Below are 249,026 nucleotides of genomic sequence, written 5' to 3' on the forward strand. Positions count from 1 at the left end.
CACATTCAACTTTAAATGAAGATTGATGTTATAATGTTTAAAGTGTTGGCGGCGTGAGAGGGGGCGGTAAAATGTACATTTGCCCCCCTTTATCCCATAGAAAAAAATTATCCACCACCGAAAATCCACCGTTTTCTAATCCCTTAGAAAATCTCAACTGCTCTTTACATACAGTTCATTACCATGAAGTGCTTGATGAATACACTGCAAACGGAGTTTCATAAAACTTAAGCATTTTTTGAAACTTTCACCTTGATACCATTAGCCAGAGTAGTAGGAGAAGTCCCCATCGTAGCAGAAGTATTCATTTACGACAAACAAAAAAGTAACAAACAAAAAAACAGGCATATATGCCTGTTTTCTTTTTTTTTTTTAAATAACCCAGATCCCTGTTCTGGTGTATTAAGGACAGCCAGCGTCACTCCCTACATCGCTGAATTTCCCTCTCTCATAAAATTCCCCCTTGATTGTTTACCCAATTTGCCTAGTTCTATCTATTTTTGCATTTTCCATTTACAAATATCTGTCTTGTATACCCTTAACTTGAAATTTTAATCTATAAAGATCATAGAATCAAACACATTTTAAAATAATTAAAAAGTGATCAAAGGTTTCGAATTAATCTTATTGTTACAGCTGTGAGAAAATATTCAGGGCTGTTTTGGCTTGGAAGCTATCATATCAATTTACAATCATGAAATCTTACACTTTTATGAAACAGTAGCAAATTTTCATTCAAATAAAAATCTATCGTTTCTTGGGCACGGTATCAAACCACAATTTCTGAAAAGGGTTTTCCAGATCAGGTAAGCTGTTCGACATCCCTAAATACGAATCTAGGCCTCGCCCCTCTTAATATTCCCTGTGAAAAATTTCCCCACACACAATATTGACATGTAAAAGAGACAGCACAAAATAGGTTGGAGCCGGCGTTTACACCCCCACCCCTCGACAAATACTGCCTACAGCTGGTTGGTCTCCAGTAGCTTTTAAGTTAAAAAAGGACATACCCCTTTTTTCGCATATTCATTAAACAAACAAAACAACAAAATCTAATAAAACACCCTTTTATTTTTGGTATTTTGATGCCCCTATAGAGGGAACCTACATAATTTTACTTGCGGACGATTGCTGTATCCTCCATGAGTTCTAAGCCTCCTAGACGTTCAAGAAAATTGAAAATCTCCTTCCCTTACCGTTTGCACCTGCTTAGAAAACTGTGGCAGAATTCAATTTTTGGACCATGGACTTAAAAAAATCACGTGACTTCTTCTGAAGAATCATCTGAAGTCGTTTGATATCATACCAGATTAGGTTACACAATAGATCATTACAACCGCATAATGGTAGTACAGTTAGCTTGGCGCTATTTAAGATTATAAAACCATAAAAGCTGTGTAAGTAGAGTGACGTCATTTTCTGTTGAAATGCCCACGGAAGTGGGACTATGACAACACACTGTAGGGCCAATACTAAAGTGTTATGACGTCACTTTCAATTACAGCCTTATAGCAGTAGGGAAAGTGACGTCATTTTCGCTATATAAGATGCTGAACCATACTCTAACGGTCATTTAAAGTTTTGATTCGGAAAGTTATTAAACTCGATCATAAAAATATGTCTTATCAAGTTAGGAATAAGAAGCAAGTATTTGGTACAGAAAGTTCTCAGTCGAACTTACAAATAGATGATTATCAGCAGTTCACTACTCCTCCTAGAACAATTATTATCCCTACGAAGAATTCCAGTAAGTTTACCACGAAACAAGAAAATGCATGGATACCACCTTCAAAGCGAAAGGATGTAAACCAATCAAGTCCACCAGAAACAGTTTGTCCCACGAGCAAAGAAGCAACACCAACTAGTGACTGGAAAACCTTATTACTTCGCTATATGAATAATATCGCCGAACGGCTTTTCGATAAATATTCAGGCAAAGTCATAGAAATCTGTGAGAAGTTGTGTAAAGATGACTTTGAGGACGCAATAGAAGTTATATGCACCAAAGGCATTGAATCATCGAACAAAATTCAAATGACCTGCATTCGCCTTCTCAAATCCATAAAAAATGATGCTAAGACAGCAAAGCAGTTTGTTGGATGCTTAGAAGCTGTATACCGCAAATATTTCAGTCAAAACAGTAAAAGACAAGTAACGCTCCTTTCTATCAAACAGAAAATGAGTGAGGAGAAAACTACTGGAGATCTATATGAGTCCCATGCAGTAAAAATTAATATATTTGAGGAAAATATTTTCATATTTTACGGCAGTATTCTAAAGGAGGACCTCATTTGCAATAAATTCGGCAGGAAAATTGTCAATCAACTTATTGATATGAAGCAAGATATCGCAATTCGAAAGGCGTGTTTATTCATTGAGCATGCTGGAAAACAGTTCTCTAAGAGCAATAGACAACTCATTTTTGCCATTCAAAGATACGGAAAAGACTCTCAACTACCAATTCGAGATAAGTTTAAAATAATGGATCTGACTGATCTTGTTGAAAAAAAGTGGAATATCGATCTAAGCGAAGGTGATATTATTCTTACATCAAAAGTCCCAAAGCATTCATCTCTAGAAGAAACCGAAACTGGTGCAAGTAAGAATGAAAATCCGTTTGTTTTGGAAAAGATTAGTGGCAGGACTCCATTATCTGCAACATCAGCCCTTGAGACAGAGTCCTCCGAAAATACAGCCCTCTCTCCAAGTGATAAGCTATCAGCCCTTGAGGCAGAGCCCACCGAAAACAAAATTGTAACCGTAGGTGGTAGTATAAAGACTGTTGAGAAGCATTTGTCTAAAAAGAAAAGAGCCACTCAGAGCTACAAGTCAAAAAAGATGTCCAGCAATTCAAAGCTCCCAAGACCAAATATAGTTGCTCCAAAAGTTGATGAAATATCCTGTGAAGGTGAGCCATCTTCAATAATCACAAAAGACAATTCTGTTGAAAATTGTAAGGAAAATGTAGTTATTTTGGCAAAGACAAGCAGTACGGCATCATCATCGAAAACATATGAAAAAGATTGGAAAATTGAACTAAAGAGCTTTTTGAGCGATATTACTAGTGCATCTTATGATCGTTTTTCAGCCAAGATTTTTGAACTTGTATCGCAGTTTGGGAAAGAAGATCTTGAGGAAGTAGTAAATATAATTTGCAGTGTCGGGGCTAAAAGTGGCGAAGATGTCAATATATTTTCTAATCTACTTAAATCTCTACGGATACAAACCAGCAAAGTTAAAAATTTTGACTTGGAAGCCTATCTAGGATTATTAAACAAGAAATATCACGCTATAAAAATCGGAGAGGATCCAAAACCATTGTTCAACATGAATGATTCGGAATTTTTTGGTACTCTTTTGAAAGAAGGTCTTGTTTCTGCTTCGAACGGCAAGGAGGTAATTGAAATCATGATTAAATCTGGACAAGATTCTTCCATAGCTAGGGCTTGCAAGTTATTGACATGTGCTGGAAAGAATTTTGCTGAGCAAAATAAACACATCATTACCGACCTGGAAATTCTCCTGGAAAATCGTAACCTTCTTTCCAGCACAAGAAATCAGATATTGCGCCTTATAGATCTGGCTTTAGATGTTTGGATGATTTCTTTTGATCTGGACAAAGAAGAAAATATTAGTCATGATAAAGAAATTTCGAAAGAGTCAAACTGCAATATTATCGCTATTAATTCTCATGACCAAGTTAAATCCTCTTCAAGTGATAAGCTATCAGCCCTTGAGACAGAGCCTACCAAAAACAAAATTGTAACTGTAGGCGGTAGTATAAAGACTGTTGAGAAGCATTTGTCTAAAAAGAAAAGAGCCACTCAGAGCTACAAGTCAAAAAAGATGTCCAGCAATTCAAAGCTCCCCAGATCAAATATAGTTGCTCCAAAAGTTGATGAAACATCCTGTGAAGGTGAGCCATCTTCAATAATCACAAAAGACAATTCTGTTGAAAATTGTAAGGAAAATGTAGTTATTTTGGCAAAGACAAGCAGTACGGCATCATCATCGAAAACATATGAAAAAGATTGGAAAATTGAATTAAAGATCTTTTTGAGTGATATTACTAGTGCATCTTATGATCGTTTTTCAACCAAGATTTTTGAACTTGTATCGCAATTTGGGAAAGAAGATCTTGAGGAAGCAGTAAATATAATTTGCAGTGTCGGGGCTAAAAGTGGCGAAGATGTCAATATATTTTCTAATCTACTTAAATCTCTACGGATACAAACCAGTAAAGTTAAAAATTTTGACTTGGAAGCCTATCTAGGATCATTAAACAAGAAATGTCACTCTATAAAAATCGGAGAGGATCCAAAACCATTGTTAAACATGAATGATTCGGAATTTTTCGGTACTCTTTTGAAAGAAGGTCTTGTTTCTGCTTCGAACGGCAAAGAGGTAATTGAAATCATGATTAAATCTGAACAAGATTCTTCTATAGCTAGGTCTTGCAAGTTATTGACATGTGCTGGGAAGAATTTTGCTGAGCAAAATAAACACATCATTACCGACCTGGAAATTCTCCTGGAAAATCCTAACCTTCTTTCCAGTACAAGAAATCATATATTGCGCCTTATAGATCTGGCTTTAGATGTTTGGATGATTTCTTTTGATCTGGACGAAGAAGAAATTATTAGTCCTGATAAAGGAATTTCGAAAGAGTCAAACTGCAACATCATCGCTATTACTTCTCATGACCAAGTTAAATCATCTTCAAGTGATAAGCTATCGGCTCTTGAAGCAGAACCTACTGAAAGTGAAATAATTACAATAGGTTGTAGTGAAAACCCTGTTCAGAAGGAAGTGGAAAGGACGAAAAGACCCAGTGAGAGCCAGATTCCTTCTGAAGACCCCTTCAAAGATCATCAAGACCAGACGAAAACCTTTGTTGACGCTCCAATTCCGATTTCCAAAGATTTTGTGGTTCTGCAAGAGCCAAAAGAGCCAAACCCTGTTTCAAACAAATCTTATGTGAAAAAACTGATCTATGGTGGCTCTGTTCTGTTAGCAGTTGGCACAATAGGCTTGATGTGGTTTATTCGCAAAAAGTAAATAAGTAGTAATTAAGCCTATTGGCTTAGTTGTACCTGCATCTGTTTGCTGACATGTTTCTGCTGCTGTTAGCTCAATTGTATCTTCAACTGTAGGCTTTATTGTACACGAAGCTGTAATATTAATCTTAATAGTATTGTTGTTTAATTTTATTATCAATATTGTTTTTTATAAAAATCGTTTTATTTACATTCCTTTATGTATATTAGCTAGAATAGTGTTGATAAACAGCCTTCAAGATTATAGAAAAGTAAAGAAGCTGCAGAATTCATGAACGAAGGAGAATATAGTTATACCCAAACTACTTTTTCTGTTTTTGGAAGTGGGTAGTAAAATTTTAACAGGGCTAGCTGAATAAGGGAGAAGTTGTTGCTGTGATTTAGCATTAAGTAGCTTAACGAGACAAAAAAATCGAGTGAGGAAAAAAAAAGACTGGAAAAACTATACGAGATTTATAAAACTCGTTTTCTCTTCTCTTATACCTTTCTTTTACAGCACATATTTTACATATTACGGATCTCAAAAATCACATATCGAAGCCAAAAGCTTGAAGAAAAATGTTTACATTTCAGTACATAAAATGTTCAAATCTGTAAAACTAGTTACTGCATACTACTAGTTACTACTGCTGATTCTACTGCTGCTACTGCTTCCATTATTAGTACTTCTACTTCTACTGTTGCTACTAATACTACTATTGCAACTACTCCTACTACTACTATTATGGATTTCAAGAACTCAGAAATTCCTGGGAGGGAGCAAAAAGTGAATGCGTAATTAAGCATATTCGTTTAAAAGAGGAGCGTACAACAGTATTAAGAACCACTCATTTTTTGATTTGAGGGTCTGTACGTGGAAGCTATCTGGGAGAAATCCAATAATAAGTATAGATTTTAAAAATGAATTTCTAGCCATTTTTTAATAGAAATCCCTTATTGTAGTATAACTTTTAGGAGCTTTAAGTTATAGTGATCCAAATTTATTTATAATTTTTTTTTCAAAAAATAAATAAATAAATTTATTTATAATTTTTTATTTTTTTCTATTTTTTATTTTTATAATTTTTCTTTCTTTTTCATCTTTAATCTCATGATGTTCTGTCAATCTAATGGTTAACTTTAAATATCAAAAAGCATTAATTTTTTTCGTTTTTTATTCTTCTTTGATATATTTAATTTAGTTTCATGTGTAGTTTAGGATACTACTTGCTGCAGGCCACCAGGGTTCGTGTAGGTTTTCACTAACTCGGATATTTATATTTTAAAAAACGGTTACTATATAGCAATTTTATAGATATGATCTGAAGTAGAAACTAAACCTTAATTAATCCCAAAAACAATAAACATTTTTATACTGAATTTTCTAATAGCGTATAAAAGCTCAGTTAAGGTAAATAAACAGATTGTTCATCTTTGCACATATTTCTCACTTCATTATTTTGCAAAACTTAAAAGCCATTCAATAATGTGACCCGTTGTTCCTAAAGTTGATAATTAAATTATGATCCAGGTATCACAGGGGTTGACTGAGGAAGCTGAGGAATTTTATTTTATGGGAAGCAATTGCAAATAGGCCATGGTTTGATTGGTAAGTAGATCTGCTCTTGTAAATGTAGTTATTGTGTCTGCAGCTACAATCTAGTAAAGAACACACCATGGCCCATTGTAACAAAAAGAAAAAGGATAACAAAAAGAAAAGGTAACATGTAATGACATAGATTTTCAATGTTACATTTCTTGGAATATAATTTTCATTCTGACTAAACAGCAATAAGTTGTAGATACGATATTTTTCTCAGAATTTTATAAGCTCTTAAAAAAATGATCAGATTGAAGTTAAAAAGGGCACTAATGTAATTTGCCTTGAAAAATTTGCTATTGAAATTGCTGAAAACTTTTACTTGGGGGTCTGTAGCCCCTATCTCGAGCAACAAGTCAAATCACATTTTGCATGGGTAGCGCTGATGTGTTCCCTGTTTTTGTGGTGTTTATTGAAAGTTAACTTGGTGATTTAATGACAATTAAAGAAATTTGGAATTGAAAATTTCGTATGAGAAAACCTTTTTCTTCGTCCATATTCCCATCTGCTTTTGTCAGGGCCGGATCTAGCGGGGGGGGGGATGTCAGAGATGGCAAGTGCCACAGGTGGCACCGGCAAAACTATCTTAGGCATAATGTTTTCGGCAAAATTTGTAACATTTACAGTATCCAGGGTGTGGCAGGGGGCAACAAAGTCTACGTTTACCAACCTCCCAGCCCCCAAGAAACAAACCTAACTCTGGCTTCTGTAGGTTTCCTTCCTCTAAATACCAGAACATGATTTGTACTTTAATGAAAACAAAATATATTCAAAATGTTTTCACTTTGTTTTTACTTGTTTAAAATGTTTTTACTAGATATATTAATGGGGAGGTTTTCTCCTTTGCAGTCAGAGGTGCAGATTGGGGGGTCAGGGAGAGGGGCTATCCCCCATCTAAACTTTGAAAATTACCTTTCATTTATATTTCACAGCTATTTTCTATTTTAGTTATGTGCTACATGAAACAAGCGAGACTGGCAAACTGGTTGTTTTATTTGTTGCCTCTATGCTTAATTTTTTCACAGCTATTAAATAGCACAGTTACTTTTTGATGACCTTGTTTTGAAATGTCCCGTCTTTACCACTTTGTCCAGTTGCTACTTTGCCTGTGACCACTGGCAGGAATGAATGATTCTTCTCAGCATTAGGGGGGTGTGAAGGACTGTCTGCGATTGACGATGGGAAACTACAGACTCAGTGATCTCATGATAATGGCCGTTGAAAAGAGGAGGTAAAGAAACTGGATTTGAATAGATTAGTCGACAATTTTGTCAAGCAGCGAAGTCGCCAGTATCCCCTGTTTTAGGTATGTTTGCTCAATATTGTTTTTTTTCGCGTCTACATTAAAAAAAAATTAAAAAAAATGCTTGCCCCCTATATTTTCGTGAATTGGCACCACTGCTTGAACGTCAATTACAACGCGAGTGTCTGGTGCCCTTTTTAAGAGTGACAAGAGACTGGAGGGTAAGCAGCGCTTCTCTCAAGCCCATTTATTTTCCAAACGTATCCAGTCAAAATTTTTAGACGGCCATTTTGTTCAGCATAGTAGAACGGTCCTGCAACTATGTCCTTATGGATATTAGGCATGTCAAACCACCCAATTATGCAATTGGCCCATTATACTTTATAACGAAATGCTGCTCTAAAAATCAATCATTTTATATGGTTGCCAATAAGACACCTCAGCAATATATCGAGAACGACCGGGGTCAAACAGTTCGTGGTAACGAACTGTAGTAAGGAGCGACCCGGCTCAATAGTAAACGAAACTCTAAAAAATTTCGATGCTAAAAGATATATCAAAAGAATCGAATTTTTATGCTGATTTCAAATATATAAGTTTTATCAAATTTAGTCTTTGTCAACAAAAGTTACGAGTCTGAGAATATTTGCCTTATTTTGGAAAATAGGGGGAAACACCCCCTAAAAGTCATAGGATCGTAACGAAAATCACACCATCGCATTCACCGTATCAGAGAACCCTAATGAAAAAATTTCAAGGTCCAATCTACAAAAATGTGGGATTTCGTATTTTTTGCCAGAAGACAAATCACGGGTGCGTGTTTATTTGTTTTTTGTTTTTTTTCTTTTCCCCAGGGGTCATTGTATCGACCAAGTGGTCCTAGAGTGTTGCAAGAGGGCTCATTCTAACGGGAATGAAAAGTTCTAGTGCCCTTTTTAAGTGACCGAAAAAATTGGAGGGCACCTAGGCCCCCTCCCAGGCTCATTTTTTCCCAAAGTCAATGGATCAAAATTTTGAGATAGCCATTTTGTTCCGCATAGCCGAAAACCATAATATCTATGTCTTTGGGGATGACTTACCCCCTCACAGTCCCTGGAGGAGGGGCTGCAAGTTACCAACTCTCACCAATGTTTACATACAGTAATGATTATTGGGAAGTGTACCGACGTTTTCAGGGGGATTTTTTTTTCTTTGGGTGTGGGGTTGTGGGGAGGGGGCTATAAGGGAGGATCTTTCCTTGGAGGAATATTTCATGAGGGAAGAGAAGTTCAATGAAAAGGGTGCAGGATTTTCTAGCATTACTATTTAAAAAAAAAACAATGAAAATATAAACATGAAAAAGTTTTTTTCAATTCAAAGTAAGGAGAAGCATTAAAACTTAAAACGAACAGAGATTATTACGCATATAAGGGGTTCTAAAAATACTTTAGCATAAAGAGCGAGGTACTTAGAAGGAGATAAATACTTCGCTCTTTATGCTAAATTATTTTTAGTAATTTCAACTATTTATTCTACGGCCTTTCTGATTCAGGGGTCATTCTTAAAGAATTGGGACAAAACTTAAGATTTAGTGTGAAGAGCGAGGCATTAACGAGGGGACAAACTCCCTCATATATATAATCAAAAATATAAGAATATAAAAGTTTGTTACGTAAGTTAATTCTTAAGTTACGTATATTTTTTACTAATAAAAACGTTTGTTAAAAATTAAAAGTTCTAGTTGCCTTTATAAGTAACCGAAAAAACTGGAGGGCAACTAGGCCTCCTTCCCCACCCCTTGTTTCTCAAAATCGTCTGATCAAAACTAAGAGAAAGCCATTTAGCCAAAAAAAAGAATTAATAGCAAATTTCATTTTAATAATTTATACCCCGCTCCTTGCGCTAAAGTTCGACTCTTTCTCGCAACTCTACTTTTTAAAACAATAAAAAACTTTAGCGTAAACAGCGGGGTGTCGAGGAGGAAAAGCCCCTTTCATATAAGGAGTAATTTCTGTTCGTTTTAAGTTTTAATGTCGCTCCTTACTTTCATTTCAAAAAACTTGTTTTTTTTTATTTAATATTAAGTTGAAACGTTTGGGAATACTACTATTATTTCTTACAATTTATAATTTCTGTCCTTACAATTTAAATAAATAAAAAGTGTGTAAGATAAGATAAGATAATATTTATTTCAACAAAGCGACTATCACAAGCCCAAAAGGGCCGAATTCGCACTTCAGCGTCAGTACTACATCATAAATTGCAATCAATAAAAAGTCAAACGATAAAAACTCGTAAAGTTAAAACAGGGAAAACAAATTTAAACAAAAATGTAGCTAGCAAGAATTACAAAGTTTGCAATTGCAAAATAAACACTCAAACTACAAGATAAGAGTGGAGTGGGAAAAAAAAAGGGGGGGGGGTATTAATTTAAAATTTCAACTATGTGAGGGATTAATGTTCTTAGATAAGATATTTAATTTCAAAAAATAACTATCACAAGCCCCGAGGGACGCATTCCGGAATTCGCATTCCAGAGTCATAAAACCATAAAAATAAACACACATCATAAAAATAGCACAACAGCTAAAAAACTGGTTAAACAATGTCAAAAACAACTAAATCAGAAAGGCAAAGCCATTCATTTGTCAAAAAAAAAGAAAAAATTAAACGGCAATATGTCAGAAAGTTGAAAAGGTAAGTCATAAAACAAAACTAAAAGGGTGAGATAAAATTAGCGTTGAAAAGGTTTAAAAGAGAACATATAAACAATCGGTGTGAACAAACGAATCAAACGAACAACGACCTAAAGCACCTCACATGAAAGAGAGAAAAAAAAAACGGGGGGAGGCGAAACTAGTTGGCTATTTTATTTATTTTTTCTGTGATGAAGGGGACAAAGGTTTTTTTATATCTGGAGGTAACGCAACGAATGGGGGACAAAACTGGGATGGGCTCAGAAACAGCTCGAGGCTGTCGTAATCTGGATGGTGAGTGACGTTTGGGGAAAATACTTGCCGTCCGAGGGTTCGTTATTGCATTTTTTGAAAAACGGAGGCACAACGACGACCTCCTTCGCTCAAGGGTTTCCAAACTAGCTTTTTTAGGAGCAGAGAGTAAGGCACCTTGCCTTCTTTGAAAATTATTCGCAAGGCTCTTTTTTGTATTGACTCGATTTTGTCTGATTCTTCACGGGAGATGCCAGGGTGCCAAACTGGACAAGCATATTCAAGATGCGGACGGACAAACGACGTGTACAACCTTAAGGAGTGAGAAGGGGGGACGCTATATTTATTTAGGAGCTTAAGGAGGGCGATAGACGCATTAGCTTTATGGATGATATCTTTAACGTGGATATCCCACTTTAAATTCGACGAAATTGTGACTCCAAGTAATTTAACCGAGAATGCATAAATTTCAGGAGGGATAGGATTAAGAAAACAGGGCGAGGATTTGAGGAAACAAATCGGCATTATCATGGACTTAGAGGGGTTTACGGTCATATCTAGGTCCAAAGCCTCACTTCCAATTTCATTGAGAATACTCATAGGGTCGCTTATTAAATTTCTGAAGCAACTTTCAACAATCGTTAGGTCATCAACAAATTTCCAACGGTCAGGAACTTCCTTCGCAAGGCTGTTAACCATGACTGAAAAAAGGAGGGGGCCTAGGAGAGTTCCTTGGGGTATGCCATTGTAGATAGGGAGAGGATTTGAGTAATGGTTCTGGTATTTAACCACCTGTGATCTATTTGTTAAAAATGAGGCAACCAGTTTTACCAGTAAGGGATCGATATTGAACTCGCTTTCTAGTTTCTCAATTAAAATATTGTGGTTAACAAGGTCAAAGGCTTTCTGAAGGTCAATAGAAATTAAGTTTAGCCAGGAATTAGGTTTTTCGAGGATTTTCCCGATGTGGTCAATAAGAGAAACGAGGTAGTGGGAAGTAGAAGTTGATTTTAGGTTTCCAAATTGTTTCAGGTCAGTAAGAGGTAGGATTTTTTCCTTTAGCAAATCTGCAAGGAATCCTTCATACAATTTTGAAAAAATAGGAGTAAGCGTAATAGGCCGAACACCATCAAAGCCAGGCTTCCCATTTTTCTTTTTCAAAGGGGTAATAAAACCCTGTTTCCAAATTGTTGGAATTTGCCCAGACTTAGTAAATTCGTTAAACAGGACAGACAAGGGCTTAGACAGGAAGTCACCGAAGGCTCTAATAAGGGGAAATGGGGTATCCAAAGGACAAACACTTGTCTTTCTTAGTTTATCAATTCTTCTTTCAATCTCAGACGGGGAAACAGTCGGGAAAAAGGGGGATGGGGCTCCTGTTGATAATTGGATTGGCAATGCTGGAAGGCTCTGGACAATGGAAGCGAGAAATTTATTTAGATTATTTGCAGTAACTTCAGGGGGCTCTGGTAAGTTGAAATTAAGCTGGTCAAGACTCCTGCCACATAGCTTTTTAACCTCGGAATACCAGTTTTTTGGCTTATTAGTGAACAATTCTTCGATCTTATTTTTGTAGTATGATCGTGCCAATTTACGAATTTCTCTTTTAATTGATTTTCTTAATATATTGGCTTGATCGAGTTTACCATTCTTAAACAGCTTCAATTTGGTTCTAATTAGTGTTTTTACTGTTTGATTAATAAAGGGTTTGTCACTTGAGCACCTTTTAAACCTTTTTTCTGGGAAACAAATTTGATATTTATCAATTAGCTTTTTATGAAACGTGGCTGTTTTCTCATCAAGGTTTTGTAAACTATAAATGTCGGACCAATCTTCAGTACTCAGCCATATACCAAAAGAAAGAAGACCAGAATTTTGAAGGGGGCGGTAAGTGCTATAAGTCTTTGAGAAAGTATGCTTAAAAGTTGAGGAGGGGGACAAAAGAATGGAAAAATGGTAACTCCCACCTAATGGGGGCAAAGTTGAGGGAGGGCTGTAAAAATTATACATATTAGTTAAAATAACATCAAGAGAGGTATTTCCCCGAGTCGTCGGTGTTTTAACAATTTGCTTCACTTTAAGTGAAGCACAAAAGGAATCCATTTTAAGGTCGTTGGCATCGCCAACTAAAAAAAGGCCAGCATTGGGGTACTTAGAAATAACAAAATCAGCACTTGCCTGTAATTGCTGGACAAAATTACGTTTTGACTCGATATTTTGATTTGGGGAATAATAGAAAACAGCTATTGCAATAATACTAAATGGACGAGGGAGTACTTTTGGTCTAACACTTAGCCAGAGGATTTCATCATACTCGGATAAATTAGGGACTTGAATAACCTTTGGGTAAAGGTGACTCTTAGTAAAAAACAGAACTCCGCCACCTTTTTTCCCGAGTGGGTGGTCTGAAGGACGGAGTTTAATAAACTCTGAATAATTTGTCAGGTGTAGGGACCCTGGGTCATGGGATTGAACTTCAGTAACAGCTATAGTATCTATCAAATGTGATTCTGAAACCACCTCGAGTTCAGTAAGCTTTTCAAAATTAAGACTTTCAGCATTAGTAACTAAAAGTTTATGAAAAACAAACCGATTGGGGAATTCGCGACAGGGAAACTTGATGGGTTTGAGAATTTCCTGGGGGGTAGGGTTTTAATTTAATTTTATTATGCTTTGGAGAAGAGGGGTAAGAGAAGGATTTGCATTGGGGATTTGGACGTGGGGGGACGGGCAAGGATATGGACGAAGCACGAGGACTTATTATATGACAATTATTGGACGCAAAAAATCTCAGACCTGAGTCACGTTTATAGGGTAGGCACGAGGGATAAAACGAATGGGCTGGGGTTTCGTAAGGTGCTGGGAAAGGGGGGCTGGGTGGGAATAGTGATTCATGTCCGTCAAGAAATTGCTGGTTTGCGGCGGAGTAGGGAGGGTATGGGGCAGCATACTGTAAGGGGGAAGGAAATAGGACTTCTGTATACGGAGAGGAGGAGGATATAACAAGGGGTAAGGCGGGGGAGTATGTAATCGGGAAGGGTTTATTAATTGTTGGGCTGAAAATGCCCAACAATCCAGGATTGTCAAATCCTGGATTGTCAAAGAGCGTAGATTGAATCTTTTGGGAATCATAGAAGTTTTTTTTATCAGGTCAACTTCAGAAGCTATAAAACTAAATTAAAAAATACTATCAGTGTCAGGAACAAGAATTGCTGAAAAAGTTTTTTCAACATATAAATAGCAGCCCATACTATGGAGTCTTATAAAGAAAACTGAAAAGATGTACGATATTTGTTTTTTTTTTATAACAAAGACTATGTCAGTAAAGACGAACAGAAATTAATTTAAAAAAAAAACTTTTTCCACAAGACAAGTTTTTTAAAGAAAAGTAAAGAGCTCCATTAAGCCAAGAGTGAGCAAAAATAGATTAGAACAATCTTCTAATCGTAAAAATACCTCAAATCAGTATCAACAAATAAATGAAACTCAGAATGAAATGAAATTACAATAAATTGCAGAATCAAAATCAAAACGAGCAAATATTAACATGAAAAGGGTTGACAACCCCTATTCCTCCTCAAGACCGTAACTCAATTTGTGCTTAACTGGAAACAAAATACGCTTGAAATGTTTTAACCTTTCTTAGTTTTACATATGAAAAAGTTTCGAGACTTTAAGAAAGAAATGTCAGTATATGTCAATTTAACTGAAAACTCACGGTCATTTATTTATTTTTTTTCATTAATGTAAATTGTGCTCTAGTCTTGAGACGGCATAGGGGTTATCAGCCTTAATCATGTTAATTTTTGCTCTTAGTTTTTGCTCATTCTTAGCTTAATGGACCTCTCTACTTTTCTTTGAAAAATATGTGTTGTAGAAAATGTTTTTAAATCAATTAATATAAATATTGATCCAAAATGGAACATAGAACAAGGAGACCAGCGAACAATTTTCCATGGAATCCATTCTCCAGGCACTTTTCTATGGCTACTATGGCTTTTCCCAAGGTCATTTATTTATTTATTTTTTTTTCAGTAATGCAAATTGTGCTCTAGTCTTGAGAAGGTATAGGGGTTATCCGCCTTACTCATGTTAATTTTTGCTTGTTATGAGTTTGACTCAGCTATTTATTGTAATTTTTGTTTGTTTTGAGTTTCATTTATTTAATGATAACGTTTGTGTTATTTTTACGCTTGGAAGATTATTATTTTTGTTCATTCTTGGCTTAATGGACCTCTTTACTTTTCTTTGAAAAATATATGTTGTAGAAAAAGTTTTTAAATTAACTAACATAAATATTGATCCAAAATAGAACATAGAAGAAGGGGATCAGACAACGATTTTCGATGGAATCCATTCTCCAGGCACTTTTCTATGGCTACCCAGTAAAGTGGCTTTGCCATTAGTGGTCTAAGATTGTCGCCTCGACAAGATAAATTATGAGTGACGAGCGTTGAAATCAAAACTAGAATCTTATTTCAAAGAAAAATTTTCAAAAGTACAATCAGTTCCATTACAACACACAGTTTAAATTACGACATTGAACGTTAATAAGAGCCTTTGTCAGTTTGTACTGTCGGGTAAATGTCAATTTTCACTTCTCTATTTTTTCTCTTCAGGCTAGGTTGAGCCTTTGATGTCAAAACGAGCAATAAATCAGGGTCTATTTAGAAAACGAAATCTAACCCCATCTTGCTGAGGTGTTTATTTACTTGTTGTCGGTGCTGACAGCATTTGGCCAACTTTGCCATTTTAAGTCCAATAAATATTCGGCTTTAGTCAATTTTGTTAAGGAGTTTCTCCATTTGAATTTACAAGCGAGGAAAGCAAAATTACTCTGAAATGGGGACCTACTCAGGGTACACTCAAATAAAGTGCCGTTGGGTGTGTTCCATCAAGGTGAATAAAATGAAGAAGTTTTCTCAATAGCATTCAATTTAATTATAGTAGAATATCAGTTGGAATTTTCTAAGTGCTTCCTAAGTTATTTTCGTAAAGATTCAGGTTTGTTCTAAAAAGGAACGGTCCAATCAAGGATTTCGAGGAGAGGTCGTTTCGGTGGCCTACAAAAAAAAATGATGGGATAAAAGCTAAAGTTCTTTACTTTTGAGTGTTTCTCTGGCCAAAATAAAGAAAGTCTAGAATCCCTGGATAAACACTACCTCGTCGACTTGTCACTTGGAAGGTGATTGAGCTTCCAATGTTTTACCAGTGGTCATTACCTCTTTTCTGACATCACCCTTCATCAGGTCAACTCCGCCTGAAAAAAAAGACAAATGAAGAGCCTATTTTAAAGGCTGGACACACTTAACTTTTTTCGGTACTGATTTTCCAAAATGACACCGACTCGCTCAAAATGACACCGACGGCAGCGATTCGATTTTAAATTTTTTTTTAGTTTTCAATGGCAATTTACATAAACAAAACTGAATTTCACCTTGTTCTTTAAAACTAGAAAAAAAGAAGAAAAAAAGTGTTCTTTCTTTCACAGCTGTTTCAATCCTCAATCTATTCTTCTCTTTATTGGGAAAATCAAAAGATCCACGTTATTATCAATAATCGAACTATTTATAAACTGCAGTTGACTATTGAAGTCTATGATTTTTAGTTTTGAAAATCTTGCACAAAGGGCATAGTTTTTTATTGCTATCATTTGCTCACTAAGCTGCTGAAATTGATGTTGAAAAAAGTTTTGTGTGTCCAGCCCTTTAGTCTTAGTGCTGTTGTGGCAGTGTTGACACCGTCACAAGTTTCCTGTTGAATTTCATAGGTTATTTGCTTGGTCGCAGGCTCACAAGTTTTTGCTGTGAAATGGTAGACAGTTACAAATTTTGAAGCTAAAGCTCCTGGGCTTCCAGCAAAGAGACACTTAGAGCTTTTATGACAATTTTCTCCCCTTGGGTGACAATTTGGGGTCTGAAAAGGAGATTTTTGGCATTTTTGGCATCATGCATTATAAAAAAACAACTATTGGTGCCACAGTTCTAAAAAAAACATTTTAAGAGATCCACAAATTGCTCGATGACAACATGTTACCCTTTGAAAAACAAACTGTTTCCGGCTTAGTTGACATGGGCATTCGTCTACCCGGCAACAGGTTCTTTTAAATATTCAATGCATCTTCAATTATAGGAAAACACACATTTTGCATCATTTTGTTCAGACAAAAAAAAAATCTTGCTAAATTTTGATTTTTCTTTTCCAGCCATACATTAATTAAGGAGAGGGAATTTACTAAACTTAAGAAGATATATAATTTTAATGGGTGATAGTAAGTTTGTTATATCCTCTTGGATGAAAACACTATACTAATAATAATAATAATAATAATAATTTATTTGTGACCCACTTGAAACAGCGGAGTATAAAACAAGCACACAGAAAAAAAAGAGAAAAAATAACTTCTGATAACACATTAAATTACTGTAGAAAACATTTTAGAAGACCATGAAAAGGGCTAATAGTAAAATGTATCGAGTCAGATAGTTTCTGGTGTAGCACTTTAAGTTTATTTAATAAATCTGGAGCCCCGAAATTTGTTACCATATCGCTGTTCTTGTACCAGGGAGGAAGATACAACAATTATCGGAGGAAACGAAAATTAGATGACTTGAGAGCCTTTAAATCATTTCTTTTTTAAACAGGATACAATCCAGAAAGATGTAAAACCAAGTGGTCACAAAAGCAAGAATAAATTTGTGAAAGGGCTTTGTGGTTGTATTTCCCCCTGTCCGCAATTGTTTTATAATAACCCACTTGAAGTTTAACCTTAGCATCAGAAACAATTTTATTACGAAAAGAGACTAAATGGTTAATAAGGGCAATGCCCAACCACCTTTAAAAAGTCACGCACGGAGTTTTAAATTCAGAACAGTTAAGTCTAGAAGATTGGTTAGGAGAAGGACTAAAATGAAGGAATTCACACTTATCAGGGTTAAGGGTTAGACCTACATTCGAGAAAGCAGTAGAGATAGAACGAACAGAAGCCGAAAGTCCAGATTTAGTTCTACTAATGAGAAGAATATTGTCTGCATAAGCAAGATATGAGACATTTGAACTACCTAAAAGGTAAGTTGTTGGAAGACTATTTAAAATATCACCAATACAACTTTTGAAAATTGATTGAGATAAAATCCCACCTTGTCTCACACCTTGTCTTACGGAGATCTTTAACATAGAAGGATCAGAAGGAGAAGATTTAATATGAAGGAAAGAATGACCATACTAAAATTCTAATAAAGAAACAATAGAAGCATTCACTCCACATTTAAGCAAAGAAAACAGGGCTTGGGAGTGAACTACAGAATCAAAAGCCCTAGATAGATCTAAAGATCATAGCCCTTCCCGGAAGCATCAGAAACCAGAGTAGAAAGAACTTTATGGGCATGCTGACATCCCAGACCACGCTGAAAACCAAACTTGTTAACTCCAAAATTTATATTATCTGTTATAGAAGGGAGAAGTAAATACTCAAGAGCTTTGCTTAAGGTACAAGAAACAGTGATAGGACGATAAGATGAACATGAAAATGGAGCTTTCCCCCTTTTTAAAGTAGAAGTAACTGTGCCACACAAGAAACTGTCCGGCACGACAGAACAACACAAACACATTTGAAAAAGTAGTTGTAAATGCGATATTGAAGGGGTCAATCAAGTTTTAAATGATTCACCGATATTACATCGGTGTCAACTGACTTAGACTTAGGCCTTTTAATAGCCAGGTAAATTGAATCAGCGGATATCGGTAATATATCCTGCTGAGATAGAGCAGACGGTAGAATATGTTTCAAAACAGCTGAAAAACGTGAATGAACTGCATAATTAATCCGGGAAAAATAGCAGTATAATGCGATTCCCAAGCTGACTTAGAAATATAATTGCCAGGACCATCACTAATAATTTTATTAGAATTTAAAACATTCTTCCAATCACTTGGATTTGATGGAAAATCAAGACCCTGAAATCGGACTGCACGAAGGCATTTCTTATAAGCAGATTTAGCGCGAATTTTTTATACTGAAAACAATACCAGGAGCAGGCCTTCCGCATTCTGACCATATACGCAACCATAACTTTGTACGGTTCTTAATCGAATTCAACTCTGAATCATTATTCCACACAGGTTGACGAGTCCCTAACCTAACTCGTTCACAAGTGACAGCACAAGACTCAGCATTTTTCTAACACGAAATAATTTGAGAATAGTACCGGTTAATAGCGGCAACCACAATTTTCACAGGCACCCTCTTCTGGAGCAAATAAAACAAAATACGAATAGAACTAAGTAGTGTAGCAAGCGTCACACTGTAAAGGACAATATTTCCACGATTCCAATTATACTTGTCGAAACACCGTGAGGGCTTAGGAATAGAGGAATATGCAGGAACATCAGATAGGGAAAACGTAAATGACATCGGCATATGATCAATGTCTTGTTCATCCGTAAGGAAATGCACTTCAGAAATACTGAGACTTGGTGAACAGATTACATGGTAAATATTTGATACACTTCCTGAATGATGAATGTAAGTATAGGACTGATCCTTTGGCAAAATTTTATAATCAGGAATTAAATCTAACAAGCAGTCAGTTCTGGTCAAGTTATCTAAAATATTGCAGTTCAAGTCACCAACAATCATATATGTCAGTTCGGAATCAGCGAATTGCTTCACAGCTGAGCATAACGAGGAGCAAGCTTTAGCGAACCGAGTCATAGAATCAATTCCACGTGCATTATGTGGCAAATGAGTGTTAATTATAACAGTATTGCCTAACTGGATGGCAAGAAAATGATTGTTCGAGCATAAGCAAGTGGGATTTAGACCACTTAAACTCCGCTTCACAAAACATGCAAGCCCTCCAGAGGGCCTGCCAAAAGTTGTGCGGGCATTTATAAGAAATAACTGATGTGATGTACTTCGTTGTAGGAAACTCAAACTGGTGGAAGAGAGCAGATATTCTTCTAAGCAGACTATATCATAGTCATTTATGAACTTGTCGATCACAGAGGCTTTATTCTTAGTGTTATTAATATTAAAAGAGAGTAGGGACATCGAGCGAGTCATCACTTGGCAGCAGAAATCACTTTTTTAAGGACTTGACATTTAGGCTAAACGACACATGCGGACCACCACATTTCGCAGGGAGTTTACAGGGAGAGTCTTTCGTAGAGACATGAGGCCCTGAGCATATTGCGCACTTTGGATTTGAACTGGGACAGGCGGACTGGAAATGGCTGGGAGATCTACACTTGTGACAGCATCTAGGTGGGGTCAGAAACTCGAATGAGTTCATAGCTGATTTTTAGTCCTATTTTTAGCAGCCGAGCCTTTCACAATAGATCTGTAAACTCAATCTTGACAACTGTACAGGCACCAAGACGACTAGCTGATGCTATACCTGGCCCACAGCAGAATTGGTCAACATCAAAGTCAAGAGGAATTCCTTTAGCACTTCCAAGTATTTTTTTGTGACAATCTTAGTCGCACAAGATGTTACCGTATTTTTAATCGAAGAGCAAAAGTCATTCACTGCAGATTTGTCTATATGAACAATCAGTTGGTGTTTTTTTGCTTTTACACTACTAACACATTCATGACCAGTAACTTCATCCAGCACTTCTTTTCTTTTGATTGGATTGTCAAGTGAAGCAGGGATCTTGGAAACCACAATAGTCGCTAGGGCGTTTGGTTCAATAGGTTGAGGAAGGGACGGAAAATAGTTATCATAAACTGCCGCATCGAGACACAACAGCATTAAGGACTTTTCCCATTCGCGTCAGCTTCAAGGATAGATGTGAAAACATCAGGTCAGGAACCGAAGGAACTTCATTAGCTGACAGGATAACATACGTAGGTACGGTTAAATCTTCAGAATCACATTTCGCCACCAACTCAAGAATATCACGTTAATGACTCTGTGTAGCCTTATTTCCAGTACGTCTTGGGCAAATTTCTCCAGGCAAAACTTTGTTCCAAAAAGCAGACTTTACCGCCGCAATAGCAGCTGCATCGAAGACTTCCAAGGCATGCCGAATAATAAGAGCATCATCAACACCATTATTTCGGCTAAACTGCAAAAAGTTCACAGCTGGCAAATAAACCAGTTCTCCGCACGTCATTATTCCAGAGCGATTACACAATGTCCGTTTGAATAATCCTTTCTCGAATGCATAACGTCACACACAATTATCACAGACAAAAATAGAAGTAAATTGCTTTTACATCAAAAAATAAATATTTTTCTCTAAGTTTTGCTTTTATTGGATTTACAAAAATACAGCCAGTTCAATTCTTTATTACTCCCTCGCCCTCTCTCCGTAACCCTGAGATAAAATCTGAGGTCACATGAGTCAGCTTCGCTTCTAATAAAGTCTATTAGATCATGCAGGCATCAATGCGATTATACGGCGATGGGAATATCCCCACTAGATTCTTTACCATGTTAGATTTCGAAAAAGGCTTTTTTGAAGTAGTGGTCTATCGAAAATAGTATTTCTTTATTTTATAGAAACCAATAAAAACCAAATAGAAACCAAATAAAATTAATCACAGGTGAGGTTGTGTCCAGAAGGGGGTTCAGGAGTTTGATCCCTCTCCCCAGATTTTGTCCAACTCACGAAATCATAAACAAAGCATATGAAATTGTTTTCATATGTTTTAAGTTTTTTGGAAACCTCCAAAAGTTTGGCTAGGGTCCTGGTCACAGATTTTTCGTAAATTTTAGAGGTTTTTCGGCACTTTTTCACAGGCTCTAAAAATTTGTGGCGGCAACTTTTATTCTGAATTTCGGCGTTTAGGCTATCCTGCTTTATAAAGCAAAACATTTCAAAAGTTAAAGATGACAACAGAGAATGAAGTCTCAAATCTTGTCTCTGATCTGACAGTAATGCCTATTTCAAAAATTAAAAACATTTAGATTAAGCCCTCCTCAGTAGAAAAACTCAAGATTACAAGGATGGAGATCCTTTATGGGATAGGCTAGGACAGAAATTTACCTAGGCTAGATAGAAGAAGGAATAGTATACTGCTTAACCAAATTCTTCATTCAGTGCACCTTTCAAACAACTCTTGTGTGCATAATTTCTTCTGAACTAAACATACAAAGGTAAATGTTTAGTTTCATCACACTGGACACTGTATAAACTAGACACTATGCTAAAAGCAGAATGGCGTCTTGAAGCTGAGGGAAGCTTCAGGGCTTTGAAGCTGAGGGAAATTTTAGGGTTGTATGATATGAAAATTAAAAATGTATAAATTGGGTAGGGTTTGAAACTGAGGGAAATGTTGGGGTTGTATATTATAAATGAAATTATATTTTAGATACTATTTCCAGTCTCCAATGGTAATTTCTGTATTGTAGTAAGTTGAAATATAGGCCTAATTTAAAACCTTGTGAATCCATTAATGCTAATTATCAACTTTCACTTTCAAGTTTAAACTAACCAATGTACTGTTGAATCAGAGTGATTATTTAAATTTTATGTTTATGTTCTGTTGATTTGAAAAAATGCCTTCTGACAGAATAGAGATTAGGCCTATACAGTTTTTCAGTTTGAGATTAAATTTGTTTGAAAAGATGCTTCAGCTATGGGAAGGCCTTGGTGAAATAAATTTGGTTGAATACTAAGGGAACATTAACTATAGAGCAAAGCAAATTAGTCCAGGAGCCCTGAAGGCAGCAGGACAAGGTCTGTATTATATATTTATTGAATAATTATTCAGTTTGAAGGCTGAAAGAGTAAACAAAAAGTAGATCATAAACATCAACTAACAAGTCAACCAATGAGAATACGGACCTTGCCCCACTGCCTGCCAGGCTCATGGACTAATTTGTTTTTATCTATAGGTAGGCTACTGTTATGCATATGCAAAATTGGACATTTGGTTTCTTCAAACAGCTGGCTAATTTAAACATGAAAGTGGATATTGACATCAGTAGACACATAGGTCATTTAATTATCCTTTGACTTCCTACTATACAAAAATTACCAGTGATGACTAGAATTAGTGTTTTGAATATAACTTCATTTGTATTGTACAACCCCAACTTTTCCCTCAGCTTCAAAACCAGCCCACTTTATGCATATTTAGTTGGCCCCATGGAGGAGGAGGGTCAATCACAAATGAATACACTTCTAGAATTAGCATTTCCATTGCTGCTTTGCAGCAAAGTTTCCAGTCTAGACAGCTTGTGATAAAACTAAACAATTACCCATACAAATTCTAGAATAGGGGCTTTTTGTAATCTTAGGAAATAGGAGAAAGGAATTTTCAAAAACAAATCTAGGGTCTAAATTATGCCCTGGGAAGGTGTTTTAGCAGCACTAGAGAGTTAGGGCTCCTCTGAAGGAAACAAAATAATCTGAAGGAGACAAAATTGGTCACTTTTCTGACAATAACCCCCCCCCCTCCTTATGGTCTCAGATATAGTCCTAGGATATAAAAAACACTATAACAATAAAATTCTTGCTTTATAATATGTAGCATAATCATGGAAAATGCTTAGATTGGAGGGATCAGGATGAAACTTGGTGGGAAAAATAATCAGAAGTCTTAGATACATGATTTACATAATTGGAATGGATCTGCTCTATTGGGGGGGGGGGGGGCTTGATTCTGAAAAAAATGACGAATTTTTAACTTACAAAGGAGTGATTGGATCTTCATGAAACTTAATATTTAGAAGGACCTCCTAACTCAGATCTCTTATTTTAAATCTCAAACAGATCAAGCATAATTGAAGGGGACAGTTGGGAGGACTGGAAATCGTAGAAAATACTTAAAGTGGTGAGATCTGGATGAAACTGGATGGGAAGAATAAAAACCTGTCTAAAATACGTGACTGACATGACTAGACCAGATCTGCTCTCTTTGGTCGAGTTTGGGGGGGGAGGTTAATTTTGAAAATTGAGGGTATTTGTAACTTAAAAAAAGGTGACCAGATCTTAATGAAATTTGATATTTAGAAGGATATTGTGTTTTAAAGCTCTAATTTTAAATTCTGACCAGATCCTGTGACATTGGGGGGAGTTGGAGGGGGAAATCGGAATTCTTGGAAAATGTGAAAATTGGGGTATTTTTGTCTTATGAATAGGTGATCAGATCTTAATGAAATTTGGTATTTAGAAGGAATTCATGTCTCAGAGCTCTTATTTCAAATCCCAACCAGATCTTTTGACATTGGGGGGAGTTGGAGGGGGAAATCTTGGAAACAACTTTGAGTGGAGGAATTGAGATGAAGCTTGGTGGATAGAATAAGCAAATGTCCTTGATACATGATTGACAGAATTGTATAGGATTTGCTCTCTTTGGGGAGTTTGGGGGAGGTGTTCAGTGATTTGGCAAGTTTGGTGCTTCTGGACATGCTAGGACAATGAAAATTGGTAGGAGTGTCAGGGAGCTGCACAATTTGACTTGATAAAGCCGCTTTCCCAGATTCGACCATCTGGAGGGCTAAAAGGAGAGGAAAAATTAGGTATTTATAACTTACAAGTGGGTGATTGGATCTTAATGAATTTTGATATTTAGAAGGACATCATGACTCAGAGCTCTTATTTTAGATCCTGACCGGCATTAAGCCTCTTATTTTCCTTCTTAAATCAATCTATTGATTCATAGAATTTTGTTAGAGCTCATACCATATGATCTCTTGGCTCTTAGCTCTTCTTGCCTTGTCACAAGTGCCATATGGGCTCTTAGCTCTTGTTAAATTTTAAGACACAATTTTCAAAATTCTTTAAAAGCTATTACAAACAAATTACAATTGATTAAATTACTAGACACAAAGTTTTTGAGTCATCTGAAAGCAATTGGAGGCCCAAAATGAAGGCTCTCAAAGGTTTTTGTGCTATATGAATGATCTATAGGGGGTATAATCTGCTGCTAAAAGTACCAAGAACTCAAACCCCATATAGCATCAAATAACCTTAGAAATGCTTTTGATTTTTCAGAAAATAAATACTGTTGAAGAAGGGTTTAGTCCATTTTTAATTTTAAACCAAGAAGAAGATACAGCCAGATGGGAGTCTCTCCAGAGTGATCTTGGTGCTGCAATACAAAGAAACCCACCAGAATTTGTTGACTTAGGGCTAAAGCAGCTAGCTCATGGCATTTCAACACAAGTTGTGCACACAAGAGCAAGGAAGCTTTTTCTATTACTCGAAGAGCTGATCAAGTTGGGAATTGTTCCTGCAAGGTAATGCTTTTAATTTGTTCCTGTTGCAGGTGCCTAGTTCCCTTACCTCTCATAGAAGAAATAAAACATCAAATATTTTTTTATTTGCAGTGTTTTTTATTTCTTTGCTTATTGTATAATGTGTCTGTTTTTTTTTCATTCGATGAATTCAGCCTTCCCTGTCTCACCTATTTCATTACAGATGCAAAATAAACCAGGAATTGAAAGTTTCAGAGAGGTCACAATTTGTTTTACAAAATACTGTGGTTGTTAACCAGAACCAAAACAGAGAGAGAGCAGAGAAGTGAAATTCTCTGGATTCAAGCCTCTAAAGAACCCACATTGCAAATATTCTAGTAAAATTTGTTTGTTTACATTGCAGGTTTTTTCATAAAAAATAGATTAAAAATTTTATATTTCTGAATTTCGTATGATCTTTTTCTCTGCTGAATAGAGAATTTATAATAAATAGAAATCCAGTGTCAATGCTAAAAAAAAAAAAAATCTTCAGTTTACAACCTAAAAATAAATAGCAAGAGGAGGTGTAGATAAATTTTCATGAATATTTCTTAAAATAGCAGTGTTGGAAGTTGAGTGTTCTTAGGTATTTGCTCACATGGAGTACCAGAAAGGCTTCATTTTGGGGATCCAATACAAATTTGATTTAGTTTTTATGCGGCCGCCTTTACTTTAAGGGAAATCTAGCAGTTTCCAAGGGTAAAAAACACATTGCCAAATCTGGTGACTGCATGCTCCTAGTCAAATAAAAATTATATCTTATTTAATGCAACCTTGTAGAGGAGGTACAAAAATTAAGTAAGTGTTACACACAATTATATATCAATTAAGGCTGGCATGTACTTGCCAATTGCCTGAAAATTATTGCTGGTGACTAAATGCTACTTATAGAACGTGTCTACCTTGTATCTCTTTTAGGATCAGAGGGAGAATCCATCCAATAAGTAGAAATTCTTGTTCAAATAGCTTCTGTCCCCCTTGCTCAGGTCACTAAACTTCTATGGAACTGTCAAAGCATAAGCCTCACTACAAAAATCTGAGTCTAGGAGCGATCGTTAAAATTACTCTCCTATATGGATGTGAAAAATTGGGTATCAAAGCCCAAAATAGCAGAAAACTGGATGTTTTTCATCATGATTGTTTACGTTATGTTCTATGCATCCAGCACCATGGACGAATATTCAACAAAGGGATCCGTGAGTGCTGCAAACAACTGTACCCATTCTTGGAAATTGTAAAGAGACATTAGCTCCTGTGGCTGGGCCATTGTCTAGGGTGTGAATACCGCTGATGCGTCCTGAATTTCGCTACTGAAGCATAGCTGCTTGAAAGTTTGAAGTACCAACCTGGAGGCTAGAAGAAAGATTAGTGTTCAATGGCTAATAACGTTGGAGAGCCGCATGGATGTTTGTGCCTCTTTGGTTGACTCTGCAACAGTGACTGTCTCAACTGAACCTTGTCAAAGCTGTTGCACATGACTGTGCCACACGGGAAACGAACTGTGCCACATGGGTCTAACTGAACCTTGTCGAACTGAACCCTTCTCAACTGAACCTTGTCGAAGCTGTTGCTTCACGGAAAACTTCGTCAGTGAAATTATGGATGCCGGGCGAGTCGAATTAGTGTCTAGTCCCTGTCAAAAGTAAATAAGTAAAAAGTAAAGTAATAAGTATAAGTCAAAAGTAAAGTAAAAGGTCAAATAGAATGGTATAATTTTTAATTAAACCTTATTAAGAAGTTTTAGGCATCAATTAAGTGTTAGATCTTGCTTTTTTAGTATTTCATTTCTAAGGCTGCCTGATTATACTAATTCCCTTAGCTTAAGAGAGTGGTGGTAGCAAAAAGTGTTATAAATTAAGTTGTATCAAACAATTTGTGGTAACACTGTTCACTCCCAACTGCTCAAAACCCCCAGCAGCGAATTTATCGTTACCCAGCCCAAACATGTATGTATGCATCCCAATAACAAATGCTATGCGTAAACAATGAACCAATTTTATAACTTAAAGACTTTTCCCTTGGGGCTGTGTGGGGGTTATGTTATACCCAAAGGCAAAGTTATTGGGCCTTTCAACTGTGATGAACGAAATGGCTATCACAAAATTTTGATAGGACAATTTGGGAAAAAAGTAGCAGGGGAGGTTGCCTAGTTGCCCTCCAATTTTTTGGTCGCTTAGAAAGGGCACTATAGCTTTTAATTTTTGTTTGAATGATACAATCACCCCTGGGGAAAACAAACAAAAACCAACAAATTTACATTCATGATCTTTTTCTGGAAAAAAATACAAAATTTTCCATTTTGCAGATAGGAGCTTGAAACCTACACAGTAAGGTTCTCTGATACGCTGCATCTGATGGTGCGATTTTCATTAGGATCACCTGCTTTTTCGAAAATCTGTAAAATTTTCTCAGGCTTGTAACCTTTGATGGGTAAGACTAAACTTAATGAAATTTATATATTTCAAATCAGCATAAAAAGCCGATTTTTCAATATATCTATTCGCATCAAAATCCTTTTCTTAAAGACCGTTATTTAAAGTTTTGGTTACTATTGAGCCTGATTACTCCTTACTTACAGAAATTATTCCGTATATGAAATGGGCTCTCCCGTCCTCAACGCTTCGTTCTTTACGTGAAAGTTCGACTCTTTCTCACAGCTCTATTTTTTAAAACAATAAAAACTTTAGCGTAAAGAGCGAGGCGTTGAGAAGGGGACAGCCCCTTTCATATACAGAATAATTTCTGTTCGTTTTAAGTTTGAAGTCGCTCCTTACTTTCAGTAGAAAAAACCTTTTTTTTTTTTTAAATTAATTACTTAAGAGGGTCATGATTACCGTGATATAATTATTATTGTTGCCATGAATGAATGGTTTATTTTAGAACAACTAATCGCGTGCTCAAATAGCTGGATTTGTGTTTAAGTTGAAGAATATAAAGACTAAGAATAACACCGATAAAACACCACTATAAAACATAGTCTTTTGGTACATTCTTGAGCCTATTAATCGGGCAAAATCAATAAACAACAATAAAAATTGCTTTATAACCAAGGAGAACCAATTAAAGAAAACAGGCTGTTTGCCATTACCTGCTTGTATTGTACCACTTTATAAACAGGGTATAAGAAGTTTCCTATCCTTTCCACGGGAAGTCACTACAGGACTCAATGTATTTATGGGGATTTTGAGGGTAGATGGGAATGTGAGATAGAAGAAGAATATCGAAAACCCAAGGATAAGAAAGGGCCTTAATCGCAAACCCTTGACACAAAGCATTTTCCCTCTCAGCCAGGATGGTTATTAAATTTTTGCAGAGAAAGTGGCAAGGAAACTTCCCTTTTCTGTATATTATTCTGAATCTTCTTTGTGTATTGATTCTATTTTTCCTATTTGTGCTTCGGCGAGTGCGTAGTAGGGTGAGCAAGTATACTCTATGTAAGGTTGATGCATAAAATGTATGTCGCTTTTTACTTTTAGAAAAGTGTTTGACATCCTTCTCGCAAATGAGAAATTATCGCCTCACAACGAGTTCTATTGGAATGGAACCTTCCGACTAATCTATAAAATCATTTCTGATGTAGATTATAAAGGAGTTCGAGAAATAATGAAGGTAAGATTCTTCGTCGAATTCATTTTTTAAGATGCTTTGTAATGGGACTTGGCATGAATAACATTTGTCAAATGATATCAAAAATTGTTTAAAAATATTCGATAAAATAGGAGCATTGTTAATATTAGGTGGTAAATTTTGCACGATTTGCTGAAGATGCCTCTTCCAATCTGTTGAATATGCTACCATATTCAAAAATGCTTTTTCATGTAGTAAGATTTAAGAGGGCAATCAAGTTTTATTGATCTAAACTTTTTTGGATGTTAACAATACTAATTATTTCACGTTCGAATTAACAATTTTGCTAATTGTGCTTCTGTCCCATGGAATTCCTTAGAGGGGGGGGGGATAAGTTTAATTACGTGCTGTAACTCTGGTGGCGAGGGAAGTGGGCTGGAGTATTCACAGGCCCACTTTTTACCTCTGAGCATTGAGATTTAGATTCTATGCATGATGCCGGTTTTACCAAGTTGCATCATGCCTACTCTTTTAAAATTTATTTGGGAAGAATGACCATTGTCCAATTTGGGGCCCTTGTATCTAAAGCCACATCGATCAAATCCGCCCTAGAACTATCTTCTTTAAGCTTATCTACCGTTTTGAGTGAAATTGAAATCGGAAAATTTTGATATGTCGTCACGTAATGCAACAGAGATGCCTGGGGGGTAGAAATGGCACTAATGGGGGTTGGGGTGCATTCCAGTTACTTCTGAACCTTGAAAATGTGATGGAAAATTCCTTTCCAATTTTTTCGGACCATTTTAAGACTTGGAGACACACTTTACTAACATAACAATAGCGCTTAGACTCTGAAAATATCCACTTATTGAGTTATGAGGAGTCAAACAATGTATACATTCTATTATTTATTTAGACACTAACATCAAATTTGAATAAGCTCTTGACCTTGGAAATCATCAAAAGCAGATGTACCCGCTTGTTTGGTCACATGTTGCAGTGCATCTGAATAAAAAAAAAGAGACTGGACATTTTACATTTTGCTTTGTCTTTTTCCTTATCCCTAAAGCTCTTTTTTCTCTTTTGTTTACTTCCTTTTTGTGAATTTCGCCTGTTTCTTGTTTGTTTTATGTCTTTATGCTATTTGGAATTTTTCTTTTATGGTCTTGTGATGTATTTCATAGATTAGATTGTGAAATGTTCTCTACAGGTTTAATCTCTTTATTAATATGGCTATTTAAAAAAAAAACAACATATATCAACAACAATGCCGAGAAGACCGTAGCCTGTTTGGGACTAAGCACAAAATTAACAAATACAATTGAATTAAACTAAAGATAAAAGAAGGAAAATAAAAGACGGATGGGGTTAAAATTGATTGGCTTCATGCCCCCCCCCCAAAAAAAAAAATCTCCGTAAAGATAAAGAGCCAGCCATCATAAAAAAAATCTGAGTAAAATCTTTGTCGATGTCTAAACGAAATCCAATTTAAGAAATTTGGGAAATACCGGCCCTTTCCGCATCCAAAGTAAAGAATAGTTTATCTAAGGTGATCTGATTTGGATAATATTGAGATTAAGACAGTCTTGAATAGACATAGATTTGCCGTCTTCTGGCGGACCCACAAAGAGTTCCAGAGTTTGGTCTTGCTTTCAAGGAATGACTGATCTCAATTATTATCTTCTTATTTCAGGTGAGCCTAGAGAAGCCCATCTGCCTTTTAACACTTATGCCTAACTTCGTAACGCCTAGAGTTAAAAAAAGTGCTTTTTGGGGACAGTTTTTAATTATGCTATTCTCCTCTTCTTTCTATGTCTATTTGTCATGTTGAACACATTTTTATTTTATGATATTTTGATGTTTCTGAAGTTCCATCAGCTTACATGCCTGCTAAACGGTTATTGACTGGATAATAAAAACAAAATCTTGAAAGATTTTGTTTTCCAATTCAGTGTTTTGAGATTTTGTGGATGTGCCTTCTGCGTGGGTGTGCCACAAAAAGCCTTTCTATGGAAAGTGTTGGTATTTCCTAAATTTCTTATCTTGGACATCGTCAAGACATCATAGGTTGAAGCTTGTTTCAGCTTGTTTTGGATTGGCTGAGAATGTGTTTGTGTGGTGATTTCAATTTTTCTATTAGTTTTTTTTTAATTATAATCTTTTTTCAGGTGTGCCTAGAAAAAGCCCGCCTGCTTCCTAACGCATACGACCTTGGTCTGCATTTACAAGTCGCAGCTTTGCAAAAAGTGATGGAGAAAATCTGCGATAGGAAAGAGTGTCTTTTGCCTGCATATTTTGTAGTAAATGAAATTGAAAAGATGTATCCTGAAAACAAGAATTGGCCAAATTGGGTAATTTTCATTTTCTTCTCTTGTGGTAACATTCATGCCACCACCAACTGATAATACTTAGCCGGTTAATTATAATCATCAAACAGTTCGTGGTAACAAACTGTAGTAAGGAGCGACCCGGCTCAATAGTAACCGAAACTCTAAAAAGCAAAATTTTGATGCCAATAGTTAGATCAAAAGAAACGCATTTCAATGCTGATTTTAAATATATAAGTTTCTTCAAGTTTAGTCTTATCCATCAAAAGTTACGAGCCTGAGAAAATTTGCCTTATTTTAGAAAATAGGGGGAACACCCCCTAAAAGTCATAGAATCTAAGTGAAAATCACACCATCAGATTCAATATATCAGAGAACCCTACTGTAGAAGTTTCAAGCTCTTATCTACAAAAGTGTGGAATTTTGTAATTTCTGCCAAAAGACAGATCACGGATGCGTGTTTATTTTTTTTATTTTTTTTTTTCCTCGAGGTGATTGTATCGACCCAGTGGTCCTAGAATGTCGCGAGAGGCCTCCTTCTAGCGGAAATTAAAAGTTCTAGTGCCCTTTCTAAGTAACCAAAAAAAGTGGAGGGCACCTAGGCCCCCTCCTACACATATTACCCCCCCCCCCAATATAACCGGGTCAAAATTTTGAGATAGCCATTCTATTCAAATTAGTCGAAAACTTAACAACTATGTCTTTGGGAACGACTTCATCCCCCACACTCCCCAGCGGAGGGGCTGCAAGTTACAAACTTTACCATTGTTTACATACAGTGTAATGATTATTATTAATTGTACAGACGTTTTCAGGGGGATTTTTTACTGTTGGGATGGGGGTGGGTCAGGGGAGGGGGTTACGTGGGAGGATCTTTCCATGGGGGAATTTATCATGAGGGAAGAGAATTTCCATGAAGGTGGCGCAGGATTTTCTAGCATTATTTAAAAAAAAATAATGAGAAAATTAATAAAATTTTTGTTTAACTGGAAGTAATGAGTAGCACTAAAAATTAAAACGAACAGAAAATATTACATATATAAGGGAGATCGTCTCCTCCACAATACCTTGCTCTTTACGCTAAAATATTTTTAGTAGTTTCAACTGTTTATTCCGCGACCTTTGTGATTCAGGGGTCATTCTTACAGAATTTGGACAAAATTCAAGCTCTAATGTAAAGAGCGAGGTATTGACGAGGGGGCGAACCCCCTCGTATACCTCATAAAAATACACAAATATAGAAGTTCATTAAGTAAGTTAATTCGTAAGTTACGTATATTTATTACTAACAAAAACATTCGTAAAAAAATAAAATTCTGGTTGCATTTTTAAGTAGCCAGTAATTAGAGGGCAACTAGGCTTCCTCCCCCGCCCCTTTGTTTTATCAAAATCGTCCGATCAAACTATGAAAAAGCTATTTAGCAAAAAAAAAAAAATAATGTGCAAATTTCGTTTTAATTATTCATGCGTGGTGAGCCAAAATCAAAACATGCATTAATTTAAAAACGTTCAGAAATTAAATAAAAAAAATAGGTTTTTTTAAACTGCACGTAAAGAACGACATCAAAACTTAAAACGAACAGGAATTATTCCGTATAAGAAATGGCTGTCTCCTCCTTAACGCCCCGCTCTTTATGCTACAGTTTGACTTTTTTCTCTCAGCTGTACTTTTTAAAACAGTAAAAAAAAAAAAACATGAGCGTAAAGAGCGGGGCGTTGAGGAGGGAAAAGCTCCTTTCATATACGGGGTAATTTCAGTTCGTTTTAAGTTTTAATGTCGCTCCTTGCTTGCAGTTCAAAAACCCTTGTTTTTTTATTTAATTAGCTAATAAGAACAATTATAATAATGTGCCACGAGCTAATTTCGGCACAATTTTGGAATATTTCTACATAAACAGATAAAAGTACAATAATAGACTCAGAAAAAGCTTTGTCAATACTTTCTACGAAACTCAATTGTGAAATTATTTTTCAACCATTGCACCCCCTGCTTAGACAACGATGTTTGAAGTGGATGTATATGGCCGTTGATTTGTGTTTAAGCACGCAATTCTTATTATTTGCTTGAATCTTTATTATTTGTTGGATCAAATAAATAACGTAAAAAATAGTAACAACGTATGAAGATTGTTAGCTGTTGCAATAGGGATTTTTCGGCTGTAGCAACGATTCTATGAGACATCACTAAAATGAGAAAATCAAAACTCAAACCAGTGATAATTGTCGTTTTCCTGGTATCAGTTGCATTATGAGCCCTCATTCGGTTCCTCAATGTCAAATGGCTGATGATTTCTGATATCTTGACGTTCTTCGTCAATTTCGTTGATTTCGTGATATCTTGAGTCTGAAAGTCAAGGGAATGGGACCTTCATCAGGTCCCATTAAGAAGTCAGGTCTTCCTGACTTCTAAGTCAGGAACCACTCTAAGTCATGACCACTAAGTCAGGTCTTCATTAAGAAGGGCACATTTGAGACGGTTGAAGCGTTATTTTACGTATAACAACTTCTAGCCCTTTCATTTTGAAGAACGGGAAATGTATTTGAAGGCATTAGAGGTAGAGTACTTCGAATGGGGTTGTAACTAAAGATATATGCTTTATGTAACAATTTTACAGCACTAGTCTCGTTAATTTGTACTTGCTTCCTACAAAACAACTTTTTCGTCTGGGTTGGTCGACTCGGGGCTTCTCCTTGGATGTCTTGATGACAACATTTTCGGTATTCCTCCTTATTTCTTGCAGTCCTAAGCGGTACTGGGAAGAGGTTGTTGGAAAAGTTTTCTTGCCAGCTTTTGGAAGGTCGTCCTCTTGTGTGAGAGGCATGATTTCTTCCACCAACCACTATTTTAGACTGTTGGACTGGTGACATGCGCTGGACGTGTCCTTACCATAGAAGCTGCTGGATAATACGGGTGATGATTTGTGGTTAATTTAGGATGGACAGTAGCCCTTCATTTGATACGTGGTACGCTTGTAGCTACATTTCTTATGCAAATACATGAAAAATTGATTGTAATATCCTCCCCCCTTGAATTTTGAAGAATATTTTTTTTTAATTTTTCTAAAAAAGGATGTAAGATATGCTTACTCCAGTACATTTTCGTCGCCCCTGACTGTTTAGAAAGATTTATAGTCTTAATCGAACACCATAAAATTCACTATAGTAAATAGTGAAATACTCTCTTCAGATTTAATCTCTTTATTCATTTGGTTTATTAAAAAAAAAAAACATATATCAACAACAATGCCCAAAGGCTGTAGCCTGTATGGGACTAAGCACAAAATTAAAAAAAAAAAATTGAATTAAAATAAGGATAAAAGAAGGAAAACAAAAAGACAGAAGGAGTTAAACTTACTTGGCTTCATCCCCCCCCCCAAAAAAAAAAAAATCAGTGCACAAATACAAAGCTATTCATCCTAAAAAAGCTGAGTAAAATCTTTCTTTGATGTCTAAACGAAGTCCAATTTAAAAAATTTCGGAAATACTGATCCTTTCCATATCCAAGCAAAGAATAGGTTGTCTAAGGTGACCTGGTGTCCTTGTCTCCAGGTGGACACCAAAAAGAGTTCCAGAGTTTGGTCTAGTTTTCAAGGAATGACTGCTCTAAATTATTATCTTTTTATTTCAGGTGTGCCTACAGAAGGCCCACCTGCCTTTTAACAATAATGGCCAACTTCGTAATGCCTAGAGTAAAAAAATGTATTTTTTGGTGACAATTTTTAATTATACTATTTTCCTCTTCTTTCTGTGTCAATTTGTCCTGTTGACTACATTTTTATTTTATGATATTATGGTGTTTTTGAAGTTCCATGAGCCTACATGATGGTTATCGACTGGATAATAAAAACAAAATCTTGAAAGATTTTGTTTTCTAATTCAGTGTTTTGAGATTTAGTGGATGTGCCTTCTGTGTGGGTGTGCCACAAAAAGCCTTTCTATTGAAAGTGTTGGTATTTCCTAATTTTCTTAACTTGGACATCGTCAAGACATCATAGGTTGAAGCTTGTTTTGGATTGTCTGAGAATGTGTTTGCGTGGTGATTTAAATTTTTTTATTATTTTTTTTTTAATTATAATCTTTTTTCAGGTGTGCCTAGAAAAAGCCCACCTGCTTCCTAACGCATACGACCCTGCTCTGCATTTACAAGTTGCAGCTTTGAAAAAAGTGATGGAGAAAGTCTGCAATAGGAAAGAGCGTTTTTTGCCTGCATATTTTGTAGTAAACGAAATTGAAAAGATGTATCCTGAAAACAAGAATTGGCCACATTGGGTAATTTTCATTTTCTTCTTTTGTGGTAACATTCATGCCACCACCAACTAATAATATTAGCTGGTTAATTATAATAATCAAACAGTTTGTGGTAACAAACTGTAGCAAGGAGCGACCTGGCTCAATAGTAACTTAACTCTAAAAAACGGAATTTTGATACCAATAGTTACATGAAAAGAATCGCATTTTAATGTTGATTTTAAATATATAAGTTACTACAAGTTTAGTCTCACCCATCAAAAGTTACGAGCCTGAGAAAATTTGCCTAATTTTAGAAAATATGGGGAAATACCCTTTAAAAGTCATGGAATCTTAACGAAAATCACACCATCAGATTCAGCTTATCAGAGAACCCTACTGTAGAAGTTTCAAGCTTCTATTTGCAAAATTGTGGAATTTTGTATTTTTTGCCAGAAGACAGATCACGGATGCGTGTTTATTTTTTGTTCGTTTGTTTTTTTAGTTTTTTTCCCAGGGGTGATCGTATTGACCCATTGGTCCTAGAATGTCGCGAGAGGGCGCATTCTAACGGAAGTTACAAGTTTTATTGCCTTTTTTAAGTGACAAAAAAATTGAAGGGCACCTAGGCCCCCTCCCACGCACATTTTCCCCCCAAAGTCACCAGATCAAATTTTTGAGATAGCCATTCCATTCAGCTTAGTTGAAAACTTAATAAATATGTCCTTCAGAACGACTTTATCCCCCATAGTCCCTGGGGGAGGGGCTGCAATTTACAAATTTTGACCATTGTTTACATACAGTAATGGTTATTATGAAGTGTACAGACGTTTTCAGGGGATTTTTAGCGTTGGGGCGGGGGTGGGTCGGGGGAGGGGGTTACGTGGGAGGATCTTTCCATGGAGAAAATTATCGTGAGGGAAGAGAATTTCCATGAAGGGAGCACATGATTTTCTAGCATTATTAAAAAGAAAAAAACAATGAGAAAATGAATAATTTTTTTTAACTGGAAGTAATGAGCAGCATTAAAAATTAAAAAGAACAAAAAATATTACGTATAAAAGGGAGTTCGTCTCCTCCACAATACCTTGCTCTTTACGCTAAAGTATTTTTAGTAATTTCAACTATTTATTCTACGGCCTTTGTGATTCAGGGGTCATTCTTAAAGAATTGGGACAAAATTCAAGCTCTAGTGTAAAGAGCGAGGTATTGACGAGGGGCGAACCCCCTCATATACGTCATAAAAATACACAAATATAGAAGTTCATTACGTAAGTTAATTCGTAAGTTACGTATATTTATTGCTAACAAAAACTTTCATGAAAACAATAAAAAATTCTAGTTGCATTTTTAAGTAACCAATAATTGGAGGGCAACTAGGCCTCCTCCCCCGCCCCTTTATTTTATCACAATCGTCTGATCAAAACTATGAGAAAGCTATTTAGCAAAAAAAAATAATTTGTAAATTTCGTTTTAATTATTCATGTGAGTTGAGCCAAAATCTAAACATGCATTAAATCATAAACGTTCAGAAATTAAATAAAAAAACAAGTTTTTTTTTTTTTTAACTGAAAGGAAGGAGCAACATTAAAACTTAAAATGAACAGAAGTTACTCCATATATGAAAGGGACCTTTCCCTCCTCAACGCCTCGCTCTTTACGCTAAAGTTTGACTCTGTCTCTCAACTCTACTTTTTAAAATAATTAAAAAACCTTAGAGTAAATAGCGGGGCGTTGAGGAGGGAAAAGCCCTTTCATGTACGGAGTAATTTCTGTTCGCTTTAATTTTTAATGTCGCTCCTTACTTGCAGTTAAAAAAAACTTGTTATTTTTTATTTAATTAGCTAATAAGAACAATTATAATAATGTGCCGCGAGCTAATTTTGGCACAATTTTGGAATATTAAGATTAAAGTAAACTCCGTTCAGTACATTGCAGGCTCGCAAAATATTTACTTCACTTGCGCCAAGGGACCCGAAAATCAGCATTAATCTGCAAATACAAAATAATAGACTCAGGAAAAGCTTTCAGAAAAGCTTATATGAAAGGGACTTTTCCCTCCTCAACGCCTCGCTCTTTACGCTAAAGTTTGAATCTCTTTCTCAACTCTACTTTTTAAAATAGTAAACTACTTTTTTAAATAGTCCTCCACCCAAAAAACTCCCTTAAACTAACGCAATGTTTTCTCATTTTTTTCTTATGGAACAAAGCCTTTCCATTCAAAGACTATATAATGAGGCCCTTTCCTGGTAGAAACCTCACTGAACTCCAAAAGATGGATAATTATAGAGTTTCCTTGAATTGCAGGTTAATTGAGAACACTTTCAGTATTTTATGCGAAGGTCCAGACTGTTTAGATCAGAAATAATCATGCAACCTGATTATGGAATGTACACTTTGCCTTCACAATTATATTATTGCTCTATATGGTACCCAAAACGCTACAGCAGAGCCTACAGATTCTATTTCAAATGCCTCATTCCAGGATGTAGGTTGCACATCAAGTAATAATGCTTCAAGACAATCCAGAAATCTCAGAGAAATACTTGCCAACTACTTCATGTCTCCAGAAGGAAGTGGGAGCGAATTTTCCCAAGTCAAGTGAAAATGACAGTAAAAACTGAAAAATAAGCCATTTGCTACTATAAAGGTACTATTTACTAGTTTAAAGTACTATAAAGTTACTTTATAGAAGGTTACTATATAAAGGCCACTTCTACTACTAAAAAAGTAAATATTTACTAAAAAACTGACCTGTTTCTGTTGATACTTGAATTATGCAGTTTTATCTTGGTTTTGTCAAGATTTTGGAAGAAACTAAATTTCAGAGGGGGGGGGGGAATCAAGGTCTAGAAGGGGATCGTGGCCCCCTGCCTGATAGAAAATTATGCCCCTATCATTAAGTTCAATTTTTTTTTCGTATTTAGGGTAGCATTATCTAAGACCGTTAGAAGAGGGGGAGACTGAGAATAAATAGTCAAAAAGGCAAAGAAAACCATAAAAATGAACACGAAATTACCAACCTATAAAAGGTCCTTTTTTGGTAATGCTCCTGTGCCTCTTCTGAAATGAATACTGTAGTTTAATAAAAATAGTGGTATCATTAAGATATCCATTTCTTCATTATTGGTTAGCTGCTCATGAAGAAGATCCTTTAAATTTCTGAAAACTGTTTAACACATACAAATGAATATAAATACTTACTTTTATCATTCCTAAAAGGACACCTCTTTACTCCCCCCTCCTAATATGAAAAAAAAACAGCCCAAACTATATTTACTCATTGAATTTTGCATGAGCTATTCTTTTCTTCATGCTTCTTGTTGCTGTCGGTGCTCCTTGTTCTTATTAGAGATTTATGAAGAAAAGAGTTGGACTACATAATTGAAAATGCATGTATGACATATAATCTGGGCTAAATATTTGCAAATTGATGGATGGGAGGGGGGGGGCTAATGTTTATAAAGTATGAACATCTCTTTTATTCATGTAAACACTTTGGCAAATTTGTTGGAATTCTGAAATTTGTAAAAAAAATTGAAAAAATATTTCTGCATTCAAAGAAAAAAAATAGATAAGAAGAGTAAAAATTAACGAAGGAGGTAGCAATGATTATTTTTCCTCTTTAGGCCAATGAAATTAATTAATCTTTCAATTTAAAATGACTTTTTAAGATCACTTACCAAAGTTTATTAAATGGTTTGAAAATACATTCTGGCAGAAAGGTGAATTTACATCCTTAGAAGAAGAGTTTCTTAATAAATAGTCTTGTAATAATACAGTGAAGGGTTGTCCTGCTAATAAAAAGTATGAACCGCTTAAAAATTAATGTTGAACAAGATATGAGGACTGGAATTTTATTCCGAGATCTGAACGTTTTTTAGTAAATGACAAGCCTATTAAATACATTTAAGTATTTTAACAATTTCAATCATTGTTTATTGAATTTTTCTGAATTTAAAATTTATATTCAAACTAAACTAATCAAACTGCCCTTGAACAGTTAACATGAGATATTTTATATTATTCCAGGGGAAAAAATATTTTAGAGGTTTTTGCTGTTAAATGACTTACTCTATGTAAAAAAGGTAAGTTTTGCAATTTTAGAAGAAGTTCAATTATTTAAGAAAAATAAATATTGATGGAGCCACAGGAAGAACTGGTGTTTTTCTTTTAGCCATAACCTGAAAAGGATTAAGAACCTTTGGTTTTGACAAAGGAAAAATCTTGGTTCAGTATTTGGCATTGAGAGGCATAATATGCTGTGAAATGTGCATAATATAATAAAAAATACAAATTTTAATTGCAACATAGAATCCCTGTTTACATACCTTGTTACTTTATTGATCATGTAGTAAATAATTGCCAAAAAAATCTCTGAACTTGCCCAGCAACAAACCACCCATAGGTGCTGGTAGTGGCGAGACTGTGCCCTCCTCACATGGAAAACAAGACAAGAACAAAAATATATAAAATAGGAAATACAAGAAATATTCCCATTGAAATACTCTAAAAGCAAGGCTCCTGGTAGGGAACTGACCCTGAGTAACATCAGGGCAGTTGTCATGGTCCAATATCATGGCCTTTGATGGTTTTCTACCTTTTTTGACAATCAAAAGTTATAGAAAAACCATACGTAATGTAAGTTATTTAGAGCAGTCTTGCACTAGAGAGTGCTCAGGAGTTTTTTGGCTCAGCTGCTCTTCATGTCTGGATGTAAGAGTTATCCAAACTTTTGAATTTATATTCTAATTTTCATGCTTTAACCTAAATGATTCCTATTTGTTCAACCTGTATTTTTTTTTTGGCTTGCGTTTTTTTTTACTGCATCCTTGTTACTGGACATTTTGCTTTTTACATGCATTGGCTTTTTAGTTATTATGCCTTTTTTTTATTTTTCTTTTCTTTTTACTTTAACATAAAGCATTATCAAGGTTGTCTACTGCAAATAATAATGAAGTCTTCCTTTCCTAACAGAACCCACTGGCCCAAGAAATGTTTAAATCCTTGATGTAACAAATACAACTGTGAAACTGAAATGGGAAGAACCAGAATTTTCCAATGATCTCATTGCTGGCTATCATGTCTACTACAATCAAGTTGACAAAAGTGATACACAGGTCAAAATCTTCAAATCCTCTAAGAAAGTCCAAATTCAAGAAGTAGATAGTCTAGGTAACTTTTTGGTTTTCTTTTATGAACTGTAATTGAGGTTTCATATTGAGAGATGAAATTTTTTTTCTGAGGAATTCCAGTGGAATTCATTTTACAAACTCAGTAGTAATGTTGGATTGAGAAGTGTTTTGCCAAAATAGGGCACTTGCTTATGAGAAATATACTGAGACAAGGCACAGTACAAACATACTTGAAATATATAAAACATGTTACAACAGACCAGTAAGGAATAAAAAAAAACTCCTGTAAACAATACCACAAATTACATACAATTGACATGCGACAATATTCAATATTTGTTGCAGAAATACAATATAAATGAATAAAATGAAAACAGACTTAATAAAACAAATCTCATTGTTGAAATACATTTTAAAACTAGAATCATGAAATAAATCTTAAAGGGTCTGAGATTCCTCACCTCATCTTGGGGGGGGGGGGTTACAAAGTTAAGCAGTCTATGTTTTGGAATGATATAAGAAAGTATTTTAGAATGTCTAAAAAAATTCTCCAGAATTTCTTATGTTTCCTTATGGAGAATATGATTACTAAAGACAAAACAAGAAACAATGAAGAAATATGTCAATATGGCTATATATATTCCCATCAAAGAGGAGAAGGGGGAATTGCTAGAAAAGGCTTATTGAAGTTACATAAACATTCAACAACTGGGCCATTTCCATGATTTTTTGCATATCTTTCAAAATTTCCATTATCCATTCTTTACCTCTTATCCTAATCCTGTAATAGAGAATGTTTTGATAATATTGAAAAGTGTTCTTCTGAAATGGAGCACATGTTTATGAGAAATAGACTTAGTTGAGATGAGACACAATAGAAACATACTATGCTACGATGCACCAATAAACAAAAAAAATGAAACAAGGACTAATTTCGCCTGAACATAAAGACCATTTGCAACTCGCTCCGAAAATTCAAATAAAAGACAAAATTTTTCGTTAATGCTTTTTGTACAAGCAGTGACAGAATGTGTTTCTAGAAAAAAAAAAACTTGGAAAAGGCATCGCTGGAAAATAACCAAAATATTAAATTTCTGAGCGAATTTCTGAGCAAAAACCGTACATTTGATCCACACTATGGTTTTTTAAGAGAAATCCGTAAGATGTTTTTAGAAGATATATAAATGAAAGATTGCAAAGACAAGTCACAAGATAAATGGTAAAGCCTGTGTTACATTTTTTCTGATGAATTCCAGTGGAATTCATTTTTCAAACTCAGTAGTAATGTTGAATTGAGAAGTGTTTTGCCAAAATAGGGCACTTGCTTATAAGAAATATAGTGAGACACGGCACAGTACAAACATACTTGAACTATACTTGAAATATAGTATAAATATAGTTTCAACATACTTGAAATATAGTGAACATACTCAAAAATATTGAAATAGTGAAACATACTTAAGATAAAGTGAAATAATCTTTCAATCGTAAAACTACCCCAAATCACCATCACTAAATAAATGAAATTCAAACAAACAGAAATTACAAAAAACGACCAAGTCAGACTCAAAAGGAGCAAAAATTAAAATGAGCAAAAACGAAGATTTGATCCACACTATTGTTTCTTAAGAGAAAACCCTAAGATATTTTTTTTTTAGAAGAAGTGTAAATGAAAAATTACAAAGACAAGTCCTAAGGTAAATTGTAAAGCCTGTGTTACATTATGTTTCTTAAGTTACTGATGCTTTCTGCCCTATTTGAGTTTGTTAATGAAACCGCTTTCTTTATTTATATGTACAATTGACTCTTGTTAACTTGAAATTTGCGAAACCAAAAACTTTTTCTTTGAGTTACGTATAGCTTAAGTTACAAAGGTACAAAATCGCAAAATTTACTCTCTGCAGCCACTACATAGTTAAGAATAACTTTATTACTGTATTATACACTTGACTTATCAATGCTTGATTTTCAAATGTCAATAATAAATTTATCTCGCTGTGAAATAGACATTTGAATATTAAAAAAATCTGAGACAAAATATAATAAACAAAATTAATACGTATCAAAGTTTATATGTTGCAACCTGCATACCAGGATATCAGGGTCCGTAGAAAAAACAGATACAGGGGTAAATTTGGACTTGTGGGGGTGAAGTGAAAATTAAATGATGATTTATCTACTGATTTTTGAGATAATGTTTGGGTCACTTTGACTTACAGGGTTAAAATATAACCGTAAAATTATTTTAAGTTATGTATGGTTTTTTCTTCGACTGAAACATGTTTTTCCAAGGGATTTAAAATAATTCGAGATATCAAGGTTCGTGTTATCGAGAGTTGACTGTATGACTGACCTTTTCATCATATACTTCTGCTGGCACCATGTTATATTTTCAGCGGTCTACTTTAGCAATATTTCCTGATTAAGATTTAAAATTTATTTAATATTTTTCCTGAGTTTGATCCCTGGTCAGACCAGGTTTTAGACTAGATAAAACGATTAATTGAGTTGTTAATCTTTCTTTTTAAAATATATTTGTATTTATTTTGTTTTTGTAAACTTGCTGTTACAAAACAATATATGTATATATATATATATATATATATATATATATATATATATATATATAATATATATATATATATATATATAATATATATATATATATATATATATATATATATATATATATATATATATATATCATGAAAAGAGAAATCACCAATGCAACAGCACAAAAAAAAAAGAGAGACAGAAGGAGAAAAGGAAGACTGTTTTCCTAAATTAGTGATTAATATAGACCAGCACTTGAATGAGGCCTTAACCCTACTCATCCATACAATCACATAGGTCAAACAGCATAGCCATACACAATCAACCATAAAGAATAATCCATGGACAGGCAGTCATGTCGTCAATAAGTATAAGTCGTCATTTACCAAACAATAGAAAAAATAATATAGACAAATAATTCAGAGGCAACACCCAACATAAGGGCTCATCAGGAGAATACACTGGCCTATACAGGGTTTCGCCACTTTAAATTCTCAACCCAGCACAGTGTTGTGGCTACCACAACATATATATATATATATATATATATATATATATATATATATATATATATATATATATATATATATATATATCTATATATATAAAAATAAGTTGTCTGTCTGTCTGTGGATCAGGTGACGTCATGTTTCTGTGTCGGCTGACGTCATGAAATTAGTTGTCGTCATTTTTGCTTTGACGGTGACGTCATCAATGGTATTTAAGACATTTGTTCACGGAAAAATGTTTAATTGTAAAATGACTGAAGAACCTACAATGGCAACAACCGAGGAAGCTGCTCAAAGAGCTTATGCCAAAAAACTTGCTGCTGATAGAGAAAGTAAGAAAAGAAAGCGTTCCAAGGAATCACAAGAACAGCAAGAAAACAGGCTTGCAGCTGATAGAGAAAGTAAGAAAAGAAAGCGTGCCGGGGAATCACAAGAACAGCAAGAAAACAGGCTTGCGGCTAAAGAACGCAAAATCGCGCAGTTAGATGAAAATCCACCTGGACAGCGAGAGTCAAAACATATTAAAACTGAAAATGATAGCGATGATGATTGGGTTTGGGATTTTGACTTGGATAAGGTCATCAATGCCTACCAGATTTAAGTTAAAAAAACAAAGGTTCGTCATAGTGACGCTGAAAAATAAAGAAGAAAAAGAAAACTGAAAAAAGGTAAAAAACTAAAAAAAAACTAAAAAGAAAAAACACTCAAAGAGAAATTACAGACCGGGACACAAATGACGACCGAGACAGAGGGAATATAAGTGACGACCGGGAACCTCAAAGAGAAATTACAGACTGGGACACCCGGACACAAATCAAGACCGGGACGCAGGGAATATAAATGACGACCGGGACACAGGGACACAACTACAACGGGGACGCCGGGGGCACAGGCGGGATATATAAATGACGACCGTGACACAGGGATTGTTCGAATAGAAATTACAGACCGGGACACCGGGACACAAATGAAGACCAGGACACCGGGACACAGGGAATATAAATGACGACTGGGACACTCAAAGAGAAATTACAAACTGGGACACCGGGACACAAATGACGACCGGGACACAGGGAATATAAATGACGACCGGGACACAGGGACTCAAAACTGAAAATGATAGCGATGATGATTGGGTTTGGGATTTTGACTTGGATAAGGTCATTAATGCCTACCAGATTTAAGTTAAAAAAACAAAGGTTCGTCATAGTGACGCTGAAAAATAAAGAAGAAAAAGAAAACTGAAAAAAGAAAAAAGGTAAAAAACTAAAAAAAAAAACTACAAAGAAAAAACACTCAAAGAGAAATTACAGACCGGGACACAAATGACGACCGAGACAGAGGGAATATAAGTGACGACCGGGAACCTCAAAGAGAAATTACAGACTGGGACACCCGGACACAAATCACGACCGGGACGCAGGGAATATAAATGACGACCGGGACACAACTACAACGGGGACGCCGTGGGCACAGGCGGGATATATAAATGACGACCGGGACAGAGGGATTGTTCGAATAGAAATTACAGACCGGGACCCAAATAACGACCAGGACACCGGGACACAGGGAATATAAATGACGACTGGGACACTCAAAGAGAAATTACAAACTGGGACACCGGGACACAAATGACGACCGGGACACAGGGAATATAAATGACGACCGGGACACAGGGACACATCATTAGAATAATGAGGTATAGATCTGAATACGGATTGTTTTTCCCATGGACAATTATATGTTGCATGTTCAAGAGTCAGTAAACCTGACAATCTATTTATATGCACAGACAATGGGACAGCGAAGAATGTTGTATATTCGCATGTTTTACGTAGTTAAAAACATATATTTATATCTATCTCTATTCACAGGTCGGACACAGGGACACAACTACAATGGCGCGTAACTAATATGGCGCGTAACGACTTACGCGCGCGGGGGGGCTTGGGGGGGCGCGAAGCGCCCACCAAACTAGGTGTTGCGCCCACCAACAGCTAGTATATATATATATATATATATATATATATATATATATATATATATATATATATATATATATATATATATATATATATATATATATATATATATATATATATATATATGAGCAATAATTATACTTACATAAATGGAAAAAGTTAAAGATAATATGTTATGCTTCCTCAGGTACAATAGGTTTCTTGAAATAGCAAGGACATAAGATCGCCCCTTGGACCTTTGACCTCAAGGTGACTTCGAACTCCTTGGACCTCAAAATCTTTACTAGGGTAAATACATTGGTACTAAAAAGGTTTAAAACTTGTTCTTTTTAAGAAGTCATTTGGAGATATTTTCCCCTCTTGCAACCTTTTTTATGATTATTATTGCTATGGAATTGGTTATAGTCATCTTTGTTTTGGTATTTTGAAGAGGGTTTGACTCTTGGGCCTGCTGAATACATCATTCAACTAATGATAATTTTAGCCAACGTGAAACAGGCTTAAAAAATGAACCGTTCGGGTTTCTAGTTGCATAACAATACAAGTCCCCAGACCTAAAACAATATCACTAACCATTATCAGTAAAAGTTAATGTATGTAATGGTTTCACGCACTGGAACTATAATCCCATAGGCAAGGCCGTATCCAGGGGGGTGGGTTTGAACATCTCATCAAAATTTTGTCCGACCCGTAAAACGTAGCAAAAAATCCATAGAGACAGATTTTGATGCCTTTGTTGTTTTGCTTTAACTCGTTTTGTAGATATTTGGTCAAATTCAGTTCATTGATTAATTTTCATCTATTTGTGTAAAACTTCCAATTAGGGATAAGGGATAAAGTCTGCTCATGTGGTATTGTATTAGTAATTTCAAAGAAGCTAATCTGTTTTACATTTTTGTTTCTTTTGCAGAAACCAACACAGAATATAAGCTGTGGGTCAAGGCTTTTACATCCGAGAATGATGGTGAGCCATCAGAACACAATTTTGTCAAAATTGATGTAGGCATTCCTTCAGCACCCAAAATAGCCAACTTGACTTGTTACTCGGATACAGCTCTTTTTATACAATGGCTGCGACCAGTTTATTTTTCAAACTCAATTGACTACTACTATATTGAGTATAGAAATGAAAAAGATTGGGACTTTGAAGTGCAGGAAGTTGCTTCAACAAATAACAGAAATGATTATATGGTATGGAATTTGATCTGATTTTTATAGGAAAAAAAAATTTCACTGTTGAACTAATTCGCGAATATGTAGGGTGGGGGCTAGGATTTTTTAAGAACTGTAAAAAGTGCTGCATTTCAATATCCAGTGGGGGGTGATTTTTTTGAAACAAAGATGCTAAAAAGTTATTTTGCTTAACCTGTCGTTGATTATCCATAGTCCAAGTTTATTGACAAACGAACGACTAATTTACATAATATAACGAAAATGTCTCACTAGGAAACCTTGTCTATAATTGCTGGCTAATATTTTCCAGAGCTAGAAGTGGAAAATAAGTGAAGCATTAGTTTGGCTTAGCTTCTCATTAGTTTGGCTTATTTTATTCAGGCTTAGCTAATTTTTTAGTTCAATACATATTCAGGTTTTTATTCAAGTAAAATTTAAACTTCAAGAAAACTTTTAGATGAAAATTAAAATTGTTTCCTCAAAATATTATCGAAAGGTATACTACGGGCAGACCAAGCTGAAGAAAATTACTTAAACTTACTTGCAGAATTCCCTGTAGTTGAACGTTCATCCAAATCATCTTGTGTTAGCGTCCCTGTTACACTGTAAAATAAATTGTTTGAAATTCAACAGAAATTGTTCGTAATGTTTACCAACAAAAAAACACAGAATTTCAAAAGCTGAAATTCGTTGAAACTGAATATTTAGGGCCTTTAGGAACTCCCTAACCATTGTAGAATTCCCAACTTGTTGAGAATTAAACGATTGGATTTACAACTATATTTCAATTTTCAATCTATTTTACCTGTTTGCAATAAAGTTTGGATTTAATAAACCCGAATGAACTGAACTGAACTGATTAAAGATAAGAAATGCAAACTTATAGATTGGAATCTTATAGATTGGAAAACTACCTTTAAAATTTTGAAAAATGTCTTTTTGCATCTTTATGCAGAGAATATAACAAAATCCTAGCTCCCTCCCTGTATTTTCTGGAGTTGGTAACATTGGCTTATACCCTGATCACTGAAAATCTGCTGGCTTGCAAGCTGTTCTTCTATTTTTTTACAAAAGTCAATTTTTCAAATTAGTTCATAAATCAATTAAATTATTTGGGATGTGGCACTGGATGTTTGGTACCGGATGAGCAGGAGGCTACCTCAACGGTTAACAGAGGTGATATACAATGGGGAGTAACTGGTTACCTAATAGGCATAGTGGAAATAAAGGAAACACTGTAGAATTATGCTCTAGTGGCATAATTCTGTCTAAATTCAAGGGGAAGGGAGCGAATTTTCGTAAATCAAGTGAAAATGACTAAGAAAAATCAGCCATATAGCACCATAAGGGCAATTGTATACAAAAGAAAACTGACCTGTTCCTCTGAATGCTTATCTTGTGCAGGCTAATCTTAGTTTTGTCATGATTTTTTTGCAGAAACATAGTTTCAGCTGGGGAGTAAATGAGGTTTAGGGAGGCAAACTGAGGCGTGGAGGGGGCAGAAGCCTTCCGCCTCTAAAACTCTTAACCCGTCCATAAAAACTCTTTTGCCCTTCAACCTATCGCGTGATCTTCAGTGATTAGTGCTTCGAATCTTCAAGTGATCCAAAATGACAAGTTTTATATTCTATGGGGGTTAAGCGCTTTGTTCCTTCTCTTTGTATAAGGCTTTTTTGGCCTGTTAGGATTTTTTGGCCTGTTCATGGTTTATATGAATAAAAAAGCAATCAAGGTCTTTAATTTAGACTTGGGCCTACTTTTATTTCACTCTGGATTTTGGGAATGGACTTGGGAAAGCATGGTTTTAGGCTGTATCTGGATTTTTTTTCGAATTTAGGTCACATTTTTCTAAACTCTTTAAAACCGTATAAATCATGATTGAGTAGAGTTAAAAGCTTCAAAGCACCTTCTTTTTGCCTTTTATGTTCTTTAGATATATTTCTAAGCATATTATGTTCACAAATGTATGTTCTGAGTTATGCACATGTTTATGTTCTCAACATATTTATAACATGAAATTTGCAAAAGTCCATGAAAGGTCAGTGCCTTAGAAAGGGAATTAAAACGAAGACCTTCATTCATTATAGGTAATGCTCTAGAAGTTTTGCTGGATGTTTCATTTTTCTAACTCAACTACTTGGCAATATTGCTTAAAGCCCTTCATCTAGAATATTACCGAAAGAAATAGAGTGCTGTAGAAGAATAATAATAGTTTTTTTAATGGATTTTTATAAAATCGTAATAACCTGACAAGGTACATACTGTTTAAAACATACAAATGAATATAGATACTTACTTGTATCATTCCTAAAAGGACACCCCTTTACTCCCCCCTCCTAATATGAAAAAAAACAGCCCAAATTATATTTACTCATTGAATTTTCCATGAGCTATTCTTTTCTTCATGCTTCTTGTTGCTGTTGGTGCTCCTTGCTCTTATTAGGGATTTATGAAGAAAAGAGTTGGACTACATCATTGAAAATGCATGTATGACATATAATCTGGGCTAAATATTTGCAAATTGATGGATGGGAGGGGGGGCTAATGTTTATAAAGTATAAACATCTCTTTTATTCATGTAAACACTTTGGCAAATTTGTTGGAATTCTGAAATTTGTAAAAAAATTAAAAAAAATATTTCTGCATTCAAAGAAAAAAATAGATAAGAAGAGTAAAAATTAACGAAGGAGGTAGCAATGATTATTTTTCCTCTTTAGGCCAATGAAATTAATTAATCTTTCAATTTAAAATCACTTTTTAAGATCACTTACCAAAGTTTATTAAATGGTTTGAAAATACATTCTGGCAGAAAGGTGAATTTACATCCTTAGAAGAAGAGTTTCTTAATAAATAGTCTTGTAATAATACAGTGAAGGGTTGTCCTGCTAATAAAAAGTATGAACCGCTTAAAAATTAATGTTGAACAAGATATGAGGACTGGAATTTTATTCCGAGATCTGAACGTTTTTAAGTAAATGACAAGCCTATTAAATACATTTAAGTATTTTAACATTTTCAATCGTTGTTTATTGAATTTTTCTGAATTTAAAATTTATATTCAAACTAAACTAATCAAACTGCCCTTGAACAGTTAAAATGAGATATTTTATATTATTCCAGGGGAAAAAATATTTTAGAGGTTTTTGCTGTTAAATGACTTACTCTATGTAAAAAAGGTAAGTTTTGCAATTTTAGAAGAAGGTCAATTATTAAAAAAAAATAAATATTGATGGAGCCACAGGAAGAACTGGTGTTTTTCTTTTAGCCATAACCTGAAAAGGATTAAGAACCTTTGGTTTTGACAAAGGAAAAATCTTGGTTGAGTATTTGGCATTGAGAGGCATAATATGCTGTGGAATGTGCATAATATAATAAAAAATACAAATTTTAATTGCAACATAGAATCCCTGTTTACAAACCTTGTTACTTTATTAATCATGTAGTAAATAATTGCCAAAAAAAATCTCTGAACTTGCCCAGCAACAAACCACCCATAGGTGCTGGTAGTGGCGAGACTGTGCCCTCCTCACATGGAAAACAAGACAAGAACAAAAATATATAAAATAGGAAATACAAGAAATATTCCCATTGAAATACTCTAAAAGCAAGGCTCCTGGTAGGGGACTGACCCTGAGTAACATCAGGGCAGTTGTCATGGTCTAATATCATGGCCTTTGATGGTTTTCTACCGTTTTTGACAATCAAAAGTTATAGTAAAACCATACGTAATGTAAGTTATTTAGAGCAGTCTTGCACCAGAGAGTGCTCAGGAATTTTTTGGCCCAGCTGCTGTTCATGTCTGGATGTAAGAGTTATCCAAACTTTTGAATTTATATTCTAATTTTCATGCTTTAACCTAAATGATTCCAATTTGTTCAACCTGTATTTTTTTTTTGGCTTGTGTTTTTTTTTACTGCATCCTTGTTACTGGACATTTTGCTTTTTACATGCACTGGCTTTTTAGTTATTATACCTTTTTATAATTTATCTTTTCTTTTTACTTTGACATAAAGCACTATCAAGGTTGTCTACTGCAAATAATAATGAAGTCTTTTTTTCCTAACAGAACCCACTGGCCCAAGAAATGTTTAAATCCTTGATGTAACAAATACAACTGTGAAACTGAAATGGGAAGAACCAGAATTTTCCAATGATCTCATTGCTGGCTATCATGTCTACTACTATCAAGTTGACAAAAGTGATACACAGGTCAAAATCTTCAAACCCTCTAAGAAAGTCCAAATTCAAGAAGTAGATAGTCTAGGTAACTTTTTGGTTTTCTTTTATGAACTGTAATTGAGGTTCCATATTGAGAGATGAAATTTTTCTTCTGAGGAATTCCAGTGGAATTCATTTTACAAACTCAGTAGTAATGTTGAATTGAGAAGTGTTTTGCCAAAATAGGGCACTTGCTTATGAGAAATATACTGAGACAAGGCACAGTACAAACATACTTGAAATATATAAAACATGTTACAACAGACCAGTAAGGAATAAAAAAAAACTCCTGTAAACAATACCACAAATTACGTACAATTTACATGCGACAATATTCAATATTTGTTGCAGAAATACAATATAAATGAATAAAATGAAAACAGACTTACTAAAACAAATCTCATTGTTGAAATACATTTTAAAACTAGAATCATAAAATAAATCTTAAAAGGGTCTGAGATTCCTCACCTCATCTTGGGGGGGGGGGGGGTACAAAGTTAAGCAGTCTATGTTTTGGAATGATATAAGAAAGTATTTTAGAATGTCTAAAAAAATTCTCCAGAATTTCTTATTTATCCTTATGGAGAATATGATTACTAAAGATAAAAAAAGAAACAATGAAGAAATATGTCAATATGGCTATATATATTCCCATCAAAGAGGAGAAGGGGGAATTGCTAGAAAAGGCTTATTGAAGTTACATAAACATTCAACAACTGGGCCATTTCCATGATTTTTTGCATATCTTTCAAAATTTCCATTATCCATTCTTTACCTCTTATCCTAATCCTGTAATAGAGAATGTTTTGATAATATTGAAAAGTGTTCTTCTGAAATGGAGCACATGTTTATGAGAAATAGACTTAGTTGAGATGAGACACAATAGAAACATACTATGCTACGATGCACCAATAAACAACAAAAAATGAAACAAGGATTAATTTCGCTTGAACATAAAGACCATTTGCAACTCGCTCCGAAAATTCAAATAAAAGACAAAATTTTCAGTTAATGCTTTTTGTACAAACAGTGACAGAATGTGTTTTTAGAAAAAAAACTTGGAAAAGGCATCGCTGGAAAATAACCAAAATATTAAATTTCTGAGCGAATTTCTGAGCAAAAACCGTACATTTGATCCACACTATGGTTTTTTAAGAGAAATCCGTAAGATCTTTTTAGAAGAAGTATAAATGAAAGATTGCAAAGACAAGTCATAAGATAAATGGTAAAGCCTGTGTTACATTTTTTCTGATGAATTCCAGTGGAATTCATTTTTCAAACTCAGTAGTAATGTTGAATTGAGAAGTGTTTTGCCAAAATAGGGTACTTGCTTATAAGAAATGTAGTGAGACACGGCACAGTACAAACATACTTGAACTATACTTGAAATATAGTATAAATATAGTTTCAATATACTTGAAATATAGTGAACATACTCAAAAATATTGAAATAGTGAAACATACTTAAGATAAAGTGAAATAATCTTTCAATCGTATAACTACTCCAAATCACCATCACTAAATAAATGAAATTCAAACGAACAGGAATTACAAAAAACGACCAAGTCAGACTCAAAAGGAGCAAAAATTAAAATGAGCAAAAACGAATTTTTGATCCACACTATTGTTTCTTAAGAGAAAACCCTAAGATATTTTTTTTTTAGAAGAAGTGTAAATGAAAAATTACAAAGACAAGTCCTAAGGTAAATTGTAAAGCCTGTGTTACATTATGTTTCTTAAGTTACTGATGCTTTCTGCCCTATTTGAGTTTGTTAATTAAACCGCTTTCTTTATTTATATGTACAATTGACTCTTGTTAACTTGAAATTTGCGAAACCAAAAACTTTTTCTTTGAGTTACGTATAGCTTAAGTTACAGAGGTACAAAATCGCAAAATTTACTCTCTGCAGCCACTACATAGTTAAGAATAACTTTATTACTGTATTATACACTTGACTTATCAATACTTGATTTTCAAATGTCAATAATAAATTTATCTCGCTGTGAATTAGACATTTGAACATTAAAAAAATCTGAGACAAAATATAATAAACAAAATTAATACGTATCAAAGTTTATATGTTGCAACCTGCATACCAGGATATCAGGGTCCGTAGAAAAAAACAGATACAGGGGCAAATTTGGACTTGTGGGGGTGAAGTGAAAATTAAATGATGATTTATCTACTGATTTTTGAGATAATGTTTGGGTCACTTTGACTTACAGGGTTAAAATATAACCGTAAAATTATTTTAAGTTATGTATGGTTTTTTCTTCGACTGAAACATGTTTTTCCAAGGGATTTAAAATAATTCGAGATAGCAAGGTTCGTGTTATCGAGAGTTGACTGTATGACTGACCTTTTCATCATATACTTCTGCTGGCACCATGTTATATTTTCAGCGGTCTACTTTAGCAATATTTCCTGATTAAGATTTAAAATTTATTTAATATTTTTTCCGAGTTTGATCCCTGGTCAGACCAGGTTTTAGACTAGATAAAGCGATTAATTGAGTTGTTAATCTTTTTTTTTAAAATATATTTGTATTTATTTTGCTTTTGTAAACTTGCTGTTACAAAACAATATATGTATATATATATATATATATATATATATATATATATATATATATATATATATAATATATATATATATATATATATATATATATATATATATATATATATATATATATATATATATATATATATATATACATATATATATATATATATATATATATGAGCAATAATTATACTTACATAAATGGAAAAAGTTAAAGATAATATGTTATGCTTCCTCAGGTACAATAGGTTTCTTGAAATAGCAAGGACATAAGATCGCCCCTTGGACCTTGGACCTCAAGGTGACTTCGAACTCCTTGGACCTCAAAATCTTTACTAGGGTAAATACATTGGTACTAAAAAGGTTTAAAACTTGTTCTTTTTAAGAAGTCATTTGGAGATATTTTCCCCTCTTGCAACCTTTTTTATGATTATTATTGCTATGGAATTGGTTATAGTCATCTTTGTTTTGGTATTTTGAAGAGGGGCTGACTCTTGGGACTGGTGAATACATCATTCAACTAATGATCATTTTAGCCAACGTGAAACAGGCTTAAAAAATGAACCGTTCGGGTTTCTAGTTGCATAACAATACAAGTCCCCCGACCTAAAACAATATCACTAACCATTATCAGTAAAAGTTAATGTATGTAATGGTTTCACGCACTGGAACTGTAATCCCATAGGCAAGGCCGTATCCAGGGGGGTGGGTTTGAACATTTCATCAAAATTTTGTCCGACCCGTAAAACGTAGCAAAAAATCCTTAGAGACAGATTTTGGTGCGTTTGTTGTTTTGCTTTAACTCGTTTTGTAGATATTTGGTCAAATTCAGTTCATTGATTAATTTTCATCTATTTGTGTAAAACTTCCAATTGGGATAAGTGATAAAGTCTGCTCATGTGGTATTGTATTAGTAATTTCAAACAAGCTAATCTGTTTTACATTTTTGTTTCTTTTGCAGAATCCAACACAGAATATAAGCTGTGGGTCAAGGCTTTTACATCTGAGAATGATGGTGAGCCATCAGAACACAATTTTGTCAAAATTGATGTAGGCATTCCTTCAGCACCCAAAATAGCCAACCTGACTTGTTACTCGGATACAGTTCTTTTTATACAATGGCTGTGACCAGTTTATTTTTCAAACTCAATTGACTACTACTATATTGAGTATAGAAATGAAAAAGATTGGGACTTTGAAGTGCAGGAAGTTGCTTCAACAAATAACAGAAATGATTATATGGTATGGAATTTTATCTGATTTTTATAGGAAAAAAAAATTTTCACTGTTGAACTAATTCACGAATATGTAGGGTGGGGGCTAGGATTTTTTAAAGAACTGTAAAAAGTGCTGTATTTCAATATCCAGTGGGGGGTGATTTTTTTTCTGACTTTTTTAAAACAAAGATGCTAAAAAGTTATTTTGCTTGACTTATCGTTGATTATCCATAGTCCAAGTTTATTGACAAACGAACGACTAATTTACATAGTATAACGAAAATGTCTCATTAGGAAACCTTGTCTATAATTGCTGGCTAATATTTTCCAGAGCTAGAAGTGGAAAATAAGTGAAGCATTAGTTTGGCTTAGCTTCTCATTAGTTTGGCTTATTTTATTCAGGCTTAGCTAATTTTTTAGTTCAATACATATTCAGGTTTTTATTCAAGTAAAACTTAAACTTCAAGAAAAATTTTAGATGAACATTAAAATGCTTTCCTTAAAATATTATCGAAAGATATACTACGGACAGACCAAGCTGAAGAAAATTACTTAAACTTACTTGCAGAATTCCCTGTAGTTGAACGTTCATCCAAATCATCTTGTGTTAGCGTCCCTGTTACACTGTAAAATAAATTGTTTGAAATTCAACAGAAATTGTTCGTAATGTTTACCAACAAAAAAACACAGAATTTCAAAAGCTGAAATTCGTTGAAATTGAATATTTAGGGCCTTTAGGAACTCCCTAACCATTGTAGAATTCCCAACTTGTTGAGAATTAAACGATTGGATTTACAACTATATTTCAATTTTCAATCTATTTTACCTGTTTGCAATAAAGTTTGGATTTAATAAACCCGAATGAACTGAACTGAACTGATTAAAGATAAGAAATGCAAACTTATAGATTGGAATCTTATAGATTGGAAAACTACCTTTAAAATTTTGAAAAATGTCTTTTTGCATCTTTATGCAGAGAATATAACAAAATCCTATCTCCCTCCCTGTATTTTCTGGAGTTGGTAACATTGGCTTATACCCTGATCACTGAAAATCTGCTGGCTTGCAAGCTGTTCTTCTATTTTTTTACAAAAGTCAATTTTTCAAATTAGTTCATAAATCAATTAAATTATTTGGGATGTGGCACTGGATGTTTGGCACCGGATGTGCAGGAGGCTACCTCAACGGTTAACAGAGGTGATATACAATGGGGAGTAACTGGTTACCTAATAGGCATAGTGGAAATAAAGGAAACACTGTAGAATTCTGCTCTAGTGGCATAATTCTGTCTAAATTCAAGGGGAAGGGAGCGAATTTTCGTAAATCAAGTGAAAATGACTGAGAAAAATCAGCCATATAGCACCATAAGGGCAATTGTATACAAAAGAAAACTGACCCGTTCCTCTGAATGCTTATCTTATGCAGGCTAATCTTAGTTTTGTCATGATTTTTTTGCAGAAACATAGTTTCAGCTGGGGAGTAAATGAGGTTTAGGGAGGCAAACTGAGGCGTGGAGGGGGCAGAAGCCCCCCGCCTCTAAAACTCTTAACCCGTCCATAAAAACTCTTTTGCCCTTCAACCTATCGCGTGATCTTCAGTGATTAGTGCTTCGAATCTTCAAGTGATCCAAAATGACAAGTTTTATATTCTATGGGGGTTAAGAGCTTTGTTCCTTCTCTTTGTATAAGGCTTTTTTGGCCTGTTAGGATTTTTTGGCCTGTTCATGGTTTATATGAATAAAAAAGCAATCAAGGTCTTTAATTTAGACTTGGGCCTACTTTTATTTCACTCTGGATTTTGGGAATGGACTTGGGAAAGCATGGTTTTAGGCTGTATCTGGATTTTTTTTCGAATTTAGGTCACATTTTTCTAAACTCTTTAAAACCGTATAAATCATGATTGAGTAGAGTTAAAAGCTTCAAAGCACCTTCTTTTTGCCTTTTATGTTCTTTAGATATATTTCTAAGCATATTATGTTCACAAATGTATGTTCTGAGTTATGCACATGTTTATGTTCTCAACATATTTATAACATGAAATTTGCAAAAGTCCATGAAAGGTCAGTGCCTTAGAAAGGGAATCAAAACGATGACCTTCATTCATTATAGGTAATGCTCTAGAAGTTTTGCTGAATGTTTCATTTTTCTAACTCAACTACTTGGCAATATTGCTTAAAGCCCTTCATCTAGAATATTACCGAAAGAAATAGAGTGCTGTAGAAGAATAATAATAGTTTTTTTAATGGATTTTTATAAAATCGTAATAACCTGACAAGGTACATACTTCTTGGTGCCTTGTTTTTTTTTTTTAATGCGAGGCAAATACGTCAGAAGGGTAGGGTAAGTTGAACTATATAAAGAAAAATGTGAAGCAAACCATAGAAATGACAAGGTCTTTTTCAAGTTTGTTTGAAATTTTCTTTTGTTTTAATCTTGGAAAATCGGCGAAGTCACTAAAATAGTTTAAAATAGATTTTACTGGGGTTCGTTTCATATGTAAATTAATTTAGACAAGGTTAATGATTCAAAAATATATTAAAAAAAAAATTCACTACAAAAAATAAACTGCAAAATTTTTCGTCTTGAGCTGTATATCATTCTTGAAACTGTTCATTACTGTTTGCCAAGACAGTGATTCAGTGGGTTAAAAAAATAAATAATAAATTGGATAATTTTTAGCTATTCCCATTCCAGAGGACCTGGAATTGAGATATTTATAAAATCTGACTGATTAAGGATTGTCTTCCATAAGTTCAGATTCTAATCTTTTTCTGAGGAAATATTTGGCTTAATGCCATCTTTAGTTTAGGCATCAAGTCCAACATGTAAGTAGCCACTTACAAAACTTGTATTTGTTCCCTTGCCCAACCTCCACTTGCCCAATTGTCCTCTTCCCCTTGCCCAACCTCCACTCTCCTAAACAGCAAAGTATGAGAATGATCAGGAAGTATTGGAAAATACAGGAATGACTACACAAATCTGGGAGTTACGATGTGATATGGCAAGGGCTTGAAAACCTCCCTGCACACCTATATCAAGGATGTTTGTTTCGGTTTGGAGGAGGGGGGCTAAAAGTCTTTTAACCTGCACTTTAAAAGCGTGTTTATGGAGTAAGAGACGTATTTGTAGTTTTCTAGGAGAAATAACAAAACACGTTTTAAATATTTTCCGTTTTACAAATTTAAATATATTAAACTGTGAAGCGAGATTCCATTTTTTATATTCAATAGCCTATCTTAGTTATTATGGTGTTTTTCTTCTTGTTTTAATGATTAATTTCTATGACAAATAAAGAGACAAAGCTAAAAAAAAGTTGTTTTCAGTAAAGCGCAATTGACTTTCTTATTTTTAGAAGGTGTAGAAGGGGTTAGCTTTACTCCTTTTTGTGGTAGTTTCTGTTCCTTTTAAGTCTGAACGGAATATTTATTTTAATTCATGTAAGTTTTAGTTTTCTAATCTACAGAATTTAACAAAATCTAAGAAGAATAAAACAAAATATCGGAAAAAAAATTCAAAAAGAAAAAAAAAACGCCAAATATGTTAGCAAAGAAATGCGCTAAAAGAAGAAAATAATTTCCTGAGAAGGTCTTAACATATTTTTAACTATTCAGATATGAATATGTCGTGACTGCCCCAATCTTTCATTTTTAGTCCTAAGAAACTTTACGTGCTGCAGGAAATTATTTGCTTACTTTTCCGTGTTTTAGGGATAAAATCATTTCCTTTTTTTCTAGTATAGTCTATGTCTTGTCGTAATTCCATTAGTGCAGGCAATAAAGGGAATGATACTACTGAATATTTTGATAATGTATCTAATAACTGTCTTAAGCAATGCTAACTAATAGACTAAAGGTAAAATTTAACTTATGATAAAAACGAGAAAACTAAAACCAACATCCGCTACTAGTGTGTCCTTTCGCGTGAGAAAAAAAAAAAAAAAAACGGCTGGGCGAAATGAGGATAAAATCTAGTTTTTTCTATCTTTTTTATTAAGTATTCTATCTTTACAGATGTTAATACCGAATTTGACGAGTGATGCCATGTACGAAATTCGAATTCGAGCAGGGACAAGAAGCATAAACAACCCCCAATTTGTTCATCTCGGCAATTACTCCGAAGTAAGGAAGGTTCTTGTTCAACATGATTGTGGTCGGTCTATGTCTTCAAGGAGAGTATCGCCAATCTCCTCGAAAAGGGTGAAATCACGTCTGGTATGGTGGCTGGAATGGCCTGTGCCGCGTTTGCTCTTATGCTTATTATCTTAGCGTTCGTTCTTTGGAGGTATGATCAATTGTATTTGTGTGATTATCAGTGCAAGAGTGTCAATTGGGGGGGGGGGGGACAGTTTCCCCCGATATTTTTTGTCCCTCCTCTAGATTAAAAAAATAGCATTTAAAAAAAAAGAAATCTCTCCTAGATGTCGAAAATTACTTGTTGTATCTTCTTTTATAAATTGCAACAAATCCTTGCTCTCCTTACATTTGTGTAAATTCAGCCCTTATAATGTCAGTAATAAAGTTCATTCATGTATCATTATAGCAAATTATGTTTGTTGTTGCATCAAGGGAAGAAACTGGTTCCGACTAGCTCTTTTATTAAGTATGTGGGTATAATTTGGTTAATTAAATCATGACTCGGGTATCAAAGGGGTTGACTGAGGGCGCTGGGTAATTTTTATTTTTTATGGGAAGCAATTGCAAATATGTTGTGGTTTAATTGGTAAGTAGATGTGCTCTTGTAATTATAATTATTGTGGCAGTAGCTACAATCTAGTAAAGAACACACCATGGCCCATAGTAACAAAAAGAAAAAGGATAAAAGAACTTGTAAATCACATAAATTTTCAATGTTATATTTCTTGGAATTTCATTCTGACTAAATAGTAATAACTTGTAGTTACGTCTTTTTTCTTAGAATTTTATAAGCTCTTGAAAAATGATCAGATTGAAGTTAAAAAGGGCACTATTGTAATTTGCCCTGAAAAATTTGCTGTCGAAATTGGTGAAAACTTTTACTTGGGGGTCTGTAACCCCCATCTGGAACAACAAGTAAAATCACATTTTTGCATGGGTAGCGTTGATGTGTTCCCTGTTTTTGTGGTGTTTATTGAAAGTCAACTAGGTGATTTAATGAAAATTAAAGGAATTTGGAATTGAAAACTTCGTATGAAAAGACCTTTCTCTTCTTCCAATTTTAAATCTTGTCCATATTCCCATCAGCTTCTGTCAGGGCCGGATCAGGGGGAGGGCGGGAAGCCAGATATGGCAAGTGCCCTAGGTGGCACGCTCTGGGGCGGCAAAACCAGCTTAAGTATAATGTTTTCGAGCCAAAATTGTAATATTTACAATACCGAGGATGTAGCAAGGGGCAACAAAGTCTACGTTAACCAACCCCCCCCCACTGAGATAAAACCTAACTCTGGCTTCTGTAAGTTTCCTTCATGAAACATCATCTTCTGTTTTCTTCTCTATTTCCTCATTCTTTATCTGTATCTTCTCTTACCCGCAACTCCCCTTCATTTTGCCATCAAGCTGGTGAGTCATAGGTTTTCTTTACAAAGTTTTCGACAAGAGTGATTCTATTGTTTTACTTTTCGTTTTGATCCAACGCTATTTCAAGGGGTTCGGGTTCTTTTTCAGAAAGATTAATTGAAATAATTACTATTATAATTTAATGTTTTTATTTTATATTTGGCATGGAATTGAATTTCTGCAATGTTTAATTGTGAAGGTAATTTCTAGAATAAAATTTTATTGTGATAGAATTAAGAAAGAGCTTGAACGAAGAAGGCACGCACCACCACAAATAATAGTGTCTTCTAAAAATAATATTTATGCCCAAATTCCTCTGCAAACGCCGTCAACTTGTATCTTTTGTACAAATGAGCGAATTTGATGCATCGAACATTGATGCATATAACATACACCAAATGAAGCCAATTTGGGGATAAGTTTTTAGGTTCATTACTTTTTTGGTGATCGATACCGGAGTAAAAGCAAGAAAAATAAATTTACAAACTGGATTTAAAAAGTTGTATATGAAGAAGCAAATCAGTTGAAAAATGAACTTTAGGGAATATAAATATGAAAATAAATAAATAAATTTCTGGCATAGACGAGTAAAATTAGAATTGCTAAACTGTAATGAGACAAGTCTTGATGTTATATATATATTTTTTTTGCAATAAAGTTTGAATTAAAAATAAGAAATGCAAACTTATAGATTGGAATCTTTAAAACTGTTCTTGAAGAAACATATCACGTGCAATAATCTGTTAAAGGGGGTAAAATTACCCCAATGATGTGAAAAAATACCTTTAAATTGACGTTTAGTTTTTTTTTCAAACGAAAACTGCCGTTAAAATTTTGAAAAATGCCTTTTTGCATCTTTATGCAGAGAATATAACAACATTCTTGCTCCCTCCCTGTATTTTCTGGACTTGGTAACATTGGCTTATACCCCGATCACTGAAAATTGGTTATCGGTGATCTAATCAAAATATTTGCTTCTTCTTTTTATTTTAGATTCAAAACCTCAGTCTTTTACCCTAGAACTATAGACTCTATTCTATTTTTACTATAGTTGAGCTGGTATAATTACTGATAAACCTGACAATTTTGTAAATTGGCCTTTTATTTTTTCATTGAAAAAAAATATCCCACCCTTCACAAACTTCGATAAGCATCGGTTTTATTGCTGCTTTAATAAAAATAAGGGTAGTTGTTAATTATACGGAACACACCCAAGAAGTAAAGTTATGTTAATCCTAATGAAATATGCTAAAATATGACGAAAATGTAATTAGTTTATGTTAATAATATAATTACGATATATTTTATCCTAATAATATGATTTAGGCTGTATATTTTCTCATTAGGGGGGGGGTTTCGGAGTAAAGTAACCTAACCTAGCTTAACCTTACCCCAGCCTCCTAATGTGCAAATATATAGCCCAAGAACAATTTTTTGGGGAAAAAGAGGTGGGAGGGAGGCTAGTAGCCGTCCGATCTTTTTGTTCAAATAAAAGGGATACCAGAAATTTTAATTTCAGTTCAAATGAGCCCTCTGACGATGTTCTAGGACTGTTGGTTCGATACGACCGCTCCTGAAAAAAAAAAAAGCAACAACAAATTGACACGGATCCGTGATGTTTCCTCTGGCAAATAATACAAAATTCAACACCTCTGCAGATAGGGGCTTGAAACCTCTACAGTAGGGTTCTCTGATACGCTGAACCTAGTTGCAACAATTTTGAAAATGGTCTTTCTATATTTTTATGGAAAAAATTTATCCCACCCTTTACAGATCTAAGTAAAAAAGGATGTTGGCACAATTCATTTATTTTTTTTTGCCTTAGACCCGGGCACTTAGTATCAAAGGAGTTGTCGTAGAAACTTCAAAAAGGATTCATTCGATTGGAAATTGAAATAGCTTATGCCCTTTTCAATAGACGAAAGTGATTGGAGTGCAGCTAACCCCCTCCCACGCCCACCCTGTCCCCAAGCACATCCAATCAAAATTTTTAGATGACCATTTTGTTCGGTGTGGTTCAAAGGTCCGGAAATTATGTCTTTGAGGACGACAAATCTTCCCACCCCTGTCCTCAGGACAAGGTATGTAAGTTATTCGCTGGGGGCTGGCGTTGTCGTAGAAACTCAAAAAGGGCTCATTCGAAAGGAAATTGAATCGGCTAGTGCTCTTTTTAATGGTCGAAAGTGACTGGAGGATAATTAACCCCCCTCCCACGCCCACCTTTTCCCCAAACATATTCAATCAAAATTTTTAAGTAGCCATTTTTTAACGCACTTGAAAGGTCCGGAAATTATGTCTGAGGATGAAGCCCCCCACAACCCTCAGGGCGAAGATTGTAAGTTATGCCTTGGGGCATATGAGGTTTTTATAGAAAGTGTTGTTATAAAAACTTCAAAAAGGGCTCTTTTGATTGGAATATTACTAGGCTAGTGTTTCTTTTGATAGTTGAAAGTAATTGGAAGGTGAATTTCCCCCCCCCCCCCCCGCCACCCACCGTTTCTCCAAACACTTCCGATCAAAATTTTGATATAGCAATTTTATTCAACGTAGTTGAAAAGTCTAAAAACTATTTCTTTGAAGATGAAAACCCTTCCTCCCCATAGCCCTTAGGGTAAGGGTTGTAATTTATGCCCTTGGGAAATATAAGGTTTTTATGCCACTTGGTATTAACCTAGTGACATATAGCGATCGCAAATTCTGTCGGTCTGTCTGTCCCGGTTTTGCTACTTTAGGCACTTCCAGGTAAGCTAGGACGATGAAATTTGGCAGGCGTATTAGGGACCGGACCAGATTAAATTAGAAACAGTCGTATCCACGGTTTAACCATCTGTGGGGGGTTGTCGGATAATTCGGAAAAATAGAAAAAATGAAGTATTTTTAACTTACGAACGGGTGATGGGATCTTTACGAAATTTGATTTTTGGAAGGATATATCCACCACCGAAAATCCACCGTTTTCTAATCCCTCAGAAAATCTCAACTACTCTTTACATACAGTTCATTGCCATGAAGTGCTTGATGAATACACTGCAAACGGAGTTTCATAAAACTTCAGCATTTTTTGAAACTTTCACCTTGATACCATTAGACAGAGTAGTAGGAGAAGTCCCCATCGTAGCAGAAGTATTCATTTACTACAAACAAAAAACAGGCATATACGCCTGTTTTTTTTTTTTTTTTTTTTTTTTTTTTTTTTTTTTTTTTTTTTGATAACCCAGATCCCTGTTCTGGTGTATTAAGGACAGCCAGTGTCACTCCCTACCTCGCTGAATTTCCCTCTCTCATAAAATTCCCCCTGGATTGTTTACCCAATTTGCCTAGTTCTATCTATTTTTGCATTTTCTATTTACAAATATCTGTCTTGTATACCTTTAACTTGAAATTTTAATCTATAGAGATCATAGAATCAAACACATTTTAAAATAATTAAAAAGTGATCAAAGGTTTTGAACTAATCTTATTTTTACAGCTGTGAGAAAATATTCAGGGCTGTTTGGCTTGGAAGCTATCATATCAATTTACAATCATGAAATTTTACACTTTTATGAAACAGTAGCAAATTTTCATTCAAATAAAAATCTATCGTTTCTTGGGCACGATATCAAACCACAATTTCTGAAAAGGGTTTTCCAGATTAGGTAAGCTGTTAGACATCCCTAAATACGAGTCTAGGCCTCGCCCCTCTTAATATTCCCTCTGAAAAATTTCCCCACACACAATATTGACATGTAAAAGAGACAGCACAAAATAGGTTGGAGCCGGCGTTTACACCCCCACCCCTCGACAAATACTGCCTACAGCCGGTTGGTCTTCAGTAGCTTTCAAGTTAAAAAAGGACATACCCCTTTTTTCGCATATTCATTAAACAAACAAAACAACAAAATCTAATAAAACACCCTTTTATTTTTGGTATTTTGATGCCCCTATAGAGGGAACCTACATAATTTTACTTGCGGACGATTGCTGTATCCTCCATGAGTTCTAAGCCTCCTAGACGTTCAAGAAAATTGAAAATCTCCTTCCCTTACCGTATGCACCTGCTTAGAAAACTGTGGCAGAATTCAATTTTTGGGCCATGGACTTAAAAAAATCACGTGACTTCTTCTGAAGAATCATCTGAAGTCGTTTGATATCATACCAGATTAGGTTACACAATAGATCATTACAACCGCATACTGGTGGTGCAGTTAGCTTGGCGCTATTTAAGATTATAAAACCATAAAAGCAGCGTAAGTAGAGTGACGTCCTTTTCTGTTGAAATCCCCACGGAAGTGGGACTATGGCAACACACTGTAGGGCTAATACTAAAGTGTTATGACGTCACTTTCAATTACAGCCTTATAGCAGTAGGGAAAGTGACGTCATTTTCGCTATATAAGATGCTGAACCATACTCTAACGGTCATTTAAAGTTTTGATTCGGAAAGTTATTAAACTCGATCATAAAAATATGTCTTATCAAGTTAGGAATAAGAAGCAAGTATTTGGTACAGAAAGTTCTCAGTCGAACTTACAAATAGATGATTATCAGCAGTTCACTACTCCTCCTAGAACAATTATTATCCCTACGAAGAATTCCAGTAAGTTTACCACGAAACAAGAAAATGCATGGATACCACCTTCAAAGCGAAAGGATGTAAACCAATCAAGTCCAATAGTTTGTCCCGCGAGCAAAGAAGCAACACCAACTAGTGACTGGAAAACCTTACTACTTCGCTATATGAATAATATTGCCGAACGGCTTTTCGATGAATATTCAGGCAAAGTCATAGAAATCTGTGAGAAGTTGTGTAAAGATGACTTTGAGGACGCAATAGAAGTTATATGCACCAAAGGCATTGAATCATCGAACAGAATTCAAATGACCTGCATTCGCCTTCTCAAATCCATAAAAAATGATGCTAAGACAGCAAAGCAGTTTGTTGGATGCTTAGAAGCTGTATACCGCAAATATTTCAGTCAAAACAGTAAAAGACAAGTAACGCTCCTTTCTATCAAACAGAAAATGAGTGAGGAGAAAACTACTGGAGATCTATATGAGTCCCATGCAGTAAAAATTAATATATTTGAGGAAAATATTTTCATATTTTACGGCAGTATTCTAAAGGAGGACCTCATTTGCAATAAATTCGGCAGGAAAATTGTCAATCAACTTATTGATATGAAGCAAGATATCGCAATTCGAAAGGCGTGTTTATTCATTGAGCATGCTGGAAAACAGTTCTCTAAGAGCAATAAACAACTCATTTTTGCCATTCAAAGATACGGAAAAGACTCTCAACTACCAATTCGAGATAAGTTTAAAATAATGGATCTGACTGATCTTGTTGAAAAAAAGTGGAATATCGATCTAAGCGAAGGTGATATTATTGTTACATCAAAAGTCCCAAAGCATTCATCTCTAGAAGAAGCCGAAACTGGTGCAAGTAAGAATGAAAATCCGTTTGTTTTGGAAAAGATTAGTGGCAGGACTCCATTATCTGCAACATCAGCCCTTGAGACAGAGCCCACCGAAAATACAGCCCTCTCTCCAAGTGATAAGCTATCAGCCCTTGAGGCAGAGCCCACCGAAAACAAAATTGTAACCGTAGGTGGTAGTATAAAGCCTGTTGAGAAGCATTTGTCTAAAAAGAAAAGAGCCACTCAGAGCTACAAGTCAAAAAAGATGTCCAGCAATTCAAAGCTCCCAAGATCGAATATAGTTGCTCCAAAAGTTGATGAAATATCCTGTGAAGGTGAGCCATCTTCAATAATCACAAAAGACAATTCTGTTGAAAATTGTAAGGAAAATGTAGTTATTTTGGCAAAGACAAGCAGTACGGCATCATCATCGAAAACATATGAAAAAGATTGGAAAATTGAATTAAAGACCTTTTTGAGTGATATTACTAGTGCATCTTATGATCGTTTTTCAGCCAAGATTTTTGAACTTGTATCGCAGTTTGGGAAAGAAGATCTTGAGGAAGTAGTAAATATAATTTGCAGTGTCGGGGCTAAAAGTGGCGAAGATGTCAATATATTTTCTAATCTACTTAAATCTCTACGGATACAAACCAGCAAAGTTAAAAATTTTGACTTGGAAGCCTATCTAGGATTATTAAACAAGAAATGTCACGCTATAAAAATCGGAGAGGATCCAAAACCACTGTTAAACATGAATGATTCGGAATTTTTTGGTACTCTTTTGAAAGAAGGTCTTGTTTCTGCTTCGAACGGCAAGGAGGTAATTGAAATCATGATTAAATCTGGACAAGATTCTTCTATAGCTAGGTCTTGCAAGTTATTGACATGTGCTGGAAAGAATTTTGCTGAGCAAAATAAACACATCATTACCGACCTGGAAATTCTCCTGGAAAATCGTAACCTTCTTTCCAGCTCAAGAAATCAGACATTGCGCCTTATAGATCTGGCTTTAGATGTTTGGATGATTTCTTTTGATCTGGACAAAGAAGAAAATATTAGTCATGATAAAGAAATTTCGAAAGAGTCAAACTGCAATATTATCGCTATTAATTCTCATGACCAAGTTAAATCCTCTTCAAGTGATAAGCTATCAGCCCTTGAGACAGAGCCTACCAAAAACAAAATTGTAACTGTAGGCGGTAGTATAAAGACTGTTGAGAAGCATTTGTCTAAAAAGAAAAGAGCCACTCAGAGCTACAAGTCAAAAAAGATGTCCAGCAATTCAAAGCTCCCCAGATCAAATATAGTTGCTCCAAAAGTTGATGAAACATCCTGTGAAGGTGAGCCATCTTCAATAATCACAAAAGACAATTCTGTTGAAAATTGTAAGGAAAATGTAGTTATTTTGGCAAAGACAAGCAGTACGGCATCATCATCGAAAACATATGAAAAAGATTGGAAAATTGAATTAAAGACCTTTTTGAGTGATATTACTAGTGCATCTTATGATCGTTTTTCAACCAAGATTTTTGAACTTGTATCGCAATTTGGGAAAGAAGATCTTGAGGAAGCAGTAAATATAATTTGCAGTGTCGGGGCTAAAAGTGGCGAAGATGTCAATATATTTTCTAATCTACTTAAATCTCTACGGATACAAACCAGTAAAGTTAAAAATTTTGACTTGGAAGCCTATCTAGGATCATTAAACAAGAAATGTCACTCTATAAAAATCGGAGAGGATCCAAAACCATTGTTAAACATGAATGATTCGGAATTTTTTGGTACTCTTTTGAAAGAAGGTCTTGTTTCTGCTTCGAACGGCAAAGAGGTAATTGAAATCATGATTAAATCTGAACAAGATTCTTCTATAGCTAGGTCTTGCAAGTTATTGACATGTGCTGGGAAGAATTTTGCTGAGCAAAATAAACACATCATTACCGACCTGGAAATTCTCCTGGAAAATCCTAACCTTCTTTCCAGTACAAGAAATCATATATTGCGCCTTATAGATCTGGCTTTAGATGTTTGGATGATTTCTTTTGATCTGGACGAAGAAGAAATTATTAGTCCTGATAAAGGAATTTTGAAAGAGTCAAACTGCAACATCATCGCTATTACTTCTCATGACCAAGTTAAATCCTCTTCAAGTGATAAGCTATCGGCTCTTGAAGCAGAACCTACTGAAAGTGAAATAATTACAATAGGTTGTAGTGAAAACCCTGTTCAGAAGGAAGTGGAAAGGAAGAAAAGACCCAGTGAGAGCCAGATTCCTTCTGAAGACCCCTTCAAAGATCATCAAAGCCAGACGAAAACCTTTGTTGACGCTCCAATTCCGATTTCCAAAGATTTTGTGGTTCTGCAAGAGCCAAAAGAGCCAAACCCTGTTTCAAACAAATCTTATGTGAAAAAACTGATCTATGGTGGCTCTGTTCTGTTAGCAGTTGGCACAATAGGCTTGATGTGGTTTATTCGCAAAAAGTAAATAAGTAGTAATTAAGCCTATTGGCTTAGTTGTACCTGCATCTGTTTGCTGACATGTTTCTGCTGCTGTTAGCTCAATTGTATCTTCAACTGTAGGCTTTATTGTACACGAAGCTGTAATATTAATCTTAATAGTATTGTTGTTTAATTTTATTATAAATATTGTTTTTTATAAAAATCGTTTTATTTACATTCCTTTATGTATATTAGCTAGAATAGTGTTGATAAACAGCCTTCAAGATTATAGAAAAGTAAAGAAGCTGCAGAATTCATGAACGAAGGAGAATATAGTTATACCCAAACTACTTTTTCTGTTTTTGGAAGTGGGTAGTAATATTTTAACAGGGCTAGCTGAATAAGGGAGAAGTTATTGCTGTGATTTAGCATTAAGTAGCTTAACGAGACAAAAAAATCGAGTGAGGAAAAAAAAGACTGGAAAAACTATACGAGATTTATAAAACTCGTTTTCTCTTCTCTTATACCTTTCTTTTACAGCACATATTTTACATATTACGGATCTCAAAAATCACATATCGAAGCCAAAAGCTTGAAGAAAAATGTTTACATTTCAGTACATAAAATGTTCAAATCTGTAAAACTAGTTACTGCATACTACTAGTTACTACTGCTGATTCTACTGCTGCTACTGCTTCCATTATTAGTACTTCTACTTCTACTGTTGCTACTAATACTACTATTGCAACTACTCCTACCACTACTATTATGGATTTTAAGAACTCAGAAATTCCTGGGAGGGAGCAAAAAGTGAATGCGTAATTAAGTATATTCGTTTAAAAGAGGAGCGTACAACAGTATTAAGAACCACTCATTTTTTGATTTGAGGGTCTGTACGTGGAAGCTATCTGGGAGAAATCCAATAATAAGTATAGATTTTAAAAATGAATTTCTAGCCATTTTTTAATAGAAATCCCTTATTGTAGTATAACTTTTAGGAGCTTTAAGTTATAGAGGAGCTTAAAGTTATGGAGGAGCTTTAAGTTATAGAGGAGCTTTAAGTTATAGAGGAGCTTAAAGTTATAGAGGAGCTTTAAGTTATAGAGGAGCTTAAAGTTATAGAGGAGGTTAAAGTTATAGAGGAGCTTTAAGTTATAGACGAGCTTAAAGTTATAGACGAGCTTAAAGTTATAGAGGAGCTTTAAGTTAAAGAGGAGCTTTAAGTTATATAGTTTCACGCAGAGTGATCCAAATTTATTTATAATTTTTTTTTCAAAAAATAAATAAATTAATTTATTTATAATTTGTTTATTTTTTTCAATTTTATATTTTTATAATTTTTCTTTCTTTTTCATCTTTAATCTCATGATGTTCTGTCAATCTAATGGTTAACTTTTAATATCAAAAAGCATTAATTTTTTTCGTTTTTTATTCTTCTTTGATATATTTAATTTAGTTTCATGTGTAGTTTAGGATACTACTTGCTGCAGGCCCCCAGGGTTCGTGTAGGTTTTCACTAACTCGGATATTTATATTTTAAAAAACGGTTACTATATAGCAATTTTATAGATATGATCTGAAGTAGAAACTAAACCTTAATTAATCCCAAAAACAATAAATATTTTTATACTGAATTTTCTAATAGCGTATAAAAGCTCAGTAAAGGTAAATAAACAGATTGTTCATCTTTGCACATATTTCTCACTTCATTATTTTGCAAAACTTAAAAGCCATTCAATAATGTGACCCGTTTTTCCTAAAGTTGATATATAGCCAATGACATTGACCGAGCAGAGAGTAATGTAATCTAAGCGCGGCCTTCGTTCTTTGGAGGTATGATCTATTATCTAAGTGTGATTATCAGTGCAGGATTGTCAATTGGGGGAAGGGGAGCAATTTCTCCCGAGATTTTTGTCCCTCCTCTAGATTAAAATAAAAGTATTAAAAAACGAAAAAAACAAAATCCTCTCCTAGATATCGAAAAATTCCTTTTTATATCTTTTTTTTTTCATAAATTGCAACGAATCCTTGCTCTCCTTACATTTGTGTAAATTCAGCCGTTATAATATCAGTAATAGATTTTAGTCATGTATCAGCATAGTATCAGTCAAAAAAGTAGTCATTTACCAGCAACTTAGATTTTAAGGGAAGAAACCGGTTTCGACTAGGTCTTTAATTAAGTATGTTGGTATAATTTGGATAATTAAATTATGCTCCAGGTATCACAGGGGTTGACTGAGGACGCTGAGGAATTTTATTTTATGGGAAGCAATTGCAAATAGGCCATGGTTTGATTGGTAAGTAGATCTGCTCTTGTAATTGTAGTTATTGTGTCTGCAGCTACAATCTAGTAAAGAACACACCATGGCCCATTGTAACAAAAAGAAAAAGGATAACAAAAAGAAAAGGTAACATGTAATGACATAGATTTTCAATGTTACATTTCTTGGAATATAATTTTCATTCTGACTAAACAGCAATAACTTGTAGATACGATATTTTTCTCAGAATTTTATAAGCTCTTAAAAAATGATCAGATTGAAGTTAAAAAGGGCACTAATGTAATTTGCCTTGAAAAATTTGCTATTGAAATTGCTGAAAACTTTTACTTGGGGGTCTGTAGCCCCTATCTCGAGCAACAAGTCAAATCACATTTGCATGGGTAGCGCTGATGTGTTCCCTGTTTTTGTGGTGTTTATTGAAAGTTAACTTGGTGATTTAATGACAATTAAAGAAATTTGGAATTGAAAATTTCTTATGAGAAAACCTTTTTCTTCGTCCATATTCCCATCTGCTTTTGTCAGGGCCGGATCTAGCGGGGGGGGGATGTCAGAGATGGCAAGTGCCACAGGTGGCACCGGCAAAACCATCTTAGGCATAATGTTTTCGGCCAAATTTGTAACATTTACAGTATCCAGGGTGTGGCAGGGGGCAACAAAGTCTACGTTTACCAACCTCCCAGCCCCCGAGAAACAAACCTAACTCTGGCTTCTGTAGGTTTCCTTCCTCTAAATACCAGAACATGATTTGTACTTTAATGAAAACAAAATATATTCAAAATGTTTTTACTAGATATATTAATGGGGAGGTTTTCTCCTTTGCAGTCAGAGGTGCAGATTGGGGGGTCAGGGAGAGGGGCTATCCCCCCTCTAAACTTTGAAAATTACCTTTCATTTATATTTCACAGCTATTTTCTATTTTAGTTATGTGCTACATGAAACAAGCGAGACTGGCAAACTGGTTGTTTTATTTGTTGCCTCTATGCTTAATTTTTTCACAGCTATTAAATAGCACAGTTACTTTTTGATGACCTTGTTTTGAAATGTCCCGTCTTTACCACTTTGTCCAGTTGCTACTTTGCCTGTGACCACTGGCAGGAATGAATGATTCTTCTCAGCATTAGGGGGGTGTGAAGGACTATCTGCGATTGACGATGGGAAACTACAGACTCAGTGATCTCATGATAATGGCCGTTGAAAAGAGGAGGTAAAGAAACTGGATTTGAATAGATTAGTCGACGATTTTGTCAAGCAGCGAAGTTGCCAGTATCCCCTGTTTTAGGTATGTTTGCTCAATATTGTTTTTTTTTCGCGTCTACATTTAAAAAAAATTAAAAAAATGCTTGCCCCCTATATTTTCGTGAATTGGCACCACTGCTTGAACTTCAATTACAACGCGAGTGTCTGGTGCCCTTTTTAAGAGTGACAAGAGACTGGAGGGTAAGCAGCGCTTCTCTCAAGCCCATTTATTTTCCAAACGTGTCCAGTCAAAATTTTTAGACGGCCATTTTGTTCAGCATAGTAGAACGGTCCTGCAACTATGTCCTTATGGATATTAGGCATGTCAAACCACCCAATTATGCAATTGGCCCATTATACTTTATAACGAAATGCTGCTCTAAAAATCAATCATTTTATATGGTTGCCAATAAGACACCTCAGCAATATATCGAGAACGACCGGGGTCAAACAGTTCGTGGTAACGAACTGTAGTAAGGAGCGACCCGGCTCAATAGTAAACGAAACTCTAAAAAACGGAATTTCGATGCTAAAAGATATATCAAAAGAATCGAATTTTTATGCTGATTTCAAATATATAAGTTTTATCAAATTTAGTCTTTTTCAACAAAAGTTACGAGCCTGAGAATATTTGCCTTATTTTGGAAAATAGGGGGAAAAACCCCCTAAAAGTCATAGGATCGTAACGAAAATCACACCATCGCATTCACCGTATCAGAGAACCCTAATGAAAAAATTTCAAGGTCCAATCTACAAAAATGTGGGATTTTGCATTTTTTGCCAGAAGACAAATCACGGGTGCGTGTTTATTTGTTTTTTGTTTTTTTTTCTTTTCCCCGGGGGTCATTGTATCGACCAAGTGGTCCTAGAGTGTTGCAAGAGGGCTCATTCTAACGGGAATGAAAAGTTCTAGTGCCCTTTTTAAGTGACCGAAAAAATTGGAGGGCACCTAGGCCCCCTCCCACGCTCATTTTTTTCCCAAAGTCAATGGATCAAAATTTTGAGATAGCCATTTTGTTCCGCATAGCCGAAAACCATAATATCTATGTCTTTGGGGATGACTTACCCCCCACAGTCCCTGGAGGAGGGGCTGCAAGTTACCAACTTTCACCAATGTTTACATACAGTAATGATTATTGGGAAGTGTACCGACGTTTTCAGGGGGATTTTTTTTTTCTTTGGGTGTGGGGTTGTGGGGAGGGGGCTTTAAGGGAGGATCTTTCCTTGGAGGAATATTTCATGAGGGAAGAGAAGTTCAATGAAAAGGGCGCAGGATTTTCTAGCATTACTATTTAAAAAAAAAACAATGAAAATATAAACATGAAAAAGTTTTTTTCAATTCAAAGTAAGGAGAAGCATTAAAACTTAAAACGAACAGAGATTATTACGCATATAAGGGGTTCTAAAAATACTTTAGCATAAAGAGCGAGGTATTTAGAAGGAGATAAATACTTCGCTCTTTATGCTAAATTATTTTTAGTAATTTCAACTATTTATTCTACGGCCTTTCTGATTCAGGGGTCATTCTTAAAGAATTGGGACAAAACTTAAGATTTAGTGTGAAGAGCGAGGCATTAACGAGGGGACAAACTCCCTCATATATATAATCAAAAATATAAGAATATAAAAGTTTGTTACGTAAGTTAATTCTTAAGTTACGTATATTTTTTACTAATAAAAACGTTTGTTAAAAATTAAAAGTTCTAGTTGCCTTTATAAGTAACCGAAAAAATTGGAGGGCAACTAGGCCTCCTTCCCCACCCCTTGTTTCTCAAAATCGTCTGATCAAAACTAAGAGAAAGTCATTTAGCCAAAAAAAAAGAATTAATAGCAAATTTCATTTTAATAATTTATACCCCGCTCCTTGCGCTAAAGTTCGACTCTTTCTCGCAACTCTACTTTTTAAAACAATAAAAAACTTTAGCGTAAACAGCGGGGTGTCGAGGAGGAAAAGCCCCTTTCATATAAGGAGTAATTTCTGTTCGTTTTAAGTTTTAATGTCGCTCCTTACTTTCATTTCAAAAAACTTGTTTTTTTTTATTTAATATTAAGTTGAAACGTTTGGGAATACTACTATTATTTCTTACAATTTATAATTTCTGTCCTTACAATTTAAATAAATAAAAAGTGTGTAAGTGTATCCAGGTTGTCAAAGAGCGTAGATTGAATCTTTTGGGAATCATAGAAGTTTTGTTTATCAGGTCAACTTCAGAAGCTATAAAACTAAATTAAAAAATACTATCAGTGTCAGGAACAAGAATTGCTGAAAAAGTTTTTTCAACATATAAATAGCAGCCCATACTATGGAGTCTTATAAAGAAAACTGAAAAGATGTACGATATTTGTTTTTTTTTTATAACAAAGACTATGTCAGTAAAGACGAACAGAAATTAATTTAAAAAAAAAACTTTTTCCACAAGACAAGTTTTTTAAAGAAAAGTAAAGAGCTCCATTAAGCCAAGAGTGAGCAAAAATAGATTAGAACAATCTTCTAATCGTAAAAATACCTCAAATCAGTATCAACAAATAAATGAAACTCAGAATGAAATGATATTACAATAAATTGCAGAATCAAAATCAAAACGAGCAAATATTAACATGAAAAGGGTTGATAACCCCTATTCCTCCTCAAGACCGTAACTCAATTTGTGCTTAACTGGAAAAAAAATACGCTTGAAATGTTTTAACCTTTCTTAGTTTTACATATGAAAAAGTTTCGAAACTTTAAGAAGAAATGTCAGTGTATGTCAATTTAACTGAAAACTCACGGTCATTTATTTATTTTTTTTCATTAATGTAAATTGTGCTCTAGTCTTGAGACGGATAGGGGTTATCAGCCTTAATCATGTTAATTTTTGCTCGTAGTTTTTGCTCATTCTTAGCTTAATGGACCTCTCTACTTTTCTTTGAAAATTATGTGTTGTAGAAAATGTTTTTAAATCAATTAATATAAATATTGATCCAAAATTGAACATAGAAGAAGGAGACCAGCGAACAATTTTCCACGGAATCCATTCTCCAGGCACTTTTCTATGGCTACTATGGCTTTTCCCAAGGTCATTTATTTATTTTTTTTTTCCAGTAATGCAAATTGTGCTCTAGTCTTGAGAAGGTATAGGGGTTATCCGCCTTACTCATGTTAATTTTTGCTTGTTATGAGTTTGACTCAGCTATTTATTGTAATTTTTGTTCGTTTTGAGTTTCATTTATTTAATGATAACGTTTGTGTTATTTTTACGCTTGGAAGATTATTATTTTTGTTCATTCTTGGCTTAATGGACCTCTTTACTTTTCTTTGAAAAATATATGTTGTAGAAAAAGTTTTTAAATTAACTAATATAAATATTGATCCAAAATAGAACATAGAAGAAGGGGATCAGACAACGATTTTCGATGGAATCCATTCTCCAGGCACTTTTCTATGGCTACCCAGTAAAGTGGCTTTGCCATTAGTGGTCTAAGATTGTCGCCTCGACAAGATAAATTATGAGTGACGAGCGTTGAAATCAAAACTAGAATCTTATTTCAAAGAAAAATTTTCAAAAGTACAATCAGTTCCATTACAACACACAGTTTAAATTACGATATTGAACGTTAATAAGAGCCTTTGTCAGTTTGTACTGTCGGGTAAATGTCAATTTTCACTTCTCTATTTTTTCTCTTCAGGCTAGGTTGAGCCTTTGATGTCAAAACGAGCAATAAATCAAGGTCTATTTAGAAAACGAAATCTAACCCCATCTTGCTGAGGTGTTTATTGACTTGTTGTCGGTGCTGACAGCATTTGGCCAACTTTGCCATTTTAAGTCCAATAAATATTCGGCTTTAGTCAATTTTGTTAAGGAGTTTCTCCATTTGAATTTACAAGCGAGGAAAGCAAAATTACTCTGAAATGGGGACCTACTCAGGGTACACTCAAATAAAGTGCCGTTGGGTGTGTTCCATCAAGGTGAATAAAATGAAGAAGTTCTCTCAATAGCATTCAATTTAATTATAGTAGAATATCAGTTGGAATTTTCTAAGTGCTTCCTAAGTTATTTTCGTAAAGATTCAGGTTTGTTCTAAAAAGGAACGGTCCAATCAAGGATTTCGAGGAGAGGTCGTTTCGGTGGCCTACAAAAAAAATGATGGGATAAAAGCTAAAGTTCTTTACTTTTGAGTGTTTCTCTGGCCAAAATAAAGAAAGTCTAGAATCCCTGGATAAACACTACCTCGTCGACTTGTCACTTGGAAGGTGATTGAGCTTCCAATGTTTTACCAATGGTCATTACCTCTTTTCTGACATCACCCTTCATCAGGTCAACTCCGCCTGAAAAAAAAGACAAATGAAGAGCCTATTTTAAAGGCTGGACACACTTAACTTTTTTCGGTACTGATTTTCCAAAATGACACCGACTCGCTCAAAATGACACCGACGGCAGCGATTCGATTTTAAATTTTTTTTTAGTTTTCAATGGCAATTTACATAAACAAAACTGAATTTCACCTTGTTCTTTAAAACTAGAAAAAAAGAAGAAAAAAAGCGTTCTTTCTTTCACAGCTGTTTCAATCCTCAATCTATTCTTCTCTTTATTAGGAAAATCAAAAGATCCACGTTATTATCAATAATCGAACTATTTATAAACTGCAGTTGACTATTGAAGTCTATGATTTTTAGTTTTGAAAATCTTGCACAAAGGGCATAGTTTTTTATTGCTATCATTTGCTCACTAAGCTGCTGAAATTGATGTTGAAAAAAGTTTTGTGTGTCCAGCCCTTTAGTCTTAGTGCTGTTGTGGCAGTGTTGACACCGTCACAAGTTTCCTGTTGAATTTCATAGGTTATTTGCTTGGTCGCAGGCTCACACGTTTTTGCTGTGAAATGGTAGACAGTTACAAATTTTGAAGCTAAAGCTCCTGGGCTTCCAGCAAAGAGACACTTAGAGCTTTTATGACAATTTTCTCCCCTTGGGTGACAATTTGGGGTCTGAAAAGGAGATTTTTGGCATTTTTGGCATCATGCATTATAAAAAAACAACTATTGATGCCACAGTTCTAAAAAAACATTTTAAGAGATCCACAAATTGCTCGATGACAACATGTTACCCTTTGAAAAACAAACTGTTTCCGGCTTAGTTGACATGGGCATTCGTCTACCCGGCAACAGGTTCTTTTAAATATTCAATACATCTTCAATTATAGGAAAACACACATTTTGCATCATTTTGTTCAGACAAAAAAAAAATCTTGCTAAATTTTGATTTTTCTTTTCCAGCCATACATTAATTAAGGAGAGGGAATTTACTAAACTTAAGAAGATATATAATTTTAATGGGTGATAGTAAGTTTGTTATATCCTCTTGGATGAAAACACTATACTAATAATAATAATAATAATAATAATTTATTTGTGACCCACTTGAAACAGCGGAGTATAAAACAAGCACATAGAAAAAAAAAGAAAAAATAACTTCTGATAACACATTAAATTACTGTAGAAAACATTTTAGAAGACCATGAAAAGGGCTAATAGTAAAATGTATCGAGTCAGATAGTTTCTGGTGTAGCACTTTAAGTTTATTTAATAAATCCGGAGCCCCGAAATATGTTACCATATCACTGTTCTTGTACCAGGGAGGAATATACAACAATTATCGGAGGAAACGAAAATTAGATGACTTGAGAGCCTTTAAATCATTTCTTTTTTAAACAGGATACAATCCAGAAAGATGTAAAACCAAGTGGTCACAAAAGCAAGAATAAATTTGTGAAAGGGCTTTGCGGTTGTATTTCCCCCTGTCCGCAATTATTTTATAATAACCCACTTGAAGTTTAACCTTAGCATCAGAAACAATTTTATTACGAAAAGAGACTAAATGGTTAATAAGGGTAATGCCCAACCACCTTTAGGAAGTCACGCACGGAGTTTTAAATTCAGAACAGTTAAGTCTAGAAGATTGGTTAGGAGAAGGACTAAAATGAAGGAATTCACACTTATCAGGGTTAAGGGTTAGACCTACATTCGAGAAAGCAGTAGAGATAGAACGAACAGAAGCCGAAAGCCCAGATTTAGTTCTATTAATGAAAAGAATATTGTCTGCATAAGCAAGATATGAGACATTTGAACTACCTAAAAGGTAAGTTGTTGGAAGACTATTTAAAATATCACCAATACAACTTTTGAAAATTGATTGAGATAAAACTCCACCTTGTCTCACACCTTGTCTTACGGAGATCTTTAACATAGAAGGATCAGAAGGAGAAGATTTAATATGAAGGAAAGAATGACCATACTAAAATTCTAATAAAGAAACAATAGAAGCATTCACTCCACATTTAAGCAAAGAAAACAGGGCTTGGGAGTGAACTACAGAATCAAAAGCCCTAGATAGATCTAAAGATGATAGCCCTTCCCGGAAGCATCAGAAACCAGAGTAGAAAGAACTTTATGGGCATGCTGACATCCCAGACCACGCTGAAAACCAAACTTGTTAACTCCAAAATTTATATTATCTGTTATAGAAGGGAGAAGTAAATACTCAAGAGCTTTGCTTAAGGTACAAGAAACAGTGATAGGACGATAAGATGAACATGAAAATGGAGCTTTCCCCCTTTTTAAAGTAGAAGTAACTGTGCCACACAAGAAACTGTCCGGCACGACAGAACAACACAAACACATTTGAAAAAGTAGTTGTAAATGCGATATTAAAGGGGGGCAATCAAGTTTTAAATGATTCACCGATATTACATCGGTGTCAACTGACTTAGACTTAGGCCTTTTAATAGCCAGGTAAATTGAATCAGCGGATATCGGTAATATATCCTGCTGAGATAGAGCAGACGGTAGAATATGTTTCAAAACAGCTGAAAAACGTGAATGAACTGCATAATTAATCCGGGAAAAATAGCAGTATAATGCGATTCCCAAGCTGACTTAGAAATATAATTGCCAGGACCATCACTAATAATTTTACTAGAATTTAAAACATTCTTCCAATCACTTGGATTTGATGGAAAATCAAGACCCTGAAATCGGACTGCACGAAGGTATTTCTTATAAGCAGATTTAGCGCGAATTTTTTATACTGAAAACAATACCAGGAGCAGGCCTTCCGCATTCTGACCATATACGCAACCATAACTTTGCACGGTTCTTAATCGAATTCAACTCTGAATCATTATTCCACACAGGTTGACGAGTCCCTAACCTAACTCGTTCACAAGTGACAGCACAAGACTCAGCATTTTTCTAATACGAAATAATTTGAGAATAGTACCGGTTAATAGCGGCAACCACATTTTTCACAGGCACCCTCTTCTGGAGCAAATAAAACGAAATACGAATAGAACTAAGTAGTGTAGCAAGCGTCACACTGTAAAGGACAATATTTCCACGATTCCAATTATACTTGTCGAAACACCGTGAGGGCTTAGGAATAGAGGAATATGCAGGAACATCAGATAGGGAAAACGTAAATGACATCGGCATATGATCAATGTCTTGTTCATCCGTAAGGAAATGCACTTCAGAAATACTGAGACTTGGTGAACAGATTACATGGTAAATATTTGATACACTTCCTGAGTGATGAATGTAAGTATAGGACTGATCCTTTGGCAAAATTTTATAATCAGGAATTAAATCTAACAAGCAGTCAGTTCTGGTCAAGTTATCTAAAATATTGCAGTTCAAGTCACCAACAATCATATATGTCAGTTCGGAATCAGCGAATTGCTTCACAGCTGAGCATAACGAGGAGCAAGCTTTAGCGAACCGAGTCATAGAATCAATTCCACGTGCATTATGTGGCAAATGAGTGTTAATTATAACAGTATTGCCTAACTGGATGGCAAGAAAATGATTGTTCGAGCATAAGCAAGTGGGATTTAGACCACTTAAACTCCGCTTCACAAAACATGCAAGCCCTCCAGAGGGCCTGCCAAAAGTTGTGCGGGCATTTATAAGAAATAACTGATGTGATGTACTTCGTTGTAGGAAACTCAAACTGGTGGAAGAGAGCAGATATTCTTCTAAGCAGACTATATCATAGTCATTTATGAACTTGTCGATCACGGAGGCTTTATTCTTAGTGTTATTAATATTAAAAGAGAGTAGGGACATCGAGCGAGTCATCACTTGGCAGCAGAAATCACTTTTTTAAGGACTTGACATTTAGGCTAAACGACACATGCGGACCACCACATTTCGCAGGGAGTTTACAGGGAGAGTCTTTCGTAGAGACATGAGGCCCTGAGCATATTGCGCACTTTGGATTTGAACTGAGACAGGCGGACTGGAAATGGCTGGGAGATCTACACTTGTGACAGCATCTAGGTGGGCTCAGAAACTCGAATGAGTTCATAGCTGATTTTTAGTCCTATTTTTAGCAGCCGAGCCTTTCACAATAGATCTGTAAACTCAATCTTGACAACTGTACAGGCACCAAGACGACTAGCTGATGCTATACCTGGCCCACAGCAGAATTGGTCAACATCAAAGTCAAGAGGAATTCCTTTAGCACTTCCAAGTATTTTTTTGTGACAATCTTAGTCGCACAAGATGTTACCGTATTTTTGATCGAAGAGCAAAAGTCATTCACTGCAGATTTGTCTATATGAACAATCAGTTGGTGTTTTTTTGCTTTTACACTACTAACACATTCATGACCAGTAACTTCATCCAGCACTTCTTTTCTTTTGATTGGATTGTCAAGTGAAGCAGGGATCTTGGAAACCACAATAGTCGCTAGGGCGTTTGGTTCAATAGGTTGAGGAAGGGGCGGAAAATAGTTATCATAAACTGCCGCACGAGACACAACAGCATTAAGGACTTTTCCCATTCGCGTCAGCTTCAAGGATAGATGTGAAAACATCAGGTCAGGAACCGAAGGAACTTCATTAGCTGACAGGATAACATACGTAGGTACGGTTAAATCTTCAGAATCACATTTCGTCACCAACTCAAGAATATCACGTTAATGACTCTTTGTAGCCTTATTTCCAGTACGTCTTGGGCAAATTTCTCCAGGCAAAACTTTGTTCCAAAAAGCAGACTTTACCGCCGCAATAGCAGCTGCATCGAAGACTTCCAAGGCATGCCGAATAATAAGAGCATCATCAACACCATTATTTCGGCTAAACTGCAAAAAGTTCACAGCTGGCAAATAAACCAGTTCTCCGCACGTCATTATTCCAGAGCGATTACACAATGTCCGTTTGAATAATCCTTTCTCGAATGCATAACGTCACACACAATTATCACAGACAAAAATAGAAGTAAATTGCTTTTACATCAAAAAATAAATATTTTTCTCTAAGTTTTGCTTTTATTGGATTTACAAAAATACAGCCAGTTCAATTCTTTATTACTCCCTCGCCCTCTCTCCGTAACCCTGAGATAAAATCTGAGGTCACATGAGTCAGCTTCGCTTCTAATAAAGTCTATTAGATCATGCAGGCATCAATGCGATTATACGGCGATGGGAATATCCCCACTAGATTCTTTACCATGTTAGATTTCGAAAAAGGCTTTTTTGAAGTAGTGGTCTATCGAAAATAGTATTTCTTTATTTTATAGAAACCAATAAAAACCAAATAGAAACCAAATAAAATTAATCACAGGTGAGGTTGTGTCCAGAAGGGGGTTAAGGAGTTTGATCCCTCTCCCCAGATTTTGTCCAACTCACGAAATCATAAACAAAGCATATGAAATTGTTTTCATATGTTTTAAGTTTTTTGGAAACCTCCAAAACTTTGGCTAGGGTCCTGGTCACAGATTTTTCGTAAATTTTAGAGGTTTTTCGGCACTTTTTCACAGGCTCTAAAAATTTGTGGCGGCAACTTTTATTCTGAATTTCGGCGTTTAGGCTATCCTGCTTTATAAAGCAAAACATTTCAAAAGTTAAAGATGACAACAGAGAATGAAGTCTCAAATCTTGTCTCTGATCTGACAGTAATGCCCATTTCAAAAATTAAAAACATTTAGATTGAGCCCTCCTCAGTAGAAAAACTCAAAATCACAAGGATGGAGATCATTTATGGGATAGGCTAGGACAGAAATTTACCTCGGCTAGATAGAAGAAGGAATAGTATACTGCTTAACCAAATTCTTCATTCAGTGCACCTTTCAAACAACTCTTGTGTGCATGATTTCTTCTGAACTAAACATACAAAGGTAAATGTTTAGTTTCATCACACTGGACACTGTATAAACTAGACACTATGCTGCAAAGCAGAATGGCGTCTTGGAGCTGAGGGAAGCTTCAGGGCTTTGAAGCTGAGGGAAATTTTAGGGTTGTATGATATGAAAATTAAAAATGTATAAATCGGGTAGGGTTTGAAACTGAGGGAAATGTTGGGGTTGTATATTATAAATGAAATTATATTTTAGATACTATTTCCAGTCTCCAATGGTAATTTCTGTATTGTAGTAAGTTGAAATATAGGCCTAATTTAAAACCTTGTGAATCCATTAATGCTAATTATCAACTTTCACTTTCAAGTTTAAACTAACCAATGTACTGTTGAATCAGAGTGATTATTTAAATTTTATGTTTATGTTCTGTTGATTTGAAAAAAATACCTTCTGACAGAATAGAGATTAGGCCTATACAGTTTTTCAGTTTGAGATTCAATTTGTTTGAAAAGATGCTTCAGCTATGGGAAGGCCTTGGTGAAATAAATTTGGTTGAATACTAAGGGAACATTAACTATAGAGCAAAGCAAATTAGTCCAGGAGCCCTGAAGGCAGCAGGACAAGGTCTGTATTCTATATTTATTGAATAATTATTCAGTTTGAAGGCTGAAAGAGTAAACAAAAAGTAGATCATAAACATCAACTAACAAGTCAACCAATGAGAATACGGACCTTGCCCCACTGCCTGCCAGGCTCATGGACTAATTTGTTTTTATCTATAGGTAGGCTACTGTTATGCATATGCAAAATTGGACATTTGGTTTCTTCAAACAGCTGGCTAATCTAAACATGAAAGTGGATATTGACATCAGTAGACACATAGGTCATTTAATTATCCTTTGACTTCCTACTATACAAAAATTACCAGTGATGACTAGAATTAGTGTTTTGAATATAACTTCATTTGTATTGTACAACCCCAACTTTTCCCTCAGCTTCAAAACCAGCCCACTTTATGCATTTTTAGTTGGCCCCATGGAGGAGGAGGGTCAATCAGAAATGGATGCACTTCTAGAATTAGCATTTCCATTGCTGCTTTGCAGCAAAGTTTCCAGTCTATACAGCTTTTGATAAAACTAAACAATTACCCATACAAATTCTAGAATAGGGGCTTTTTGTAATCTTAGGAAATAGGAGAAAGGAATTTTCAAAAACAAATCTAGGGTCTAAATTATGCCCTGGGAAGGTGTTTTAGCAGCACTAGAGAGTTAGGGCTCCTCTGAAGGAAACAAAATAATCTGAAGGAGACAAAATTGGTCACTTTTCTGACAATAACCCCCCCCCCCCCCCTTATGGTCTCAGATATAGTCCTAGGATATAAAAAGCACTATAACAATAAAATTCTTGCTTTATAATATGTAGCATAATCATGGAAAATGCTTAGATTAGAGGGATCAGGATGAAACTTGGTGGGAAAAATAATCAGAAGTCTTAGATACATGATTTACATAATTGGAATGGATCTGCTCTATTGGGGGGGGGGGGCTTGATTCTGAAAAAAAATGACAAATTTTTAACTTAAAAAAAGGTGACCAGATCTTAATGAAATTTGATATTTAGAAGGATATTGTGCTTTAAAGCTCTAATTTTAAATTCTGACCAGATCCTGTGACATTGGGGGGAGTTGGAGGGGGAAATCGGAATTCTTGGAAAATGTGAAAATTAGGGTATTTTTGTCTTATGAATAGGTGATTGGATCTTAATGAAATTTGATATTTAGAAGGAATTCATGTCTCAGAGCTCTTATTTCAAATCCCAACCAGATCTTTTGACATTGGGGGGAGTTGGAGGGGGAAATCTTGGAAAACACTTTGAGTGGAGGAATTGAGATGAAGCTTGGTGGATAGAATAAGCAAATGTCCTTGATACATGATTGACAGAATTGTATAGGATTTGCTCTCTTTGGGGAGTTTGGGGGAGGTGTTCAGTGATTTGGCAAGTTTGGTGCTTCTGGACATGCTAGGACAATGAAAATTGGTAGGAGTGTCAGGGAGCTGCACAATTTGACTTGATAAAGCCGCTTTCCCAGATTCGACCATCTGGAGGGCTAAAAGGAGAGGAAAAATTAGGTATTTATAACTTACAAGTGGGTGATTGGATCTTAATGAATTTTGATATTTAGAAGGACATCATGACTCAGAGCTCTTATTTTAGATCCTGACCGGCATTAAGCCTCTTATTTTCCTTCTTAAATCAATCTATTGATTCATAGAATTTTGTTAGAGCTCATACCATATGATCTCTTGGCTCTTAGCTCTTCTTGCCTCGTCACAAGTGCCATATGAGCTCTTAGCTCTTGTTAAATTTTAAGACACAATTTTCAAAATTCTTTAAAAGCTATTACAAACAAATTACAATTGATAAAACAATAAAACAAATTACAATTGATTAAATTACTAGACACAAAGCAATTCTTTAGGGAGGGACCACTTTCACATCCATTTTGTATGCTCTTTAAAGAGGGATGGGGTTGAGGTAGATACTGTAAAAGACCTTCCTAGGGTATGCTTATTCCTTAGAAACATTCCTGAAAGGTTCATTCACCAAACTCAATTGTTTTCCAAGACAACAAAAAGCCCAAATCTTGAATTTTACCCTAAACACTATGATAACAAAAGAGTTTAGCCATATGACTCATAATGCAGCACTTTTAAAACAATATTCTTGCTGCCAAGATAAATTATACCCCCACCCCCCAATGAGGCCAGATATAGCTCTTGGCATTTATCAAATTTAGCTGATTTTGCTGTTTTTTTGTACTTGTGAACAGTTGAACAGTAATACAAAATAATGCTTATTTGAATAGAAATCCACCTGAGTCCATTAAATTTCATATATAGTCTAGGGCTATATATGACCATATTAGGAGACTAAGAGTGCAATTAACATCATTATTATGAGATGTGTCACCAAACTATGCCAAGAGTCAGGTATGTAATTCTTTGGTAGCTTAATGACAATTATATTTAGAAGCAATATTGAAAGGGAAATCAAATGGTGCTATTCTTTTCCTATTATAGTGCTTAATTGTTAAAAGTATAGCATGGGGAAGAAACATGGTAGGAAAAAAGAAATGTACTATTAAGTTCTCCATTCAGTTTTCTTTCTATATATAATGATCATTGATGTTACAATTGCACCCCAACCATTAATGGGGCCAGAAATAGACCTAGTCTATATACAAGAGTGTTATTTTTTTGTGCTTTTTTGTTTATGAATGAGCTTTATTTGCTGTTATTAACCAATTATTGAAAAGAAATAAGTACAAAAAGATAATGGAAAACCCAAAAACTAGCAAAAATTTTTATATAGCCTAGAGCTATACATGGCTGCACAAGGAGGAGGGCTGGGATCAAATTTTATTGGCAACAATTACTATATCTAGAAAAGCATTCAATAGAGAATCTAATGGTGTATTTCTTTCTTCATATCAGATTTCTACCCTACACTATATCTTCATCAGTTAGTTCTGAAGGGGGCTTTTTACAAGCGTGTCTCTAATGATTGTCTCAATCAGTACAATTGCATCCCTGCATCTCAACATGTTCTTATGGGGCCAAGCATAGACTAGCCCTAGGATGCTTGCTAATGTCTGTTTTTTTTTGTCAAATTGGATTATGCTGCTGTCCCAATTGAGGGTATATATTGAAGTTTTTAACATCAACACTCCCTTCCTGTCTAATTTATAAGGTCTATAAGACCAACGAAATCATTCCTAGGGTAGTTCTAATTAGAATAACAGACTAGATTTGACTAAGAGCCCAGTTCAACTGAATAGAACTGCTTTGGAAATGTTGGTTTATATTATTTTTTTTTCACTAACAGTTGGCTCATAATGCCAATTTAAAAAAAAACAGGCATTAGGAGGAGGGGGAGGTGCAATTGGGATGGAGAATCAACTTTGAATGTCTAATAAATAGAAACTTTTTAAATATAATTAAATAAGAATTTTGTATAGCATTTAGTTCAGAACATGATGTATACATCACTGTTGTCACTATATTCTTATAAAACAGACTCTCAAGTCAACTTAAGAAAAGAAATTTTTTTGAAAGAAAGAAAAAGAAAGAGGCTAAAGCTTGGAAAGACATTTTCATTTGCTATTTTGGGCTCTATTTCCATTTTTGAAAGTTTTTTTCACCTAGCTCAATGAATTACCAAGTTTGTAGGAAATCAAAATCTTTGTTTCAACCAAATCAACCATGTACAAAAGAATGAGATCTTAAAAAAAAAAAAAGTCTGAAAGCATGGATTATAGGAAATTCAATATTAGTGAAGCCTCAACTGATGTGCAACAATGGTGAAATATAATATCAATAGAAAAGTGCTGAAATGAGGCCTCTTGCTGCCCCTAAATTGTTATACTATGTGAATGATAATTTTTTGGGAAATGGGCCTATAGCCCAAACTAAAGTGTGGGACTTTGTTTCTAATTTGCATCTTCAACCTTCTCCCCCTCCTGAAAAACTGAAACTGACTTCTCAAAGGGTTGTCAAAAGTGAAATCAACTTGATGGGCTGTGATGGAAAAGTTCAAAGCCATGGCTAATTGGAGAAAAAGCTAAGACAAATAGTCTGAGTGAGAGGTAAAGTTGGCATAAACCTGTTTCAGAATTGTAGAAAAATGAAGTAATTTCACTTGTCATTAGATAGTCTATCACCCATCCATCCTAGGGCAGAACTAAGATAGATAGCCATGGAATAAGGGTAATTCAAATAGTTTTTGAGTCATCTGAAAGCAATTGGAGGCCCAAAATGAAGGCTTTCAAAGGTTTTTGTGCTATATGAATGATCTATAGGGGGTATAATCTGCTGCTAAAAGTACCAAGAACTCAAACCCCATATAGCATCAAATAACCTTAGAAATGCTTTTGATTTTTCAGAAAATAAATACTGTTGAAGAAGGGTTTAGTCCATTTTTAATTTTAAACCAAGAAGAAGATACAGCCAGATGGGAGTCTCTCCAGAGTGATCTTGGTGCTGCAATACAAAGAAACCCACCAGAATTTGTTGACTTAGGGCTAAAGCAGCTAGCTCATGCCATTTCAACACAAGTTGTGCACACAAGAGCAAGGAAGCTTTTTCTATTACTCGAAGAGCTGATCAAGTTGGGAATTGTTCCTGCAAGGTAATGCTTTTAATTTGTTCCTGTTTCAGGTGCCTAGTTCCCTTACCTCTCATAGAAGAAATAAAACATCAAATATTTTTTTATTTGCAGTGTTTTTTATTTCTTTGCTTATTGTATAATGTGTCTGTTTTTTTTTCATTTGATGAATTCAGCCTTCCCTGTCTCACCTATTTCATTACAGATGCAAAATAAACCAGGAATTGAAAGTTTCAGAGAGGTCACAATTTGTTTTACAAAATACTGTGGTTGTTAACCAGAACCAAAACAGAGAGAGAGCAGAGAAGTGAAATTCTCTGGATTCAAGCCTCTAAAGAACCCACATTGCAAATATTCTAGTAAAATTTGTTAGTTTACATTGCAGGTTTTTTCATACAAAATAGATTAAAAATATTATATTTCTGAATTTCGTATGATCTTTTTCTCTGCTGAATAGAGAATTTATAATAAATAGAAATCCAGTGTCAATGCTAAAAAAAAAAAAAAAAAAAAAAAAAATCTTCAGTTTACAACCTAAAAATAAATAGCAAGAGGAGGTGTAGATAAATTTTCATGAATATTTCTTAAAATAGCAGTGTTGGAAGTTGAGTGTTCTTAGGTCTTTGCTCACATGGAGTACCAGAAAGGCTTCATTTTGGGGATCCAATACAAATTTGATTTAGTTTTTATGCGGCCGCCTTTACTTTAAGGGAAATCTAGCAGTTTCCAAGGGTAAAAAACACATTGCCAAATCTGGTGACTGCATGCTCCTAGTCAAATAAAAATTATATCTTATTTAATGCAACCTTGTAGAGGAGGTACAAAAATTAAGTAAGTGTTACACACAATTATATGTCAATTAAGGCTGGCATGTACTTGCCAATTGCCTGAAAATTATTGCTGGTAACTAAATGCTACTTATAGAACGTGTCTACCTTGTATCTCTTTTAGGATCAGAGGGAGAATCCATCCAATAAGTAGAAATTCTTGTTCAAATAGCTTCTGTCCCCCTTGCTCAGGTCACTAAACTTCTATGGAACTGTCAAAGCATAAGACTCACTACAAAAATCTGAGTCTAGGAGCGATCGTTAAAATTACTCTCCTATATGGATGTGAAAAATTGGGTATCAAAGCCCAAAATAGCAGAAAACTGGATGTTTTTCATCATGATTGTTTACGTTATGTTCTATGCGTCCAGCACCATGGAAGAATATTCAACAAAGGGATCCGTGAGTGCTGCAAACAACTGTACCCATTCTTGGAAATTGTAAAGAGACATTAGCTCCTGTGGCTGGGCCATTGTCTAGGGTGTGAATACCGCTGATGCGTCCTGAATTTCGCTACTGAAGCATAGCTGCTTGAAAGTTTGAAGTACCAACCTGGAGGCTAGAAGAAAGATTAGTGTTCAATGGCTAATAACGTTGGAGAGCCGCATGGATGTTTGTGCCTCTTTGGTTGACTCTGCAACAGTGACTGTCTCAACTGAACCTTGTCAAAGCTGTTGCACATGACTGTGCCACACGGGAAACGAACTGTGCCACATGGGTCTAACTGAACCTTGTCGAACTGAACCCTTCTCAACTGAACCTTGTCGAAGCTGTTGCTTCACGGAAAACTTCGTCAGTGAAATTATGGATGCCGGGCGAGTCGAATTAGTGTCTGGTCCCTGTCAAAAGTAAATAAGTAAAAAGTAAAGTAAAGTAATAAGTATAAGTCAAAAGTAAAGTAAAAGGTCAAATAGAATGGTATAATTTTTAATTAAACCTTATTAAGAAGTTTTAGGCATCAATTAAGTGTTAGATCTTGCTTTTTTAGTATTTCATTTCTAAGGCTGCCTGATTATACTAATTCCCTTAGCTTAAGAGAGTGGTGGTAGCAAAAAGTGTTATAAATTAAGTTGTATCAAACAATTTGTGGTAACACTGTTCACTCCCAACTGCTCAAAACCCCCAGCAGCGAATTTATCGTTACCCAGCCCAAACATGTATGTATGCATCCCAATAACAAATGCTATGCGTAAACAATGAACAAATTTTATAACTTAAAGACTTTTCCCTTGGGGCTGTGTGGGGGTTATGTTATACCCAAAGGCAAAGTTATTGGGCCTTTCAACTGTGATGAACGAAATGGCTATCACAAAATTTTGATAGGACAATTTGGGAAAAAAGTAGCGGGGGAGGTTGCCTAGTTGCCCTCCAATTTTTTTGGTCGCTTAGAAAGGGCACTATAGCTTTTAATTTTTGTTTGAATGATACAATCACCCCTGGTTAAAACAAACAAAAACCAACAAATTTGCATTCATGATCTTTTTCTGGAAAAAAAATACAAAATTTTCCATTTTGCAGATAGGAGCTTGATACCTACACAGTAAGGTTCTCTGATACGCTGCATCTGATGGTGCGATTTTCATTAGGATCACCTGCTTTTTCGAAAATCTGTAAAATTTTCTCAGGCTTGTAACCTTTGATGGGTAAGACTAAACTTAATGAAATTTATATATTTCAAATCAGCATAAAAAGCCGATTTTTCAATATATCTATTCGCATCAAAATCCTTTTTTTAAAGACCGTTTTTTAGAGTTTTGGTTACTATTGAGCCTGATTACTCCTTACTTACAGAAATTATTCCGTATATGAAATGGGCTCTCCCGTCCTCAACGCTTCGTTCTTTACGTGAAAGTTCGACTCTTTCTCACAGCTCTATTTTTTAAAACAATAAAAACTTTAGCGTAAAGAGCGAGGCGCTGAGAAGGGGACAGCCCCTTTCATATACAGAATAATTTCTGTTCGTTTTAAGTTTGAAGTCGCTCCTTACTTTCAGTAGAAAAAACCTTTTTTTTTAAATTAATTACTTAAGAGGGTCATGATTACCGTGATATAATTATTATTGTTGCCATGAATGAATGGTTTATTTTAGAACAACTAATCGCGTGCTCAAATAGCTGAATTTGTGTTTAAGTTGAAGAATATAAAGACTAAGAATAACACCGATAAAACACCATTATAAAACATAGTCTTTTGGTACATTCTTGAGCCTATTAATCGGGCAAAATCAATAAACAACAATAAAAATTGCTTTATAACCAAGGAGAACCAATTAAAGAAAACAGGCGGTTTGACATTACCTGCTTGTATTGTACCACTTTATAAACAGGGTATAAGAAGTTTCCTATCCTTGCCACGGGAAGTCACTACAGGACTCAATGTATTTATGGGGGTTTTGAGGGTAGATGGGAATTTGAGATAGAAGAAGAATATCGAAAACCCAAGGATAAGAAAGGGCCTTAATCGCAAACCCTTGACACAAAGCATTTTCCCTCTCAGCCAGGATGGTTATTAAATTTTTGCAGAGAAAGTGGCAAAGAAACTTCCCTTTTCTGTATATTATTCTGAATCTTCTTTGTGTATTGGTTCTATTTTTCCTATTTGTGCTTCGGCGAGTGCGTAGTAGGGTGAGCAAGTATACTCTATGTAAGGTTGATGCATAAAATGTATGTCGCTTTTACTTTTAGAAAAGTGTTTGACATCCTTCTCGCAAATGAGAAATTATCGCCTCACAACGAGTTCTATTGGAATGGAACCTTCCGACTAATCTATAAAATCATTTCTGATGTAGATTATAAAGGAGTTCGAGAAATAATGAAGGTAAGATTCTTCGTCGAATTCATTTTTTAAGATGCTTTGTAATGGGACTTGGCATGAATAACATTTGTCAAATGATATCAAAAACTGTTTGAAAATATTCGATAAAATAGGATCATTGTTAATATTAGGTGGTAAATTTTGCACGATTTGCGGAAGATGCCTCTTCCAATCTGTTGAATATGCTACCATATTCAAAAATGCTTTTTCATGTAGTAAGATTTAAGAGGGCAATCAAGTTTTATTGATCTAAACTTTTTTGGATGTTAACAATACTAATTATTTCCCGTTCGAATTAACAATTTTGCTAATTGTGCTTCTGTCCCATGGAATTCCTTAGAGGGGGGGGGATAAGTTTAATTACGTGCTGTAACTCTGGTGGCGAGGGAAGAGGGCTGGAGTATTCACAGGCCCACTTTTTACCACTGAGCATTGAGATTTAGATTCTATGCATGATGCCGGTTTTACCAAGTTGCATCATGCCTACTCTTTTAAAATTTATTTGGGAAGAATGACCATTGTCCAATTTGGGGCCCTTGTATCTAAAGCCACATCGATCAAATCCGCCCTAGAACTATCTTCTTTAAGCTTATCTACCGTTTTGAGTGAAATTGAAATCGGAAAATTTTGATATGTCGTCACGTAATGCAACAGAGATGCCTGGGGGGTAGAAATGGCACTAATGGGGGTTGGGTTGCATTCCAGTTACTTCTGAACCTTGAAAATGTGATAGAAAATTCCTTTCCAATTTTTTCGGACCATTTTAAGACTTGGAGACACACTTTACTAACAGAACAATTGCGCTTAGACTCTGAAAATATCCACTTATTGAGTTATGAGGAGTCAAATAATGTATACATTCTATTATTTATTTAGATACTAACATCAAATTTGAATAAGCTCTTGACCTTGGAAATCATCAAAAGCAGATGTACCCGCTTGTTTGGTCATTAGATTAGATTGTGAAATGTTCTCTACAGGTTTAATCTCTTTATTAATATGGCTACTTAAAAACAACAACATATATCAACAACAATGCCGAGAAGACCGTAGCCTGTTTGGGACTAAGCACAAAATTAACAAATACAATTGAATTAAACTAAAGATAAAAGAAGGAAAATAAAAGACGGATGGGGTTAAAATTGATTGGCTTCATGCCCCCCCCCCCCCAAAAAAAAAAATCTCCGTAAAGATAAAGAGCCAGCCATCATAAAAAAATCTTAGTAAAATCTTTGTCGATGTCTAAACGAAATCCAATTTAAGAAATTTGGGAAATACCGGTCCTTTCCGCATCCAAAGTAAAGAATAGGTTGTCTAAGGTGATCTGATTTGGATAATATTGAGATTAAGACAGTCTTGAATAGACATAGATTTGCCGTCTTCTGGCGGACCCACAAAGAGTTCCAGAGTTTGGTCTTGCTTTCAAGGAATGACTGCTCTCAATTATTATCTTCTTATTTCAGGTGAGCCTAGAGAAGCCCATCTGCCTTTTAACACTTATGCCTAACTTCGTAACGCCTAGAGTTAAAAAAAGTGCTTTTTGGGGACAGTTTTTAATTATGCTATTCTCCTCTTCTTTCTATGTCTATTTGTCATGTTGAACACATTTTTATTTTATGATATTTTGATGTTTCTAAAGTTCCATCAGCTTACATGCCTGCTAAACGGTTATTGACTGGATAATAAAAACAAAATGTTGAAAGATTTTGTTTTCCAATTCAGTGTTTTGAGATTTTGTGGATGTGCCTTCTGCGTGGTTGTGCCACAAAAAGCCTTTCTATGGAAAGTGTTGGTATTTCCTAAATTTCTTATCTTGGACATCGTCAAGACATCATAGGTTGAAGCTTGTTTCAGCTTGTTTTGGATTGGCTGAGAATGTGTTTGTGTGGAGATTTGAATTTTTTTATATTGATTTTTTTAATTATAATCTTTTTTCAGGTGTGCCTAGAGAAAGCCCACCTGCTTCCTAACGCATACGACCCTGGTCTGCATTTACAAGTCGCAGCTTTGCAAAAAGTGATGGAGAAAATCTGCGATAGGAAAGAGTGTCTTTTGCCTGCGTATTTTGTAGTAAATGAAATTGAAAAGATGTATCCTGAAAACAAGAATTGGCCACATTGGGTAATTTTCATTTTCTTCTCTTGTGGTAACATTCATGCCACCACCAACTGATAATACTTAGCCGGTTAATTATAATCATCAAACAGTTCGTGGTAACAAACTGTAGTAAGGAGCGACCCGGCTCAATAGTAACCGAAACTCTAAAAAGCAAAATTTTGATGCCAATAGTTAGATCAAAAGAAACGCATTTCAATGCTGATTTTAAATATATAAGTTTCTTCAAGTTTAGTCTTATCCATCAAAAGTTACGAGCCTGAGAAAATTTGCCTTATTTTAGAAAAAAGGGGGAACACCCCCTAAAAGTCATAGAATCTAAGTGAAAATCACACCATCAGATTCAATATATCAGAGAACCCTACTGTAGAAGTTTCAAGCTCTTATCTACAAAAGTGTGGAATTTTGTAATTTCTGCCAAAAGACAGATCACGGATGCGTGTTTATTTTTTTTTATTTATTTTTTTTCCTCGAGGTGATTGTATCGACCCAGTGGTCCTAGAATGTCGCGAGAGGCCTCATTCTAGCGGAAATTAAAAGTTCTAGTGCCCTTTCTAAGTAACCAAAAAAAGTGGAGGGCACCTAGGCCCCCTCCTACACATATTCCCCTTCCCCCCAATATCACCGGGTCAAAATTTTGAGATAGCCATTCTATTCAAATTAGTCGAAAACTTAGCAACTATGTCTTTGGGAACGACTTCATCCCCCACACTCCCCAGCGGAGGGGCTGCAAGTTACAAACTTTACCATTGTTTACATACAGTGTAATGATTATTATTAATTGTACAGACGTTTTCAGGGGGATTTTTTACTGTTGGGATGGGGGTGGGTCAGGGGAGGGGGTTACGTGGGAGGATCTTTCCATGGGGGAATTTATCATGAGGGAAGAGAATTTCCATGAAGGTGGCGCAGGATTTTCTAGCATTATTTAAAAAAAAAACAATGAGAAAATTAATAAAATTTTGTTTAACTGGAAGTAATGAGTAGCACTAAAAATTAAAACGATCAGAAAATATTACATATATAAGGGAGATCGTCTCCTCCACAATACCTTGCTCTTTACGCTAAAATATTTTTAGTAGTTTCAACTGTTTATTCTGCGACCTTTGTGATTCAGGGGTCATTCTTAAAGAATTTGGACAAAATTCAAGCTCTAATGTAAAGAGCGAGGTATTGACGAGGGGGCGAACCCCCTCGTATACCTCATAAAAATACACAAATATAGAAGTTCATTAAGTAAGTTAATTCGTAAGTTACGTATATTTATTACTAACAAAAACATTCGTAAAAAAATAAAATTCTGGTTGCATTTTTAAGTAGCCAGTAATTAGAGGGCAACTAGGCCTCCTCCCCCGCCCCTTTGTTTTATCAAAATCGTCCGATCAAACTATGAAAAAGCTATTTAGCAAAAAAAAATAATGTGCAAATTTCGTTTTAATTATTCATGTGTGGTGAGCCAAAATCAAAACATGTATTAATTTAAAAACGTTCAGAAATTAAATAAAAAAATAGGTTTTTTTAAACTGCACGTAAAGAACGACATCAAAACTTAAAACGAACAGGAATTATTCCGTATAAGAAATGGCTGTCTCCTCCTTAACGCCCCGCTCTTTAAGCTACAGTTTGACTTTTTTCTCTCAGCTGTACTTTTTAAAACAGTAAATAAAAAACATGAGCGTAAAGAGCGGGGCGTTGAGGAGGGAAAAGCTCCTTTCATATACGGGGTAATTTCTGTTCGTTTTAAGTTTTAATGTCGCTCCTTGCTTGCAGTTCAAAAACCCTTGTTTTTTTATTTAATTAGCTAATAAGAACAATTATAATAATGTGCCACGAGCTAATTTCGGCACAATTTTGGAATATTTCTACATAAGCAGATAAAAGTACAATAATAGACTCAGAAAAAGCTTTGTCAATACTTTCTACGAAACTCAATTGTGAAATTATTTTTCAACCATTGCACCCCCTGCTTAGACAACGATGTTTGAAGTGGATGTATATGGCCGTTGATTTGTGTTTAAGCACGCAATTCTTATTATTTGCTTGAATCTTTATTATTTGTTGGATCAAATAAATAACGTAGAAAATAGTAACAACGTATGAAGATTGTTAGCTGTTGCAATAGGGATTTTTCGGCTGTAGCAACGATTCTATGAGACATCACTAAAATGAGAAAATCAAAACTCAAACCAGTGATAATTGTCGTTTTCCTGGTATCAGTTGGATTATGAGCCCTCATTCGGTTCCTCAATGTCAAATGGCTGATGATTTCTGATATCTTGACGTTCTTCGTCAATTTCGTTGATTTCGTGATATCTTGAGTCTGAAAGTCAAGGGAATGGGACCTTCATCAGGTCCCATTAAGGAGTCAAGTCTTCCTGACTTCTAAGTCAGGAACCACTCTAAGTCATGACCACTAAGTCAGGTCTTCATTAAGAAGGGCACATTTGAGACGGTTGAAGCGTTATTTTACGTATAACAACTTCTAGCCCTTTCATTTTGAAGAACGGGAAATGTATTTGAAGGCATTAGAGGTAGAGTACTTCGAATGGGGTTGTAACTAAAGATATATGCTTTATGTAACAATTTTACAGCACTAGTCTCGTTAATTTGTACTTGCTTCCTACAAAACAACTTTTTCGTCTGGGTTGGTCGACTCGGGGCTTCTCCTTGGATGTCGTGATGACAACATTTTCGGTATTCCTCCTTATTTCTTGCAGTCCTAAGCGGTACTGGGAAGAGGTTGTTGGAAAAGTTTTCTTGCCAGCTTTTGGAAGGTCGTCCTCTTGTGTGAGAGGCATTATTTCTTCCACCAACCACTATTTTAGACTGTTTGACTGGTGACATGCGCTGGACGTGTCCTTACCATATAAGCTGCTGGATAATCCGGGTGATGATTTGTGGTTAATTTAAGATGGACTGTAGCCCTTCATTTGATATGTGGTACGCTTGTAGCTACATTTCTTATGCAAATACATGAAAAATTGATTGTAATATCCTCCCCCCTTGAATTTTGAAGAATATTTTTTTTTTTTCCTAAAAAAGGATGTAAGATATGCTTACTCCAGTACATTTTCGTCGCCCCTGACTGTTTAGAAAGATTTGTAGTCTTAATCGAAATGGTTCAAGCCCATTCTGTGTAAGAGCAGATGAGATGGCCTGGGTATGTCATCTTGATGCCTAAGACCAGTACCTGTCTGGTGACAGTAGAAAAATGTTGGGCGTTGCAGAGACAGATTAGGATGATGTCGTAACAGATAAAGTCTATTCAGATTTCGTTGCAGCTAGCAAAAATCAAAGCTTTAAGCCGAATCTAATGTAGGAATGTTGCCAGGGTTTCAGCTTAGGTGACTTACTGCTAAGTTGGGTGTGTAATGGTAGGAGATGTCCCCTAGGGAAAAGTTGTGAAAAGCCCTAGTTTGCTTCTCTAGTTTTGTTCCTCGTTGTGTCTAGCCACTGAGGTCTGGCTGAACTTAATTAAATTGTATTGATTCCTATTTTCAAGTTCAGATTTATTTAGGAATAAATGGACTATGCGAATATTGGATTTCCTTTTTTTGGCAATATCACTGTAGAAGAATTTGTTTGATTACAGGTGGTTTTTGTTCCTTTTTTGTTGACTTTATGATGGTTGATATTTGTTAGCAATATTCCATGTTCATTGACCCTTCGTATTGGTTGAATTTCTTTGACTTTGCTCTTTAACCTATGTTTTGGGATGGATATGGTCATGAATAAAGTATGGGATGGATATGTCTTGTCAAAACCTTATTCAAGTGCCAATCTATTCAAATTACCAATATAGGGAAACAGTTTTTTTCTTTTCTCTCCAAATTATTGCTTTTACTGCATTATTTGTTTTCTTTTAGTCTTTAGCTCCTGTTCTGATGAATAGTATTGATAGCTTCCGTCCACTGGCCCAAATGCTATCTGTAATTGGTCGACCAAGCCTTTTACCAATAATAGATCATTCTTTACAAGTTGGTCAGTACGCTTGGAAAATGGAGCATGGAACAATGAAATTCTGCCTAAAAGGGAATTTGCCTTACGATAAAGAGTACACTGTAAGTTTGGTGTCTTTTTGTTTTCTTTTTTTACAATGTTCAATATTTAATTAGGCCAATTACACTTTTGTCTCTAGTCAATGCATCTTGTGCCAAAATTTCTTAAAAATAATTGCTGAATGATTGAAGTTAAGGCCATAGTTACTAGGACCTCTTAGATCTCATATGGATTAAGTCTACCTATAATTTTTTTTTTGAAAATAAAGATTAATACAAACAAATAAAAAAATTGACATCAGTTACTAAATGATTTTCTTAGAAGCCGTTTTAGTTCATCCCAAATTATAAAATATTTACATTAATTCTTTATTTTAAATCACATATGCGAATTTAAAAAGTCCTGCTCATTTTTTCATTTGATAAATACATTTAATGTTTAACATTTAATTAGAGCGACAAAATTATTCATTTGTGACGTTTCCTTCCAGTTTGTTAAAAATTCTTTCAAAGGTCATAATTGAGCTTTCCAACAGACAAAAAAAAGTGAAAAATGCCATCCCATACTTCCGCATCAAAAAATGGACTTTTATTTCATTGGTGTATTTTTGCGACGCCAATCGATCTTTTTTTTTAGCCAATCACATCATTTGTTAACCGCATGACAGAAATACTTTTTTTTTGTATTTGCCTTTTTTACTGTGTCAAATTTTTAGCCAGTTAAAAGAACACAGAACCTGATTGGTTCTTTTGTATAGAATTTTTAGTAATTAAAACGAACGCAAAACCTAATTTAGTTATGGTCATAACCCCAGGAAAATTTTGTACCTTATTTGCATAATTTAGGTCACATTCTCCCCCTGCATGGCTGATTAACAGTACGTTGACAAAGGCGATGCAGAGGCAATCCAACTGCCCATACGCAATTAGCTCATGCATCCAAAGCGAACTATGTTTTGCTTCAAGTCCCTTATTAGATAAGTCTTACATGAGATGTTTCGCTTTAAATTGGATCTGTTGGGCGATAATTTGATTATACGATGTATCAATGTTTTCACTTTCTATATCTATTTTAATGATTTCGATATATCTGATCGTTTTTTTTTTGCTCAAATTAATTAACTTTTCGCTTTGCCAAAGGTCAATAACAAAAATTGTAATTAAAGAGTATTTTGCACACATTTTAAACATTGAATGATAAAAAAACAAGCTTCAATGACGTAGAGGCTTAGCATAAAAATCTAGATTTGAATTACACGGGCTCAGTCCTCCGGATAAAGAAAAATAAACTACTGGCTATTTTTAGCTATTCAAAATCAACGGCATTTCAGTTTTTTCCCCTGAGAATTGTTTTGCCTTTTTGTGATTAAACAGCAAAAACATTTTTTTCAACTGAAAGTAAGGATCAAAATTAAAAACAAAATGAATAGAAAATATTACTATATGAGTGGTTGTGGGTCTCTGCGTCCTGATTATATACCCTTATTTGGGCTCTAAAGATTACCTATACCTGTATTTATGCCCCGGGCAAGGATGCCTTAGTTTCTATTATGGCCCCCCAGGGACAACGCCCCCTTCTGTCCGTGCCTCCTTTGGTCCGGCCTAGGGGAGGTCCCTTTTTTCTTAAAACTGAAAGCTAAGTACTTCAAAATCATCTAACATTGCTGAGGATAACAGATGCAATTCGACCATATGCATTCTTTTTTCTCAAAACTAAAAGCTAAAAGTACCTCAAAATCATCTAACATTGCTAAAGATAAGAGATGCAATTTCACCTTATGTATCTTTTTTTCTCAAAACTAAAATCTTTGTTTATGACATCCTCCCACCTCAACCGCGGACGACCTGCTTTCTTATTAGCCCTAGACGGTTGGCCGAAAAGGACCATCTTTGGCAATCTGTCATCCTTCATCTGCAGAACGTGCCCTAGCCATCTCAACCTTTCTCTCATTATAGCCCTAGAAAGCGGGATTGAACCACACTTTTCGTACAGCCTACTGTTTTCAATATGATCAGACAGCCGGGTAACCAGAACAATCAGTAGGCAATCTCTCTGGAAAACATCTAGCAAATCTTCATCCGCTTTTCGGAGCGCCCACGCTTCCGAGCCATATTTGACCACCGTCATCACTTTTGCTTCTAATATTCTAATTTTGGTTTGCAGACTTATCTTGGTATTCTTAAAAAAATTTTTTTGCTGTTAAAAAAAACCCCTGAGCCTTGTCTAGTCTACTTTTAGCATCTTCACTGCTTCCACCGTCTTAACCAATAATACTACCAAGGTAAGTGAAGCTATCCATCTGATCAATCTTTTCGTTACCCAACGTCACCTTTTCATCTTCACTTATTCCTAGACTTGGTGACTTAGTCGTCTTAACATTTATTTTCAAACATATTCTAGCACCCTGCACTCGTAAAACCTCTAAAATTTCATTCATTTTACTCATATTTTGATCAATGATGTTTAAATCATCAGTATAATCGAAGTCCATAAGTTTTTTCCTCCTCATTTAATTCCATCGTCTCCCATTGCCTTTCCTGTGCTTCTTAAGACAAATCCATCAAAATAATCCATATAAAGGGGGATACCATACAAGGATAAAACGTTCTTCTATCAACAGAGTCGAACGCTTGTTTATAATCTATAAAACTGAGGACTAAAGGTGTTTGGTGACTCAGGCAATTCTCAATTATTAACCAAAGAGTGAAAATTTGGTCGACGCATCCTCTACCTTTTCTTAAACCGCACTGTTCTTCATCAAAATTTTCTCATAGAAACTTTTCACCATTAATAGAATTTTTTCTTTATAGATTTTTTCAAACATTTTTTTTTCTTTAATTCATCGTCTCTGATTGCTCATGATGTCATTCGCCGTGCACGTTTATTTGATTGTTTTGTCATTGTGATAATTATTTTGTCGTTCTGCTTTGTGTGGTGGGCCGTGGACTTGGGTATTGGATCTTCAAATATTTTTATTTATGTTGTAAATATTGATAGGATCACCACAATCACGAGCTCTGCCTCTCTGAGGCTACCCAGTGCATTATATTTGTTATACGTATTATATTAATAAATTGAACTTGAAATTTAAAACTTTGTCTGCAGCATCTCTCAGTCTAAAAAGTATCTAATTACTAAGTAATTTGCTACCTAAAGAGACCAGACTAATGCCTCCATAATTACCACACACACTCTTATCACCTTTTTTATATAGTGTTTTAATTAAGGGTTTTCTAAAATCGTTAGGTACTTCCCCTTTTTCAAAATCATATTCATAATCTTCAGTAACTTATTTCTAACCTCAGAGCCGCCATATTTAAGAAAAACATTTACCATGCTACCAGCACCTGGAGCCTTATTATATTCTAATCGTTTTAGTACTGTCGCTAATTCTTCTTCACAAAACAGATCTTCCTTCACATCTAAGGTATCACAAACTTTTTCATTTTCTTCTATATGTTTTCCTGCAACTGTATCTCAGTTTAGCACATTCACAAAATGTTCTGCCTTTCTCTCTTTAACTCTTTCCTTATCACTAAATTAAACTCTCCTCTAATTGTTTTTATAAAATAATTTGACCCATCTTCCACATTGTCAAATTTTAAGGTCTCCAGTTTAGTATTCAATTGTTCCTGAAAAGTTTATCTCAAATTCTTATCCTGGTGTCTTCTAACATCATAACTTCCCGGGCGGTAGTTACTCTTTCGAATTTCAACTTTAAATTAACCCTAGACACTACTAGATGGTGACCTTTACTTTTAACATCAATAACAGTACTCCTATATGCCCTATTATCTTGTATTGATCCTGCCAGTCTTCGGTTTACTATAACATAATCAATAAGGTGTGCTGTCTTGCCATCACGTGAATACCATGGTAACTGATAGCCATTTTATAACCAAACACCGTATTGGTTATAACTAGATTGTTATACATACAAAATTGCTACTGTATGTAGCCATTGCTGTTTTCTTTTCCTATACCAAATTTACCTAGGTTAGGATACCATCTATCCTATGTATACCGACATGGGCGTTAAAATCTAATAAAAACACCATATTTTTAACTGGGACACTGTCTATTTGCTTCTGTAACTGTAAGTAAAATTCATCGAAATCACTATCATTTCCGTCAATCGGCTCTACAGGGGCATATGCTACTATAACTGATATCCTGATCTTTTTAGTCATGAAATGAGTGATTAGCATTCACATTACTAATATCTTCCCAGCCTAAACAAGACTTAGCAGTTTCCTTATTCATGATGAGGCTTACTCCCTGTCTATGTACCCCATCCTTCCAGCCTGAGTAAATAAATTCTATATCACCTAATGTCATGCTTCTTATCTCTGGGAAATTAGTTTCTGAAAGTATTAAGTCAATTTTGAATCATCTCAATTCGTCAGTCAAAATGTTGGTACGATAGTTATATTTTAACGTCAAAACATTCCCAGTTCCAATTTCCATGTTCTTTAAATAATTCAAATTATTTTGGCTTCGGGAAAAGCAATGGTCCCATATACCAGTGCAAGACGGGGACCAGCAAATCTTCTCAATTCTACACCGAAGCGCTTAAGCCGGCTTAGAACCGGACAGCAAAAAGTCCCTGGGACCTCCAGTTTGAAGGGAGGCTTTGCGCAATGCTGGGCCTATTCTTTGTCACAACATGGTTTTCAGCACTTGGCGTCCTCTATCAACAAGATTCGAAATCCTACGCAGACAGTCTCAAGCCTATTGCCTCCTACTCATTATATACCCATGGTTACAAATATTATGCTACTACGGGGAGGCAACCCATACTTGATAAATTAGCTAGAAAGAGATTTTTCAGCCTGAAAACACCCAACAAAACAGACCAAACCCAGAAGAACTATCTATTAATCATAATCCTGTATTAATGATGTGTCGTTTACCTGAATAAAATAAACCTTTTATAAAATTAAATAGAAAAAAATAAATAGAAATTTTTCAATATATGTGGGGGCTTCCTCCTCTTAAACCCGTCTCTTTTTACGCTAAAGTTTGACTTTTTTCCCAATTCCTTAAGAAAGACTTCATAAACACTAGGGCCGTTTAATTAGAGTAAAAAGGATTGTCAAGAGGTTAGTTTAATTAGAAAGGGATTTAGGAGGATGCAGCCCCACGAATACATGGACTAAATTTTGTCTTTTTCAATGTTTTTCTTTACTTTAAGTTGAAAAAACCTATTTTTTTAAATTTAATTTCTGTTTGTTAATCAGATCATGCCACAAAATCACTCAAGGTGGTCTGAGGCACCATCCCCTATTCTCACTGTGCACCTACCACTATGTTATGTTACGACACTTTTTCATAACGGGTTATTGCAAATTAAAAAAAAGCTTGTTATTCTTATTAAATGGCCATTGTTTTTCAGGAGTTGTTCTTTAGGAATTGAGACAAAAAGTCAAAACTTTAGCGTAAAGAGCAAGTTCTTGAGGAGGAGGAAACTTCTTTCACGTGCGGAATAATTTCTGTCCGTTTAAGTTTGATGTTGCTACTTATTGTCAGTTGAAGAAACTTTCTTATAAGTTAATTTCTGATCGGTTTTACCAACACCTTGGAATCAGGCTCTCCTCACCATGAAAAATTCCTTCACCCTCGGAAAAATCCACCGTGGAAAGTTGTCTTTACGAAAAAATGCGTTCCCCCCTTTCCAGCGAAATTCCCCCAATACAATTCCATTCTAGCTGAAAATTCAACCCAGAATATTTCTTGGAGATGATCTGGGGTGAAAAATTTTTCTTAGCGCCCTTTCGTTTGAAAAAGATTTTTATTTCTGAATGTTCTTAAAATCATGCCGGTAGTCCCCCTCTCGGGAGAAAAGTTTCCCATCAAAAAGGCAGTTTAAAGGCAAAAGGCAGCAAAATGGCAAAAAGGGTGTTTCCAGCAAAGGTTTTTTTTTTTGGGGGGGGGGGGTACAGTAGCGACTTTAAAAAGGCATCAAAAAAGGGAAATCGATATCTACTCCCTTAAGATTTCTAGTCTATGCTGTTATTATGAAAGTAAAGAAAAGCATTAGACCCCAAAATGAGCAGAATTTATTCCATAGAAGAGGAGGACTGTCCCTTCCTTATCCACACCTCCACCTCAAGGTCGCAGAAACCTCGGATTGCGCTCATTGGATCAGAAATTGAGAGTTCTAGTCCTTTGCGTGGGGATGAAATTTTCTGGGGGGATCCGTGGAGGGATATTTTCAGAAGGGGAGTGGGTGTTTTCCAGGGGGTTAACGCCTGGACAAGCAAAGATAAAAAAAAGAATTTTTTTTTAAATAATAGACTGGAATCTTATTACCTGGATTTGGTTGGAGTAGCTTAACTACATTTGGTTTGCTTTTTGTGTGCGGGAGGGGGGGGGGGGCTCGATTGTTTTCGGTTTTCCTTCCAAAATGTTTTTTTAGTTTTCTTATCTCTTCTTGTATTATTCTTGTTTTTGCATTCTTCTGGTTTCGTATTGCTTTTGTTTTTATTCTTTTGTTGTATTAATATAAATGAATAAATAAATCGCAAAACGAGTACAGCTTAAATTGAATATGCAAATCCCGCTTAAAACGAACACAAATATTTTACTATTGTAGCGTAAATGAAACCGAAAAAGAACAGAAACTAAATTAACAATTATAGCAAACAAACATACAACATTTACTAATATAAATGAATAAATAAAACGAATAAAGCTTTAATTAATATGTGAATCAAGATTGAAACAAACGAAAATCAATTCAAAGAAGAGTACGGGTTCTGCCTCCTTCCCTAACTAAAAATCTAAAACCTACGGCGTCATTGGCGCTTTACTGAAAATGGCTTTTCATTACAAATATTTTCTTATGCACTTAGTACAACATTGAAAATAAAAAATGAAATTGTAGTAACATCAGATTTTGAACTGACGAGCTTTTCAGCAGTTGATATCATTATATATTAAACTTTTATTTTTAACCTTATTTCTTCCCAAAACCGTTCACGACAAATTTAGCTTCACCACAAACAAGAATTTAGCTACTGACTCCTTTCCTAACTTCAAAAATCTAAAGCCTACTGCGTCATTGGCGATTCACTGAAAGCAAATTATATTACAAATATTCTCTTTTCCAGTTGTTACAGCATTGAAATGAAAATGCATTTTAACTATTCAAATTTGACTTATTCACTTTTTTTATAAAAAGAATTTTAAATTTTCAGTTTTATTTACTCAATTGAAATTAAACCCTTAACCTCCTTATAGTATATTAAACGCTAAATGCATGTTAAATGCGTTCAATACCTTGTGGCAATTCAATGTTTCTCCTTGTGCTATAAAAACATTAGATTCAGATGCCTACTGGTAAAGAAATTTTAGCCCACTAGGCCACTGCGCGTGTGGGTGGCTCTGCCAGACAACAAGCTGAACGTAATCGATGAAATCAGGTTTCAATCAGGGTTTTTAGCCTTTTGGTAAAATAGGTTCTAACCATAACTGAATTAGCTCTTTTGTTCGAAGTTTTTAGCCAGTATAAAGAGCATAAAAGGTGATTGGTTCTTTTGTATCAAATTTTTAGCCATTAAAAAGAATGCTGAGCCTGATTGATTTTTTTTTTGTATGAAATTCTTAGACAGTAAAAAGAACGCAAAATCTGATCTGTTCTTTTGTGCGAAAGTTTTAGCCAGTAAAAAGAACGCAAAACATGATTGTTTTTTTTTGTATGAAATTTTTAGTGAGCATAAAGAGTGGAAAACCCATTCGGTTCTTTTTTATGTAATTTTTTGCAACTAAAAAGAACAAAAACTTCTAAGTCGTAGTATTTTTATATTTCTCTTAGAACTTACGGTCTAACTTTCCAACTTCCTGTTTAAATTTTCTGTTTTTTTTTTTTGGCTTTGCATTACTCTGTGGAAGAGGTTTTTCATTAGTTAAGCATAAAGACATCCTTGTAGATGTCTGTGAATAAAAATCTTGTTTGAAGAAGGTCTGAAAATTTCAAGAAATATAATATTTAATGCTACTTAATTTGTTATGCAATTGAGTTTAGAGCCATAATTTTCAAAGTACATGGTTCGATTGTTGAAAATAATCAATTCATGTAAAAAAAACAACCTACAAACATAAAACAATGATAGAACAGAAAACAGAAATACTAGTCAGTATGGAAATTTGCCAATGCATATATCAGACAGACGTATCTTATGTCTTTGATACAACAAAGATGGCTGTATCTAGGACAAGTAACTCGCATGCCAACATGCAGATGGCCCAAGATGCTTCTCCAGTGGACACCAGAAAGTTGTCCGGGAAGGGCGGAAGATGTGCTTCGAAGGACATGCGAGGGAGACAGGCATGCCATCCAATGAAGCATGATCTTTAGAGAGGAAAAACATCTCCACGAGGAGGCACTTTTATACATTTTATAGTGTTTGCATTTTGTTTTTCTCCGTTTTAAAGAGTACTAATAACGCACTGTATTTTGAGACTTATTGTGATATTTCAGGCTGCGCAAACCAACTTGATAAAGTATGTGTTGAAACAGCCATATTCAAGAGGAACTGTTTTGATAATGTTGGACTTACAAAAACAGGCAAGTGATTAGAATTTTCTTTAAAACAAAGTTTATGTCACGATATTTTTTAGCTTGGATTGCTTAAATATTGGAGTATTTTTCTGATCCGCCTAAATGCCATTTGTGGAGCCTTTGGTTAGCTTGTACAGAAACTTCAATTGTACCACAATTGACTGGCTGGGCAAAACTTATGAAATAATAGCACGACATTTCGATTAGAAATGAATAAATCCCGAGTCTATACCCTCTAACAGTGTCTGTTCAGACTCCGATACAGAATTGTGCATGCTATATTTTGAAACAGAACTTCTTAATTGACTTAAATCATTTTTAAGCCTGTTGACAGCTTAAAAAGTCATTTGTGGGCTTTTGACGCTTACATAGAAGCTTTATTTTTTAAACAAAATTGACTAACTGGGCTAAATTTATAAAACGAAAGTAGTATCCCTAGCCTACGCCCTCCGACCGTTTTTTGTCTGGCTCTGAAACAGAACTTCCGCTTTTGAACATAAACGTAGTTTAGGAATGAAAAGCTAGTGAGCACACTGTCAGAACCCCCATCTATGACTGATAGTATCCCAGAACGTTTTTCAGAGTGATTCGTAGTAAAATCGGGCATTGTCGTAGCAATATATTGTTGTTGAACGTTTTTAATATATTGTTGAACGTTTTTCAGAGTGATTCGTAGTAAAATCGGGCATTGTCGTAGCAATATATTGTTGTTGAACGTTTTTAATATATTGTTGAACGTTTTTCAGAGTGATTCGTAGTAAAATCGGGCATTGTCGTAGCAATATATTGTTGTTTTTGGTTGCGGCGGGCAAGATCTACAAAGAAATTGCGATTTGTATGATGAATAACGTAAAAACCAGAGTTTTATTATTATTATTTTTTGTCTTTTATTAACAAATGGGTTACAAAAAAAAACCACTAAATAGGAATCTTCATATAATACTAACATCAAGGTATGCATTGACACACTAGTTAATGTGCCACTATTTACCAGTCTTGCGCAGTGCTGTGTGGTTATGCATTCAAAGTATTTTGAGAAACATAAACTTTGACACTTTGAGATGCCCAAAATCAAAATCTTAACTAATACGTGATTAGAACTCATATGGAGTTCGAAATCAGGGATACAAAGTGGTGCCTTCCGCCCAGTAATGCGCTCAAAGTTTAGTCTTGTCTGTTGCTGCGTCTTATGATTGCAACTCTATTCCTCTCAGGGTTCGGCAGTCCCTTAAAATTGGCTGCTGGAAAAAAAAGACCTTAAAATACTTAGTTGGACACAAATATTTGACTTGCATGTTCATGGTTAATATTTTTGCGGTTTTGTCACTTTTTCGATAAGGAGTCTGACATTTTTCATTTAATTATTTTAATTAGCTGTTGATTATTTTCGTTGTTGGCTTACTAAATAATGATAACGAATAATGCTTTACCAGTGATTGAAGAGTGATAAGGAGAAGGGGTTTTGGTTTTAGTCGTTTGAGAGGCTGTGAATAGGTTTCTAACTTGTTGTTTGGTTAAACAGTAGTTTATAAGTAATTTAATTGAATTGATTATTTTTTTCTATTCCCGGTTAATGGACTTATGACTTCTCTGGGATTTTCTGAAATTTGTTTTTTGATGGATATTTTTATAATAATTTGATTCGAACTAACATATCATAGGTCGCGCAATAGCGCTGTCTAAGTAGAGAGATGTGGGCACAATATGTTATTTTTTTTCTTCGCCAAGGAACTTCTTGTAGAAGGAGTTGTCGTAGAAACTTCGAAGGGAGCTCAATTGATTGGAAATTGATGGTTCTAGTGCTATTTTTAAGAGTCAGAAGTGATTGGAGAGCAACCAGCCCCTTTCCCCCAACGCCTATCATTCTCCTAAATACATTCAGTCAAAATTTTGAGGAAGCAATTTTGTTCAGCATAGTTGAATGGTCCAGTAATTATGTCTTTGGGGATGTCAACCCCCTGACAGCCCTCAAGGCAAGGACTATTAGTTGTGCTAATTGCCCATTATTAATGTATAAGGTTTTTATGAAGGGATGGTCGTATAAACTTCGGAGAGGGCCCACTCGATTGAAAATCAGAAGTTGTGGTGCCCTTTTAAAAGTAAAAAGTGATCGGAAAGCCACTAGCCCCTCCTCCCCATGCCTTCTTTTCCTCAATTGCATTCGATCGAATTTTTTAGATAGCCCTTTTGTTCAAAATAGTCCATATATCGTATAACAATGCCTCTAGGGTTGGCACAAACCCCCAGAGCCTGGGAGCAATGTTTTAAGGTATGCCCCATGGGCGTATAAGAGATTTTGGAAGGGATAATCGTATAAACTTTGAAGGAGTCTCATTTGATTTTAAATTGAAAGTTTTAGTTCCCGTTTTTAAGAGTCGAAAATGATCGGAGGGCAACTACTGCCCCCCCACGCCCCTCTTTCCCAAAATGTATATGATGAAAATTTTGAGAAATTTCCGCTTTGTCCAATGTTTCAAAGATCATATAACAGTGTCTTTGTTATATGACAATGGTATTAAGTTGAAACTTTCAGCGTTTGTTGAGGAGGATGCTGAAGAAAATCAACGATGCTATGTTCATCGTCATAGAAACTTTTAAAAAAGTGTCATAGAAACTTTTAAAGAGCCAATTCGATTGCAGCCCTCCTTCCAAGTCCATTAATTTCCAAACTCATCCAGTCGAAATTTTGAGATAGCCATTTTTTCAGCATAGTTGAACTGTCCAGTAACTATGTCTCTAGGGATTTCGGGTTTGTCAACCATTCTCAGTTATGCAATTTGCCCATTATGCTTTGAAACTAAATGTTGCTTTATAAGTAAATCAAAAGGTACTGTGTGTATGCTGGTTGCCAATAAAACCTCTCAGCAATATCCCAAGAATGGAATTTTTGCTAAATGGCTTTCTCTTAGTTTTGATTGGACGATTTTAACGATTTTAAAAATTATACGTAACTTGCGAATTAACTTATGTAATGAACTTCTATAATCGTATATTTTTATTACGTATATGAGGAGGTTTGCCCCCTCGTTAATGCCTCGGCCTTTACACTAAAGCTTAAATTTTCTCCCAATTCTTTAAGAATGACCCCTGAATCACAAAGGCCGTTGAATAAACAGTTGAAATTGCTAAAAATACTTTAGCGTAAAGAGCGAGGTATTTAGGAGGAGATGAACCCCTCATATGCGTAATATTTTCTGTTCGTTTTAATTTTTTGTTGCTGCTCCTTACTTTCAGCTGAAAAAATTTCTCGTATTTTTTTTCACTGTTTTTTGTTTTAAATAATGCTAGAAAATCCTGCGCCCCCTACATGGAAATTCTCTTCCTCCATGACAAATTTCTCCATGGAAAGATCCTCCCGCGTAACCCCACAACCAAAAAAATCCCCTTGAAAAAGTCTGTACACTTCCCAATAACCATTAGTATATGTAAACACTGGTCAAAGTTCGTAACTTGCAGCCCCTCCCCCGGGGACTGTGAGGGAGTAAATCGTCCCAAAAGAATATAGTTGTTAGGTTTTTTGACTATGCTGAACTAAATGGCTATCTCAAAATTTCGATCCGGTGACTTTGGGGGAAAATGAGCGTGGTAGGGGCCTAGGTGTCCTCCAATTTTTTTGGTCACTTAAAAAGGACACTAGAACTTTTAATTTCCGTTAGAATGAGCCCTCTCCAAACATTCTAGGACCACTGGGTCGATACGATCATCCCTGAGAAAAAAAACAAACAAATAAACACGCATCCGTGATCTTTTAGGACTTTTAGGGGGTGTTTCCCCTATTTTCTAAAATAAGGCAAATTTTCTCAGGCTCGTAACTTTTGATTGGTAAGACTAACCTTGATGAAACCTGTATATTTAAAATCAGCATTAAAGTGCGATTCTTTTGATGTAACTATTGATATCAAAATTCCGTTACTATTGAACATGGTCGCTCCTTACTACAGTCCGGTACCACGAACTGTTTGATTGCTGTGTTGGTTATTTAGTCTGAGGTAATCAAACAGTTCGTGGTAACGAACTGTAGAAAGGAGTGACCCGGCTCAAAAGTAACCGAAACTCTAAAAAAACGGAATTCTGACACCAATAGTTACATCAAAAGAATCGTACTTTTATGCTGATTTTAAATATAAGTTTCATCAACTTTAGTCTTACCCATCAAAAATTGTAAGCCTGAGAAAATGTGCCTCATTTTAAGGGGGAAACACCCCCTATAGAATGTTAACGAAAATCACACCCATTAGATTCAGCGTATTAGGGAGCCCTACTGTACAAGTTTTTCAAGCTCGTATCTACAAAAATGTTGTATTTTTTGCCAGAAGACAGATCACAGATACGTGTTTTTTTCCCCGTAATAATGAGCCCTCTCGCGACATTCTAGGATCACTGGGTTGATACGATCATCCGTGGAAAAAAACACACAAATAAACACGCACCCGTCGTCGGTCTTCTGGCAAAAAATACGAAATTCCACATTTTTGTAGATAAGAGCTTGAAACTTCTACAGTAGGGTTCTCTGATACGCTGAATTAGATGATGTGATTTTCGTTAAGATTTTATGACTTTTAGGGGCTGTTTTCCCCGACTTTCCAAAATAAGGCAAATTTTCTTAGGCTAGTAACTTGTGATGGGTAAGACTAAATATGATGAAACTTATGTGTTTAAAAACAGCATTAAAATTCGTTTCCCCTGATGTAACTATTGGCATCAAAATCTGTTTTTAAGAGTTTCGTTTACTATTGAGCCGGGTCGCTCCTTTCTACACTTCGTTACCACGAATTGTTTGATTTCAGTTACTATGTAATAGAGTTCGTTCTTTATTATAAAACTTTTCAGAAGAGGCTTGTGTTATCTTAACTTTTAGTTACTATGTTCCGAGGTTTGTTCTTTACTAGGTGTCAGCTATATGTGATGAAACTTACATAGTCCCCATCTATAATGAACCACATCGATCCTCTTTGCAAATAACTATATTTGCAAATAATTTATTATGAACTATATCGATCCTTTATGTAAATAACTGTACAAGTCTATACTATAGCTGAGTTACTGAAAGATGTTAGTATAGACAAGAGTTCATTCTTCATTATAAAAAAACCTTTTATTAATGACTACTACATGAGATCCTCTTGACTAACACAATTTATAATGAACTATATCGATCCTTTATGTAGTTAAATAAAAAAGACAAGTTTTTTTAAATGAAAGTAAGGAGCGACATTAAAACTTAAAACGAACAGAAATTACTCCGTATATGGAAGGGGTTTTCCTCCTCAACGCCTTGCTCTTTACGCTAAAGTTTGACTCTTTCTCTTAACTCCACTTCTTAAAACAGTAAAAAACTTTAGCGTAAAGAGCGGGGCGTTGAGGAGGAAAAGCCCCTTTCACATACGGACTAATTTCTGTTCGTTTTAAGTTTTAATGTCGCTCCTTACTTTCATTTAAAAAAAAACTTGTTTTTTTATTTAATTTCTGGATGTTTTTTAATTAATTTATGTTTTGATCTTGGCTCTCCGCACATAAATAATGAAAACGAAATTTGCATATTAATTTTTTTTGGCTAAATGGCTTTCTCATAGTTTTAATCGGAAGATTTTGAGAAAAAAGGAGAGAGGAAGGAAGCCTAGTTGCCCTCCAATTTTTTGATAACTTAAAAAAGCGACTAGAACTTTTAATTTTTTTACGAGCATGTTCATTAGTAAAAATATACGTAATTTACGAATTAATTTACATAACGAACTACTACATAGTAGTACAACGTATGTTTTTATTGCGTACATGAGGGAGTTCACCCCTCGTCGATACCTCGCTCTTCAAACTAAAGCTTAAATTCTGTCCCAATTCTTTAAGAATGACCCTTGAATCACAAAGGCCGTAGAATAAATAGTTGAAATTACTAAAAATACTTTAGCGTAAAGAGCGAGATATTAAGAGGAGGTAAACCCCTCATATGCGCAATAATTTCTGCTCGTTTTAAGTTTTAATGCTAAAACTTTTCATATTTATTTTTTCATTGTTTTTTTAAATAATGCTAAAAAATCCTGCGCCCCCTTCATTGAAAGTCTCTTCCCCCATAAGAAGTTTTTCATGGAAAGATACTCCCACGTAACCCCCCCCCCCCCACTTCAACTCTCAAACTAAAAAAATCCCCCTGAAAACGCTCGTACACTTCCCAGTAACCATTACTATATGTAAACACAGGTCAAAGTTTGTAACTTGCAACCCCTCCCACGGGGACTGCGGGGAAGTAAGTCGTCCCTAAAGACATAGTTATTAGGTTTTTCGACAATGACGAATAAAATGGCTATCTCAGAATTTTGATCCGATGACTTTGGGGAAAAAATAAGCGTGGGAGGGGGCCTAGGTGATCTCCAATTTTTTGGTCACTTAAGAAGGGCAGTAGAACTTTTAATTTCCGTTAGAATGAGCCCTCTTGCGACATTCTAGGACCACTGGGTCGATACGATGACCCCTGGAAAAAAAAACAACAACAAAAAAAAATAAATAAACACGCATCTGTGATTTGTCTTCTGGCAAAAAATGCGAAATTCCACTTTTTTGTAGATAGGAGCTTGAAAGTTCTACAATAAGGTTCTCTGATACGCTGAATCTGATGGTGTGATTTTCATTAAGATTGTATGACTTTTAGGGGGTGTTTTCCCCTATTTTCTAAAATGAGGCAAATTTTTTCAGGCTCGTAACTTTTGATAGGTAAGACTAATCTTGATGAAAGTTATATATTTAAAATCAGCATTAAAATGAGATTTTTTTTTATGTAGCTACTGGTATCAATATTCCATTTTTAGAGTTTCGGTTACTACGAACTGTTTGATCGAAGTCACTTTAAGCTACGAAATTTTTTTATCCAAGTTTCGTCATGTTAAATTAGCTGTAACTAACGGGATTGCTATATAATGGAAGGGTATTTTTCTGGGCATCAATTTACAAGATTCACCAATCTGGGTAGTTCGAACTATGTCTGTGCACTGTCAGTAAGTACTCCTCTTTTCAGCATAAGCAGCGTACACAAGAAAGGTCCCAGATTTTGGAACAGCAAATGGTCGAAATACTTATTGAGACAATGGAAGAATATGAAAAAAATGGAGCGTCTCACCATGGGGTCTCAAATGTTGATGAAAATGGAACTCCCAGCCAAGAAGAGCTTGGTGTTACCCATTGGATGTGGCACCATCTGTCAAGTCAAACAATATATTTTGTTCTTTTCCAATTTGCGTCGTTTCCTCACCTTGTTCATTCTTTGCATGAAAAGGTATGGTTTTATTCAGCCACGTCTACATGATTTTTTTTTTATAGGGGAGGTGGATATAACTTCAGAAAAGAGGCAAAAATAACAAAATTTAATGATAAAACTAGGAAGTAGAAGGAAAAATGTTAAATTTGGCAGGAGGATCTCAGGTCCAAAGGCTCTCCCCACCTCCTCTGCGCATATTTCGACCTTACTATTATGAAGCTATGAAGCTGTCTATCATGAGCTATCATGATAGCTGTCATGAATATATCATGAAGCTGTCTCTTGTGAATAATTTTCGTTACACATGTCTTCTTTTCTTAATAGTTCCAGTCGTTTCGATGCCTTTTCATATTTGAAAAAAAAAAAACTAATGCTCATAATATACGGCGAATGGATAAAATTCGCCAGAAGAACTCTTAAGAGCACATTCAACATTTTTGAAAAAGTTGACAAGATTTAATTTGGATATACTACGTGACTTAGTAAGTTTGAATCTATTCAGTAATACGATTGAGTAATGAGGAGTTGAGAGAATAAAAACGGAGCCAGGTCAGTTGAAAAGTGAATAAGTAAAAGTTTGAAATATTCGTGTCATTTTTTAGAAAGCGTAAAATCCACCCTTTGGTTTTGGGAAAAACAAGATTGTGTTTGAAGTAACGCTACTTAAAAAGGAGCCACAGTGGTTACTTAGATGATTTCTAAGATAAATGTTGTATATGATCCAAAACCAAATTTACGTTCGACTCAGATTCAGAGAGCTGACTGTTTGTAAAATTTAGGAGAAAGTTGGGGTGTTTGACAAATTTAGTTTTGATTGTTTTTTCCCTACGAAACGGTGAAAATTGTCTCCCGGATTTTCAAAAGGACTAGGGCATCTATAAAGAGATATATAGAGGATCCCTAGTAGTTTTTCTACCAGCAATCTAAACTCCTAAACTGATAATTATTTCTTTCTTAAACGTTCTCAGTGGGTCACACACTGTATTTCTATGTTGAAATCTCAAAAGACCTCAAATCTATCCCGATAAAGAAACAACTTAGCTCTGAAGAGGAAAGGAGACAACCGAAGATTAAGATAAGCCCCCTTGTTTAATGGCTGAATTGTACTCCTACGTGACAGTGAAGTATCGAACTGCCGGGTTTTATAGTGAGTTGAGTTGAGATACCTGGAACTATCCGTAGATAATTAGAAAACGTCTAGCAATTCCTCCTGTGTCGTTCGAAGCGCCCACGCTTCAGAACCATACTTAACCAATGTCATCTCTTTAGCTTCCAATATTGCTGACTTATCTTCCTATTCTTTTACACTTTCTTCAACATAAAAATAGCGACAAAGATTACACATCCTTTCCATATCAAACAAACACAAAGTAGAAACAATAGGGAACTTTTTTTCCAAGACAGTGGAATTCAATTCAGTAGATATTTCGCCCTTATGTCCAAGGGCCGTCTTCAGCACACCACCAGATATATATATATATATATATATATATATATATATATATATATATATATATATATATATATATATATATATATATATATATATATATATATATATATATATATATAAACTTAAATTAAAATCTGAGAATTAAAACTAATAATGTTTTTAAAAACTTTTTAAAACAGCCCTAGCATCCTTTCTTCAACTAAGTTATACCAGGACGTTGAAGTAAGGATGCTAGGGCTGTTTTAAAATGTTTTTAAAACATTATTAGTTTTAATTCTCAGATTTTAATGTAAGTTGGTGTGGAGATTAATGATCAGATTAATGTAAATGGTGGATCCTTCGCAGGATCCACCATTTTACTAATAATGTTAACATTGTTATTGTTAAAGTATTATTAACAATAATACTATTTGTATTAATATTCTTCTCAGCAGTGATAAACATAGAAACATATTACCACCAATCATGATGATAAAAATAAAACCTAAGTACAAGATCAAAAACCACAGATAGATTAAAACCACCTATGGTAGGTAGAAATATGTTTTGAGCATAAATAAACAAAACCAAAAAACTTTCAATAAACAACAAAACAAAACAAATTCAATTATTATACGTGATTATTATGCCTTATTATACGTCAGTGTTTAATAAGTGCTAGTCCATTTTGTGTTTTATATACTTGATGTTTTTACATTTTTTCTTTATTGTATACATTCTAATTCTGTGTTTTAATTATAAATCTGTATTTTATTTATGCATATATATATATATATATATATATATATATATATATATATATATATATATATATATATATATATATATATATATATATATATATATATATATATATATATATATATATTGATGTGTTGCAGAGCGCCATCTATTTGGAATTTCGGCTTGACTGCAACAGCTTGAATCAGTAAAATGACTCTGATTCTAACAAATTCAAGAGGATAATAAAAACGCATTGGGTTATAGTTTGTAATTATAGGCACTTTAAGACATCTCTGTCCATTGTTTAAAAGGTATGACTTTTATGATGTTTTGATGTTATTTTCTTTTCGTATTTATATTTTCATTGCTGGAGGATGTTCTTTTGGAGCCTAAATTATATTTTGGACTCATCTCTTTCCCTCTATTTTTCCAATTGGTTTTTCTTTTTGATTATTTCACCGTGTCAATCTGTTACAGAATTCTTATCTACTGAACCTACTTCGTTGGACGAGACGCGCCTCTGGGTAAGCAAGTGGATTTTCTTTCAAAATAAATACTCCACATATCAATGAATTAGTCATATTTTCAAGTTTTTTTTTCTTACTATTTCAGCTAATGGAGAAGAACTTAAGAAAAGGAAGGGACCATTTAATGTGGGTTCTACTCCAGTTTGTGTCAGGTTCAATCCAAAAGAATCCTGTAAGTTTTTCCTTTTTCTTAGTTAGACTTGCGTATTTAGATATTGAAGATAAATTCTTAAACCGCATTGACCTGCCATAACATAAAGAATGAAATCGATTAAAAATAGGGGTTTTAAAGGCCAAACGAAAATACTGAAGAAAACACAGAAAGCGAATATTTCGAGAGAACAGCAGCCTCTCTTCAGCGCGAACAAAATAATATGATCAAGGAAAAAACAAAAACCAAAAAACAAGCGCGGAAAGTACAAAAAACAATGAAAAAAAAAGCCAAAAAATAAATAAAATTCAGTAAAAGACTAAAAATTAAAAGAACTAAAATCAAATACCTAACGAACAATAAAGTGAGTTATTCGCCAAAATCCGCGATTTGCACAAAATCCAAACAAATTCGAACTGCCAACGACGGATACTAACGAACAACTCTCGAAATATTCGCTTTCTGTGTTTTCTTCAGTATTTTCATTTGGCCTTTAAAAACCCCATTTTTGATCTTTTTCTTTCTGTATGTTAGATATTGACTTTTTTTTACTTATGGTGGCTTTGCTTATTTAGATTTTGTTTTATGATAAATGAATATCTTATAACCTTATTATATTAAAACACTTATTTCGTCAGGGGACTGAATTCTCTCCGATAAATACTGTAAAAGAACAATTATACTTAGGTACAAATCACGTACTATGTTTAGGGATGTGGCTCTACGCTGCTTTAATGAGCCTACTATAATAACTTGAGTGAGACAGACTGGTGCAATGAGGAGCAAAACTATTGGTTAATAGTCTAACTAAATTTTAAATTTTCATTAATAACTTTCATTAATTAACTAAATCTTCATTAATAGCCTTCGCCCTGAAACCGGAATAGCATGACTCGATTTTATTATAGCTAGTGTCAAGAGTGTTTCTGTCTCTGTTCTTACTTGCTTACTGTGTTTTTTGTTGAATTACTTTTAATTATTATGTTTTTGCTGGTGTTTCACGCGAAATTGTGATTTTCTGAAAAACCGCAATTAGCGAAAGCAAACACGTTGGTTCTTTTCTTTCTTGACCTCCGATAGGCTATAAATAAAAGACAAGCTCGTATAAACAATAGTTTTATTACCAAAAAACTGATACACTCAGGGCTACTTTTCGATATAATCACTGAAAAGAGTGAGATATTTATCATATCTCATATCAGTGACTCACTATCATATCAGTGAGATATGATATTTATCATATCTATGGATAAACTTTTCATTTTCAATAGCCTCTTCAAAGAGTGTTGCCGCCAATGAATTCAAATGATTCTTGACGTTGATTTGAAAGTCCTGACTGGTTTGAAAGCGCTTACCTCCAAGCCACATCTTCAGTTCAGGAAAAAGATAAAAGTTGCTGGCTGAAAGTTGCGCTGAGTTGCACCAGCAGTGTGTGGAAGAGCATTGTCTTGGATCAGAACAACCGCAGCAGTCAACTTTATCCTTCGTTTGTTTTAATAGCTCTGCACAAACGATGTGACATTTTACAATAGACAGTTGCACTGATTTTACAGCTGTGCAGCAACTGATTGTGCATCTGTGTTTTTTTTATCCGTGCTTTGAAAAAGGATGTATTTTCGTTCTGTATCTATATTTTAAAAAAGGACTGTGAATCAATTGGACAATTGTTTGCTTTGAAAAAAGAATATTATCTGAGTTAATTGGAAGTGGGCCAAGACATCTAGGCTGATTTGGATATACTAAATGAGGCCGGGAGATAAGTTGGGTTTGTATTGTTTCGCATCGTCATTGCTTAAGATGTTTTAAAATTTAAGCAGTTTCAGCTTTAGAAACCATGCCTGGAGAGAATGAAGACAATCTGCATATTCTCCAGTGTTGGATTTTATACAGCGAAATATTGTGCAGGGAATTGATGAGTTTTTAATGGTGATCCTATTGTCAAAAAATTTAAGAGAGAAAACAACGGGGGTTAATTTAAATAAAGCAGTGGAGCAAAAGAAGAAAAAACAACAAAACTTTATAAAATATCCATATTCGGATTTTTTTATTATTCAATTATTTTTTTGTGCTTTGTTCCACTGCTTTATTTAAATTAAACCCTTTTTTCTTTTAAGTTTTTTCGAAAATGGAAAAGCAGTGTGGTCTGAGGTATTATTTGTCGTATCGTCAAAGCTAAGATATGGCCGATATCCAATTTTTATCCTGACGTTTTGTTTCGGAAATGAATAGGATTGAAATCTTTGTTAACCCATCTAAACCCTATAATAGAGTGGTTCAAGATAAGTGATACAGATGAATTTTTTATTCCAGTTTTGTTATTTTGAGCCCCAGTGAAGTTCCTTCCCTTCTGGCTATGGCTTATTCAGCTCTATTTTCGAGGGTTGGTGAGCAACATCTTAAACTAAACATTTTCCAACTAGTCTGCGCCTTCTTGTATTCATTTCCTACCTCTATCGTGTGGCGTAGGTAAGGCCTCGAAACCAACCAAAACGCCCTCTACCGTCTTCCTTTCCAAATTACCACAAAATATTTAAGATGCTTAAAGTCCCAAGGAACTTATCGACCAGCTAAATTGAATTTTTAGTTTTCGGCTAATGGTTGAAAAACTTTGTCAACATTGAAAAATATATAGCGTCCGATTTCTGTGAATCTTTCAAGTTGCTTGCTCCTGGTGCTGGCACAAAAATTGTGAAACAATATTATCCTAAAATTTTGAAAGATACCCCGGTGCTGGCACAAAAATTTGTGTGGCATGTTCTTAGTAAATGTAGCTGTCAGGTTGAAAATTGCGCTCCCTGTGCAGGCAACCACTCTTCTTGGAAAGGTACGCCCTGCACTAACAGCCCAAAGTGTCCAAATTTTGGAGGTTCTCACACTTCGTATGATTTAACCTGGCCAGAACTCAAGTCTCGCATTTCTGCCAGTATGGAAAAATGATGTTAAATCGTTGTTGTTATTACAAGATAACGGGATGTGTCGAAAAGAGTTTGTCATTGATGAACTTTCAAGCAGCAATGACGTTGTTTTCAACAAGTGCTATACGGTTTACATTCGGTTATTCTCAAATGAAGTATTTTCTTATATATAACACCATTGCCATATCGTAGTGACGAGAATACTCTGGCCATAACACCGAGCGATTTAGTTCTTATTAATGTTTGCTTTCTTTGCGACCGTAAATCGGTTCAGCCACTACATGAATTTTTTTTAAACTTGTAGTCCCTTGAAAAAAGTTGTAGTAACAGCATTCTCCTTCAGTTATCTTTTTATCGTCGTTGAAGATTTTGATGTAGATTTGTTTAGTTCAAAGCTTAGATTGGATGTGATTTTTCAGCTAGTTGAATTAATTCATCAATTTACTTACATCCGATCAAAGCCAAAGCAACATAGACCAGTTTATTTGTTCTCCAAATTTATTTATTTTGAGTGTTATTGTGCATGATTTTGATTGTGATATTGACCACCAACCTATTTATTTTACTTTTGACACTCATATATACTCAGATAGGCCTACTTTAAGGGGGGGAGGATTGGAGATGGTTTGATATTTTTAATTCGAACGAAAATTTTTGGGCTGTCTATGTTGTTACTCTTACGTCTCTTCTCTATTCAATAAATGCTCTGTTTTAGCCACTTCAGGTTGGAAGAAAACTCTTACAAAATAAGAATTTTCTAAATATTTATTATCTTGATATTTTGTCTTGTCTTAAGGAAGTTGAAATGGTGGGTGTTCCCAAGGAATGGAGTTACAAATTTAATGCGGGAAAGCCAGAATGGTCATGGGACCCGGATTTTAAGTCGGTGAAGAATAAAGCCAACAAATTTTGGCTTTGAATTTGCGTTTGTTGCGGGTGGCCACTTACGGCCGTAGTATTCCAGCTAAAAAAAAAATAATAAAAAATCAGAGCATAAACTTAGCAACGATATGCGAAGTCTAAAGTTTGGAAGTCCCCATCAAGTAACTTGGACTGGAGAGATGCCGTTAATTGCGATAAAATTGGTGATACATTTTCGACCATTAGCTCAATTAGCCCTGCTGCTTGGTATAAATACTATAACGCGTCCTTTAACTCAGGTAACCGTTATGTCTATGCTATTTTTATTGAAGCTTCTTAATTTTGTGCTTCTTTTGTCTCTGCATGAGAACCATGCCCTACCTTTTCATTCGTCTTCCGTAGAAGAAGCTGTAAAGACGCCTCTGTTTACCGACTATAAAGGGCATAAGGGCTATACATTTGAAGGTTGATTGCCCTGCTTTCATCTAATATTTATAACTGTTATTTCAGATGTGCTTGCGTGTCTCTATAGGGCTAGAAAGTTGGTTTTTGCGGAGCCATTACGTCAATCCTGAAAAAAAGAAAATATTCCTGATTGATTGCACCCCTTGCAAATGTTTCCTTCCCATGTATTAACTATTCTGTGTATTTCGTTGAAAACGATATTAATTTTTCTGCTGGGGTAGGTTATCGTCAGGCTCATGTTATTCTGACTGATTTACTTACTGCAATTACTACGAAGGGATTTGACCTACAGTTGTCTGCACTGGATCTTACCAAGGCGTTTGACGCATTTCCCCCCTTTTGCTTATGGCATTAATGTTTCAATAGTTTGTCTTCTTAGATATTGATATTAATTTTTTTTACGGATTAAAATAGATAGGAAGGTTTAAGAAAGTAAAGTTCAAGTGCGGCAAGGGTGCGGCAAGGAGCTGTTCTTCCTCCTCTGTTTTTTAAATGTAGTATTTCGCCTGTCCTTTCTTTTACCCCTCCTACTTGTGTTTTTGATTTAATAAATTTTTGATCTTTCTTATGCAGAAGATATACTTTTGATTAGCTGAACTAAAAGGGGCTGTTACAATTGTTGCCTCCAGATGTCGAGAGATATGACTGTTTCTTAACCTATCAAATTGCCATTATCTTTTGTTTAGTATTAGTAATGCGACCCCCCCCCCCCTGATTTACGAATCGTTCTCTGCACTGTCCGTTTCTCCTTTTTGGTAGTTTGGAATAACCAAAAATAGAACATAAAAGTCTTTCCGAACTCACGCTGCCGCTGATTTCTAAAATATAATAAAAATTGTTTGGCAAAATTATATTCAGTTTTTATAAACCACTTGGTTTTGTTCCTTTGTTGAGTTCACCGTATTTTTCATAAAGAATAGAACCGACTATAGTATTTCCGTTTTTCCCATTTTTTATTGTATCTAACTCTGTGGGTGATAAATTGGAACATCATAACTCCCTGATATTGGTTTGAAACGTACAGAGCTTGCTAGTAAACTAACATACGGTACTGTACCTACAAGTATCTGCCCGTCTACAGTACCTATACTTTTTTTATTTGCTTTGTTTGAAGTGTTTGTTTCTTTTCTTTTTGTTACTCCGTTTTCTTTTTTCTGTAGTGAGCTATAAATAAATTATTAATAGGATGGCACGTTACCCCTTTATTATTGTCTATATTATGTAATTAATATTGCTTAATATGTAATCAGTAAGGAATTGTACTGCTACTGCCCCCCCCCCCCACCCAGTGCTGGTTTATCTAGATCAAACCAACCTTGTTTAGGGTATATAATCATAAAACCATAATTGCATTCTTTTTCATTAAGTAATTTGCACATATAATCTAAATTAATTTATATTTTCAGTAATAATTAAAATCAAATTGAAATTTTCGAATAGAATTTTTAGACAGTTAACTTCAAATAGAAGACAGTTAACTTCAAAAGAAAAAATAGTAAAAAGTTAGTGCACAAGTAATAATAAAAGTCCGGAAGTCCAAAATTCACAAAATTAGAATGGTAATCGTGGGAGTAAAGGCGAATACAAGCAAAAGAAAGATCACTTTCAAATAAATCTTATAAGAAGTATGTTTTAGTTTAATTTTTTTATGTCTTTGACGCATTCTCGCTATTGCTTATTTCTGGAGAGACACAAAACCCATGCATTTTTAAAAGCCGATTGGTTTAAAGACAAACTGTAAGGAATTTTAAGTAAGCCAGCAAAAAAAAAATTGGTTGCAGGAGATTTTGAAAGGAAACTCTGTTTCTATGTGTTTCAAATAGATCAAGAAAAGGAAACTCTGTTTCTATGTGTTTCAAATAGATCAAGAAATGACTAGGGGAATTGTAAAAGAATTTTCCCCGGGAAAGCTTGATACTTCAAAATAATACTTTTTTAGTTGGGAATTTCGTGTTTTTGAATATTACATTTATATATTGAATAAATAAAAAATTATCTTGCTTATTTAATCGCACATCTGCTCTGGCCCATACTGTTTTTTTTTTGTTTAAGTTTTACCTTTGCTGTACTCCAAAAAAAAAAATCTTTTATACTGCTAAAAATCAGATTATCATTAATCATAACCAGTATAATTACTAATTATCAAAAATATTTGGAGTTTGTTGCTCGTAACCGTAGTAACTTATCCATTTTATGGGTAAATGGTAAAACACTGATTTTTGTCTAATGATACTTAATGGGAGAAGACAGTTACTTTTAGACAATGGTCGGATGTTTAGTTCTGAGAAATCCAAACTGGGGTGCTACAGGGTTCTGCACTTGGACCATAATTTCTCCTGTTCATGTCAAAAATTGACATAATGCTGTTCATGGTTTTAATTCTATTTTATCTACTGATTCACTGCGACCTGATTTAGAAGCATGCCAATTTTCATCCTAGTTTACAGATGATACGTTGTTCTCAAGAAAAACAACACTTAAAAGGGGTGAAAGTTAAATTTGTGAATGGCATACTGCATGTGAGGCTCTTGTTAACTTTTACAAGTTATCGCTGGTCACTTACGATCGCTCTAGAAATAATTATTATGCTTGGATAACAGGAAATCGACTCCGGTGAATTTAATTTTCCCTTGGGCTAGCTCCTTAGTTTTTTTTTTTGTAGGGGAAGGGGCAGAGACCGTATCAACGAAAATATAGGCTTTAATTAATTAAGTAAGTAGGTAAACTTTTATTAATACAACTAGCTATAACAAAGTTTTAAATCTTGCCAATGGAGAGCCGAACTCAATGCGTCAGCTAATAGGTAGGTTACTGAAGAGAAACACAAAGCAACACAAATATCCAAAGACAAAAATAAGACAAATCAAGAAAACAAGCGCCATAAGGTAAAAAAAGAATGCGCAAAGAAAAAATAGTTGAGAACCAGCGTGAGTATAAATAATAATCAAAATTGAAAATGAATCTATCATTTAAATGTCCCCACATCCCAACAAGGATTAATCTTCAAAACGCATTATTTACTGATGAACGACTCTTTGGAATTATTTCCGTTAGATTAAATTTATTTGCAAAAGGGATATGGTACCAGAGGGAAAATCTAGCCATTTCAGATTTAAATAGAGAAAGATGAAGCCTCTTAGAGCGAATAAGGACAGAGTTAAAGGGGGCTCCAGAAAAAGCCTTATCATGGAAATACTTTGTTGGAGATTGAATGTAATATTTATGTGCCGCTCATTCACTCGTCGGATTCATTCATTTTTTGTTAATGGGGGAGGGGGCAGAGTCCGTATCAAATAAATTATAGGCTTTAAGAGGAGAATAAAGGTAACTGCTGGCTGGGAATGTTGGTATTTTAGGCCAATCAAAAACATTTTTAACACGATTTACTCTACGCACCATGCACCTTTCATTAGTTAAATGATTGTATTTTATTTCCTACCAAAAATACAGCATATCACTAATGGAGTAATAAATAAGAACAAGAAAAAAATAGAGACGTGTAAATACAAACGAAGAAATAAAGACTTGCTTGCGATATTCATGGTGATTTAACAAGACCGCCCCAAACCTATGGACTTTGTCAACATGTTTGATTTTCTTCTCCTACCCGGGGCTTTAAATGCTAGCCCAATATCTTTGACGGTATTAAAAACCATTTTAATGGTATTTTAAATTTAAAAAAAAGTGAAAATAACAAAAATACGTTTCTCTCTATTTTACTAGTAGTTATTCTCTATGTTCTTTGTTAGGATGGTTTTTACTTAAATTATTTATCTACTGCATGTTTGTTTCCATAATTTTGTAGGATCTTCTTTAATGCTGGCTAAATGTAAAATGAATTTCCAATGAAGGTGGTAAAGTTTTCACGTCTCATCTCCGTATATGTACGACTTCCCCCATTTGAACATTTATTTGTTCGTCATAGAAAAGCAGTGTGGTCTGGGAAAAGGATACCTAATTTAATTTATTACGTCGAAAGTGCGTTATTTGACACATGGTGAGAGGCAGGTTAGTTTGTATGGATCAGGTCAACCTGTTCTAGAGGTGTATCGGGCCTTCGTCAAAATAAGAAAAAAAAAATGCCCATCGGAGCTCAGAACACGTAAGAAACATTACAAAAGCATGTTTATAACTTTTAGTTAAGTTCTTTCATTTTATCTTTACTGGCCTTGATAGATACCCTACAGAAGAAAGTTTACCACTTAGGCCGAAATTTTTACTCAGACTAGATCGGTTTCGAAGATGAATTGTCCGGACTAGGGGGCTCATATGACACTTTTGTAGCATTGGAGCTTTTAAGCGATTGACAGAAGAAAAAAAAAAATTGATTCACGCCAATTATGAAATTTTGTCTTTTAGCTTTCTGAGTTTCTTCCGGTCTTGAAACTTTTTGATTTCCTATATCCAGAAAAGGAACCCTTTCCAGTTCCAGATATTTCTCACGCTATTTGCGTACACCAAATGGCAGCCACTTGCATTTGGATGCATTTGGCCAAGAAGGCGGTTGGACCTCAGGATCAGACAACCCTCCAGAGAGCGTTCCCGAATTGTCTTAGATTGCACTACGAGTGAGTAAAGGAAACTATTTACGATGTATGCCCAAATAGCTAATGTATATTTACTTTCCCATGCCCTTATAAGTTGCTTAATTGCTCGAATAAAACGGACTGCAGCCATTAGTAGAGGAGTCAGCATTAGTGACTCCTTTCAATAGTATTATAGCCTTCCTAGTTATCAATTAGGTCGTAAAATTATCAAAAAGCGCGTAGATATAAGCATTAATATTGAAATGAGCCCTTAAACAGCTCTGTTGGTTGTTCCAGTGCCCGCCCAGCGCCAGAGAAGAAAAAAATCGGGCTACTCATTTTGACGCAAATGGTATAGTTTTTATATCAATCTGCCACCGTTTTTGAGGGTTTTGAAGCTCTTGTGAAAATCTTATAATTTTTGTCACTAATTTTTATTTTTTAGTTTAACTCATTACCGACAGTTACCATTTCTTAATTAGTGTCAAATTGTGACTCCTCAGTATTTGGAAATTCATTTAAATTACACTTTTAATTTTCGGTTACTTTTGGCTGTGGTTTGCTGTTTACTATATTACAGGTATTACTCTAACTGTTATTTTACTTTAAAGTTAGTACAAGTTACTAGTCTGGCTAACCTACACCTTCGAAACGCTAAATAAAATCGAAAATTTTTTGAATAAATAAAAATAATAATATAAGCTAAAAATAATAATGGGAAAATATAAAATGTTTATATAATAAAAAACGATATAATAAAAAAATAAAATGATTATAAAATAACATTAAAGATAATAAATAAAAGTAAAACGCTAAAAATACCAAGTGATCCAGTGAATTGTCCCTTCTGCTATAAAACTTTCAAGTTTATTATAAACTAAATCAGTTTGAACGGTGTCATTATTTTTTTAGTCATTCATTTCCCACAAACTCGAGGATTATATCAGTTTAGTAAATAAAGTTGCAAACACTTTCCAATGGATTGGATAAAGCAGCAAATTATGGAAAAAATGAAAAATAACTAGAAATATAGAAATGTATAACTCTAGAAATATAGTTGAATAAAAGCCATGAAATAAAAAAAAAATAGACAAATGGAAAACAACTAGAGATATAGAAATATACAATTCTAGAAATATAGTTGAATAGAAGACATGAAATAAAATAGTGTCAAGAAATTAAAACTTATAGTCAGGGCCACGCCCAGGATCTTAGTTTGGGGGGGGGGGAATTCTTCCTATGGACTTTGTCTAATGGTCAACCTTGGAGACCGTCAGTCCGCCCCTTGCGAAAGAGGACGCAAACGCGTCCATTAGGCTCATTTTTTATCTTTAAGGGAGAATTTTTTTTATTTTTTTATTTAACTACTTACAGATAGTATTTGTTAATGTTAAACATACGGAACAAGTATTTTTTCAAAGAAAAGTAAAGAGCCTCATTAAACCAAAATAACCAGAAATAAAGTCAAATAATCTTCCAAGTAAAAACTATGGAGTCTAATAGAAAAAAGAAGAACATGATATAAATATTTTTTTTCTATGAAAAAGACTATGTCAATAAAAATTAACATATATTTATTTAAAAACTTTTTCTACAAACAAGTTTGTCAAAGAATAGAAAAGAGCCTCGTTAAGCCAAAAATGAGTAAAAATAAATTCAAAAAATTTTCTCAGCGTAAAACTCCCACAAACCACCATCAATAAATGAATTAAACTCAAAACGAACAGAATTACAATAAATAACCGATTCAAACTCAAAACTAACAAAAATTAACATGAGTAGGGCTGCCAACCCCCACACCTCCTCAAAACCAGTAAAGTCAAAAAAGTGAAAACATTTAAAATGTATTTTGTTTTCAGTGAAGTCTAAACTTTGTTCTGGTCTTGAAGAGGTGTGGGGGTTGTCAGCCATACTCATATTAATTATTGCTCATTATGAGTTTTGAATCCGTTATTTATTGTAATTTCTGTCTGCTTGGGTTTAATTCATTTATATATGGTGATTTATGGTAGTTTACGCTTGAAAAATTATTTGAATTTATTCTACTCATTTTTCTTAACGAGGCTCTTTACTATTCTTGATTCTTTGACAAACCTATTTTGTAGAAAAATTTTCTATATTAATTTCCGTTCATTTTTTATTCACATAGTCTTTTTATAGAAAAGAATATTCTATATCTTTTATTTTTTCTATTAGACTCCATAGCTTTTACTTTGAAGATTATTTGACTTTATTTCTGCTCATTTTTGGTTGAATGAGCCTCTTTACTTTTCTTTAAAAATTTATGTTTCCCATTAAAAAATACTATCTAGAAGTAATTTAATAAAAAAAAAAAAAAATTCAACTGAAAGTCAAACCTTAAAACGAACTGAAATTATTACGTACATGAAAAGGGTTGCCTCCTCCTCAAGACCTCGCTCTTTACGTTAAAGTTTTTTTTATAGAATTTTAAAACAAACTTATTGTTCTAATTAAACATTTCAGGAATTGAAGAACGAAATCATCCTTAAATAATTAGGATAAAAAGTCGAAACTTTGACGTAAAGAGCAAGGTCTTGTGGAAGGGGAAACTCCTTTGCCTCCGTTACCAGTAGTAACAGAAAATCTATAAAATGGACTTTCTATTGTAATAATTACATTAATTAATTTTTCTTAATGTTTAAAATTTATTAAGATTATAGCTTCCTATTAAAGGCTTTTGATATAGAAAAGTAGCTTAATTTTAGAAAAGGGAGGAAACGACTTACTAAAAAAATTTCTGCTTGGTAGTACGGTCCTGTGTTCGATCCCAGCTGTTGGAGAGCTGGATGGCAGACTTGCTACCTGTCGACGCCCTATGCGCTGCCAAAGGCTCTGGGAGATCTTTATAATTTCATCTGTTATGCTGGCACTTAGATGAATTGGGATTGTCTGCAATTCTAGTACAAAATTTTTTTTTTATAGAAATAAGCGAATCCAAAGGGGGTTGGGGTTGTTAAGCCAGTGAATAAAGCAAGCAAGTTCAAATAGTAGATATTTTTGGTAAATTTCGATAATACTTTCGAAAAGTTAGTGTTTGTTGTTTTTTTTCTAGGTTCCTGTTGCAACAGAGTCAGTCATCTACATCATTAAATGTTAGCTCAAATGACTATAGACTTGCACTATTGTGCAATGCTTACAGCACCACTCCTGATATTTTGACGCGCCCTATGAACATTGTTCTGGAAACAATTCAAAAGGTTTTTTTCATTTTCTTTTCATAATTATTGCTTTTGAATTTTCAAAAAATTCAGATTAAATATACGGTAGTACTAGGTTCAGATTCAGATACATTTATTCAAAAATTCATATTCATCAAAATCTTCAACTTTCCCAAATGGAGAGACAAGCTCGACTATTGGGCAAGACATATAAACAAAATTTAACAATCCTCATTGATACAGAACAAACAAAAAATGAACCACTAATTCATCAATAAAATAAAAAAAAACAGTATCTTTAATGAGAGTATTTCAGGTGGAATAAGTGGAGTGAGGCCAAAATAAAACATAAAATAAAAAATTTTTACCACCCGTTCTGCAAGCAGATTCCATTATATGACTTTTTAATCGTCTCTCGAAAGATCCTTTTGGTAACTCAACAAATTTATTTAATGAATATTTGTTGGCTATTGATGGGATCATATACCGGAGGTTGAAACGGGATCTTTCATTTTTCACCAGTGGTAGTTTGTACGGGTTAACACATCTAGTTATCAGTGAAGTTTGAAAAACAGTGGATATAAATAGTATAAATAATTGGACATTGTTTCATAGAAGTTCCGGTAAATTGTTTTGAATATTAGCTGATATTGAATTGCTTATAATGTTCATATTTTATTGCAAGAAAATTCAGAGTAACGCTATATTATTTGTGTTTTTCAAGGCTTAGACTGCAGGCATACGTTAGTAGTAAAAAGTTCCCACTGTGCCATTTGTGGCGCATAGTGTATCCCTAGATTTTTGGGGGAAGTGATTCAACAGACGAGTCTCCGTCCCAGTCATCCCTGGGGTGGCTGGGGGAATTAGTTCTGGCCTCATATTGCCAAGCAAAGATGAATCCACCATACTGTCACGGGTCAAATTAGTAACGCAGGAGTGGAAATTTTAGCTTTGCATGCCTACTGCAACACCATCTACTAAATGTCTGAATAAAAAAAAATAATTTCCCTAAACTAAAAACAAAAAACTAACTCTTATAAAATAAATTTGAAGTAATAAAAAGCTTGATTTTGTACTAATAAAACTCCATTATTACTTTTATTTCGATACTTATTTTTATATTGTTATGCAAATGTTTTAATCAAAGAGGCTTAAAATTAAACCCGCACCAAATAACGAATATCTATCCACACATGTTTGCCTAACTCTGAAGAAGCTAATTTGACCAATAAAGCAAAGAGTCAATAAAGCAAATCAAAGAATTATAAAGCAAAGAATCAAATAAAAAAGCAAATACAAAAGCAAAGAATCAATATAAAGCAAAGAATGAACATAAAGCAAAGAAAAGAATCAATAAAGAACAGAATAAAGCAAAATCAGGAAGAAGATTCATTGCTGATTTTTGATTGTAATGCTTCAATTATCTGGTGACTAACGGTTTCCATAAAATTTTGATGTTTGCTGATGCGATTAAGCATCGTGTGAGTGTATTTGAAAATAGTATTAATCAAAATGGCTTCTAAAGAATCAATTAGTGTTCAATAGCAAGCGATATTCTGGGTATTTTTGGGTCATTAATGCTTCCCTTTTTCAAGAATACTGTTTTAATCGTAGAAGTGTGAGAGGTTATCCTTATATCCTTCCCTCAAATCCTCCCATACTCTTTTTCTCTCTCCCTGCCCACCTCCCCCTATTTATAGTCCCCCCTATCTCTTTTTTAGTCTTTACGAGTTAGTGTTCAAGTAGTACACGTATCTCCCGCCTCCTTTAAAGACCATTGATCTTTTATGGGGATACGTGTCGTGTATTTGTTGAATGTCTTTTTGTTTTTATTTTTGGAATATATCCGTCTATTCCATATTTTTTTTTCCTCTCCGTAAATGAGTAATTTTTTTCTCTGATAAGTGACCTGTGTATCTTCCCTCTATTTACAGCTCTTTGGGGAGATTAGTACAGTTTATTATTGTTTGTGTATTTTATTATGATTAAATCTTTTTTAATACATCTATCTAATCTAGCGCTCTGACCCTGAAAATTCGAGAAATCTAAAGAGTGGATTTGTCAGAATAAGTTCTGAAAATATTATAGAAAGTAGTGCTATTATCACCACCCGTGTTATTGCGGGAGTTGATGCGAGAGTTTGTTGCTAACATTATTCGAATTTAAAGATGATTATCCTAAAAATATAATTTTATGCTGTTACTACTGTAGCAACAACATAAAATACAGCATATAATAACAACATAAAATACAACCTTCAATAACAACGTAAACAACATAAATATTTCTATATATGGTAATATATATATATAAATATTGCATTCTGCTGAGTCTACAATATCGTTGATTGCTTGCCAATTAAGATTGTTTATCTATTTGATTTTATTTGATTTTTATGAATTAAAATCGCTATAAAATATTTTTATTTCATAAAGTAAATATGCTTGATCAGTATCTATTATATTTGTCTACTCATTATTGTTTACTTCATAAATATTTGTTATATTCACTTTATATCTTTATATATTTTTTGGGAATACTTACTGTACGTAGTAGGGTTAAGCAAGGAGGTGTACTTTCACCCCCAAATTTTAATGCCTGCATTGTAAGTGTACTGTCCGGAATCCAAAGTACCTGTTTTAGAGGTTTTTGTGATTTATCATGCTTAGCTTATACAGATTATTTGCTTCTCGTTATCGGTTCTAAAACTATCGCGTTTTATCCAGTTAGTGGCCTCTTCTCTTTGGAACAAAGGATTGTTTTTCATAGACAAATCTGAATATATTGTGTTTAGTGATTTTGCTGTATCTGATCTTCGAATTGCGCCTTTTTTCTTATTTCATAAGTAGATTCTTTTTCCTGGCTAGGTCTCACTCTTTGTAGGTCACTTAGCTCTTCCCGGTCTCAGGATTCTAGGTATGTTAAAGCGAAAGTTAAGCTATACTCTGTTTTAATTTATAATTTATTCACTTGCCTAACACTCAAGCCAGACAGGCTCTTTTAGGCTTTGGACGATTATTCCTCTTGCAATTCCAATCAGCTTGTTGGTCAACTAACATTAAATTAACTTTTTATTAGTGCAAATGTCTAAGTTTATAAATTGAATCAATCGCCTTGCCTGGCACTCATTTCAGAATGGCCCAATTTTGACTTGAGACGCTTGTTTGCCTGTCATTCCACGCAAACTGACGGTCCTGTGTCAATTCTAAATTCTTGGTTCAACTTGCCTAAAACCATAGGTAGGCGTGCCTTCTTTACCTCTCATTCCGGGCAATCTAATGGTCCTATGTCAATTTTAAGTTCTTAGTCAACCTGCCTGAGACTCTAGGCAGGCGTGTCTTGCTAAAAGATAACAAACAAGTATTGGTAAAGAGAGGCATACATACCTACTCTCACCCTTTACCCGTGCCATTTAACCAAACACTTGGAAAACTATAGATTCTAAACTATCTTAGCTCTATGACTATCTACCTTAGCTCTACTGCCCTAGCAATGATGCATGGACGGATAATAGATAGACATATCTATTAACGAATGAACTAACATCATTTTTATACAATTCTAATAGGGGGGGTTAATGTCAGATTTGCCTCTCACTCAACCAGACCATCTGTCTTGGCTTTTTTTTACAATTAGCCATGACTTGATGCCTACAACTATTCGATTTTAACTCAGAATTAAAAACAAAAACAAAAAAAAACAAGTTTTTTAACTGCAAGTAAGGAGCGACATTAAAACCTAAAACGAACAGAAAGTATTTCGTGTATGAAAGGGGTTGTCCCCTCCTCAATACCTTGCTCTTTACGATAAAGTTTGACTCTTTCTCACAACTCTACTTTTAAAAAAATAAAAAAGGGGGTGTTTCCCCCTATTTTCTAAAATAAGGCAAATTCTCTCAGGCTCGTAACTTTTGATGGGTAAAACTAAACTTGACGAAACTTATATATTAAGAATCAGCCTAAAAATACGATTCTTTTGATGTAAATGTTGGTATCAAAATTCCATTTTTTAGAGTTACTATTGAGTTACTATTGAGCCGGGTCGCTCCTTACTACAGTTCGTTACCACGAACTGTTTGATCAACGGGTATTCGAAAATTGTTGGAAACCAGAGTTGAAAAAACGAGAAATAGAAAGCGAGCTTTATCTAGACTATACTCCAACTTTTGTGCCTATTCCGTTCTTTTTCACGCCGGTGTTATCAATGTTTTTAAATATAGTGATTTAGTACAAATCAAAATAGACGATTAGCAGATTCATAAATTTGTGCTTTACCTCTCATGATCTTTTCACAATAGTAAATTGCTTATTTTATATACATGAACAGATATCATTCAAACATTTCAATCATTAAGCTCTAAATTGCTAAATAATGCACCATTAAGTCTTGGTCCGTTCCACACTTTTATCCGCCTTTTGTCGTAACTGGATTTATTTTATTGTGTATTTTTGTCTTCTGATCCTTCTTTTGTCTTGGACTATCATGCGTTTTTGGTGATTTTTGTTTTTTTTCACGGTTTTATATTTATTTTTGTGCACTCTGCTTTTGTAAAAAGCAGAAAATAAAAAAGTTTACTTTTTTGTAAAAAGCAGAAAATATATTTGTAAAAAGCAAAATTTACTTTTTTGTAAAAAGCAGAAAATATAAAAAGAATTATTGACTTATTGAGCGGTAAGAAAATTACCTGTCGCCACTTTCTATTGTATTGATTCTTGGAACCACTATTGAAAGGGTGAAAGATTTATATTATTATATATATTTCTATATATTATTCCTATTTATCATAATTTTGTTATCTAAAGGTTATTATTATATGTATTTCTTGTACTTTTTAGTCTGTTGTTTCATCTTCCCCTCTTGCTTTGCCACTCTTGGATTCATTAACTGTCCATTCAAAGATGTCTCTTATTCATGGCATAGTCACTGGTATTATCAAAAGTGCAACACTGAAGACTAATAATCCCTTACCACCAGCCCTTGTTGAAACATACAGCAGATTATTAGTGTATGTTGAACTGGAACTGCTGGGAATTAAAGGATTTATTGGTAAGCTGATGTCTCTGCTTTCTCTGCTATTTCTGAACACTTTTGTATATGGAAAGAGAAGTTACCATTCCTGTCCTTCCAAAGAAAGACTGAAAGAACTTCCCTCCCAAAATATTCAAATCTATTACCTACAATGCACATTAAAAAGAAAATTGAACCTTGCCCTATAAAAGAACCATCCTTGTATCCCAGACCTTCACTCCAAAAGCATAACGGTTAAAAAGAAAATTGGAGCTTGCCTTTTTAAAAGAACCATGAACCATCCCTGGATCCCAGAATTTCACTCCAAGAGTATAACGTTAAAAAACAAATGGGACTTTGCCCCTTTAAAAGAACCATCCTTGGATCCCAGAATTTCACTCCAAGAGCATAACGTTAAAAAAAAATGGGACTTTGCCCCATTAAAAGAACCATCCTTGGATCCCAGACTTTCACTCCAAGAGTATAACGTTAAAAAGAAAGTGGGACCTTGCCCCTTTAAGACATCCATCCTTGGATCCCAGACCTTCACTCTAAGAGTATAACGTTGATGTTTTCAAGGTCAAGAAAATAATAGAGGATTTGAAAAATGGAATTAAGTTTGATTGAGTTGGTAAAATAGAAGATTGAAAATTGCTTTTTCGTTAGTATTCTATCTAATATTGACCATGTGTTAGAAAATATGCAAAACAAAGTTTAAAGTTGTTGGACAATGGAAATGAAATTTGACTGTTTGAATTGATTAAGGAAAAATTTACACTACTTATTATATCTTCACAAAGTAAGAAAAATCAGGAATTCCACTTTTAATGAAAAAGACCTCATGTGCAGTTATGCATTTTTTTTTTGTAATAGAGGGTGCAAAATTAAAAAAAAGAGATATGGGTGAAAAATTAGCAAAGGCTAGATTAAATGCATATGGCAAACAACTCAAGACAGTGTAACTTTACTTTGAAGGTGTGCTTTGTCTTTAGGGATAAACGCATTGTTAGTATTTGAATTTCTACGGACAAAAAGTATTAACTAAATAGTTTTGCTTATTTATTTTTGCAGTTTAACATGGCAATACTGTCATGTCAAACATGACCCTAAAAGCTATAATTTTGAAACATCCAAAAGTAAAGCCTTAGAAAATCGCAGCTTACTAGTAGGGATAGACCTAAGATGGGTCCATAGAAAGGGAAAGGGGGAATGATTTTGCTATGACGACTATTATAAGGTATTTTGAGATTGTAATTAAATTGAAAAAAGATTGTTGTCTGTACAGTTATTGAAAATATCTTCAAAAAATTGAGAAAAATAATTCATAAGTCTACACTGATTTTACATATCCTACTTGAAATGACACTATGTAAAAATAATGACAACTTGGGAAGAGAAAATGGTAAGTGTATTTACCTTTAATTGTTCTTTCAAATTGGAGATCCTTGCCGGAATACCTGTTTTTTCTCTTTGCTTTTGTTTTTTTCAACTGGCGGAAAATCAACCTCGTTTCTTGTCTTTTTAATAGTTGTTATATTTTGTTTTTATCAAACACTCTGTATAGCCTGTGTTGTCTTTCAGAAAGCTTTTTGAACTGCTATTCATCGACCATCTGAACGGAATTGGTATGTTCCACCGTATCAGTTTGGTTTCCAACCGTGTCTTGATTGTACCCATGCTTTGTCCATTGTTGCGGACGCATTGATTGATGCTGATGCATCAGGAGAAAGTTTTGTGCTTGCAAGTCGCGATATCCGCAAAGCGTTTGATCTTCTCATTCCTGCCGCTATGTTACTCCATACAGCAAAACGTGGGGTGAGTCCTTCATATATCAGAACCCTTCGGCGCATGTATTGTCGTCTTAAAGTTCTCCTTTTGCTCCATTCATCATCTAAAGTGGATGGTCTTCCAATTTCTGGAGGGCTTCTAACCACACACCCTCTTGACATTTTTGTCGACGTCGAGAAAGGTGCCCGTGAAGGTAGCAATTCTTCCCCTAGGATCTTCAAAATTGGAGTTATCGATGCGCAGTCTGCTGCTCCCTCGTCTTTCATCCTCGCCCGTCTTAATTTGCCTCTCATCTGTTATCCCGACGATATATTGAACTTCCGTCACGCTATCCAGCGCATTAACAACGTTTTCACATCGCTATAATCTGAACATGCGAAACTCGGTCTGGAGTTCAGTGCTGAATATTCGCAAGTTTCATTCTTCAACTGGAAGCACGCAACATCAGCAGATATTCCTCTAGAGAACAGCAGGATCAAACCTGTTGATCACATTAATTACCCTTTACGTTTTTACCTAATTTACCCTTTACCTAATTACCATTAATTACGATCTCCCCATTGGTTTCCCAATGAAGCACACACGACAACTCCTTATAGCTCACATTGAATACCGAATAAGGCTATCGTATGCTTTTTTGTGACAAATGAGCTACGTCTCAACCGCCGACTTCTTTAGAAACTTTTTAACACAGTTGCTTTTACCACATTATTTATTCATAGCACCGTTTGGAAAATGTTCACTAAAACAGATAAGTCAGAACTATTGTTCAGTTTTCTTTTGCTTCACAAAATATCTTATACGTTTCCCTTCATAAACCTTATTGCCATCCAAAGCTCCGTTTACCTTGATCAAAAGCATAAAAAATCCCGGTTCTAAATCTTGTTAATGCAAGAACTGAACGTTACAGAAAGAGATTTGTGCCAGCGTTCGTTGGAATCATAAATAAATGAAAATTGCGATGCATCATGTTAACTTGTCATGTGTATTGTTAATGTGTTTGTTTGTTTCATTTTTATTTGACTGGCCAGTTGGATTCATCGCTGTATGTCTTTATAGTGTGCTTGTGTACTCATTTTTATTCACTTTATTAATTGTACTCATTTTCATTTTACAGGCCAGTTGGGTTCATCGCTGTATGTTTTTATATTGTACTTATGTTTTTACATATGTTGTACTTATGTACTTATGTTTTTTTTATATACCATGTAGGTTAGCTGACAGACAGCAACAAGTTCGGTAGTTTATGTTGTGAGAGTTTGCTTGTTAATAAAGTATCATTTATTCATTCATTCCTAAACTCGCAACTCTTATATTGTTACAAAAATTCAGCTTAGCTGACCTGGTTATATCTGTACAAAAAGCAAGTCTCTGTGCATGTATAATACGCGTCTTTCGAAGCTGAACCATCCTTGATCTTTGATACTATCAGAATAATTGATCGAAATATTTGATGTTTTTTTTTTTTTTTTTTTTTTTTTTTTTTTTTTTTTTTTTTTTTTTTTTTTTTTTTTGGTATGACGGGTTTTCAAATAAATAACAATAATAATAATAATAATAATAAAAAAGTTGTAGGAATAAAGCTTAATGTGAGCTTCTTAGATGGAAATAATTTTTGACCACACTATATGTCATAAATTGAGAATATTAGAGTTGTGGATTATTTCTGATAATAGGTCGGGGGGGGGGGAGGAATAACGGGGAACTATCCACACGAAGGAGCTTAACCAGAATTAGGCTTTCTGACATTCTCTTATACTGGATAGAAATGCACAAATGCTTTCAAGTATAAAATAGATGATCTCGTAACTTTTAATAGATTCCTGCTAAATTATAACCTTTATAAGGTTGATAATTAGTAAAAATATCAGTAAGTTTTAAAGCAGCTAATCTTTTTCTTCAAAAAGCGAAGCCACTGAATACTTTATTGCAAAAGTCTTCTGTGTCTATATGTTGATCTGCCTTCTTAATTATCAGTGGAAATGCAAGTTTCTGGAAAGGTCTACCACGATATAACAGAACTCTTATCTAAAAAAAAACAAAAACAAAAAATAACTCGAAATATTGTGAAGTCAAATAAAATAAAATATTAAGCCCAAAAGTGAAATTTAATAATAAAAGCTATGTTAAAATGCGTAGTAAAGTATAATCATAGCAACGGGTGTCGTCAGATGCAGATAAATGGACTAGTTTATGAAAACTTTTAGAAATAATTATTCGTTATTTGTATTCTTTTGGATAATTGTCGGAGTTTGTTTTTCTTAGCGTACCTTCAAATGTGAAATATTAATATATATAATTATTCATATAAATATGAAATATTTGACGTAGATAATTCGAAGACCACACTGCCTTTCCATGACGAAAGTAAAGCGGTTCAAAATAGGGATGAAAAAAAAATTTGTTTGTTTTTATTCATGTCTTTTGGTTTTACTGCTGATGATGAACACTGTATATGTGTTCGAAATATCCAGTTAAATTTTATATCTGTTCACTGTCAATAAAAAGGTTTCATCCCTATTTTGAACTGTTTTACTTTAATATGAAATATTAATATATAAGATTACTCTATAGGATAATAGGTTTTACAATTGTAAGTAACCAGTTGTCAAAATTCCTGCACCCAGGGAAAAGGAATAAAATTTTGTCATTATGTTGGAATTCATCCCCCCTCCCTCGGCATGAAAATTATGTAAAACAATTTAACTAGAATGTGCAAGAATCCGAGAATATAGGTATGTAATTTATGTTTGTCCTGTGTGATGTCCCTTTCTCTCATGTGAAAATCCTGAGCCATCACCCACCTCTTAAGGAATAGGGTGTCTGTGCATAGATAAGATGGTGTAGGCTACTTAGTATGTATTTTATTTAAGGTCAGCTTCTTCCTTCTGTTTTCAAACCCCAGGCCTGGGTAATTCTTCACACCCTGCTCGAAATGTTTAGCTACAGACTGCACCATGTACTACCGCAATACAGGGTACAACTTCTCTCACATTTGCATGGTCTTTCAGAAGTAGTCCAGTCGAACCAAACACAGCTTAATCTATGGTAAGATTTAATCTTTGTTGCTTTATGTTCATCGTTTAATATTGCATGTGAATACAACCAAATCTAATATCCTTGCCTTTAATTCATTCAAAATTTCCCTTCGTCTTTATTGTTGAATGCCGTCTGACAAGATTTTTATCGGTGTAAAAGTCATAATTCAAGTTTGATTTCAAATTTTTATTTTTTATATTCACAAATAAATAAATAAAAAACAGCAATTTTGGGTTGCGGAAAGACCTATGAGGGTTTGCTGTCAGGTGGTAGTGCACATAACTACTTAAACATTAAATCAAATAATTATTAATTCTATCGTAAAAACAAGTGAAAACAATTGAATTATTAAAAACAATAATAGATAAATGAAAATATAAAATAAAAAAATGTAATAACAAATCCAATATCCATCACTCATCAATATTTAAATCCTCATCCCTTACTCTGCCCTCCCAATCCTACTTAGGGATTAATAATTTAAATGAACTTGTATGGGACATTTATGTGTCTAATATTGTTAAGCAAGGTGGTGTTGCCTGGTTATTCCTAGTTAAACTCCCGTGTAAACTCAAGTGCCCTAGATTAGTAATAAGATAAAATTAACTCAGAAGTGCTCTATAAGGAATATTTATAATGAAATCAATATGACTTAATCGTTTATTTTCAGACTGAACACAATACTAACTCGAAAGATAAAAATAAAAATGTTATATTTTTTTTAAATAAATTGCGTTTTACAAATGAACTAAAAAGGGGAAAATTAATTTTTTGGTTTTAAAGAATACTTTCGATATATAATGAAAAGAGAAATCACCAATGCATACTTCAAAATTTTGGAATATATTGAATGATGTAAACTCCTCAAAATTGTAAAAATTTTCTAAAGGTTTAAACTTGGGGCGCGCTTTCAGTCAGCTACCTATTGCTATCTAACTATTTATCATACAAGCATAATTTTATGAATGCTGTGGATGACAAATTCACAGTTCTTTATTTAAGTAAAATGTGCACCACGTTTAAATTTTTAGATCATGGCTCTGGCTAGGCGAACTCGTGAAAAGTCTACCCCAACGCCACTAGACGCCGTGGAAATAGGGTTTATTTTCCGGGAATAGGGACAAGGGAAGGAGCTTATGCCAGAGTGGACACCTTAAAACATCTCGTAACACCAGAATAGCTGCAGTCTTTTCTACCCAGCCTATCATCATCACGGCACTTGTCAGGGCAAAAGATGTCTATGCTTAGAGAATACCTAAAAAGTGTTGAAACTGTGTATTTTTACTGTGTACCAATTGATTCATAGTTCAGTAAGCTTTTTTTGACAAAAAATCTTGTCAACTCATTTTATTTTACAGCATTGAAAACGCCGCCCTTCGATTAATAATGGGATTGGGAAGTGCTGAATTTCAACAACCCCATTTGACAAGACTTTTGAGTGACCCAAAGTCATTTGTTTGGAAAGAATCCGAAGAATTGAATAGAGCTTTTATTCTTACCCTGGCTCGTACCATCAACATCACAGGTGCGTTTATTATGTATGCCATTAATATATGTTATTTATGTTCAGTTTCGGTGAAATGTTTGATTTTTTTTTTAATTTAAAAAAAGGGAATAGTTGTGGGAAAAGTCAAAGTCATGGCCAATTGTAGAAAAAAGCCAAGACAGATTGTCCAATTAAGTGGGTAGCCCAGTCAAGGTTAATTTTACCCCTTTGATTGCCGTTGTTACTGTCTCCCAGTTATGCTACACCTCTCCGTGCATGTGTGTCCCTTCACAATGCCGAACTAGAGTCGTACCTGTTGGAGGTTCTCCCTGGGGAACACACGCAGGTTGACTTAATTGAAAATTTTCCTCTCATGCATGTCACTCCACAATGCTGAACTAGAGTCAACCCTCTCATACTAATTCACGGTGGGTTCAACCTTTTGGAGGTTCTACCTTGCCTTTTTGGCAATTATAATTGCCAAATTGACAATTGTCGATTATAACTGACGAAGGCAAATTGTTTATATATAGTCCAAATTGCCTATATTCTAGCCAAAATTTGCCTCTATATTGGAAGATATTGTCAATATATCCATACTTTAAGCGGCGGGCATAGGCCAGATGAGATGAAGGTCTGACTGTCTAGTATTTATTAGTTCATTTAAAGAATTTTCAAAACCTTGGTTCGTGGCTTGTTTAGAGCAATGGTCTAAACGAGCCACGGCATCAGGCATCCGTGCCTCTGAGCAATGAACATGGGCGTGAAAAAAAAGACTATATTGTTGGTATACGGTTAGCGATTGGTTACCGCTAGAGAAATAGGCTAAACATTCAACAGCTTTAAGCATCCGTGCCTTAAGCAGTGAACATGGGCCTGATGGAGTTTGACATGAAAAAAGGAAATATATTGTTGGTACATGCGTAGCGGAGGGTTACCGCTAGAGCAGCAACGCTCAAACTCTAGCCACGGCTTGAAGGCCTCCGTGCCTTTGAGCGATGAACATGGGCATGAAAAAGGAACTATATTGTTGGTCTTTTTTTTTTTTTTTTTTTGGTTGTTTAATTTTTGGCTGAGCCGTCCGAGCCTAGTGGCTAGAGCTCCAGAATTGAAAGCCTGAGATCAGGGGATCGAATAATGGTGTCGCTGGTTATTTGGTTTGGAGCAAGGACGATGGTATGACCCTGTAAGCTCAGCCAGAGTTGACCCAGCTCTAAATGGGTACCTGTAGAAATCTGGGGGGAAAACACGGGAAGCGTCGGATAATTTATCCCAACCACGCATTGCACTCCCGGCCGAAGGCATTGAATCAGGAGATCGGTACCTGCGTGACGCAGACCATTGGTCAAATTGAAATCAATTAAATCGAATTCTTTCATTTTAGTAATTCTTTAAACTGTACTGTGTTTGCAAACACTAATCAATACCTCTATTGCGAGTTTTCTCTGTAGTATTTCCCGTCCTTGTGATTACAAATTGTATCATAGGCAGCGCAATAGCGCTGCCTAAGTAAAGAGCGCACAATGTATTACTTTTTTTTTCTTTTAGACCAGGGCTCTTCGTATAAAAGGAGTTGTTGTAGAAATTTCGAAATAGGCTCATTTGATTGGAAATTGAAAGGGCCAGTGTGCTTTTAATGGTCGAAAGTGATTGGAGGGCAACCAGCCCCCTTCCCTCCCACGTCCATCATTTCCACAAACACATCCAATCAAAATTTTTAGATAGCCATTTTGTTCAACATAGGTGAAAGGTCCGGAAATTATGTCTCTCGATCTCCTGATTATCGAATCAGGAAATTATCGAATCGAATCAGGACCTGCGCGACGCAGACCATTGGTCGAACTGAAATCAATTAAATTGAATTCTTGTTTTTTAGTAATTCTTTAAATTGAATAGTATTTGCTAACACTAATCAAACCCTCTATTGCGAGTTTATTTTGTGCTATTTCCCGTTCTTGTGATTACGCATTGTATCATAGGCAGCGCTATATCATAGGGCACAATGTATTTTTTTTCTTTTAAACCAGGGCACTTCCTAAAGAAGGAGTTGTCAAAGAAACCTTGAGTGAGGCTCATTTGATTTGAAATTGAAAGAGCTTGTGTCGTTTTTAATAATCAAAAGTGATTGGAGGGCAACCAGTCCCCCCTCCTCCACGTTCATTACTTCCCCTAACACATCCAATCAAAATCCTGAGATAACCATTTTGTTCAACGTTGTTCAAAGGTCCGGAGACTTTATGTCTTGGAGGATGGCAGCGCCCCACAGCTCTCAGGGCAAGGGTTGTAAATAATGCCCTGGGATTAAATAAGATTTCTTTATAGAAAGGGTGGTCGTATAATCTTCAAAAGGGCTCATTGGGCTTGTAATCAGAAGTTCTACTACCCTTTTTAAGAGTCAAAGTGATCGGAGGGCAGCTACCTCCCCACATGTCGTATTTTCCCGAAATATATCTGATAGAAATTTTTAGATAGCCCTTTGTTCAAAAGACTGTCCAAAGATCAAAATGTAAAGTGATTCGGGAATAATGTATTATTCTCTTCTTTTTATTTAGGGAGGGGGGGGGCTAGACAAGGGTACTTAGTAAAGAAGGTGTTGTCGTAGAAACTTCGAAAGGGGCTCATTTGATTGGAAATTACAAGTTCTGTTGCTCTTTTTAATTGTCGAAAGTGACTGGAGGATAACCTGCCTCCCCACCCCGACGCCTGTCTTTTCCCCAAATACATCCAACCAAAATCTGGAGATTTTGTTCATTGTTCATTTTTGTTCATTGTTGTTGAAAGGTCTAGTAATTATGTCGTTGAAGATTGCACCCACTCCCCCCAGAGCTCTAAGGGCAAGGGTTGTAAGCTATGCCCCGGGGCCATACAAGTTTTCTTATGGAAAGGATGGTTGTATAAAATTTGGAGTTCTAAAAATTGGGAATTGAAAGTTCTAGTGCCCCTTTTAATAATCGAAAGTGATTGGAGGGCAACCACCCCCCCCCGCGCCTATGGTTGTCCCAAACATATCCAATTTGGAGATAGCCATTTTGTTAAACATATTTGAAGGGTCTAGTAATTATGTTCTTGGGGATGACATTATCCCCACGATCCTTGGGGCAAGGTCTATAATTTATACTAGTTGTCCATTGTTAAAATTTAAATTTTTTATGGAAAGGGTAGTCGTATAAACTACGGATGTGGCTCATTCAGTTAGATATCAGAAGTTCTAGCTTCCTCTTTAAGAGTCAATAAATTATAGGAGGGCAACACCCCATGTGCTCTTTTCCCCAAATGTATCCGATAGAAGTTTTGAGATATCCGTTTTGTTCAAAATAGTCTAAAGATCTTACGAAAAAGGCCTTTGGGGTTGAAACAGCCCCTCAGAACCTGTGGGCAAGGGTTGTCAAAATTTTGAAACGTTTATTTTCTTTAACATAGTTGAAAGAATCTTTAATTATGCCGTTAGGGGTATCAACCCCCTCGCAACCCCCATAACAAGGTCTATTCGTCAGGCAATTCATTCGCTGTCTGCATATAGTATATGATGTTGAGAAAAATATGCACGTTTGACTATTACTTTCCTAAAAGACAAAGGGCATTCTGGTGAGACTTTCAGAGAAGGTTAAGGGGAGTGTTAAACTAAATCAAAACACGTTATGTCTATACGGGCTGTCAAAAGGACGTAACTCAGGAATGACTGAGCATATTAATTTAGAACTTTCAGGAAATGATAAGGGAGAGGATCAATTGACCAAAGGTAATTTGTGTACGCTACTTTTAGTACCACTACAACTATCACCACTACTACTGCTTCCATTACTACTCCTACGGACAGCACTACATTTAAAATATTGTGGGGTATATTAAACAAAATCAGAAGACACTATGTGCATACAGATCGTCAAAAAAGCGTATCTCAAGAATGGATTTGAGTATTCAGTTGGAGCTTTCAAAAAATGCTGAAAGAGACTGCTGCTACTTCAACTACTACCTCTATTGCAATTTCTTCTCAGGCTAAGAGCATTAAGATTAAAATCACAAAAGAATATAAATATACAATTTATCGAAAGGATATATCAGCTCTGTCATAGCAACGGCTACTTGTATTAAGTTAAAACTTCCAGGACTTGATGAGAATGATGTTCCAATCATCGAAAGGCAATACGTATACTATTAACACTACCAACACAGTTAGTCTAACTAATGACGCAATGGGTATTAAGGTGAAACTTTTAGGAAGCGTTTAGGGGAGTTTCAATTAAATAAAAAGCCGATATGCATGCAGGCTTTGATCAGGTTATATTAGCAATATCATAGGCAGCGCTGCTTTATAATAGCTAGAAGTATTATAGAAACTTCTAAAGGAGCTAATTTGATTCAAGATTAAAAGTTTTAGTGACATTTTTAAGAGTAAAAAAGAGATTGGAGGACAAGCAGCCCTCCTGTCAAGCCCATTGTTTTTCCAAACACATCCAAGCAAAATTTTGAGACAGCCATTTTGTTCAGAATAGTAGAACAGTCCAGCAGTTATTTCTCTAGAGATATGGGGTATGTCAATCCACCACAGTTATGCAAATGACCCATTATGCTTTAAAACTAAATGTTACTTTAAAACTAAATCAAAAGGCACTGTGTGCATGGCTTCCAACAAGAAACCTCAGAAATGTATCAAGAACGACTGGGGGTATTAATTGGATACTTCCAGAGCTACTACTATAACTACTTCTGCTCTTACAATTTGAATAAATCAAAAGTGTGTAAGTATATCCAGGTTGTCAAAGAGTACGGATAGAATTTTTTGGGAATGATAGTAAGTTTTATTTTGCAGGTCAACTTGAGGAGGTATAAACTTTAATTAAACAATACTATTCACGTCAGGATAAAATATTATGTTTTTTATGAAAAAGACTATGTCAATAAAAACGATCAGTTATTAATTAAATTTTTCACAAAACAAGCTCTTAAAAAAAGTAAAGAGCTCCACTTAGCTGGAAATGAGCCGAAATAAAGTCAAATAACCTCCCAAAAATAAAACTACCACAGAGCACCACATCAATAAATAAATGAAACTCAGAACGAATAGAAATCACAATAAATAACCGAGTCAAACTCAAAACGAGCAAATTCTAACATAAGTAGGGCTGACAACCCCCATGCCTTCTCAAGATCAGAACATAATTTGCATTTAACTGAACACAAGATATATTTAAAATGTTTTCACTTTTTTTACTTAATAAATAAAAAATTGTTATAACTTTAAGAATAATGGTAATTGTGTATTATTCAGAGTACACTCAGTAAGTGAAGTTAGGTTCTTTTGTGAAACAAACTACGATGCAGGTACATTTTAATTAAATATTTTATATATAGAGGCGGTTGGTTAGGTTAAGTTAGGTATTTGATATAATGCACCCCCACCCCTAATGTACAAATATGTAGCCCAAACGTTTGATAAAGATAATGAAATAAAAAAAATATGATGAAAATATAATACTTTATTAGGAAAATTGCAAAATTACAACTTAGAATTATATACCCAGAGCGCAGAAATGTCGTTAAGAATCGTGTTAAAAAGAGGTCTTCCTTCTGCCTTTACTGCCGCCCGCCACATGTACTCTACTAAGCATGATTGCCTCTTTTTTCAGTCGTTGGCAAATCCCAAATCTTCATTTCAAAATCCATCTTCAGACACTATCTTCTATCACTATGCGTTGCAAACTAAATTGAGTTCTGTGTTTGTGGCTATGAAACCGGATTTTCGCATCGTAGTTTGTTTCACGAAAGAACCTAACTTCACTTTTTGAGTGTGTTCTGAATGATACACAAGTACCGAAATAAATATCACCATATGTATATTAAACTGACAATCCACGATCAATTGTTTTTTTCCAGTTATCTATTGTAATTTCTGTTCGTTTTGATTTTCATTTATTTATTTATGATGCTTTGTGGTAGTTTTACGCTTGGGTGTTTATTTGACTTTTTCTAGCTCATTTTTGGCTTAGTGGAGCTCTTTTCTTTTTTTTGAAAGACTTGTTTTGTTGAAAAAGTTTTTAAATCAAATTCATAAAGGGATACGTAATCGAAAATACAGCAAGTCATGAACTCTACAAACAAACGCTTGTTAGTGAAATCCGTGGCCACAATAAAACAAACCTTGTAAGTAGTGCCAAATTCGTGAATTTAATGGTACAAATTTCAACAATAATAGGCTCACAGTTCAATATTAATAATGATGATGACAAAATTAGAAAATAGAAAAAAGAACAAAGAAACAAAGAAAAGGAGATGAAATAAAATAACGAAGTAAAAACAGTTAATGAAACAAAAACAAAATAAAATGCATCTTCGTTGTTTAACTCCCAAGATACATACAAACACAATGACATAAATAACGTGTAATGAATTAAAAATCAACATGTATTCAAATAAATAGTAATTGAAAAAAAGTACTACTACTACTAGTTACAACTCTCTGCAACAGCAAACCGTTCGAGGCCAACACAGCCACGCACAATGCTCCTCCATCCCAATCTATTCAAAACTTCCCTCTTTACACTCTTCCAAGGAGCTGCAATTTCCCTTAGATCTTTCCTTACGACATCGTCCCACCCCATTCGGGGACGACCGGCTTTTCGTTTGGCTCCAAGTCGTTGGGCGACAAGAACAATCTTTGGAAATCTGCCGAATCTTGGCAATCTGTCTTTGGCAAATCTTAAGCATCAAATCCCCGAGAAACGAGGCTAAGCTAAGGATAGTATTAAATAAAAAGAACAAGTTTTTTTAACTGAAAGTAAGGAGCGACATTAAAACTTAAAACGACCAGAAATTACTTCGTATCTGAAAGAGGCTGCTTCCTCATCAACGCCTCGCTCTTTACGCTAAAGTTTGACTCTTTCTCTCAATTCTTCTTTTTAAAACAGTAAAAAACTTTAGCATAAAGAGCGGGGCGTTGATGAGGAAGCAGCCTCTTTCATATACGAAGTAATTTCTGGTCGTTTTAAGTTTTAATGTCGCTCCTTACTTTCAGTTAAAAAAACTTGTTTTTTTTATTTAATTTCTGGACGTTTTTGAATCAAAGCATGTTTTGATTTTGGCTCTCCGCAGAGGAATAATTAAAACAAAATTTGCATTTTTTTTTTTTTGCTAAATGGCTTTCTCATAATTTTGATCGAATGATTTTGAGAAAAAAAGAGTGGGGGAGGAAGCCTTGTTGCCCTCCGGTTTTTTGGTTAATTAAAAAGGCAACTAGAATTTTTGATTTTTTACGAATATTTTTATTAGTAAAAGATTTACGTAACTTATAAATTAGCTTAAGTAAAGAACTTTTGTATTCTCATATTTTTATTACATATATGAGGGGGTTCCCCCTTGTCAGATCCTCGCTCTACATTAAAGCTTAAATTTTGTCCCAATTCATTAAGAATGACCCCAGAATCACAAAAGCTGCAGAATAAATAGTTGAAATTACTAAAAATACTTTAGCGTAAAGAGGGAGGTATTAAGAGGAGGTGAGCCCCTCAAATGGGTAATAATTTCTGTTTGTTTTAAGTTTTAATGCTGCTCCTTACTTCCAGCTGAAAGAACTTTTTCATATTTATTTTTTCATTTTTTTTTAAATAATGCTAGTAAATCCTGCGCTCCCTTCATGGAGATTTTCTTCCGCCATGACAAACTATCGATGGAAAGTTCCCCCAGCATATCCCCCTCTTCTCAACCCCTCCCCCAACCAGAAAAATCCTCCTGAAAACGCCTGTACACTTCCCAATAACCATTACTATATGTAAGCACTGGTCAAAGTTTGTAACTTGTTGCCCCTCCCGGGGGGACTGTGGGGGAGTAAGTCGTCCCCAAAGACATAGTTATAAGGTTTTTCGACTACGCTGAATAAAAATGGCTATCTCAGAATTTTGATCCGTTGACTTTGGTAAAATAATTAGCGTGGGAGGGGGCCTAGGTGCCCTCCAATTTTTTTGGTCACTTAAAAAGGGCACTAGAACTTTTCATTTCCGTTAAAATGAGCCCTCTTGCAACATTCTAGGACAACTGGGTCGATACGATCACCCCTGGGAAAAAGAAAAAAAAAAACAAAAAAACAAATAAACACGCATCCGTGATCTGCCTTCTGGCAAAAAATACAAAATTCCACATTTTTGTAGATAGGAGCTTGAAACTTCTACAGTAGGGTTCTCTGATACGGTGAATCTGATGGTGTGATTTTCGTAAAGATTCTATGACTTCTAGGGGGCGTTTCCCCCTATTTTCTAAAATAACGCAAATTTTCTCAGGCTCGTAACATTTGATGGGTAAGACTAAACTTGATGAAACTTATATATTTAAAATCAGCATTAAAATGCGATTCTTTTGATGTATGTATTGGCATCAAAATTCTATTTTTAGAGTTTTGGTTACTATTGAGCCGAGTCGCTCCTTACTACAGTTCGTTACCACGAACTGTTTGAAAGATAAATACGCTACACGTGTTCTTATATGGAGTCGTGCTAAGTGTCATTTTTAGATTTATAGATATACAGATATACAGAGAGATAATAATGATAATAACAATAATGGAAATTGCAATAATAATAACGAAACTTTTCCTCCTGGGCCATTTTTGGTGCATAGGGGATCCATAGACGTTTCTTGGGATTTAATTTAACCGACAGACTCTCTTCCCTGCGCGCTCTTTGGCAGCTAGAATCGAACCGAGGAACTCCTATGGCCAAACAGAGATTAATCCACGGTGTTACCAAAAACTCAGAAACCTAGAAAATATGTTTAAAAGAAAAGCCTTAATGTAGAAAAAATTGAATTAAAAAAAAAATGTAAAGGAAAACAACACCTAAGCAAATAGTATGCAACCCTGTGGAACTCACGAGGCTTTCAATGTGATAGTATTACAACTGTCGATAAAATTGACTGTTCAAATTTAATGTTTAAGCAAATTGACTGCTAATTAATTTAACCTATTGATTTAACGGACTTATGTGTTAGTTGACTAATTAGCTAAAATAGCTTAATCAACTAACTCAATTAACTTAATTTACTTAATTAAATTTAATTCTTTGGTCAAATATTTAATAAGATAAGATAAGATTTATTCATCACGAAACACACATACAATATTACATTTTACTATTTCCCCAAAGGCTCTTTGGCCTGTAAAAAAGGGGAAAATGAACGAGCCACTTACTCAGAGAAGAAAAAAAAATAATCACTTACTCACAGAGAGAAGAGCAAAAAGGAGAAGAGAGGAAAATATAAATAAAATGAAAAACTATAGAAAACAAAACTAAATAGACTAATAGATTGAATAGACTAAATTAATTATGTAGATCTGTAGATAAAATAGACTCCAATGAAATAATAAGGAAATATATATGCATACATACACGCATATACACACATAAAAAGAGATAAAATAATTTCTATGAAGCCAATGAATTTTTAATAATTTTTTTGAACAAACCGAATGAGTGGCACCTTCGAGCTGATTCGGGCAACTTATTCCATACAATATAACTCGCAATTAAAGGATTAAAGTCTGACCTTACACAAGGAGTAAAAGGAACTTGAATATGATTTTCGGTATTGCGAAGATTATAATTATTCTGATCAGAGGTGAAAGATGGCTGAACACTTAGGGGACGGGGGAGGTCACCATGAAGCTGAGAAAAAGTAAAACATGCACACGAAAGAATATACAGTGACTCGAGATCAAGTAATGGGATAACTCTTGAACGGTTAGTTTCCTTAATGAGGTTTCTAGCTTTATTATAAACCTTAGAAAGTGGTTTTAACAGTGAAGGAAAGGTTGACATCCATACTATTGGACAGTAGGAAACGTAAGATCGGATCAAGGAGTGAAAAAGGATTTCCAAAATTGATCCAGGGAAAATATGTTTGAGTTTTCTTAAAATACCGAGACTCCTGCATATCTTCATTTTAATCAAATCAATGTGACGCTTGAAAGACAAGTTTTCATCAACAAGAATGCCCAAAAAACGAACATATCGATCTTTAGATCTGTGAATTATCCCATTTGGCTGATGAATTTCTGATAACTTGGGATAAATCTGAGAAACATGCGAAAATATCAAAAAATTGGATTTTGAATAATTTGGGGTAAGAAAATTAGCATCAAGCCATGAAATTACTCTCTCAAACAAGTATTCCAAGTTTAATCGAAGCTCGGATTCACAGTTCCCCGAAGTGCCGAGTGTGCTATCATCAGCAAAACAAACAAGGGCATCAGAAGATGGCGAACTATAGCTGGCACTATGGGCAAGGGAAGGTTTAGGATGACAGAGTCTACAGCAATGAATAGGTTTCTGCTTTTTTACTGCGTAAAAAAGATCATTTATATAAATCAAAAATAGCACTGGCCATAAAACTGATCCCTGAGGGACGCCAAAATTCACTTGTGGTTGACAGAAATTAAATTGTGGATTGACAGAAATTAACCTATCATCCAAATAAGATTGAAACCAAGAAAATACATTACCCCTAATGCCAAAATGAGACATCTTCGATAGAAGAATTTCATGGGTTAAGGAATCGAATGCCTTGCGAATATCCAGGAATATAGCAGCCGGAATTAATCCCGAATCCAATTCAGAATGTATAAAATTCAAAAGGGTCATACAGGCATGCTCAGTGGAGTGCTTCATTCGGAAACCAAATTGAAAATCATGAAGAAACTCTTTAGATTTTAGAAATTTAAGCAGACGAGAAAGCATAGCCTTTTCGAAGATTTTACTAAATACTGATAAAACTGAAATTGGTCGATAATTTGCTGGATCATTTCTTGGTCCACCTTTATACAGAACAATAATCCGAGCACGCTTGAGAGGATCTGGAAAACCCCCATATTTAAATGAACGATTAACAAGTTTTGTAAGAGGCACAACTATTGAAGGAAGAATAGATTTAACTACCTTAGTAGGAATAGAAACTGGCCCAGATGAAGATGATTCTTTCAAGCCATTAACAATTTTAGTAATTTCAATTTCTGGTACTGGCTCTAGAAACATAGACTTAACACAAGATGGCCCGAGGTAAGATCTAAAGTCCGACTTAGACCGAGATAAAGTAGCTGTGGAAGTGACATTATTACCAATACTAGCGAAAAATGAAGTAAATGCTTCTTGGACATTAAGCTCACCCTCTACAGTCTCATCACCAATGACCAAACTCATAGGTAAAGAGCTATATTGAGAACCAGGTTTAAGCACCGAATTTATTACCTTCCAAGTTTTACGAATATCCTTATTACACGCAGCAAAATTATTTAGATAATATAGAGATTTGGCTTTCCTACACAAGGAATTATATATATTCCGGTAAATCTTGAATTGACAAAGACGAATAGCACTCGTTGAAAGTGTATCGCATTTATAATACCTCCAGAGATTATTTTTCCTTCTCCAGCTTTTGAGAAGTCCGGATGTCATCCATGGGTTTAGAGGAATAATCCTTTTAGACCTGCGATTAGAAGGTGGTACTTTACAAATGTTAAGAATAGCCTCTTTTATGGTTCCATAAAACGACTCAAATAAACAAGAAAAATCCTTGTCATTATCAAATAAGCTCCACGAATTTTTTGCTAATTTAGAGCCAAGAAGAGATAACTCATTCTCACCAAACCTAATAGAATAGGAATCAAACACTTGAGTCCGGTTATTCCTTCCCCGATTAAAACTGAACCGGGAATATATGGGAAAATGATCGGAGATATCAGTAACTAAAATTGAGTTTTTCTTCAAGCAAAGCGTAGAGAAGATATTGTCAATCAAAGAAGCTGTAACATTAGTTACTCGTGTGGGGATGGATGTAGTTGGTAGAGTTCCTGCGGCAAGCATGGTTGAAAGAAAATCAACTGAAGCCGAAGAATTTGAATCCATCAAATTTATATTAAAGTCACCCATTATGATTAACTGACACGGACGTTTCAATATTATGTCAAGTATTTCCTCAAGATTCCGAAGAAACAACGAAACCGCGCCACTAGGAGAACGATAAATATTGCCTATGATTAGATCAATACCATTAACTCTAATTTCTATAAATTGTGACTCAAAAATACCTTCAAAATTCCTTGATAAGTCATCCCGTAAGCAATAATGCAAATTACTAGATATATACATGGCAAGACCTCCTTTAGCCATCTTGCAGCGGTTTATATGTTCCATTTTGTAGCCATGGATATCCAATAGCATTTCATTGCCAGAATCCAAAAATGTCTCGCACAAACCAACAACATCAGGCTGTCCATCCGAAACTATTTGTCTTAAATTATCTATTGACGAGGAAAGACCCTGAATGTTAAGCTGAAGTGCAGTCAGAGAATAATTTCCTTTGGTAACCTCCTCTCTCCCCAATTCCGAAACATATTTACTATTACAAACAGGGTTTATATTAGTCAGGTTTTGATTAACCTGACCCACAGCTCGCAAAGCTCGCAAAGGCGTCTCTCACGACTTAAAATATTGACAAAAGCAGGTTTTATTGGAGTCCATTTAAATCACCATATGAACAAAAAAGAAATCTTTACCTAAATCTATTACGAAAGAAAAACCTGTCAAAGGATTATAAACACATAAATAATTAATAGCACAGAAGGTACTATCGGGATGAACCATGAGCATGAAAAAAAAAAAAAAAAATGAAACGAAATAAAAAGAAACTGTAAAAAAGAATGACTTAGGAAAGGATACGCATCAAGAAAATATTAACCAGTCACATACTAATACATTCATGCAAATAATTTATTTTGCGTATACGAGTTTCACGAGGAACTTTGGCTAGAATTTGACCATGATCAGACCAAACATTTCTTGGGCCAAAGGTGCTACGAGCCGCGTTTAATAGATCCCGACGCTTTTTAGTTAGGTTTTCTAAAACAAATACACCTGACTTTGCCAACTTACTTTTTGCTGCAAACACTTTACGAGCAGTATCTAAGCTTGAAAATTTTGCTAGAACTGGGGCGATTTTCACATTCTCAGTTTGATTAGCAGGCATGCGGAATCGATTAGCCTTTAAGAGGTCCATTTCTTTAAAATCTTGCAAGCCCATTATTTGTGTTATCACTCCATTAAGATTTTCTCTCAGTTCCACATTGGGGTTTGGTTTCACACCGTAGAAAATTAGGCTATCAAGTAAGGCATCCTGCTCTAGTTGGTCAAACTTGTCTTCTAATTTAGAGATTTTATTTTCAAGCAAGTTCACTGCATTATAAAGTTTTCGAAGGGTTGTTTCAATTTTTTCAAATTTGGCATTATATTCAAGGGAAATCGAATTATAAACTTCGTTCACAATATCTTCACTGATAATTTCCGAAGCACGAGAAATATCATTCATTAGGTTAGACTTAGTGCTCATTAGTTCCTCTTGAGTTTCATTTATTATTTCTTTTAAAGTTGATGCTGCTGCAGAAGTTGGAGTTAATGGTGCTAGGCTGGATTTTCCTTTAGTTTTAGCGGGTAGTGATAAGTAGGACTTACTTAGAGTCTTGAAAATATCAGGGGATAAGCGCTGCTCTTCAAAAGCCTTATTTACATCTTTATCTGTCCTCGCACAAGCTTCTTTAAAATGGTCATTCCAGTTGCGGATGTGTGCTTCAGCTATATTATGCTCCGAGTGGGTGCCATAGCAAAAGACTAGATATCTAGCTTGATTTTTCTGGTCTTTGGTGGTTTTAATAACTACTGATGGCCATAAGGGATATCCTTGAAATGAAGCTAGGACAAGATCAAACGGTTTGTATTTTGCCATTTCACAATCTTCAGTCACAATGGGGGGGGGGGGGGGGATGAACACTACAGGTAACAAATTTCAACAACAGAATGTTCCAATTTGCCGCCCCAAAAGTACTCACGTTTGTAATATGTGCTTGGTTATTCACGCAAGTTCGATAGGCATAAAAAAGAAAAGGAACTGTTGCGTGTACTTTTTTGTAAGGAGCGGAGAGAAAATGGTTCACCCACTTCCCTCAAAATTCTAGCTCCCTTCACTCTTCCAAAAACAGAAAAATTCCAGAAAGCTTTAACGCTTTATTTCGTCTTTATTTTTCAGTTAAAGTGGAATATATATATATAATAATAATAATTTATTTATAACCCACATCATAACAAGTTATGGCATTTGTGGAGTAACAAAAAAAAATGAAATACACTGCAAGTAAAATACATTACAAATAGAAAAAAACACTGCGCTACAATGAGATTAACCGAACAGAAGGTCCAAAGGATGATGAGGCGATAAACGATAAAAAGCTGATTCCGACAACCTTCCATGCAGGAGGGCCAACTTTGCACTTATATCAGGGACATCAAACTTACGAATTATCTTCCCATTGCTATACCAAGGGGGGAGATAAAGTAAAAATTTACAATATCTGAAATAAAAAGTCCGAATCTGATTAACATCTTTTTTCTTTAAAAGGTGATAAAGACCAGAAAGATAAAGGATAGAATGATCTCAGAATGTAGCATATAGTCTACCGAGTGCACGTCTATTATACTTCCCTCGATTAGCAACTATCTTAGAATAGCCCATTTGAATTTTCTTTTGAACATCACGAACAGTGCACTGCCGTAGGCAAGAAATTGAATTCGTAACAGTAATACCCAACCACCGAAAGGTGGAAACAAAGGGTATAGAAAAAACCGCGACAAGCTAAGGGAGCATTAGAGGAAGTCGGACCATTAAAAACTAGAAATTCACATTTCTCAACATTAAGAGAAAGACCAATATTAAAACATAGACGTGAAACTTTTGAGACCATAAACGAGAGACCTTGCTTATTTTTACACAAAAGTAAAAGGTCATCTGCATAAGCAAGATAAGAAACATCTGAAAGTCCAATAAAATAATTTGATCTAATTTCATCTAAAATACCAGAAATGCACATTTTGAATATACTAGGTGATAAAACCCCTCCCTGCTTGACACCTTGACATAAACGGACAAACGGAGATCCAGATTTATTGATTCGGAGGAAAGAATTCTCATACCAAAAACGAAGAAGAAAAATGACTGAAAGATTTACACCATTATTAAAAAGGGAAAAAAAGCTTGACTGTGAACTACATTGTCAAAAGCTTTAGAAAGGTCCAAAGTACACATATAAAGTGGCGACCCCTCAGCCATGCTATTCTTAAGGGCGGAAGAAAGAACACGGTGTGCATGTTGACAACCAATACCAGATTGAAACCCGAATTGATTCGATCCGAAATTTATATTTTCATTTAAATGAGGAATTAAAATATATTCAAGGATTTTACTCAAGTTACACGTAGTGGTTATAGGGCGATAAGATGAACATTGAGAAGGGATTTTTTTTCCGCTTTAGAATTGAGGTGACATTTCCACAAAGAAAGCTATCCAGAACCAGAGAAGATGTTAAACACATTTGGAACAACAACTGCAAATGAAATAAAAGAACAACATACTTTGGATTTATATTATTTACACTAATACCATCAATATCAATGGATGAAGATTTCAGTTGCTTAATTGCATTTTCAACAGCAGTTATTGATACTGGAATAATATGGCCTTGATGAAGCGAAGGCGGAAGAATTTTAGAAAGTAACCGAGAATAATGTGACTGCACGAAAAAAATTAATTTTGGAAAAAATTCCCGAATAGTAAACATACCAAGTTGAACTAGAAATCGAATCATTATTATAAAGATCACTTTTATCCAGCTTCTCAGAATTGATCAATTTAGACCAATCCTTTTTAGAGGCTGGAAATTCCATACCCTTATAACGAATAGATTTAAGGTACTTTTTTATAATCATTCTTTGTTATCTGCTTTATATCCGCAACAGACCCCGTTGTAGGTCTACCACAATCAACCCAAATTCGAAGCCAAAGTTTTGCCTTATTTTTAAAATTCTTTAATTCAGGATCGGCAGCCCATATAGATTTCCGCGTTTTTATACGAATACGTTCCTGGGGAACCGCAATTTTTTCAGCACACGCTTACTACCCTTTACTTGCAGTTGGAGTAGATGATAAGGCACACGAATACAATTAAGCAGTGTAGATAAAGACAATATATATAAAGCAATATCGGCTCTTTTCCAATACTACATTTAAACCATTTAGAATTCCCAATAGGGGCAACATTGCAAAGGTTACGTTTCAGTTTAGTAGTAAATGAAAGCGATAGATGGTCAATGTCATCAGACTCAATATCAACATGAATAATCGAGCATTCTAGCTGTGACGAACTGATTATATGATCAATATTAGAAACAGTACCAGATTGATGAATGTAGGAGCATGATAAATCTTTCTTCAGAATCACGTAAGGGGGCATGCACTCCCACATTTCTCGGGATCGATAACTTTGTTCATCCAAATCCGTGTTAAAGTCACCAAGAACTATAAAATCAAGTTTATTTTCCTTGACATGATTCATCACGGACTTTAAAGACATGTTTTAGTTACCAAAATACGTATGCAAATTTTCTTTTTTTAATGCAATGTATTGACTTTGTGAATCTATATATTAAGATATAGTAACTTGCCTTTAAGAGAAAAACGCATACTCTCTTGTGGTAATTCAAAAACCAACTGACTGATCTGATGCCCACTCTCCGGAGCGATTGCTAATACCTGCTCTATAGCATCATCTCATAGTTTCAATATTAGCCATCGGTTGGCTGCATCTCACCGACGCTCATGTATATTTAGTAGATCATTCTGATTGTATAATAAATAAAACAGGATAAAGACTTTGCAGAGTCATTGCTGGGTCATAGGGCGTCAAATTGAAAGTCACAAACTCTAAATAAATACTTAATAAAAAAAAGTTTTAAAACAACCACGTTTTACAAATGTACTAAAAAGGGGAAAGTACATTTTTTGGTTCTAAAGAATATTTTTCATGTGTATATACTTAAAATTTTTCTAAATATTGTAAACTCTTTTGCTCAAACTTGTAAAAATTTCTAAAAATTTAAACGTTGTGCGTATTTTCAGTCAACTGCCAATTGATGTTTAAATTATTATCATGCAGGCGTAATTTTATGAATGTTGTGGATGACAAATTCACAGTTCTTTATTTAAATAAAATGCGCACAACGTTCAAATTCTTAGAAAATTTTCACCGGATGTGATCCCCCCACCAAAAAAAAAACTGTTGTCCGACTCGTAAAAATGTAACAAAAATGCATATAAACAAATTTTTGATGCGTTTTTCAAAGCTTTATTTTGAAACTCTCCCCAAAAAACCCCTCCCGAACACATGTGCCCTTGACTAACATTCAGTTATATATATTTCCAATATTCTATTTGAATATATTTACAGTATTCCCTTACTTTAAAAATACAAGATTTATAATTGGCTTTTCTATGTTGCTTTGCTTATAATTTTGCTTTTTATCTATGAAATAAACAATGTATACATGGCTTGAGATAGCCTTTAATTTCAAAGATTTTTACGGATACTTTAGTTGAAAGTCAGTGGAATAAAGCAATAAATTAAATGGCCATCAAATCATTAAAATATTATGTTCTGTCGAACAATTAGATCAAAAGTAACCAGGTGCTGCATAGTACAGATTATTGGAAAATCAAAGTAGATGGCTCTTTGCTCTGTCTCTAAGATAGTAGATCTCCATAATTGCGTTATTTTCTCCTGTTTCATGACAAAATTCATGGTTTCAGGCTACTAACAACTTGTCACCTGAAATGTCACTATTCAACCAATTACCTAGGTTTTTTCCCTTGAGTTGTATCTGTTGAACTTTCCTTTAAAGGAATCGACAAACAGGTTTCCTAGGGCAACAACCCTTGGGACACCATTAAATGCAATTGTTTTGTTTTGTATTAATGGTGGACAGGCTTATTACTAATAATCATTTCTTTATTTGCCTGATTCAAGCAAAATATTTAGTTATCCCTATAAACACCTCTAGAGTGAAAAGCTTTTCTCTAAAACTACTTATTTTTAGGCATAGAGCCAAATGGACAAAAAACTGTAGGATAGCTAATGAGTTTCGTTGGAATGCCTCAGTTGCCAAATAACTTGATCGCTCGAGTAGCAAAGTGAAAGTTACTACTAGTACCATGCATTTTCAAGGAAATGGAAAATTTGAAAACAGCAAATGAAAAGTAATTTTAATAAAATTACTGGACACTTTGTATAGAATTATAAAAAGCATTTGGATTTGGATAGAGAATGCTTGTTTATGTCCTGGGTTACATTTTGTGATTTGACTTTTAATTGGTAATATTTTACCAGTTTCAAGTCCTTTTACTTTTTATAAGGCCCTGATTATGCTTGAAGTATTGCATAAAAATGCGCCTGGATGTTTGTTTGGTGTTTTTGAGAGAGATCAGCCTGAATATGAGACAAGGAATTCTTCAACAATTAGAAAACCGATTAAAAGGTCTACAAGGTCTGCATTTTCGATTCGCTGTGTTCTTCCTTCTATGTGGGAGTCTAATACTTATGATATAGTTCAACAGACTGATAGGCCGACTTTTTGTGGGTTGCCTAGGCACCATTGTTTTCGTTTTTATGATTCATTTTTTTTTATGTATAGTTAATGTAGGGTAATAAAATATAATAGTGTTGTTATATTAGATTAAGAAAGTGCAGGGTCTCAAGTGTTTTTTTTTTGGGGGGTAATCCATTAATAGGTGATTTTTTTGTAGTTTCGGGAACTGCCACACAAGCCATAACGCTTTTCGGCATTTTTTTCTTTGTTTATATTGTTTTTTTTTAATTAATTTGCGCTCTCTCTCTAAGAAAAAAAACTTCACTTTTGTTAGATTCCTGTCAACGATAGAGAAACTGCTGTTCTAAGTCTCTATCTTTTCTAGTTTCAAAAATTATATCTTAAATATCGACTCTGATTGGTCAATCAAGAATTTTATACTTGAAAATTGAACAATGTTCAACTCAAGAAATTACGAACGGGGAATGTGATTGGTGCTGTAGTCGTGTGTAATTTTGTAAATTTACTGTGTATATTGCGCTTATGTACTCTATTTGTGAACATAGATTGTGTTTATTTATTCATATATAGCCTATGTATTAATTTATTTATTGTGCTTTTTTTGTGTTTCAGGTATTGATACAAGCAGTTGGTGTGGTGAAATTTTGCGGCTAATTCTTCAGGCAACCCCTCATCAGTGGTCGCCAAATACGTTAACCTGTTTTCCCCCAGCTATTGCTGAACATTTTACTCAGAGCAAAGCAACTAGAGAGTCGAAACAGCAACTAAAGGTTTTTTTCTTATATAATTCGTTCATCTTCTTAATAATCAAGATAATTATATGTCGTATAATGTGTAATAAAATAGGACCCAGAAAAAAGCCCGAAAAAGATTAGCTTCATCCGTAAAACGTGACCTAGTCATCTCAAACTTTCTCCCATTGCAGCCCTAGAATGTAGGATTGAACCACACTTTTTGTACAGTCACGTTCTAGATACGGTCAGTCAGTCTGGTACCCAAAACAATCTGTAGGCAATTTCTCTGGGAACATCTGTCAGATCTTCCTCTGGCTTTGGAGCGCCTATGCTTTGGAACCATACTTCATCACTGTCTTCACTGCTTCTTTAAATATTCTAATCGTGGTGTGTCGACTTGGTTCGCAGTACTGCCACTAATTCTTCTTCACAAAATTTATCTTCCCTCGCATACGTGTCACAAACTTTTTCATTCTCCTTTATATCTTTTCATGTAACTCTATCATTTTTTTTTAATAATGGAGACCTTTATTACATAACTAATATATATATATATATATATATATATATATATATATATATATATATATATATATATATATATTTATTTATTTGTTTATTTGTTTATTTCTTTAAAAACCCGTCAATCATACGAAATGAAAAAGACGGAGCACGAACATATAAATATAAGAAAACATATAAGAACATATCAGAAGAGATATATATATATATATATATATATATATATATATATATATATATATATATATATATATATATATATATATATATATATATATATATATATAATTTATCACTTAATGTAGTGTTTGATAGTTTAAAAACTGTTATCAAGAAATCTTTCCTCTTATCTAGTTAAAGGTTCTTAAAAATAGACACTTATAATAAAAAAGCTATATGGACAATTTGCTTTAATACTACAGTTGACTTGAGATGTTACAGCTTGGATATGATTTTTGAGTTATTAGAATCTGTTTCATACAATACTTATATAAGATTTGGTGGTGATTTGTACAAGCAAATTGTGGGAATTCCCATTGGGGGGGGGGGGGAATGCCAGCCCATTTGTAGCTGACTTGTTTTTAAGTCAACTAGAATATAAATATATGATGGATAAGAATAATCCAATTAAATTAAAACATGTTTTGTCAAATAATAAAAGATATTTAGATGATATTTTGGTCTTAAATTGTAAGGATTTCACTGATATTTCTAAAAATATATATCCATCAGAGCTTATTCTTGAATCTAGTCATGGCGCTGGTCAAGAAGATCATTTCTTAGATTTAAATATTAATATTTGTGATAATAATAAATTAAGTTTTAAAATGTATAATAAAACGGATGATTTTGATTTTGAAGTGATTAGTTTCCCATTCCCTGAAAGTAATACACTCAAATATCACATATTCAGCGTTTTTCTCACAGTTACTTCGTTATGCAAGGATTTGTAGTAATTATGTTGATTTTAAAAATAGATGTAAAATCTTAAGCCAAAAATTGATATCAAGAGGTTTTTCTGCAAATAAATTAACTTGGCAATTTAAAAAATTTAGTTTTCATTATAATGAACTTTTAAATAAATATCAAAAGAATTATCTAGAAATACTTAAAGAAATTTTCAACCAATTTCGGAGGTTCGAGAAATGTTGTTGCAGCGCCATTTATTTTGAATTGTGTTTCTAATTGAGCGGATTTTTTAAAAAATTAGCCACATGGTAAAGATGAATTCTATAATTGTTTAGTTCATTCAGGTTTTTTGCAATGTGTTAATATTTGTGATTTGGTAAAATTTATTATATTTAGTTTACCTATTGTTGCTAAAAAGAGGTATATATTAACAGGATAAGCTTGTTTTGGTGTTACTTGGTTGTTTTACATTTGCTGTTTTTTTTTTCTTTCATAGGCATGTATTTTGGGGGTGATACCTGACACGGGGATGCCATGGATATTCTGTGGTAGCCACAACACTTGGCTGGGTAGAGAATTTAAAGTGGCGAAACCCTATATAGGCCAGTGTATTCTCCTGATGAGCCCTTGTGTTGGGTTGTTGCCTCTGAATTATTTGTCTTTATTATTTTTTCTATTGTTTGGTAAATGACGACTTATACTTATTGACGACATGACTGCCTGTCCATGGATTATTCTTTATGGTTGATTGTGTATGGCTATGCTGTTTGACCTATGTGATTGTATGGATGAGTAGGGTTAAGGCCTCATTCAAGTACTGGTCTATATTAATCCCTAATTTAGGAAAACAGTCTTCCTTTTCTCCATCTGTCTCTCTTTCTTTTTTTTTTTTGTGCTGTTGCATTGGTGATTTTTCTTTTCATGATATATATATATATATATATATATATATATATATATATATATATATATATATATATATATATATATATATATGTATATATATATATATATATATATATATATATATATATATATATATATATATATATATATATATATATATATATATATATATATAGAAGATGGCCGAAGCCTAGTATTCTGGGCTTGTATAGCTACTCCTAGAAAACTCTACGTTACACATATGCATCGGGTTACCACACTTTCTATCTACCAACATACCAACACAATATTACAGTTCTGTTCGAGAGAGAAAAAAATCCAAACTCATGCTCATAGTGGCAATGACGTCTCAACTGGCAACGGAAATCAGTCCTATCTAATTCATTTTTTAATAAAGGAGGCAACCCATTCCACAGCGCTGGAGAGCATGGCGACTGGAATATGCTGACCTTGTAGACACCTTCAGTGGTATCCTTTAAAGGCTTACCTGTCTAGTCCCATAACTGTGAAGATCCGCAGCAGTAGAAAATATATACCTAAAGTAAACTGGAACAATATGATTAATAATATCAAACATAAAAAAAATCTGATAAAACTTACTTAATCTAGATAATGGCAGTATTTTGACGCGAGAATAGATAGATCTAATTGTTTCATCAATCAGAACGCCTAAATATTTTACAACTTTTTTTCGTGATATTACCGATTCATCAATATCAAGTTGTTTCAGCCACGGCTAATAGTTTGCCGATCTCCTAAAAACAATAAAGGCTGACTTGTTGTAATTAATTTTGAGCTGGTTAAGTCTCATCCATCTCTCTATGTGGATTATATCTTCCTTCATTAAGGACAAAAGTTGACGCTCAGTAAGTGCCATAACTGAATGGTTGGCTTTGTCGGCAAAAAGAACAAGTTATTTTCTTGGTTTCGACTTGCAACCCCTTCATTCAGATCCGTCACTTACTCAGAAAGTGTGTGTCGAAGATCATTTGTATAAATCGCGAACAGCAAGGGGCCTTGGGGTGCTCTGCGGTTTACTGGAAAATCTACCGACTCAGCCTCGTTCACTCGTGCATAGAATGATCGTTTCCTCAAAAAAGAAAGCAAGAATCTTCAGGGCATTTCCTCTGATTCCAGCATTTTCTAGTTTCCTCAAGAGGATGTCATGGTCTACGATATCAAATGCCTTGAGGATATATAAAAAAAAACAGTTGCAACTTTAAGCTTGTCATCAAGCGTTTCATTTATTGTAGTTGTCAAGGACTGTATAACATGTTCAATTGAAAAACCTCTCCTAAATCGAAATTGGTTCTTGTAAAAAAATTTAATGTTTAGCATATTTTCAAAATGTTCTGCCCATCTCTCTTTAACTCTATCGTTATCATTAATTGTGGTACCGGTCCTATCTTTAGCTGATCTATTTATAAGTCCAGATTGACTACTCGCTTTCAATTTATTAATATGCCAGTACAATATTTTACTATTATGCCGTCTAGCTACATCTTCCAGATCTTCGTCAATTTTATTCATAGCCTCAAATTCACACCTCCCTTGTTCAAATTTTAATGCTTGTCCACTTTTTTTTATTCCTCTAATTTTCATATGACCTATCACTCGGATAATTCTTGTACAATCCCCTCCTCTTCCTTATTCAATATAAGGCATTTTCATTAATATTCCTAGTTCCGTTCCTAAATTTCTTCCCTAAGACACCATCAGTGACTTGACAAACTATTTTCCTAAAATTATTCCATCCATATTCTACATTGTCAAATTTTACACTCTCCAGTGTAGTATTTAGCTGTTCCTGGAAAGCTTCTCTCAAATTCTCGTCCTGGAGTCTATCAACTTCGTAGCTTCCCGGAAGGTAGTTACCCTTCCTAAATTTCAGCTTTAAATTAACCCTAGGCACTACTAGAAGGTGATCTTCACTTTTAACTTCAACAACAAAACTCCTATATAGCCTTGTATCTTACATTGACCTTGCCAGTCTTCGGCTTATGATAACATGATCAGACCATCACTTGAATACCATGTTAAATTACTGGCCATTATATGACCCAAAACTCTATTGGTTATAACTACGTTGTTATGCCTACAAAATTGCATCAGTCTGCTGCATTATTGTTTTCTTTTCGCACACCAAACTTACCTGGCCTTGGATACCATCTTTCCCTATTTCTACCGACCTGGGTGTTCGAATGTCCTGATAAAAATGCCATATTTCTACCTGCGACCTTGTCTATTTGTTCCTGTAGCTGTAAGAAAATTCATTGGAGACGCTATTATCTCCGTCAGTCGGATCTACAGGAGCATAAACTACTGACTGACACTCTGTGTCAGTCATACTGTCTCTGCGACTAGTATTCTATTATCAATACTTTCTCAACCTAAACCAGACTTGGTGGCTTCCTTATTCATCATGAGCCCTACTCTCTGCCTATACACCCCATCCTTCGTCTTGAGCCCCTGGGATATGAGTTTCTTAAACTCCTAATAAGTCCAGTTCGAAGCGTCTGAATTTGTCAGTCAAAATGTCAATACGATAGTTATTCTTTTTAAGTTGTAACATTCGAAGTTGTAATTTTCATATTCTTTGAATCATTGAAATTTTTTTTTGTCCTTAGGGAAAGTAATGGTCCCAAAACCTGTGTGGGACGAGGACTAACACATCTACTCATGCCAAGACGAACGCTTAATCCGGTTTAGAACCGGACAGCAAGGATCTCCTGGGATCTCCAATCAAATGGAGGCTTTGTGCAATCCTAGGCCCATCTTATTCACAACGTAGTTTTCAGCACTTGGCAATATTCTTGTGTTAACAAGAATTGAAATACTGCGCAGACAATCTCAACCTATTTCCTCCATTTCATTATATATTCATGCCTACAAGTATTATGCTACTACGGGAAGGCAACCCATAGTAAATAAATTTGCAAGGAAGAGGTAAATCAGTGCAAAGAAGCTCACCAAAATAGACCAAACCCAGAAGAATCATCCATTGATCCCCTGTGCAAATGCTGTGTCATTTACTAGGCTGTAATTTCTTCGAATAATGCCACTCCTCAAGCTCACCGTCTGTTAGCTATCACCTTGCTCGGTATGAAACTTAGTGATATTTTCACCCCTTCACCACTTTGAAGTAGGTTGATGGATTCCCTATGTTACTTAGGAACGGTGGGTCAAGCTTCACTCCCTAGAACTCTACCATCGCTGCAGAAACTTCAAGATTTAGTTTGCTCCTTCAAAGAGCCTTCTTGCTGCCACTTAGTGTTAGCAATAGGCTTCAGGAGGGGACCTGAATCTTGAAATAATAGATAATATTGAAGCTCATTACTAAAATACTAGTTCAAAGCAAACAATCATAATTATGAGGAGATAATTAGATAGTTTTTGAAATTTTAGCAATATTAACAATAAGAGGACAAACAAAGCGAACACCTGGTGGTTGAGTTTTTAAAGGTTAATTTAAGCCACAAACAGTTATTGATAACTTTACTTATAATGCTATTATTCTTTTTTATAGCTTTGATGTTTTTTGGCTATGATTTTTTAGTCCAATTTTATTTTTGGGTTGGCTATTATGGACGGGTTATATTTTTTTTTATTGGTTACAACAGCGTTCTGTCAACTTGCTTCCTTTCTTCCATTTGTGCCTTTTGCTGGATATGTAATTTCCCATATCGCCTGATTTTGGTTGACTAATGGTGATGATTTGCATCAGATTGCTTTTTCTCTTTTTTATTGTTTGATGAATTTTTTTCTGTCCTCTTTCTTGTATTTCGGCCTATGGATCCCATTGGGAGGGTGGTGTCTATTTTCATGTTCTTTGTTGTTGTATACGTACTGGGGGGCTCTACGTGACTATCCGCTCTGATTGATCCTATACCGCTCCCTAGCTTTAATTGATGATGCTAGCCAGTTAGTCACAACTCTTTCAGACTCAAATCAGTGATATTGTACCATTTTTTTTTCTAGAATGCAGTTGATCAGGAGTACAGTCGTTGGAGCGGAATGAACAATGAGAGTGAGATAGTTAACCATTTTGCCATGCCGGGCACTCCTCCATTGTTTTTGTGTATTGTTTGGAGAATGCTCCTTGAAACAGAGCACGTGAATCCAATTGCTTACACGTAAGAAATCATTGCCTTTTTTAATTTTTTTTTGTGTGTGTGTGTATTATTATGGCATACTTACTGTAATTCAGTGTTATTACTAGCGCCAAGTTTTCCCCTTCCAAGACTATTTCCCCTAACGTAGAGATTTTTAACGTTATTTTAGGCTCTTAGGGAGGGGGGATTGGGCAATTTAGGGTTTTTAGGGAATCTAGAGAACAACTATGCTTAGGAATTTCTGAATTTTCTAGAGAGGTATTCGGGAGATATCCAGGTTGTTTATTTTAGCGTTTCTTTTTCTTCTGACAAATATAAAATTGCCAATTATTTAATTTATCTTTTGTAAGTTATGCCCTGTACATCTTCTGAAACTGCAAATTCAAATTTTTGTTGTTTGTAATTTGGTTGAGGAAAATAGGGGACAGTTAAGGATTTTGAGAGCAAAGATAGGGATTTTCATGGGCATTTATAGAGAATTTTAGGGATTTTAAAAATGTGAAAGCAGAAACATTGAACTGTACATCTAGTTCCTCCAGACTAGCAGAAATAACAACAGAAGCATCTTGTTTTTGGTAGGGCCCTCCGTTGTTACTTTTTCTTCTATCTCAGAAATTGACCTTAAATGTCTTCTAAAAGAACGGTAAATTTCATTGACTGATTAATTTATTAGATTTTGTTTAGCGTTTACTCCGTTTGAGTTACACATCAACCCTTCTTTCCAAATTATTCAAAAACTGCCTTTTTAGAATTAGAGAAGAAATAACGAGAAGACGAATGTAGTTCGTATGAAAAGCTGCATAATTTTGTATTTATTAATATACCTAAAAACTGCTAATATTTTAAACGCATAATGAAGCCATTAGAAATAAGGTCCTTTTGAATCTCTTTTTATTAGGTACGCCATGCCCCCTCCCTCCCGACTTGCCTCCCCAATAGATGCCACTGATAACTTGCCAGTCATTTGAAATCTATCAATAGTAGTACAGTCGTACAGCCATCTGTAGTATAATCCTGAAAGCTTGCTTTGTTCGAGGCGATGGAATGTAAATCCAGGTTTTAAATTTAATTTTCAAATAAATAAAAAAACTAAATACTGCCTTTTGAAGTACCACAGCCGAAGTGAATTCTCGTTTGATTTTTTTATTTATCCATTTTATGTTTATGTTTTTTTTTTTTAATTAAAATCAAGTTGCCATCAATCTATTGCTAATTGGAGAACAAGCCAAGACAGACAGTCTGAGTGAGAGGCACATCTGACATAAGCCTTTTTTAGGAATCTATAAAAATTATGTCATTTTTACTTGTTGATAGATAGTCTATCATCCATCCATACATTTTAGGGCAGAACTAAGGTTGATAGTCATAGAACTTTAGGTTGATTGTTATAAAACTAGAAGATTTCTAGTTTGACTCATGACGGACCATGTTGACTGGATGCTAAATACTGCATTTTGAAGTACCACAGTCTAACTGAGTTCTCTTTTTTTAAGAGAAAAATGGTGTAGTAGGTGAATGATGTAATAAATATTTCGGACTGAAAAATTTGTAACTCACTGATGTATTTTATTTTCCACTAATAATTGGACTTAGTGTCAAATTATATCAGATTCTCTTTCGAATTGTTTTACTTTTCAAAATTTGTCGTTGTCATGTTTGTGTCTTTCTGATTTCTAGAAGGTATTCCTCTTGGGTAAGATGGGAAGTGCGAAAACGATACATGCACCAACTTTGGTAACCTAAACGAATGGACAAATTGGGCTTAGACTCGGCATATATAGCCCTTTCTGGTAGGAGAAAGTCAAGGGTGTCTTGTGAGTGTTTGTGAATAATAATATAAAAGCGCTTCGTGATATTATTATCCTTCACTATATCAAAGTTGTTTGTATGAAAGAACACTAGATTTAAAATCGGTCTATTTCAAATTTGTTGGCCTATTTTACTTTGACCTTATATGGCCTGCTTTTATATTCCTTCTTCGACAGTTAATGCTCGGAAAAGAGTGGGGAACGCCAATTGCGGTTAAAGAGGAGTTTCTTGAAGGAGATTGTATTTAGCGGTAAAGTGACATTGAAGTTGGATGTAAAAGTGACATTGAAGTTGGATGTAAAAGTGACATTGACAGTCGAATGCTATCTAATAGGAGGAGGGTTGTAGTCGGGTGTGTAATGGGTATTTTGTACTTCATGTGATTTATGGACATTTTGGAAGATAAGGATATTCCGAACTGGGATGGTTTTCCGGTCATCTTGGAGGTAGGATTACTTTGTACCATTTCTGTTTGGAATCCCCCTTCCATTGGTGCAGATAATTAAACAGGGATTATATTTTTCTATCTGGATTTCAATCTTTTCATATGAAATATTTTACTGTTTAACTAGACTGTGAACTGTACTAGCAATGCATTAGAAAATACTAGTACAACATTTAAATGTACTGCAATTTTAATTAGCATTTGAACTGTGAATAAATAAACTGGATTTAACATTATCTTTAACCGGATTATATTACAAGTAAAATTGGATGCAATTACTACGTAATTAAGCTTTTAAAAACCATAGACTTTATTGCTCGTGTTTAGCATTTATTGCTTTGGTTTGACTTAGAGACTCGGATGAGCGAATAAGTTGAGGATTCCGTCATTGGTTTAACATCGGAATTGATTCTAAGGATAGTATTCTGCCTTATGCCGTTTTCTGTAAAATTAAATAAAAAAACAAGTTTTTTGAAATGAAAGTAAGGAGCGACATTGAAACTTAAAACGAACAGAAATTACTCCGTATATGAAAGGGGCTTTTCCTCCTCGACACCCCGCTCTTTACGCTAAGGTTTTTTATTGTTTTAAAAAGTAGAGTTGCGAGAAAGAATCAAACTTTAGCACAAGGATTTTGTGCTGATTTTTTTTTTTTTGATTTTTGAAAATTGAGGTTTTGTGCTCCCATGGCCTTGTTTTTCTTATTACTTTAAAGGTGTATAGGAATATCTTTGTAAAATAGTATCTGTAGCTTTTCTTTTCAGAGTTTTGGACAAAATTGGGGCACGAGCCTTGTCATCTCACATTCGATATTTTTGTGACTTTTTGGTTTATGAATTTGCCAACTCCGGTGGTGGACAGCATGTCAACAAATTTGTAGAAATTGTCAATGATATTGTATGGAAGTACAATATTGTTACTATTGATAAACTGATATTGTGTTTGGTAAGTATGAGTCCCAATCCAATGTAAATATTGCCTATGCTAGGTATAATGAACGAAAAAAAGTTCAGTACCTATACGTATTAGCTCAATACGTCTTGGCCTAAAACCTATTCCACATGTTTTTTTTACTATACTAGTGGTTAAACCTATACCAGCGATCTAGGTTATAACTAAGTCTGGCCTGACTGGGTTTAGTAATAACACTCCCCCCCCCACCTTAAGGAAGACATATCCAGCTTTCATCAAGTTCTCTTTCAGACAGGTTCTTCTAATTCTTCCAGATTGCTCATTGGCTAGGAAACTCCATGAGAGGTTTTGTTCTGCAAAACGTAAAAACAAATATTTTAAATTAGTAATTTATATAATATAGAATCCCTTAGGTTGTACTTAATTTATTTTCCGGGTTGTTTATTACGATTCTTTTTTTTGTTATCTGCCATTGACCTAATGCTATTTTGTGTATAGTTTTATTGTTTTATATAAAAACGTGCGATCCTTTTGGCTTCCTTGTCTCTTTTAATCTTTTCTTCTGAGTAATTAGCTAAAAATGTAAATATTAAATAAAAATAATAAAATAGACCCCTCCGCCTCCCAAGATGAACAAGCAATCTTGTAAGTATTTCTAGAATTAGGTGTGGGCACCAGAATTGTAACAGCCCGAAATACGACCATATGCAGAGAGTAATCACAACCGTCAAGTTTAAGATAAAACCGCTTGTGCTATTTTCTTGAAGCGCCCTACTGGCCTCCACATCTTGATTAATCAAAAGGGGGTCTTTTGTAACAACTTTCAAATATTTTTTTTCAGGTTTGCAATTTGGAAATGTATAATTAATGTCTTAGAAAATTTAATTTTTTTTAGTGTTCATTACTACGTCTTCATAAACTACGTCTATGTCTTGGTAATCTAATGCCTTGTTTTTTTTTATATAAAACACACACGTTTTGGTCTTCTTCGGTCTTCTCAGATTTTTTTTTTTCATAAGCATTGCCAAACCTAAAAAACAAGCGGTTTAAATAAACAAAAGCGTTTTGCATTTTTCTCTCCTTGCCAAATAAATCCACCAAAGTAACTACTGCAGCGGCAGTGATTCTTTGTGGGTATTTGCCAAGGATGGAACTTGTAGGACGGAAATTCACTTAAGGGACTATAAAATTAATATGTTAAAGGCTCGAGGGTGAAGTTTGGCTGAAGGCCGAATTGAAACCGAGACAGGTCCGGGCAAAGTGGTAAATGTGGGTCAAAGTGGTAAATACCTTTTTATCAGGTAATACTGTGAGCAATTTTTACTAGGAAAATTAAAAATATTTCATTTTATTGTAACTAACCTACTATAACTATATCATTGGTTTTGTTGTAAAAATTAATATTATAAATTTTGTGTGTTTACCTTTTGACCTTTTTGTTCATATCGCCATTAAAATTGATGATTTTAACGAAAAAGAGTATATTAATCTTATGAGACAACCGAGTGTACTGAAGTTGTTACGAAGATGAATCAGTACCTTTTTATTTCAAAAATGTGTTTACAATTGTATCCTATCTATTTCTTGCATGTATACACTTTTTGCATATTATCACTCAAAGGGGTTCTTGGGTACTTTGATTCAATAAAAATCAAATGTTGTTGCAAAAGTACCTGACTATAATTTTCCAAATATTTGAGATTTTTTTGTCCCTTTCTTTTTTTTTTTGTCGAATCATCTTTGAGTGTTTTGGGACTTGCTTCTTTCTTTCCTCTTATCTGAAATATGTAATATTCAATTTTTTATGTTCACAGCATACATGTTTCACTATATACAAGCTTAGATCTCCATGCAGGTTATGTCTGTGCTTTTTTGGCATTTCTTTGTGAATAGTAAACAAATCCTATCTATTATGCCACCTCCCCTCCCCTCGAATTTCTCTGTTCAATTCCTCCTTATTACTATAGATGACACTTGTTTGCAAAATATTAGTTAAATGAACATTTCGCTTTTGTCCTTAGGCTCTTCGACCGTTGGAAGGAAATGAAGCTCAAGTTTGTTTCTACATCATACAACTTCTGTTGCTCAAGCCTCAGGAATTTCGAAGTCGAGTGCAAGAGTTTGTCAAAGAACATTCCCCGGATCACTGGAGACAAAATGGATGGTAAGTTTGATTTTTGCCTCATATGATAAAGTAATTAAATAAATGAACATTTTACACAAACAACAAAAGGCAAAGTAATGGGAATATGTGCCAGTGAAAGTTTTTACCTTAAAAGAGTATTTGGGCTCTGTATCTAAGGGCCGTCCTCAGCAAAGCACATATAAAAATAAAATCATTAAAACTAAAATTAAGAATTTTCGTACCACGGTCTTTTTGTTGTCTTATTTTCCCAATGCCAGCTTTTTGGAAGAAGAAAAAGTTTATTGTCTTAATTTTTTTGTGAAAAAATAAAATTAGTAATCAGAAAATTTTCGAGTTTTCTAAATAGATACATAGAAAAATTTTAAAAATTGACGATTCCCAATAAACGTGGTCTGCGTAAAAATTTGTCATATGTAGAAGTAATTAAGTTTGCAAAAAAAAAAAAACCGTGAAGGCCTCTAACAAAATCACAGATTTCTTGTAAGGTTACCATTCATCACGGCTTTAAAAATCGGATTTACTCAGCCCCCTAACTAAATTTGGCAAAAAAGCACAAAGAAGGTCTTACCTGGGACAGATGCTGCAAATAGTCTAAATTTGCAGTGTTTTTTTTTTATTTGCAAATTGCTAGTGAAAATTTACCGCGGGCAATTACCCTTAACACCTCCACGCGTAGAATTGAGTTGGCAAATGGAAAGCCAGACAAAAGAAGAATTTCGTATAAGATTTCTAGCAAATTTCGCTTGTGTAGAATCTCCCCTGAAAAATTCTCCCCTGGAAACCTCCCTCCCCACAGGAAGTTATCCCTGTGGACAATCTAACCAGTAGAAAATTGATCTGACAACTGTTTTTTAGTTAAAACTACATACTCAAACTGACTAACCAGGTCAAATCAAAGGGGAGCGAAATACGAAGTACTCTTTTTTGTTTTTGTTTTTCTAGCTCAGTACAAGGATATATTTTTTCTTGACTTTCGACAAATTTTGAGACAAGTTCGATCCAAATTAGTTTATTAACAATGTGTGTTCTACAATAAAACAGGCTGAGGACAGTTGTCAATAATCCCCTACTTTACTCTATTGATTATATAACAATTGAAGGATATGTCAATTTTGTCAAGAGTCGGAGTTGTGGCACCAATGGCATGGTACTTATTTTGAATGTGCTGACTTAAGCGGTGCAATCAAGCTTTTGCTTTAGTAAAATGAAGGTCGGGCTTTTTAAAACCTTTCGAGGTGAAAAGGTACCAATTCACCCACTTCTCTCTTTTTTTTATTTATCTGTTGGTAGCTGGTGTTTAACTTTTTGACAGGTTTCAATGTCTTGTTTACAGTTAGTTTGTGGCAGTGGTAGGCAGAGTGTGGCTCCTGAGCTGCCTGTGGCTTCTTTGCCCCTCAGCTGTGGCTTTGACGCAAATACCCAAATGCAGGTGCGCAAATCGCAACGACATGTACGTATATGGATGTTGCTCTTGTAGGCAGCAATACTGTATGTATGAATGTTCAACAGGAAAATAAATTGTTGAATTACTTAATTTCAGTAATTCTAGTATGTTAAAAGTATTTACTAATTTTTGAATAAATACTTAATACTTTTACTTTTTAAATACTAAAAACAGTAAATATATATCAAAGCAGTTACTTTTTTTTACACAGCGTTGTGATTTGTTATAATCCGATTAACACCAATTTTGACAAAGACAAGCTTAGTAACGGTAATAAAAAGAAGAAAAAACAGTAAAAATTATAAGTAAAAAAATCAAACAAAAACAAATATGTTTTTTTATTAACTATATTTCAATTTTGCGCACTTGACCTATTTACATGCTTGTTCTAGCATTTGGAGCATCCTCAGCTTTTTGGCTTGTAAATTAACAAAAATCTATGCATTTTATTAAGTATAAAAAACTGTATATTAACCAGACTCCAAGTGTTGGTAAAATGGCAAAACTCGACATAAATTAGACTCTTGGTTGGTAGTATGTACATAATTAGCTAATACCGACCAAGATGGATTACAGGCTGACAAAAATCATTCATTTTGACCATCCATCTAGGGCCAAACGAAAAGCAGGTAGTCCCTGAATGGGGTCGTAAGGAAGGACGAAAATGGAACTTTTTGGGAAGGGTAAAGACGGGAACTTTGAATAAATTGGGATAGATGTTTGGTTATGCAGTTATGTATGCCTCAGGGGGCTTAGTGCTGCAATTAGTTGTTAGTTTCAATCTGTTGGTGCTCCACAGAGAAATAACGCTTGGGGGCGCTAAAAATGGCGTTATTTGGTGTAGTGTTATTGCAACAACTATTATTATCATCGTAAATCCCGTTTTTTTTTCAGGCATGATAAGCATCAAGCATTTTTGCGCAAATATCCTGAGAAATTCGGTCCGGACAGCATGGCCGATTCTATGTCTGGTAGTGGTCACCTGCCCGTCTACTTTGGCAATGTGTGCCTAAGGTTTCTACCCGTTTTTGACATCGTTATACATAGGTACATTGAGATACCATCAGTGGCAAAATCCCTCGATTCGATTCTTGATCATTTAGGAGGACTCTATAAATTTCATGGTGAGTAAATGCATCTAAAATTGGTATATAAATTTGATTGGAATTAAGATACGGTATGGGGCCTAGGGTGCTTTAGGCGATTATGAAGGGTCATTCATCTCCAGTCAAACTCGTATAGATAGCTTAGTTTTCAAGAGGAACAGGGCATGTTAAATATTCTAGGTGGCTACTCTGCCTTTTTCTTTGAGCTTGACTGGAAAGAAGTAATGAAAGTAGATTGATTGTTTACTATATAATCTATCTTATTAAACGACCTATAATTATCTACGTCTCTGAAAAAAATAATTTCTCGAGAATGGCACTATAATTTTTCCTGATAATTGTCATGTTACTATTTTCCGGTGCGAAAAGAACTATCTAGATAGGTCATGACTTTCAGGATATTCCTTTTTCCCTTCCAGCCCACTTTTTCATATATCATCCTGCTCTGTGAAATTTGACACCCTTGGAGGTTTAAAGACTTGAGCATAAGGGAGAAATTTCAAACGTAATTTGTTTGTTGACAAATAAGTGATTCCTAGCTTTTTAGAGAAAGGAATTTTCTTTGATAGCTCCCAAGTGAGTCTAAGATTCTTAATTGCTCATCTATACGTCCAATAAACTAATAGTTTTACTTTCTTTAGCAAATAAAATGAATTTAAAATAAAAAATGAAACTAGTGTTGCTTTGCGAAACAGATTAAAAAACTGTCTTTATTTTCACCAAGTGAAGCTTCATCCCCTGACACTGATATATCAAAAGATGGAAGTATGTGCAATGTAAATATTAATGAATACTGCTAATGCGTCACTTGCACTTTTTCTCGTAACATCAACAGCAACTGAACCAAAAAAATAATATCGATGCTAATCTAGGTTTGTAAATAGAAGTGGTGTTACTGTATGTGGTATAGTGGTGTATAGTGGTGTAGTGGTGTTACAGTGGTGTACACCTATCTCCCTTTAGATCCTTCTAAAGGATATTGTTTACATTTCCTGTAAACAATATCTATTTTTAGCAGGTTTTTATTTGTCAGAACATAAAAGAAAAAAAACTCACCATAATTATCATACTGAAAAGAAATCACGAAAGTAAACTTATTGTCTACTATATTCAATTGTTTACTTATTGTTTAATTTAAAACAAAAACTCTGAAAAAGAAGTTTTCTAAAGAAAAGTAAAGGCCATATTAAACTTGAGATCAGAAGAAATAGTCTAACCCTGCTCACGGTGACATTTTACCCCCGGAAGCCCTGACGGTCAGCCGTACGAAACAGAAGCTAAAACTCGTGCCTGTGCGTGCTCGGACAAACCGCTACCAGAAATCTTTCATCCCTTTTTTACGTCATTATATAATAGTGCATAATAACATGTTTGTATTTCAACATCAAATTAGCCATTTGAGCTACGATTGTTGTTTTAAATAAACCTTTCTTGCTCTCTAATGTTTTTCTGTTCATAGGATCGTGTTTTTTCTTGTGCGGTTTTTTCTCCCTCAGTAGCTTATTACGAGTTTATCTTCTGTCTCTTTTTATGTGTGTGTTTCTAGTCAGTTTCTTTTTCTTTCATCATAATTTTCGAGTTCTCGCTCGTTCAGTTGTTTTTGCTACCTTAAGACTCAGACGGTGTACATTTTGCGATCTTTTCTGCTGGTTCTGATCATAATGCTAATTTTTTACACTGGATAATAATTGTATTGGTCATAGACTGAGAGACCTAGAGTCTAACCCTTTTGATCTTTACATATTCCATTGCCAGGATGAATTTGTTGGACATGAGATAAATGATAGTGAGTTAATTAATTTTCCAAAATGTAAATATAAATTACCTTCCGAAGTTGCTGATGTTCCCAGTACCGGTGTTGTGAGAACAGGATTTTTAATTGTAGAGGTTTTTTTACTTCTCAGGATGATCATGTCGATGTAGTTCATAAACTATCTTGTCCAGACTTTTCTTACAGACCTGACACCTTGTGTTGTTTTTCCTGGATATCAATTTACTCCTAAAAACCGATTGACAAGGCGCCTAGGTGGTTTAGCAGTATTAGTAAAAGAAGGTATCTATTTTTGACGCCTTGCAAATCTGGAAGGTTCTCATGATGAAATGCTTTTTGAAGTAATGGTGACTGAAATTAGTCTTGGAAAAAAGATATAGTTTTTGCGTAGTATACTGACAGTCTTCTTCTCCAGTCAAGTCTTTCCTCTCTAAACTCCATGATTTTTTGCATCAAACTTTTTTTCAAAATAAAGATGTTATGCTTTCGGGAGATTTCAATATCGACCTTCTAGAAGCTTCAAATGAATCTTCTGTTGAATTATTGTCTTCTGGCTTTTCTGCCTATCTGCTTCCTACTTGTCTGATGCCTACAAGAATTTCACCTAGTTCTGCTTCTCTCGTTGATAATATTTTTACATATTTACCAATTCAAGTACATTTTACTGTTTTAAGTGATATATCGGTTCCATTTTCTACTGGTTTCGGATTTGGCGTTTACTTAAAAATTACCGCAGGTAAGTAAGGAACGTCAAAAACGGTTAATGGATAAAATAACACTAAAACACCTGAATTAAAGCCTTGGTCTGTTGGATTGGCTGGATGTTATATCCACAAAGAATACAGATATGGTAACTGATATTTTTCTAAGAAAATTTAATTGCTGCCTTGATTCTAGTTGCCCATTTTTTACGAATAAAATTTGCAGAGAAAAATTTTCTTTAAGGTCATGAATAACGTCTAGAATTCTAATATCAGTAAAGAAAAAAATCTTTTATTTAAAAGGCAGTTAAAGAATCCAACTGATTATTATATTGAAAATTTTAAAATTTTCAGAAATAAATTAAATCCACTGATACGACTGTCGAAACATAGTTATTATAAAGAGTCTTTTGAAGAAGCACAAAATTCTTCTCGCCAAACGTGGTCTTTAATTAATTCTTTTATAAAAAAAAAAGAAATTTTGAGTTTCCTGAAGTTGTTAGTTTGGAGGACTGATCGACTACTAATAAATCGGAGAAAGTGGCTGATATTTCGAATACTTATTTTGCTTATATAATAGAGAAAATTGTTTTATCAGTAATGAACCAGTTTGATTCACGCAATAATAAGTATTTTTCTTCATACCTTCCATCTCAAAAAAGAAGTTCAATTTTTCTTGGGGCCTATTTCTCAGTCTGAAATCGCAAAAATAGAGTGTGATCTGAATCCAGGCAGTTCAGCGGGAATAGACGGGTCTAGTTCTATAATTGTTTAAGAAATATTGTCTGCATCGATTTTACCATTAATGCATATAATTAATCTTTCATTTAAAACTGGAGTATTCCCGTCTGCTTTTAAAGAAGCGAGGATAATTCTACTTAACAAAGGTTACTCTCCTGAAACCCCATCAAATTACCGCCCTATTTCTATTTTGTCAGCTTTTTCTAAGATATTTGAGAAGGCAATTCATGACCATTTATTTTCAATACTGAACACGCTATTCTTGCTCTCTTCCAATATATTCATGAATGCTTAGATAGAGGTGAAATTTCAGCAACAATATATTTAGATTTTACAAAAGTATTTGATACATTATCCCATTGTATTCTCTTTTGTAAATTGGATTATTGCGCTGTGCACGGGCCGGCGTTGGATCTAGTTAAATCTTATCTTGACATGCGAAAGCAACAAATAGATGGAGGCAATTTCCTGTCTCCACCTGTTCCTCAGTCTTCGAAGGTTGGGGCATCTCAAGGCTCTGTCCTAGGTCCTCTGCTTTTTCTAATTTATATAAACGATATTCATTGTGCTTTGGCAATCCCGTGTCTCCATACACATTTTGCTGGTGATATGGCAGTTTCACTTTCTGAGGAGAATGACGAGGAGTTGGAGGTGAAACTGGATACTGCATTTTCTAATGTTCTTGATTGGTGTTCTTCAAATTTTATTGCTTTGAATTTATCAAAAACTAATTACATAATTTAAGGCAGAAAATAAAATATCCGCCCTCGTATTACCCGATTTACTTCTTCAAAGTATCTATTATCAATATCTCGGGTGGAAATGATAAAGTACCTTGGACTTGTGATTGACGAAAGCTTATCTTGTAAAACATACATTCAAAACCCACGCTTAAAGATCTCAAGGCATGCTTGTTTAATGCCAAGTTTGAAACACTATTTGCCCTGCTCTGCTTTACGAAGCATTTATTTTGCTTTGATTGAGTCTAGTATTAATTATTGTTCTGTAGTATACTTATCCAATACAGATTAAACCAATACAGATTTTACAAAATAAAGCCCTAAGAATCCTGAAACTTTGTATTCCATCGCCTATTGCACTTCCAAATAAGTCTTCTACAGCATCTTTATATACTTATTTAGATATACTTCCAATTTCTCAACAATTTTCTTTTGAAGCAATTCTTTTCAAGTTCAATGATGACATTAAGAAATGTCCGCCATATTACCTCAATCAAAGTTTGTTCTCCCAATCACAAGATTTACATAATTATAACACTCGACAAAAAAAGAGTATCTACATTGACAAGTATAGTACTGAGAGATCTAAATTCGCTCCGTTTGTGTCAATACGTCGGTGCTGGGATGTTCACAAGGATCTTATTGATAAATTTTCCTCTATCCATTCATAAAAAGAAAACTTAAATTTCATTTAATTCAGGATTACTTTTAATTAAGCATCTTTTAATAAGGCAAAGTTATTTTTATGGTTTGTTGCTCTAGGTGAATTCGGGCCTCTCAGCTATCTCCCAGTATTAATTTATATTTAATAATATTGAAGTTTTCAATTTTTTTCAATAATATTGAAAGATCCTAGGCTAGCTGCTACTTTCATATTATTGTTGTGTTATTGTATCTTTGCCGTCTTGTTTACTGTGTTGCGAGAGCAACACTTTGGTTTTTCCCTTTTTTTTTTTTTTTTCTCCTATGCCACCGATCTCAGCTTATTCCTGGAAACTGGTAAGGGTCTAACCTGTGCGGTTTTAACGGACAGTGTGGACCTCAGGCTGGATTGATGAATATGACATTACATTTTGGAAAGCTCCGCAGAACTCTTGCCTGGGGCTAAAAAGGATGGTTTTTGCTTGTCCACGAGCCAGAGTCTATGGTGTGCGAAGTGAAGTGGAGTTATATAGCCTATGTCAGAGAGGAATATCTGAAGTTGTGCAGCCAATTTTTCGTTTCATCAAACCATGTTTCTGCTTTCGAGTGGAAAGCTCCGTTCTAGCAGTCAAGCAGACAGGCACCACTTTCAAATTGAAGATGAACTAAAATCTATAAGTGTTAAATATATGTGGCAGTTACTCGGCCCCACAGCCAATATATCTTCTTTGAGTGATAAATAGAAAAATTTACAGAAGCAAAAATGTGGCATTTTCCCACGGGCCCGAAAGTGCTGCCATCTATTATTTCTACCCATTTCTGTTCGTGATTTCAGCTGAGTTTATCATTCGGTTTTTCGGACTTGGGATTGCGGTAGAGAAATGGTATCAGATATGCCTAATAAACTTTAAAAGTTCTCTCATTTCTAAAGAAATTGGAGCTTATTCTTTGCTCCTTTCTAAATGGTGACGTTAGAAAGTTAACCTACGGCAAAAAAAAAATCAACTTTTGAACTAGGATAGATATAATTTTTTTCGACAGCAATTGATAGCTCTTGATGAGCTGAGCAAAGTATATATATATATATATATATATATATATATATATATATATATATATATATATATATATATATATATATTTATATATTATGACATCCAATTTTTGGTACAAAAATTCCTTCATGAGGTATACCAGTTTGAAAGTTTCAAGGGGTTGACAACTTTTGTAGTAAGATACACACTGAAACGAAATCTAGACCGATACAAATTGTGAGACATATAGAGGACTTGTATCACTTTCGGCAATGAGGGGTTAGCAACTTTTGCTAGTTGTTGTATCTATTATTTGTTTCCAGTGTATTTGATGGTAAAACCAACTTGGTTCCAGTGGTAAGACATGTAGGAGACTTGTAAGTGATAATCTGCTGTTAGGCTACAGTCAACTTCAGCGATGAGGGGTTTGCAACTATGCTAGTTGGTGTACCCATTTATTTGTTTCCGGTGAACTTGATGGCTATCACGGGAGAGGAACTTATAAGTAAGAATTGGTTCACTTTGGGCGAGAAGCAGCTGTCACGATGTCTACAATTGAAAAGGATAAAGTTCAACTGTTTGCAAAGTCAATCTAGTCCCTTCTTTCGATATTGTTTTGTAGTTGTTTTTCAACGCTGAGGTTTAGCCTTTAGTCATGTGACAACTGATTGCGTTCTTGTTTGAACAGACCGTTTTAAAAACTTCGATATGCTGACAACTTCATCATTTAACCGGTAGTGAAGAAGCAAGCACAAACGAGAATGTAAAACAATGAGATAATTTCGTAATAATTACTAGAATGTCATCAATGGTATTTTGATCCTGAAAAGTTAGGGATAGCTTTATAATACCAACTAGATTATGTAAGATATTGTTCCGAGTTTTCATCCGTCACGATGTCTACGATTGAAAAGGATAAAGTTCAACTGGCTTCAAAGTCAATTTAGTCCCTTCTTTTGATACTATTTTGTTGTTGTTTTTTCAACGCTGAGGAATCGCCTTTGATCATGTGATTACTAATCAATAGCGAAGAAACAAAACCAATATGTTGCTCTTGCAACACTTTAGTCGGCGAAACCGGTTGCCGCAACACTTCACGTTGCCCGGGCAACGTAGGTATAGTCTTTGTATTGTAGTGTTATTTGTTATTTCATCTTTGTCTAAGCCTAGTTTTTCGAGCTGGTCTCCTCATGAGCCTTTGTCAAATATATACATGTATATGTGAATAATAAAATGATTGAACATGATTGAACCTACTGCACCACTGGTCCCATTCCAGATCTGCTACTGGCCCCAGTCAGGATCGAGCAAGTTCTTTATTCAAACAAAAGTGCGTGATCAAACTTGAAAAAACAAAAAAACTTAAAGAGAGTACGTTCAAAAAATAACTTTATGCTGCAAATATTCTGCGTTAATATTCAAACTCGCTTAAAGAGAGTAGATAAGTTGGCGTCAGCAGAACGAGTAAAATCGAGAAAATTACTATACACATTTGTTATGTATTTAATAATGGTTAAAAATTACTGAAACACAGAAGACTCAAATAGTAGAAAGCTGCAGAAGGAGAAGCCTAGCCAACATGGACTACAGTAGTAAATTTAAAAGAAGGGCACGATAGAAAGGACAAAGACCGAAAGAAGACAAAAGAAAAACCAACTATAACGCATAAATAAACAATTGTGAAAAATTTTCTATCACATTTGAACATAAATAATACAAGATCCACTAATGTATATTTATTTTACAATTTAACTTGTTCAAGTCTCCTTATTCAGTTGAGGGAGGTTACCATAACGGTTTTCAATGACGGTTTTTCAGATACCATAACGGTGAAAGATTTATTTGTTATTTTCCACTTTCTTATTTGAAATATTATTCCCATTTTTCATATTTTCATTTATTTTGGTGAAATCGTACCCCCAATAATGTATCTTACCCATCAAAATGCACATACACAAAGACCTTCAGTGGCAGAGCTCCGCCAATATAGCTTGATTTTTACGGTAAATGCTATAATCATATATAGCTCTCATGTATTTTCTAAATTTTGATAGCCCCCCCCCCCCTCCCCAGGCAAATACAGAAAAACCAGAAAAAAACATCAAACATATATAAGACTCGAAATAATCGCTTTAATAGAGGAAACTCCGTCTATACAAAAATAGTACAAATGAGGAGTAAGTTACAAAGAATCACAGTAAAACAAATTAACTATTACAAAGTATATTTACGTACATCCCAAAAATATCTACAAAAATTGCGCAGAATATCTCGTTCCTGTGCTTTCAATCAGCTTGGCGTTTACTTTTATTTATGTATAGAGTTTTTATTTCTTTTCATGCTATTTTCTTCGGAAAAAGAGCATTAAATAATGGGTCGATTTTAAAAAAATGTTCAAATGGTGGACATATGGCAAACATGGATGCTGGAGGCGTCGAGGATTGTATTCAATCTGGCTTCTAAGGCAGTCAGAACGTACTACCTTACCCTGTGTAAACTATTGAATTGAAAATGTATATATATCAAAATATATATACATATATATCAAAATATATATATACATATATATATGTATATATATATATATATATATATATATATATATATATATATATATATATATATATATATATATATATATATATATATATTTATATATATAAGTTCTGAGATCCTCAATTATCAAGAGTATCGTGATATAGCTATCTCACTAACGTAGCAGAAGAACGTAGCATGCGATACGTTCTTCTGATGTGAACATATGAGCTGATCGTTTTCTTTCGTGGTATAGCAAATCTTAGAACAGATAGCGCAGCTGGGGTGCTTTCTATTTTCTGTAGAGAAGTTTCTTTTAGACTCTCTCCTGTATTTTTTCTCTTTTTCTTGAAAATTATTTTTTTCTACTAAATTTTTCTCTTTTTTTTTTCGTTGATAAAAATGTGTGAACTTGACGTCAAAATATTGACGTTTTTTAGCTTATTTTATTTACCGCTTTGCTTACAAGTTATTCCCGTTAGTTTTATGTTTCAATTTTATCGATACACCAAAAGGCTAAGAATTTATTTATGACAATCTATTACCTGTCCTAAATAGTCCCGCACTCTATTCACTTTTTTCGTTTTCCTTTTGTTTTTTTTCTTTCTTTTTTTGTTTTTTTCTTTCTTTTTTTGTTTTTTGATTTCGTATTTGTTTACTATTTTTCTTTATGTATAGAGTATTTCGTCTTTTTATGTTATTTTCTTAAAATTTTATTTTTTCTACTATTTTTTTTTTCTCTTTTATCCGTTGATAAAAATGTCTGAACGTGACGTCAAAATATTCACGTTTTTTTAGCTTATTATATTTACCGCCTTGCTTACAAGTTATTCCCGTTAGTATTATGTTTCAATTTTATCGATACACCGAAAGGCTAAGAATTTATTTATGACAGTCTAATATCTGTCCTAAATAGTCCCGCACTATATATGTTCCATTCGCATATGTGTACCTTTTTATATACGTACTTTGTGTACGTTTCATATATGTAATATCGCACTATAAATTTACTTTTGTACTATGTACAAAACTAAGTACGTAGTATATAATGCGACAGTACATCTATAAAAAGTCCTTATACAAAAAGTGCTCATAAGTGCGATAGTACATATGTAAATGGAATAATATTTGTGTACTGTTACTATAGTACATGGGTAGTATATACTTTTATATATGTTCTTTGTGTACTTTTGATACACACCGTTTACTTGTGTACTTTTGATGTCGTGAGGTAAAATTTAAAAGAAATGGGAACTCCTTCGGAGCTGTGTTGGCCTCTGTTGGCTTGGTGTTGAAGTGAGTTGTTAGTAGTAGTATTAGCAGTGCTTTTGATGTCTATATTATTACTATATATGTACTTTTTGGCATGTATCATTGCTTTTGATGAACTTTCTTAGAGTCTTCTGATTAAGAGTTAGAAAGATGATTTGTTTCCTATTCTCTAATTGATCTTCTTTAACGGACTTTTTCTTTTCCAGATCGTCCAATATCTTATTTGTATCAATCTCTTCATTACTATGATAAGAAGCTTTCTGACCGCCTGCCACTTAAGAGGCGGATAGCGTCGTTCATATTTCAAGCGTTGAAAGATGTTCGCCCCAAAAATTGGTGCTTCACTGAAGCTTTTCAGCAATATCTAAATTCAACGCCCCGGTCAATGCAACAGCAAGAGGAAGGCCAGACCTGGCAGCCTGATCTCGAACATTTTGTTAGACTTGTTGGACGGCTTGTCGAAAGTTTGTATTGTTATAATTTACAAAGATACTTATTCTACACTTATTATATACTATTTATATGTTTAGATAATATTTATTGATTTGAATATGTATTCAAGTGTTTGTAAATATATTTGTTGATTAGTCTATACTTCTCTTTTACCTATAATATTTATTGAATATTCATAATTTATCAGTCATTATTTCCAAAATGTTTAGTCTAAAAGGTACATCGCTTGATTTAAAATTATATGCGCGACTGATAGGAGGATTTTCTGAAAATATGTTTTATTTTAATTTATAAAATTATTCAATATTTATGACCAGATTTATTTATAAGCAACTAGCTTACTCATCACGCATTGCTACAATCTGAAAGGAAAGAAAAGTCAATGAAAATTTCTCCTCCCCCCCCCCCCACGACATTTCCCCCAGCGGAAAATTCCCCCGGGAAATATCCATCTTCCGATAATTCTTGGCTGGAAAATTGTCCCGCTAGGTTGTGACGGAAGTCGATTTTTGCTTTGGCAGCCGAATTTTAGGTTGCTCGATGACAAAAATATCCTTGTGGGTGCCAATTTTCGGTTTGCTTTTGTTTTGTATCAGAGTTGCTCCTTTCAGGAGAAATATGTTTGTCATTGTTGTCATTGTAAATGGATCCTTTTAGGAAAAATATGGTTGTCATTGCCATATGTTGTCAATATATTTGCCATCCTTATGGGTGCCAATTTTCGGTTTACTTTTGTTTTGTATCAGAGTTGCTCCTTTCAGGAGAAATATGTTTGTCATTGTTGTCATTGTAAATGGATCCTTTTAGGAAAAATATGGTTGTCATTGCCATATGTTGTCAATATATTTGCCATCCTTATGGGTGCCAATTGTCGGTTTGCTTTTGTTTTGCATCAGAGTCGCTCCTTCCAGGAAAAAATATTTATCCTGTCAAAAAGGAAATACATAGATATGTGCAGTTAATTTATCAAATCTTTTATATTTGAAAATATATTTTGAGAATGGAGATTTTGTCCAAGTGTTAATGTGTTTGGAGTTATATAAATTGGCACACTCAAATTATATGTTTTACTATGGGCATGTATTTAACCTTTCGGGAACTACTTATTATGAGAGAGTTTTGGTCTGAAGTTAAAAAACTATATGCCAAATCAAGCGCTCTTAAAAATGCGAAAAAAAATAAAAATACATCTATGTATATTGTACAAAATTAGAAAAAAGTTTTGATAAAAATACAAAAATACAGTTATGCAGGTTTTGATAGGAGGAGGTGCCAAACTTACGAAGAAGAAACGTGGTAGAAAAATCAAAAATAATCAGCGAAAAAAATATATGATAGCCGAAATTTAAAAGATAGATTTTTGAAGCTTTTTTGAAATTTTATTAATGAATTTGTTTGCTTATTTTTACGATTCAACGGGGCAACACTGACGAAAATTTGGTACTATCCTAAAAACTTCATAAAGTTTTTGGAAGCAACTAAAAGAAAAATCATATAAAATCGCGGTTTTCACTTATGAAGAGACTTAAGATGGTTCCAGGGGACCGAAAATGTTTATGATATTGATACTCTAAAAATAGAGAACATGGAAATATCGTATTTGATTTATGATTGATAGCCCCAATTAGCTTTTGATCTGTTGGCCAATCCAACCTGCATATATGTCGAAAAAAAAATCCAAATGCTTGGCTACCTTCTCCCTCTACTTTTTTCAATTCTTGAATTCGCCACAACTTGTGAATAGGTCTTTTATTCCACAATTTATTACGTGGGCGTTGGTATAGATTTTATACTCCCATTGAAAGGTAAACTTTAATTGTTTACCATTGAAAGGTAAACACTATTAATTGCTGCATAGTATCGTTTTTGTGTATTTGCCGTATCTTCATCCGGCCTTGTTATGTGACCTTGTATTGCTGAAAATCTGAAAATATGCATCTCCCTCTATTTATTATATGATATTTTGTTTTTATTTTAGCAATAACCAACAAATCTCCTTGTCCATTTCCCCAAATGGATTGGAGGTTTAACGAATTTCCAAATATGGGCACGCATGCACTATATGTTACGGTGGTGGAAATCCTTGCGTTGCCGATTTCACCTCAAATTGCGGGGACAGCATTAATTGATACAGTCTTAAAAGGGTAACGTGGCATTTTTTACTTGGGCTTCCTCTTCTTCTTTCGCTTTCTGCTTCTCTCTCTCTCTCTCTCTCTCTCTCTCTCTCTCTCTCTCTCTCTCTCTCTCTCTCTCTCTCTCTCTCTTTCTCTCTCTCTCTCTCTCTCTCTCTCTCTCTCTCTCTCTCTCTCTCTTTCTTTCTTTCTCTCTCGCCCTCTCTTTCTCTCCATCTTATACTTTTTATTAGTAAGGCGTGTCATTTGAAAGATGACCATTGCCATTGTGGCCCTAATGTTCAAAACTTTCAAACAGTTCGTGGTAACGAACTGTAGTAAGGAGCGACCCGGCTCAATAGTAACCAAAACTCTAAAAAATGGAATTTTGATACCAATAGCTACATCAAAAGAATCGCATTTTAATGCTGGTTTTAAATATGTAAGTTTCATCAAGTTTAGTCTTACCCATCAAAAGTTACGAGCCTGAGAAAATTTGCGTTATTTTAGAAAATAGGGGGAAACGCCCCCTAAAAGTCATAGAATCTTAACGAAAATCACACCATCAGATTCAGCGTATCAGAGAACCCCACTGTAGAAGTTTCAAGCTCCTATCTACAAAAATGTGGAATTTTGCATTTTTTGCCAGAAGGCAGATCACGGATGCGTGTTTATTTGTTTTTTGTTTTTTTTTGTTTTTTTTTTTTTCTTTTTCCCAGGGGTGATCGTATCGACCCAGTTGTCCTAGAATGTTGCAAGAGGGCTCATTCTAACGGAAATGAAAAGTTCTAGTGCCCTTTTTAAGTGACCAAAAAAATTGGAGGGAAATTAGGCCCCCTCCCACGCTAATTATTTTCCCAAAGTCAACGGATCAAAATTCTGAGATAGCCATTTTATTCAGCGTATTCGAAAAACCTTATAACTATGTCTTTGGGGACGACTTACTCCCCCACAGTCCCCGTGGGAGGGGCAACAAGTTACAAACTTTGACCTGTGCTTACATATAGTAATGGTTTTTGGGAAGTATACAGGCGTTTTCAGGAGGATTTTTTTGGTTTGGGGGAGGGGTTGAGAAGAGGGGGATATGCTGGGGGAACTTTTCTTAGAGAATTTGTAATGAAAGAAGAAAATTTCCATGAAGGGAGAGCAGGATATAGGCTACTAGCATTATTTAAAAAAAAAAACAATTAAAAAATAAAAGTGAAAAAGCTTTTTCAGCTGGAAGTAAGGAACAGCAATAAAACTTAAAACAAACAGAAATTATTACCCATATGAGGGGCTCACCTCCCTCAGGAAAAACAATTAAAAAATAAAAGTGAAAAAGTTTTTTCAGCTGGAAGTAAGGAACAGCAATAAAACTTAAAACAAACAGAAATTATTACCCATATGAGGGGCTCACCTCCTTTTAATACCTCGCTCTTTACGCTAAAGTATTTTCAGTAATTTCAACTACTTATTCTACGGCTTTTGTGATTCAAGGGGTCATTCTTAATGAATTGGGATAAAATTTAAGCTTTAGTGTAAAGAGCGAGGTACTGACGATGGGGCGAATCCCCTCATATATGTAATTAAAACATGAGAATACAAAAGTTCTTTACGTAAGCTAATCTATAAGTTACGTAAATCTTTTACCAATAAAAAGATTCGTAAAAAATTAAAAGTTCTAGTTGCCTTTTTAATTAACCAAAAAATCGGGGGGCAACTAGGTTTCGTCCCCCGCTCTTTTTTTCTCAAAATCATTCGATCAAAATTATGAGAAAGCCATTAAGCCAAAAAAAAAAAAATATGAAAATTTCGTTTTGATTATTCCTCTGCGGAGAGCCAAAATCAAAACATGCATTGATTCAAAAACGTTCAGAAATTAAATAAAAAAAAAACAAATTTTTTTAACTGAAAGTAAGGAGCGACATTAAAACTTAAAACGCACAGAAATTACTTCGTATATGAAAGAGGCTGCTTCCTCATCAACGCCCCGCTCTTTACGCTAAAGTTTTTTACTGTTTTAAAAAGAAGGATTGAGAGAAAGAGTCAAACTCTAGCGTAAAGAGCGGGGCGTTGATGAGGAAGCAGCCTCTTTCATATACGAAGTAATTTCTGTGCGTTTTAAGTTTTAATGTCGCTCCTTACTTTCAGTTAAAAAAACTTGTTTTTTTTATTTAATACAGAATTGGAAAAAACCGGGATAGAAGTATTGAAATGGATATAATTGGGCTTTTACACAGTTTCGCTTCTCCCCTCCTCACCCCATCCTTCCTCCATATTCTCCTTCCCTCACTCCATCTTTGATCAGCTCCCGATTTTCTCCCCCGCCGTCCCATCCTTCCCCCACCTTCTATTTCCCACGCCCCATCCTTGATCAGCTCTCGATTTTCTTTTCTCCCCCCACCCCATCCTCCCCCCACCTTCTCCTTCACACACCCATCCTTGATCAGCTCTTGATTTTCTTTTCTACCCACCCCTCCTTCCTTCACCTTCTCCTTCCCCCATCCCATCCTTGATCAGCTCTCGATTTTCTTTTTACTATGCAATGATTTAAAAGAAAGATTTTAAGGAAATGAGAACTTCCTGGGAGGGTGTAAAAAGGGAGGTTTTGAATAGATTGGGACGGATCAGGAGCTTGCATACCTGTGTTGGTCTCATCATCGCTTGGTGCTACGGTGAGTTGTTAGTAATAGTAGTAGTATGTAATGGTTAAGTAAAGTAATTGGCTGTCGCTACTGGGAACAATATACGACACTTCAATACTGTTTTATATATCTCCAGCTATAGATGAGCTAAAATGCAATCGAGAATTATTTTGGGGATGCGTCAGAATTGGGGAGGGTATCTAAGTTCGTCAAAATCTCTAAAACAGGCTGATAGTACGACAAATACATGACAGTAAACCATAGGTAAAACCATGACAAATCGTTTATTTGGTGGAATGCTATACGTGAGTCGAAAAGCCGTCAGGGAAGAAAATATGTTCTGAAAACTATTCCGTGTCAGGGGCTGGGGATTTGCGATTTTCTAGTTTTAATTTTGGATTCTTAAATTCCGGCTGGGATATCTTCTGTACCTTCTTTTTTTGGCCTTTTCGCTGCTTGTTCTCTCGATTTGTTTTGTTTTTGTCTGAAAGTGTTGTTTTATTTTTTGTTGCTCTCCAGTTAGCTCTTTATAAAGTTAGCTGACTTACAAGACACCCTTCCAGTTACTTGACACATCGAGGGCTGGCTTCAGTTGGTTAGTGTTGTAAATTTTTCGCAACTTGTTGTATTAATGAAGATTTACCTTGTTAGTGATATGTCATGTCGACCATTTTATTTAAAATTTTATTCATTGCTATAAACATATACTCATTTTATTTAAGGCTGTTTCAGCTTTTGCAGGTATTTTCTCATTCTAAAAATAAATTTCACCAGCAGAAATTGCATGTAAATAAAAAAAAATTAGATGGTGGTTTCAAAATGCGACAAAAAATGAAGATATGTAATAGGAAGGAAAATTGCCAATATGGTAGCTAGAAAGTTGCAAATAACATTGCTAGACAATTTGAATTCTAGAAAAATAATTCAGGAAAAAGAAAAAGAAATGATTTCTTTATTATTATCTTAACAAACATGTACCCAAATTAAGATGTATCCCTACAAGATTTCCCAATATTAAATGAAAACGGTCAAAGAACCCATACAATGTCCGTAAATTAACTACGGTAGTAGGGCCAATCTAAGTAAATGTTAGTTGGGGTGGGAGAAGGATTTTTCTATCAAAAGAAAACATGAAGATGCTAAAAAGAAACTTTTAAAATCTAGAGGGGTAAGGCAATAACATCTGGCCTCTCATCCCTAATTGGCACCCCCTGAGAGGTAGTCATTGTCGTAATTTATAGTTGAATTGTTAACAAAACAAAACGGTTAAATACCTCATAGTGAAAAAAATTATGCGTATAAATATATATTTGACTCTCTATTTTATTTACAATCAAAGATGAAACAACCAGAAAAAACAAGTAAATGGTCAGAATTAATTAGATAATAAAGAAGTGTAGCAATGGGAAAAAAAAGGCTACCATCATCAATGCACTAAAACCTACATTGATTTGAAATATGTAAATATGTTGATTATTCAGTCTTGGCTAATTTCAAATCAATTGAATAGCCGTGTTTTTGGCTTGATGTAATTCTAGGTACAAGCTAAACCTCCATTGGCAATTGAGCTTTTGTTAGCGTCAGAAACTGCCCTTACCTGGATCTAAGAATTATTAAACCTTACTGTGAATGGGTTTAAAGAAAACGTAATATGGTTGCGGCGTCGGACGCAACCTTCTAAAGAACGGACTATAGCCCATAGTAACCGGAAATTCAAAAACAGATTTTAGAAAAACAAACCTATCCAGTGAGGAATAATCAAGGAATTACATTCAGGTCTTTTTGTTTTTCTATTTTCAGGTATCCTTTAATAGAATATGGATCCATATACGATTGGATCAACGCTCTTGGTCTGATTTTAGCTGCTCTGCCTGAATCTTATTGGAGTCCATTTTATGACCGGTATGATCAAATGTTGGATAACCCGGTCCTTACCCATTGGCCATACAAGGCAAACCCATTCCAGGTATTATTTCCTTAGCTTGAATCTAATCTTATTTTCAAAGTTTTCGACTTTTAGTCTTGAGTTAGTACTGACGAAAACTCACTGCCTTATGTAATATAAGGGTGAAGGTGCATTTTCTTAAATGTGTCAAGGAACGAAGGCAAATTAAAAACACGATAACTGGGCATGACGTTCACTTTGGGTCCTCTCAAGTAGCCTACTGGGTAATTTGTCGACTTTCTAAGCATTTAATGTTTACCTTGTTATTTCAGATTTATTTGGTCGCAGGTTCAGGGCCGTATCAAGGGACAAGGCGTTACCCTGTTTGAACTCCCCGTGCCCCAAATATTTGTCTGACTCACACAAAAATACACGTAAACGATTTTTGTTTACGTTTTATAAAGCTTTGTTTTTGCAAACCACCCCTCCCCTCCCCGAATAAAAGCCTGAAAGAACGAAAAGAGTGAACCACGGCCCATAGTAACTAAAAAGATAAAAACGTGTTCAAAAAGTGTCCTCTGAGAAAAAATCGCCATTGTAGCTGATTCAGGAATGGTAAACATGATCTTGATAGTAAAATGATATTTTGAAAACAAATTTATGGAAATTTCAAAAATTAGCATGAGATCCCTTGAAAGTGGCGTCAGATCTAAACAAAAAGTTCACGATTGGAATTGCCATTGCCAAAACCACATATATGAAACTTACCTTGAACAGTAAGGAAAATCGCTTTTTTTGCGTTGGTAGCACTGATATGTCGTCTGTTTTTCTTGTTTCTTTTCTTCTTTTTTTTCATCGCTAGAAAGGCACGGAAACATCACAGAGAGAGGGCTCATTTTAAAAAAATTGCAATGTCTAGTGTGTTTTGTAAGTATTAAAGTATAATATTAAAACAGAATGCAATTTTTGACTAAAACTGCACCCTGATATACAAGATGATGTAACACACGTGTCTTTGGACAAGGGATATGATATCATAATGCAATATGATATTATAATGTAATATGTAATGTGATTTATGTTTACGAAACTTCAAGCTCTGGTAGGTTCCTATTCGATGTTTTTTGTCATTATGAGTCAAATCACTTGGTAGTTCGTTTTTGCTTTGGGAAATTAGGTTACAGCTTCAAGAAAAAGGAAGAATATTACCCGAAAATGTGTTCTTGGGCTATTGTGATGAAAAAATTTAAGTAGTAAAGCCTTGAAATGAAGTTCTGGGAATGCAAATTGTGGATAGTTGTGATTTGGGCTTATTATGAGTTGGACTTATTCTATTGAGCCTACTCTGAAGTCTATATGTGGTTTTGTAATAAAAGGAAGAAGGAAAACCTGGCATATCTTGTATTCGATAGTGCTCGTTTTTCTGGAAAGCTGGGATTGGTGCGCGCAAACCATACAAAGGACAAACAAACTGACTTTTACTAAAAATACCACCTTGTGATGGTGTTGTGGATACAGCCATACTTTCTGACCGAAGGTTTGGAGGTTCAATCCCACGTGTTGCAAGGCAATGTTGCTCTGGTTGTTGCATCTTACTGTTATCTTGCTAAGATCAAACAGTTCGTGGTAACGAACTGTAGTAAGGAGCGACCCGGCTCAATAGTAACCAAAACTCTAAAAATTGAATTTTGATATCAATAGCTACACCAAAAGAATCGCATTTTAATGCTGATTTTAAATATATAAGTTTCATCAAGTTTAGTCTTGCCCATCAAAAGTTACGAGCCTGAGAAAATTTGCCTTATTTAAGAAAATAGGGGGAAACACCCCCTAAAAGTCATAGAATCTTAACGAAAATCACACCATCAGATTCAGCGTATCAGAGAACCCTACTGTAGAAGTTTCAAGCTCCTATCTACAAAAATGTGGAATTTTGTATTTTTTGCCAGAAGACAAATCACGGGTGCGTGTTTATTTGTTTTTTTGTTGTTTTTTTCCCAGGGGTCATCGTATCGACCAAGTGGTCCTAGAATGTCGCAAGAGGGCTCATTCTAACGGAAATGAAAAGTTCTAGTGCCCTTTTTAAGTGACCAAAAAAATTGGAGGGCATCTTGGCCCCCTCCCACGCTCATTTTTTTCCAAAAGTCACCGGATCAAAATTTTGAGATAGCCATTTTGTTCAGCATAGTCGAAAACCATAATAACTATGTATTTGGGGATGATTTACTCCCCCACAATCCCTGGGGGAGGGGCTGCAAGTTACAAACTTTGACCAGTGTTTACATATAGTAATGGTTTTTGGGAAGTGTACAGACGTTTTCAGGGGGGATTTTATTTTGTTTGGGGGGTGGGGCTGAGGGGAGGGGGCTATGTTGGAGGATCTTTCCTTGGAGGAATCTGTCATGGGGGAAGAAAAATTCAAGGAAAAGGGCGCATGATTTTCTAGCATTACTATAAGAAAACAATGAATAATAAACATGAAAACGTTTTTTCAAATGAAAGGAAGGAGTAGCATTGAAACTTAAAACGAATAGAGATTATTACGCATATGAGGGGTTCCAAAAATACTTTAGCATAAAGAGCGAGGTATTTAGGAGGAGATAAATTCCTCGCTCTTTATGCTAAAGTATTTTTAGTAATTGCAACTATTTATTCTACGGCCTTTCTGATTCAGGGGTCATTCTTAAAGAATTGGGACAAAACTTAAGATTTAGTGTAAAGAGCGAGGTATTAACGAGGATACAAACCCCCTTGTATACATAATAAAAATATAAGATTATGAAAGTTTGTTACGTAAGTTGCTAATTTATAAGTTACGTATATTTTTTACTAATAAAAACGTTCGTTAAAAATTAAAAAGTTCTAGTTGCCTTTTTAAGCAACCGAAAAATTGGAGGGCAACTAGGCCTCCTTCTCCATCCCTTATTTCTCAAAATCGTCTGATCAAAACTAAGAGAAAGCCATTTAGCCAAAAAAAGAATTAATATACAAATTTCATTTTAATAATTTATGTGCGGAGTGCCAAAACCAAACATTCATTAATTCAAAAACGTTCAGAAATTAAACAAAAAAAACTAATTTTTTTAGCTGAAAGTAAGGAGCGACATTAAAACTTAAAACGAACAGAAATTACTCCGTATATAAAATGCGTTGTCCCCTCCGCAATCCCTCGCTCTTTGCGCTAAAGTTTGACTCTTTGCCACAATTCTACTTTTTAAAACAATTAAAAGCTTTAGCGTAAAGAGCGAGGGATTGCAGAGGGGACAACCCATTTTATATACGGAGTAATTTCTGTTCGTTTTAAGTTTTAATGTCGCTCCTTACTTTCAGCTAAAAAAATTAGTTTTTTTTATTTAATTACTCTCAAAGTTTATTTGACCTGTTCTGTTAACATGCAGGTTTGAATTGATCTTCAACGCGGATATTAATTTAACAATCGCAGCATACGAATTTGATATAAATAAGAGATCGAATACAATGCAAAATTACCTCAGGTAGGAAGGTTGAGGAATAATTATGACGTGATCTATATTTACTCCCTGTTATACAACTGTCAAACGTCATTTTGACAGTTTTTTTCTAGTTTTTCGGTCCCAGATAGATATTAGTTCAGAATAACATCTAGCAGTGAAGAGATAGGACAAATATGCCGCCTTTACTTCTATTGAAAAATTCATTTTTACTTTTAGTATATTAAGTTTTTTTTTCACACTTTGTAATTTTTCTATGAACTAGTTTCCATTCTCTTCCAGGTTTTCAACTGGAAGGAAGCACTGCACTATCATCATGATCCTCAATGGGTGCAATTTTTAGCAATTTGTCATTCAGTATGGCATCACGCCACGCCTGGACAAATAGCTTTACTTCCGAGGTATGCTCTAAATTTACTACATCTATTTTATATGGTTGCTTTTGAGAATTTAGATCAATGTCAGGGTGGTTTAAAAAAAGAAGGAAAAAAACAACTAAATGATCAAAAAGCTAAATTTCTCAAATAAACATTGATAATTTAAAAGTAATTCATACAGTTCAATAAATAGATATATAAGATACACGTTGAAAATAAGTACTGTTTTCTAATTCGGTATCCACGCGCCAAAGCTGCAGGGTTACTTCCATAATGACAATGCGATGTTGACATATCCTTCTTCTGTAAATTTTACGGCTGATCGGTTGTGACTGACAGACGTCCTCTTACTCCAACTCGGGTACAAATCGAATTTGAAACTAAGATTGAATAAATTTCTTGGGGAATTAAACAAGCCAGTTTTGGGGTAAAAACAGTCGTTTTTGAATTACCTCTAAAACGCAAAATAACGGTTAGTCCCTGAATTGGCTTTCGTACTGTTCGCTTAAATCTAGACTGACCAGCCGTTCCTTAATAGAAAAATTGCTCTGGTGTCATAGTCTACGCAATATCAGAGACTTAGGAAAGATTAGCCTATATCTCTTGAAATGTTTATTGGATCTTCATCCTTCTACGAGCAGTGGTCCAAGACTGGATTGTCTGACGTTGACGTCAACTTTTGCTGCCCCACACTAGGTGTTGGACACACTACTTCTAAGTAAATATGTTTGATGATTTTCTTATATATTTCTTTTCACCCCAAATTTCAGTAAACTGAAAATGGAGTGCCACTACCCTTTTGTGACCTTGGTTGTCCTTTCGCCCTCTATTGGCACCATGACAAGAATTAAAGATACTTTCTTAACCGGATCATGGGAAAGGTCTATCAGTATGCCTTTAAGGACAATATGATGTGACCTTCCCCAAGGGTAAAAGTGGCTAATAATGCTAAGAACCCATTTTAAAACTAGGGCCTTGTAAGTGCATTTGTTAGAGACTTGGACATGTTAAAAGTGTTGAAATCAAAACCAGACCGTTTATGGTAATGAGTGGCTAGTAAAGGGTGAATAATAAGTGGCTAATGAGTGACTAATGAGTGGTATTGAATAGCTAACCTTACCCTCGTCACTAGTAATCAAAGCGCTAAGATAATGATAGTTAAAAAAAAAATTATGAATAACAATTCCCAAGTATACCTGCAGAGAGATTGGGAAGAGGTTGGAGGATCGTCTCGAGACCAAGATCCACCCTTAAAAATTGAAAAATTGCCACCTGAAAAGTAACTTTTTTGGGATTTCAAACACCCGACACTACCGAAAATATGAGCCAATAGACTGTCTGCTATCGTTCTTCTTGGATCACGGAAAATGTTATTTTGTGCTCTCGTCTAATTGATCGTTGCGGTATTGTTGTTGGGATAATTAATTTTTGAATTTAAGAATATTTTTTTGTAGTTTTTTGTTTTACGGTTGAAAAAGTGTCCTAGAGGTAGTCCCAAAAATTGCAGTTTCTTTGCTTTTTTTTATGGTTGTAAATAAACATAGCCTATTTTTTGTTTTCTCCTAAAAATTTGCTATACTTCATTTATGGAAATACAATATGGCCTTAGAAATTATGAACCCCCTTCCTGAAATAAATCCCTGCATATGTGTCTTATCGTAAGGCTTACGCTTTCTGACAAAAGAAAAAGCCTTACTGAATTGCCAATTTGAAGCCCTTGCTTAACATTTCATTCCTCAGATAGCGGTTTTCTATTCTTAGCAATGCTAACAACCTATAATGTTGAATGTTGACAAAATACAATCTCTTATTGTACATTCTCTCGTGAAATTTATAAATGTGTAATTTAAATAAATAATAGAAGTTCATTATAATTATTATTTTGTATTATTACTTTTTTGATTATTTTATGAGTATATTCATGCCTTGTCGCCCAAAGAAAAGGAAAAAGTGTTTTCCAAATGTTTAACAAGTCAAATTTTAATTTAGTTTTGTTGCTGAGAAGTTGAAACCCTTGATTAAAAAGGAAGAGCAGATTTTGTTTCTGTTTCATATGATTGGTCCAAGTCTACAGCGTCTCCATACAGAAAATGTTGGTGCCTTGGTTGGACTCACCTTGGAGCTATATGCCATTCTGGAGCAGGTGGATCGCTACTATGGAAACACCCCACTAAAACACATGGACATGATCTGTGACTTATTGTATCCTTTTATTTGGTATGATATAATATCAGTAGCCAGTGAAAATTTCGTATTTGTGTCCCTTCAAATTACTCAGGAGTGTCGAAATAACTTTGAAAACTAGAGAGGTTTCAAAAATATGCTTTAAGTAAATGTTAATTTTTATTCTTAAAATGGCGTATCAAAAATGAGGTGTTCAAAATTATTTTAACTTTTACTCCCTTTTGTACTGAGAAAAAAATGAAAGAAAATGTTCTATTTCAAGAACGTAGATAATAATTTCAATTAATTCAAATTAATTAATTAATTACATAAAAAAAATCAAAAATTTAATATGACATAGTCAGTTACCTCAACGTTAGTTTGAAACTTACTGTTTAAACGTCAGAATCAAAAAACCCAAACAGTATAGTTATACTGCTTTTTCACCTTGTTCATCGCTTTAAGCTGCTGTGATAAAGATCAGAAAGTCAGAGAAAAGAGGTAAAGCCTAGTTTCAAAAATCTCTCTTTTGAGTCTACGCGGCTTTAATAATGCAATTGCTTATGACTTGTATGGCCGTCGTAACGACTCATGATATAACACGTTTCTCCCCCAAAAAAATCGCAAAGAAAAAAGGGCAGATGATAGTTTTACTTTACATCAGTTTGGCTATATTAGATGAAGACCTCAGTGCTTCAAGAAGAGAAATCTTACGAGGCGAGTCATGTGATCTTTTAAAAAACATTTGTCGGGGCTATAGTTTGTAATTTTTCTATGCTATAGCATTTTGTTAGTAAAAGAAGGGGTGTTCCTTGGACAATTCTTGGGGATTTATCCTACTCTTCCTGCTTGTAGATAATAGCTAGTGCCTAAAGAGATTTTATCCGCTTTAAATAGTTTGACTCATACATTGTTTGTTTTGTCAACAAATAATTTAAGTAATAATAGGCCTTCTTTACTAAAAAATTAAAAAAAATGTTTCCCACTAAAGAAGATTTTCAAAGATCAAACCAAAGGTGAGCAGAAATATGGTTAAATAATTTCACAAGCGTAAAACTGTCATAAATAACAAATAAGTGAAACTTAAGACGAACAAAATTACAATAAATAACCGAGTCAAGCTCAAAACAAGCTGAAACTAAGAGGAGTGGGGCTGTTGCTTCCCATGCCTTCTAAAGACGAGAACATAATTTTCACTTTACTGAAAACAATCCTTATTTTCAGCTATTGTCTTCATTTCTCGTACTATAAAAAAAAAATCCCCTTCATAATCCAGATTCCTGAAAAAAATTGAATTCGGATTAACAGTTATATATATATATATATATATATATATATATATATATATATATATATATATATATATATATATATATATATATATATATATATATATATATATATATATATATATATATATATATATATATATATACTGATATCCCTTCCTGAAAGTCTTAATGTCTTTGGATTTATAAATTTAAGAAAGAGAATACATTTAAAGTTTATTTTGCTTGCTAATCCTATTATGCTGCCTATGATAAGCTGGATGGTCAATTCTTAATCGTGGTTGTAAAATGCACCGATACACTGACTATGAATATCATGAAAATGATGTTTCGCTGACAAACAAATTTGCGAATCAATAATTTTGATTATTGATTCGAATTTGACGTTGATCTAGATTATAAATTCGAGCTGAAAAGCAAGATTCTAGTTATAAATCTTAGGTTTGCTGTTTTATAAATTTTTCCGTTCAAGTATTCGCTCTTCAAAACATCTATGAAATGATGCAATAGATTTATTTGTTCCACTGACAATTCTGAATATTGTTTTAAGAATCAGGTTTGCCAGTGGAAAAGGTAAAAGTCAAATAATTTGTATGTTCATTCCTGAAAAATATATTCCTGCGAAAAGCATAAAATTTCATTTTCCTTATTTTCATCTTATCATATGGCTACATGTGACCGAGGTATAGAGGAGCCAAAAAGAAACTGTATTGTGCGAAAAGTCCTAAATTAACAGAGGTGAAAATGTTCTCTGGCACTTCACTGGCGCTATTTATTGAAAGGAATTTTTTTTCATGAGCACGATTACCAGTAAGGTTAAACTTTCTGTTTGGATTGTTCGAGTTCGTTGTCGAAACGTTATTTTTTAAACAAACGTTAATATATCTAGTATTCTGCTTTAATTCTTCGTGAGTTATAGGTTTCTGCCCCTGCAACGGCCTAAATTATTTAATTAGCTCAGATTTAAAATGGGAATATATCCTAAGAAACTTATGAGCTTCTAGATCAGCTGATTTTAAACCCCCTTATATTTAAAAACAAATTTTAAATACTTCTTTTTGCCAAATATCAATATTATTGTGAATATTCAGACTAGTACGACGTAATAAACTGTTTATGTTGTGGTTGAATTTTTTTTCAATTTATTTTTATTCAATAAAAAATAATTAGCTGGTTTGGGTTTACTAGATGCTTCTTTTTTTCCTGAGTAATTAGCAACCAGTCACAATGCAAAAAGAGGACAGCTGACCTCCCAGCTTAGTATGAGCCTCATGATGGTCCTGCCTAGATAATCCATCTATTCGGATGGATTATCTGAATCTGCGATTGATAATCCGTGAAAAACTGCATACCCCTAACAAAAATAATCGACTGCTAAGCTAAGCTCCTTCTAAAATATTCCTTACAGTATCAGTATTCTTGTAGATAGTTGAGTATATTTGTTGCGGAGCTCATAATTGAAGCTCAGTCCACAAAGACCTATTACCCCTACCTCCTCCCCATTAAAAAAGAAAATATAGCACTAATAGCTGCTAGTCTATTCGTGCCCCTCTATGCTATGGGATTTCGAAATATTGCCCTTTGGAAAAGAGCCTTCCTTGTTAGCGTCCATGTGTCAACCATTGTTTTTTCCAAACGTGAGAACCTAATCTGCCAGCTTCAGACCGGCTTAAGAGGGCACCATTAGTCCCTCAAAATAAAGGGAAGAGTTATCCACCACTGTTGAGCCACCAATGACAAGCGGCATTTAATCCTCTAAGTCTAAGCTAGCATGGGAACTTCTTCCTCCCCCTTCAGACTGCTCTTCAAGGGATCTTTTCTTGTGTCACGGTCGGTACTACTAATGTCGAAGGGGATTGACCCTCCTGGTATGATTCTTGCAACCATTACTGGTTTCAATCCATCCAATATTGGCAGCGTATTTCGCAAAATACCCTGCCTCATGGTCAAACACTGGGTAAGGCGTCTATTGGCTGGACGGTGACTAAATGTAGTAGTAGTAGGCCCTATTAATGCCTACACCTCCCAGGGACACCACGGGAAGGCTGTCGTCAACTATCAATGTTTCAAATTGAAAGATATTACAATAGATTGTTTTAATAAGAACATATCGATATTCATGTTTTTTTTTGTACTAATAGTTCTTAATCACAAACCAAACAAAGAATACCCTACTTTGGCTGAGGTTGTTTTGAAGACCTTGTGTGGTATTTTCTGTCATACTGATATTTTTTTTAACCGTCCCTTTGAAGTGGGTTCGATTGATTGGGCTGATTCATTTTCTCGTTTCTCATTTGGCCCTCATTAAGTTTTTAATTTTCGCAAAATGTGTTGTATATCTTTTTTTCACTTGTATTAATTATTGGCTGTTGATATCACAATTGTTTTTGCTTATATTGGACCTACCCCCCACACACCCGAAAAAACTCTCTTACAAACAGTTTTTTTAGTTCCTCCTCTCTCCTGTAAAATTGAAGCTGTCCTGCCTACCGCGTTTTGAATCACCACTGCTGAATATATATCAGTGTGTCCAAGTTGAATTGTTCGGTCCCCAACAATCTGTTGCAAACTGACAAATTTTGAGTAATTTGTCGCCGCTGGAGTACTTAGCCAATATTATTAGCCATAGAAGAGTCGCTTAAAAGTATATATTTTTAGAAGTGGAAATTTTGTCTCCTAGCTTTTAATATAGAAGAAATAGTAGCATCACAATCCAGTCTTAGCTCTACTATTTTCCTCTTAAAAACTCTTGAATATTTTAAAAATAATATTTCTCAGTTCATTTTGAAAATACGTATTAAGACATATACATTTCAGACATATTTTTGTTTTTGTTTTTTGTTATTAAAGTTTCTTCTTTAAGTTGAAATGAATATTTTTAATTACATTTTATTTAAAAAACAATACAGCATTTGGTCGTTGAACAAGTAGCCGCCCAAGTAAAAACAAAGCTCCAGAGACGGACGGCTAAAACAGTCAATTTCCATTAATTATAATAAATAGCTTATTAAAAAAGAAAAAAATCCATACCTCGTCAAGTAAAAGAAAAAAAGAACACCCACAAAATCATATGTGGTCAAAACAGAATCAATTTGCAAAGTATTTTCATGAAAACTTATATAGGCATGCGGCACCAGGTTGGTGCTAAGATCGAATCGGCCGGTTAGGTCAATTGTTGTATAGCCTAAAGATGCTTTTTTAAAATTAAATAGGCTTGCTAAATCTTTTTCTATGTGTATTCTCCTGATTTTCCTTAACCAATTGTATAATTAGATACCACATCAAGTACATGTTTACCGGAGATCAGGTGAAAACCAGCATCGAGCCAATGATTAAGAAAATGCGACCAGTACTAAGAGCTCGCCTGCGTTATATAACACATTTAAGCATGGAGGAAATTAGATATTCAAACCCCCCATCAGCTTTAACTTCTTAGTTTTTATTTTTTATCGCTTCTTTCATTACGCTGCAAAGTGTATAGGAGTGTTATTTTCAGAGATTCATGCTCAATTTATCCAACCCACAAAATATTTAGCTCACACAGCCAGGGAGGAGGGGGGAAGCTGCCCCTCAATAATGTGGAGAAAATGATTATTATATATACTATGCCCCTTTACTATCCAGATATGGACCCCTCTTGTCCCCCAATAAAAATGCTGGAAATTCGCCCCTGCAAACAGCCCTCTTATTCCATAACCCATTCGCTGCAAATCTGGTTTCAAGCTAATGGCTTTCAAAATATTAAGGATTTGTGGCATGGAAGAAACCAGGAACGTAGACGGAGGGGGCTTAGACCTCTTTAAAATCATAAATATGCCTATTTCTTATTAAAATTAACAAATAATTGTTAATTATTCTCCTCCCCCCCCCAAAAAAAATAAAAAAATCCTGCTTATGTTTCTGAAATAAATCAAAATGCAGTATCTTACTGTTATGACCTAAGAGCGTTGCCTTTGAATGATTAACAGGAGTAATGTGTTTTGATCCTTGAAATTGCTAGAGTAGATTGCAAATTCCCTTTGGTAATTCATTTAATGTTATGATAAGTCAAACAGAGGATATCTGATTCCTTTAAAAACCAATTGATTTAGGGTGAGCAATAACCATTGTCGTATCCAGGGGATGCGTTGCCGGGTTAGAACCCCCGCCCCACGTCATGGAAATTTTTGTCCAACTCGTAAAAAAAAGTTACGAAAATGCATATAAACAAATTTTGATATATTTTATAAAGTTTTTTTTTGTCCACCCCCTCCTCCGAAGAAAAATCTTGGGTTCGGCCTTGGTAATAACCATAGATATAAATTTTCATTCATAACAGTCAAAAATGCAGTGAATACAATATGAAATGGGATGGCTTGAGGAGTCATTTCTGCTGTGCGAAACATACAAATACAAAACCTATTCGACTCCTGCCGACTGTTTGATCACTAAGCTTAATTTTAGATAGGAATGTAGCGCACTTTGTATTTTATATTTACTTCAGTTCCTTATATTTATTCCCTTTTTTATTCCTGTATTTTAATGTAAGCTGCAATTTACAATGCTTGAGGTTAAGTACTTGTTAGCTTTTCATCTGTACTATTTTTGATGTGTTACCTATCACAAGACATTTTCTTTTTCTGTGTAGTATTTCTCAGAAAAAATCTTCTGTTATGTAGTTTTATAAGGGTTTTTATAGATGAATTGCCAATGAATGCTACCTTGAGCCAATTGAAAATTAGATCGTGATCGAGTTTATCTGAAAATACATTTGTTTTTTTAGATCTATAAAAATTTTATATTGAATTAAATATAGCCGTATATAGTGTTAAATATATGCAATTTATAGGATATAAATATAAAATATATAATGTATGAATATAATATGTTTATGGAAAGTCTCCAGCACACATTCTTTACTATCTATTAAAATAACGTTATCTAAGCCAAAATTTCGTTTTTACCTATCAGTATGTGATACATTAGTTTGTAACAAATATGGAACGAAAACAGTTTCTATTTAAATAAGGGAATACCTTCTAGCCAACTTTCTTGATTCGAAGTTTAAACGGGTTGGATACTTTCTTTGAGACTGTGTCCAATGGTAACCCTAGGCACAGAGTAATTCCAATGTGTGCTATTTAACTTTGGGGTAGTAAAAGGTTATGAACTAGTTATATGAATTTAGATTATGCCTGGAAAGCAAGGCCGTATCCAGGGTTGGGGGTTAGGGTGTTTGAACCCCCCTCGAAATATTTGTCTGACTCTAAATAAATATTTAATTAATATTAAATAAATATTTAATTAAATAATATTTGAAAACTTAGCAAAAATGCATGTAAACAATTTTTTTTTTTACGTTTAATAAATACCCCCAAAAAATACCCCGCCCCCCCCCCCCGAATGTAAATCCTGGATATGCTCTTGCTGGAAAGAAATAATTTTTGCAAGATTCATTGGAGAACTTCAGGCTTTCAGAAAAAGCGCGAATAATTATTCAGATTTATGTAAAACTATAGAGCAAATGATTATGGAAGTAACCTAATTCATTTACTTTAAGATAAGAGCAGATGTGTAGCACTTTAATGAAATCCTTGAAGAGTGAAAGGAATCGTATTAGGTTTTCGTGAAAGGGCTAAAGGTTTTCGTGAAAGGGCAACAGGATTCTTCAGTTTTTATTTAAACTTAACCCAATAATGCTGGTAGTATTCTTAAATTTTGCTTAAGGGAAACCTAATACAAATTAAAGCGATAAAGAAGATAAATAATATAATAAAAGTCATTAAACTAAGTTGATAACAATTAATTAATAAAGATAAGGGGCTAAAAAAGATATTGAAAAATACTGGGTCTAGCTATTAGAAATGACTGAGCGAAACTATTAAACTTGAACAAACTTAATAATTGCCGTATATACGAGTTGGATGGAATGAGACAGCTTTTGAACTAAGACGACCAGTCATCGATGTACACCCTCCGTCAATTGCTAGGATGTGACCAACCTGGCAAGTCAGAGGTTCTCCTGTCAGGCCTTGATTGTGTTTCTCAGCCCACTATATGTTAACATTGTCTTATATTCGGTTGCAGGTCTATGTAGCTACTTAAAGACGAACAACCGCTATTTAGGGTGGTTAAAATTATAAGCGTTAATTGGCAGAGTTTGTAATATAGTCTTTTGTAATACAAGACTACAGTCTTTTAATAAAAACGATATTAGAATTGGTTCTGTTTTGCTATAATAATAATCTTGAAAAACAATTAAGTGGAGAGGGTTGGATGAAGGGATTGGAATTATAGAATTTAAGGAATAATTTCGAGCATCTTTTCCTAACTTATATTATAATAGTGAATTTCCCTTCTTAGTTGAAGTAAGATAGTTGTACTTGTTTTCAGTGCTAAATAAATCGTGATTTTGTCAAATATTATGGTTTTTTACATTACACCAAATTTTGTTCTTTATGTTTGAAGACCTAGATGTTTCTTTTGAATGAAAGCCAGTGTGTAGTAATTGCTTTTAATAATAGGCTAAACAGATGGGTTCACACTTATCAATGGCAGGCACCGATTGAAACAAAAATGATTCTCTCTATTATACTTGCTAATATTTAGATTCCTGCATAACTATTTTGTTCACTAGTTGACTATTCTCAAGGGGTTATAGGGCTCCAAGATTTTTCATAAATATCGCGTTCTTCAGCTAAGTATTTGCTCGTATATGCTTGACGCAACATGAAGTCTAGAGACTTCGTCTTGTTATTTTACCTTACATTAACTCTACGTTATCGTTATTTGCGTTGTTCATTTTTCAGTGACATACGCCATACTAAAGTTTACATCAAAATAGAAAACAACCAGATACCACGTTTCGAAAAATTGAGTAAATAAAATATCAAATAGTTACTCGTTATAACTAAAATCATACTAAGATTCATAAAATAAGATACATAATAAGTACTTGTTAATGAAACCAAACACGCTCAAGATTTACGCTTAGGTAAGATCTGAGAAAACCGGCTTCATAGTCACAAAGACAAGTGTCAGAATAAATGGGAAATATATAATTTGGGCATATTTGCACATTGGGGGGGGGGGTAAATTATTTAGAAAACGAGAAGTTGAAAAACAATTCTTACTGTATAATATTCAGAAGAATTTTAGCTAACACACTTTGCATGCAGACCGGCTATATTTACCCCCCCCCCCCCCAATGTGCAAATATATAGCTCAATATATATATTTCCTAACTATTCTGTCACTTCTCACATGTTTTTGTGGCTATGAAACCGGTTTTCTCAGATCATACCTATGCGTAATTCTTGAGTGTGTTTCGTTTAATTAACAAGTATCAAATAATAAAAGGTAATATAAGACACATAATATAAGGGAAAGTAAAAACACCAATTACTTGGTACAAGATTAAAATTAAGAAGGGTATTTTTGTTCAAATTAATGAAAACATTTTGAGAAGGAGGGGATAAGACTATATTTTTGAGATTTTGTCACAACGTGGACCAGTCTGGGGGGCAGAATGTTTTAATTATCCGGGAAGGGGATTCTCTGAAGATCATTTGGTGCAGGAAATATTTTTTGGGTGTGGGGATTTTCAATTGCCTTACGCTCACAGCGGAGATACGAGTATTCTCTTCTGGCAACTAAATATTACATTTTAAATTTTATTTATTAAATTTATCTAAATTTCTTTTAAATGACTTTAGTAGTTTGTAAAATTTCAAAAAGACACATTCTTTAAGTTAAATAGCTCGGTATACATAGGCACAAAACGGGGAAACTTCCTAAATTAGAAAATACCCCTAACAACAAAGTTAATGGTAAGGAAATTTATCTTGCCTTGCTATTAATATCAAGGCCCTTTTTAAACAGCGTCTGAGATGGAACCTTTTATGTTTTGTTTTAAATAGGAGCTGCCAACAGAAATAATACGAATAAATGTTTCGTGAATTGCGAGTGAGTGGGAATAGTGAATTTTGTCCTCGCCAGGAATCTTTAAAAAGATAAGAATTTTCACTTGTAAATCAGAGCCACTTAGAAATTTAATGTTTTTTTCTGAAATGTCAAAAGGAATAGGAAACGCAACGGCTGGATATAATCCAAAAAAATGTTGAATAAAATAGAAATTTAAGAGAATGGATTACAGTGTACAATATTTGTAGTATCTGCATCGTTAAAAAGACTATTTGTCTGCTTATAGCCCATAATTTCTCCCAAAGGAACGGAAATCAAAATGATTTTTTTTTTTTCTTTGTGTCCGGTGGGCCAATTTCAGGTGCATTTATACATGAAAACTGTGGGTTTCTAAGATTTTTCTTTTGAGTGTTTGACATCGGTTTCCGTCCAAAGTAAATCTGAAATTCTGGTAAATTGGAATTCACGACTGTAATAGAGTAAGAATTCTGCTATTAAAGAGTCTAGTTCAGAAGAGGTGGTAAGCTGAACTGCTGTCTTACCTAGTTAAAAGGGGTACTCTTGCACCAAGTTTAACGATTTTGATATTTGTTTTCAATTTAATTTGTTTATCTGAAATATTTTCCTTTATATAACCGTCTGTTCAAGTCAGCATGGTTGTCGGATAAAGAATTAGATCTTCTTGATAATATTTAGGATTCACCTTATATTTTGTAGACTTTCAAATTGAATACAAGGATTTGGTTTGGTTCTTTTAATTGTAGCTGAATGATTGATTTGCTAATGAAAATGCTCCATATTTTTCTCTTGCAAAGCTGAAAATGGTCTGTAATTTTTACCTTAAAAATTACCTTAAATGACCTTAAATCACAGCTTGGAGTGAAATAAGGAATTAATAATTTAATAATTTTTGTTATTATTATTGTTCAAGAATAGGTTGTCTCGTTCCTACTGTTTCTTTATCGCGAGTGCTATTACTGGAAGAGCTTCAAAATGCTTAAATAATGAATTTATTGATTGTTTATTTTAAAATAATCCATATTTTCTTTTCTTTAAACAACTAAATAGAAAATATTATGCGCCAAGTATGCTGTCATTTATTTATGTGTTACCAATTAAGTAATATTATAAGTAAAAATATTTTGGACTTAAATCGTTATCATCTTTCTTCTGGTGAGTTTCTTAGAACTAAGAAATTTGTTTATATGTACTGCTTATGTATATACTTATTTATTTATATGATTGATGTTCATATTATGATCGTACTGTGATTAGTATGAAGCGTAGACAGTACAGATGGTATTTGAAAATACACTGCCTAAGGATGGGCAATACATAGAGCTTTTGTCACGTCCTATTAATTTTAAATATAGCAAAAATAGGTGGCGCTTTCATACACGCAGAGTAGCGTTTCATCAGGATAATAGGCCATTAGCATTATACGTATTTGTGACTGGGGGCCTACTTTTGTATTATATAACAGGTTTCCGTATTATTCAAAGTGAAAAAAAATATTGTAATAGAATTGCATACTAGTATACAATAGTAAATATCTAGACCTTGAGATATATATCATATTATAAGATATGATATATATAAATATACGATATGACATATATACAACATATGATATAATATAAGATATTATATCATATTCAAGATTTTCTGCATGCCTTCTGGTGATTCTTAACATTGTATAAAAAAAAATCCTCTGCGCTAAAATATACCATCGTGACTTTATCGTGACTACCATAGGCTGACAAGAGTATGGGACAGCTACTTAGACGCGTAGCTAGATTTTTATGCCCCCGGAAACAATTCTGATTTTCGTCCTTCCCTGGCGATGTAAACAGAAAAACTTCAGTTTAGTACCCCCTCAGAGGCTGTGCTGGGGGACAGCTTCCCCCTGCTTGCCTACACTAGTTACGCTACTGCAGTTAGTACGATAATAAAATCAGTGAGCAGATACTGCGTTTATCTTATTCCTCTTTGATCTAGGAGACAGTGGTAATTTCTTTCGTCTTTTCGTAGATAACTTCGAAGACCACACTACGTTTCCATGACGAAAATATAACAGTTCAAAATAGGGATAAAACCTTGTAATTGACAGTGAAACAAATATAATTTTTTTTAACTGGATATTTCGAAAACATATACAGTGTCCATAATCAGCAGTAAAATTAAAAGACATTAATAAAACTTTGGTCTGGACAGAGCTTTTACCTCTGTCCACCTGATTTGTCAGATAAATCTAATGAACCGGACCCGAAAAGTTCAAGGAGATTTGCTTCACGCTGTTGCATTGATAAAAATAAGAGCAATAAACTATATGTAATTAGTTTATTGGGTATAAATTTTGTTTGTTTTTATTAATGTCTTTTAGTTTTACTGCTGTTGATGGACACTGTATATGTGTCCGAAATATCCAGTTAAAAAAAATTATATTTGTTTCACTGTCAATTAAAAGGTTTCATCCCTATTTTGAACTGTTATACTCTCGTCTTTTCTTGAATTTGAACTGTTAACTATCTACTATATTGCAAACATGACCCTGACACCTTTACCACCTCGTAATTTAAGACTTACTAAACCAAATTCATTTTCGATTTTTTAACGGAAACATTGGGCTCCTTTATTCATAAAGTTGTTTCAAATTTTGATTAGTAAAATTTGTAATATCGAATAATAATTTGAAAAATATTTTCAAATTATTATGACTGAAATCCTTTAAATCAAGAGCATTTTGTGCTTTATACATTGTAAACAAAACTATTCTTAGAAATATGTTTGCTTTTTATCATCATTTGAGCCTTTTTTCACTCTAAGAAAACTTTCACACTCTTAAGCTCTAATTTATTCCTAGCTCTAATTTAGATAGTCATTGTATCTTTCCTGTAGTCGCGCTCATCTTCTCAAGTAGCTGATCATTTATCGTCATTATTAATGAACTATGAGCATAGAATAAAAAACTATATAAACATAGATCTGGATCTTGGGAAGGGGGGGGGGGGTAGCAGACCTGTTTTCCCGTTGGGACACGAACGAAAATATTATAAGTTTGTGAATATAAATTTATACATTTTTGCAACAAGTCGGACTTGGAAATTTATTTTGGTCCAATGCCAGTGCTAGGTGGTCCTTAAGGTTAATCTCAGGTGGAGCCTCTTCGTTTTGAGGTAGGAATATGAATTTAATGGTAAAACATGCATTTTAACGAAAAGAAGGGCCCACTGATAGAGCTTGGCCTATGGCCAGCAAGCCGTCAAAGGCAGCATATATGGCCCATATACATTGTAGAGGAATGTCTAATTTCAGGGGGAGCAGTCAAAGTTTTATTTTGGAGGGAATCTTTATAGAGTGGAGGGAGTCATATTCAAGTAAACGATAGCTTTTACTACCAAAATTAAATAAATTTCCTAGCTTTTTCTTAAATTCAGGAAATCTAACCCATTTCTCATCGGATGTCTGAACTACACTGAAGATCCTGAAGTAATAAGCCTTTTTTAAATGAGGTTCAGAGGTGGGAGTGGCTTTTGCCACGAGCGGGGGAAGTGACCACCACTCAGTCTATTCTTAACAAGCAATTTTGCCTGTTTATAGACCGGAGTTGCCCGCTTTTTTTATCCTTTCGTCTGCTTTTTTTATAATATTCTGAAGTAGCTCCTTGTTTCTTTGAAAAACTACTAAAACATTTATAAGTTATCCATTTTGTAAAGATGTTTGAAAAAAGCGCTGTGTCTTTTATCAAACGTATTTTTGATAAATTTCATATATTAAAATTTATTATGTATTTTTTAAAGATGTATATTTGCCATTTTGCGAATACGTATTAAATATCCGTTTTGATATAATATTTTTGCTTCAGTGGGACTTAACCTTGGTATTTGTTTTTGTATGTTTCTTTTCAGAAATTTGAGAGAAGAGGGGTTAGCTACATTCCTAGTATATTCTTTCATTATCACACAATCATAGATGCAATTTTTTAATGTTTTTTTTTTGGAGAGTGGGTACAGCTCGTTCAGGCAAGATGGGGTATGCTTAATCTTCACCGCTAAATAGAATTTTTGTTTATTTTTGTATATTTTATGTTTTAACTTACATTTTTTGTGGGATTTTGATCAAATCAAAGTCCTGCTCTCATCCACCACCCTCACGCGAGGAAATCCTGTGTATTGGCAAGAGTGCATCTTATTGAGTTTAGCCTGACCCCACAGAATCAAAAATGAATACTTACAGATTATGGGGAACCCTTTAAAGGCTTTAAGTGACGGCTCATGCTTTAAAGAGTTGTTGGGGGTGGGTTTAACCTCCAAGCCTTTGTGAAGTTTTTTTCAAAATTGTCCACTCCTTTTTTCTGTTGGGGGAGAAATTATTGTTTGCCTATTTTATTAATATCATGGTGTTCTCTGAGAAATAAATGGTCGGTATGTGCGCTTAATTGAAAAGTAAACCAAAGGGAATTATGAACTGATTTATACAAAATATCCAAAAGTTATTTCAATTAACAGAAATATACTATAAAACACAGTAAATTACCTGAGCTGATCTGCGTATTTCAAAGAAGCAAATATTCCTCCAAGATGCTCTTATTAATTAACAAATATTGTAATTATCTTAAAAATTGTCTGTATTTACGTATGGTAGTTTTAGTTTCTTTTTTATTTCATTTTCTTTGCTACTTGTCCTTGGCTTTGTTAGATTCTATTAAATTATATTACACACTCTATTTATTTATTGAGTTTACTGTTTCTTGTATTTTTGATTTTTAATCCCTTTAATTACTTTGTTGTCGTTAACATAGTAGTGTTGACTTAATAAAGAGCGTTAAGTCTCTTGTGTATTTTTACATCTGTTCGTACAGAACGGATGGTCACAGAAACTTCAAGCAGGGCTCGTTCGATCACAAATTATCGATTCGAGTGCTCATTTTGAGTGGTGGTTAAGCTAACACCCCTTCAAGGGCCGTGTACTCTCGTACCCCTGTGGGATCGCGATTAGATTCTAAGATACCTACTCTATCTTAGAGTAGATACCTACTCTAAATATATATCATATCATGATAAGAAAATATAAGATAGAAAATATAATAAATAATAATAAGTATAATATAATAAATAATATAATATTATAATAAATAATAACAATATAATAAATAATAATAAAATAGAAAATATATATCTAAACGGTTTTAAGGCCAGCCGTGTAGGGTTAGACGAAAAGCGGGTCATCCGCGGTTGGGGTGGGAGGATATCGTTAAGAAAGATTTAAGGGAAACAGAAACTTTCTGAGAGGGTGTAAAGAGGGAAGCTTTGGATGTATTAGCATGAGGGAGGAGCGTGCCTAGCTGTGTTGGCCTTAGGTGGCTTGGTGCTGCGGCAAGTTGTTGGACAATCAAATGAGACAAGATCAAGAGGACGACCCGGGAAATGACAGTGAAGATTACAAATAGTCAAAAATTACGGTGAAGAACAAAGAAATATGCGGTTAGAAGATATGCAACAGTGAGGATTAGAGCGAATTAAAAATGAAAGCGAAGAACAGAAAAACATGCGGTTAGAAGATGTGTGACAGTTACAATCACAGCGTTAGAAGACATGCGAAAGTGAATATCAGAACGTGTCAAAAATGAAAGTGAAGAACAAAGAATTTTGTGGTGAGATCACAAGCAAAAGTAAGAATCGGAACGAATCAGAAATGAAAGTGAAGGAGAAAGAAATATTACGTTAGAAGAACAACACCGTTGCTATTTTCGACGCCAGCAAACAGAGGTTCGAAACTCAGTTCAAACCTGCAAAGATGCAGTAAACTACGCAAGTGTTAGTTACTAGTAATTGGTACCGTTCAACATTGTGTGTAGTCACTGTGGAGCCCTCCATTTTGCTGAGAAGAGAGTAGCAAACAAAGGTGATTCATTTGGACATTGCTGCTTGCTTGGGCGAATATCGTTGCCATCTTCACAATTTCAAACTGAATTGACTTGCTTTTTTAAGGATGTCACAAAAGAATCCAAAGATTCAACTCTTGTTTTCCTTTAGCTTCATTCAACGTAAGTGATAATCGAACCATCAAAAGTTGTTATGTTTTCAGCTTCAAAGCAGCTCGACAAATTTATCATCTAATAAATTGAGTGGCACATACATCACAAACCCTCGAAGGTGATTTTGAACCACCTTCATGTGGCCAAACGTACTTTTTAAACCCCCCTACAAAGCTGCTGAAGAATACCTTGCACATCCTTTATGTTATGGGATCTCTTGCACTCTAATTGACCTCTTGGAAGAATACAAACAACTGCGCCAAAGTTTACATGAAAATGCGAGAAATTGATGATGACGTAAATGAATGTGGTACTCTGCTGGAACAACAGTCTCGGCTAGGAGACAAGCGACAGCGAGAATGAATATATAAAAGCCAGCCATGTAGCCATGCTTGGGACCGGTGGTCTCCCTGTACTATATATATATATATATATATATATATATATATATATATATATATATATATATATATATATATATATATATATATATATATATATATATATATATATATATATATATGTATATAAGTTCAATAAATGTGCTCATAAGTTCATAAAAATGTGAATTTTTATTTTAGATAGCATTAACGATGTTCAAGGATAAACTTGTCTACGAACAGATAGAGCAAACACAGTGTAATGAAAGATATACTGAAGAAGACCTGAAATATGCTTTGACCTACCCACCAAGGTTTTCAATAGTTCGTGTCAACACTATAAAATATTCTCGAGAAGAAGCCATCCGCCTACTCAAGGAAATTATAGAAAAGGTAAGTTTTTATTTATTTATTTATTTATTTTTGCGTAAAATTTCTAAGCAGACATAGAAATGTCTTCCAGACTGCAGGCTCGAATTATTAGTGGGAGGGAACAAATCCACATAACAAATTTGTCCCCGACAGTTTTATTAGGTGGAGAGGTTTTTTTTTCATAAGTAAGTAATCATTTTCCTTTTTCAAAATAAAAAAACAATTCTCAAAATTTTAGAAGGTCAGGCCTGAACCACCCTTCGCCCAAAATGTTCCCCTATTAAGTTCAAATCTCTTCAACTAGGGCACTTATAAATAGAACCCAAGCTGTCGATTTTCATACCTGTGTAAAAGAATTCATCCGATGGTAATTCTGATATCAAACAGTTCGTGAAAGTGAACGTGAAAGTGATCTCTTAGTGAGGAGCGACTGGGCTCTGTAGTAACTGTAACTCTAAATATGGAATTTCGATAATAATAGATAAATCCAAAGAAACCGGCTATGAAACCGGTTTTCTCAGATCATACCTATGCGTAATTCTTGAGTGTGTTTCGTTTAATTAACAAGTATCAAATAATAAAGGGTAATATAAAACACATAATATAAGGGAAAGTAAAAACACCAATTACTTGGTACAAGATTAAAATTAAGAAGGGTATTTTTGTTCAAATTAATGAAAACATTTTGAGAAGGAGGGGATAAGACTATACTTTTGAGATTTTGTCACAACGTGGACCAGTCTGGGGGGCAGAATGTTTTAATTATCCGGGAAGGGGATTCTCTGAAGATCATTTGGTGCAGGAAATATTTGTTGGGTGTGGGGATTTTCAATTGCCTTACGCTCACAGCGGAGATACGAGTATTCTCTTCTGGCAACTAAATATTACATTTTAAATTTTATTTATTAAATTTATCTAAATTTCTTTTAAATGACTTTAGTAGTTTGTAAAATTTCAAAAAGACACATTCTTCAAGTTAAATAGCTCGGTATACATAGGCACAAAACGGGGAAACTTCCTAAATTAGAAAATACCCCTAACAACAAAGTTAATGGTAAGGAAATTTATCTTGCCTTGCTATTAATATCAAGGCCCTTTTTAAACAGCGTCTGAGATGGAACCTTTTATGTTTTGTTTTAAATAGGAGCTGCCAACAGAAATAATACGAATAAATGTTTCGTGAATTGCGAGTGAGTGGGAATAGTGAATTTTGTCCTCGCCAGGAATCTTTAAAAAAATAAGAATTTTCACTTCTAAATCAGAGCCACTTAGAAATTTAATGTTTTTTTCTGAAATGTCAAAAGGAATAGGAAACACAACGGCTGGATATAATCCAAAAAAAATGTTGGATAAAATAGAAATTTAAGAGAATGGATTACAGTGTACAATATTTGTAGTATCCGTATCGTTAAAAAGACTATTTGTCTGCTTATAGCCCATAATTTCTCCCAAAGGAACGGAAATCAAAATGATTTTTTTTTGTGTCCGGTGGGTCAATTTCAGGTGTATTTATACATGAAAACTATTCCCTTTTTTTAAATTCAAAAAATCAACGGTCTGGCAAGGTTGTGGTGCCGCTCCCGAGCTCTTCAACCGCGTCTAAACTACGTTTTGACCAGCACGACGAATCACCTTCAGTTCAGTCTTCAGTTAGGAGACCGGCTACTCTCTGATGCCGATTTCACCGACGATATAGTATTGGTTGTGGACACCGTAGAAAAGATAACCAAAGCTCTCCAGGTGCTTTCAGAAGAAGCCTCTAAAGTTAGACTGAAAATCAACTGGCGGAACACCAAAGTTGTGCTCCTTCAGCCCCCCAACGTCCCGTTCTACTGTAAAGGAAGGCAAAATTTGGAGCAGCCAAGTAGATATGGTTGAAGACTTCACTTATCTGGGATCAATTCTATCGAGGGATGGCTCGATGACAAAAGAGCTTACATCTCGAATAGCCAAAGCGTCGGCAATTGTCGAGAGGCTAAGCATCATCTGGTAAAAGCCATACCAAATGCGCATTTACAATGCGTCAGTTAGCACCGTAATGCTGTATGGAGTGGAGACATGGCCAGCTGTGAAATTTGTCCTTAGCGTCGTCGATGTCGCATAGACGTAGCATCTTTGAAGGATCGAGGGACTTCACCGGACTGACTTCTTTAGGAACTAAATCCTCTTGTCGCGCACTGCATAAACCTTTTTCTTGACGGAGCTTGCCCAGCGTACTATTCGATGGTATGGCCTCATCCTTCGTATGTCACGTGAAGCTCCAGGAATGGTCATATTTGACTTCGATCCCACCCTGCACGGATGGAAGCAACCCAGAGGACGCCCCCACCACCATGTGGATAGACAGAGCCGATGAATTCCTTGCCCAAGCTCACACCCAATGGAAGAAAACACGAGCAAGGCAAGTGATAGGTCAACCTGGAGGCGCCTGGTCTCGTCGTTCTCTGAACCGCACCCTCGACAAGAACCTGAAGTCAAGTAAGTCAAGTCAAGTGCCATACTTTTACCACTAAAAGTATCTATTTAATGCAGTAATAAATATCTAAACATCAGCTTGGTAAGAATGGACATGTTACTTTTCAACAGTAAGGGATTTCTCATGTTATACTTTCAAAACGATGCAGATTTTAAGCAATAAACATAGCAAGATCAAGATAACCCGAAAGTTCTCCTTAAAAAAGAAAATAAACTAAGCAGGCTAAAGGTTTGTCGTAGGCTTTGCCTCGTGAATTTCTGTTAGCCCTTATCTGCTTGCACAGGTATGTTCTTTGAAAGTCTACATGAAAGCTGATCAATTTTATTCAAAGGCATTTTGTAGTATTTTGTAAAACATAAATTAATGTCCCACCTCTTCAAAGTATAAAGGAGAATACGCAATTGGACTTTGCAGTCCCTACAGTTGGTGCTGATCTCTGTTTCGTGGCCCTTGAGCCAGGAAGTGCAATGGGGAGTTGAGGCCGACCATCCTATACTTTCGTGCACTCTTCCTGTTTACCCTACTACCTGTTTACCTTAGATTTATCCAGGTACCCGTTTAGAGCTGGGTCGACTCTGGCTGAGCTTACGGAGTCATGCCACTGGCCCCCGTCCCAAGCCAAATAATTGGGTACACTAGGATTCGAACCCTCACCCTCTCGGACAAAGGATCCTAAATCCGGTGCAGCAATTCACTCAATTTCTTTAAAGTATATATGATCGATCAGTTAGTTCAACATTTTCCGGATCTAATTTGGCTCACAAGATTCTAGTTTTTCCTTCAAACTTCGGTATCGCTCTTTTTCTCTTGTTGAATTAAAGCAAAACGGAGTTTTTCAAACCGTAGTTGTTTTCCCTTTGCCTTCAAGATTTTATCTCATCTTTCTTGCTCAACCGACAGTTATAAATAAAGCCAAAAAAGAAACAAAACGAGAGTCGTTTTCAGTGTTTTCTCCTGCATAACCCATGTCATAATTTAAAAAACACCCCAATTGAGATTTGCCTCCTTAAGATAGAGAGAAAAGGAAATTTCCTCTAACAATCGTAGCTCAAAGGCTAATTTTATCTTGTATTATAAAACATCCTATTGTACACTATTATAGAATGATGTACAAATTGGCAGGAAAGAGTCGGGGTAGAAATTGGTTCGGTCACGAAAACAGTCCCTGGCTATGGAACTCTATCCGAGGTTTGGACACGCAATTGGTGCTGCTCATCTAAGGCAAATTTTAAGAAATTCCTTGAAAAGAAAGTAAAGATAGACCTTGCTTCTTTTTCTTATTGTCTCATTGGCATTGGTCCTAGAAGGCGGGCAGTTGCCCCTCCAGTTTTTAGAAATTTGACATGCAGTTCCTTCTATTTTTTACACTCCTATGGACCATGGTATGCCTTGCCTCCCCAGATTATGAGGCCCAACACCGCTACTCCATTACATAGTAAAGTCAAATTTTCTATTGTTATCTTTAATGATTTGTTTATTTCTTTATGTTTGGTGAGTGGACCAAGTCCTATCCCATTTCCTACTGAATAGATGGATGTTCTGTTAATATAAATTTGACTAGGGATAGCATAGTTTAATTAGGTCGAGTGAGTCGCGCATGTAACAAAGAGGAGCACCGCATAGAATGTCTTATTGTGTTGCGAGAGCAACACTTTGGTTTCGTCTTTTTTTTCTATGCCACCGATCTCAGCTTATTCTTGGAAACTGGTAAGGGTCTAATCTGTGCGGTGTTTTACGGAAAGTGTTGACCTCAGGCTAGATTAATGAATATGACATTATATTTTGGAAAGCTCCGCAGAAATCTTGCCTGGGGCCAAAAAGGATGGTTTTTCCTTGTCCACGAGCCAGAGCCTATGGTGTGCGAAGTGAAGTGGAGTTATATAGCCTATGTCAGAGAGGAGTATCTGAAGTTGTGCAGCCAAGCTTTCGTTTCATCAAACCATGTTTCTGCTTTCGAGTGGAAAGCTCTGTTCTAGCAGGCAAGCAGGCAGGCACCACTTTCCAATTGAAGATGGACTAAAATCTATAAGTGTTAAATATATGCGGCAGTTACCTGGCCCCACAGCCAGTATATCTTCTTTGAGTGATTAATAGAAAAATTTACAGAAGCAAAAAAGCGGCATTTTCCCACGGGTCCGAAAGTGCTGCCGTGATTTCGGCTGGGTTTATCATTTATTTTTTCGGACTTGGGATTGAGGTAGAGAAATGTTATCAGATGTACCTCTTAAACTTTAAAAGTTCTGTCGTTGCTAAAGAAATTGGAGCTTATCCTTTGCTCCTTTCTAAGTGGTGACGCTAAAAAGTGGACCTACGGCAAAAAAATCAGCTTTTGAACTAAGACAGATAGAATTTTTTTTCGACGGCAATTGATAGCTCTTGATGAGCTGATCAAAGTATATGTCATCCATTTTTTGGACAAAAATTCGTTCATGAGATATACTAGTTTGAAAGTTTCAAGGGGTTGAAAACTTCGGTAGTAGGGTACATACTGAAACCAAAAATAGGCCAATACCAATTGTGAGACAAATAGAGAACTTGTAAGCAGCAGCCGACTGTTAGACCACAATCATCTTCGGCAATGAGGGGTTTGCAACTTTGGCTAGTTGGTGTACCTATTATTTGTTTCCGGTGTATTTGATGGTAAGACCAATTTGGTTCCAGTGGTAAGACATGCAGGGGGCTTGTAAGTAATAATCGTCTGTCAGGCTACAATCATCTTCAGTGAAGAGGGGCTTGTAACTTTTTCTAGTTTGTGTAGCCTACCCATACTCACTGTAACCTAGAAATAAGTGTTTACGCAACGGGCACAAACGATAACGTAAAACAATCAGGTAGTTTCGTAATAATTAGTGTCACCTATGATATTTTAATCCTGGAAAGTTACGTATAGCTTTATAACACCAACTAGATTATATAAGATATTGTTCCAGGTTTTCATCCGTCACGATGTCTACGATTGAAAAGGATAAAGTTCAACTGGCTGCAAAGTCAATTTAGTCCCTTCTTTCGATATTTTTTTCGTTATTGTTGTTTTTTCAACGCGGAGGAATAGCCTTTGATCACGTGGTTACTCATCGCGTTCTTCTTTGAACATAACGATTGAAAAGCTTCGATAAACTGACGACTTCAGCGTTTAACCGATTGCAAAGAAACAAAACCAAAGTGTTGCTCTCGCAACACTTTATTCGGCGAAGCCGGAGAAAGGTTGCCGCAACACTTCACGTTGCTCAGGCAACGTAGGTCTAGTTTCCTTTTGTTTTGACTTGTGTCTCATGCTTCTAGAGTTAAAGAAAATTAGTATTTACTGAATTTTCTTCATTTTTGTGTTAGTTTGATTGTGATTGTACCGATTATGTGATGTTTTAGATTTATGTCAAACCGAGCTGAATTAAACTGAACATAACAAATCAAGCAAATGTTTCTCGAGTTAGGGCCGTTCCATCGGTTTGTCGGTCCCATTTTCGCTAGTTTGGGCACATCCAGATAAGAAAGGACGATTAAATTTGGCAGGCGTATCAGGGACCGGATCAGATTAAATTAGAAATAGTTACCTCCCCAATTAGACCATCTGGGGGGGGGGCAATATAGGGATGGTTAATTCTGAAAATTTATAAATATGAGGTATTTTTAATTTACGAGTGGGTTATCGGATTTTAATAAAATTTGGTATTTAAAAGTACCTCTTGTCTCAAAGCTCTTATTTTAAATCCAGACTGGATCTGGTGATATTCGGTGGAGTTGGAGGGGGAAACCGGAAATCTTGGAAAATGCTTAGAGTGGAGAGATCGGGAAGAAACTTTGTGGGAAGAATAATCACAAGTCCTAGATACGTGATTAACATAATTGGGCCGGATCCGTTCTCTTTGGGGGAGTTGGGAATTTCCAGTGCTTTGGCGAGTTTGGTGCTTCTGGACGTGCTAGGACGATGAAATTTGGTAGGCGTGTCAGGAACCTGCACAAATTGACTTGATAACATTCTTTTCCCCGATTCTATCATCTGGGGGGAGGGGCTTCGAAAAAATGGGAAAAAATGAGGTATTTTAACTTAAGAACGGTGATTGGATCTTAATGAAATTTGATATTTAAAAAGAACTCGTGTCTCAGAGCTCTCATTTTCTATCCCGTGTGGATCCGGGGACATAGGAGGTCGGAGGGGAGAAACAGAAATCTTGGAAACCGGAAATTTTGGAAAACGCTTAGAGTGGAGAGATCGGGAAGAAACTTGATTGGAAGAATAAACACAAGCTCTAGATACGTGATTGACATATTTGGAACGGATCCGCTCTCTTTGGGGGAGTTGGGGGGGATTTCCAGTGCTTTGGTGAGGTCGGTGCTTCTCGACGTGCTAGAACCATGAAAATCGGTAGGCGTTTCAGGGACCTGCACAGATTGACTTGATAACAGTCGTTTCCCGGATTTGACCATCTGGGGCCCTGGAGGGAGAGGAAAAATTGAAAAAATGAGGTATTTTTAACATACGAATGGATAATCGGATCTTAATGAAATTTGATATTTAGAAGGACCTCGTGTCTCAGAGCTCTTATTTTAAATCCCGACCGTGTCCGGTGACATTGGGGAGTTGGATGGGGAAACGGGAAAGCTTGGGAACGCTTAGAGTGGAGAGATCGGGATGAAACTCGGTGGGCAGAATAAACACAAGTCCTAGATACGTGATTGACATAACCGACCGAATCCGCTCTCTTTGGGGGAGTTGGGGGGGGGGGTGTTAATTCGAAAATTATAAAATTGAGGTATTTTCAACTTAAGAACAGGTTACCGGATCTTAATGAAATTTTATATTTAGAAAAAAATCATGTCTCAGAGCTCTTATTTTAAATCCTGACTAGATCTGGTGACACTGGGGAGAGTTGGAGGGGAAAACCGGAAATCTTGGAAAACGTTTAGAGTGAAGAGATCGAGATGAAGCTTGGTGGGAAGAATAAGCACAAGTCCCAGATACGTGATTGATATAACTTGGTGGGATCCGCTCTTTTGGGGGAAGTTGGGGGGATTTCCAGTGCTTTGGTGAGTTCGGTGCTTCTGGACGTGCTGGGACGATGAAAATGGGTAAGTGTGTCAGGGATATGCACAAATTGACTTGATTACAGTCGTTTCCCCGATTCGGTTCCCCAAGGTATTTTTATTTTACGGATGGGTGATCGGATCTTAATGTAACTTGATATATAGAAAGATCTTAAATCTCAGATGCTAAATTTTCAATTCAGATCGGATCCGAGGACATTGCGGTGTGGAGGGGGAAACAGAAATGTTAGAAACCAGAAATTTTGGAAAACGCTTTGAGTGGAGAGATCGGGATGAAACTTGATGAGAAGAATAAGCACGAGTTCTAGATACGTAATTGATGTAACCGAACCAGATCCGATCTTTTTGGAGGAGTTGGTGGGATTTGTATTGCTTTGGTAAGTTCGAGCTCGTCACAAGTGCCATATGAGTTCTTGGCTCATGCTCTTTATTGTATAAAACTTTGTCTTTCCCCTTTTATTTCAGGATTATAAGCATCGGGCCGTTTTTCCTCCAAAAATATATTATCATCCAGTTTTTCAAGATGTTCTTGTATTGGAGTCCCTTGGCAAACTGCCGTTATCTCCTTTGTCTGAAAATGAGGTTATAGTTGACGCGCGATGTGGAGCTGCTGTATTAAGAGGTGCTGAGATTTACTGCCCAGGAATTGTGGGCTGTCCCAAAGGTACCAGAAGTTATCATCTTTTTCTTTTTCATCTGATTGCCTGATTATATATTCTCCTTAGGTACTGTATCCATTATTGCTGCACGGCCTGTGCAGCAATGTGTGATAATTTTCAGATTATTCAACAAATTACGCTTGAAAAACGGCGCAATGAAAAAGGAAAATGAAATAAAAGATTTAATAGAAAGGAGAAATGACCAGGGTTTCTTTACATAAAATAGTAACACTCCAAAAAGGATATGCATATTGTATTTCCCAGCCAATTGAATTATGAGAAAAGGAACTTCGTTGCTTGAGTTAAAAATAAAGTAATAAAAAAATTAAATAATAACGTCAGTAATTGTTTTTAGCAAGTGAAGATATGGATATTGAGTTTCTCAATTATTTTCATTATAAAAAAAAAACTGTTGATGCTTTAGAGAAAAGTAAAACAAAGAAAAATCGAAGAAGCATTTACATAAAATAATAATGAGAAGAAATGTTTTCAGCTAGTGAATGAGAAATGTAAAACAAAGCAGACAACTCTGTAAAAATAATATAAATCGGGAATTGACCTTTCGAAGTACTAAGAAAAAAAACTTGAAAAAAAGAGCCAACTTATAAGATTGAAAGCAAGGAAGGTGACCAAATATAATAAAACATGGAACAACCCTTCAAAGATTATATTGGGAACAACTTATATACGATTTGTAAAACACACAACAATAGGATTTGTAACTATTCCATGTATCTCTGTTTGAAGCAAGGTTTTTATGTATATATTTTCTTTTTTTCAATTACTCTCTAGAGATTGTGATAAACTGTTTATCATGGACGCTACGTTTGTCTTTTCAAAAGAACTTAATGATGGGTGTATTCAAATGCAGGGAGGGTTTTTGTCCATTAATTTTGTCGATTAATTTTAGGCTCGTGCAGCCTTTCTCCCAATCGTTCATGGATTTAGTCAATATAAAGTTTATTGCACAAACACTACTACTACTAATAAATCGCTGCAGATCCAACCCGTCTTAGGCTAGCACAACTATACACGCTCCTCCTCCATCCCAATTGGAGGATTCCCAAGAAGTTCCAATTTTTGTTAAACCTTTTCTTACCACCTCCTCCGACCTCATTCGAGGACGACTTACTTTTCCTTCGGCTCTAGAGGGTTGACCGACAGGGACGATCTTTGGCAATCTATCATCCTTCATCCGTAGAATGTGTCCTAGCCATCTCAACCTGTCTCTCATTATAGCCCTAGAAGGTGGGATTGAACCGCATCTTACGTCAAGCTTACTGTTTGAAGTATGGTCAGTCAGAGGTGTATGTCCCCACGAACACAGGACTTAATATCCCCGTGATATTAAATAATTCTCAAAAGAACTTTTTGTATGAACTTTTTTTTTATAATGGAGATCTTTATCATATAGCTAATGTATACAGAAAACGCACGAAGCCAAGTATTTCGTGCTTGTATGGATACTCCTAGAATACTCTACATTACAAGTATGCATCGATTTACTACACCTTACATCTACCAACATACCAACAGAATATTATGATTCTGCTCGAGAGAGAGAAAAAAAAAATCAACATTCATACTCATACAGGCAATGACGTATCAACGGGCAACGGAAATACAAGTCCTATCTAACTCATTTTTCAACAAAGAAGGCAAACCATTCCACAGCGCTGGAAGAGCATGGCGACTGGAAAATGCCAGTTCTGTAAATGTGAAGATCTGCAGCAGCAGAAAATATTTTCCGAAAGCAAACTGGAATAATATGATCAATAATATCAAACATGAGCATAATCTTATAAAACTTACTTAATCCAGAAAACGGTAGTATTTGGACGCGAGAGTAGATTGATCTTACAGAAGTTCGGCTTTCCACCGCATATATCACTCTCTTCGCTTGGTTTTGTAATGACCGCAACTGCTTAAGATGGGTTGAAAATGCATTAGACCATATTGAACAATAATAGAATAAATATGGATGGATTAGTGAAAAATGAAGCAGCCCTAACACTTTTTAAGGAAACCGGTATTTCAGTTTTCTTAAATAACCTACGTTTCTTGCGATCTTCCAGGATATGCACTGAATGTGTTCTAAAAACACATTGTTTCATCAATCAGAACGCCTAAATATTTCATTACTTTTCATTGTGATAGGACCGATTCACCGATATCAAGTTCTTTCAGCCATGGGTAATAGTTTGCCGATCTCGCAAAAACAATAAAGGCAGACTTGTCGTAATTAATTTTGTGCTTGTTAAGTCTCATCCGTCTCTCTATGTGGATCATATCTTCCTTCATTAAGGACAAAAGTTGACTTTCAGTAAGTGCCATAACTGAATGGTTGGCTTTGTCGGCAAAAAGAACAAGCCTTGGGAGCCTTGGGGTAATCTGTAGTCTATTGGAAAATCTCTCGATTCGGCCTCGTTCACTCGTACATATAGTGGTTGTCTTCTCAAAAATGAAGCAAAAATCTTCAGGGCATTTCCTTTGATTCCAGCATTTGCCAGTTTCTTCATCAGGATCTCATTGTCTATAGTATCAAACGCCTTGAGGATATCCAAAAAATAGTTGCAACTTTAAGCTTGTCATCAAGCGCATCATTTATTGTAGTTGTCAGAAACTGTATAGCATGCTCTGTTGAAAAACCTCTCCTAAATCCAAATTAGTTCTTGTAAAAAAAAAAATTCTTGTTTTCCAGAAATTCATTTATTTGGATATATATTATCTTTTCAAGAACCCGCTATAAAACTGGTAGGAGTGAGATCGATCTATAGTTATTGAAATCACTTTGGTCACCACCTTTATGTAAAGGTACATCTCTGGCTTTCTTAAAATTATCAGGAATTTCCCCTTCTTTGAGACAACCGTTTATTAATGACACAAAATCTGGAAGAATTACAGGTAAGATAAGACTTGTTACTTTTAATGATAGGAAATCTACTCCCGCTCCTCCATTTCGCATGTCACTAGCTATTTCATTCACCTCATGCGTCGAGGTCGGTTGAAGACGAAGACTGGTATCACTTGGCGGGGGGGGGGGGTTGGTGTTGTACGAAAGTTCTATCACTGGGGGTTGATTCCTATAGACGACTTCACCCTCTCAGCTCTTCCAAAAAATATTGGGCCAAATCGTTTACTAAATCTGTTGCTTCGCGATTCCCATTGCCTGTGGGCTGAACAACTTTTTTCCCTCCAATAACTGACCTTATGGTGTCCCATGTTTTAGCAGGATTTCCTTGATTTTCTTGCAACTTGTTTTTGAAATACTAATTTTTTTGTCGAACTATTTCACGGTCACTGACAACACTGACCAAATAGAGGCTGTGCTTTTTTGTCACAGATTCCAGAAGTGCTTTATTCATCAAAAGTTTCCTAGGAGTGTTAGTTTTATGTTGCACAGAAGACACTTTTACACACGTCCTTTCGAGCAAAAAAAAAATCATTTTCTCATACCATTTGCTCATTTTTTTTTACTATAAGATTTACACTCATTTAGGAAAGTCCAATCTATTTTCTCCTGTTCATGCTTAAACTTAGACAACGACCGTTGATTAAAATAAGTACGATCTTTCTTGGATTCAGAACCATGAGGGCTGGGTCCCTTTACTACACAAATAACCATAGCCCTGAAGTGGTCAGATGTATCGTTAATTATCACTCGCGGTCGGCAATACTTCACATTTTGCTTTACATTCACAAAAGTGTGATTAATTAATGTCGCACTATTTTCAGTTACCCTAGTGTAAACATTAATTACAGGGAATGGGCTATAACTAGACGTCATCTGAATGAACTGTCTAGATTCTCGGTCATCAACATTCAAATAAATATTAAAATCCCCCCAGTATCACACACTGAGACGTAGATACGGACAACTTTCCCAATAATTCCTTCAACAACTCAAAAAACCGAAATAGACGGGCCATGGCGGCCTATAAAGAATAACAAGACTCTATTGTCGGCGCTTAACATCCAGTACTGTGCTCTCCAGTGCCATTTCAATATAAACTGATAAATCATCCCTCACCTTGACTTCTAGGTCTGATTTCACGTAAGCCGCCAATCCACCATGCCCGTACTCGCACCTATTTTTCCTATAAAAACTATAACCATTAATATCTAATAAAGATTCATAACCATCGTTGAACCCCGTTTCCATCAGACCTAATACATGAATACCACGGCTATTTTCAACTAACTCTGACAAATGTTTGTGAGAACTGTTTAGTCCTCTACAGTTTAGATGAAAACAAATTCAACTCCCTATCTTTTACAGGGTTATTTCTAAATAAATCACTAGAAAATACATACTTTGCAGAATCGGTAAAATCAGATGTCCGCACTTGACTATTCTCATCCAAACCTTCTTAAGAACAACATTCCATTTCTCAAAAAATCAACAGGATTTCTCCCGAGCAGCCCAATTTTGCTTCTAAGGTCCGTGGTCATACCTAATAAATTCAAAAATTTGGCAACCCGAAGGCATAACAACTGATACATGATGTTTCTATTATACAAAAAATTCCTGTTCTGCTTTACATCCAAATATACACTCAAAATAGCAAAACAAAACAAATGCTATTACTATTGGAACTTATCATTCAACAGTACAACACAACTCGGCAAAATAAGGCACCGGGCCTAACCATCATCACTATTTAAGCATTCTTCTCTTCAACATTCATATAATAAATAAAAATAAAACCCACCACCTATAACAAATAAATAAAACTTCTGTCACTTTTTTATTGCTACACAGTATCGATCAAGTCAACCCCGTTGATTTGGCATTCTTAACGGCATTAATAACGAATAAACTTGCTTAGCGACGGCAACTAGTCAAGTGAATATTTTTATATTTACCGGTACGGTACGGTTTGATGTTGGTGTTTCACGCAGATCATAGGCAGGATATATTTTGTTTCCATGGTTTTAAATCCCTGTATATCACATGCACGAATTTTGTCACGAACGAACGCAAGTTTCTTCCGCGTTTCACGCAGAGATAATTCGGCATTATCTGTCATAAATTCCAGACTGGTTCGAAACTTTTCCCGCGTAACTTCCTACTGTTCTTCAAAATAGCGAGTATGGCTTCTCTCAATTCTACTTGAACTTTCACATATTTTTTATTGGGTTTGACTCAACAGTAAACTCCATTTCTAAACCTTCTCTAACCATGCTCTGAAAATGGGTTGTTGCTTTATTTATGGCTGGAGAAACTACATTCCAAGCCAAGATATTTTTTTTGTGTTTTTTTACTTTCCACTTTCATCAAAGCTTGTGGCATATTAGCCAACTGCGACCTTAGGTTAACCATTATATCAACCACAACCGACATCTGAAGCTTAAATTTACCAGTATCAGTTTCAATCTTTGTTACTTTTGGTTTTAACTCAGACATTTCCTGGTTCAAATCTTGCGCTGCACTCTCAAGCTTTGAAATTTTGTCTTCCAGTCCTCTCATACTAGCAGAAAGATCAGCAAACGCTTTAAAATTGTCCTGAACCGTTGTCAAAATTAAGCTTAAATTGTCCGCCAGATTTTGCAACGTCACAGAATTTGCTCGATCACTGAAAGCAGTGGTGGCTTATTATGAAAGTGTTATCGTATAGAAAGATAGATAGATATTTATTGCAATAAAAGCCGCTTTGGGCCATGGCAAAAAAGAAATGATTAATCACACAAAATAATAGCACATGGTAATAACATGGTCATGGCAAATATACATAACAATAACAATTCAAAATTACAAAACAAAACAAAAACATACTAAAGCACACAAAACTAATAAACTAACATACATAATCACACAAAATCTCGCACACATGATAGATATAAATAGATAAATATTTAGCGCTCTAAAGCCACAAGGGCCATGACTACAAAAAATAGCAAACAAACAAAAACAGCTTACACGCATTCAACATTAACTTCAGCACTCACCCCCCCCTTACAAAAATATCTCTCTTCGTGTCATTCCCAGTATTATATATGTTCAATCTTTCTTATGTACCATAATCTTTAGATCATATTATTGAAACCAACCACTCACTTGGCCCCACATTACCAGAAAATAATTTCTTCCTTAAATCTTCTAATTCGGGAAAAAGGGTCATGAAGAGAAGTAGATCCTCGACATTTTCTCCAAACATAAGACATGAGTAAGGACCATCAATTACCTTTATCCTCCCTAAACATTTCTTCCTTTCTCCAGGTGCTAGAAAATTACCGCTCCCTGATATATAGCACTGAATTTCTTCACTAAACATGCCCTCTTTAAAATAAATATCATATCCCCAGATCTCCTTCTATTGCCGCCGGTAAATGCCGAGGGACGCCGAGGCCGAGACTTCACACTGTCATATCTGAATCTCCTCATCCTCCAGCACACCCTTTACTAATTTTGCTACATTTTACCACTTCCAGTCCTTTCCCCTTCCCTTTGTTTCAAACTCCTGATAACCCACAACTATTCAAGATTGATCTCACCTGAGAAGCCCATGAACTTTTCCTTCTATCCTGCAACGCCTCCAGATAAGTTGCATTTACTCAGCTATTATTTGGTAAACCAATCACCTTTTCCCTGTATCTTATCATTCTAACCCGTCTTTTTACCTTCAATGGAAACAATCCTAGATCACCCTTTAACACCAAACTATTAAATTTCCCACTTAGCCCTAAAAGTCTCCTGAAATGTCCTAAATATTTTCTCTCTATTTTTCCCCTTTTTCAAACCCCCAAACTTCCTCATCATAACTCAATATTGGACCTACTTTCGCCTCAAAAATTCTCTTCTGTAGATTAATGTCTGCCAGTCCTAGATGTATAAGAGGGCTCTTCAGTAACGCCCATGAAGCTTTCTGGCCTTTAACTCGCCATTTGCACCTGCTCACTCCAGCTCCCTGAACTTGTAAACGTACATCCCAAATAAATAAAATCTTTTACTTCTGGCATCTCTTTCCCTTTAAAATAAAACTTATTGTTTTCCCTTTCTTCTTTTCCAAGAACTAGTATAACTGATCTATCAATATTTAAAACTATTTTCTTACTCCTCAAATAACTATCCAAAATCTCCGACATCTTTTGCAAATCTGAAGCCAATTTCGCAAGCAATACTATGACGTCTGCAAATAATAAACAAAACAGCTCCAGTGACATTAAATCTAATATATGAACATTTCTATTTTTAAAAAACTCCTAAATACCATTAATGAAAAGAGAAAACAAACGCGGTAATAAAGTACATCCCTGTTTAAGGCCTACCCTACTCAAAACTGGCCTAGAGCAAGAAAGGCCTACTTTAACGTCTACTTTAACTACCTCATACATTTTGACTATAACTTTTATTAACCTAATTGGCAATCCTAATTTCACTAACACCCCTTTCAACATACTCCTCGAAACTTCATCAAATGATCCCCTAATGTCCAGAAACGCCGTATATAGCTTATTTTTCCTATACCTCGTATATTTACTAACTAAAATCTGTGAGCAAACAATTTGTTCTATTGTAATATAATTTTCCCTAAACCCTGCCTGACATTCAAATAATCTACCTTTACAATGCAACCATTTATCCATCCTTTTAGACAGCACTACAAAATAGCTTACTAATAGAACTTCCTAGACTTATCCCCCTGTATTTCTTGTGCAGGTTTCTTTCTCCTTTCTCAAATAATGGGATCATAACCGATATCTGCCAGTTTTGTGGCCACGGAGTAGTACTTTGAATTGCAGCGAATATCAATGTATGCGCAGGCAATATCCATGCTCTTGACCATTTCAACAGTTTAGTTGGTACTCTGTCGATGCCTCGTGCTGAATTCCCTTTCATGCTTTTCAGAGCATGCCATATTTCTTCCTGTCCAACCGGCTCCAGTAGTTTAGCGTCCTCTGAATCCAACTCCATATCGGGTGTCTCTTCTAATCTATCCATATCCTCATCAGATCTCTCTTCGTCCTCTTTGGTGCATGTCTCTTCGTATTTTGATCTAAGTATTCTGGCCAGATATCGCCGTGAGGAACTGAATCAGTCAACCTTCTATTTTCTGTTGATTTCCTAACTAACTTCTTGAAAACCGTTGCATTACTCACGCTAATTTTTCCCGTATTTTTTGGCTCTCTTCTTCTTCTAAACATCCCTTCTTCCACTTAAGTAGCCTTTTATATCCCCTTCCCTAAGAACGTGCAACCTTTTTTCACGGTCAACTGTACTACTAGCCTCAAGCAATCAAAAAGCTTCTAAAACCTCATTCTTCTTATCTTCACATTCCTTGTCAAGAAAACTCATCCAACCAGTGCTCCTACCATTTTTTCTGCTACTTGCCACCTTACTTCCTATCTTGTAGAAAATCCCTATCAGAAATTCAACATAACCTGCTATATCCCCTTCCGTTGCCATTTCCTCGCTCTTCTGAATAAATGAATCCAGCCTTCTATCTTCAACTAGTTCCTTTTTCAACTTCTCCTCGGTATCATTATCAAACAATAAGCCTTCCCTACATCCAAACTTATTACCCGTCATTCCTTTAACCCCAATTTTCTTATATTTACCATGTTTATAGTGTAAAATCATGCCCACATTCACTGCTTTGATGCTATTATGTTATACGGGTTGTCACTTTTGGAATTGTCCTCACATAAATAATCAATTTATAGTTACGTGTATAGTCATATTATAAATAGTCACACATAATTGAATCCTAATATACAGATTAGTATTAACATTGCACTGCTCACGGAGAAAAAATTTTAGCTGAAAAGCTTAATAGGTTCGGTATTCTTGTTTTCTCAAACTATAAGAGATATATAGGGGACTGTATGTATAGTGTAAACGGATTTCTAAATTATAAAACAGGTAATTGGCCTGGACAAAATATAGCCAATTGGATACAGTTTTGTGTAGAAATGCCTATTTGAATATCCTCAAATTCTATTTTTGAACATATTTAATCCTAAAAACATGAGAATGCGTCGTATTAAGTTGCTACTCTATGTGGGAAACAAGACTCAAAGTTTATTTGTTACATATGTCGACTTGGAGTATACTCTTCAGGTGGCTATACTACTACTAACGATACATTTCAGCACCAATCCCCCTGAGGCCAACGCAGCTACTCACGCTTATCCCCCACGCCAATTTATTCAAAGCTTCCTTCGACCCCCCTCCAATGTAGTCTTAATTCCCATTAAGGATTTCCATTATCTTTACCCCTACCTATGTAGTCTTAATTTCCATTAAATCCTTGCTTATGAAGTCCCCCACTCCATTCGGGATCGACCTGCTTTTTGTTTGACTCCAGATGAATAGCAAAAAAGTACAGTCTTTGGCAAGCCATCATTCTTCACTGGAAAATTTTGCCTAGCCATCTTAACCTTTATTTTAGCCACAGAAAGTGGGATTGAACACAGGCGGTTATGCTCTGATGTAATTCTGATTTAACTACTGAGTGACTCTATTCAACTGTCATAGGATCATCGGTAAAACATCTATATCATGTCAAGTTGGGAGTTTTAGAGTTGTTTGTCAGCTGTCGAAATTCGCAGTAGCAACGAATTTATTAGTCAGCTGAAAATAGAAATAAGAGGTTGAAAAAGGCTCACATAAATCACCTTTGCATAATCCAGTGGGAGACCCATGCTGGTGACACCCCCTTCCCCATCCTGCTTGCGTGAAGTTTAGTTCCATTTATTTTTCTAAAGTTGAATAAAACGTAATTGGCCTGTTGCATACCGTTTTTTATTTACCACTCGAAGTTTTGTGACATTAGAATTTAATTTACGATATTATTACTTGCGGTGAAGTTACTTTAAAATCTTAAATAGGTTGTGGTAGCTCAGTAAATCCTTATTATTTCGAAGGACTCAACAGACGGGTTTTTAGGGATTAAGTTCCTCTGGAGATCATTCCAAGTGAAAGTGCTGCATGTGACTTAACCTTTCTTCATGCGATAGCAGTTAGCAGAGAGACCGAGGTTCAAATCCCATCGAGGGTTTTTTTTACAGGAAATTTTTTAGATTAACTAAACAAAGAAAATTCTTTTTTAGGTTTATCGAAGTTAGATACAGTATCTGTTTACGCTGACATAAAAGGAAAATGCTTGCGAGGCTATGCTGAAAAATTCACTGGTGAAAAAGTATTTTTGGGTAATGGCGAGGCTTGTGTCTTTCGGCATGAACTTTTTGGACCCGCACTGTCGATAAAGTAAGCTGATTTTTTTGTTTTCAATGGGGATGAAATAGACTATCAGGTAAGTAGAAGAAACATAAATGAAATTAGCAGCTAGTAAAAACAATTTGGGCGAACAAATTTATTTTAGTTTTTATTTTCTTTTATTTAAATTGGAAGTATTTATTCACAATGAAAATCAAATAAAAACAAAAGTAAATGCAGTCATACAAGTTCAAACATATTCTAACAAGGCACAAAGGTGTGATAGTGAATGTCATGTGGGAGCTACATTCGCCTAATACAGTTACATCAACAAAGGACCACCAACCGTGGAGAATAATTTTTCCTTATATTTTTGCCCCCCTGGAATTTAAAAAGCACTTTTTTGGTATTTGAATGGAATACCAAAGAAAATAAAGAAAATTGAAACAAATCCACCAACCCCCCCCCCACCCCCTATATTTTGAAAAATAAGTTTTCTATATCCATTTAAATTCAAACAAATATCCCTCTTCCTCCTATAGTTCATAAATTGACACCCACAAACCCTATAAAGCATCGAAAAGAGAAAAACCCTCTCCGAGTAGAAGAAGTGGCTAGGCGCATTGACACAAGTAAAAATAAATTTTGCACAAAGAAAGGAAACAAAATTAAGGTTTAAAAGACTGAACACTGATCTGTACCCCATTGGAATTAAATCTGTTCCGTAGAATCCATAAATAAAACTTGGTAAATGTTGGAATCTAGACTAAAGCATCTGTTAAACATATATAATTATAAAAAAAAGAAATCATGGGGACCTGACTGAAAGGGATATAAAATGTCCTTTTTTCCATTCCAATGGGAAATAAAAAGGAGAGCTGCTTTGAATTTGGTTGGACGAAGAACGGTAGTATCCAAGATCCAAGGAAGCTAAACTGCATTGTCCAAGTGTGATTATCTACTTATTATATTAAGAGATAGATTAAATCCATGTCTGGCCCCTAGTCAGGGAAAGAAAAATCTCGTGGGCTGAACCTGAAGGGAGCTAGTGCAAGATTTTTTTTTGTTCTTCTTTTTCCCTTTTTTTAAATACAGGAATTTTCGTTGCAACTTCAAATATTGCCTTATTTTATCATGCTGTGAAAGCAACGCCTCGGGTTTTTATTCTTTTTTTTATGCAGCCCATTTCAGTTTTTTTGGAACAAAGAAGTAAGGATCCAACTTCTGCAGTTTATATATATATATATATATATATATATATATATATATATATATATATATATATATATATATATATATATATATTATTTTTTTTCATTTTTTTTATGTGTTTGTGCTATTACATTGGTGATTTCTCTTTTCATATATATATATATATATATATATATATATATATATATATATATATATATATATATATATATATATATATATATATATATATATATATATATATATATATATATATATATATATATATATATATATATATATATATATATATATATATATATATATATATATATATATATAAATATATATATATTATAATACTAAATAATTCATGCCATCGATTGAAAGGAGGTTTCTACCTGGCCTTGAGTTAGAGTATACTGTGTTCCAGCTCAAGTACAATTGTAAAGTATATGTCAGATAGAAATATTTGAAATTTTTCCACCTAGCTTTTTATTATTTTTGGCTATTTTTATGCTTATGAATCACAATCTCTCCTCTTGTAGACAAAAAGTAGGTAACAGTGTCAGATCAAAGTTTGGCTAAAATTTAAAAGTGCCTAAGATTTGCGGTGGCCCCCTGGCCCAATATTCCAAATATTATCTTAGAAGATCTATAAAAGGAGCATCTTCACACGATTTCGAAAGTCCGACTATTTCTTTTTTTTCTGTGCTTGGGTTTGATACAAGAAAGGTACCATAGGGGTCTCCTCAACGTGGAATAGTTCTCACAATGCTTGAGATAATATACTTTAGGGAAGATATACTAAGAAAATTTACTTTAGAGTTAAGGGAGATATAAATTTGCTTTAATGCTGAACAATAATTCTTAATGACATGACAAAAGTGTATTGTATTAGTTTTCAAACAAAATTAGTTTTTATGAGATATAACATTTTAGTAATTTTGATTGACCATATTTGATAACGTTGGAAAGAAAAATGGATTAATTACTATGGTCAAAAGTGACCTTACTCATTTTTCTGTGCAAATAAGCAGGAGGCACAAAATGGATTAAACGCCTCTCCTTCATCCCCTCTCTCCTCTTTAACTTTTAATCTGGAAGGTATAGCCTGCGCATCCCATATTATTTCAATCCAATCTGTGCAGGGATGTTCAATCTCTATTATTAGAGTACCAAAGTAGGGATGTGGTCCCCCGATCACTCTAGTGACATCGTTTAGCAAAATGGTTGGCATGTTACATTTGACGCGAACCAGAATCACGCAAGAATTATCGATTTTGGAGTCACAAATTAAGCCCCTCCGACACCTCTCCCTCCTACCAATTTCTTTTTTCAGAAAGTCAGGACTTCCCACATGTGGATCAGACGCTAAACTCTTTCTTGGATTGAGTCATAAAGTCGCTCGGTGTTTGGATCCTTTTTATAAAACTTAGACCAGTATTTTTGAACAGAATCTTACGTCTGAACACCACGTCATACAGAAAAAAAAGATAAAAGAAGGGTATAAGCAGGTATTTGTGCATATTATGTAGCATTTCATCTACATACCTGTTTTTCAACTTTATCATTGAAAAAGGGTATCATCTTCGAGAAAGCAATTTAATTTTTGTATTGGACTCATCTAACAGTAGGGGTGGGAGTGGAGGAATTTGTAAGATACAAATAGTTTATCTAGTAATTAAAGAACTTATATTAATTAATGATGAGGAAAGAAACCCTTTCCTTCATGAAATAAAACTAGTGCAAAACAGCATGTGGTAGGTAGTTTGGGCATTTTTTTTTTCTCAGTGACTTGACTTTCCAGTTTTATCAGTTTTTTGCTGTTTCTTAAAGGCCTGAAAATTTTCTTGGCATCTGTAAGATGTACCTTTGGATTCTTCAAGCTTGAGAAGTCATCTATTGTATTTTGAACAATTCTTTTAAGAAGCGACTTGAATATCAAAAAAAAATTTCTGGTAATTTGTGATTGGCTTTTGATCAGCTAATATAAAAAGTAGTGACCCTATTTTAAATAAAAAAAAAATTGATATCAGTGGTCCTTTCTTAGCATAAGATTCTGGATTTGTTGTTTGCGTTTCTGTTTAAAATTTGGTGTTTTAGGTAAGGGGCCCCAGTGTATGATCTTTGGAAGCTTGCTTAAAGATAAAGTCTTTAGAACTGTAGTCCTGTTAAAGTTTTTCTCATTTTTTAGTTTTGGCATTCTAATAGGCATTAATCTACCCCTGGCTATAATGCTTTAATGTTAGCTTCTCGTTTTGCAGGGGAATTGGAATCCGGTTGTATGAAAGAGTATTTGACTGTCCAAACTTGAACTATGACATAATCCAAGATCTTTGTTTTGTTCAAAACTTACCATCGGTTATTGCCAGCCATCTTTTGGAGCCGTTAGAAGGCGAAACGATTCTTGACATGTGTGCCTCACCTGGCGGTAAAACCACTCATATTGCTAGTCTGATGAAGAACACGGTAAATTCTCTTAATTTTCTTTCCATTGTTGCGCAAAGATCACAAGAAATTAGACCAAAAAATTGAAGTGAAGTAATTATTTGTTTTCTTTTTGTAATTCCCAATAGTCAACTGGCAAGATTTTGGTAATTAAGGTACTAAGATGATTGATCTTTTTGTGGTGAAGGGTGACATGAGTAAAGGTAGAATGAAACAAAAGAGAGTTGAGCTAAAATCAAAATAAAGTGGATTTGGTTCATTGCTGCTACGAAAGCAAACCATCTATTTTTAGTATTCCTTCAAAAGTTACTGTTTTCCAAACTAAAGATTTTCTAAATCAGGTACAACCATATACCTCAAAGTCCCACCTCACAAGTTTAAGGAGTTGCAACGGTGGCGTCTTCTCGTTACTAAATCTCTTTGAAAAGAATAAGCGCCATCTATCTAGCTTTATTATTGGAATTATAGGTGTGCTCACCGAAGTCATTCGAAGCTAAGGACGCAAAGGTCTATTGGCTCCATTTACATATATTATAGATACTGACTAAGGTACTGTTAGGATAACGTGTACACGATTTCCTGAAATCACTACTACAACTACCGACAACTCACTGCAGCACATTGCCGCCTGAGGCCAACTCAGCCACGCACACTCCTACTTCGTCCCAATCTCTCTTTACACCCTCCTACGAATTTCCAATTCCACTTAAATTGTTCTCTACAATATCCTCCCACCCCATTCGGGGACGACCTGCTTTTTGTTTGGACCTAGATTGTTGGCCGACCAGGAAGGTCTTTGGCAATCTGACATCCTTAATCGAAAGTGTCATAGCCATCTCAACCTTTCTCTCCCTAGAAGATAGGATTGAACCACATTTTTCACACAGTTTACTGTTTGAACTACGGTCAGTTAGACGGGCACCCAAACAATCTATTGACACTTTCTCTGAAAAATGGTAATTCTTTTTTAATGTTAGCGTAATTCACAAATTGCTCTCTGTAAAACATATGTTAGCGAGAATTTGAATTTGTATGCTCTATTTACTCTATATTTGTCAGATCTGGTATTGTTTGATCTTGATTTTGCTTACAAAAATAACGCTAAAGAAAGATATCTCTTGGCCAAAGAAAGAGTGGAAAGAGAAACAACACATAATTGAGTAGTTACAATTGATTAGTTTGCTCAATCTAACGTTTGCCGGGGATATCAAGAAGAAAAGAAGCCACGCCATCTACAAGAGGTGTTAAAAAATTCTTAAACAAGAGATCAACAAGAAATAAAATTTCCGACAGTCCAAAGATATATTTATGTCAAAGTTAGATAAAACTATTTCACCAAAACATAGGTTGAAATTATCATTTTCAATTTGGATGCTTAGTTTTTGGCGTAGTTAATATAAATTCCGCAGGCTAAATTAGTACAAAAATTCATCTTTTCATTTATTAAACCTTAGCATAAATATTTTCCTGAATTCCAACTTAGTAAACCGGTTTATTGAAAAGTTGCAACACTAAATCAGTGGTAAAAATCTGCAATTGTGTATAGATATATAAGCCATGCATTGCAAGATACTAAAATCCCAAATAGAATGAAATAAGAGATGTCAAACGCCTGGAAGGCTTAAGTAGAGTAAACACTTTTGGGTTTACGACGCAATTTAATAACTTTATTAGTAGAAAATTTAGTCTCCTATATTGGTTTTGATTTTAGTTACCTGGTATTAAGTCATAGTTTCCGTCCATTATTTAAAGATTCTCCTCTTTCTGAAAATGGCAGCGTGGTTGTGCCCCCCCCCCCGAAATATGCTTGAATTTTATAAAATGTTTTTATATGTTTCCAGTAAACCTAAATCTCAAATTAGGCTGGTTTTTTAATTGACTTGTGGCTCATAGGGCCCGAGAACCTTGGGGAAGGACTTATATATTTATATATTTCACTTATATATTTGCATGTGTCAGTACCCCGCAGTCAATCCCTAATTTTCAGCTCTAAAAACAATCTTGTGGCGCTGTATAACTGGTGCCTGAAATCAAGCGAGGATTTCCCAGTTAATAGTTCTCCGTTTTCTCACAAAATAGTATACGCTTCTGATTTTTTATGCCTATTGTTTGATCTAGCTTTTTAGCTAGTGATGACTAATATTGCTGCGAGGATTTAACCTATTTTAGTCGAGCACTGTCACGCGGGCTAATTCTTTTTAATTACCTTTTGCCACTCCATCATCACTAAGTAAAAATTAAGTTGGTATAACGGCACTGGATTCTTAAGGTACAAACTGATGGTGCTGATATCCGTTTCATGACCCTTCAGCCAAGTATGGATGGTTCGCCCCCAGCCATCATCGCTGGGCTTTGAATTTTTGCTTGAAGTTCAAACAAAAAGCACAACTTTTTGTTTGAATTTTGAAATTCAAAATGAGCTTTTATTTCTATTATTTACAGTGTGTTGCTATTAGAAAAAAAAAAGCAAGAATGCAGTAAAAGAAGACAGGAAAAGATATTCAAAATGATAAGAATTATAAAGATGCTCTTATGCTTTTCCTGAACGAAAAGGCGAGCAATTTGAAACGATATAAATTGAAAGGTTGACTATGAAAATGTTCAAATCGCTAGAATTTTAAGTAATATTGGTGTTCTATATCACCATCACCATCATCACCACTTTATCACCATCATCACTAATTTTGTTATGTTTTGAATAAATGTTAGGCTCTAGGCTAATAACTAAAATTTAACTCAGTTTCTTTTAAAGAAAGATTTATTGTATTTTCCAAATGTTATGCTTCTTTGGCCAAATGAATTAAGTATAAAACTCGTGTTGCCACATGTCGCGAGGGAAAAGAGTACTTAAAAGAAATAATCAGCGTTGCGCTATTTAAATAGGATATGGTTAGTTGATCAAACATTTTGTTAATTCTTCTTTTATGGTTTTGAAAGAGGAAAATAGAGTGATGAATAAGAGGATGATTTTTGTATGGAATTAATTTAAAAAAAAACTTTTTCCACAAAATAAGTCTTTCAGGGAAAAGTAAAGAACTCCATGAAATTAAAAATGAGCAAAAATAAATCAAATAATCAGCCAAGCGTAAAATTGCAACATGCCCTTTTAATGGATAAAAATACTTACAAAGAAATATAAACAAATCCCACAGATAAATACACACAGCAGTTGAGAAAAGAATTATAAATTTTAAAAGACAATAGACTAATCGCCCCTCAAAGTACAGAAAATTTTACCCCAAAGGTTGTTGAGCCCCAAAATTCATGATCTGTCTAAAATCCATAAGAAGGATACTCCGTTTCGTCCTATCGTAGCGTGTCTAGTTCTCCAGTTACAGTTGTAGGAAAGCTATTAGTCACAATTTTCAAGCTTCTTTTTACCACACAGAAATCTTATACAAAAAAATTCCATAGATCCTGTTGACAGCCTGAAGAGTCAAAGTATAATAGAAAAAACTATCTTATCTAGTTTTGATGCAGTTTCCATGTACACTTCATGCAATGTCCATAAATATGAACAGGAATTAGAAAAAGAAAATTAGAAAAAGAAAACTAGAGAAAGGAAATTAGAAAAAGAAAATTAGAGGAAACTCTGCTTGGTTAGATTATAAAACCTCGGAAATTTACACAATAATGACGCTTGTTCGTCTTTGCAACAAGTTTTTTTTTGTATTGTATGTTCCAAGAAAAAAAAATTAAGGACCTACCGATGGGCGCTGTTTTGTCTCCTTTCTTGGCAAATCTTTACATGGATTTCATAGAACTATCTGCTTTGAATAGTTTCCCCTTAAAGCCCTCTTTAAGAGCCCTCTAAAGCCCCTCCGCAGTCCCTCGCTCTTTACGCTAAAGTTTTTAATTGTTTTAAAAAGAAGAATTGTGGCAAAGAGTCAAACTTTAGCGTAAAGAGCGAGGGACTGCGGAGGGGACAACCCATTTCATATACGGAGTAATTTCTGTTCGTTTTAAGTTTTAATGTCGCTCCTTACTTTCAGTTAAAAAAAAACTAGTTTTTTTTTATTTAATTTCTGAACGTTTTTGAATTAATGCATGTTTGATTTTGGCTCTCCGCACATAAATTATTGAAATGAAATTAGTATATTAATTTTTTTTGGCTAAATGGCTTTCTCTTAGTTTTGATCAGAAGATCTTGAGAAATAAGGGGTGGGGAAGGAGGCCTAGCTGCCCTCCAATTTTTCGGTTACTTAAAAAGGCTACTAGAACTTTTAATATTCAACGAACGTTTTTATTAGTAAAAAATATACGTAACTTAAGAATTAACTTATGTAACAAACTTTTATATTCTTATATGTGTACGAGGGGGTTTGTACCCTCGTTAATACCTCGCTCTTTACACTAAATCGTAAGTTTTGTCCCAATTCTTTAAGAATGACCCCTGAATCAAAAAGGCCGTAGAATAAATAGTTGAAATCACTAAAAATATTTTAGCATAAAGAGCGAGGTATTTATCTCCTCCTAAATACCTCGCTCTTTATGCTAAAGTATTTTTAGAACCCCTCATATGCGTAATAATCTCTGTTCGTTTTAAATTTCAATGCTATTCCTTACTTTCATTTGAAAAAACGTTTTCATGTTTATTTTTTCATTGTTTTTTTTATAGTAATGCTAGAAAATCCTGCGCCCTTTTCATTGAATTTTTCTTCCCCCATGACATATTCCTCAAAGGAAAGATCCTCCCACAAAGCCCTCTCCCATCAACCCCACCCCCCAAACCAAAAAATCCCCATGAAAACGTCTGTACACTTCCCAATAACCATTACTATATGTAAACACTGGTCAAAGTTTGTAACTTGCAGCCCCTCCCTCAGGGATTGTAGGGGAGTAAGTCATTCCCAAAGACATAGTTATTATGGTTTTCGACTATGCTGAACAAAATGGCTATCTTAAAATTTTAATCTGTTGACTTTTGGAAAAAAATGAGCATGGGAGGGGGCCTATTTGCCCTCCAATTTTTTTGGTCACTTAAAAAGGGCACTAGAACTTTTCATTTCCGTTAGAATGAGCCCTCTCGCGACATTCTAGGACCACTTGGTCGATAAGATGACCCCTGGGAAAAAAAAACAAACAAACAAACAAACAAATAAACACGCACCCGTGATTTGTCTTCTGGCAAAAAATACAAAATTCCACATTTTTTAGATGGGAGCTTGAAATTTTTGCTATAGAGTTCTCTGATATACCGAATGCGATAGTGTGATTTTCGTTAAGATTCTATGACTTTTAGGGGATGTTTCTCCCTTTTTTCCAAAATAGGGCAAATTTTCTCAGGTGTAAAATTTTTGCTATAGAGTTCTCTGATATACCGAATGCGATAGTGTGATTTTCTTTAAGATTCTATGACTTTTAGGGGATGTTTCCCCCTTTTTTCCAAAATAGGGCAAATTTTCTAAGGGGCCGGGTCGCCCCTTACTACAGTTTCTTACCACGAACTGTTTGAAAAGAAAATAATTCGGTATTTCGGGGCTTCTGACATTATTACTCCTTTGCGGAAGTTAGGCTCAAAGGATTATATTTTTTCTCTGGGCCCCTTCCACCTCTTAGTTCGTTTATTTTCCCGTTAGTTTTCACCTGTTTTCGCTTTATAGTTGTGTTATCTCTTAGCAGTTCTTTCGTTAGTTGAATTATGGTTTTAGAACCCCTCATATGCGTAATAATCTCTGTTCGTTTTAAATTTCAATGCTATTCCTTACTTTCATTTGAAAAAACGTTTTCATGTTTATTTTTTCATTGTTTTTTTTTTATAGTAATGCTAGAAAATCCTGCGCCCTTTTCATTGAATTTTTTTGCCCCATGGCATATTTTTCCAAGGAAAGATCCTCCCACATAGCCCCCTCCCTCAACCCTACCCCCAAAACCAAAAAAATCCCCCTGAAAACGTCTGTACACTTCCCAATAACCATTATTATATGTAAACACTGGTTAAAGTTTGTAACTTGCAACCCCTCCCCCAGGGACTGTGGGGGAGTAAGTCATCCCCAAAAACATAGTTATTATGACTTTCGACTATGCTAAACAAAATGGCTATCTCAAAATTTTGATCCGTTGACTTTGGGAAAAAAATGAGCGTGGGAGGGGGCCTAGATGCCCTCCAATTTTTTTGGTCACTTAAGAATGGCACTAGAACTTTTCATTTCCGTCAGAATGAGCCCTCTTGCGACATTCTAGGACCACTTGGTCGATACGATGACCCCTGGGGGAAAAAAAAACAAAACAAAAAACAAACAAATAAACACGCACCCGTGATTTGTCTTCTGGCAAAAAATGCAAAATTCCACATTTTTGTAGATAGGAGCTTGAAACTTCTACCGTAGGGTTCTCTGATACGCTGAATCTGATGGTGTCATTTTCGTTAAGATCCTACGACTTTTAAGGGGTGTTTCCCCCTATTTTCCTAAGTAAGGCAAATTTTCTCAGGCTCGTAACTTTTGATGGCTAAGACTAAACTTGATGAAACTTATATATTTAAAATCAGTATTAAAATACGATTCTTTTGATGTAGTTATTGATATCAAAATTCAATTTTTTAGAGTTTTGGTTACTATTGAGCCGGATCGCTCCTTACTACAGTTCGTTACCACGAACTGTTTGACCGTGGAAGATTTGAATGAAATGGTTCCACGTCAATTTTTGTTTTTTTTTGTTTGTATTTATGAAGGCACCAGATGGTGCTGAATATTTGATCAATGGTTTTGGTTGTTTAATTTAGGAAAAATTTTCTGTGAACATAGTTGAGAAAGTCCCTGAGCCTTACTGAACCCTTTTTTTTCTCTTTTTTTTTGAATAATGTATAACTTTAGCACAGTTGCTAATTTGAATTATTTTCCTCAGGGTCAAGTTGTTGCTTTGGACAAAACAGAGAGAAAGATTGGATATATAAAAGAAAACTGTGCGAGGCTTGGAGTAACCAACGTGAACGCCATAGCTTTTGACGCTACTAAGGCTTACGATGAAAACGGCTCAACTGAGAAGCCCCCTTTTGCAGGGGAAATATTTGATCGAATCCTACTCGACGCCCCATGTTCAGCACTTGGACAAAGACCTCAGTTATTTAATAAGATGAGTTGTAAGGAGCTTAAAACCTACCCGAATTTACAAAAGAAGCTTATGGCGACTGTAAGTGTCCAATGAGTAACAAATAGGTGGTTTTTCGTTTGTATTTTTTTCATGATCTCTTTTGTTATTTGGGTATGACTCATGAATTGACGCTCTAAACGGGAAATGGTTTAAGCTAACAAGCTGAAATTCATTTTGAAATTGGTTTTGAGCTTATGTGTGAAAAGAGGTCATGTTAGAAGCCTTGCAACTTTCAAAAATATTTGAATCTTTACGATCTAGTTCTAGGACAATTCCGTGTGAAGTTGACTGTTCACTTTATTTCGGTTGCACAGGTGGTAGATTTTAGTTAAAATTAAGAAATTCTAGTTTTAACACCATTAACGAAAATCGATTGACTTACTAAACTGGTGTATCTATTCGGAGTAATAGTCACAAGGTTAAAAAATTACAAGGCATGTGTAGAAAAGGAAGCAATATGCTGAAAAGGGGTGAAAAGTTGCTTTCTTCATTGAACTCCACCCCCTCCTTCAAAGAAGACCGAAATAGTGTCCCTGATTGTCTAAATTGTCTCTTTTTGTAATTCTGATTGTCTCCAATTTGATACTTGCCCAAACAAGCCAAAGAACCTACTCATCAGTAACACAGTTTTCCATGCAACAAATCTGAATTGATAAGGAAAGAATCTGAGCCACTGAGGTTCTCTGTCTTCTTGTTAGTTTATGCCTAAGGGCTTTTGAGTCCTCTTGTCCAAGGTTATATCCCTGGTAAAGTTTCCGTTTAAGTTTAATCGTAAGTTTAAGATACAACATTAAGCTCATTAGAGTAATTAAACAGACATAAGAACTATGAACATTGTCTAGACACAGTCAGACACTGAGACGGAGTGGACATTTGGGCCCTGGACGTCCAAAATGTTTAATTTTATGATTTTGGAAATATTTTCTTACAATTTACCTTTTTTGACATACCTTTCTGCAATGCGAACTCTTATGTAAGTGACAAGATGTATTTCTTATTTATCAAAGATTGCGGTGTGCTACCCTCGTATGTTGAAAAATTTTTATCTTCTCAGGAGAAGGAAAAACCAATTTTAGCGCTTTTCTGTGCATTCATAGTTTTTTGCTTACTATTTCCTAAATAATAAATCGATTAAATCAATATAACAATTTCTTGAACGTCAACTAACGTGTGCGCAACTTACGTGTGAACATCCACTAAATCATACTAAGAATTAGAACGATTTCTTCTATACCTGCTAAATAAATGAACAACCCCCCATCCCCTAAAAAGAATAAGGAAAACTATATTGAACCATGATACTCACCAACAATCTACTCGCATCCTGTGCTGGTTTTTGACGAGTGTGCAAATCCTCGAATAAGCGAGAAGTCATTTCGGTAAATCATTTCGGTGGATTGCCATATATACTTGAATGTCAATGTAAAAAAATGGATGATTTTTATAATGAAATGGACATGAAATGGACATTCCACGTGCAACAACGGGGTCTGATTGAAGCAAAATATGCAGAACCTTCATTTTGCTTACGTATTGTGAAATAATATCTCTAGATTGTTAGTTTCTCCACTGGACGGGAGTTGAAAGACCAAATTTTCTCTTGAACAAAATTACCATTTTTAAGGGCTAAAATTCTCTCGGGGGACAAGAATAAAAACTGGATACTATCCGTTTACATTGTTCTATATTAACCCTTATTAAATACAACATAGTCTATCCTCACCTTTTGACTCTTTTCCCCTGATGCCATGTGCACATTATTTCCCTTTTTGTGTTTTTCTTGTATATTCGAAAATTTTTTACTGTTTTTTGGCATTTTTTTTTTTCAGAGCTTCGCAATTTTGTTTTTCTGTCATCTCTGCCAATAACTCTAAAACCTTCCACCTAAAGTGAGGTGGGATATTTAATGCACCCTTGATGAGTACTTGATGTACCCATGAACGTTGAGACGCTGTTCAAATCTCGTTAAAATTGCAACGTGCATGACGTGCGCATACAAATTACGATATTAAGACATCTATCTCTACCTTTTTTTCAGGCGGTCAAACTTCTTAAACGAAATGGCAGACTAGTTTATAGCACCTGTACCCTGACCAAAATGGAAAATGAGGATTTAGTAACGTGGGCACTTCAAAATTTACCCTTGAAAGAAGTCAAACCATCAATTCCTGGATTTTCGTCTAGATTTAATATCTGTAGTTCACGTCAAAATGCTGATACTGACACTATTGGTTTCTTTGTAGCTTGTTTCAATAAAATTGAGTAATTCAGAAAACTAGTCAAATTTTTTGTGCCAGATTTTTTCTTGCATAGAGAGCCTTGAACTGACTTAATGACTACTGGATGAAGTTTTGACAAATATGTCTATCTGCAAAATTCCGTCTTGGTTGGTAATACATTTTAAACTTATTTTTGATTAAAGTACGGAAAACTTAAAAGAAAGAAAGAGAAATTAGTCTATGTTCAAATAGAATTATCTTAATTCTTAATTTTGTATGCCCACATAAATGCTTAATTTTGTATGCCCACATAAAACAAACAATAAACAAATATAGAAAAGGAAGATGAGTTACCCGATTTGTGCATTCCCAGTCTTGGAGAAGCACCTTTTGACAATTCCTTGTACTAGTTTAAAGGTGTACTAAAGTTGCATGCAATGCAAGCAGTACAATAAACTAAAGAGTGTACGCAATGACTGTCACGGTGCATATGGATATAATATTTTGTCCTCGTGTTAAAAAAAGGCAAAAACTGCAGTTCAATACAATGAAATCCGTTTGATCACCAAATTCTGCCACGCGATTCCAAAATTAGTCACGATAACAAAGGATAAAAGCAAAGTGTGCTACTGGAACAGGGGTAGCCCCAAATCCCTGACTATTATAAATGCTGTGGTATATTTTTCTATTTGCTTAAATACATATTTTGTTGCAATATCTCATACCTGTTATGAAGGTCTTAACTGGTGACTAGAAGATTGCAATCACTGGAATGGGGCTGAAATTCATGTATTTCCAGTGACTTTCGAGCTCTACATCGTTTTGGCTGCCATTTTAAGCATTTGTCATTCCATTCATAGTTAATGCTATCGAAAACAGTGCTTATAACACTTTAGTAGTTTGCAATACCTAGGGAGTGACAGTAAATATTGTACCTTGAAAAGTTGTAAATGAAAAAAGGAGGCATATACCTATTTAGCAGGAGTCAACGATTGGTATAGCAGGGTCTTTGAACCTATATGGGCAACCCCAACGATATTAAATACAGATGGTGCAATATTTATAGAGTCATATTAACCAATCATACTGTTCTGTTTAAAGTTCTGTAGTATAAAGCCTCCGTGGATGTTAGTTTATTTCCCTGGGTTATCAAGATGGTCATAGTAAATATTGTCTTTTGAAAAGGGATAAAGCAAAAAAAGGAGCACATTGTAATTTCACGGATGTCAGAAATTTTGAGGGCAGGTTCAATAAGGACGTACGCAAAGGGTGAGCCTCGAGTTCCCAGAAATGCTTAAGTTTCTGGATATTCAATGCTATCAAATCAAATTAGTTTTTTCTTCATTCATTCTTTAAAGTGAAAGCACCTGTTTTTGGACTAATTCAATTTCAAAACTTGCTTCGGAATTTCACTGCCATGAACTTTAATTGATTAAGATATTTTAGAAGTTTCACAACAAGTGAAATAGTAAACTTCAACAGATAAGCTCGCTATGGGCGAAAAAGACATAAGTATTTTTCGTCGAAAGAAGTGCACAAAAAAGTGCAGACTATTGATGTTCGGACATTTATCCCACCTGAAAAACAGTAAACGTGCGAAAAACAAACAGGCGTTGTTGGAAACTAGGGGGGAGTCACAAATATACCACCCTTGCGTGTAAGTTTCTGTTTCTACTTATTTATTAGGCTACGAGATAACGAAAGTTATTTTAGCATCGATTCAGGCATTATCCGAAAAGTTACAAGCAATGGATTCGAAGCTGAATAGCCTGCAAGAGGCTCGGAACTCAGCAGGTGGGGCAATAAAACATTTTTCAAATGAATTAAGGGTTAAAATGACGGTAATAAAATCGGAAATATCTGCAGTAAAAACTAGAATCCAAAACGCAGAGTAGCTAAATCCACTTCAGGACTCCCGTATACGAATTCTTGAGAAGGAAGCTTGAAGGAAAAATTTAGTAATTTATAGGTTGCAGGAAAGCAGAGCCAATATTTCTTTCAAAGAAGCGTTAGCGCATTATCTTGCAAGAATTGTTACCCAAAGTAATATTTAAGGTTTATTTAAGGTTAATGCAGGAAACAAAAATTTAGAGAGATGGAGATGATTATTGAGCTAGTTGAAAGAGGCAGAGTAAATGAAGCAGTATGCAATTTAGAAGAATCACTGAGGCAACTATGCGAACTACGGAAAGGGAGAAATCGACGAAATTTTTTTTATTACGCGTGTGAGGGTCTTTGACTCATTGTACAAGAGAGCCTAAGGAAAGTACGTTCTTGCCAATCGCAAGGAATAGAGAACAATTTTAGAATTTACACAGAGAATAGAAAGCAGTATAAGAAGATGATAAGAGAGAAAAACAATGTGAAGCAGCGAAAAAAGAAAAAAAAACTTATTAAACGATTCAGGGAAAAAGATACACATCAATTCTGGAAAGGTGTACATAGGTCGCTGAAGAGAGAAGCACACAAGACATGTTCTTTGGAGCCTGAACAGTGAGAACAGCACCTCAGGACACAATCGGTAAAAGGAAACCGAATGGAAGAAGATCTCCAAACATTTTACCAGAAATTGTACCTTTTGGAGCCCTGACAGAAGAGATACGAACAGGAGATATGGGAGACTATGAATTCAGCTAAAAAAAACTACAGGTCGAGACGGAATTCCTCTACGAATATGGAGAAAGGCAAAAGAAGTATTTATATCAGTTTTGACTGTCGTTTTCAGCCACACATTTTTATTGCGGAACTGGCCAATAGAATGGACAATACTTATTGCAGTACCGTTATACTAAAAAGGAAACAGCAAAGAATTCTCGAATTACCGACTGATCCAGATTTCTCCCATAGTTACTGATATTTTTTGTAAGATAGTAGGTAGTCGGCTAAGAAAATAGCTAAAAGACTTAAGGAAATTTAATAGAAGATCAAGGAGGGTTTAGGAAAGAAGGGGGTATAATGGAGCAAGTTTTTATTTCGCATGGTATAGTTAGAAAAGGAATCATGAAAAGAGGGGATAGGATTTACGCAGTGTTCCCGGGCGTAAGAGGGGTTTTTGATAAGAGCTATGATAGTTAAGCGACTTTTGGAGATAGGACTGCCTTTAAGTTCTGCTAGATTAGTTGTAGGAATATATAGTTCAGTAGGCCTAGTTGTTAGAATACTAGGTAAAGTATCCGGGATAATTTTGACGCGAATAGGTTTAAGACAGGGATGCCCACTGTCACCGACTTTGTTGAACATTTACATTATTGATACAATTGATTTCTTTAAGGAGAAAAGCGCTCCGGAAGTACTGAAAAGTGTTTGGAAAATATGCAAGCTTTTTTTTTGCTGATGATATCAAACAGTTCGTGGTAAAGAACTGTAGTAAGGAGCGACCCGGCTCAATAGTAATCGAAACTCCAAAAACGGAGTTTTGAAAACCAATAGTTATGTCAAAGTTTCAATGCTGATTTTAAATATATAAGTTTCATCAAGTCTAGTCTTACCCATCAAAAGTTACGAGCCTGAGAAAATTGCCTTATTTTAGAAAATAGGGGAAAACATACCCCTAAAAATCATGGAATCTTAACGAAAATTTCATCACCAGATTCAGCGTATCAGAGAACCCTGCTGTCAAAGTTCCAAGCTCCTATCTCCAAAAATATGGAATTCTGTATTTTTTGCCAGAAGCGCCAGATCACGGATGCGTGTTTTTTTTTCCAGGGATGATCGTATCGACCCAGTGGTCCTAGAATGTTGCGAGAGGGCTCATTCTGACGTAAATTAAAATTCCTAGTGCACTTTTTAAGTAACCAAAAAATTGGAGGGCACCTAGGCCCCCTCCCACGCACATTTTTACCCCGAAGTCACCGGATCAAAATTTCGAGATAGCCATTCTGTTCAGCTTAGTCGAAAACATAATAACTATGTCTTTGGGGACGACTTAATCCCCCACAGTCCCCGGGGGAGGGGTTGTAAGTTACAAATTTTGACCAATGTTTACATATAGTAATAGTTATTATGAAGGGTACAGACGTTTTCAGGGGGACTTTTTCGTGTTGGGATGGGAGTGGGTCGGGGGAGGGGGCTGCGTAGAAGGATCTTTCCATGGAGGAATTTATCATAAGGGAAGATAATTTCCATGGAGGTGGCGCATGATTTTCAAGCATTATTTAAAAGAACAACGAGAAACTAAATATTAAAAAATCGCCTGGAAGTAATGCGTAGCATTGAAACTTATAACGAAATCTACAGTACAACTCTCTTCTTTACAGTACCTTGCACTTTACGCTAAAGTATTTTTTTAGTAATTTCAACTATTTATTCTACGGCCTTTGTGATTCAGGGGTCATTCTTAAAGATTTGGGATAAAATTCAAGGTTTAGTGTAAAGAGCGAGGTATTGACGTGGGGGCAAACCCCCTCATATTCGTAATAAAAATACACAAATATAGAAGTTCGTTACGTAAGCTAATTTGTAAGGTACGTATGTTTATTACTAACAAAAACGTTCATACAAAAAAAAATCTAGTTGCATTTTTAAGTAGCCAAAAATTGCTCCCTCACCCCATTTTTTTTTATCAAAATCATCCGACCAAAACTATGAGAAAGCCATTTAACAAAAAAAAAATTAATATACAAGTTTCGTTTAATTATTCATATGCGGTGAGCCAAAATCAAAACATATTAATTAAAAAACGTTCAGAAATTAAATAAAAAAACAAACTTTTTTTTTACTGCAAGTAAGGAGCGACATTAAAACTGAAAGCGAACAGAAATTACTCCGTATATGAAAAGGGTTGTCCCCTCCGCAACGCCTCGCTCTTTATGCGAACTTTTTTTTTTTTACTGTTTTAAAAAGTAGAGTTGTGACAGAGTCAAACTTTGATGTCAAAAAATCCTGTAAAACACTGCTCAATCAGTCTTCTATCTTATTGTGTAATTGTGTTTTTTCTTCCAAGTACGTAAGTAAGATTTTCTGCGGGTGTTGGGGGAAGAATAATAAATTTGATTTCAATAAGAAGCGAGAAAAAATATAGCATAAGTTACGTATGCAGGAGTCCCCCTCTCTGTACGTCTCTGGGCGCATCCATAAGAAAGGAGGTACATAATGATTTCACTGTTGTGACCCATTGGTTTATATGCATGCTCCATAAGGACATTATATACAGATGATTAATGAGCTTTAGACTTGCAATCAATCAAACTACCATTTGAAAATGTATATTGATAGCGGCCACTGAAGTCCTTTGATGTCAGAAAAGATGAAATCAAGTCCTGTAAAATCCCACTCAATTGGCCTTCTATTTTATTTCGTAATTAATTTTTTAGAAAATTTTAAACAAAAGGAATTTTTCAAAGAAAAGTAAAGAGCTACATTAAACCAAAGATTAGCAGAAATAAAGCCAATCAATTTTTTAAACGTAAAACTACCATAAATCACCATCAATAAATAAATGAAAACCAAAACAAACAGAAATTAAGATAAATTACCGAGTCAAACTCAAAAGAATCAGAAACCAGGAGGATTAGGACTGACACCCCCCATACCTTTTAAAAACCAGAACATGATTTGCCCTTTGCTGAAAACAATCCTTATTTCCAGCTATGTATTTTTGTTTCTCGTAATATCGTAAGGAAAAGAAGAAGAAAAAAAAATTACCATCATAACCAAGATTACTGAAAAAAAAAATGTGGATTGCCAGTTTAATATATATACTGATATTCATTCCTCAATCTTGATAATTTTGGATTTATCAAAGTTAAAAAAAGAGAAAACAGTTTAGTGCAAACTATATTCTGATCTTTAAAAGCCACGGGGCGTCAGTCCTACTCCTCTTAGTTTCAGATGGCTTTGAGTTTGAATCGTTTTTTTTTTTGGAACTTCATGTCTTTTTGAATTTCATTTCTTACCTCCCTCACCATTCCCCAAAAGTTTTGCTAATACCCTTAGCATTAGTAATAGTCATAGGAGCATTGGGAGTGGTATTAGTGATAGCAGTAGCTTTAATAGTACTCACATTATGCCTTTTTGGTGTAGTTCAACGTTCCCTGTTCTTCATCTGATAGTTTCAAATTAATACTTTGAGCCATTTCTGAGATATTGCTAATACGCCTTTTTGATAACCTGCGTGCATAAAGTGTGTTTTGCTTTAGCCCGATGTCCCACTTAACAGTCCCTGTAAGTCCCACATTAAGTCGTAACAACAGTAGTCCTACTACTACTCGTAGTAGTAGTATGCACATGGTGCATTTTTATTAGTTCAACATGCCCTGAAAGTTTCAACCTAATATTCTTGTAAACCGTTCTTGGGATACCGCTGATACGCCCTTTTGACAACCTGCATACACACAGTATGTTTCAATTTAATTCAATATCCCACTCAGCATTTCCTAGATTTCTCTTCAGTACACTTAGACTTAGTAGTAGTATTAATAGTAGCAGCTACATTAGTAGTATGTACAATTCAGTTGAACATCTCTCTCACCATGCCTTGCAAGTTTCAACTTAATACTCTAAGCCGTTCCTAAGATACACCCTTTGGAAAAAATGTATGAACATAGTGGGTTTTAATCTGGTTCAACTTCCCCAGAAATTTCCAACTAAGCACCCTTAGTCTTAGTAGTAATCAAAACAGACGTAGCAGTAGTAGGAGCCACATATTGCCGTTTCGTCAATTGGTCATCTGCTTCACCATTCCCTGGAAGTTCAAACTTAATACCCTAAGCCATTACTGAGATACGCCCTTTTGATAACTTACATGCACAGACTGTGTTTTGATTTAGTTCAACTTTCCCCTCAATATTCCCTGAAATTTTCACCTTCATACCCTTAGCCTTAGCAGCGGTCATAATAGTTCTAATAGTAGTAGTATGTACATACTGTCTTTTGGTCAGTTGAACATACTCCTCATCATGCCGTGGAAATTTTAACTTAGTGAGATACTCCTTATGTTCGCTTTTGACAACCGGTATGAATATACTGTGCTTTGATTTAATCCGACTTCCCTCTCAACATTCCCAGCGATTTTCACCTTAATATCCTCAGCCTTAGTAGTAATCACCTAAGAAATAGTAGTTGTAATAGCGGTGGTTATGGCAATAGTAGTAGCGTACATATATTGCCTTGTGGTCAATTGATTATCCCTCAAAAGTTCCAACTTAACACTAAGCCAGTCCTGAGATATGTTCTTTTGACAGCCGGCAAGCACACAGCGTTTCAAGTTAGTTCAACATTACCCTCAACATTCCCTGAAAGCTTCACCAGAATGGCCTTGCCCTATTTGTACACGAAAGGTCAAACATGCCCCCCTTTCCCGATAACAAATACTATATGCAAACAATGGGGGAATTGTATAAGTTACAGCCCTTGCCCTAAGGGTTGTCATCTACAGAGACATGTTTTTTCGACTTTTCAGCTATGCTGAAC

At 34.9% G+C, this 249,026-nt stretch overlaps 3 protein-coding genes across 6 annotated transcripts; all 3 read left to right on the forward strand.

Annotated features, from left to right (window-relative positions):
• The first annotated feature begins 21,597 nt into the window (after positions 1-21,597).
• LOC136036692 (mediator of RNA polymerase II transcription subunit 23-like) lies at positions 21,598-60,199 on the forward strand. Of its 4 annotated transcripts, XM_065719003.1 has the most exons (11): positions 21,598-21,689; positions 24,757-25,001; positions 28,475-28,607; positions 30,734-30,916; positions 34,979-35,161; positions 37,605-37,769; positions 40,097-40,294; positions 46,209-46,489; positions 50,538-50,735; positions 54,217-54,497; positions 58,482-60,199. In XM_065719003.1, the coding sequence occupies exons 1-6, from the start codon at positions 21,645-21,647 to the stop codon at positions 37,722-37,724; spliced, it is 909 nt and encodes a 302-aa protein (XP_065575075.1). In that variant the 5' UTR covers positions 21,598-21,644; the 3' UTR covers positions 37,725-37,769; positions 40,097-40,294; positions 46,209-46,489; positions 50,538-50,735; positions 54,217-54,497; positions 58,482-60,199. The 4 variants fall into 4 exon arrangements, with proteins under 4 accessions (XP_065575075.1, XP_065575076.1, XP_065575078.1 ...); XM_065719004.1 differs by lacking the exon at positions 54,217-54,497; XM_065719006.1 differs by lacking the exon at positions 37,605-37,769.
• A 20,994-nt stretch (positions 60,200-81,193) lies between these two features.
• LOC136036693 (mediator of RNA polymerase II transcription subunit 23-like) lies at positions 81,194-202,073 on the forward strand. Its single transcript, XM_065719007.1, has 24 exons — positions 81,194-81,285; positions 86,411-86,655; positions 90,143-90,275; positions 92,211-92,393; positions 96,254-96,448; positions 104,869-104,955; positions 111,956-112,213; positions 114,984-115,070; positions 123,650-123,858; positions 126,890-127,034; positions 131,831-132,041; positions 136,664-136,838; positions 138,188-138,354; positions 157,392-157,549; positions 163,829-163,983; positions 166,981-167,161; positions 169,150-169,292; positions 171,613-171,842; positions 181,467-181,724; positions 183,692-183,857; positions 188,252-188,417; positions 192,089-192,207; positions 194,173-194,385; positions 198,909-202,073. The coding sequence occupies exons 1-24, from the start codon at positions 81,241-81,243 to the stop codon at positions 199,069-199,071; spliced, it is 4,092 nt and encodes a 1,363-aa protein (XP_065575079.1). The 5' UTR covers positions 81,194-81,240; the 3' UTR covers positions 199,072-202,073.
• A 7,997-nt stretch (positions 202,074-210,070) lies between these two features.
• LOC136036694 (tRNA (cytosine(72)-C(5))-methyltransferase NSUN6-like) lies at positions 210,071-241,672 on the forward strand. The gene is made up of 6 exons (XM_065719008.1): positions 210,071-210,347; positions 218,311-218,509; positions 228,558-228,714; positions 232,122-232,326; positions 239,152-239,436; positions 241,436-241,672. Exons 1-6 carry the CDS (start codon positions 210,168-210,170, stop codon positions 241,661-241,663), a joined length of 1,254 nt encoding a protein of 417 aa, XP_065575080.1. The 5' UTR covers positions 210,071-210,167; the 3' UTR covers positions 241,664-241,672.
• Positions 241,673-249,026: the final 7,354 nt, after the last annotated feature.

Source organism: Artemia franciscana, chromosome 15 (genome assembly GCF_032884065.1).
Source record: "Artemia franciscana chromosome 15, ASM3288406v1, whole genome shotgun sequence".
Lineage (NCBI taxonomy): Eukaryota > Metazoa > Arthropoda > Branchiopoda > Anostraca > Artemiidae > Artemia > Artemia franciscana.

What these genes read in the sequence shown, in the direction of transcription:
- LOC136036693 (XM_065719007.1), top strand. Translation starts at nt 81,241, where the DNA reads ATGACAACAGAGAATGAAGTCTCAAATCTTGTCTCTGATCTGACA. An exon ending in TTCTGGAAACAATTCAAAAG is followed by an intron (nt 127,035 to 131,830) that starts GTTTTTTTCATT and finishes TGTACTTTTTAG; the next exon opens with TCTGTTGTTTCATCTTCCCC. An exon ending in CAAATAGCTTTACTTCCGAG is followed by an intron (nt 192,208 to 194,172) that starts GTATGCTCTAAA and finishes ATTTTAATTTAG; the next exon opens with TTTTGTTGCTGAGAAGTTGA.
- LOC136036694 (XM_065719008.1), top strand. Translation starts at nt 210,168, where the DNA reads ATGTTCAAGGATAAACTTGTCTACGAACAGATAGAGCAAACACAGTGT. An exon ending in GGACCCGCACTGTCGATAAA is followed by an intron (nt 228,715 to 232,121) that starts GTAAGCTGATTT and finishes CTCGTTTTGCAG; the next exon opens with GGGAATTGGAATCCGGTTGT. An exon ending in AAAAGAAGCTTATGGCGACT is followed by an intron (nt 239,437 to 241,435) that starts GTAAGTGTCCAA and finishes CCTTTTTTTCAG; the next exon opens with GCGGTCAAACTTCTTAAACG.
- LOC136036692 (XM_065719003.1), top strand. Translation starts at nt 21,645, where the DNA reads ATGACAACAGAGAATGAAGTCTCAAATCTTGTCTCTGATCTGACA. An exon ending in ACAAGAATTGGCCAAATTGG is followed by an intron (nt 30,917 to 34,978) that starts GTAATTTTCATT and finishes ATCTTTTTTCAG; the next exon opens with GTGTGCCTAGAAAAAGCCCA. An exon ending in ACAAGAATTGGCCACATTGG is followed by an intron (nt 35,162 to 37,604) that starts GTAATTTTCATT and finishes GCCTCATTCCAG; the next exon opens with GATGTAGGTTGCACATCAAG.